The 282,852-nt window shown below is 40.7% G+C and overlaps 31 protein-coding genes across 44 annotated transcripts in view; 14 read left to right on the plus strand and 17 right to left on the minus strand.

Moving 5' to 3' along the window:
- Nucleotides 1-5,118: 5,118 nt before the first annotated feature.
- LOC108089564 (GTP-binding protein Rhes) lies at nt 5,119-32,695 on the minus strand. Of its 3 annotated transcripts, none has more exons than XM_017187910.2 (5): nt 32,627-32,695; nt 9,216-10,078; nt 8,178-8,371; nt 7,136-7,319; nt 5,119-6,889 (listed from the first exon to the last, which is right to left on the minus strand). In XM_017187910.2, the coding sequence occupies exons 2-5, from the start codon at nt 9,782-9,784 to the stop codon at nt 6,481-6,483; spliced, it is 1,356 nt and encodes a 451-aa protein (XP_017043399.1). In that variant the 5' UTR covers nt 9,785-10,078; nt 32,627-32,695; the 3' UTR covers nt 5,119-6,480. The 3 variants fall into 3 exon arrangements, with proteins under 3 accessions (XP_017043399.1, XP_017043398.1, XP_017043397.1); XM_017187909.2 differs by lacking the exon at nt 32,627-32,695 and adding an exon at nt 32,432-32,503; XM_017187908.2 differs by lacking the exon at nt 32,627-32,695 and adding an exon at nt 26,212-26,481.
- LOC108089568 lies at nt 13,800-16,001 on the plus strand. Of its 4 annotated transcripts, XM_017187918.2 has the most exons (3): nt 13,800-14,173; nt 14,956-15,180; nt 15,781-16,001. In XM_017187918.2, the coding sequence occupies exons 1-3, from the start codon at nt 13,837-13,839 to the stop codon at nt 15,999-16,001; spliced, it is 783 nt and encodes a 260-aa protein (XP_017043407.1). In that variant the 5' UTR covers nt 13,800-13,836. The 4 variants fall into 4 exon arrangements, with proteins under 4 accessions (XP_017043407.1, XP_017043408.1, XP_017043409.1 ...); XM_017187919.2 differs by lacking the exons at nt 14,956-15,180; nt 15,781-16,001 and adding an exon at nt 14,227-14,377; XM_017187920.2 differs by lacking the exons at nt 14,956-15,180; nt 15,781-16,001 and adding an exon at nt 14,282-14,377.
- LOC108089567 lies at nt 15,972-17,167 on the minus strand. Of its 2 annotated transcripts, XM_017187917.2 has the most exons (5): nt 16,978-17,167; nt 16,778-16,922; nt 16,461-16,586; nt 16,245-16,394; nt 15,972-16,180 (listed from the first exon to the last, which is right to left on the minus strand). In XM_017187917.2, exons 1-5 carry the CDS (start codon nt 17,124-17,126, stop codon nt 16,016-16,018), a joined length of 735 nt encoding a protein of 244 aa, XP_017043406.1. In that variant the 5' UTR covers nt 17,127-17,167; the 3' UTR covers nt 15,972-16,015. The 2 variants fall into 2 exon arrangements, with proteins under 2 accessions (XP_017043406.1, XP_017043405.1); XM_017187916.2 differs by having other exon boundaries at nt 16,245-16,586; nt 16,978-17,165.
- LOC108089566 lies at nt 22,925-24,162 on the minus strand. Its single transcript, XM_017187914.2, is given in 4 exon segments — nt 22,925-23,621; nt 23,682-23,826; nt 23,884-24,044; nt 24,046-24,162. Coding segments are annotated over 4 exon segments (978 nt in total). The 5' UTR covers nt 24,106-24,162; the 3' UTR covers nt 22,925-23,009.
- A 4,441-nt stretch (nt 32,696-37,136) lies between the features above and the next one.
- LOC108089345 (pupal cuticle protein Edg-78E) lies at nt 37,137-37,793 on the minus strand. The gene is made up of 2 exons (XM_017187526.1): nt 37,707-37,793; nt 37,137-37,623 (listed from the first exon to the last, which is right to left on the minus strand). The coding sequence occupies exons 1-2, from the start codon at nt 37,716-37,718 to the stop codon at nt 37,249-37,251; spliced, it is 387 nt and encodes a 128-aa protein (XP_017043015.1). The 5' UTR covers nt 37,719-37,793; the 3' UTR covers nt 37,137-37,248.
- A 1,769-nt stretch (nt 37,794-39,562) lies between these two features.
- Nucleotides 39,563-40,737, minus strand: LOC108089335 (pupal cuticle protein Edg-78E). Its single transcript, XM_017187515.1, has 2 exons — nt 40,627-40,737; nt 39,563-40,539 (listed from the first exon to the last, which is right to left on the minus strand). Exons 1-2 carry the CDS (start codon nt 40,636-40,638, stop codon nt 40,003-40,005), a joined length of 549 nt encoding a protein of 182 aa, XP_017043004.1. The 5' UTR covers nt 40,639-40,737; the 3' UTR covers nt 39,563-40,002.
- Nucleotides 40,738-46,172: 5,435 nt separating this feature from the next.
- Nucleotides 46,173-46,809, plus strand: LOC108089346 (pupal cuticle protein Edg-78E). Its single transcript, XM_017187527.1, has 2 exons — nt 46,173-46,245; nt 46,325-46,809. Exons 1-2 carry the CDS (start codon nt 46,234-46,236, stop codon nt 46,694-46,696), a joined length of 384 nt encoding a protein of 127 aa, XP_017043016.1. The 5' UTR covers nt 46,173-46,233; the 3' UTR covers nt 46,697-46,809.
- Nucleotides 46,810-48,297: 1,488 nt separating this feature from the next.
- On the plus strand, nt 48,298-80,954 carry LOC108089508 (formin-J). Its single transcript, XM_017187826.2, is given in 12 exon segments — nt 48,298-48,875; nt 66,045-66,462; nt 67,269-67,443; nt 71,314-71,347; nt 74,306-74,453; nt 75,036-75,384; nt 75,387-76,071; nt 76,354-76,704; nt 76,768-77,147; nt 77,542-78,106; nt 78,255-78,388; nt 78,452-80,954. Coding segments are annotated over 11 exon segments (4,953 nt in total). The 5' UTR covers nt 48,298-48,875; nt 66,045-66,279; the 3' UTR covers nt 80,401-80,954.
- LOC108089509 (protein male-specific lethal-3) lies at nt 80,652-82,903 on the minus strand. The gene is made up of 6 exons (XM_017187828.2): nt 82,706-82,903; nt 82,417-82,595; nt 81,817-82,353; nt 81,267-81,763; nt 81,126-81,210; nt 80,652-81,073 (listed from the first exon to the last, which is right to left on the minus strand). Exons 1-6 carry the CDS (start codon nt 82,805-82,807, stop codon nt 80,956-80,958), a joined length of 1,518 nt encoding a protein of 505 aa, XP_017043317.1. The 5' UTR covers nt 82,808-82,903; the 3' UTR covers nt 80,652-80,955.
- Nucleotides 82,904-83,270: 367 nt separating this feature from the next.
- Nucleotides 83,271-86,023, plus strand: LOC108089333 (Bardet-Biedl syndrome 1 protein homolog). Its single transcript, XM_017187513.1, has 3 exons — nt 83,271-83,550; nt 83,765-84,832; nt 85,473-86,023. Exons 1-3 carry the CDS (start codon nt 83,271-83,273, stop codon nt 85,940-85,942), a joined length of 1,818 nt encoding a protein of 605 aa, XP_017043002.1. The 3' UTR covers nt 85,943-86,023.
- LOC108089334 (acyl-CoA-binding protein) lies at nt 85,964-86,315 on the minus strand. Its single transcript, XM_017187514.1, has one exon. The coding sequence runs from the start codon at nt 86,275-86,277 to the stop codon at nt 86,023-86,025; it is 255 nt and encodes an 84-aa protein (XP_017043003.1). The 5' UTR covers nt 86,278-86,315; the 3' UTR covers nt 85,964-86,022.
- Nucleotides 86,316-86,877: 562 nt separating this feature from the next.
- On the plus strand, nt 86,878-87,422 carry LOC108089341 (acyl-CoA-binding protein). The gene is made up of 2 exons (XM_017187522.1): nt 86,878-86,980; nt 87,041-87,422. Exons 1-2 carry the CDS (start codon nt 86,972-86,974, stop codon nt 87,278-87,280), a joined length of 249 nt encoding a protein of 82 aa, XP_017043011.1. The 5' UTR covers nt 86,878-86,971; the 3' UTR covers nt 87,281-87,422.
- A 1,110-nt stretch (nt 87,423-88,532) lies between these two features.
- Nucleotides 88,533-89,404, plus strand: LOC108089620 (acyl-CoA-binding protein). 2 transcript variants are annotated; one of them, XM_017187982.1, is made up of 3 exons: nt 88,533-88,594; nt 88,667-88,705; nt 89,072-89,404. In XM_017187982.1, exons 2-3 carry the CDS (start codon nt 88,697-88,699, stop codon nt 89,315-89,317), a joined length of 255 nt encoding a protein of 84 aa, XP_017043471.1. In that variant the 5' UTR covers nt 88,533-88,594; nt 88,667-88,696; the 3' UTR covers nt 89,318-89,404. The 2 variants fall into 2 exon arrangements, with proteins under 2 accessions (XP_017043471.1, XP_017043470.1); XM_017187981.1 differs by having other exon boundaries at nt 88,589-88,705.
- Nucleotides 89,405-89,720: 316 nt separating this feature from the next.
- LOC108089618 (acyl-CoA-binding protein homolog) lies at nt 89,721-91,411 on the plus strand. The gene is made up of 3 exons (XM_017187980.1): nt 89,721-89,806; nt 90,613-90,644; nt 91,056-91,411. Exons 2-3 carry the CDS (start codon nt 90,630-90,632, stop codon nt 91,302-91,304), a joined length of 264 nt encoding a protein of 87 aa, XP_017043469.1. The 5' UTR covers nt 89,721-89,806; nt 90,613-90,629; the 3' UTR covers nt 91,305-91,411.
- A 1,219-nt stretch (nt 91,412-92,630) lies between these two features.
- On the plus strand, nt 92,631-102,876 carry LOC108089472 (protein melted). 2 transcript variants are annotated; one of them, XM_017187727.2, is made up of 10 exons: nt 92,631-93,474; nt 98,060-98,218; nt 98,287-98,538; nt 98,674-99,475; nt 99,766-100,508; nt 100,888-101,125; nt 101,233-101,402; nt 101,469-101,597; nt 101,913-102,194; nt 102,259-102,876. In XM_017187727.2, exons 2-10 carry the CDS (start codon nt 98,114-98,116, stop codon nt 102,514-102,516), a joined length of 2,979 nt encoding a protein of 992 aa, XP_017043216.1. In that variant the 5' UTR covers nt 92,631-93,474; nt 98,060-98,113; the 3' UTR covers nt 102,517-102,876. The 2 variants fall into 2 exon arrangements, with proteins under 2 accessions (XP_017043216.1, XP_017043217.1); XM_017187728.2 differs by having other exon boundaries at nt 101,251-101,402.
- Nucleotides 102,877-102,988: 112 nt separating this feature from the next.
- LOC108089470 (sporulation-specific protein 15) lies at nt 102,989-118,465 on the minus strand. Of its 3 annotated transcripts, XM_017187725.2 has the most exons (9): nt 118,325-118,465; nt 117,349-117,603; nt 106,078-107,969; nt 105,708-106,017; nt 105,364-105,649; nt 105,096-105,305; nt 104,862-105,033; nt 104,154-104,375; nt 102,989-103,822 (listed from the first exon to the last, which is right to left on the minus strand). In XM_017187725.2, the coding sequence occupies exons 3-9, from the start codon at nt 107,950-107,952 to the stop codon at nt 103,592-103,594; spliced, it is 3,306 nt and encodes a 1,101-aa protein (XP_017043214.1). In that variant the 5' UTR covers nt 107,953-107,969; nt 117,349-117,603; nt 118,325-118,465; the 3' UTR covers nt 102,989-103,591. The 3 variants fall into 3 exon arrangements, with proteins under 3 accessions (XP_017043214.1, XP_017043213.1, XP_017043215.1); XM_017187724.2 differs by having other exon boundaries at nt 117,349-118,464; XM_017187726.2 differs by lacking the exon at nt 102,989-103,822 and having other exon boundaries at nt 104,301-104,507; nt 117,349-118,464.
- Nucleotides 118,466-119,855: 1,390 nt separating this feature from the next.
- LOC108089328 (RNA-binding motif protein, X-linked 2) lies at nt 119,856-120,707 on the plus strand. 2 transcript variants are annotated; one of them, XM_017187506.2, is made up of 2 exons: nt 119,856-120,323; nt 120,385-120,518. In XM_017187506.2, the coding sequence occupies exons 1-2, from the start codon at nt 120,056-120,058 to the stop codon at nt 120,408-120,410; spliced, it is 294 nt and encodes a 97-aa protein (XP_017042995.1). In that variant the 5' UTR covers nt 119,856-120,055; the 3' UTR covers nt 120,411-120,518. The 2 variants fall into 2 exon arrangements, with proteins under 2 accessions (XP_017042995.1, XP_017042994.1); XM_017187505.1 differs by having other exon boundaries at nt 119,856-120,707.
- A 378-nt stretch (nt 120,708-121,085) lies between these two features.
- LOC122319880 (putative uncharacterized protein DDB_G0271606) lies at nt 121,086-123,945 on the minus strand (the record flags this gene model as incomplete). The annotated part of the gene is made up of 1 exon (XM_043207690.1): nt 121,086-123,945. A coding segment is annotated over one exon (603 nt), but the record flags the coding sequence as incomplete, so codon positions are not given.
- On the minus strand, nt 123,859-158,507 carry LOC108089496 (Down syndrome cell adhesion molecule-like protein Dscam2). The gene is given in 22 exon segments (XM_043207689.1): nt 123,859-125,374; nt 126,491-126,617; nt 127,016-127,290; nt 127,962-128,084; nt 128,165-128,452; nt 128,874-130,190; nt 130,499-130,984; nt 131,052-131,181; nt 131,183-131,333; nt 131,406-131,556; nt 131,723-131,896; nt 132,522-132,641; nt 136,454-136,738; nt 138,081-138,353; nt 141,003-141,154; nt 146,068-146,212; nt 146,951-147,399; nt 149,593-149,710; nt 149,851-149,997; nt 151,035-151,196; nt 151,263-151,595; nt 157,878-158,507. Coding segments are annotated over 22 exon segments (6,258 nt in total). The 5' UTR covers nt 157,927-158,507; the 3' UTR covers nt 123,859-124,571.
- Nucleotides 158,508-211,465: 52,958 nt separating this feature from the next.
- On the plus strand, nt 211,466-212,705 carry LOC108089352. Its single transcript, XM_017187532.1, has 2 exons — nt 211,466-211,983; nt 212,297-212,705. The coding sequence occupies exons 1-2, from the start codon at nt 211,466-211,468 to the stop codon at nt 212,436-212,438; spliced, it is 660 nt and encodes a 219-aa protein (XP_017043021.1). The 3' UTR covers nt 212,439-212,705.
- A 1,452-nt stretch (nt 212,706-214,157) lies between these two features.
- LOC108089361 lies at nt 214,158-214,894 on the minus strand. The gene is made up of 2 exons (XM_017187539.1): nt 214,362-214,894; nt 214,158-214,300 (listed from the first exon to the last, which is right to left on the minus strand). The coding sequence occupies exons 1-2, from the start codon at nt 214,877-214,879 to the stop codon at nt 214,159-214,161; spliced, it is 660 nt and encodes a 219-aa protein (XP_017043028.1). The 5' UTR covers nt 214,880-214,894; the 3' UTR covers nt 214,158.
- Nucleotides 214,895-215,443: 549 nt separating this feature from the next.
- On the plus strand, nt 215,444-217,050 carry LOC108089594 (folliculin). The gene is made up of 3 exons (XM_017187952.2): nt 215,444-216,685; nt 216,769-216,871; nt 216,930-217,050. The coding sequence occupies exons 1-3, from the start codon at nt 215,524-215,526 to the stop codon at nt 217,048-217,050; spliced, it is 1,386 nt and encodes a 461-aa protein (XP_017043441.1). The 5' UTR covers nt 215,444-215,523.
- Nucleotides 217,051-217,086: 36 nt separating this feature from the next.
- LOC108089595 (60S ribosomal protein L18) lies at nt 217,087-218,292 on the minus strand. The gene is made up of 4 exons (XM_017187953.2): nt 218,212-218,292; nt 218,118-218,147; nt 217,757-217,843; nt 217,087-217,683 (listed from the first exon to the last, which is right to left on the minus strand). The coding sequence occupies exons 2-4, from the start codon at nt 218,118-218,120 to the stop codon at nt 217,207-217,209; spliced, it is 567 nt and encodes a 188-aa protein (XP_017043442.1). The 5' UTR covers nt 218,121-218,147; nt 218,212-218,292; the 3' UTR covers nt 217,087-217,206.
- Nucleotides 218,293-221,790: 3,498 nt separating this feature from the next.
- LOC108089590 (nuclear receptor coactivator 5) lies at nt 221,791-223,389 on the plus strand. Its single transcript, XM_017187947.2, has 2 exons — nt 221,791-222,432; nt 222,491-223,389. Exons 1-2 carry the CDS (start codon nt 222,011-222,013, stop codon nt 223,182-223,184), a joined length of 1,116 nt encoding a protein of 371 aa, XP_017043436.1. The 5' UTR covers nt 221,791-222,010; the 3' UTR covers nt 223,185-223,389.
- Nucleotides 223,390-223,398: 9 nt separating this feature from the next.
- Nucleotides 223,399-224,184, minus strand: LOC108089591. The gene is made up of 3 exons (XM_017187948.2): nt 224,136-224,184; nt 223,972-224,081; nt 223,399-223,915 (listed from the first exon to the last, which is right to left on the minus strand). Exons 1-3 carry the CDS (start codon nt 224,163-224,165, stop codon nt 223,486-223,488), a joined length of 570 nt encoding a protein of 189 aa, XP_017043437.1. The 5' UTR covers nt 224,166-224,184; the 3' UTR covers nt 223,399-223,485.
- A 367-nt stretch (nt 224,185-224,551) lies between these two features.
- Nucleotides 224,552-225,688, plus strand: LOC108089448 (meiotic recombination protein P22). The gene is made up of 2 exons (XM_043207831.1): nt 224,552-224,867; nt 224,961-225,688. Exons 1-2 carry the CDS (start codon nt 224,552-224,554, stop codon nt 225,599-225,601), a joined length of 957 nt encoding a protein of 318 aa, XP_043063766.1. The 3' UTR covers nt 225,602-225,688.
- A 263-nt stretch (nt 225,689-225,951) lies between these two features.
- On the minus strand, nt 225,952-229,565 carry LOC108089447 (cell division cycle protein 27 homolog). The gene is made up of 3 exons (XM_017187687.2): nt 228,950-229,565; nt 228,810-228,885; nt 225,952-228,742 (listed from the first exon to the last, which is right to left on the minus strand). The coding sequence occupies exons 1-3, from the start codon at nt 228,971-228,973 to the stop codon at nt 226,128-226,130; spliced, it is 2,715 nt and encodes a 904-aa protein (XP_017043176.1). The 5' UTR covers nt 228,974-229,565; the 3' UTR covers nt 225,952-226,127.
- Nucleotides 229,566-229,986: 421 nt separating this feature from the next.
- On the minus strand, nt 229,987-231,085 carry LOC108089451 (mediator of RNA polymerase II transcription subunit 4). The gene is made up of 2 exons (XM_017187691.1): nt 230,752-231,085; nt 229,987-230,690 (listed from the first exon to the last, which is right to left on the minus strand). Exons 1-2 carry the CDS (start codon nt 230,986-230,988, stop codon nt 230,151-230,153), a joined length of 777 nt encoding a protein of 258 aa, XP_017043180.1. The 5' UTR covers nt 230,989-231,085; the 3' UTR covers nt 229,987-230,150.
- Nucleotides 231,086-231,224: 139 nt separating this feature from the next.
- On the minus strand, nt 231,225-247,637 carry LOC108089450. 2 transcript variants are annotated; one of them, XM_017187689.2, is made up of 5 exons: nt 247,447-247,637; nt 246,610-246,762; nt 233,201-233,340; nt 232,690-233,109; nt 231,225-232,104 (listed from the first exon to the last, which is right to left on the minus strand). In XM_017187689.2, the coding sequence occupies exons 3-5, from the start codon at nt 233,221-233,223 to the stop codon at nt 231,585-231,587; spliced, it is 963 nt and encodes a 320-aa protein (XP_017043178.1). In that variant the 5' UTR covers nt 233,224-233,340; nt 246,610-246,762; nt 247,447-247,637; the 3' UTR covers nt 231,225-231,584. The 2 variants fall into 2 exon arrangements, with proteins under 2 accessions (XP_017043178.1, XP_017043179.1); XM_017187690.2 differs by having other exon boundaries at nt 246,610-247,637.
- A 5,071-nt stretch (nt 247,638-252,708) lies between these two features.
- On the plus strand, nt 252,709-253,693 carry LOC108089288 (CLIP domain-containing serine protease B9-like). Its single transcript, XM_017187466.1, has 2 exons — nt 252,709-253,232; nt 253,294-253,693. The coding sequence occupies exons 1-2, from the start codon at nt 252,709-252,711 to the stop codon at nt 253,691-253,693; spliced, it is 924 nt and encodes a 307-aa protein (XP_017042955.1).
- Nucleotides 253,694-255,862: 2,169 nt separating this feature from the next.
- Nucleotides 255,863-282,852, minus strand: part of LOC108089553 (BAI1-associated protein 3) — a 55,008-nt gene continuing 28,018 nt past the window's right edge. For both annotated transcript variants that reach the window (XM_043207746.1, XM_043207745.1), the window contains 10 exons: nt 277,604-278,279; nt 273,943-274,195; nt 270,710-270,950; nt 268,657-268,825; nt 265,583-265,892; nt 264,200-264,712; nt 263,237-263,710; nt 259,626-261,015; nt 258,988-259,234; nt 255,863-258,920 (listed from right to left, as the gene is read on the minus strand). In XM_043207746.1, coding sequence (XP_043063681.1) covers nt 258,829-258,920; nt 258,988-259,234; nt 259,626-261,015; nt 263,237-263,710; nt 264,200-264,712; nt 265,583-265,892; nt 268,657-268,825; nt 270,710-270,950; nt 273,943-274,195; nt 277,604-278,060 — 4,146 coding nt within the window. In that variant the 5' untranslated portion in view covers nt 278,061-278,279 and the 3' untranslated portion in view covers nt 255,863-258,828. The remainder of the gene's footprint in view (nt 258,921-258,987; nt 259,235-259,625; nt 261,016-263,236; nt 263,711-264,199; nt 264,713-265,582; nt 265,893-268,656; nt 268,826-270,709; nt 270,951-273,942; nt 274,196-277,603; nt 278,280-282,852) is intronic.

Consider the following 282,852-nt stretch of genomic DNA (forward strand, 5'->3'; position numbering starts at 1 on the left):
TTTCAATTATAAGCCTTGCTCGAGGTCTTCGGGCGGAAAAAGTTTAAATTCCGTGTGCGGCTGACAATGTCATTCATCATAACACATTTAGCCGTGAGCTTATTAGATTCCACTTTTGTGCCCAGGCGCATTTACAAGTTTTCCAAGCCTGTTTTCCGCATTCTTCGTTTTTCCGGTTCGGTTTTCCTTGGCCCTGGGTTTTCTTTTTTTGTCTTATCGAAAGCAAAGCGAGGGAACACAAAACAACTTTCCCACCCACACATACGCGTCCAGCATCCGTAACAAGTTTTTCACACACACACACACACATATATATACATGTGTGGAAGCTCTGAAGGGCGTACATATGTCACGAATAAAAACAATTTATCATTTAGCTTATCAAGACGCGCGGCCTAACGTCCATTATTTTGCGGACGCTACGCAGAGAATTGTTTTTTGATGATAGCCCCCAGTTGTAGTTCCTTCGGTCCAGTTTAAGGTGAGTGTATCCCAAAAATAACAAATGTCTGAGAAATGATTATTGCTCTGCCCGCATGTGATTTACAATCTATCATAGCCATTGGGAATTTCGAATTACGCAGAGTTATGAATGGGTTCTAATCAAAACAGATGGTCCAATGAAGTTTAGTTGGAGTTTGAGTTAAATGAGTTCTTGTGGCCTGCACAATAACACAAAAATAGAAATGTGGAATTGGTTGAGTGAAGATTAAATTGCCAAACCCATCCAATTAAGCCATTTATGGTTTGATGAAACGCTTAATGGCATTTCCAAACCAGACAATGACAGGTAAATGTATTCAGTGGCATTTGGGGTATTATTATGACTTTCCCATAATAAAGAAGAAATGTCTGCTTGTCATTACCTTCGAGAGTACTTTGTAATGGCTTTTTTTAATTTTTAATCGCCAAAATTCTGGCAGTAGCGAACAGATAGACAATTACGACGAGCAAATAATATGTATGAATATGCCTAGGGAGGGGCGGGTTAAGAGTTTGGGGGGCGGGGCCGCACGGCCGACTCACGTGTAACTAAAAACCAACAATTATGCATGCCAAACCGCAGAAACCGATGCCACGCCCACAACCCACAGCCCACAGCCGAGATCCCGAAACCCTCGCGACATCAACATAGCGGCGACAGCGACAACGGAATGGGAATTTGCATAACTTTGTATGAGATTCTTGCAGCGCAGCCATGTCGAGCCACAATATCATTCATACATGCATGCAGCTCGCAAGCACGTACACTGAGAAAAAAGGAGTTTGATTATGGGTCATTCGGTATATTGTTTATTGATATTGATCTATGAAAAGTGGTTAACAGAATTGTAAAAAGCTCATTTTTCAAAAAAAGAGATACAAGTAAGAAAGCGACAGAAAAAACACAATTTAAATCAAAATATGTTTTATGACTTTATCAACATTTTTACCACTTGAAAAAAACTTATACTAATCCAGTTATCCTGATCATATACAGAATAATGCCAATGTATGATATGGTTATCGAAAAAAACGGGGCTTTCATCCGTATTACTTTTTTGTGGTGTTAACTCTTTTTATAACCTACCGAATGACAGAGATATCCCATTTTAATCTTATATATATTCGTTCGGATAATTAATTATTTTATTTTATATTATTTTGTAATAACTTTATTCTATTTTCCCTTATCTTTATATTACAAGTTTTTAGGTGCTGAGTAAAGCCACTAATGTAACTCAAATAATCAACTTTTTTTTCAGTGCACTCATACAGGAGGGCACGTATACACTGGCAGACAATGTCAGTGAGCCGTCAACATTTCAACTTGTCATGCGAGCGGCAAAAGCGTGGAAGGGAGTGGCACGGCGAAGGGCGGAGGGCGGAGGAGGGAAAAGGGCAAAGGTGGGCGGGGTCGTGCCGTAAAGTCGAAGACGTTGCCCCGGGCTGCCACAGGGCCTACCTTCAATTTGTCCGTGTGCCCTGCCATGCGATAACCATGAAGGTAGGAAGGCAGAAGGTAGAAGGTAGAAACCCAAGCCCAACCACAACATCAGCTTTTTGTTGCATACTTTGCTGCGTTCGCGGAGAACGTATTATTTCAGTTACGTTTTGCGGAAATGCAACTGAAAACTTGCAATTTGTTTGACGTTTCGCTATTTTTTCGTATGAATTTATAATGCCCTCGACTTCAACACCTGTCGTTCACCGTTTGTTCGCTGGTTCGTTTTGTTTGTTTGTTTGTTTGGCTTGGGTTTGGTTTGGTTGGGTTCGCCAGGAGTTTGGTTTCTGGTCGCTGTTGATTTATAATGCAAGCGATCCTGCTCCGTTCTGCCCTGTGGTTTATTGATATATCAGCGGTGGCATCGTGATTAGGCGAAAAGTCAGGAAATACATAAGCCCACGTTTCGCAGCGAATGTGTGTGTGTGGAGGTGTGTGTGTGTACACACATGCGTGTGTATTTATGTTATGCCGCCGCAGTAACACACAAAAGGTAGCAACTTTTAATTGAAAAACTTGGGCACTTACAACTTGCAAGGCGGCGGTTGTACCACCCACCACCCACCACCCACTCACAAATCCCCTCGCCACTCTATTAGCAGTTGCAAGCGTAGGTGTAACGGTGGGCGTGGCAGAGTGGCAAGTGGCAATACTGGCATTGTCGCCGGCATTACTCAAGTTGTTAGCAATGTTTACAAACACAATAAGCAAATACACCAGCGATAGCGGCTCCGCCAACAAGTGCACCGAGCAAAAAGTTTCCCAAGCTGCGATATTTTCTGCGAGCTCGTAAACAAAACACTTAAAAAACAGCGAGCTAATTAGGCAATTAAGTCAGGGATTAACGCTTTTCAATCTATAAGTAACCAATACCTTTAATAAGAAATATATATGTTTTAATTGTGTACAGGAAATGTAAAATAAATATACAAAGGTTTGATCAAATAAATACTATTTATCAAAACTATAACAAATTATTCATTACAATAAATTGCGGAATAGAAAGATTTTATTAATGTCAATAAGAACAAATTCCAAAAAAAAATATGTTGAAAAATATTTTTTAAAGGTTAAAGCTTAAAATTTGTATATCCCTTTTCATTTTACCAAGTTCTTATCTTAGTAAAATATGAATATAAAATGAATATGAAAAAGATTTTGATAGTAAGAAAATGAAGTCTTTGATATTGAACAATAAAAATGTTGGCAGTGTCCTTCTTGGTTGTTAGTGAACAGGTTTGGTTGACTTAAAGACGGCATCGTCAACATGGCTCCTGTTTACATAGAAAGTTTTTCCGCCCTCCCTTACTTTTTCCTCGGCCGACTGATAGTTAAACAGCTCTAAGCAAAGTCTGGAAGGGAAACGTGCGATAAGTTTTCCATTTTGCTGCTGCTCAAATATTTACCAGCTCGGCAATCGGCGTTTACCACCTGCAGGTGCAGGTGCAGATGCAATCGGACTGACAGCGATTACACATCTTCTGCTAATTAAACTACACAGGATCATCGAAATAAAACAATCAAATCGAAATGCTAAAATGCTTAACTTTTAATTAGCAGTCGACGGCGTAGAGCAGCAGTCAAATACATAATTAAAATTATGATTTGGCTTTTTGGCTACACTAATCTATTTTGGGCGAATTGTAATTGGCAGACGGAAATTTCATATGCAAATTGTATTAGGTATCAAGGGAGGCGGTCGCCTCCCTGGTTTCCCTGGTTGAAGTGGGTAGTTTTGGGCCTGGCCAGCTAACCGCAGCGATTATGGGGCGACGAAGGGCAGTCGCTGCAGTGGAAGGCAATCCAGTTGCCCTGGCCAATTTCTGGTAACGCCACCCAAAAGCCACACGGCAAAGGCCTTCGCATATCGGTATATCATGCAACCCATAAGCCTATTAATAGCCCCTGTCTGCGATCGGACAAGCAATTAAAATTGACTGCACTTTTGAGCGGATGCCCTCTAGCCATATGGACCATCCTACCATCTACACCTACCTTTTTCCCGTTTTACCCACTTTTTCGCTTCCCGCTTCCGCGTTTCCCCGGAAAATTGTTCAATTGGGCGTAAATGTGTCGGCGTCATCGCCACGTGCACGTGCCCCTGATACTTTCGTACTTTCCACAGGCCGGCAAACTGGCAATTATTTAGGACCATATGGGCGCGCCTGCAAAACATAAATTTCTCCCAGCGAATGTCTTGCAATTTGGGCCTATGTGCGGCAGGTTGTTGTTGTCATCTGACAGGATAGACTTTGATTTGCTGTCATGAATATGAAAAAGGGTGTCACCTCGCATCAAGTATACGCCACGTGTCAAGTATGAATAGTTGGGTGCTAAAATGGTTGGCAAATAATAATTATTAAAAAATAAATTGTTCTATGGTAATTAAGTTCAAAGGTGGCTTATGATTTTAACAATAAAGTGTTTCCATTTAGGAAAAAGCTTTGCAGAAGAAGTTTAATTCAAAAAAAGTGGCTAAAGCTTTAAAGTTTTTCCTTATGATATTGCAAATAAAGTCCAGAGAAAAGCTCTTCCTGTGCAGAAACCAAATTAATGTCCTTACTGGCTAAAAGCGTAAATACAAAATATTTTTAAACTAAGCCATAAACAATCCTCATGAGCCTTAAATTCTGAGTGCTAGTATTAATTAAATGAAAGGTATTTATAACTTGCTAAAGAGAGTTTTAAATTTTTTGTCTCTTTAAAAAGATTGAAAATTAGGAAATATTAAGCTTAAAAGTTTCTGCCCGTTTTCGGAAATCAGTAAATAAAGAAAGCACACTGTAAGCTAAGTTTTTTTAGGCAGGAAATGTATGAGCCGTTACAAATATTTCAAATTCCACAGTTGGAACTACTAGTTCCACGTGAACTTAAACGAGCAGGACAATGTAGCTTTTATCCTTCCAAAAATATAAGCTTTAGCGTTGCTTCTACTTCCTTAAAAGCTACAAAGCTTAAGGACCTTCAGGTTCCTTGCAATTCTCACCAAGCTTTTACCCAAAATTCGAACCCAAAAAACTCACTTAAAGTTATGTTTCAAATTTTATTTAATCGTAATTCAATCGTTTGCAATATACGTAATATGTAAATAAACAATGCAAATCCAAAGCATTAAAAAGTTAGCTTTTAAGGTTAATCGTAAATCATTTTAACTTTGGCGAATAATCGCACAAATCTCCCGGTTATTATTCTTATTTTAATTTTATTTTACTTTAGTGCACTTTGGCCCAACGCGAATTTTGTAAATATTTGCACTTTGCGTTTTAATGTTATTATTAACGATATTTGCCTAAATATGCTTGAATTCTCAGTAACTTGTAAGTTAATACATATTTTTTGGTTAGCATTAATGTCGCTGGTAAGTATAGCTAGAATATTCATTTGGTCTTGGTTTCATGCCGCGATGAAACACATATGTTCTGTAGTTCCATTATCGATAATACTTTATAAATGTTAAACTCGCGAAAATTGTTGCTGTTGCTTAGGTTAGATTGAAACTCGAATTTGCTAAACTTACGGAGCTGTTCTCGATTGAAAATCCGCCCTATGGGACCCGAAATCGAATCGAGAACAGATCTGATAAATTCGGTTTAACGCTAGAAGTGTGTATCATATATGTTTTCCATTTTGCAATATAGTTAACCATAGTTGGGCTTAGATTTTGCGTAGATCGGTGTACAAGTGTTACAGTAGAGTTAGTTTGTATGTTAGTTGGTCAAGATTCCCTTCAAAAGTTTTGATTCGGTGTGTTTCGGTTCCAGTTTTGGCTGATATGCAATCTTTCTTTAGATTTTGATGTTTGACAGTGGAGTTTAGTTGTGTGCCGAAACAGAACGTCTTACTTATGGTCAAATATTCAAATTGGTGTCTTCAACAATCAACGGTAACATTAAATTAGCTTGAATATAAATTCTTGTAAATTCAATTGGTTAAATCTATAAATTAAATTTTGAGTAACAACTGCGATTAACGCAATTTCAAATACGATTTAACATTATTGTCCTCTGCTTTTTGTTTTTTTTTTTCTGTGTGCGTCAAGTAAATGTGCAATTACAACGATCACAATTACAAATACAATTAAAATTGAAAATTGAATACATAAATTAAGAGGAAAACTGAGCATCGAGTGCGTAGGATAATTCAGATTGGACATCGGGCAGGCAGAGGTAAGTGGATGTTTCTGTTCGGCATGTAATGCAAGTATCGCTTTCAATTAAATTATGCGAAACATTGCGAAACAAGTACATTTTGCGCGGTTTTTGCCTCTTTTGTCCATAGCTGGCGAGAATGTGCTAAATGCATAATTAATAAATAGTTTCAACACACTTGCCGCGGCCTGACTAAACGAGTATTTACACTATAATATCGAAATCACCCAAACGCTGCGTTTATAATTAGTTGCTGCTCCACTTGCGGGAATTCTCCTACTATCCCCTGGAATTCCCCTAATATCCTCAAGGATCCCCTCGTCACTACTATCACACTGTCCTCGGTTTCTACATCAGGGCGCAGCGGTTCCATCGCGAGGGGCTCCTCACCCCCTCGCCCTCGTTCAAAGCCATCGTCTTCGATCTCATCAGATTGAGATCCGTGCGGATGCTGGGTCTCCTTGCATTCGGGGTCACCACTCCGCAGGCATCGCTGAATCTCCGCTTGATGGAGAGCGCGTTCTTCTTGGTTCCTCCCACCGCCGATCCGTGAGGAGGAAGAGGTGATGGAGCTCCAAACACGGAGACCAACCTCCGGTGCTGATTGGGAGTCATCTCCAGCGGCAGATTGGACACCGTAAACAGGGAGTGGAACAGGTCGTCAATCCTATAGTTCTGACGAGCCGAGCACTCCACGAAGGTGCAGCAGTTGTCCTGGCCAGCGATGTAGCCCATCACCTCGTCCACTTGAACGGTTCTAAAGGATAAAGGATAATAAGGGTAGGCTCTCTTAAAATTATTAGTTTAAAAGGTGTAAAAGAAATCTATTTGTATATATTTTTTTAAAATAATAATCGTATATGTTTGCTTTGCTTGAAAACGTTTAATATTTATTTTAGTGCAAATTAATATTTAATTTAGTAATTTACTATTTTTGTTGTTGATTACTTGTTGTTTAAACAGATTTCTTTGACACCAGTATCCGAGTAATAACTTCACTTACTTGAAATCGCGATCACATTTATTGCCAGCCAAAATCATGGGTATCTTCGGAAGACTTTTCTTCTTGAAGCCGGAGCCAGGATTCAGGGCTGCCCATTTGGTTTCGAGGATATTCTCCCGCAGGCGCACCACCTCCTCGAAGGACTCGCGGGAATCCATGCTGAAGACAAGGATAAAGAGATCCCCTGCAAGGCAACCGAAACCCATAAAGGGAAACATTAATCGTTGTTTGATTTAGCAAATGCAAATTTATTGCTTATTTATGGCCCCGCATCTATGACCTACGCACTCGCAATTTTCCAGACACTATATAAATCGGTCCTGACATCTGAAGCTCATCTCCGCTATGTTAATGTGTTTCAGATTGTGCGTGAGGGTCGGGTTGTTTAGGGTAATTCGGATAACCGAAAATGCGGAGTGGGAAAATCAATAGCCGCATTCCACTGACACATGAATACCCTACTTATTATTTGCTATTCATATTAATAATTCCGAGCGCTTTTATGAGTCGAAAGAAGTTCTAATGAGGGCGTGACTAAACAAAATATAAAACATTTTTATTGGGAGTAGAACGAATTAGAAGGAAACTTGGGAAAAAGGCAGAGTTTTTCTATATTTAACTTCTCAAAAGAAAAATAACAGTTATTAGGCAGTTTTGAAATTAATATTTGGTTTATTGGACCATAATTATTTAATTATACATTATGCATACATATTGAAAATGTAAGGAGAGCTAGTTTCGAAATATATGTACTTAATCACAGGGGCATGACTCTTGGTTGAAATGTTAACGAGAATTTTGGTGGCCAAGAATGTTACCCCCACTTCCGTGATATCGTTTGAAAGGGTATAGAACCCAACTTTGTTTGCCAGCAGCTGAGCCTGATTTTTATGATAATTTATAGGACATTAAATGGCACCCAATGAAGGCAGTAGACAGCTTAAGTGATAGAACGTGCGTTCCCAGCGATTGGCGCATGTCCTTGGAATGTCGAACACACACACACATGAAAACTATTTGATGGCCAGGACGTCACACTCACCAGTTAGAAATGATAAACGACGCATTGCGGGGAACGGATGATAGCCAGAAGTATCCAAAATATCCAATTGAAAGACCTCATTCCGTATGCGATACAATTTGCGGTGGAACTCCTCGATGGTCGGCGTGTAGGCCTCCTCGAACCGATTGCCCAGGAAACGTGCCACAATCGACGACTTGCCGGCGCGTGATGAGCTGCATGGGATGGAAAATTGCAAATCGAGATTGGATTTCCCATTGACGCCGTCCATTCAACGAATGCAGACTAACGGCAATGAAAGCTCAAAATTAACTTGAATGGTGGACGTCACCAACTGGATGATTATTACATTGAAAAAAAAAATGTAAGATAGTGGAAAGCGAAGAAAATATATATGTACTCCAGTTTATTTTTACATCTGTAGTATACAAACACAAGAACCATTATCTATTCAAAATCATTTTTATTATTGAGAACTTATTGAATTCAATTTTTGTCATTTTAGTTGAGATGATTCATTCCGAAAAGTCAATCAAAAATATGATTTTATATTTTTTATCAAATTTTTTAAATACCCACTGGAATTCTCTTATTTCAGGTGATACCTAAGAAGTTTTTCATTACTTACTTTCTTGTATACATAGCCTTAATTTTTTCTTTAAAAACTTTGTAATTAAATAAAATTTAATTTAAATTTAAATTTAAATGGGCGTACATTTGTGAAAGAATTTTATGAGGTAAAGTCTCTGCGTAAAATATTTTAAATCATTTTAAATGCTTTTGGTATGTTATTGTAAATATTTGATCTTCAAGTTAATTTTGAACTCACATCATTTATATTTTATGTTATATTTTTAAAATCATTTTAAATGCTTGTGTTGTGTTATTTTAAATATTTGATCTTCAAGGTAATTTTGAACCCTCACCTTTTATATTTTATTTATATTTTTAAAGTCATTTTGAATACTTGTGTTGTGTTATTCTAAATATATGATCTTCAAGTTAATTTTGAGCCCTCATCTCTTACATTTTATTTTTATTTTTTATGTATTTACATACCCGAGCATCACGAGGCGGTAGCAGTTTTTGGCGGAGGGCAGGCTGTCGTCGCAGAGCGAGAGTCCTGCGCCCGGGCCGTAGATGAAGTCGTCCGCCTGCTCGATGGCGTCGAGGTTCGAGTGGTGCTCCAGCATGTGGGCCTGGTGCAGTTCGGCGGTGGTGACCAGCCGGCTGCTGGTCACGGTGCCGTTGCTGCCGCTTGCGGTGGTGTCGTCCAGAAAGGTGACCACGTGGGCCTGTGGCGGCGAAGCCTCATCGGTTGAATGGACGCCCGGGTGGTTGGGGTGGCTCGGGTGGGTCGGATGGTTCGTGTGGTGGGTGGTGACAGCCCTGTGACCCGCTGTGGTTGCGCTTGTCTGCTGATTGCTTTTGCTGCTATTACTCCGCACGTTGTTGTTGTTGCTTGCGCTGTTGTTGCGGCTGTTTGGCGTTGTTGTTGCTGTTGCTGTTGCTGTTGTTGTTGTTGTTCCGGTTGGTGTTGCGTGGATGGGCGGCACCTCATTTAGTGCCACATCGACGTAGTTGTTGTTGTTGCTGCGCGCACAAAACCAATTTTTGCAACGATACATTTTGACTGTGTCATTTCCGCCACTTTAACTAGTTGTTGTCGGCACCGCCGGTGGGTTAATTTGTGGCTGTGGTGCAGCTGCACTCTTGTTTTCTTTGCTGTTGCTGTAGTTGTTGGTTTTTTACTGCAGGATACATCCTCGGCAGCAAGTCAGTTGCGGTCGCAATTTGCATTTTCAATCATTCAACTTTGTCGTTAACAAGCTGACATTTGCATATGTACCTCACGCCGCCTTAATGGTATAACTTTATCCCGGGCGAAATGCATTAGCCTCCTCCTCCGCCGCGCGGCAAAACTGCAGAAAAGATGTAAGGACGTAAATGTAAAAATGCATTCAGCTCGTAAATATAAAAAAGAAAGTTACGCCAGATGCTCAAAGGAGCGAGGAGCAAGAAAGTGGAAATCGGGGAAAAGGCGAAAAGCGACGGGGATGGCAAACATTTTGGAGGCCATTAAGCACGGTAATTGCCTCGGGCCCATCCAGACGAATAAACCACACGAAACCCAAAAAGAGAGAAAGTTCGCGGCAAATGCAACCGGAAAACGAATCCTCGACTTTCACATACCCGTCACCCGGAACCAGATTATCTGTGGTTTGGAGGAGTCTGCTTGTTAGCTAAATGCAAGCATTATATAATCCGATTGTTGGCGAATTTACTTTACATTTTTACCAATTTGTTGCTGGAGTGTAGTTGGCTGCCATGCAACGAACTTTTTAATTCTATCTACCGGAACTTAGCATGATAGATGCTCATTTTGTGTGCCATTTTGATAATGCAAAAATGTGATACAGTTTGGCAAAGAAAAACTGTTTGTGTACTTAAGGAGCTTTATATTTTTTAGAAAGTGTTTTTAGGAGTTAAAATTATTTCGTTGCATACCACCTTTATTCTCCAGAAATAAAATGCATTTACAAGTGAAAAACTTGTGTTTCTTTCACATTTATTTTAAGTACATTTTTACTGCGTAAACTGAACAAACTTTAAAGTTTGTGTACGGAAAATATTTGTAAACTAATTTAAAAAATATTTAAAACACTTTAATAAAAGCTGTCGACAATAAACGCAGTTGTTACAAATTCAATTTCCGAAAACAGCTTATATTGGTGAATTTTTGCTGGACCAAAACCATCAAATTAAAACATTCCCTTCCCAGTAATATTCTACTTTGATTGCAGTTATCGCGTAAATTGGCAAAGCACCAACCGAGTTCATAAAAACCAATGAAAGGGAAATTTTGAACGCCCAACTGAGCTGCACTTCTCACAATAAAAGGGCTATTGCCTGACCCCGTCGTTCTGGCCATAATGGGCATCTTGCCGCAAATCTAATTAACTTTGTTTTAGCATGCTACGTGCTCCGTGTACATCAGCCGGAATGGCCACATTGGCTCAACTCATGCATATCGCATGCAGCAGCAGCAGCAGCACAGAAAAGGGGAGGGGGAAAAGCGGAAGTGGGCGGAAAAATCAGACCGGAAAGTGGCGTTACCGTTACCGCCGAACGAGAGCTTGGCGCCTGCCATAATCGAGTGCACCAAGTGCTCGTACTCGCGTTCAGATTTCAGCTCATTTTCCCCGTTTTCGTGCACTCCTCTTTATTTTTTTATATAGAAAAGGGAGAAGGGGGGAAACACAGGCGGACGAGGGTTTAAATGCCAGCTCACAAAAGGAATTCGAGTGGAAAATTTGCAAGAAAAGAATTCACCGCATATTATTACACATACAAGGCGACAGCCCCAATACCAAAAAAACCGAAAGCGAAACTGGGTCCCAGTCCCCAAGTCAAATAAAGGCCATTTAGCCCAACTACTGGTAATTTTTCCATAATTGATTTTGGCTTGTGGTTGCCTCGTCCTTTCATCTGTCCATGTGTTAGTGGGAACCAGCACCCACTCATACACCCTCATGCAAACACACGCACACACAAATGCCTTTTTCCCTTGGCCGAAAGAGGGAAAACATACTGAAATGGCTGCGGAAACGCCTTGAGACAATGGCGACATTTGCGAGGCAATGTGGAAATGGCTGCTGTACAAAAACAGAAAGAATAATCAACTAAGTGACGGAGCAGTTCTGTTATTTGCCGAGCACCTGTGCAGGATGTGTTCAGAGGCGTCTTCCAAAAGGGGGAGGATTTCCTTAATTTTTTCTTTTCCTCAAACATTTGCTGTCCAAGGCAGTATATTTAAAATAAAGTATTTCCTAGACATTTGGGAACATTTTATGGTTGGGCATAAGACTAAAGGAACCTTAAGCAGGCATCCAAAAACCTTAAATACCTTGTCTATTTTGTCAATTACTGAATAAATTAAGTTAAACAAAACACTAAATCCAAAGTGAAACCATGTTGAATTATTGCAAGTCATTTTTTTATATAAACAATAAATTCTCCAATAAGAAATCTTTTTTGCCTTGCTTGAAATTTTCTGTAAACCTCGACCATTATCATTTTCTTGAAATATTTCTTGATAGCTCGTCTGGTTTTATTGTTTGCTTGAATCAACTTGAGCTTAAAGATGCAACATTTCTTTGCTCAGAAAAATGTGTCAATAACTTTCCATTTAGCTCAGCACATGGAAAACCTTTCAGAATAGCCATAGTTTATTGTTCTTCGGAAACGGAAAAAGAGAAAAATCTCTTTGAACACATTGATTGGCACAAACTTGATGGATGATATTTTAAAAATATCTGCCTAGATGCGAAATAAACAGGGATAAATATTTGAATGCACTGCACGGGTGAGCCCACACTTTACTGTTGACAGATTACGATGGTTGTGGAGTAAGTTTGCGTATGACAAGTGGCACTTCAGGAGGGTCTGAGCACGTCTGTTTCACACCCCTTTTGGGTGGCGCCACCCTTCTTCTGGTGTTCCACTATTGAATCCTGCTGCCACAAACGCCTGCTGTTGTTTGCTGCCCCCACATTCGTTCCAATTTAGCCGCAAGAGTCTCAACAATTTCTCATATTTGTTTACAATTCGCGCATACAAATGCGCAAGGTTGTCCGCCAAAGCACCCAACACCTCCCCTTCCGCAAACATCCACACCCACTGGCCCCTTCAACGGGCGCCTGCCATAAGTTGTCATGTCGTGAATGGAAGCGGAGTGCAATCGACACCCAATCTAAGAGATACACCCAGAAAAATCAAGTTTCTGAAGGAAAGAAAAGAAAAGCTGTTATATAAATGAATTTTCATTTATGATTAAAAAACAACAGATAGTTTTTTTTAATTAATAAAATTATAAACTTCTTTAACTGTTCAAAATTTTATCCATACCTCCATTAAAAAAATCTTTTTGTCATGTATTATTTTAGTTATAATTTCTTGTAAATCTTATCATAAGTATAACCCGCTCTATTACAAAGTCAATGAATAATGGTAAAACTAGTTGTCTACACCCACATACTATTCAAACTGGTTTATGAATTATTGAATATACACCCGTTTTAAAGGTAAACACAACGTTTAATAAGGTATGATTCAAACCACGAATTTCGAATGAAAAAATATTGACTCATATTGCATGATAAAAAAAGTTAATCCTAACGCTCTAGAAGCAATCTGGTTTAAATTAGTCTGCAAATAATTTTGAAAATACACGCGGATTTTTCGACAATGGTCAAAATAAAAGTGTTTAAAAAATAAACACAATACAAATCGAATTCAGCGAACTTTTGTGAATAAAACCACATGAATTCGGATTTGTTCAGGTGCACAACTAGCTGATGTTCGATAGCTGGTGGAAAACTAACGCAAAAAAATAAAAACCAACTGAACGAGAGAAAAATTCGCCGAAATGTCAGAGGAGCTGAGAACAAAAGCTGGAACAGATTAGCTGGGTGGGAAAATAAAAAGCGAAGAGCAGAGGAACCGCAAACAGAGGGCATCAATTACGCCGACAACATTGAGCGATAATCGAACTGAGGTTATCGCGGCCAGCACCTGGAGATTGCTAATAGGAATGCCAAGTGCCCAGAGAGATGAGATTCCAGTCAAGTCGGGTTAGTCAGATTGCGACAGCTCGAGGGAAAAGCTGTCTCTTCTCACAATGAATCAAATCTCGAGCAGCAGTGTGGCGGAATTATCCAAAAATGTCGAGGATATAGAAACGGATCCGGCCAAAGTGGCCGAGCATCAGGAGTACGCCGAAGCTTTGTCAATGTCCGAAAGGAATGGCAAACGGCGATGGAATCAAACATTTCTTCAGACTCGAAATGTCCTCAGTGTGGTCGCCATTCTTATCGCCCTGCTGCTCATAATCGGAGCAATTTACATGCACTTAAGACAGAAGCATCATCTGGGCCGATTGCACCTCAATCGCAAGGATCCGGGTGGCGAGGATGTCCTGGAGGCGGACTTCCCCCTGGTCACCGTTCCCGGAGTGGGTGAGTGCCTTACGAGGACCCTTGTTCATTCGCTGAAAGCTCTTCGCCATCAGATAATTCTATAAGCGGTGCTCATTGCCGGGGTCTTCCACCTCCTCTCTTTCCCAGTCGACTGATTAAAATTGCCATTAGATGAACCAGCTGATCTCAGCGCTTCGGAACAAGAGCGATAATAAAGACTTGTTGTTATTTATATGCAAAGCACGTGTGAATTGTTTTCATTAAAATTTACATTCGTGTTTATTAGTAATTTCTGACCATTTAGATTCCTATCCGCAACCTTGAATTGCATGTAAGAATTCAAAATGTGACGTAAAAAATAGAGAAAAAACAATAAGTAAAATATAACGCTTTTATAATTTTCTTATTTATACATTAAACAAGCTTAAGTTCTCCTTCTTTTATTATCTGTATTATTTTTCTTTAATTAATTCCATTTATTACTTAGCGAGTGTTTGTGTTATTTAAGCAATAAAACATGTAAATATATTCCCACAAGTTTGTATATGACCAAAGTATTGTAAACCATATTTAACATCAATTTAAAGTTACTAAAACTGCAGTTCAAAGTTGCCCTGCCAAAACTCCTAATAAAACATTACCAGTTAGTAGTTGGTTCAGTCCCTTCTTGAAAGTTTCCAACTAAAGTAGAGTGTGGCTAAAACGTGAGGTCAGCGTGAGCTATTCAAGTACAGGGAAGCCTCGCTAACTATGTTGAATTGTGTGGTAAATAGTTTCGATTAAACGGCTAATTGGGCTGGTCTTTGGAATGCATTTTGCAGCTGCCCAGACGATAACAACATTCCGGCCACCTTCATCTCCACCTCCATCTCCGCTGGAGCCAAGTGCCGAGTGCCTGGCCTGCATGGCCATCACAGCCACGAACAATATTCCGGCACCATGCAAGTTCAATGGAAGGGTGGTGCAGTGCGGCATTTACCGCATCTCCCACGACTACTGGATGGACACACAGCTAGTAATTGATCCGTACGACTCACTTGCACATGGTAAGGCAAACTACACGGGGGGAAAATACTTCACCAAAAAATAAGAAGAATTCTAAGAAGATTTAAAAATATATTTGCCACATATGTTCCAGAGTGAGCTATTCTCTTCTATTATGGTGCAATCCAATTTGATAGCCAAAAATATATAGTATTAATAGTTAAATCTTTGTTTGCCAATAGAAATTCCCACATTGGTCAGTGGTAAACCGAAAAATATTTTTGTCGATAAATAATTATTTGGCAATAAGTCAAGCAATAAGCTCATTGTCTAAAAGTATTTTTAAGTTGATAGCTATTAAATTTATTGATTTTAAAGGCCTTACGGTATCAACTACTAGCGACTTTTTAAAATTGAATGGAATGATGATTTTCTTAAACTTTTAAGGGATATTATTCCTTGAATGAAAAATAAGTAAAAATTCCTTTCATTAAATATCTTTGCTATCCTGATTATATTATTAAGTAACTTTGCTATACTGTTTATGTTATGGTTATACATTTTTGAGTAATTTTTTTCCTGTGTAATCTCTTTTGAAAGTCTGCCACAAGCGTGTAATGGCCATCGTCTAACCCGATTTCCCTTTCTTCCTCTCCAAACAGACTACGAAGGATGCGTGGCGGTGCAGGATTGCGCCGAGAAGATTGTCCGTGGCTATGTGAGCCGCTATGGGAAGGATTGCGATGCAGACGGAAGGATCGGGTGTCGGGATCACATAATGCTGCACATGCGAGGACCCAGTGGGTGTCAAAAGCAAGAGCCACTGCCCATATGGAGCAAAACGCGTATGGAGGACTGTCTGAAGTACAGGGGGTTGCCATAGAACCGACTGCGCGTTTATTGTTTCAACTGCAGGCGCTGCATTTGGGGTCGCCAGTAGAGGGTTAGCACAAAGAGGCCGATGAATTCGTGGAATAGGAGCAGAGCGGCGAACTTGTCATCGAACAGACCGGCCGAGGCCCTTCTGCCGCCCATTATGCACTGCACATGATACATCAGGAACTGCAAATGATTTCTGATTATGCTGCGGGCACCTCAAGGATATGAGAATGGGAAAGTTCCTTACGAGCACCACAACGCAGGCGATGCAAACCGCGAACAGATAATATCCCCAGGTCAACTCGAGAATCTCGTACAGCATCAGGGAATATATAGCCATCGTGTAGGTACCACCACCCAGGAGATATAGGTAAAGTCCGGTACCAGTTAGATCACACTGTGGTTGGCCAGGAGTTAGTTTTATCTCTCGATAATTTATTTTCATTTTCAAACAACCACTCACCGGCATTATGGCAGCTATCAAAATGGCAAACACAACCACCAAAGCGACTATAAAAAATCCAACTAGCATATAAAGAATTCCAGATGTAATGACCAGCACACTTAGAGAAACTATTATACACTCCACCTAAATAGGATATGATGCAGTTAAATTATAATCCATCAATTTAAATTTATAAGAACAGATAGATTTTCATCTATGAAAGAAACAGAGAACGTTGTGAAGCCATATACATAAATAAATATTTTATGTTTTACAAGTTGTTTTTTTTGCAATAACCAAATTATTGTCTAAATAATTTTGTTTAGCTTACTTACTATTATTAAGGTAATAACCCAATTGATACAAGCCTTTTTTCGCAGCGGCTTACTAACGGCAAACACCAGCAGAAGGAAAATGCCTACCACAAAAGCGAGAAGTAAGGCGGTTGAATGGCCTTTTACAACATCCAAAACCCAGTCCCTTGATTAAAAAGGAAGATATTAAAAATGCATAAAATTTTTCCATGATACCTTACTGCAGTAATGTCAACATAAGGATCCAATGCACTAATCCCAGCAGTACAAATACTGTGAACTCGAAAAAAACTCGAATTGCGTACTGTCGACGCTCTTTAACCGATTCTTCGAAAAAAAATGGCCACATACTTATATTTACCTCGAACATGCTAACTTAAAAATTATATGATTTTGGGCGCCCGGAGCTCTGGGATAAAGTCGATCTGAGTTTTATAAAAGATTAATGCCATTCCGGGCACTAATTGCATATAAAAATGAGCCGTCCAAAGCCAAAAGTTTACGCAGCAAATTAGAGCAAACAATGATGGCGATTCGGCGTACATAATTGAACTCGACAAAAGTTTATAATCTGGCAGCATCGCGAACAAATTGAACAACAAGTCGCAAGTGTGTAATAATTAAAAGTTTGCGCAAAATGTTGCGGACAAACCAGTGGAGGAGAAACAAAGTTTGGAGCAAGTTTTAAATCATTTAGCAGCGCCGGACTAATTGCTGCCATGTCGCATTAATTTGCTACGACTGATAGCTGGCACACAGTGCGTATGCGCAATGCGTTTATACATTGTTCGTGTTTGAAGCACTTTATAATACTTTTTAATTAAAAGGGTGACGAATTTTGAGTTTAAGGGTGAAAGGGTTGATTCGAGATTAATTTAATAAATTGCATTTAAGTCTAAATGGCTTTATTAATTTAATTTGTATTATATTTTTTGGTCTCGAGTCTAAAGTCTTCGAGAAAATGCAAAATATAATTATCTTCCAAATTAATTTGTTTGATTCTATTCTACAATATTTTGCAATAATTTTTTAATTTCTTTATTATTTTTTAAAGTCGATCGAAAAAAAAAATCGAAAAGTTCGATGTATATTTCAATTTTATAATCCGTTATATTAAATAATTTAAGCTTCAACGCCTGAATGGGATCGATGCCCAAGTAAGCCAACCTTGTTTGTATAGGACGTCGACTTTTTCCTCGCCCGAGTCCTAATCTGTCGATTGCATGACAAGTGTACATAACTTCATTCAATCAAATGTGCAAATAGCGCATAATGCAAACAGAAATAGGCCAAATGAGCAGACAATATGCCGCAGAGACAATCCGATAAGAAGCGCCTCAGACTCGCGTTTCGTGTTCATTACTTATTGTCGATATCGAGCGAAGAGTAGATAAACATTGCCTGATTGTTTGATTGATTGATTGATGGCTGGCTGTAGTGCCAAACTGCTGAACTGCTGCCAACTCGCCATGGCCAAGGACAAAGAGTTTCATTTAAAAACAATTACGAATTCGGTTGAATAACTCGCTGCGCATCGATATTTTTCTTTTTCATTGGCCCGTGTCAAAGGTGTCGTTCATTCAGTGGCTGAAAAAGTGAGGCAGGCGGGAAAAGTCGGGAGTTTGGGGCTCAAAATTGATTGCTTTATTGCTGGCACTAAGAGCAGATAGAGGAGGAGGAGAAGGTGGTGCAGAAAGTGTTGCAAAATTGATGGGAATGCACTGCAAGTTGTGATAAGAATTTTTGGCGCTCAACTTGGAAAGTGAACTTTAGCTGGGAACTTTTTCAGCTGGCAGTCGGATTAGGTGAGCTTCTTTCCGTGTTTCCTCTGTGAACCTCTATCACTCATGAATTTTCCGGATCCCACTCTCCCCGCCAGGTTTGTTTGCATTGCAGAGTCCAATGAAAATGTCAAAAAGTCTAGCACACTTTCCGACAGCCAAGCTAACAGCATTTGGCCAAATGAAATTTACATGACATGGCCAAAAAAGGTTGGACCAACCTGAAAGGATTGCGCTCCAACTGAATGGCGCACCCCAACCAACCAAAGAAGTCCCCCGGCGATCAAAAGTGTGCCACATAATTAAGTGTACATCAGAGATTAGCCACCGCCATCAACAAAAACAGGCTGGCCGCTGTCCCGCGGGGGAATTGTTCCGGAATTGTCCTGGAATTGTCCTACTTTCCCTCATCCTCCATCTCGGATTCTGTCCTCGTAATTCGTAATTCCTGCAAAAGCGACTGCCTTTTGTGCGCATACTTAAACAGACATTGGCAATGACATGACCTACAACTGTTCCGGCGAACCGCTTTAATGTCTCTCTTTCTCATTGCTGCCGGCTAAAAGCCGAGGCGCTTCATTAATTTTATTGCCGCCTTCCCGATGCCCTCGGTTTCCACTCAGCCAACTGCCACTGCCACTGCCAACTGCCTTTTTGCTTGGGCCGCCTGTTGTCTTTGCTTTGAAGTTTCCTCCTCGGTTGTGGCAAAAGTTTTGATTGTCTAGCCGCACACTCACATGCCGCAAACATGCAACACAGCGAATAAATTATGCCTCATTTTCTCTTCACTTTTTCGGATGAAAGCAGTTTATTATTGGCACTTTTCTGCGAGACTTTTAGTGCCATTTTTTCGTTTATCACATTTTAAGTGCCATTTATCTATTAACTTTGTTCTTAGAAAAAGTTTTATCTCATCTGTTGAGCACTATGTTTTTTCAAGTTAATCTTCTTTAAATTTAATTTTGTTATATATAATAAACATTAAATAACAAATGTGTGTCTATTAATTTAAATATAAATTGAAAGTTAAATAATTTAATAAACTATCAAACATAGATGATTTATTATTTTGATATACTTATTTTTTTGCTTCGAAGTACTTAATTTTTTTTTTTAATATTGTTTAATTGTATTATCTAGAACAAATAATCAAGAATCTTAATCAATTAAAAATAATCACTATTAAACAATTATTGCAACATTTTTTTTTATAACTAATATAACATAAATCACTTTTTAAAATTTCTATTATTAAAAATATGTTTAAAATGATTTCCATTTTGTTTCTTGGTTTTCCTCAGTGTACCCACACACATGCCAGCGTGGGTGTGTTTAAGCCAACTCAAGTGGTTAAACGTAAAACTTTTTTAATTAGAGTTGTTTGCGGGCAGCGCATTGTGCTCACAATTTCTTTTCGATCGTCTTGGGCGAATAGTTTGGCTCTATCGTCCAGGACGACCGAAACAGGAACCGAAAATTTGATGTCGCGGAGGCGGAATTCCCATAAAATCGGCAGCCGTTGCTCGCGAGCCAAATAAAATTCATGAGCCCTTGTAATAAAAATGTCACAGCGATGCAGGCAACAAAAGGCGACCATCAACGGGGGGATGGGCTTTTGGTTTTTGGAGCAGAAACCGGTGGGCGTTGGGGGTTTTCCGGGGGAGCAGCTGTCAACGCCGTCGCTCGACAATGACAATGGCTTACCCTCGAAAAGTCCAAGGGTCGCCGCGGGTAGCGCACACAAAATATCGCAGACTTCTTTTGTGCCCCGGCGGCCCCCGAAAAATACAAATTCAAATTTTCACAGCAGTTTGCATTTATTTAATTTTACTATTATCAGAATAAAAAGGCTTTGCGCCTGATTAGAGGCTGCCGCCTGCCTAAATGTGTTTTCCCAAATTAAATGAAAATTAAATGACGCCCGGGCGGCGTTGTAGCAAACCTTCATTGACACAACGTGCAAATCTAATTTGGATTCTTCCCCGCGCCGCCAGCTTCTCGTCTTTTTTATAATAATGAGAATGCTCCAGAGCCTTGATGGGTGTCCAAGTACACCCTCACACACACACACTCACACTTATACACAGAAAGGAGCACTTCCTGCAATGTTTTACGTTAGGCCGGCGAATATCGGCAGGATGTGTCGTTGCTCCTGTTTTTGCACAGAAAAAAATATTACAGTTCAGTAATTTTGGTTCTTAAAAAAAAATTTTTTTCATTACCCAAGATTTTAATATTTTAGGTTACATTTAAGGTAAATTGCAAGAGTTTTTTATCACACCTACATGTTCATTTAACCAAACATCTGAATTATTCAACAACAAAGGAAGAAATATCAATGGTTTTTACTCAAAATCTGTCGTTGATGAATTGTATTAAAAAATTGATTTTTTGGGTTTTTTTTCGTTGTGTTGCCAGCCGTCAATGCGATTTCGTCAACGCAATCAGCCGGAGAGACATCAGCGAAACAGCATCGCGTCGCCGGCGAAAAACATTTTCCTGTTGTTTATGCCAATTTTGCGGCTGATGCTTTTCCCTCTTCGCATTTTCTCTTTTTCGCTTTCGACCGCTTTTCATCCTCCGCGTTTTTCAGCGATTGCCGGCTCAAACATTCGGCACTCAATATACAGTTTGCATTATACAATATAGATGCCCATATCGCTGTTTTGCGTATCAATGAAGAAAGCGTCTTTATTGCACATTTTCCAATGTGTACAACGCGGCGTATACGCATTATACGGCGTATATTGTTCAGCCGCTTTCGGTGTTAAAGTAGACCTTTGCCATATGGAATGAAAATGAAAATTTCGATTTTATACTCGGGTGGCAAACCAAAATTCAATGGATTCATTTATAATCATAATAGAATTTCTTGGGATTGATAATTTAAGTGATAAAAAGCGGTTGTTTCGTAGAATAAAAATTTGAGATAAATTACAATGAAACCCAAAAAGAACTTCAAAGGATTTTTAAACTCATGGACTTAGGAAAGATTTATTTTCAGCAATTACTTTTTAAAAAAACCTTTTATAAAGCATGTAATTTAATATTATGAGGGGTTTGTTTTAAGTACATTTTAAGCCGGATTAAACTTTGCTCCAAATTAAAAAGCAATTCCAGCTAAGCTTTTGGACCACTGTGCCCCAAACGGAGACAAACAGTTTTTCGTTTTTCGTGGCTTTGTCGTCGTTCCGTGTTCTTCGACCGCTTTTTTGGTATTTCGGTCAGGTCACATTTATGTTGTATACATTAATTATGGCTATTTACTTTGTCCGCTCGAGCAGCTCATGCCACTGCCAATTATGTGCACGAAATTGCTTATTATTGGATGCATAAACACTCATACTGGTGCACAGTTCTATATACTCTCGTACGTGTATGAAAAAAACGAGTGTATGAAGGCGCCGAAACGGCAGGTTAAATGGTGGTCAAAGGGCCCATTCATTCCCGGCTAAAAGGCCCATCAGCAGCAGTTCCCTAACAAGGCGAACGAGCAAAGCGTTTCGGGTAAACAAAAATATGTCATGTTTACTCAGCGAGCAGTCCGAACGAAAGTTGTTTTTGGCTTTTTGTGTTTTTTTTTTTTTTCTCTGCTTTTTTCTATGTTCTTCCTGTTTTTGCCGTTTTGTTTATATTTTTATTTCTACTGCTACTTTGGCAGTTGTTGTCATCTGTGTGTTTGGTCCAGAATGATGGATGTTATTATAATGTTGACGTGTAGGCTTAGCAGGCGCCTGATGTCCTGAGTGCTGACCAGAACAAAAAAAAAAAAGAGCAACTGACCCAAAAATCTCCAGTGACAGCTGAGCTGCTGGTCACCGCAGCCATCATTGTAAGCTGCTTAAAAATTAAAACAATTTAATAAAAATTAATGCCCAGTGCACAGCAATGTAGGATAAAAAAGGGATGGGAAGCAGTACAACAGAACTGCGCTTTTCATGAAGTATTTACCAAGTGAAAGTGCTGTTTTTATTTTCCTTCCCCTGGTAATTATACTAATTGGTATCATGGCGCGCCGGGCGAAAAAGCTGAGCTGCAAGCATAATGCGATAATTTATATTCCCTGGCGGGGAATCCTTTGAGCCACACGCCAGATGGCCACTACTCGCTCGGTCTGTCTTTGTGCTCGATGCCGTGGAGAGATAATTCCCGACTCAATTTGATTAAAACAAGGCGGCAATAGTGGAAAGTTGCCACTGCGGCTCTTGTAAATTCCAGCGGAAGTTTCTCAATGAATGCCCTCACTCACATACATGTAAAAAAAATTAATAATACCTAGTATTTGAATTTTTTAAAACTAGTATTTATTTTTTGGTATTTGGTTTAGGTATTTGGTTTGCTATTTGGTTTTGGTATTTGGTTTTGATATTTGGTTTTGGTATTTGATTTTGGTATTTGCTTTTGGTATTTGCTTTTGGTATTTGGTTTTGGTATTTGATTTTGGTATTTGATTTTGGTATTTGTTTTTGCATTCAAAGATATATTACGCCATTAACAACTTCCTCGTAAGTGTTTGGTGTTCTTAATTCAAATTTGTCATTTCCAGATTGAAGGTTCTTATTAAGAGCTTCGTCTTTATTTTTACTAATTCCGTAAACCTCTTCCTTTTTATCTTTCGACCAGTCCAAGTAGCAGAAGAGCATCAGGATAATGCAGAAGTGGCAGAAAATTACGATCACAGCAAAAAGTCCATCGGTGGTGTACAATTCCGCATACCGCCAGCCTCGAATCAGTTGGCCATGATACATGGCAAACTGGGAATTAGAGGCGGGATTAGAGGAGTCACCAAATGCGGATATCCTTACCATACAAACAACCGCCAAAAGCAAGGCAGCAAAGGGGAAGAAAAACCCGTCGGCTGATTCAATCATCATGAAGGTCATCAGCAGATAAACGCTGACCAAAAACATCTGACTGCCGACCAAAAACAGAACAGCCACATTGGCCGTCAAATCGCAGGGAATAAAGGAACCAATGAGCAAACTGGTCGCCATCAGAATGGCAGTTATGGCAAAATACATCAAAAAGTGCCATTCATCACAGTAAGCAGCAAAAGTGCCAATGCCAATGACCATTAGCTCAATCTGTAAACTGCAATATGGGTAGCGTATTTTAGCAGTAAAACAATGATCAATTATACCTACAATAATGCACAGAAGAACCCAACCCAGAATCGGGATATATCGAACTTCACGAAGGATCAAAAAAACTGCGAGGAGCGGAACCGAGATTAGCATACAAGTTACACTCAGCCAGCAGTTGGCCAAAAAGAATTTGCTTAGGGGTTTACTACATAGAGAAACCTTTTAGCATAAAAAATGATACAAAATGTAAGTGCAGACTTACTGGAAGGATATAATTTCCCATTGCACCAAGGCGAGCAGGAGTAAAACCACGACGAGCAGATAAACCAAAGCCACATATCTGCATCGGGATAATCTCCGTTTTTCGTGGGGCTCAAACTGCAGCATACTGGGGCGTGGCCAAATGACATGACGAGGGGGGCACCGGTGGAGGGGGAGGTGGTTTATTGTGTGCCCCAAAGTTCCTGGAACTAGACGACGCCATCTTTTACGCTCTCGTGAATTAACACCCCGAAATAATATGTAGAGCAGAGAAAATGAGTTACAAGCAAAAAAAAAAAAAAAGAAAAAAAAAACAGAACACAAAAGAAACCTGACACGCGAAGCATTTGTTGCTTTGTTGCTGAAAGCACACACAACTCACTTTACTGCCACATCCGATTTGAACATCTGGCATTTTAAAGGGTATCTTAACTTATTTTCGGTCATAACAATGCCCCAAACTCCAGCAGATAACACTCTCTGCGGGAATTTGCGGCAGTATCCAAATCAAATGATTACGCCGGCAACACATGACAGCCAAGAGGGAGTTCTTTGGATTGGATTGGATTGAAAGCGGGCCGCTTGTTGTGCTCGGTTTGAATAGATTTCCCGCATGATAGGTGGCTCGATTTTCAATGGGTAAATGTCGAGGATTATGGCGCAGGTTGATTTATCTACTTATCCGAGAAGCTGGCTTAAAATACCCATGCCCATTGGATTTTTACAATGCCTTTGTGAAAGTGCTCAGCAATTTGTTACACCCTTAAAGAAAGCTCAAGTTCATGTGTCTTAAATTACTGATTTTTTTTTGGGGAATCTCTCTTTAAACCCATCAATTTTGAATATATTTTTCCTAGATGTGTTGCCTTTTCGCTGGAATAAATAGGCATTTTTCTTCGGCCTCAAAAATACTTCTCAGAATTCACATGCTCTGCATTTGATATGCGCTTCATGATGTTTTCGTACAAATCCATTCAATCCAGAATCAACAAGAATATAATGAGTATTCGGCCTCGAAAGGGTTAAGCCAAGCCAAGAAACACAAAAACGGGGACAGATGTAAGCCAGCCAACACAGGGATCCCATAAATTCGTTCCAGTAAACATTTTTGAATTGTTGAAAAGATTTGTAGGAAAACAAGACAGGCAAACAAACTCGTGAGTGAGTTCCCATATATATATATATGGTATGTATATATATATATATATTTATTTATACACCCCCTCAAAAACGAACCGAACCAAAGCGGCTGCAAAGTTTTGGCCAAAGTGCTAAAAGATGTGTGAAAGGCTGCGAAAGGCTGCGACGGAAGTGAAGGATTCAGGATTCGAGATTCAGGATGGCGAATGGCGGATGGGGGGTGAAAGGTTGGGGCAAGCGCCTCAAATTACTTTTTTTGTGGGGGCACAGCTGTTGATGGCTCCTGGATCTTGGGCATTTCTTTTAATTTGGCTCTGCGTGATGCTGATTCCTGAGCTGCGATATCAGAACCCAAGATTCCGAGGACTTCGACTTCAAAGCTTCTTCGCATTTACCACTCAATTAGCAGGCTGTGATACCAAACCGAAGCTCAGCACGAACTGCTCACTAATTTATTAATGGGCAATGTCAAAATTTTGCTGCCTTCAAATGACATTGAAAAATTGCCTAGTCGAGAGTGTGTATGCGTGTGTGTGTGAGTGTGTGTGAGTGTGTGTGAGTGTGTGAGAGTGTGTGTTGTCGGTTTAATGGCCCGACCGCCTTTTTCCCACTTACTTGAATTTCAGGGGCACGGGCAAAACAATTTAGATAAGCAATATGCAAAGCATGTGAGACTGCTGCTGTCTTTTTTTTTGTTGGGGTTCCGGCACACACAAATATTTTCTGCTGGCTTGTTGAATTTTTAACTGCTGAAGGAGTGACTTAATCAGCGCAAGATTTACGGGCAAATTCTCCACCACTTAGCAGAACACGAGACACATGACAGCCGTTTAAAATTCAAGTACCAACTATAAAAAGGGGAAGACAAAAGCCAAGACACCGATGCACTTAAGTGGCAGACCATAAAATATTTCGACCGCTTTCGAGTGGGAAAATGTTTGGCGGTGGGATTGTGTGGCCAAGTCCCTCGAAAGGCTGCCTTTTATGGGCCAGTTGGGCGTCCTAATGTCAAGTATCCGCCCTGCCTGCCCGCAGGTGTCTAACAACAAATCAAATACGCAGCAGCAGCAATAAAATCAAATAAAAGCAAACAAAATCGAATAGAAATAGTCCCCAAATTGCATTAGAAGAAATCACACAATATAATGGCGGCGCGATAACAATGTCCTGTCGACAAATTCTGGCTCACCTGAATGGACATCAACTAAATTGGTTGTCCTTTGCAATTATTATGTGTTTTCTCGTATCACCTTGCTCGAGTATTTCCTGTCGGCACAAAAATATACACAAGAGGTACTCATACACACACACGAGCGAGATGTCGTTGTCCTTTAGGATGCGAGCTTGTTGTGGCTTTCGCGTAAAAGGACACCGCTTTATGAATGAACAAACGTCACTTTCTCCCCGCTGATTACCGCTTTTTCACTTTCGTTTCTTTTTTTGCGGCTAAAACACGTCCGACTCGCAGGCCGACGAGCGATTATCTGAAGCGTATGGCTTTCGGGGCCAGGAAATTACTGTGAAATTCAATTGCCAACTCCGGCGACCTGCGCACTGGATAACATTTGAAGAGAAAGTTGGCTAACAGAGCCAGAGAGAGAGAGAGAGCCACGATTATGTAGGTTGACAAGAAGTTAAACAAACAAAACAAAAGTCAAGCTGTATCATAAATATAATGAAAAGTTTTCGCCAGCAACAAGCGGGTGGATAGCTCATCTCCTCCCCCAATGGATACTTCGTTCTTCATCCAACTTAAATGTCAACACCACAGCACACACACAAAACAATTCCGATCGTTTTTAATATCAAGTGGATGTTGTTCCTTGCAACTTTTTGGTTTCCTCAAGTTTTAATACAATTTCCGAGGTGCCAGATAAAAGTTTTAAAATCTTAAATCGCTATTAAGCCAAATAAAGGAAATTTTTAAAACTATTTTGAAGAGAAAATACTGCTTAAGTAATAAGTAATAACTAGTAAATTGCTCTATTGAGATAAATAAAAAAAACGAAGGATAATTTTAGGCTTCGGATGATGTGATTCATAATACCTATTTGCTATTAAAAATTGTACAAATTTTAATTAGCTATTAAACAGGAAAAATATTGTGATTTATCTATCATTTTAATAAAGCATGGATTTGTTTTCCCAACAGGTTAAATAAAAACATATTAAACTGCTTAAAAATGTAGAACTATTAAACACCAACATTTCTCCCCCCATTAAAGTTATTAGGGATTAGGGAACTGTTATTATATTAGTAATCTAAAATCAATAAAATGTTAAAGCCACTTACATCCATACTTAAAACGTATGATTACGATTGGTAAATGATTCAATGTGTGTGAAGTAAGTAGCATGAAAGTATTCTCAACCATAAAAATATTTCATTAATAAGTAATTCATAATTGTTTTCATGGAAACATCTAAAAATATTCTCTCAAAGTTCTCGAGAACTCCTGATTTATTTAATTGTGACCTTTAGAAATCAAGATCTGGGAATTCTTTCTGTGCACTCGTGTGTACACATAATTAAGAAATCGTGCTTACTCCACGCTCTTTGATTCAGTTGAGTGGCGAGTTGAGAGTTTGAAATGTCTCTGGCATAGCAAATAAGCTGTTGACTTTGTAATCATTTCGGCGTGTTTATCAAGTCATTTATTGGATGGGATGGCAAACCGGCGGGGGGTTGAGGAGGAAGAGTCCTGATTAGCGGCAATTGCGCTCTTGCCGCTTTTGCCGCCAAGAACGCGACTTAGCCGCGGCAATTATGAAAATAAGCCAGTGTGCCTTTGCGCTGAATAGCTGATGCCTGTAAGCCACAAACGCCGAGCCATTACCTCCAAAGTGGGCTCAAATGTTGTTTTTGTTTTTGCTCCTCTTGTCTGGCGGTCTGCCGCGTGTCCTTTGCGGTTTGCGGCGCTGATTCACGATTCAGGATTGCAGGATTCAGTATCCACAACTGCCGGTGGGGCAGGTGGGTGGTAGGTGGGTAGGTAAGTTCCCCGCTGTGGGGCAAGTACCTCGGCTCAGGTGAGGAAATTAAAAGTTAACTGCCACTGGAGGGGACCCACAGAGCAGGACGCTCATCATGTGCTCACTTTAAAGCGTAATTTGTTGCGAAATATTTCAGTGAATGCGGAATGCCTGTGGTTGGAGCTTTCTAGTTGAGCTCTTTTCGGTTTGCCACATTTTAGTAGTTTGCCTTTTTTGTTGAATGGCTCTCCATAAATCTGGCATTTATAAATAAACACTTGCCCCCAAAATGCAATCTATCTCACAGACCAATATTGCAAAGAGAGAAAATAAATATGCAAAATAGCAAATAAATAACATTTTGCCTGAAATCAATATTTGCCTTTCTGATACAAGAATTCAAGCATTTACGGATTTAAATATGCAAAGTCATTTTTGGTAACGAATTTACTGACTTTTTCCAGAACAGATGCCGAAAGTTAAAGGCTCTGGCAAATATTTATATTCACTATCTCTTTTTCCGCCCACTGCGGATTGAGTTCGATGCCTTTGAAAGGGACCTGAATGGCGTGTAAGTTTAATTACCGCCGACTGGGAGTCGGGCAAAGTATCCGACGGATGCGTGTGGGTGTGCGAAAGTATCTGCTGCCAAGTGGCACGCTTCACTGGCTCCGCAGGGAGCGAACTTATCGCTTCTTTTGCCGCATACTTGGCGAATCAGTTTCGCTATCAATAAGCAAGCAATAATCAGACGAGTGGCGGCGAGTGGTTGTGGGTGTGCCCCAGTTGGGTTTCCACCTTTTGCCGAGCACCGTGATGCAAGTCAATGAATGTGATTGTTTGCCGGAAAGTGCAAAGTGTTGAAGGGACTCACGCAGAATGGCTGGCAGACAGACAGACAGCCAATGGGAGCCCACAGGAGTGGCAGAGTATGCCTCGTGCCTCGCCACACAGAGTGGCATTCAATTGCGAAGCGGCAGACAAGTGAATCAGCAGCCGAGCGGACAAACAAACAAGCAAATTCACTGTAACGACCACAAGCCCGGCCTGATAGCATCACTTGACAAGTCAATGAGACGGGTCCTGAATGCAAGTCAACCGGCAGGACAAAACCCAGCTGCAGCTCTCCTCCGCCAACGGACCGCCGACTCACTCGGTGACAATGCCATTCCGATTACATTTGCTGCATGCACCTGGGGCACCGTCGGCACTGTTTCCACTTTCAGCCAGAAGTGCGATTCGCAATTCCACCCAAGTTATTGCAATGCAATCTCTCAATATCACAACATTTATCTATCGGATTTATTTATTTTATGCATGGGTGTATTTTCAAAGTTTGAGAAGAAATTTATAACAGAATAATTTCTAGGATCACGTTTTGTAAAAGGGAAAAGGTACGAGTTTATTTGCATTTAAGAATATCAAATGAATGGAGTTGCACGAAATTAGAAATAAACAAGAAGTTAATCTAGCTTCAGCGAGTCGAAGCTTATATACTCTTGCAGACATTAAATATGTCGAACAAAATACATAAAGGCTAAATAACCGATTGTTCCAAAATTCAAGAGTTGTATTATAAAAATGGCCAAAGACCAGTAAAAAAAAAAAACAAAAAAATTAACTAATTATGCAGTCTATTGAAGAATTAAAATACAAACATTTAGAGGTTTTCCGAGTTAAGATCTGAATAAAATTAGAAAAGTTATGGACTTAGAATTATAGGTATTTGGTCACTTTTCTACAAACCAATTTTTGTAAGGTCCGGGGGTCATCAAAAATGACAAGACATCGACCAAAAAATCGAAAATAAACTAATGATGCGGCTTGATAGATATTTTAATAACAAATTTAGCAAGTTATGCCACTAAAAATTCGGATAAAAATTAGAAAAGTTATGGGGTTAGAACTGGTGAAGTTTCAATTTAATTCTCAGCAAACCTCTGCTTATTAAGCTAAATTTTTAAAATTTGCTATGTTGTTGCTGTACAGATTAAGAGCGAAAATTTATCTATGAACAAAAACAAAGTTTGCAAAGCTGATTTGCTAGATCCCCTAAAAATTAATCGAGAAAGAACACCTTTTAGCACGCCACTTTGCAGTTAAAATTTTGCGAAGACCCCGACCAAAGCCCGTAAAACGTTTTGTAATCTAATTAATGGCCCTGCAGCAGATAATGGGCAAGTGTATTCATAATCCCTGGCAATTTCGCATTCATTAAAAGCCAATAAAAGTGAAAATTATAACGCTCACCTCCCCGGGAATCACTCCACACCACGATGGCTTCCGTTTCCTAGCCAGGTGAACTGGGGCCCACTTCATTAATAGCCCGCGTGGGCGGCTCACAGAGTAATGGAGGCTAATGAAATAACAATTAATTGGAAAAAAAAAATGGAAAGGAAAGATGGAGTGTGTATACTGGAGATGGCCGGCCATCAGCAGCCGGCCGAGTTTCAGGGCCATGGGCAAATACAATTTGTTTTAATTAATTGAAGCCACAACCGCAGCTGGCCGGCCGGCCGAACCTGATTTAGATGAATTGCCGGCAGTTTGGGTGGGGCTTTGCTATTGCCACTGCCACTCTCACTGCCACTGCCGACTTAATGTCTGACTTGGCAGCCCAAATCCCACGGACGACATCGGATGGCACCGGATTCCGGTGGCAAGCCGTCGACCTTGGTGGGCAATCAAGCGTGAAATGATTGGCAGCCAGGAGTTGCAGTGCAGCCACATCAGATATTCGCATATGTCGCCCGGCCGAACTATTAACGTGGCTATCGATTAATTCGCCGCAATCCCAGAGCGCCAAAACTTCCAAAGTGCCATGGCCCAAAGGCTGGAGCTGAGCGTGTCGTCAACCAGACAGACGATTCGGGGACAGGGTTTGTACTATAGGCATTATTTCAGCCAGCCACTTTCCAACTCCGGACTCTGAGCGTTTAAATATGCCATTCAGTAACGGATGGGTATTTTGGAGGGTACTCTTTATTGCTTTCTTGGCAAGCTAGGGGGTCGAATATACTTTAAAGGGATTATAAGAATGGAAAAGTATGCTTAAAAGTGTTTGAAATTGAATTTTTATATTGCATTTTTAAATTTTTTTGGATTTTCATAAAGCATAATAACCATTGTATAAAGTTTCTTAAAGGTTATAAGCTATTTTCCTAACATTAACATAATCTAAGCATTGAATATTTACAAGCATTCCAACAACTCTAACGAAATTATTTATATTTTTTGTAATTCAAAACGTTCAAATCTAAAGCACTTAATCTTTTGGAAATTGAATAGGAAGTTAATTAATTTATACATTTTAGCTAAATAACTTTTATTTCTTATTTCACCTTCATTTTAGTTTAACAATAAAAAACTATTTAAATTTACATTTATTTAAGTACGGTTTAAGTTGCATAACTTTTCAATTAAAATAGTTTTGAGATGGCTTAGCAACTTAGTAATTATAATAATTGTGCGAAAATATTTGCCCACATTGCGTATGAGTGATTATGTCAAGCGATTCTGTCGCAGCCATTAAGTACAATCCCTCATGCTTTTTGCCCAGCTGTCACAAGCTCTTAGGGTATCAATTAGTCAGGAGTGAGGAGAGCAGTCCACTCCCATTCCGATTTGGCCTGCGGCAACGGAAAGTTGAACAAAAAACTTTGGCAAGCTAAGTTGCGCTTATGCTTATGTTTGGGCGAGTATGTAAATGTTGCCGGGGGGCGGTCGTATCGGTGTCTGTGGTTTCCACCAATCTCTGTGTGTATGTGTGTGCGTGTGTGTGTGAGTGTTTGTCGCATGGTGTCTCTGTGTGGGTGCGGTAAATGCGGGTGAGTCGGTGTGTGAACCACAACATGTGTCGTCGGGCGTGAACAAAAGTGCTAAGAAAATTACATTTTGGCCGCATGGAAAGCGGAAGGGAGAAGTTCTTGGCCTGAGGCAACCTGGCTGGAGAAACCTGGCCTAATGCCTTAATACACTTAAATTCTCTGTAAATCAGGGAGCTCTAGGTCTAATTTTCAGGTGGCAAGAAACCACTTGGCCCCCAAGAATCACAAGTTACTTGATCCCCGAAACAACAGCGGCAAGTAAGTCACTGGGTTTAAATGGAATTTTTAAAACAAACGAGCTGTTGCCACACACAGAAGCATATGTGATGCACAGTAAAAAATATTATTATTATACATTATTATAAATATTATCTCATATTCATATCATATTTAAATAAGTGAAACAAATGAATATTTGCACTGTAAAGTAAACAAGTTAACCATTGTTTTTTACAGCTGCAACATTATCATTTTTTCTGAGTGCCTGTGTCCGGAATGAAAGCGGCCCCTTCCGCTTTTAGTTCTCCTGGGTGCCGCTTCTCATGTCCTTATGCAAAATTCACATCCACAACAATCGCCCTAAACTTTTTACCCCCGCATATACATTACACTTTTGTTCCAGTTACGACGACCACCAAAAAAATATGCAAAGCATGAAAAACGCGCCAATATATCGTAAGCGTGGAAATAATGCAATTTGTGTGTGAACTTTTTAACGCACTCGTAGTTTTTTATAACCGCCGCACACACTCGCGATATTCGAGCTCGGGTCGCGGGTTTTCCCCAACATAAATATTTACGTACGAAATCGAGTCCTTTTTTTAGGAAAGGAAGGGAAAAGCACTGGGGAGCACTCAGAAAATCCTGCTCCGCTCACGAGCAACAGACAACTGAAAGTCGGAGGACAATGTTGGCCAGTTAAAAGGCGCGATTCCTCTCCGCTGTTAGCCAACTCTGTTAGCTCTTGGCCCGAAGAAGACTGTTGCTGTTACTTTGTGTCTACTTTGGGCTCCTTCCTGTCTAATATTGAATTATTGAAATCAAATTTAGTGCTGCCCTCCATATGTGTGTCGCTAAGAAAGCGTTATTGAATTTCCCTGTACTTAAATGCGTGCTTAATTATATTGTAGTTAAAACCATGGCATACTTTTTAGCTGTGGCTTAAAACTCAAAAATGTAGTCGCAATCAAAATGTCACATCTAAAGTGAAGAACATATTTCTGGCTTATCGCCAGTCCGCTCCGCTGCCTCCAACAAATGCAGACCAATTAATCGGGCCTTTAAACAAATGACCGCGAATAAGCAAGCAATCGCGTGGCCGTTACACACTTGGAAAAATAACAATCGTGGTTATTATTATTAGAAATCATAGTTGAAACTGCAAAAAAAAAAAAATAAAGCAAGCCCAATACTCCTTTTAAAGTTAAAACAGTTCTAACACATTCCGATTTAAAAGCCAATTACTTGAGCAGTTCTTAATTAGTTTGAAAATAAATCCGATAGGATTATCCCTTAATTACCTTCCCTTAATTACGCTTTCGTTTAGCATTAATTAAGTTTTTAAAGAATGTAAGAGATCATTTTTAAATGAATAATTCATTTATACTCCGAATGGTGGTTATTTAAACAATGAGCGTATCGAATTTATTGATTTAATTGTTGGCTTCAAAATAAAAATCAACTACTGTATGGTTGATAGGTATCCCAAAAATAAGTAAAACCTATTAAATTACTGGTAATAAAATTTGAATAAATCATTTTAAAATCTAAAGGTTGGTAGGTATCCAGAAAAAAATATGTAAAACCTATTAAATTACTGGTAATAAAATTTGAATAAATCAGTTTGAAATCTAAGGTTCTTTGAGCGCTGAAAAATGTTATGCTATTTTGAGAATGTTTTGCTGGCATCCAGCGCCATTGAATATGCAAAAGTGCCACCTTTGCCGGCGCTTTTCTCGGTGCACTCATTGTGCTTCATCGCATGTCAAATGCATATTTCACTATTAAGCGCCACCGTTGTTGTCCTTGTCGTCCTGCCCGACATTGTTGCTGTTGTTGTTGTTGTTGTTGTCGCTATCCTTGTGCGCTACTTGGGGCGCAGTTGTTAACGAAAACGGATTCCGGAAGCCGAACGCCCCGACACGGATATAAGTGCACCCCATATATGGTGAAGTGAAGTTTCGGGAGGAAAAGTGGGAGTTGGATTTTGATTGGAAATGGGAACGGAGGCCATCGAATAATGACGGCCGAGTGTCCGGCAAACTCACGAATTCGAGGTGGCATCTTCACGTTCACATGCTCACATGTTGATGGGCCACACACTTGGACACACAATTTGGTCGCCTCTATAAAAAAATTGACGTCTTTTTTTTTACGATTACGATTTTCACGTTAGTTGGCCCCGGGACCCCGCGATCCGCCGTCCACTTGACTATTGATTTTTACTTGGAAATAAATTGGTTTCGTTTGTCTGTTTAGCCCTGGCTGTTGTCATCCGTATTGGTATGTCGACAGAATCGTGGGGAATTCCTCGCTCATCCGCACTTTTGACCGAAAGTTTTCCTTTTGGCAATTACTGCTGGAAATTATTTTTCATTTTGCCAGCCAACAAGCATCCTCCTCCGATCTCCTCCCGCATTTTCCAATCCACCTCCATCATCAACTGGCCATCGCAAATGGCCGGAACTATTGTTATTAATACAGCCAGTGAATGTTTTTCTTTCCGTTCTTTTCACTTTATTCCTTGGCAAGAGAGAAATTGCACACCAAATGGAAAGTGAAAACAGTGAAAAGCGAAGCATTAAAGTTTGATACTCGCTCGCCGGCTAAAGAATGTTTAAGGAAATTTCATTTCCCGGGACTCCCTATAAATATGACTATAACAAAAGGGCTGGCTCCCTTCTGCTTTTCCCTTGTTTCAGTTTGACTTTCAGTTTCAGCTTCAGTTTTTGCTTAATTGAAATGCCCGCCCGTTTTGGGATCCGTTTTTTTCAGGGGGGGGAAAAATAGAAAAGAACCGTGTCATTTTCGAGCACTCGCTCGCATATTTTGGCAGCTACGTGACACATGCCGTGACCATGTTCCTGGAGCCAGAAAACAAAGTAATTTTTTGTTTTTTTGTATTCTGCCCGGCGTTGTTTGGCTGCTTAAATATGGACATGCCGTCCCCGTCGATCCCGCCCACAGGCCACTGGCAATCCCGACGAATAGGAAAGGTATCCGCATCCGCATTTGTATCCCTGTTGCCCGCAAAAGTATTTACATTGAAACGGTCGCAAAAGGGTATTTCTGTTTGTCTATCCTTGGTTCGGTGGCCCAAATGCGCTACAGTTGGTTGAGTTATGGCCAAATAAAAGACGTACAGAAAGGCTAATTTTGTGCATAGTTTATACTGACCATAAAAGTAAATTGCACGGCCACTGAGCTTAGGGTTATTGGCCCATTTGTTTAATGCTCCTGAATATACGGGCTGAAATTTTCCGGAAAGTGCACCGGCTTATCAGCACCCGCATTACTCAAAGGCTTAACGAATCGAACCCCTCGGATGTTTGATTAAAATCTTGCTTTTATGTTCAGTTCAAGAGTACATAAATTAGTTATTTAGATCTACCATCACCATACTCGTAAAATGTAACCTTAAATGGCTTTAAGACACGCGGAAACACCAGCACGTTTCAATTATTAAAACTTGACAAACTGTTTATGCATGTTTGGCATTTTACGATTCAGCTCAAATCTCGAATTCATTTAAAAATTTATTGCCTCTCCAGCACGAAGAGCAGATCACAACCGAGCAGCAGACTTGCCGTTTACGACTTGCCACATGGACGAGACAATCACTGGGAATAAACAGCAGGATACTCGCCACAGCCACAAAACACTGGGATCCAGGAACTCTCATTCAGATTCAGATTCCGAATCTGATTCAGATTCATATTCAGGGGCCTCCGAGCGAGGTGAACCGGAAAAAAAGAGCCACATTTCCACAGCGCATTTATAATTAGATTTTGCAGCAAAATGATAAATAAAAGTTTTTGATTACGCAGCAGCTTTGTGTCCTTGTCCCCGGCAGCAGGAATCTGAAGCACCTGTGCCTCAAGTGGCGAACCCAAGCCCAGATCCCCCCAGATATATAATGGGTTGACATTAGCATAAGCATTGTTAAAGACCCCGAAAACTGAAGTCGTGAATTTTGTGCGGAAACAAAGGGCCATTCGTCCTTCGGCAGTCAGAATTTTATAGCAGTTCACACATCGCATATTAACTCTCCTGGCGTCCCAATCTTTTTAATTAACTACTCATATCCGCCGCTGAGCGTGCCTAATTGATATGAGAGGCCCGGACCCGAGTTTCCCGATTTCCCCGAGTTCCCCGATTTTTCCCCCGCCAAAAAAACCCGCACGCTTCAATGAATTTGTGTGCGTGTTAGCCAAGTTGCTGCCAGTTTCTTTGCTGTGTGTCTGTGTCTGTGAGTCTAGTTGGCTGCTCCTCTTGCTCCTCCGAATGTAAGTGTCTTAATGAATTTCCATTTCCAGCAGACACTCATTCAATTCCCGCCCATAAAATCGCAGCCAAAAGCAGAAATTAACTTGCCTCATGTCAAATGTTAATGAGCAGCGAAAGCACAGTGTTTTCGACGACCAAATTGAGTGTTTTTTTTTATGGGAATTATGGCCAAATTTAATGAATATTTTATGGAAGGTATATCTTACAAAAAGGCAATTACTGAGATTACTTTAATTACAGGAAGGCCTTTATATTTTGTCACCTAATCGAAGTACCTTTACTTCCACAACTTCTGTTGTCTTTAAATTCATTTTACCTTCAAATAAAATATTTTATTGGCCAATTTATTGCCAGCGTTTTTTTGAGCAAAGGTAGAGCCACATTTCTTCAAACCTTTCAGCACGTGTGTAAAAATGAACAAACCGAGAAACTGCAGACTTGTTTTGGCCCCAAACAAGTTTAACCCCAATTTCTTTACAAATTCGATGTTATTCAAACCAAAAAACCCCCGAAGGTCTGGTTTTCGTTTCGCCCACGTTGACCTTGGCCTTCAGTTATATATAATAGATAACTACAGAAAGTTCCTTTCCACCAAACTTTTGAATATCTGCTGTGGTCAAAGAAACAAAACTCCAAGTTTGGAGCACTTTGGAACCACTGTTCACACAAGGAGACACTCACGCAGTGCTGGGCATTAAATATTCACTATCAAGTGCTTGGCATTGTCTCAGCTTTAGCGGAGAGACTCAAATCAATTCTATTGCCCCGCTAATTAGTTCTCTCCCAGGCGAATTAAACAGGCCGCAAGTAAGTGGAATTAACACCAGCGGATGCTGGATGCTGTTCTTTTAATCTGGTGGAATGGATGAGCACATCTTTGGCTAACTTAAGGCTAGTGGTTCGTGATTCGTGATCCTGGTTTAGATCTGCTGGGCACGGACAGCGCGATCGGCCAGCTCCTCGGGGGTTGGGTGCTCCTGGATGAAGCGGATGGAGCGCAGGATCTCCTCTGGGATTGGTGGGGGAGTGGGCAGCAGATCGGACTGGGGATGGAAGCCGTTCTCGTCGGCGGTGTACACCACCTGGACGGGCACTCCCTCGGGGGAGGTGTAGCTGTAGGATCCGCGGGCATAGTGCCCAGCCTGACCCTCCTCCTGGATCTGGAGGCCACTGGCCTGCTGGATGTCGTAGGCGTAGGTGCCATCGGTGTCCTGGTTGGCCAGGAACTTGGTGATGACATCATCGTTCAGGGGGGCGGCCAAGGCGGCACATCCGAAAAGGGCGACGACAAGGAGCTGTTTCGGAAATGTCCAAGGATGTCAATTAGGAATCGGAGAATCGATTCAGGCAGAAGGACTCTGCTCGGTTATCCACTTACGAGCTTGAACATGTTGCTGCTGCTGCTGCTGCTGGTTTGTTGACTGAGGGGCTAATGCTGTCACTCTGGTCGCCCGATTGACTATTTATAGTGCTCCGATATGGTCAAAGACAAAGCCAATATGCAGACTCCGAATATGCAAACAAGTCGAGCATGCAGAGCGACCCATATTTTGACCAATCGAACTGCTTTTGGCCACACGTTTTCAGTCATTAATGCAAGACATGGAGTTCCTATAATGAAGTATTAAAGATTACTGAATACTCTTTAGAAATTAAATTTAGTAACAGAATAATTTGTATTTGCATATCAAATATTATACACACATTAAATACTATGCATATTTGGAACATACAAGATCAAAATTGATAATAAAATATTTATTAATATAAATTAGCACCTTCTTAGCTGTTATAAATTTACTTGCATTTTACAAATATTTTTGATGAAAAGATAATTTTTTTTTGTATACATTTTAGACATTACAATTGAGCATATTTATTTTACTAAAATTTTTATGTATATATAATGTATTTTGGATTCAATATGAATTAATTTTAAATAATATAATGAGTGTATTTATCTAACAGTTTTACCATATGTTCATTACATATTTTCCCCATTCAAGACCTATTTATCGGCAAATAATGTGCATGAAATATTTACGATTTTGTTGTCTGAACTCGTTGTGTTTACCCTAACAAATCAGCAGCTTGGGTGGAGCTGATGACACAACTTCAATGCATCAAAATCAAAGACGAATGTTGCTCTTCGGCAAACAGAAACAATAGTAAACGCCACCGAGATTAACACAAACAACAACAAATAGCGGCAGCCAGCAGACAAAAGCAACAACTTGTTAATTTAATCAACTCAACAATGATATTTGAAGTTACAACATTTCTTGAGTCCGAAACGCGAATCAACTTGAATCGAAGGGCCGACTTCAATTTGCATAATACAACCGCCCAGCAACAAATGCGAGCGTGCATTTATTAATTTCTGATTGGAAGTTCAATCCAGCTTGGATTGATATGGTCAAACCAGATCTGCACACTTGAAGGAAAATCTCAAGGGGTTAGCCACTGCGATAATGCATGTGGGCGAGGCGATGCCATCTGCACAGGGAGAAAATATTTCTTCTCTTTTCCAGGTTCGCTTTTTTTTCATTACATAACAACAAAATGATGAGCAAATTGTTTAAGAGGTTAAAACAAATTTACTTGGCATTTAATTTCTTTCTTTTGAATGATAAACTTGTTTCTCACACTTGTTAAAAAAATGAATCACTACATTTACCTTGTTAAGGGGAATACCCTTAAATTGTTGGTCAAACGATTATCAATATTAATATTTCTTACGAACTGGGGACTTCAAGTTTAAAGTGATTAGGTGTGACTTAGAGGTCACTTTATATAAATAATATATAAATTATTTCTTGGTACATTCTACATTATTTTTGATATATTGGAAAAATGTTATTTGAATACTTTAATCTTCTTGCATACTCAGTTCGCATGAAGTATTAAAAATATTATTCTAATATTTATAGGTTTAGGATTAGATGAGCCTTAGATATGACTAAATTCACCATATTTATAATTAATGTTATTGTTAATTTTATAAATAAATTTCATTGTTATAATGCATACTACTTTTACACCGGGGATTACCTCACTTTGCTTGAAATGTTTAAAATGCTTTTCAGATATTTGCATTGACGAAGTAAACCTTAAACAATATGGCTTGCTGACCCATAAAATGTCACTGTTTTTTTTTTTCTCCCCGTGCAATGGCTAAGGGCACGGCCATATGCTCTCTTCTTGGCGAAGGCATTCATAGTATAAACAAGCATATTAAATTGTATTTTTCTTTTATTACATTATTATTATCTCTGGCAATAAATGTCAACGTCAGTCGAGCCGACAAGGGACACGGGACCGAAGGACAGAGGAGTTGGGTCACAGGACGAAGGACCTCCTCCGTCGAGCAGCCCGAGGAGCATGTTGATGTAAATGTATGAGCTTCTATATATACAGTGTGTGCTGTGCTGTGCTGTGCGTGTTGTGGGTGTGCCGCCGCCTCCAGATGTACTCGCCTCTCGATGTTCATTCCTTCGTTTGATGGACACTGGATGCGGAATACGGGATGCGGGATATGGGATGCTATATGCTGTTTGCTTTATGTTCGATGTGAGATGCGTTGACTGTGCAAACAGACACCCGAAACACGAGGCAGCTGGACAGGATGGATGCTATGGATGCTATGGATTATGCAGATGCCTCAGCCTTAAACCTTAAACCTTCCTGTCGTAGGGCAAAACCTGACCCACCGCCACCGCTGGCGAGGATTGGGGTGCCAACAGTGCTCCGGCTGGCTGCAGATACTGCTTGCCCTGCTCCTGTCCATTGTGATGGTGCTCGTGATGCTCATGGTGCTCCTGGTGATGGGCGTACTCATCGATCTCCTCGGGATGGTTGCGGTTCCACTCCAGCGACTTCAGGATGGCCTCCGGAATGGGTGGCGGCGTGGGCAGGTGCTCGCCCTGCGGCTGGAATCCGTTCTCATCGGCGGTGTAGGTCAGCTGGATGAGCTGACCCTCGGGGGTGTAGTACTGGGATGACCCACTGGCATAGTAGCCACCCACTCCCTGCTCCTGCTGGGCAATCCCGTTGGACGTCTCGAACTGGTAGTTGTAGCTGCCGTCCTCCTGCTTCAGCTCGTTGACAAAGCTCCGGATCTCGGCATGGGCATCCGGGGAATCCGAGGGACGAGCCAGGACTCCTCCTCCTCCACCGAGCAGCAAGGACACGGCCACAAGTACGACGACGTTCTGCAATCACAAACATGAATTGTTATTGTTACCATTCTATACACATGTGAGAAAGCCCTGGAGGGCTGTCCGAATCCTTTGACTTACGATCTTCGACATTTTCGCCTGGCTTAGGTTGAGATTTGGCTTATGGTTTATTTGGCTGGTTTGACCCTAAGAGCTAAGCTGTGTGTTTGATGCCTCGGTAACCTCGACCCGGCGCTTTTATAGCCCAGAAAACCCAAAATAGACCCACCGACGAAAGTGAGGAAAGTGGTGTGCAGCCATTAGACTTGATGGTGATGATAATTGCGGACCAAGAGGGGAATGGAAACCAAACTCCGAACTCATCACTTCGCATCGACAACATATGGATTTCATAGCCGAGAGCCAGCAACGGTTGCAACGCCAATTATCTCGGTTATATAGGTGCGTTCCACACCAATTTCCATTAAGAGTTTTAAAACCTTTTTGAGTGAAAACGATAGCTGCGAGCTGACCAACTGGCTGACTGACTGACCCCTTCAACCTCCTCCACTCCCCGCGGGTCAAGAAACTCTTTCGCTGCCGGGTATTTCGAGTAATTAAGTGTTTGTGTTAATTCATTAATTATCCACGACGAGGTTGCACACACATTCATCGGTTCACATTCGTATGTAAGACGACCACTTTTACGAAATCTGTAATGGATTCCGATGTTCCCATGCATTCATCAATCCACCGAGCATGGCATAACGCCACCAGATCGGATAAGCATATATATGTGGCTCGTATGGCTCGTGCTAAATGGTTTTTGTGGGTGCGTTAGGCGTGAAATGGCCAACGAAAGAGCTTTTCCCCTCCTCCCACTAACAAATTTATTGCTAATTTACCCCGACTCCGGCATGGGAAATCGGTAGATGCTAATCGATCAGAATTTGAAAGCAGCCCGTGTTCATAACTCATCCACACAATTCACCTGGTTTTGAGGTTTTGATGTTTGGGCAACTGGTTCAACGCATACTGCACATTTTACTTAATATTAATAAATAGGTCACTGTTATCTGCCGCTACTGTTTGCTGCTCACAATGCAGAAAATTAGGTTTATGTTTCCAAATTAATTTAGACAGTTTAGAAACCACTAATAAATGTCTTAAATAGCTATAGAAAATATGTTTAAAAAATGTGGTAAACTGCAAAGTTAGTTTGTTGATAAAAAATATTAATCAGACGTATTACTTAATATTATATTAATAAATAGGTCACAGTTGTCTGCCGCTACTGTTTGCTGCTCACAGTGCATAAAATTATGTTTGTGTTTCCAAATTAATTGTGTTATCAACAACTACATACTTTCGACAGTTTACAAATCACTAATAAATGTCTCAATTAGCTAGAGAAAATATGTTTTACAAAATGTGGCAAACAACAAAGTTAGTTTGTTAATAAAAAACTTAAATCAGACATTTTACTAAATATTAATAAATAATTATCTGTTGCTACTGTTTGCTGCTCACAATGAAGAAAATAAGTTTATATTTTGAAATTAATTGTGTTATCAACAACTAAAATACTTTCGACAGTTTATGTGGCAAACAACAAAGTTAGTTTGTTAATAAAAAAACTAAAATCAGTTTGATTTCTTAACCTTTATTGTGACATTTCATTTAAAGTCAATAACTCTGCATCTTTAAAGCCCAGGAATTTTCTGGTATGTAAATGTGGTGCAGGAAAAGCCATATTTCCATCGTTATGCTCAGTAAAGCTGTGAAAGCGCATTAAATTTGCATCTGATGCACAGATGTCATAAATAAGCCAATATAATTTTTGTCGTAATTTTTACTGTGACTGCGACACTTACACGCATGTTCATAAAAATTCTCTCTCTTAAAAAAATAAAATCACAGTCTGAATGCCACCATCGCTAGTGAAGAATTTTATTTAATAAAAAACCAAAAGCTGGGATAAAACATAAATTATGAACTGCCTTAATTTCCTCAAGCTTTTATTGCATCGCCTACGAACGAAATCAATTAGTAGTGCGATGTTATGGCACATTCACGCATTCAAATGAATTGTCAAAAGATGTCTACCACTCAAAGTTTGCGCGACAGCGAGGGGAAATGGACTTGAAACATGCAAATTGAATCAAGTTTTTGATTAAAAATCCATCAGCCAGCCTTAAAACATCGGCCACACCAAAAAAAATGCAGATATACATGTAGTCCAAAAATAAAATGGATGAAAAACCAATTAATTGGGTTATTCAATAGAGCCATGTGAGCCGACTTAAACTGAAGCTACAAGTGCCAACTTAACAAAATCCGCACCTCCAACCAATTTGCAAAGCGAATCGATATGAAAGTTGCAACTACCAACAATTAGCGGACCAATTTGTCTCTAGCGATTGAAGGTCATTGCGGCAAGATTTTCGAAAGTCGTTGACTTTGTTTGGCGGCAATCCATCCGTCCACACAACAAAAAAAACCCCCCAAGGGCCGACCTTCCACGCCCAACGCCAACGCTTTCTGCTCGGCATTTCAGGCATTATATAGGGTTACATCCGAACCAGAATCGGTGGGGTATCAAATGCGAGGGCTAACAAATGAATGAAACTGGATAAACGGTCAATAAAAGTGGCCAGACAGTCTGCCAGCGCCGCTTTCGTTGACAGTGTATTAATTAATTAAACCCGCTAAACGTATCAGATGAGTGAATGTGGAGCAGCGGATTGCCCATAAAAATTCAAATGCAAAACGCTGACCTGCCCGAAATGCACAGTGAGAAATTTATGGGAATATTTTTAGCTGAAAATAAATAAATATAAATAATGTTAATAAAGGTTTGAAAAGTTGTTAAACGAATTTAAGCATGAATAATGAATAATATAAACATGAATATGGATTTAGGATATTAATAAAATAATTTACATATGTATACAAATGTACAGATAATGAAATTGTTCTCATACACAAAGTCTTAATTTTAAATATAACCAAAACTAATATACAAAAAAAAAACAATGCATTTGTAATAAATTTAATATATTTATAAAAGAAAATTAATCAAGCAATATTTGTTCTTTACTGTGTCTACTTGTTGCTTTTTTAGGTTGCCAAGAAACCATTCACATTAATGTTTAAATGGTTTGATTGCTCTAAACGAATATAACTATCTACTGTAAGTCTCGTATGTCATTGCATAATGAATATTTATTTATAAATATAATTCACTATTTAGAACTCAAGTTAAAGACTTTTTTCTCTGTGCGGATGCTGCAGTAGTCGTAAAATAAACATCCGAAGAGCTGCCCAAACTAGGGCTAAAACACGCTGCTTTCAGGCGACGACCTTCAATGGGACTGGATGGAAATGGGAATGGGACCAGTCTGAAGCCAACTGGACGAGTTGCTGCCACCGAATGTGGGTCAATTAATGTGGAGCAGGTGAGCGTGAGCAACTGGCCAAGGAGTCGCTGCTCCACAGCGTGTCCCCTTTTTTTACTTCTTTATACTTTCCGCTGGTGCCTCTTGTCTCCGCTTAATGCGCGCGAAGATGGATTGATGCCCTAATGGATGGATGGATGGGGGGATGGATGGAGGAATGGATGGGGCTCAGACGCACAGAAGCGAAGAAGCGAGGAGCGGATGGAGGACTCTTGGCCAGGATGGCTAAGTACGGCGGAAGCGGCTTAAGGCAACCCGGCAAGGAAACGCCAGCCAATCGTAACAACTTTTGCTTTCATTTAAAGCCACCCAAGCGGCAGCCACCGGACAATTGTGTGTTGGCCGACAAAAAAAAAATGAAAAAAAAAATGCCAAATTGCCGAACAGCCGGTTTGGGGCATAAAAGCAGAAAAGTAACACCAAAAAGGCCAGCAAAACAGAGGGCAGAGCAAAAAGCAGATAATGCTGCTTCTGATGATGCCCCTTCCTTCAATGCGACATCGTCCCTCCATCACATTCACTTTTCTCCCGAAACCGCCCTCAGATTCATTCCCATTCCCATTCCCACTCCGATTCCCATTCGCAGATTCAGTCTGGTGGCCGGTTGCCAAGCTAGCCATGTACTTGCAAAAGGCCAACACAACAAATCTTGCAAGGGAAACAGCGAGGGGAAACAGCATGCGCTCCGAGTCGAGCTCTTCTTGTTGCCGTCAACGATTTTGTTGCTGCTCGGCGATGCCTGTTGGCCACTTTAGTGATGGCAGACGGGCACCTTTAATGCGGCCAAAACGAGAGCAGATGCCAATTTAAGGCAGAGGTTAATGAATTGACCGTTTTCGTATTACTATTAAAGCGTAGTATAAATTTATTGGTATTAAATTAACGTGTATATAGTGTGTCTAAAATTTATTTCGTGCTTAAATGCCGTAAAAAGATTTAAAGAAATCTAAATAAGAGTAAAGAAATAACTTGAGTGTAAATCATTTTTATTTCTTTATCCTCCGACTATCACTATATCAATGTCAATATATTCCAGATACATATTTATGTGTCCAAGAAAATAAAAATATATTCTAATTAGTGTACAAGTCATCTAAAAATATATAATAATTTTAAAATAAATTTATTTAAATAAAAATGGAATTTCAAAGCCCTAATAATTATCCTAGTTTATTTAAAATGTTTGTTTGTTTTTTGTTCCTAAAGCTTTTAAATTCATTTTAAATTTATGTATATCATATTTTAATTTATGTATATCTTATTTTCAGTTAAGTTTGCCCACTAAGGCATTGCAAAACAGTATTTCGCTTTGGAAAAACCCTTCGTTTCATATTTTACTGCCAAAACTCCCCGTGATCCCCGTGAGTCACGTCATCCTGGGCTCATCGCAAGTTTCCTTATCAAAACTTAATACAAACTTGCCCGGTGCGCTGTCGATAAAGTGTCGTACTTTCGGACAGTCTGCCAGTGTTTTGGGGGTCGCTGTGGCAAGGTCGTTCGTCTGCTCCAAAGTCGAGGTTGCTCCTCTTCCTCTTCTTCTTCTTCTTCTTGGGCTTTTGCCTTTTTCACTTTTGGGCGCGCTCGGTGATTTTGTAATAAATGAATGCGTTGACCCAGCATGTGAGGTTCTTAATCGATTTCGCCGACTCGGCGAACGATTTATTACAAAGTTTTCGCATATGATTTTTGGGGGAAAAGGCCTAGGCGCAACATTTATAAATGATCCTGCCATAAAGCCAGACACTTTAAAGTAATTTGCCAGCTCACGGGGACCCATCTTCAGGTTTTCTTGTCCCAGGAAATAAAACTTGTACCGCTGAATGGGAAACTACGAATTGTGCTAACTTAACAATTTGCGTAGGTGCTAATGAAAAATGAACAGCCCCCTCCCCACCATTGAGCTTCGAATTGATTAACTGGCTGACCACAACTTTAACAAAAAGGAGCATAAAGTTTATGGCCAAAAAAACTATCTCACACACACTAAAAGCACAATCACCAAGCAGAAAAAAAAAAACAGAAAACGAAATGTTTCGATGGAAGAGTCTCCAGCGGAGTGTTTCAATATATAAGTGTGTGTTGGTTACATTTTGTATCTGTGTGAGGGGCAGTTCATGTTCAATGCTGCAAATTATACGCGTTTTCGGCGACGGCGACTGCGAGTGCCCGGCCCAAAATGATTGGCGTGCCAAAATGCTATAAATGCGCCGCCAGGCCAATTCAGCCACATTCATTCTCGTTGCGAGTTCACAGTGACAACAAGTCAGGCCCAACCCAATCCAGCCCAAAAATGAACAAATTCGTAAGTGGAGGGAGTTTATGAGTATTTTCGAGGAAAAAGGAAACCCTTCTAACTATTTGATGTCCTTTTTCTGCCGCAGTTCGTCCTTGCCGTCGCCACTTTGGCCATTGCCTGCGTTCAAGCCGATTCCTTTGATGCGGCTGCGGAGACCCGCGAGTACAAGAGCGATCTGAAGGAGGACGGCAGCTATGGCTACCAGTACCAGACCTCCAACGGAATTGCTGGACAGGAATCGGGAGTGGGTGGATACTATGCCAGTGGGTCGAATGCCTACTACGCCCCCGATGGCCAGCTCATCCAGCTGACCTACACCGCCGATGCCAACGGATTCCATCCCGCCGGCGCCCACCTGCCCACTCCCCCTCCCATCCCAGTGGCCATCCTCAAGTCCCTGGAGTACATCCGCACCCATCCGCACCAGGAGACGCGCCAGGGCCAAGGACGATTCTAGATTCTAGGTTCTAGATTCGGTTGGGCCAGCCCACATGTTGAGCGTTGTTCGAGCTAGTCTTAAGTCATTTCAAAATAAACATCGTTTGAGTCAACAAACATTTCCATAAACAAGTCGAAGCTGTTGTTCAATTGGGAAAGCATCGCGTTGATGTGTTGCAAAAGATTCGCTAATTGGGAGAAGCGATAACTTCGGAATTTTTTGAAATTTTTCAAGTGAAATTTACCTTACATTACCTTACCTTACCTTTATCAAGCGATTTACCTTAATATCAACCGATTTATACATTTTAAAGCTATTAAGGCAACTTACACATGACACCTAAGAATCTTGGAAAAAACGTAATTAATTAAAAAAGTTACAACTTTTATCTTTAAGCTTACAACTAAATTTCCATTTGTATTTTATTCATTACGAATTAAAAAAAACATTGGCAGAAGTTTAAATTTAAATAACGCTAACAGTTTACAAAAAAAAAAAGAAAATATATTTTTGTATATCAACTATGTAGTTTGTTCGGTCTTATCAAATCATTGTTAGCGTTTAAATTTTTAAATGATTGGCGCCGATGAGACTTTTGTCAAGAGCCAGGGCTCCATGCTCCAGGCTCCAATCGATAAGCAGCCCGCGTCCAGTGACAGTCACAACGAAATGCGAGTATTTTATATCGATACCCATCTTTCATTACTCTGGCGCTTGATTTAAAATGGAATACATTTTTTTTAAGAAACTACATTTAATGTCTTAAGTCACTTCACTAACAAGAGAAAAAAAAAACAAAAATAATAATTTTAATGTTATTGCCATGGCGCTTTTCTCTATCCCAATGTAAGAATATATTTGGAATCTTTTAAGTATAATCCCAATGAATATGATAGTACATATTATCTTTATTTATAACCGGTTTTTATGGGAACACACCAAAGTGCCTTTTTCAGCTTGCTTGGGAAAGTAAACCTTGGTTCAACCAACTTTTTCCTTAAAAAGCGCATCGCAGTTTTTTTAAATATTTGGCGCGGTTTTTCTACTACTTCTGTTGGCGGCGATCAATAGCGACTCTGTTATTTGGAACCAGTTTAGGAACCGGTTAACAGCACTCACCAGTGCAAGCATTTTAGTTATGTACTAAGCCACGACACTCAAGTAACTTCTTATAATTTAACAATTTATTATTTATATATGCTTTAATTTTTATATACGCTTAAGAAAGTTATCGTATGCCAAATTACTAATACGCCTAGTATACACAGTTTAGTTATAAAAGCAGATACTCCAATATTATTTTAACCACAGAATATCTTAAGTATTTTATCAATGGCTTATGATTCAGTACAAAATTGACTCAGCTTAAAATGTAATATAAATAATGTTTAAAAACCCTTAATCGAAGCTTAGCTTTTTATAGCTGATCTGAAGTTTTTAAAAATAGCAGCCGACATCACTATCGCGTGCGATCGGACATTCGGCGGAAAAGCAAACCGCGCAAGCTCGCCGTTATTTCGATTTCTTAACGGACTAAAGGAGCCGACGAGACTACATTTAACTTATATTTTATTCTACCATGGTGAACAGAAAAATATCGTCAGATACTCGCGATCACTCGAACGAATCGGTTATCCGGCAGCGGAAAAGGAAAAGAAGAAGGTGTTGTGAGGTGTTTTGCGGTGTTCAGTGTTGTTTTGAGTTGTTTTCGAGGCGAGAACCCAGCAACTGCAACTGCAACTGCAAACGCAAAGTGCAAGTGCAGCGGTCAGTATTCGCCATTTGCCGCCTTAAAGTTAAGCCAGGCGCACTCGTTTGGCTGTTTATTTTGTTTTGGTTTTGGTTTTGATTTGATTTTGGCTTTTGAGTCTGCGCGACTTCGGGTTCTGTGCGCGTTGCATTTTCAATAAACGCGTTTGCTTTTGGCTCTTTTTGCACGCTGCGTGGGCGCCACAATTCGTGAGGCTGTATCGGTGTATCGTGTGTGCATTAGCTAATGTGTTTGTATTGCTAATTAAATCGGCAGCAGCAACGGCAACCGCAAAGTGGCAGCCACCAGAACCCCTGACAAAAGCGAAACAAAGTGCATTCGATAAGTACGATAAACGGCAAATCCATTCCCGTTTTGGAGATCCCGATCTGCGCACCCAATTGGATCGCCAGCCAGCAGGTGTTTTTCCCCACCGCATTTCCCATGGTGAGTTTTCCTCGCGGTCGCTATCAAAATATCAAAATACTATATGTATGTTGACCAGCGGCCTATTAAGCGCTTTTGTTTGCCCATTAGCCGCGGCCAACTGTGATAATATTTATTACCAATCGCTCCCAACACTTCCTCCTCGAGTGCAGCCTGAAAAGCGTGAAAAGCGAACGCCTCAAAACTAGATCAATTACGCGGAACCATAATGCTGATAAGACCTGGCGCCCTCCCTCAAATATCATTAATGCATTGTCCATCGGAACCAAAACAATATTTTTCTACGCATAAACAAAAGCGTAGATCGATTTGTTGAATTTTTAATTAAAAATACAATAACCCTAAACATTATAAATGAGTTCAAAGGTTATGTTTCGAGTTTTTAAATTTTATAGTTTCCTGTTCAAACAAATTTTAGTTGTTTTGAGTACTATAAATAGGTTTACTAAAATTTAAAAATGAATAAGGTAATCATTTTATTAAAGTTAATAAAACACTTTAAAAATGTTTGAACTGATATATTAATTTTTTATATGTTTTTACTTTTTGTTGAATCTTACATTTCTGATTGCCTTATCTGCATATCAAAACGTTTCTTCGAAAATAAAAATAAAAATGTAATCAATCGTTTAAAATTAAGTTACATATTTTTTTTTTAGATTACAGTTTTGTTAAATTAAAACAAAATTCCAATTAAATACAAACTGCTAACAATTACCAAAACAATAAAATCAGTTACCTCTATCGAAGGCAGTCTGTAGGTAAAGATACCCCACATGTATGACGAAAATCGGCGGTAATCGCAAGACAAATAAACAATTAATTAACGCGAGCATAATGCGGCAATAACGATCGACTTCCAACGCCGATCGCCTTGCTCTTTGGATCTGCGGATCTGGCGATCTTTAGCTCTTAAATGTGCTCGAATGAGCCGACGGTTCCATTTGGTTGCTCCGGGGAATTAGAGCCCGTGTTCAGATCTTTGCCGATACGAATTTCGAATCGGATTCGCATTTTTTATAGGACCCCAAGGCGGTTAGAACAAGAACAAGAACACGAACAAGTGGGGCGGCTACCTGCGTTTTGGATTCCGAGAAGTGTTTTTGGTCATGATATGCCCAATCTGAATCTGAAAAGGCGGTTCCACCCCTCGAGGCCAAAGAAATCTCCGCCAACTCTTCAAAGCGCGGCGGCTTATTTCAAATTGATTTCATTTTTCGATTCGTTCTCTCTTCCCCTGTTTCGGGGTTTTTTTTTTTTTTGGTTTTTTGGCAAACAATTTGAAGTGTCAATTTGTGTTTATAAAACTAAAATTATTTATCAAGCATCGGGCATCGCATGTGGGCAGCGTAAACAGTTAAAAGATGAAAAAACCAAGCACGCATATCTGTTTATTTGGTACAGAGAAAAAAACTTGGTGGTTTTTCAGGTTTCCCATCGAATCAAACTTTTAGTTAATAACTTATCAAAGAGATATAAGTTTTTAAAGGTTGCTGGTTCAAAACGACTTGAGTAATTTGATAAATAGTGTCGATATAGAGTCTCGAGTGATACTATTCATTTCTGTGCAGTCGGATCGGTGTGTATATATGTAGATATATATCGCGATTCGCGAATAGCACTGTTGGCTGGCTGCAAAGTCAATTGCCAAATATGGCGGACTTGTTTGTGTGTGGTTTAATGTCACACTCACACACTCGGATGGAGATAAGTGTAACTCTCTGCCTGTCAATAGCTGAGCTTTCAAAAAGGAAATTCAACTACTTGTTTCACCAAAAGTCGGTGGAGAATAGTCACCCAACATCGGCGCTTCGCTAGCTGCCTTTCCTTTGTCTCTCGGCCAATAAATATTGAAATTAGCATGCGTCCAAATAAATTTATTCTCTAATTGTTATCTAAGCTGCACGGCCCTAAAAGGCATCCAAATCCAAAACCCGGTCCACAGATGAGTGTGTGCTGTGCCGGACCACCCAAAACATATTACAAAAGAGCTCAGATGGATGCAGCTGGCTTTTAACTGGAAACTCAATGTGACTAATTCGCCGGGGAGCTTGACTAATTGCAGCGGTCTCGTTCAGAAGTGAGGGATGGGCTTTAAGGCATTAAGGCAGTTAGCCAATAATTAACTTGAACGATCTACATTGGAATTTATTTGCTGGGCAAATCACTTCTGTTTTTATTATTGCCTGCTGATTTACAACCTGTCTAATCGGAACAGATTTAATTCATTCGATAAGGGATTTACTACGTGTGCGAATTAAAATCTAAATATTCATAACCCAAAAATTAAGCATTTTATGGGCAAGAGATAATCTTGATAAATTTGATAACTTCATTGAATTTTTTTATCTATTTTCACCTGCCATCTTCTCAAAAATTCTTTCGTTCTTCTGAATAATTAATCAGAACTTTCCCAATATAGGAGAATTAATTATTTCTGAAATCGAAAATCTACAGAATTTAGAAATTATTAATTATTTATACAAGGCCTTAAAAACTTTACCATTTTTCAATTTTAAAATTAGTTTTGCTTTTTTGTCTTTGAATACTTTTTAAATTAATTTAAAAATATATTGTATAAAATGTAAACATTTGGTAAATAAAATAAAATTACAGCAACTCAGTAGCTTGCAATGCAAACTGATTAAGTTAATGATTTTCCTGTAATTTGTTTTTATTTCCCCGCCTCATTTAACCCAACATTGTGGGTTTCCACGGCGAAGGGCAAGCAGCTCACCAAACCACTTCCACCTTATGCAATATCGTTTCATTCTTTTGCGTCAACGAGCCAAATGGAGAATACTAATAAAAAGCGCGGCTCCCTCGCGTAATTCGCTGGCCAACCTACGATCAGCCAGCCAACAGGGTTCTTTGCATTGACGGCAGCTGCTGCCGCTTAGAAACCGACCAAACGGCAACAAAAACAAAAAAAAACAGCAAGATAAAGTGAAATAAAACTAAGAGAAATATATAAACAACAGCCACGAAGCCAAGCCAACACCGATGCAGTGGCAGTGGCAGCCGCTTATTTAATATGCAAATGAGCGCATAAAGGCAATTCATTGCAGGGAGAGCGAAGCCAAGATATTTGCTAAACAATATACGTGAAAATGGCTGCGAAACGCGAATATAATTGCTATTCAGCAGCACACGGGAGGATGCGCAGTTGTCACTTGGCAACCGCAACTCAGTCGCCGTGTTTTTCATTCATATTCATTATAATTTTTTTGAGCCAGGCCAACTGCCCACGCAAGCCAACTGATTTAATGTGGCAATAAGCGATAATTATGCGAGCACAACGCGGCGTATGAGTAATTTTCGTTTGCAATTAGAACCAGGCGCCGACTGCGACGTCGACGTGCTGAAATGTTCGAAATTGCAAGTATTAATCTCGAAAGAATACAACTCGCACAGACACAAAAAACCTAAACAACTGCAGCCACAAAAAGCAAACTAACAAAACCACAAAAAGTAATAACAAATGCGGCCAGCAGCCAAGAACAAAAAAACAAAACGAAGAAAAGAATCCAAGCAACTTGACAAATGCTGTGGGTGTTCGTGTTGTTGCGAGCCCACGTTTAAAATTAATAATAAAGTACACACTCAGTACACACACAGTTGTTGTTGCAGCAACAAAAGAGTTGAATATTGAAAAACCCCATAAGAATTTCGGTGAAGCTGCTGGTTATTCTGTTTCGGTTTCGTGTGCCCGGCATACGAAGCAGCCAACAATAAACTTAAATATGTAATAACTTTTTGAGCAGTAGCATAAATAACTGGCGGGGAGTTGCTCCTCCGGTTAATGTGCTCATCAAATAGCCATAAATCAGCTCATTTAAAGTCCGAAAAAGAACTGAAAGTCATTTCCGAATGGTGTAAGGTGTGTGGATGTTGTAAGCAGTTACTTATAGGATTCTTAATACAGGAAACGAAGAGTTAAATGGGAGACCCTCCAAAGAAAAGCCCTAAGTTTTCCCCTTTGTTAGCTACTAATTTAAATAAAAAAGAAATCGCAACAAAGCCAAATTCGCTGTGCTCAGCTGCGTTCCCTATTTGGAAGTTCTCGCCTGTCCGTCCGTCCGTTCACAAAACCAAATCAAAGCCAGCTTGGCGTATGCGTAATACGAAAGCCAAGAGGCAAAGGCCCACAGACCGCTGACTACCGACTAGTGACCCATCCAAAAGGCGGCCCACACTAAAGTAGCTGAACAAAGGCGGATAGGAAATAACTAACCAGGTCCAAGTTGGCCAGCAGCTACAACAAAAACAAAAACACACTGATTACAAGCTGGCAGCCATCTCTATGCAAGTTGTTGCTTTTGTTGTTGTTGTTGTTATGTCCATTTAAGCCTTGCCAATTTTGGCAACTTGTCGACCACTCGGCGCTTCAACATCAGCGATCGAGAGATGAGAGTTCCGAGCTACGAGCTTTTCAGCTCGACCGCCCATACAATTTGTTTCCCATATTAATTTATCATTTATAAACGATTATTGTTATATAAATTAAATTGCGCGCCCAAAACAAATTAAACTAATAATAGGAAGCGTTTTTTCACGCTCTTCGAACCGCTTAGTGCCATTTTGGAGGAATCGCCCATCGCCGGCGACTGTGTAATTATTGACTTAGTCTTTGAGTTTTTTGTGGCGAGCCGACAGCGTTGGATAATTCGTAGAACCGATATGGAAAGATATATATAGTGAGACGGGGCCAAAGGGGTTGGCACTTCCGCCCCCCGATTAGGTGGCCCATTTCTCGCTTTTTTGGGGCATGCCACTTTCTAGCCATCCATTAGCCGAGTTCGCCAATATCTGAAAAGCATTTCTAGGGCGGCTTTGCGCCAAATTTGGCGGCGAAGTCGATTACCTTGGCCCGAGTTGTCAGCAGGTGAAATTTTTTATACGCCCGCCTAATTTGTTTGCCTCGCCGATTGTCATTTCGTTTATTTTTTTTTCTGCATAATTTGTCCATAATCACCGATCTCGGAAATTTGCATTCTTTGCGAAGAGCGAAGACAGCAAATTCATAAAGCGCAAGACAAATAATGCGTCAATAAAATGTCAAGCGAGCATTGAAGGTTGAGCAAACAATTGACGAACGGCGAAGATATTCATTATTTAATGTTATTACCCTCCCGCACAAGCAAAAAATAAGAGTCAACATTAGTGTAAAGAACATTTGTGAATCACGCAGAGGGTCACAGAAATCGATTAATAAGAATTACGAGGGAATATTTGGATGCCTTTCGTATGGCTAATATCCATTAAACTGATCTACGGAATGGAAACGTACTTGTTTGTTCCGATCCGATCCGATCAAGCCTTATTTGATCGCCAATTATCGGCTAATAAAGCCTCGTTTTGTGCTCCACAAAGTTGCATAATATCGCGAATGATCAATGGGCAAGGGTGTAGCCAACTTCGTTGTTCGCTGCATAGCTAATTTGGCTCATTTATTTTTGCCTACTTCTGAAGTTTTATTACCCTCGAACACGAGCATAAATATTTATTTGATAGCGACATATGGCAGAATGGATTTTCGCCCAAGGTCACTTGGTTATTCTGGGAACATCAGACAGATCACAATTCACATCCCCTGCAGTTGCGGATTCTTATTAAATTTTCGTTAATTTACGAGCCTCAGTCGATCGAAAGCGGAAATTCTCGGCTAATCGTCGACTTAAGTCAGAGCGACTGGCTTGCAAAGTAAACACAGATCTAATCCCTCTTTCGAGTCGAGACAAGTGCCGCCCTGGGGTTTTATTTTGTGTTTTGTATTTTGCATTTTGTATTTTTTTGAGGTGCTCTGCGAGCAAAGTGTTTGGGACGGCGCCTTTTGGGTTTGTTTGTCTGAGTTGCGGTTTACGTTGATGTTGATGTTGCCATTGCGGTTTCCAACTGCCGCCTCATAATTCTATTAAGGCCCGAAATCTGCTATTGATTTGCATCTATACGAGCGAGTCGTTTCGATTGCCGGGCTCTTAAGTTTGGCATTTGCGGGAACTTGTTTCACCTACATTGTTTTACGTTTCCGCAGCTGCGTGTGCGGCTAAAAGTATCTTTGTGTCTTTGTATCTTTGTATCTCGGTCTCTGCCGGCTGCTCTGTCAACTGGCTGTTCTTTCCACAGAGAAAAACGCGTTCTTATGGGTACACTTTGTTCTGGAAGTTCGTTTTTTAAGGCAACGTAACCTTTTTTGTGGGACAATTTCGCGACCTAATTTTTGGTTTTTTTAATTTCATTGAAAATTTTAAGGAGGAAAAACTCAACATAATTTAATCTTAACAATTATGGAAAAAAAAGAACAAATAATTATTTGACCTTAAGATTAAGCTTATTAATTTTTATCTTACTTATATAACTTACTTACATTGCAAACTAATGTATGATATACCAACGTTTTCTGAAGTACCAAAAAGATTTAAAACTTCAACTGCAACCAATAAATAAAAGGTCATTTAATCCTTGAATTGATAGTTTAAATAAGAGTATTATTTTTTTTAATTTTTTTTTTTTTTTTTAAATGTAGTCCTGTTCTGCATACTCATCAAAATTTGCACGCAACACCAAAGTGGGGAAAACAGCCCATCGGTCCAAGGTTCGTCGTTCGAGGCTCTTTTGAACTTTGCTACCCGGGCAAAAAGCCAGATTCAAAGCTGAAGATTTTCGTTATTATTCGGTGGGCCCATCAAAACGCGGCCGACGCCAATTACAAACCGATCAATCAGCTCGATCGTCCCCAAATGGGGCGGACCTTAGACCCCAGCTGACAGGGAGCGGGAAAACATGTAATTGTGGCAACAGCCGCTGCAACGGTAAATTAATAAATAAATTACAATAATTTATGCGACCGCCTTGCTCGCATTACAATAACTCAGGCAATAACAACACGGCCATTGCTGCTAATAAAGCGCTCGCCACTCGAAAAAGTGCGTAAGCTGAGTTTCTTTAGCTTCAGTCCATAAATCGCCGAGTGGGAGACAAAGCAGAATGGCTTGGCCAATGCCAATGTGTTTTGCGAGGTGATCGCCGGGATAAGCCTCTTCGAGGGGATTTGCGGGGCGAACTCAGACGGCAACGACTCATAAATTCATTTGTTTTCATTAAGCAACAGTTTTGGGGATTGTGGGGATGAGGGGATTGAGGAGATTGAAGGGGATTGAGGTTGGTAGGCCTCAGACAGGAAGGAAACAAGCCATCGAAACGTGAATGCTCTTCGAACTCGTGGGTGGGTAATTTTTGCAGCACTTCAAATGCTGTCCAAACTCTGTCGATTTGTTTACTTAGGCCATTGTGTTTAAGCGAACATGTAAATAACAGCATTAAGACATCGTTTTCATGCATAAACAAAAAGGGGAACATGAATTTGGTTAATAAGCCATTAGCAAAAACCGCGGTTGATTAGGAAAGTAACCCTGAAGTTTTGTTTAAAGTTTATTAAATTAAGTAAGCCAAAGTCATTGCATCCATTAAAATGAAAAATAAACAAACAGTAGATAACTTTTTTCAATTTAAATGTTTTAAATTATAACTAAAAACTTTGTAACTCTTTTAAACAAAATTTTGTTTTACTCAATTACTTATTTATTGCCTATAACTTTAACTAAGTAACAGTAATTACAGAGAATAACCATCTAGAATTCAAACCTATGGTGTTAGCTATGTATTTATAGGTCAGCATACCCAAAATGAGGCAGTGTGGACTTGGCCAGCTGCCGCTTGTCAATATTATATATTGAGTTTTCCGATTCCCGACACGTACGCGGATGTCCGTGCTCAATACCCATCCGAAATCCATAGCCAATCGCAGTTCCCACACCGCGTCGATTACCGATAGCCAAACTCCCCCAAAAAAGTAATTAAGCACGCTGAATGGGTGTGCAATGGACTTTAGTTTCGGAGGTGGGAAGGTGGGGTAAATCGGGGGAAAGGCCCTAGCCTGGGGGCTCCGAAAACCAAGTTTAGCCATCGATCGTATGTGCTTTGTCAAATCGAAATTATGCACAGCTGATACGGCTGATCTTCAGTCAGACAGATGGAGAGATCACTCGCTTACGTAATTGGAAAAGCCTCTGGGGATTCGATTTTGGATTGGATTGGAGCAGGGAATTGGGAGCGCAGTCAGTCGTCAAGCGTCAAAAAAAAAAAAAAAACGAAATGCTGACAATTGCAGACAGCTAATAACTTGAACGGGCAATGAGCGATGAGCGATGAGCGATGGGAAATGGCAAATTGCTGATCGGCGATCGGTGATCGTCATGCAGACACTTCCTCGAAAGCCAAGGCATCCCGATTCCCAATCCCGATCCCTGCTAGTCATGTAACAGCTTAAAAATAATTTGCACAAATAAATCAAAGTCGTAAAGTGCACAGAGCTTGAAGCAAGCGAAGATCAACCGATCACCACTCTTTCAACTCCACAAGCCAAACATCTCAGCCATCCAAACTCCATGGCAATCCAATCCGATCGATCGAATCGCAATCGCAAACGCGAAAATGTTGCAATGCAATGCTTAATGCTGCTGATTTTGCTTTGCTATCGCATAAAAGAATTTAATGAAATTTAATGAAAAGCTACACGATCGCGGACACGACCGCTACATTTGCACTTTGTTGCAATCGCTGCTGCTGTCTGCTGTGAATATGAATTTGTCTCTAGGACATTTTCGCAATTAATTGAATTATCGTCGTGAATGGCGAAGGCATCCAAAGATCGATTGGGCTCCAATCAAATGCGATCCGTGCGATCGCCACTCGAAGTACCTACTATACTATGCACATACTCGTATATCTTTTATGGCATTTCGGAGCTGCAACCTGCAAGAATATAGTATGCCTGGCATTAGCTTTGGCCCAGCGATCGATCGGAGGGTGTGGCTGTGGCTGTTGTTGCACCGCCAGTGGAATTGCAAATCACTTGCCACAACCACAACAGCCGCACGGTGAGGTAAGGTAAGGTTAAAGCCAACCCGACAAGCTATTAAAATCAGCCACGCTCCATTAGAGCCAGACGCTGGCAGCGCTGTCAGCGTCATTTACGCCTAATTAAACAAATTATTGCATGTTTGATGCTCTGAGCATCTAGCGGCTGCAAGTGGCAGCGCAAATTGCCCGCGATTCGTATCGCTCATACGCCGTGTGGCCGGCCCCCCATGCCACCAAATCTCACAATGAAATCTTAATTGTGAGACAATGGCCGCGCAGCCCAGACCAGCTAAAGCGTTTACTATCTTATAAATAGCCCAAAGCGAGCAAAACCAAGCCAAGAAGACAATGCAGCGAAAAAGTAAAGTTAATGCTGGCAAATATCGGGTTACACGTTAGTTACAAGTTCACGAGGCAACAATGTAAGTTGTGGCGAGATCGGCGAATATTAAATACACTAAAGATTTAGATTTTGATAGATCAAATGTTTCTTCAAAGGCGTGTTTATTTTAAATTTTGAAAATTCATTTACCCAAAGAATGTTCTTTGAGGAGTAAAAACGGTTTTGCTATAAACTATTTAAACAACACAAGGATTATAAATTTCTTCATATTTTTTAACTTCCTTACTTTTCATTATTAATAAATTCTTAAAAAATATTAACTCTGGTAAAAAAAACCTTTTTTAAATGTATTAAAAAAATGCTATATCAAAAAACATTTTGACTATGGGTAAAATGTTTTCCCATTTTGTATTCGAACTTCACATTTTAGATGTCAATATTGTATGACTTTTCTTATTAATATATCACACACTTCTAAACTTAAATATTTTTTTTATTTGCATTTTTTGCTAAAAAATACGGAATACTCTTCGAACTGGTTGCCTTATTTAGTATACCTTTTCGGCCACTGTCACTGCCACTCGGTGGCGAACAACAAAGGCAGGCCAGCGGCGCTGTGGGCGATGCGGCTGCCTGGAGATCGCTGGATGTATCTCTCTTTCAGCTGCCTCACAGCCTCATAAGCTGCCCAATCTGTCTCGGTCTCGGTGTGTGCCCCAAAAAGCAGCAACGGCCGCCAAACATTGACCAACCAGCAACAACAACAAACCCGCCAGTCACGTGGTGTGGCCTGTGCCGCCAAGAAATGGGAGCAATCCACGCTGGTTTTATATTTACGATTATGTATTTACTTTTGATGTCCAATGCAATGTAGTTCAAGTTCGAGTTGGCGCTGTGAGGATCGCATGGGTTTGCGGATTGCTGATTGTGAATTGCGCAAGTACTATATACGAGTATTGCATCTGGGCCGAAAGGTAAAAGTGGCTAAGGTAAGGTGCCTGGACTGGCCTTTAATCTCCGCGTGGTTTTATAGTACGACTGCCTGTCTGTCAGAGCAGCGCTTTTCACGCTTGTCACCTGATATCTGTTTTCCCCCGTCGACACTTAATTTATGCAGTCTGTGCGAGCTTTGTTTAACTTGGCTGTTCTGGCGATAGACAAGTGCAGCTGCTGGGATAGATCTGCAAAATGTTGAACTTACATAAATGGCAACTGGTTGCCTAACAAACAAATGTAGAAAGCACAGAGAAAAATGTCCCTTGAAATGGGTTAAATTTGATTTTTAAAACAACTAAAATTGTGCTGTGATAAAAGAGAAATTTATTTAGTTCTATAAAGAAAACTCTAATTAATATTTATTCAAATCAAAATAGAACTAATACTTAAATGTATGATAAACACAAATGTATTTGAACTAACCTCATAGCTTGGATAAGTTGGACAGTCGTTTTATTTGTTTGACTCAAGTGTATTTTCTCCGAATGTGTTGTTGTTTATCATTTAAAGCTCTGACGACAATTTTCTCCCTCTGTGACTCATTGCCGCCATTTGTGGGCGACTCAATGACGAACAGAATCAGCAACATAAAGGCGATAAACTCGCCTAATCTCACAGGCTAAATATAGTAACAAGATATATCGATAAGCCATGTTTGATGTACGAGTATTCATGCGGAAGTTCGAGCTCAGATGCCGCAAACCACAAAAGCAACGAGCTGTGATCCAAGCAAATGTTTGTGAAGGACAAACACGGATACCACGCAAAAAACTGTGGCAAGAATCGCACCCAAATCGCAGCGAACAGCCAACTAACCAGCTGAGCTGCTCCCCAAAAGCCAAGAAGCTGACTAATCAGTTAAGCGCGAGTTTCGACTCCATGAATGAAGTGAGGAAAACAATTCCAGCCCACACACATTGACTTGACTACTTTGTTAGCTCAGAAAAAAAAAATGGAAATAAAAATAAAAGAAGCTGAAAAGCTGAAAACTTGAAATGCGGCAGCGGCGGCAACTGAAACCACAAGTCAATGTCAAAGCGGTGGCAGCAGCATCCAAATTCATCCAAGCGGCATACTGCAAACTAAAAACTGCATATGGCCAACTCTTTTTTTAAATGAATCAGAAGAACACTTTTCAAAATATTTATGATGCCACAAACCATCTGGATATAGTTAACACCTATTTAAATTTACATTTCTTGATAGCTCAACTGTAATCTGCATAACTTTATGCTAAATAGTTTAACTATCAAAATGATCTGAATTTTATTTTTACTGTGTACCATTTTGAGTTTGGGCCAAAGTATGTAGGTTTCCGTGGCTCACTTCTTTTGTGTGTCTTTCGCTTTGTGCTCATTGTTGGGGGCTTTGTGTGTCGGCTTGAACTTTTGTATTTTGACAATTCAAAGTTAAGGTCAACAAGGGATTTGAAATGCTGCAGCGGTGCATTGAACCTTTTTGGCAAGCGATCTCAGCATAATTAGCGCTCATTGTCGATTGGCCCTGAAAGCCAAGCCAAGTCGGCATGCCAGGTAATATTTTTTCAATATTTTTTACCCCCTTTTTGGGGCACTCAAGTGGACATTGACCACTTTACACGTACATTTGTTTGCGTCTCGCGTTTTTTGTTATTATTTTTCTTTTTGGGCACCTGTAAATGCGGCCAAACTTGTTGCATGTTTTGGGTGCTGTCATAAATGCAAGCGTTTCGAACATATTTATGCACTTTGGCGGCCGCAGAATTTCCAGCACCTGGAATATGGTATATATGACCACCTGCAAGCGAACAGTCAGCCGATATCCATGACCCGCCATATTCAGATGAAACTTTCGCTTTTCCATTGTGTAAATAAGCGTGAAAATTGCCCATTAGCGCCTTATATTTTATAGGCTTACAACAGCCAAGAGACCCAATTTTTCTGATAGCCAACCTGTTCGCTGTTCGTTTTCACACTTCACGGCGCTTGCGCAAAAGTCCCTCGATTTTGAGCTCGAAAACAACGACAACGAAGGCCCTAAGACAATAGAAAATTTTCCAATGAATCGGCTTTTGACACATTTGATGGGGTTCCAAGTGCACAGTGCCGTCCGTCATTGCCAGTTGAGTCCATTTAACCCGAAAGCCTGTGGGAATAGTTCATAAATTCTCATCAGCTGAGTCGGGGGAACTCCCCCATAGTTCGTTTCCGTATGAGAATTGGTGACACTGCCCGCGTTCACTGTCAAAAGTCAAATAGCGCCACGCGGCGAACTCAATGAAGCCCAATCAAAAGTCATGGATAATCTCCCTTTTTTCTGAGTGAGAAAAGAGGGGCTTTTAAGGGAATAAGTATAAATAGAAATATAACATTTTATTTAGAAGCTTGGAGATCACTTTAATTCTGTACATTCTTGGCACTTTCAAACAAGATAAAGCAAAGTAGTTGTGCATCGCAATAAGAAGAAATATTTGTTGCTTTAAAATGAAGTTTTTTGAAAGTTTAGGATTTAACGTTCTATAGTATAATTAAATAAATAATAAGCGTAAGCTTTAATAAATTTATATTATATTTATGTTTTTATTACATCGAATAATTTGACTTTACGATAAATAAACAAATCATCTCACTTACATATTCTGTAAAGATTTTTATAAGTGCCATGCTCTAAAAATAGGTTTATCTCTGTTTCCTTAGCAAATATCTTTATTATTATTACAAAGTACATGAAGTATTTTGTTGTTATCTTTAAAACCAGTAGAGAAGATATTTTGGTGGATTACGAAATATTCGGAATCATCACTCTTACCACTCAATCTGTATACAAATAGAATCATCTAGCTTTAAACGATCTCTGCAAGTTGTTGGGGGTCTTTGTGGTTTTGCGGTGGCTTTTCGACGTAGTGGTCATCTTTAAAATGCAAAACCTACGCAATAGTTTACTAATTTTTCGTCTGTTTTCTGGTCCCCGTGGGCTGCATTTTATTTATTTTTGTAGTCAAATGTTCTTTGTTGACCATACAAACCACACGAGCCGAATCATTAAACCCATTTGCTTTGTTGTGGCTCTTGAATTTGGCTGTCGAACGCCCACGAGGAGATCAGCTGAATGTGAATCTGAATCTGAACCTGAAGTGGATGAGGTTGTCCAGTTTCCCAGTTGGCCAGCTGGTCCAGCAGCTGTGGCTGTAGCAGTGATTACCGTAGTCTCGGCTAATTGAGGAATTAAGTCAAGTAAGTGCAAATGAGGCGTACTCGAGCCACGCCCTAATTGCTCAATTTGCAACGCCTTCGTGTTGCTGCTGCTGCAACGACGACCTTCGCGTCTGCCACTTAAACTTGACATATAACCGAAAAAGTGCAAGGCAGTATCCTTTAAAATTATTGAACAGCTCACGAGTTGGTGAGTAGTGCCTTGCACTTTTTCGCTTCATCAATGAGTCGTCGCATCGAATTGAAAATGGCAATATATAAAGGCTATAAAATGTATCCCAATTTCAAGTACGACGCTTCAGTTTCGTATTTTTAGCTCATATTGGAAACACATCGCACTGCCACATGGAGCTGTAAAGATGTTTTTACCGATTTTAGAAGTCATAAGGTCAATGCTGAGCGCCAAGATCGTGTTGTGATTGCAGCTCCAAGTCGGAGGAGACATCGTCGCCGAGCTGCGATGTTGCTGCCGTACTGCGATGTTGCCGCCGTGCTGCGATATTGCTGTTGTTGCTGCTGGCGTCGTCTGTTTGTTGCCGTCTGTTGTCAAGTGTTATGACTCGTTCTGTCCTCCCCCCCAACTCCACATCCACATCAAACTCCAAGTCTGTTTCAGTTTCTGTTATTCATTTTAATTTTCTCAAATCGAAAGCGGCAACAAAGCGTCTGCTCTGTTTTCCGTTTGGTTCCCAGACTCGTTCTCACATTTTTCTGGCGTTTGTTGATAGGGCATCGAATAAACAACTCAGATGAAGTTGCTCAAACATAGATTAAACTATATGATCCCGGGAGATCAAGATGTTTCGCTAGGGTGACAGGGATAAATTGTGCCATTAGCCTAGCTTCCATTTTCATAGCACTTTTATCAGCAGCATTTATTATTAAGTGCAAAACACTTTTCTCAATGGCTGTTTATTTTATTTTTTATGTTTATTTGTTTTGTGTGCTTTCGTGTATACAACAGCATGCAAATTCAATGCGACGACGACGGCTGCCTGCAGCCATAAAAATTCAATAAAAATTTATGAAAACTGTGCTCCAAGATTAGAGACACGCGGACACACCCGTTAAACGAAAAAAAATAAAAGTGTGGATAGAAAAACCCAGAGACGACCACTTCAACTGGCTGCTGCAGCTTCATTTGCTACAATTTGTTACAGGTGGAAAAAAAAAAAAATAAAAAGCCAGCATCAGAAATACTATATATATACAGTGTGGAACGACCTTGCGCCGATTGCAACAGATGTTGTGGATGTTAATGCCACCGCTGCCACGGTAGTTGATCTTCAGCTGTTTGCACTGCAAAGTAGATCTCGTGATTTTTGCTGCCAAGTTGGTCAAGTGTCCTATCATCCGCCAGACATCGAGTTTTCCCGCTGATGAGCGGAACTCACCTGCCCAACCCAGCAGCTTGTTTGTTTTGTTTTCCATTCGAGTCGAGCCGAGCCGAGCTGCGAAGCCCAGCCCAGAAACATGCATTTGCACAACATTTAATCACATTTAGCCATTCGACATACGCCCCGCGGGCCACAGCATAATTTATACAACAATATTATAATGTCGCTGAGACATTGAAAACTGGTGATCAGGGGGAAAGGGGAAACCGAAAAAACTTTGTGAAACCTGTGAGTTATTACTTGCACTTTAACGTGGCTGCGAGCGAGGCGAGATGACGACGGAAATATTTCCACAATGGCAGCGCGCAATTTGTGGGCATTCAGTTGACATTTTATCGACGACGACGCCAGTGAGTCGCCACCTGTCGGCGGGGGGAGGAACTCATTTGCGCCTGTCAACGCCCCGATTTGTGTTTCACTCTTTTTTCGTGGCAAGATAAATGGGCAACAGTTTGGAGGGTCTCAGTCAAATTCTAATTATTTTCCCCCCTCGAAAAAGTTGTGGGCGGGTTCATTAACATTTCGGCTGGACCATTTCGAAAATCGCTAACTCCCTTCAGCCAGATTCTCCATTCTCAACATCTCAATTGGCTTTTACGAGGCTGCTGTTTTGCAATAAATAGAAACAATAATGCGATGTCCAGCGGTTGGGCTAATGGAACCAGTTTCGAGATAAGCATTATTAATTTATCGTCCTATCACTCTCGCATTTTGCCGGTGTGCGGGTGTTGTGCTAAATAATCTAGAGCCAATTCACACTAACTCACAAAGTTTCGTATAAATAAAGCAGGATTTAAATACAGGTAACACAAAAAAATAAAACGTTGATCGATTTTGAATTCTAATTTTAGAAGAGGAAATTTTTTTGTGAATGAAACGAAAAAAAACTTGTCGCTTGTGGGGATAATTATAATAAATAGGAAATTATAATTTTTAAAAATAGGTTCAATATTATTCTATCTCTGCTACCTTTTATTATAAATAATCTCCAACTCTGTTTTATAGAAACAATTAATTAAACCCCTCGCTTAACCATATAAAATATTTACCCTGCTTACGGAACTTAATAATATTTATCTGCTGAAATTATCTCTTCCATTTCACAATGCCCTGGCAAAATGCCCTGTTTTTTATCGACTGGATCGCCGTAAAAAAATCACTGAAAGTTTTAAAGAGCGAAATTTACATAGTCTAACTATGAGATTACTATCATCCGCTAATTGGTAAGGCTCATAGCCCAGTTGTGTGACACAGTGTAGATCGACATTCAGCGATCTTCGAGTGAGAAAGCCAGGCAGAGAACAAGATACAAAGTGGCAAATGTATCTGTGTTTTGATTGAGAACTTGTTTTCTGTTTTTCTCCAGAGAATTCACCATCCACTCGCGACGGGCACTTTGCGGGAATTATCGGAAATATCATGTTAAGTGACGACCGACAATAAGGCATATCGCAAGGATGTCACTTTCTGATGTCTGTCCATTAATTTAGAGTCGTTGTGTGTATGTGATTTCATTAGCGCCGCCTCAGAACGTCAAATGCCACAACTTTCCGCCGATCCCACAGCCTATCTCAGTTTTTTGTTGTTTTGTTTTTTATTGTAAAAAAAAGTCAACTCAACAAGCCGCTGAAAACAAAACAATAGCAACAATGGCAATATAACATGAGCATTTAGCGCACACACAAATTATAATTTCAAATAACGCAAAGTGCCACTTGAGATCGAAGCTCTTAACAAAAATGTTAAGCATTTTATCGGCGCTTTTTGTATTTTTAATGAAAAATCGGATTTTAATATGCGGGGAGCCCAAGTGACAGACTTTGTCGGCAGTTTAGACGGCGACTAATCGAAAGTATCGACTGCGGCGAGTGTAAACAAATTAACGAGATCGTTTGCTGGTAATTGAGATGCCGATGTCGATCTAGAAGGCGGAACCCGCCGCCATTGCCAAAGGTTGCCTTTGATCGTGCCTCCAACCGTAATCCCAAGCTCAAAAAACCAAAAAAAAAAAAAACCAAAATCAAATACCAAAAAGCAAAAACCAAAGACCAACAATATTAAAAATCTGTTACGCCCGCTGGCTGTTGGTCGGGCCAAATTAATTTATGACAATTGCGGCCCGAGGCCTAGAGAACCGATCATAAATTAATTAAAATCGGGTTTGGGTTGGGGTGGTCGCCAAAGCCCAAAAGATATGGAACAACGCGTGACAGGGCGGCAATTGAAGGGATGGGGCTCCTAAAAAAAATAAAATCACAGCTTGAATCCGATTTCCACCCAGCAACTAACTGGATTTTCCCATTTTCCCTTTAATTTTCAGATTCAGAGCACGAGGAGCGTTCGAAACATGACGTGAACTGCTCAGAAATTCCATGCGACAACCGACAACCTTTGCAACTAGCCGCCCCAATCGATCGTCTCGCCTCGATTCGATCCGATTCGATTCGATACCCCGAATTGCGTCCGTTTTGGGGACGTGATCCGACCCCGAGGAGCAGATCTGCCTACCCTTTAGGAAAATCAGAGGAACAGGAGACACGAATAGAACCGCCACGATGGACTCACGCATCGGCCTGGACTACATTGTCGAGAATCGTGACTACATTGCCAAGTTGGGCGCTGCGTTGGACACCCAGAACGCCACGGTGAAGAAGCAGGTCTTCGAGCTTCTCTCCGCCCTCTGCGCCTATAGCCCCGATGGATATGCGAGGGCTATTGAAACCCTAGAATTTTACAAGGTAAAATTCTCCACCTTTTTGGAGGAAAAATGTCTAAAATAATAGTAAACAGAAATTATAAGAACTGCTTCTTTAAACCAATATTTAATCTTACATTCTAATTTTCATTATATCACATTTTATAAATGAAAATCCATTAAATGCCATTTTTAAGTTACACAATTTTAATTGCAATTGAATCGATTCAGATTGAATGTTGTTTTTGAAATCACAGTTTAAAATAAGTTTGAGAACACAATTTAAATTACGTTTCAATGCACTGAATGTCATTTTTGAGTACACAATTAAAATTTCGTTTATTTCTTTAATGAAATTAAATCGAACATCGTTAGGCACTTAGATTTATATTTGATATTACAGGGTAATAGGACCTCAAAAATGCATAACAATGAATTTAAATTTATCACCTTACTTGACATTGTAGCCTGAACTTAAATACAACAAAATTTCAAGTGATAAAACGCACATGAAGTGTTGGGCCTTAGGCACTTTCTGTTTTATAACTAAAACTCCGAAAACAGTTTTACAGATTTCGTTTTAAATGTTAATAAAGATGTTTGAAAAATGTGGCACAAAATGGTTATAAAATATTTTCAAAATAATTAGGCAGCAACTATATTAACCCTCAACAGTTTAAAATACTTGTAACTTGTAATTTCACAAATAAATTAGGGAACAATATTATTTATGTTCGACAACTTTATATACATCTACAAGAAACCCTAGCTAAAAATACGTTGCTTAGATTCTCTAAACCCATAAAAATAAGACTTAAAACAACTGCTCACTCCTCGAACCTCTTGCAGAATCTCAAGAAGCAGCGATACCGCTTCAAGATTGTCGTCAACGAACTGGAGCTGTCGAGTGCCGCTGCCCAGCCGCCTTTGGATTACCAGGCCGCCCTGCTGGCCTTCATTAACTGCGTCATTATTTCAGCCTCCACGCTGCAGGAGCGCATTCGCATTCGCAACGAATTTATAGGTGAGAGCAATACCCATCATCTAATACCAAAAAAAGTCGCAACAATGGAGATAAACCCGCAAAAGTCAACGGGTTGTTCCCCTGCGATTGTTTGTGCCATTGGTGCTGTCTTCGATTTCAATGATTTGATTGATGTGCCCGCTGATCCAGTGCCAGTGCCCTTGACCGTATGTGCCCGGCTGTCTGTTTGCCCAATATATATATTATATATGCAGTAGATATATATACAATTTACTGTTTGCATGTCGCCGAGTGTCGAGTCAAGTCGCCGGTTTTCATATTTCAGGCAGCCACACCAGCGACCCTCGGGGGCTGCTCGTTGACTTGAGGTTAGATAATGATAGGTTCGAAGAGCCCAAAATGCCAAATCGCCTTTGTCAGTCAGTCCGAGTAACCTTAGCACGTGCCGGCGATTTAGAGGCGCGTCTTTAAGCCAGTAATTGCCCGGCGAGTCATTTGAACTGAATCTGGATCTGCGAAAATCGGTCAAACGTACATTGTTTACTTATTGCTGATTTATTAATTGTGCCAAAAGTTGTCGGGTCATTGAGGACGTTTTGATTTCGATCAAAAGATTTGGAAATTAAATCGTTTTTTCGCTGGGTAACTGCAAGACTTTTTAATGCTCATTTACAACTTAATGACTCGTTAAATTATCGTTAAAAAAGTCTTATGGCTGTTTGCATGCATCTATCTAATAAAAAAAATGAGCATTGCTCACTTTATTTTTGTTAGGTTACCATTTTATTTTCATTTTTAAGACTTGTTAACCTCTTGTAAAGATTATTCTCAAACAATATTACAAATGTAAATTGTTTTCTGTCCGATTTAAATGGCAATCTCACAGTTGTAAAACTAAGAAAACAAATTGATAATACGTGACTATTTTTCGGCTGTTGGCAAAGATCATCTTTTGCATGTTTATGTCGATAATGTTAAACACCACATCGTGTTTGAAGTTAGATGTTTAATATGTTTCGAACGTGCTTCAAAACGGCTGTTACACCCCTTTAATTTATTTATCCCTCATCTGCAGATGAGTACCGAGAAAAGAATAAGCGCCCAATAAACAAAATGTACTTAATATGTAACAAGACGTCTGTTGACAAACAAGGGACTCATTTACATCCTGTCAGTGGCAGATTCACTCCCCCTTTTTTCGAGTGCCCTTGTCGGCGGCTCTTGGTCCCTGGTTGTTCAAAGTTCATGAACTGCCTCCAAACTCCCCAACCCCCAACAAAACCCCCATCTTTCCCATCATTCCCCTTTCAATACGGTCGAATTTGTGTAGCTCAACCTGAATGTCTGAATTATTCAATGGGTACGAATGATAAATATCATTTTAATTATCTTTCATAAAATAAACTTTTACAAAAACAAAAATATTTTTCTAAGTCGTAAAATGACCTTTTATAAAAAATAAATAACAATTGTGAACAGCTAAAATTAATATTTAAATTTTAATTTTATTATACGAGATAGTTTCAAAAAAAGCATAAAGAAAAACTTAACATTCGTATTCAAAATTATTACAAATTAATTTTCAAAAAATTATAAAATTGAAGTAAAATAGTTATATATAAAATTTAAAAACTTTTTGTGTGAATAATATCTCGAGGTAAAAATCCCTATAAATCATTTTATAAAGTATATATCACAGAATGTTATAAATAAATCATTTTAAAAAGTATTTATCACAGAATGTTATTTTTTTATATTCCGTATGTAGATAATCTAAATGTATATGCCCCAAATTTTTTGTTTGACAGAAGTTCTTTGTATTGAGACCCCCCTGTACTTGGCAGTCGTCAACCCGGCTTTGTGACTTTGATTGAGCGCGGTTGTGCGTGCGCGGTGGTTGTGTTCCGAAGTCTCCTTCTGCGCAGACGCAGCACCACCAAAATGTGTTGCGACTGCACTTGCCCGAAATCGAGGGGAGCGACGGGGGGCAACTTTACCGAGAAGCGGCGTTTTTATTGTTCTTAATTAAAATAAATTGAGCTGCGCTTTTTCAGCATTACAAGAACGCAGTGACAAAGCGTCGAAGTAGCAAGACAAATTCGAAATCTCAACGGCTGCGACAAAATGTAAGTCACGCCGTCGTCGCCCCCGCAACTCGTCGTCCAACTTCAATTTGGATCGAATCCGATTCCAAAACCGATTCCTGGGGCATTCCTGAACGACACATTTGACAAGCAACGGCCGCATTTCGTTTGGCAATGAATCGGAGTATTCAGTTTCAAGGCTGTTGGCCCGACTTTGACTTTGTCTTCGAGTGTTTCAGTTCTTTTCGGTTTTTCTCAGCGCGCTCTGTTTGGATTCCCAGGAACAACGCCCCGCAAATATTTGCATTCTCTCGATTTGAAAACCTCTGTGAGGCTCGCTAATGCCACTTAAGTGCCCAATTATCGGCTCGGAATCATTCCCCCACCGATCGAGCGACCATATAGCCATCATATCTGCTGTATGTCATCTGTCAGGCTGGGAGGCATTTGGTTTTGTCTGATTTATGCCCCATGATTTTCCACTTTGGCACGCAACAGTTTTTCCCATAGTCGACCATAAATTTATTCGCTCAACCGTTTCGCTGGCAAAATTCAATTTCAATTGATTTATAAATCATCAACCGATTTACTGTGTTGAGTGAAATATTTAAATAGTTAGCGAGAATTGATTTCGAGCTGTTGAGTTTGTTGAGTTTCTTTTGCTGGCATGTTATTAAACAATTAACTGTGGACTTGGGTGTGTCCCTGATCCAAACTATTGTGCTGTACATAAATCCCTGTTATTTTGACTGCAGGGCATAGATGGTAATGCTTGACCAATCAACGATCATTTGATCTAAACAAAGAACAAATAAGAAAGGAAGCTAAGAAATAATAATAATAAAAATATAATAGTATAAAAATAAGATAAGATATATATAAGTTTGCCTACTTTATATGGCATGATCGGCGTCAACGATCTCTCCTTTTAGTTAAGATCTCTCAACTTCCGAATATCCAAAAAAAAAAAAAAACAAAGATCGGGACAAAGAAACTTTTACTACACGCTCACACACAGAATCGCACACGCATTTTAATTGTACGCCTTTTATGGATTTCAATTTCAAACAAATAAAATGACAGCGGAGCGAAGTCGTAAAACGAAATTATGAACGTCAAGGCGCCAAATATGGCAGATCGACGGGGATCTGAGGGACATAGCACAGAAGCGACAACGACTTTCACGAGCTTTTCGTAATTAATTTTTTTATTGTTATTATTTTTTTTTTTTTTGTATTTACAACTCACGGATAGAAGTGTGCCTCTGTGTTCGAATGCATAAATTGATTGGTGAGTGCGCGAATAAAATCAAAAAGGCGAAAAAACGAGCTTGACCGGAAGTCGGTCGGGATTCATTGGACATTGGGCGGGCCTTAGTTGACTGGCTCTGGCTGCCTATGGAAAGTCCGCTTCTCCGGGGGCAACGAATCATCTCCACATTACTCACTATTTGGCAAGGCGAAACAATTAGAATAGGCCCAAGGCATTTATAGTTGTGTTCTTTGTATTCAGGTCACGGCTTGGACTTTTACAGAAAGAAATAAAAAGTAACTATTAAAATTGGCATGCCTTAAAAAATTAAAAAAATTAGGTAATTAAATAAACTAACCGCTGAATCAATTGGAGTTTTAAACATTGTTCTATTTATTTGATTTATTTATTTAAACCCTGATTTTGCTGAAATGATTTACTTATTTAATAGAGAACAACATTTTCTTAATGAATAAATTCCTGTTCACGGCAATAATATTTATTTTTTATGCTAGTTATAAGTTCTTTTTTGATATCTCCCTCAATAATTAATTTTCTCCTTTTTGTCTTGCAGGTCTCAAAGTTTTGCCGCTGCTCAATAACCTAAGGTGAGTGTTAAAGTGCGCCGATCAGGAGGACGCTCAATAAAAAACCCAAAGACGAGACAATTCCAAGCACCCAGATTTGCTGAGGGCGTTGTTGGTATTCCAAACTGATCGTGTGAAGACCGCTTTGGCCAAACAAATCGCGTTGGGTGAAAAAACCCTGAAAGTCTCCCACAATCAAGCAAATGAGTATCACAAACAGTTTAACGATTGCCGTTTGCCGCTTTTATGCTTTATTCGAATCGGACGCACATTTAATTTGCATGCGACTACATGACGCGACGACCAACAAGACAAGATCAAGGCATTCGTTTAAGTTTTCAGTGGACTTTGCTTTTTTTTTTTGGCCAACAAAAGGAGAGATTTGGCGGGCGGATTGATAATGACCGCTCAAGACGCCGCTGGAAGGCTTGTCAAATGCTCGTCAAACTCGAGGAGATGACCATTTGGTTGGTCGATGATCGGGTGTTATGCAAATAATTTGCGCCGCTTTTGAGCAAACCAATTAATTCAATATTTAATTAGTCAACAATAAATCAATTAGTTGAACCCCCCGCCTTTACCCTTCGAAAACGGGTTTATTTATGACCCTCTGGTTGACAAATTTGTGGCTCTCTATCTGTATCGTATCTGTATCTGTACCGCTGGCTCGGAAACGATTGAAACTAGCAAATTCAATTAATTTCTGAAATAGTTCAAGCCCAAAAGCGAACAATAACAAACAAGCTGTCCGCATTGGCAGATTCCTCAGCTTGTCAGTCGGAGCAGCAAAGTTGACTAATTGATTGTCCCGGGCCATTTGTCTTGTGGATCTTTTTCATCTCCTCTCGAGTGAGGAGACCCCCTTCAGTTCTATTGTTATTTAAATTTTAACGCGCACACACATCAACACAAATGCGTAGTTTCTGGCGCTATTTAATTTACGAGTATTTGGAATTTGGAATCGCCTTAAACGTTTTTATTCAGCCACAACGCGCTTTGATTTGAAACCGACTTCGAGGGGAGGGAGCCATTGAGATTCATTCGAGATTCGAGACTTTGCGTAGCTTGGAAGCTGCCCAGATGCTTTAAGCGGATTTTAATTGTTCTCCACATAATGAGTTCTAATCGAATCGAAATCCGAATCGAAGTTGTGTATCAGCCCGAGAGTGATGGATGTGCTAGCATCGAATTACCGTCAAACTCATAAATGTCTGCTAAAAATAAACTCTAAAGTATCGAATTTCAGGCGGATTATTAGAACCGTGTCAAGAATAGACAATTTCAATTGCTGGAGTATTTCTTATGTGGAGTTTAAGAAGTCGGAAATTGATTTTGAAAGGGGTATTGTTCTTAAGATCAAGGCACTTTTATGTTCTTCACTTAAAAAATAAAATTCTATTAAGCCATAGTGTCAAAGTCTTTGTCTCTGTTTATAGTAATACAAAAACAGATTACAAAAAAAATTAATGTTTCTGTGTACTTAATACATAAGTTTTTCACTTAAAACGAGTTTTGTTAATTTTTTAAATTTAGGTATAACATTTTAAAGTTTTAACAATGTCAGAAAACCTCTTAATAGATTGTTTGGTAAACCTTACAACTTTTTTAAAACGAGAAAATTAAAAGATTTCCAAATATTTTTAACTGTGTTGGCTACCAACAGCTTTAACTTCTTGTTATTGGTTTGATGTGGCTTCCGTTTCAAGCGTTGTAATTTGGCGTTTTGGTTGCCCAATTTCCTTGGCCCCACAAAGGGGCTCGCCCCCGTAACTCCCTGAACCCGAAACAACTTCCGTGACGGACCAAAATAGAAACGGCGGGGCAAACAACAAAACAGCGGAGAATCACGTGCAAGTGTCCGGGTGTCCAACACGCCCGATGGATGTTGACGAAGTTGCTCGACAAAGTAGAAAGAGGCCGCCAGGCTCTGTGAATTTATTTTCGGAGGAAAAACTCCTGCGCGCGCAGCACGTGGCCGCCAAAAACAACAAGGATTCGGTTGGCAACGAGGCAACGAGGCAACGGCTCGTTGGCTGGCTCTCCGTGCCGCCAAATCGTGGCCATATCTCAAATATGAATCGTGCCAGGCTGTCTCGTCCTCGTTATTGCCGTTCTGGCCGTTCTCTCGTTCGAACCGCAATTGCGATTGCGATTGCCATTTGCGATTTTTGGCAAGCAATTAAAAAGTGCCAGTGGCAGTGTCTCCATTTCGATGCAGGAAGGATATCAATTGTCTGGCCAAAAGCGGAGCTGCCAGCAAGGACATTGCGCAAGGCTAACGATTTTGCACGCCGCGAGAATAATGGTGTGCCAGTAGTAAAGTTTGCATTTCGATTGCCAAGGCTGAATTGGCAGGCGAAACATTCAAGCAGGCGAACAGAGGAGCAGGCACGGTGGAGTCGTCAGCATCGCCCTCGCCGCCGCCATCGCCGTCTCTTCTATCGACGACGGCATCCGCGTCCGCGTCCTCGGCGACGTCATCCGTTTCCGCTTCCGCTTCCGCTTCCGTGACGCCATCGCCATCGCCGTTGCACCTGCAGCGTCGTCTGACATTCTGCGGCTCGCTGTCCCGTTACAGCTGCGCCGCCTTGCAACTGGTGCAGAATCTCAAGTGAGTCGGTCGGACCGCCGCGAAATCCTTTTTGTTTTTTTGTGTGCAGCCTCCGGAGGTTACTCAATGTCATCTGGGGAATTTTTTCACTTGTTCTCTATCGATTCTGGCAACTACTTGTGGACATTCCCCTCCTTCGCCTTAAGTACATATATTTATTTATGGCCTCATATATTGTAAATACTTCTGCATAATTAAAAAATCAATTAAATCACTGTGAGAATTGTCAACGGCATGCAAAGCAGAAAAAACCTACAACGTACAAATTGCCAACTGCAAACTGGGCTGAATAATTACTGCGGACTGATGGACAGAAGCACGAGATTTTCTATAGCTTAACCCACTAACACCGAACGTTCTCATTGCAGAAAAGTCGCACAAAGTGTGGGCGATATCATCGTACAATTGGACGTATTCGTGGAGCAGCAGGAATGCGACGAGGCCCAGAGCCTTCAGGCGCCCGATGGCATCAATCTCAACTCGCATCTTGATGTCTTCTACGCGATTCTGCGACAGGTGAGTGCTGCTGCGTTCTGTTTCTGCTAAAGGGTACAACGGAGCGTATGCGTTATTTCCCCTGGCATTGGAGGGAGAGTTGCGTATACGCAAAGTGGTCATTAGGACTTGACCAAGGCTGTGACCATGCAAGTCTATCAAGGTTACTCTTTGCATGGCAACGGTGCTGAGCTAAGGAGTTAATTTATAATATGAAATGCTTTTAAGATGAGAAACTAAATGAAATTAATATATAGGTACAATAATGTTGCACTTTGACAGTAAATTAATAGTTTATTTATTTTGAAATGAGCAATACTTTGTAACATTAATAAGCTTATATATTTAAATTTATTTAGGTATTATACAAGATTGTAATTTATTTGGATACATCCTATTTTTTTTAAATTAAGTATTGGTAGATCTTTCTTTGTAATATCGAAGCTTTTTTAATGCCAAAATATAAATCACTAGTCAAGTTAAATTTAATGTATTACAATACAACTATGCTTGAATTTCTTTTAGATAAAATTCAATATTAAGACTTCTTAAACTTGAGTATGTGTATTCATATTCTGTATTTAAATTCTTATTGTTTTCAAGGTGGCCGATACGCCGCAGGAAGTGCCATTCCTCAACATCCTGCAGCACCTGCTGCGCATCGATCCCAAGGAGCCGCTCAGCGACATCATCTGGGACACGGCGGAGCGCCTGGTGCACCGGGCCACGCTCCTCGAGAGCCACGAGGATTCGGTGCGACTGCTGCGCACGCCGAGTAGCCAGAAGTTCGCCTGCCAGAATTGCCGCAGCAGCGATGCCAGCAGCCCCACCCGCAAGCCCTCCCAGCCGGTGGGCGTGGCAGCTAAGGCGACGCCGCCACCACCCCCGCCACCCATGGCGGCGCCCATGGCCCCAGCCGCACCACCGCCCCCGCCTCCGCCGATAAATGGGGGATGCCACCGCCTCCGCCGCCGCCGATGATCAATGGTGGCGGAGGAGCCCTGCCACCTCCACCGCCGCCGCCCTCGATGCAACTGGCCTCTCGCCCGAGGACTCCCGATCCACTGGCCGCGGAGGCGGTGGCCACTGCCATACTGCTGCCACAACAGGACACACCCGCGCCGAAGGCCAAGATGAAGACCATCAACTGGGGCAAGATTCCGCACAACAAGGTCCTGGGCAAGCAGAACATCTGGACGATCGTGGCCAGCAATCACCAGGACAGTCCGATGCAGGACATCGACTGGAACGAGATGGAGGGACTCTTCTGCCTGCAGACAGCCAGTGCCCAGGGATCACCGAAGCTGGGAAGGGATGGCAGTCAGAACTCCTCCGCCGGAAATGGTTGCGACACCCTGGATAGGAAGTCCAAGAAGGAGAGCACGGAGATCACGCTGCTCGATGGCAAGAGGAGTCTGAATGTCAACATATTCCTCAAGCAATTCCGCACCAGTAATGATGACATCATCCAGCTGATCAGGCAGGGTGTCCACGAGGAGATCGGAGCGGAGCGACTGAGGGGACTGCTGAAGATAATGCCCGAGGTGGACGAGCTGGACATGCTGAAGGGATTCAACGGGGACAAGGGACGACTGGGCAACGCCGAGAAGTTCCTGCTCCAGCTGCTGGAGGTGCCCAAGTGAGTATTTATTTTATGATTTATTTGTTGACTAATAATATAAAAATATTTAAAGCCAAAGAAAAAAGAAGCAAACAACTTTAATTTCCAAAATTATCTACAAAATTTCAACTGATTAAAATAATACATAAATGAACATAAGTAGAGTTGTAAAATTTAATTTGAAATGATTACAATAATTATTATTCTTAATCTGGACTTAACTTTAACAAAAATTTAACTTTACCCAAATTTAATATTTATTAAATTTATAAATTGATATGTAATCTTCTTTCTTTTCAGCTACAAATTACGAATTGAAAGCATGTTGCTTAAGGAGGAGTTCGCAGCAAATGTGGCTTATCTGGAACCCTGTATAAATGCCATGCTCTATGCCGGTGACGATCTGCTCAACAACAAGATCCTTCAGGAGGTCCTTTACATGGTCGTTGTGGCTGGAAACTTCCTTAACTCCGGCGGATATGCGGGCAATGCTGCGGGCGTAAAGCTCTCCTCACTCCAGAAGCTCACCGATATTCGAGCAAATAAGCCGGGCATGAACCTCATCCATTTTGTGGCTCTTCAGGCGGAGAAGCGGAATCCGGAGCTGCTGCAGTTTACTGGGCAATTGACAACCCTCGAAAGTGCCAGCAAGTAAGTGAAATTAGAAAATCTATTTCTAATCTCCATAAATTAATTAATTTTTGTACCTTGCAGAACAACTTCAGAGCAGATCAGCAATGAAATCAACACACTGGACGGCAGGATTAGGAGAATCGCCAGGCAGATAGAACAACCTGCCACGGATGCGGATATCAAGGAGCAAATGGCCGACTTCCTGCAGGCCGCCGAATCCGAGTTAGCCGTCCTGCAAGCGGGCATGAAACAGGTCGAGTCCATGCGCCTCAAGTTGTCCGAGTTCTTCTGCGACGATGCGGCCACCTTCCGGCTGGAGGAGTGCTTCAAGATCTTCCAGAGTTTCTGTGATAAGTTCAAGCAGGCTGTGAAGGAGAACGAGCGCCGCCAGCAGCAGGAGCAGCAGGCCACGCTGCGGAGGAAGCAGCGCGAGGAGCAGCTGGCCCGCAGAGCCAGGCAAAGTAAGTCCTTTAAAAAATTTATTTATAGGAAAACCAAAATCTTCAAAACGTTAAAATATTTGAAAAATATTTGCACCTTCAAATGGGCGGTAATTAATACTTAAAATACCAAAAATATAACACAGCAAAAAAATAAGGTAACAAGGTGCTTAACAATTTAATAAAAAAATCGTACTTTTAAAATTATGGACTCAAAAAATCCAAATGTTCAAAATAGCTTACCAAATTTAATGGGCTAATTAATTGCTAAACTTCCAGATATAACAAAAAAAATTTTGAACAGTAATTTTTGGTCTATTAATGTGATTCAAAAAATTATTTTAAATGAGAAGTAATTTTGAGTAAATAAAACACCTTTTATTAATTAAATTAAACTTTGTTTTTCAATTCACAGTTGGTCAAGCTGGCACCCCTGTGTCCGATTCGGAGCACTCCTTCCTGGGCGATGGTATCTTCGATCCTCGTGCCAGTCCGGCGTTGAGTCGCCGCCACTTGGGATCCGGAGAGATCAGCAATGGTTTCGTCCGTCTGGAACAGGACGGGGCTTCTCCGGACATCACGCCCAATGGAAGCTTGAGGCGTCGGCGCAGCAGGGTTCTGGCCGAGGAGGATGACCTCATGGAGTTCCTGCGCAGCTCGACGGGTCCCCACGAAGGACACAACAGCAGGGAGCGGAAGGCGGCCTACGGCAGCTTGGATCGCTCCTGGGCCCGTCGCGCCCGCTCAGGAAGCTCCAGCCGGAAGCGTCCCGACTTGCTCAACATTGACTTTGGCCTGGATCGGGAGCGGGCCAGCTCACCGGCTCCTCTTCTCCAGCAGCAACAGCAGCAGGCGCAGGAGCGGCTCCAATCTCCGCTGGCCAGTGCCGCTGGCACGCCCACAACGGCAGGGAACACGCCCACGGGCAGTGGATCGGCGATTGGGCAGACGCAGCCCATCAACGAGGATGCGAAACCAAGGTGAGAGATGATCAAAAAATTATTTAAAATTAGATAGTAGATATTTCTTTTTATATTTATCGTAATACATAATTAAAATTTTTGTTATAATGCATAAGTATTTGTATAAGTATCACAACCTTTTACTAATTATTTCCTCCTTTTCCAGAATATCCCGTGAATGGCGCCAGAAGATCGAGACGTGGCTGCAGTCCAACGAGAGCGATGAAAAGCAAAACGAGGAGTACAGGCGCAAGCGTCGTCTGGTGAACGCCAATCGGCGATCGCTCGAAAACGAAACTGGTTAGATATTCTTATTTAAATGATCCTTCCTATCAACAGGATATAATTTAATTTTCTCCACAGAAAACGAACGAAAACTAGACCCGTTGCCGGAGGAGAAGATCCTGCCTTCGACGACGACAGCTACGCCAACGAACACGCCGACGACCACTAATCCCACTAACTCCAGTAGCAGGACGGACCAGGTGTCCGGGAAATACCAGCGCGTCTACGCCGACTGGAAGCCTTCGAAGACGCTCGAGCAGACGGATGTGGTGGCCAATCTGCAGGCCATCGCCGATGCCCAACCGCAAGATACACTGCGTCAATATCGCAAGCAGAGATCGCAGGATCAGCCGAGTCCCATTGCACTGCAATCGATTGCCGAAGAGCGAAGATCCCATATCCAGAAAATGGGCGAAAGGGACTCGAACAACGAAGTGTTGCAGATCTACATAAGAAGATCTTCCAGCAGGGATCTGCAGCCAGCGAAAACGGAGGAACCTTCGCATCCGCCCAAGTCACCAAAGCCACAGGTGTCCGATGACACCTTCGCCAGCCTGCTGAATCACCACAAGAGCCAGAACGAGATGCAGGCAACCTCGAAGGACGTGGATGCGGATAACATTGAGACGCCGCCCGTGAGTCGTCGGGTAATTGCCACGCCCACCACAACAGTGGTCACTGTGTGCATGACGGACAAGCCGAAGGCTCCGGTGGAGGAGAAAATCAGCTCAGCGGAGCAGGATGCCCCGGGTCACTTCGATCGCCATGCCTTGGCGCGTCGTACTCGTCGCTACAAGAGGCCCACGGACTACAGCAGTGGCAATGAGGAGCTGATGACCACCAGCACATCGGAAACAAAAGCCACTCCCTCGAAACCAGAACAACCTCCACCGGAGAAATCCAAGCAAAAGGAGCGCACAATCAACAAACTGGAGAAGGTGGGTCGCCACATCAGCTCCATCAACCAGGAGGATGTGCGGGAGGCCATCCGGAATCTCAAATCGCCCACTGGAACACCCGAACGACCTTGGAGTCCGCCGCGTGAGATCACGCCCTCCAAGCTAAAGCTCTCCGCGAGCGGTCACCACGAACTGAACGACGAGGGCTTCGAGGAGACCCAGAGTCTGGTGTCGGACACGCCTTCCCACGGAAAGGGCGAGAGCACCAACTCCTCCTGCAACGAGGGAGTCAACGAGACTCCCGCCCGCCAGCGACCGTTGCAGAAGCAAAAGCCCACGACCACCAGCATCACCCAGATGGGCAGTCGGCTGGCCGATCGCCTGCAGCAGGCCAGACTGAAGGGTTCCGGAGGAACGCCAGCATCCACGGCATCCGCCAAGTCACAAAACCAAATCCCTGCCACTCAGACGGCGACGGTCAAGAGGAGTCTCTCCGCCAGCCGACCGCTTCGCATGCCGAATGGACAACCGCTGACCAGTGCCGCACCGCTGAGGTCCGCATCCGCGGTGAGGCGATCGCCGCAGGAACAGCAGGTCCTCGCCGGCGTGGAGCGAAGCAGCTCGAGAAACAGCCTCCGCTCGTCGCGATCTTCCATCAACAGTGGAGCGTCCACGCAAACGGTGGTGAGACGTCTGCCCGCCGTCCAGCGAGCAGGAGCCACTGTGTCCGTGGACTCCTCGCCCAGCAAGCGACCACTGGCTGCCCAGAATCTGCGACCAACGCCTGGACGCGGAGTGCCGGCCAGTAGGAGCAGCAGCAGTGGCTCCAGCGTGGGACCCAGTGTGATCCTGGTGCGCAGCAAAATGTCTAGCACAGCGCCGAAATCAAATATCAGCGGCAGCACCAGCTTCAAAGAGAATCAGTCGCAATCCCAGCCGCAGTCGCAGTCACAGTCCAGGATGAGCGCCGCTCGCAGTGTGGTGCTGGTGAAGAACGCCCTCAACCAGCAGCAGCAGGCCAGGATGAGTGCAAATCCGAATCCCCAGCAGCGGAGCACCAGCAGCAGTCGGTCAGTGAGCAGCTTTATGCGACCCACGGCCAGCAGTGCCACCAAGCGCCAGAAGTGAGGATCCACACGAGGTCGTCGTCAAAGTTAACGTCCCTAGTTTACACACATGTTACAAAAGCGAATGCATCCAAATCCAAGCCGTCCATGCGACAATTTCGAATTTCTTAGCAGAGGATCTGAACACACAAATTTAAACACACATATGTAATTGTTACAGTTGCAATATTTTGAGATGTTATACAAATCTAAAGAATTCCCAGCACATTCCAACTGAAGGTCCGCAAAACCCTTAATACAAAAGACAAAATCTTTCAAACTCTTAAATTTATTGGAGCACAAAAAAAAAGAGACAAAAATACTAGCATGTACTACTCAACTAAAACTTAGGATAAGCAAAAAAAAAAAAAAAAAATGTTAAACTCGTATTTTCCATATTTAACATATAGTTAGTAGGCATTATTCGATTATACGTTAGGAGACTTTTTTATAGAAGCGCGTTGTTTACAAAGTGTGTAGTTGAAGAAACCAAAACGACAATTACAAATCTTTAAAATAAAAAACATAAGCTTTAAACTTTATAATAAATAAACTAGATAACTACGATCAACTAAAGCTAAGCAGCTATGCCATCCAGGGAATTCAAGAGCTCCCTTTGCAGATGTTCCTGTGGCGCAGCGGTGGGTTTAACATAGTTATCCTTGTCGAACCACTCCCTGTGGTTTTCCAAGTAACTGCGAATTTAATGATTAGATTGTGGGTGACACAGAAAGATCATTGCCTTACTTGGTAAAAGAGTCAAGGTGGGGGAGTAGATCTTCCAGCTTCCTATTGCTAATTGGCGAGGCGTTCAAAAACATGGGCATTTTAACTGAAATAAAGATGAAATTTAATTATGTTAAACGGTGGAAAATGTGTTGTACATACTCATCAATCTAGCCAGATGAGGAGCGCCAAAAATCATGGATCTCTCCGGTGGGGATTCGGCTGATAGCAGCCGCCAGCTGAATGTTTCGTGAAGGAAATCACGCATCTCAAACGGCAGTTTGTAGGCTGCCGTATATGGCGATGAACGCTCATAAGCCTGAGCTGTATTCTTTCCACTGCATGTCACAATGTAGAGAAGACATTTTTGCAGCTGTTTTTCGTACTCCGTGCTACCGAGAATGCCACCTTCGATCTGCCCGTTGGACTTGCCACCTCCGCCGCCCACGGGCGTGCCGTCCAAAGATACTAGATCTGTGTCTCCACTGGGATTTATGAAATCATACGACTTGTTAAGGATAAGGCTGCAGTTCTTCATGTTTTCGTCGGTAAGGTAGTTTTGAATGTACTCCTTCTCCTCTTTGTACAGTAAGTGGTCTTCCATGTGAAACTCGAAGTAGACGCGCAGGCCATCCACCACCTCCTTGAGCATGCAGACGCTGTAAAAGGCTGGGTTAAAATATTTCTAGATGTTTGATTTGTTTTTAATTACATTGACATCACGCGATCGTACTCCCACTTCAACTTTAAATTGCGACTATTGGTGGTTCTGGCCCTCGCACTGTCCTGCTTGATGCCAATGGCCAGCTCCACGGCCCGCTGCTTGATAAAATTCTCCATGATGGTCACGATAGGCACGCGGGCGGGCAAGGCGTGCTGGTTGCCCAGTTTCTTGATCATATTCCGGTCGTACTCGATCAGCTCGCGGAGTCTCTCGCTGACCCGCATTATAACGCGTTCCTCCTGGTGCAGAAAGCGCTCGGGATCTACAATCTCGTTGTGCTGAGCAGCCTCTGAGGGTCGTCCCCGAGTGCCTTTTCCCTCGGCGGCCTTCCCCTTCCTCTTATTATCCCGCGCAGGTGCGCGGTGGCCAGTTGCGCGATGAGAGAGCGGCATTTCCGGTTCTGCGGTAAGGTTTCCCGTGTCCAGAGGATCCACCAAAGGCTCTTCCACTGGCGCTCCTTTTGGCCCGCGTTTTTTCTTGGCCGGCGGCTTGTCGGGCGTTCCCTTGTACGAGTAGTCTCCCCTACTGCAAATGGATTATGAGACTGTGATTAGGTTTGCCATGAATTTACCAAAATCATGTACTTACATCTGCAACTGTGCCGCCTCAGCCAACTCGCGCTGCAGCTGCCGGTTTTCCTCGGTGTCTTTCAGCAGGACACTGCCACGTACTGAGCGATCGTAGGAAGGCCGCCAGCCCTGGAAGTGGATCTTGTAGTCGTAATATCTCATGCCATGTTCGTTGCGGCGCTCGAAAACATTTATAACCTGCGGGAAAATTGGTAAAACAAATAAAAAACAGCGGTGAAAACTTAGTTTCTGACGTTTGTTTGACGTTTCTACGCAAGTGTACATGTGCATGTGTTGGTATGGGTTACCTTGCTGGTGTAAAGAACTCTGGCCTTTGATTTATCCGGCTCGTAGCAAAGGACTATCTCGCCCTTGTGAAAAAGCAACGGCTCGTCATTGTACTCCGTCATCCCTTGGTTTAAATAAAGGGTAAACAATTCACTTAAAGCTAAAAAATATTAAATATTGAATTCAACGTCTGGCGTCGCTAGTTTTTAATGTGACCAGATTTCAATAAATCTTAAATATTAGGGGTCTAGACAAATATACCAGTATATTTGTTTAACAAAAATACCATGAAATACTGAAAGGGCGGTTTATTTAAATTTAAAAAAAAATATAGCAATTTTATTAAAGATTGTCATTTTAAATTATATCTTTGGCTAGTTTTATTTAAACTATTTGTAGATGCGTTTAAAAATATAACGTATAAAATTTCATTGTTTAATAATAATTTAATTAATTAAGCCTAATAATATAAAAATAAACGGTCATCCTGGTTGCTAGGGGCAAGAAAAACCAAAACAAAGGCATGTCCTGAATCACCTGTTCGTTTTCACTCTGCACCTGTGAAGTATTCCTAAATATCCTGCCATGGCCGGTGCTCCCAACTGGCTCCATGTGGACACGGAGGACGAGAGTCCTCGTCCACAGCTCACAACGCTCTCCAGCTGCATGGCTTTGAGCGCCGTGCAGTGCGACGGATACGTCCGGCTCCTGGCAGCGGATATTTCACTGGACGACGCCGCCGAGGAGCCCAGTGCAACCCTCAAGGTTTTCCGGGGCCTCAAGCTCAAGCAGGAGCAGCCGCTGCCGGGGATTCCCACGGCCATCGAGAGTCTTTACATCGATGAGTCGGAGCCGAAAACGCCGGGTAAGGTTTTAAGTGTCAACTTCAAAAAAATTAATAAACATTTAAATGAGTATTCTCAGAATTATGTATGTACATATGTATATGCATAACCGCATATCCTTTGTCACACATTTAATTATTAGCTTGATTCTCAGAATTGGATACTAAAAATTAAGCTATAACTTCAGAGATAAATTTTTACTATATCCCATATATAACCTTTTTTCTATTTTAGTTATTGCCGTAGCCATCGCCGAGTCAGTGCTCTTCTACCGCCATCTGAAGCCGTACTTTAAGTACACGATTCCCGCCCAGGACTCCGAGGATTTAGAACTGGAGGTGTGGCGCAAGCTGCCGGTGATGAAGAAGGATGCCCATCCCGCTCTGCTGGACTCCCTGCGAAGCATTGACCACTCCAAGCTGTCCCGGAAATCACAACGCCTGCTACAAATGAGCGAGGAGGAGCGCGAGGACTTCATCACCACCCACAAGGACTCGCCGGTGGGTCGAGTGGGCAGCATAGTGGCCATGTGTTGTCTGAAGCGCATCTCCAGCGATGCAAACCCGCCATCCCACTTGGTGCTGGCCACGGATATCGGGCATATCCTGATCCTGGAGCCGCAGGGATTCAACCTGGTATTTGAGGGAAGGACTTGCGAAGATGAGACCGCCGTGCCGAGTCTGATTTCCGTGCAGGGAACCTTTGAGACGGACTTTTGCATCGTGGTGGCGACTCGGAATGGTGGCGTTTACCTACTGCGAAAGTCGCAATCCGAGGGTCAGGAGGTATTCAAGCTGGGCATCCCACTCACCGGTCTCCTGCTCCTTCCCATCGATCAAACCATAATCGCCTCAACAATGGACAATCGTTATCTATGCTACTCGAAGCGGGGAAAGTTGCTTTATCAGGTTGCACTGGCCGAACTGCCCGTCTGCCTCCTGCCCCTTCCCATGACCCATCTGGGACTCACCCTGGTGGCCATCGCCCTCCAAGGGGGCGTGGTCAAGTTCTACCTGCAGCGCTACCTCGTCGACGAATTCGTCCTGGACGAAACTGTGGATGCCATGCTGTATGGTCGGATGGGCATGGAGGATCACGTTCTGACACTCGTCACTCAATCCGGAGGGATTGTTGTAAAGATCCTGAGGAGGGTGTCTCGCTTTGAACCAAAAACCGGAGAAGCGGCCAACAAGCGATTGGGCAGTGACCAGATGTCCATCGCTGATACCTCAATTCTGGACAAGCCCAAGAAGAGCTCCATCTTTGTGGAGCAGGCGGCGCGGGAGAAGCAGCAAGCAAAATGTAAGTATGAAGCTTGAAAATTAACATAAAAAAAAAAACAATTTTGCTAAGATAATTTATTTAGTTTGGGTTATTTCCTTTTTGCCGGTTCACCATTTTGGCTTTCCCAACAGCTTTTTCTTATCACTCTTTTTTTCCCCAATGGCTTTTAACTTCTGTAAAACAAGTCTTTCAATTGATTTGCCGTAGTTTGGATTTTCTTTTAAATTTCGATTGTTAAAATAATAAACTTTGATAAGAAAATTAATCTTTTCCCGTTAAAAAATAATTTTGTTCAAAATTATACATGTCAAATAAAATATAAATCATAAACGCTTTCTTTCTTTTTAAATTGCGTGTTCTTCTAAAAGTGTACTGATTACACGTAATAGTGATAGCGCTTAAAAAAAACCGGCATACTTAGATTATGAAATGATTCAGGTTTCCTAAAAATTCCACAGCTGGCTAATCGCACCACTTTTTCATGGTTTTTCATTTAGAGTTTGATTGATTACTTTCATAGAATAAAATAAAATTTATAAAACTTTATAAGATTATTCCATATATATGCCATAAATATCTTTATGCTTTTAAAATGAGTTTGATTCAAGTCCTGGGTAATCTGTAAATTTCTTTGATATTTTATTTTATTTTCTTCCAGCAACCTATGGCAGTTTTCAGGTGGAACTCTGGCGACTTCGCCACACGGCCGCCCGGGCGACAATCGATGCCATCAACTCCTCGGAGAGCACGATATCCGGAGACCTGACCCACGCCCCCGTGAAGCTATCCGCTGAGGTCTGCGGCAGTGGACCCGCCTTTCGCCTCTACCTCACCGTTCAGAACCTGTCCACCTTCAAAATGGCCTCGAATCTGGTGATCCTGCTCCATGCGGACAGACGACACTACACCATTCCGCAGACCCTGGCTCGATTGCCCAGTGTTTTGCCAGGAGTGCCACTTCGAGTGGATTTCGAGGTAACAGCTGTGCTGGATCCCATGGACAAACTGCCCCCGGCAACCCTCAACCCGGATAACTCCCTGATTCGAGTGATGCTAATGAAGACCGGACAGGCGAAACCACTCATTGCTGCCGCAGTTTCGATGCCCCAATCCGAGGCAGCTTTCTAAATGTGAGATATACACTTTTGATTGTCTTAATAAGATTTTGGGTTTATTTAACAGATGGAAGGTAATCCAATGGTGTGGATCTAGGCGTACTTGGGAGCGTACTTCTCGTACACCTTCACGTAGGCCTCCTTGGCGGCCTCCTTCGACAGACCCTTGTGGGCGCTCCAGGCCTCGTACATGGCCTTCTTCTTGAGATCCAGGATGCCGGGCTTGTCGATGTTCACATCGCCAACGGTGGACTGCTTGAACAGACCGTAGAACTCCAGGAACTCGGAGTCGGTGGGCTTCTTGGAGAAGTTCTTGGCGAGTTCGGCGGCTTCCTCAAAACTGACCATGTTGCTGGATATGCGAGTGATACTAAGTAATCCCTCCCCGCCGACAGTTGGCTTTTATAGAACCCTCCAGATTGGTATTACGAAATTTAATTAATTTGAATATGACCAGGTGCATTGCCCAATTTTGTATCTATACATTAGAGACGAGAAGGCCGTTCGCCAAGTTTAATTAATATTTTTTGGGGAACCTTTAAGGTAGATACGACTATCATCTATTCTTGGCACCAGATCGTGCGACTTCACCATGATAACACTCGATAGCCACTGACTCACGTGAATTACGAGTAAAATCGGAGCTGGCCATTAATTAAGTTATTGGTGGGCTATCCAGATTTCTGCTCATGTTGGCCAGCTCATCAGTTTCGGGGCTCGGCCTAATCAATCAATCCGATAACGAGTATATAGCGTTATGCATATGGCTCAGTCGATTTTTGGCAAGTGCAAGAGAGCTGATAAGCTGCCGTCTGACTAATTATATATTATATTTGAATGCCCCTAAGAGGAACTCTCACTTTTCATGATTACCCGAATATATATAGGTTTTTCTGATAAGCCCAAGTGGGAACTACAATTGCAGTGGGGCCGTGATAAGATTACCGAAAAGGTGTGAGCCATGTTTGCCAATATATAAACGGTGTTCGCAGCGAAACCCCCACAGATTGTTTTTGTTTACCGAAACCAACTAGCCACCAACATGCCCACCGTAAGTTTTACATCCCTAAACAAACCAATCGGTTTTATTATTTTTTTCTGTAATTATTAGTTTGAAGAGATCGTCGAGAAGGCCAAGAACTTCAAGAACCTGCCCTCCAAGGAGGAGTTCCTCGAGTTCTACGGCTACTACAAGCAGGCCACCGTTGGCGATTGCAACATCGAGGAGCCGGAGGACGAGGAGAAGAAGGCCCGCTACAATGCCTGGAAGAGCAAGGCCGGTCTGACCGCCGAGGATGCCAAGAAGTACTACATCGAGGTCTACAAGAAGTACGCTCCCCAGTACGAATAAGCCCTGAATTTCCCCCGGAAAAACCCCATAGTCTTAGAGCCTTTCCTGTGACCTTTCTAATGATGCATGTGTATGATTGTTGCAACTCGATGTATTTATTGTAATTTTATAATAAACCAAACACCTATGCATTTAACGTAAACATTCCCTTATTATTAATTTATAACTTTCCACCCAAGCTCAATCATATGACCCACTCCACACTTATCTTAATCTGATTAGGAGCTATCGGTTTTTGCGGAAGCCCTCTGTGAAGTGTCTGTAAAGTGGTAATAAAAATATGAAACAAAGAAGTCTTGGTTATTGGATGGTCAATAGTAATGGTATAAAATGTGACAAGTTATTTAGGAAATCTAAGAAGAAAGGTAGGCGATAATGACAATAAAACATTTAGTATTATTTTTTTTTGTTTATATATTTTTTAACTGCTTAAGAACTTAAAAAAAGGAAATAGTAAAGATGATTATTTTAGGACGATTACAATTTCTTACATCACAACTTAGTTTATACTTTTAAAGTATAAAATGAAAACTAAGTTGTTAGACACTGTTATACATCGTTAAGACTTCTTTATTTTATTTCTGTAATTAAATAATTTGTATTATACATTTTTTGAATAATAATTTATTTACGAGTAAATGGGCAAAATAAGCCGATAAATTATCTACACCATATGTAAAATTATTTTACTTAGCTATAATGAAATGAAAGCATACTTTTTGGTGTTTTTTGGTGTTGCGTTTCTTGAAGTGATTACTTTTAGTTAGGTCATTTTTAGCTTTTGGATATTATGTAAAGTTTAACTCATTTTGATATTAAAAATTTATGCACATTATAAGACAAAACGTTCCATAATAACATCATTAAAATTAATTAGAAAATTAACATCTTTTAACTTGTTCATTCTGATATAAATGATTGTTAAGTTTAAATGTTATAAGCTGCTTATGATCGCTTAACTTATTTGCCCATTTGACAGTTTAATCATCCAGTAATTGTATCATTTTTATGACATGTTGCAAAAGATTGACCGCTTAGAGCAAAAAACCCACTGCGCCCTAGGTTCTTAAAACATGCAATAAACGATAAGTGTTACCGGGGGCTATCTCCAATATCGCTACCTTTGACAATGTCCCTGAATTGTATTTGGGCAGCACAATTAGTGAAATAAAGATATCGATATCTGCTGATTATAAGCAAAATGGAGTATTTAACTAAAGCCAATAAACCAACAGAAAAATGAAAGGAGCCTAAATCTATATAAGCGCGACTAAAAGGCCTAGAAGTATTCAATCGTCTTTGCCTTTTCCAGTGGTAAGCACGTTAGCAAAAAGAATCCTTTCAGTAAGGCTAAATTTAAAGTGATTACTTTCTTTTTACAATTAGCATTACCAACAAGAATCCCATTTTGACAACATGGTCTCGGTAAGTATTCCGCACATTGGATACAACATTAAGGTTCTGATAAAAAAATAAAAAAATGTGATACCATTTAAACCCTCTACTGTGAAAGTGAAAGAAAATTAAGGAAAATTGTTTCTGAAAATAATTAAATCGATTATATAAACAAATTTGTTTTTTAGAGATAAAGAAAAAAACGTTTATTGAAAATACCACTTTTATAAAAATCTTTTGAAATTTAAAGTTTGCTAAAAACCTTTTAATAATGATAAGCGCATCTGCTTTTTAAGAAGTTCGAACCCAATTATTCATGTTCTATAAAAAGTAAACCGTCTTACATAATTTATAATATATTCCTTACTTAACCTATTGTTTCCCATTACCAAACAGTTCGAAGAAGCCTCTGAACTCGCCAAGAAGTTCACCAAGAAGCCCACCGATGCCGAGTTCCTGGAGTTCTACGGTCTGTTCAAGCAGGCCACCGTTGGCGATGTGAACATCGAGAAGCCCGGCGTGTTGAGCCTGAAGGAGAAGGCCAAGTACGAGGCCTGGAGCTCCAACAAGGGTCTGTCGAAGGAGGCCGCCAAGGAGGCCTACGTGAAGGTGTACGAGAAGTACGCCCCCAAGTACGCCTAAATGGGATAGCCACACTCCGACCCCCTGGGAACCTGTCACTATATCATCATATTTAACAATAAAGATTACCCGACATACGAGCAGTAATCAGGTGTTTGTCCGGTTGAGCGGCATTTTATTGGAGCTTTCGTTTCCCCGTCCTTGAATCCACTCCCCTGGGATTTAGTGATAGGATTGCTGCTCGAACTTCGATCCGAACAAGATTACGTGGCTTCGAATCATTTTGGTTTTTGAGTTTGGTGGTTTATCACGAAATCGGCTCTGCTATCAGTGGGCCTGCATTATCACCACCGCGATTGCCCGAGCCACTCGAGCAAAAAGCTTCGTGATCCACCGAGAATTCAAATGGAGCTTCCCTCTCTCGATTTCTCGCCGAGGAGAAGCTTTCCCGTTGAGGGCGATCGCGCGATATGGAAAGACTTAAATTGAAAGTCACCGCCAGATTGGAATTCAGACAGTGTTTAGTTCTGTGACAGTCAACACAAAAAAGTAAGTGCCCAATTTCAATTGCCCGGCGGTCTGCATTCAATTACCCCGAAAGCCCTTACCCACCAGCAGTGCCCACTAATTGTGGTTGTGACACATAAAGCACTAATTTAGATAGGGGCACGGTGTACGAATTTGGACACCTGCAACACACTCAATTGTGGAAATTTACACCCCAATACGCACTGAGAAAAACAAGTGTTTTCCGTGAACGTAGGTCAAAAGTCAAAGCTTAAAAGAAATTACTAATTAGAACTTGTCACCTTGACTTTAAGTTATTCAATCGTTGTCATTTAAAACGCCCATAAAATTAGTGAGTAATTTATAAGTCATTTCTAGACTGCAAAATGTTGTACAATATATTTGCATGTCCATATATGGAGAGTATTTGGCTCAGTGCAAGACACGTACGAAGCCCACACCCGTGTCCATATTGGTCAAAATTCGCCGGCCAAAACGGGCCGCTAACGGTTTGCCCGCCTCGCTCCCTTTCGAAAATCTCGGCCCGAAAGTTAAATATTTGCGTCTTCTGCTTCCGCAGCATAATCCCAAGTTCTATTCAAATTATGTATTTTCGCCGGGAGAAAGTCGGACTTGTGTGTGGCCCGACAAACATCCATTAGCAAACATTCATTAGTTCGCCGAGATTGCCAGTCGGCGGGTCAAAGTTCACATCCACCTGGTTCTGTTTGGCACACGCCCAGCCTCTTCACTCGGAACTGGTTTTCATTATTATGACAATAAACATAAAACTAAGCGGTTTATAAACTACACTAATTTAACTTTTTGTACAATTCCACTTCTTGCAGATAAAATCTAACCCACAATGCCCGTCTCCGAGGTAAGTTAAGTGATCGCAAGTCTACCAAATTTAGGGCGGTACTTGGCTGGGCGATAAGCTTCTTGCTAATCACCTGTTCCAGACTAAGGAAAAAAAATTTACTTTGAATGGAAAATCATTTTTTCTTTGAATATACTTCACAAAATCAAAAATGAGATAAGGTTGGAGGGCATTTAATACTGAGAAAGCTGTTAAAAGGTTTTTTCCAGAGATGAAGTATCTTTCTTAAAATTTGATTTTAAATCATAATTAAATTTCCTATAACTTTATCAGTAGTAATGATAGTATTAGCAGTAATGAGACATTTTATGATAAGAAAAAAAATTTTTTTTGGGGAAATCTTGATAAATTGATTTAAGTATCACCAGTTATGAAAGTGTTCTTATGTATGCTAATATCTTTTTTTTCCAGCAATTCAATGCCGCCGCCGAGAAGGTGAAGAGCCTGACGAAGCGTCCCAGCGACGACGAGTTCCTGGAGCTCTATGCCCTGTTCAAGCAGGCCAGCGTTGGCGACAACGACACCGCCAAGCCGGGACTCCTGGACCTGAAGGGCAAGGCCAAGTGGGAGGCCTGGAACAAGCAGAAGGGCAAGAGCAGCGAGGCCGCCCAGCAGGAGTACATCACCTTCGTGGAGGGACTGGTGGCCAAGTACGCCTAGAATCCAGAAGCAACCATCAATAAGCGATCTTCAACCAGCTAGAGACTATAAACACTTACTTTACCTTTAAAGCGGAATAAACTTTGTATGTTAATTTTGTACTGAAAGATGTGTTGACCCGAGTTGCATTCGCTTAGCCTGGGGTTGTTTACCCGGCAAATAGAGGAAGTGGTTGCACCGCTTTAAATGTACTTTGCACCACCAGTGGCGCTTGTTAGCGGCGCATCGTTAATGGCAATTCGAGTGTGTTTGCCCAAACAGCCAGCCGGGTTCAATGTCGAACGGAAGACATCCGAAATATACGACCTTGGGGCATTAATTTTAAGCCGCTAAAGTCGTAGTAAACATTGATGAAAAGCTCATGATAATTAGCCACGATTTTCCGTGATTTAAGTGGCATTTCTTTAAATGCTTCCGCAACATTTTAAGTGCAGCAGCAACAACACGAACGCACCAGCAACATCAATTGCCGGCAGCAGCAACATGTTGCTAGCTGCTGGTTGCTTAGCCGCGCAACAGGTGAAGCAAAGGTGCAAGAAGAAGAGAAGCAGGCAACAAAAGAGAGAGGATAACAGAGCAACAACAAAGCCGCCTGCGTTTTTTGTTTATGAATGAAAAGCGCAAAGGCAAAACGTCGATAAACTGGTGTAAGCAAAAAGAGCAGTTAAGTAGGGTAATTATAAAGGGTCGACCTTAGGGTACCCCACAAAATTTATAAGTGGTGGTAAATATTTAAAATATTTTTTATTAAATTTGATTTTATGGTGGAAAATCAATTCTCTTGAGTTATTTTCTATACACACATATTTGTTATTTAAATTGTTACAAGGTTAAATGCCCCAAAAACTATGCTAGGCTTTTTTTAGAGCCCAATAGTTTCAGAATTTCTATAATATCTGATTACGAGAATAAAAGTACTTTAAAAGACTTCTAAAAGAGTGCAATGTTAGATAATTAAAAACTATAAACCCCATTTACTTTAGCTGAAAGAGGATTTTAAATTAACCAGATTAATTAATATTATTATTCTTTTAATATTTGTACCACCGAATAAAATGAGATTAAGTTTCAGAGGTGTTCGTAAAGTCGACTCATCTGTTGCCAAACAGAGTGGCAAAGGTAATACTCTGGACAAGAAAGGTAGTTTGATGGGGAATGGGTGAGAACTTGGCCGCCAGAGAGCGCGAGAGAGCCAAGAGAGCGCCGGAGAGAGGCAGCGATCGTGCAAAACAAACAGGCAAAAACAACCCGTCGGTGTCGGCCAGTCTGGCAAGTGGGCCTTTTGCCATTGCCTTGCCATTCCGCTCAGTCTCATTTCAGTTTCAGTTCAGTCTTCATTCGGGCCCAAACGCGTTCGCTTGGCCAGCGCGCTCGTCATTTAGCCGCTGCCGCCCCCCTTCGCCCCCTCTCGCTCTCTCTCTCGCACTCTCCGCCAGTTGAGTGTGTGTGCGTGTGCGCCTGCCTACGTGTGTGTGCCACTGTGTGTGTGTGTTAACAAAATGTGATTAGCAAAAATACAAAGAAATCAGGCATAGTGGAACAAGGCATTGTGGCTGAAACAACAGTCAACGGTAACAGCAGTGCACATAAATTACAAAACAAAAAATAATATAAAATACAGCCGACATAAAATAAAAAAAAAACAAATCTTTGGAGATATACACGAAATGCGAAAATTTGCATAAAAAGCAATGCGCTGGCGCGGCAACAAAGTGCGGCCGTAAAAAATAAATAACGCCAACGACAATTCTGAAAATTTGTGCTTTATCGGCAACAGCAGCAACAATTAAATTAATATTGAACTACACCCAAAGTTAACAAAAGTAGCAGCCATATAAAAAAAAAACACACAACGACAACAAAAACAACAGCAACAACAACAACCACGGTTGCGGCTGACTTGGCCAAAACAACAACAGTAACAGCAGCAACAGCAACAAAAGCGGCAACAGCAACAACCATCAACGTTGTCTACCTTTTTTTTTACCTTTTCAAGTGTTTTTTGTTGCCGCTGCAAGAGAGATATATAGAGAGATCCGGAGAGCAGGAACCGCAGACAAAAAGAGCGCCAGATCGGGGCTTAACTCCGATTTCGACTCCGACCAGTTCCAGTTGCCCGAAGTGATACTGATATGACCAGCTGTCTGCCAGCAGCCACAGATGCAATCCGGTGAGTTTCGCCCATTCACCGTTGCCTCGCCTTGCCGCATTCAAATTTCCGATCCAAACATATAATTTTTTAGATAGCCTCGAACGACTTTCGATTGGTTTTTAATTTTCAAGACATACAAAAGTTATCTAATAAAAGGGGACATGTATTCATTAGAAGTAATAAAAATGCTTAAGACTTATTTGCATATTTTATAGATTATTCAATGTATTCAATTTCAATATTGAACTCACTTAAATAAAACAAAAATATAGAAAAAATAATATACACACAGAGGATTTCATGTTTCAAAATTCCTTTGGTTAGTATATTAGAATACATTTAAAAATGTGCTATTACGTTTTTAGTGAAAGAAACACGAATGCTAATATTAGCCAAAAATTTGTCATTGACAATTTTGAGATCTTATTTCAAGAACTTATTTTATAGGTTTTTTTAATTGACTTAAATGTATAGGAAAACCATTTGAAAGAATACTAACGATTTTTTTCCGATCAGACATATTCCTAAGCAAAATATTTGATTTTACGATTTCACCAGCATTTAGCTGTTCTTGTTGAGCAGGTAAGAAGTTGGCCAGGTAGCAGAAACCCTAGAGAATCGGCGATCGCAGGCTCCGGCAAACCCATTAAAAAGTGCCAAAATATTCACAGAAGTATTAGTAAAGCGTTTTGTATATTTCGTGTGAGCTTCTTGTTGTTGTGCTAATTCGCAGCAATTTCTTCGTTCGCGGCCTTTTCATTAATAAGTTTCACGCGCCGCTCATTTTTCAACATGCCCGCTTTCCTGTCCCCCAATCACCTCGCCTTCGGATCGGATTACCGTGTTGATGTTGTCTTTACTTTTCGCAGTCCCCAAACACCGACCAGGGGGGTGGTGGGGCGAATAAATTATAATTTTTTGCTAATTCGTACATGTAGGTAGTTTTTGGCTGCCAGTGGGGTAGATAACATAATTTAACTGGTGATGCAATACACTCAAAGAATTGGCTAATAATAATCGTGATTGAATTTAAATGTATTCGGAAATAAAGATAGGATTGTTTACATACAAATATAAATTAAATAATTAAATACTGATATCCACAACAAAAATTATCAAACATCATGCAGTTTTCATTTTTATATTTGCCTAGAACAAATTGTTGCTGATTTGGCAATTTTAGCCCTAGGGTTTTTAAAAATCTATAGAACTTGATACCTATATCTAAAAAAAAACTTGTTGGACATAATAGCAGTTTGCTTACTTTGCATATTGATTTTTCAAATAAATCCTGTTTGTGTAACAATATGTCTTAATATATATTATATGTATTTGATAGCCTTCCTTGGTTATAGTTGTATTTTTTTTTTTTTTTTTTAAACTCAAATCTTGATAAAATTTTATATCACTCCCACACCTTATAGAATTCCCCACCCTTTCGAATCAATAAGCAATAATTACCGATGACATCTGCAACCCAGATTTGCAAATGCAGGCAAATAAATTATTTAGTCCTAGCCACCGTAGTCACCAATTCCAGTCAGCGGTGGCGATGACTGTCTGCGCATGCGTAGGGTAGGCAAAAACGGATTGTTAGAGGCAGTGAGGGGAAAACTAGTTTTCCGCCAGCGACTAATACTAGTCATGCACTGCGACTGCACGCCGCCGAAACTCCTTTTTCCCCTGCCGCCGGGCAGACTTTGAACCGACGTGTAATTGCAGTCGCAAGTTGCAAGTTGCAAGTTGCAGGTTGCAGGTTGCCAGTTGCCATCGGCCGAGACACTTGACGCCTCTCCTCCTGGCACATTGGCCAGGTATGACAATGGAATGCACAAACAAGAACCAAACACTTGCCAAGCACGCAATGCGACTCGGTTTCGGAAAAGCGGAATGCTGCCTGGATCAGAATACGTATACGTCCAGTGTGACGGTTATGTGAGCCGGCTGGCCGTTTCGCGGAAACTCCCTAGAAGGAGACCCACGGAGGCCGTGCCACTTGGTCGGTCGGTCCAGCCCTGGCCAACAGGTAGGGTTACTCATGCCGGAGCATCTCTGCTCTGTCTCCATCGGAAAATTGAGTCATTCGCACGCTCTTACGAAACACAGACAGACTCCAGTAAATCGAACAGCGATCTTGACACGTTCAAGATCTAGAAATTGCGTGCAAAACGTTTTTATTAAGAATTTTTCTTTAAATTTTGTGTCATCGGGTATTACACAATTTGAAAATCTTTTTTGAGTGAGTTAATCACAAGAGGTAGAAGTCCTTATCAAAGGTTGAACAAAATTTTTTTTAAAATTTAAGGATTTTACGTGTCCATTCCCTTTTTCCAAACAAATTATAAAGTTAAAAAAAAATTACAAAAATTAAAAAATATCATAAATTTAAATTACTCATAGATTTTATTCCAATACAAACCGTAAAGCAATATTAGAAATATTTTTTTTGTGTTAAGGTGGCAAAATAAAGGTTTTGCTGATTAAATCATAATTATTCCACTAAACTTTAGTTCATGTTGCATTGAAAATGGTAAATGGACATAATAATTTCCAATTAAATATTTGGTTTAAGTCAACAAAGTTCCACTGTAATAAAAAACCTTAACTAACTAACCGATTTGGCGACTGTGTTTATTCCATTTCTGAACTCTGCCATTTTGTGGAGCAATGCAAATAGAATCTAAGCGGAGAATTATGGGGTCTCGAATTTTTGGCACAGCCTTTTGTTTCCACTCTGTCTCCGAAATCTGGAGACCACGGGGCCCCCCTGAGCCCCTTCCCCTGTCCCCTCCCCGCTCCCCATCCCTTCCCCTTTGGTCTTGGGCCGGGGGCTTCGTGTGTATTAACCTGCCGCACCGGTTTCGGTTTATGTTTTAGCCAACGCCATCATCCATTACTTATACCCAAACCCGAACCCCTTCCCCCTCCCCATACCCTTCCCCTCTGCCAGCACATACATATGTGTGTTTCTATTTCTCTTTTAATTTTCTCTCGGGCGCTCAAAGTGGCTGCTGCTGCTGCCGCTGTTGCTGTTGCTGTTGCTGCTGCTGCTGCGACTTGTTGCTGCTTCTTTATTTATTTTTTAACCAGTTTTTTCTGTTTGTTGTTGGTGCTGCAACCTGAGCGCGAATGAGCCATAAATAACAACAATAACAACAACCACAGCAGCCCAGTCGCTGTCTTCAGTCTTCTGTCCCGGTTTCCAGGAAGCAAATGTCTGTCCGTCCGTCAGTCGGGCTTGTCCGCCAGTCCGTTTGTCCGCCAGTCGGCTTGTCCGCCCGTCGAGAGGCCCAAACCGTCTGCAATTCGCGTGCAGAGCCGCTTGCCTGCTGGCTTGCCTGCCTGACTGGCCTCTATGGATTATGCAACTCTTGGTTTTCAGTTTGGGTTTTGGTTTTCGGTTTTTATTTGAAAATTTAATAACCCGGGCGTTGGCGTTGGCGTCTACTTCCTTGATGGCACGACAGCCGCGAGAAATGACTTTTCTGCCAGCTTTTTCTAGCGCCCACTCATTTGGCCAGTCGGCAAATTCCCCGGGTTGATCCGCTAAGTCCGGGGATAATCCCTTGCCCGGAATTTTGCGCATCTAATCAAAAGACAGCGAGTCGTCGTTTGGCATTCCACGAAGGCCCAAAGAAGTCGACGGCAGGTTGACTGCGATGGCCAGAAGAATTTAACGGCTTATCAGCGGGGCAAAAACAAGCGGCAGGCCAAGTGCAAGTGGGCAAACAAAAACACCTTTTGCGGGAAACCCCACGGAAAACAGAACCGAATCGTTTTTAGCAAACAGTTCGCAGAATTGCTGGCCATGCGGTGCAGATTCTCTTCTCGGGTAAACAAACCGACACTGGCAATTAATGTGGGCCAAAACCTGCACTTGATTCCAATTATTTGGAGGTTCCATAAAGATATTCGACCCATATTCGGTGGCCATAAAGATAGGAGCAGTTGCGAATCATAACTCTCTAGGATTTATAGTATCACAAGGTCTATTCGCACTCGTATTCCTTGTCAAGCACTTCTAAATAAATTCCATCAGAGGCTGTGCAAGGGCATCTCGGTGCGAGTATCTAAGATAAGAATCGAGGGAATGCAACAAGTATTCAGTGTCCGCGGAATATCTATATTTATACAACTATATATGCACTTTTAGGGGACCGCGAGAATAGAAATACTTGCTGGAGCAACAAGTATTTTGGGCAAACGCCACACTCGGTCTAGTTTGAATTTGCAAATGCCCGGCGATAAGATAAAAAAGTGGCTGCCAGAGGCGCCTGAACTTTGGCAATGGGCCAACTCCAAACATGGCAGTGAAAAAATGCAGTGACTAAAATAAACAAATACCGCCGACCAATTCCCATTTGATCTAATGAAATATTTTTTGGGTTCACTCCAGCTTTATACAAATGGAATATAAATAATTAAATGTCTTATTATAATAACAAAGATCTCAGTATAATAAACAGTGCTGTTTATGATAGTTATATCAATTTACTTATGATTAAAGTTATATCAACTTTATTTTTACAAAATCTACCTCCTATTATCTTTCACTTTTTACTAAAATCAATTTTTAATTTAACCAAAATATAAACATTTTTAGTTGCCACAACAGATGATGAAATTTGAGCTACCCTAATTGGGAGAATTCTCCACGATGCACGAACTTTTCAACAAAGTGCTCGCCAAGCGCGATCTTTCTCGAGCAGGAGATCTTTTCTCCGTGCCGGATGCAGATATTGTCGACGATATCACGGAGGTGGTAAGTTATTGCATTTCCTATATACTTCCTGTTTGTTTTTTAATTAAGTTTTCTTAATATCCTTTAAGCTCTCTGAAATCAGTCCGATCATCTCGCATGCGGACTACGTGAAGAACAACAATGACCAGAGTGTGGTGGAGATCTGTGTGACGAGGGTGCTCTCCTGCATCCGGGAAACGAAAAGTGCAGAGCGATATTGTGCTGCTCTAGTGGACCTTCTGAAGACCTGTCTGCTGTGGAACCTACAACCCTCGGGAACCACAAAAGAAGAGCCACCTCATGCAAAGATTGCTGCAGATATCATTTCTAGCATTTTTCTGGTGAGTTTAATTAGGGTTTAAAAAAGTTTATTCATAGGATATAAATTTTATTTTATATGATTAATTTTTTATAATAGTCTGATGATTTTTTTAGTTACTTTTTTATTGAATAAATTTTACTTTATTTATCTACAGAACTATGACAAAAAAGAACTGATGAAAATAGCCCTTCCCGTAGCCGTTCAATTTCTGCCGAAGGGAAACCGGGAGCTGTCGAGAAACCTGGCCAGCTATCTTTCCCTGGCTGCCATCGATCACGCCTGCCTGTTGAGTCCGCACACGGAGTCCGTGATGGAGTCCATTCTGTCGGGGAACTACGGTCTACTCCGGGTGCTCTCTCAGGTTTACGAGGTGGCTCCTGAGGCGGTGACCCCACATGCCCCACTTTTAATGCCACTGCTGCCGCAGTGCGATCCCCAGGAGCGAATGGCGGTGTTCCAGTTGTATCTGCTGATTGTTCAGAAATCTCCCGAGGTTCTCGAATCCTGCGTTCCCCAGCTTTGTGGCTTTCTGCTCGACAGCGATACCTCCAGCATCACCATGCAGATCCTACTGAAGATTTCCCAGCACTCGCCCAATCTCCTCGTCGATCACTTCGAGCAACTGCGTCTGGCGGCCAAAACGAACCCAGGAACCATTCCGCTCTGTGCGCAGATCATGACCACTGCGGGAATCGGGAGCAAGGAGACGGCCCAGCAGGCTCTGGACTTTGTCCTGGAACACCTGCCCACCCAGGCTCTCCTGCAGCAGGAGGCCACTCGCCTCTGCTCCGCGTATCCTGTTCTCTTCACCGACAAGGTGCTCGCTTGTGTGCGGCAGAAGAACGCGGCCCTCAGCTCGCAGCAGGATGTGGGAAACGCCCTGGGCAACAAGACCTCCGGCGGTGTCACCATCGTCAGCCTCAACAGCTCCAGTCCCAGTCCACCTCTAAAACCAGGTGAGTTTGGTATCCAAAATTGAGGGGGAGAGATGGAAAATTACGATCCAGATGAAGAAACAATTTTCGAACAGGAAGACTAATATTAATAGTATTTGTTTTAATTAACTTATGATACATGAAAGAATAAATATCATTTAAATACGTAAAATATTTCTATAAAATTCTGCTATCGTTCTTTGATAATTTTTTTTAATACTTTTGCAGAGAAAGGTATAGGCATTTCTTTTTTTCCTTTCTTGTTTCAAAGAAACTTTCTTATTAATTAATTGATTTCTATGTTTTTGTAGCTCCCATAGCCGCCCCGTCCATCAACACCACAGTCGTTCAGCCAGCCAGTGCAGCCAGTGCCACGCCCACAGCGCCACCCGTCTCCGCCTCGGCGCCCATTGCCACTTCTACGCCCGTGGCCGCTGCCACGCCCACTCCCCAACATGCGGGCTACACGCGGCGGGTGAAGCTGGGGGATTCGCGGAGCACAGGACGCCTGCATCCTGCGAGCAACACACACCGCAGTGTGACGCGGTTGAATGTGGCGAGTGGATCGGTGGGGGGACTCCACAAGAGCATGACCCGGTTGAGCAACTCGCAGATTAACCAGCAACCCGGCGGCAGTTCCAACGGCAATGTGGTGGTGCAATCGGGTGCCACGCCCAAGACGCCCAACGCCTTCAGCAATCCTCCCGTGACACCAGTTCCACCGCTGAGCAACAATGTGGTGATAACTGGCCACAACCGGCATGGAATTCCCGTGACCTCCGGAGGAGTAACGGTGACCACGTCGCCCTCGAAGGTGCGACCCCACTCCCAAGGACCCTCCACGCTGCTCAACTCGAGCACGGTGCTGATGAAGTACAGCACGGATGCACTGAACCAGTCGGTGGGCTCGATCTCCATACCCCAATCATCCGCGGCGGCCACTCTGCCACCCACACAGAATGCGGTGTCCGTGCACCATGCCTCGCCTGCCCTGCCCCAATCCTCCAGCAACGGGAACGCCAAGTCGGTGATGAAGCTGCCGGTCAATGGAAATGTAAGTGGATAAAATCAAGAATAAATGGGGTTAAATATTTTAAATAACACAAATTAAATATTACTTTATTCCCTACATTTTAAGAATATTTTGTCATAAAGACCAGTCGATTAGAAACATTTAAGAAAGCTCTTAATTTTTTATATTTTTAAAATGTTTACAATAAAAAAGGGGAGCATATTACAATTAGTATTCAAGATCCATAAAAGTGATATTATTGTCAGATAAAAAAAATGTTTACTTCAACTACGTAATATTTCGATTACTCACTTAAAATTTATAATATTCTCAAAAAAAATTAGAATATTTTAAAGCAAATAGATTACAGTTTTTATGAATAAACAAATAATATATTATGTATTATATATATGATTTTCAGAGCGAAGTGATTGTCTCGGGACCCACCACAAATGTGGCTCCCCGGCGCAGCGATAATACCAGTCGAACTCTACTGAATGCCAACAGCGTGATGGACCAGCGGATGAGCACCTTCGAGCCATATCAGATAATGCGGGATCCCGTCCAGCAATTCTGCGAGAAGAACTTCAATTCGATCAAGTCCTACATGGATGAAGTATCGCAGCATTTGCCGCCACCCACGCGATGCAGCATCGAGGGTAAGTCCTTGAAGGTCCTTCTCCCTCAGGCTCTAATTCCTTTCCCCGTCCATCCCCCACATATAAACACACATCCCCACACACACACACACAAACACATCACACAGTTTCCAATGAATTTGCAGAGCGAAGGACCAAAAAGGTGGCCAAATTGCACTTTGCCTGCCAGATTCGAGGACCCCATTGCCTTTACTCCAAAACTTGCTTCACGATGCGAACGCGGAACCCCAAGACCTGGATACATATGATGTTCCTGGACTTTCAAGTGCGGCATTTCGTGAGTACTGGGCATTGAAGTGCTGGGAAACATCCTTGAAGTCCTGTTCAAATGTTGCTCTTTCAGGTAAAGGAGAAGTGCGTGCTGAGCACGCGTGAATCTGGCATCAGCAATCTCAAGAATATCTGGCAAATCCTCAAGTGCGAGAACCGCAGCTTCACCGAACTGGTCACCAGCCAGTTTCCTCAGGTCAAGGTGGGTCTACATATTGTTTTAGAAAATTAAATAAAATTCTGATATTTAATTTACCAAGTTTTATTTATTGATTTCGAGCGGAGATTGAATTTACATAAAAATCTTTTGTACAAAAACCTAATTTGTTATTACAAGAAAATATTTTTGATTTTGTAAATCATATGTGAACTTATATCTAAATGTTATCAAAATTTGTGGACATTAAAAATTATATTTGAAACTTAATAGATTACTGAAAATATAAGTTATTATAATCATAAGATCTTTTAGATGGAATATCCGTCATGGCATTAATTGTTCTTCAAATTGTTTTAGGACCGTGAGATCCTGGTGAACGAGCTGCGCCACTCGGGCTTCCTGGACGTGTTCGAGGTCTCGAAGACTGACAAGTCCAACCCGAACTGCAACGAGCTGGAGTACCAGTGGGGCTGCTTCCTGTGCAACCACCCGGACAAGGCGGTGGGTTTTCTCAACGGGAGCAACCAACCGATGATCGAAGGTCAACTGAAGGAGAAGAAGGGCAAGTGGAGGCTTTTCAGGCGCTGGCGCACGCGCTACTTTACTTTATCCGGAGCACACTTATCCTGCAAAGGATCTGTAAGTAGATCAATCAGTTTTAATCCTTGAAAAGTGGTTACTGAATTTCTAAAAACATTTATAGAGCGGCGGTGAGAGCATCGATGTGAACCAGATTCGATCGGTGAAGGTGTCGCGTGGTGCTCGCAATATTCCGAAGGCCTTCGAGATCTTCACCGCCGACCAGACATTAATACTCAAGCCGAAGGACGGCAAGAACGCCGAGGAGTGGGTGCAGTGCCTCAGCATTGTGGTGGCCCATTCGCAGGCCCGTGACAACCCGACGGCCAAGACGAATAGCCTGCCAGCCAGGAGCATGGGAAGCAGCAAGCCATCCTTCTAGGATTCGAATGGGTTGCGAATGGGATGGCATTCCATGCCCAATTGTGAGATTATTTGTAAATGTAAAGACAGAGAAACGGCAACACACAAAAGACAAACAGACAAAGGATCGGCGAGCAAAAGGACTCTGCTGTCTATATATATACACACACCATATATTATATATATACAATATCATTATATATATATATATATATACCTATACCTTAGACTTATGTAGCGTGTACTTACCATTTCAAGGGATTTCAAAAATTTTGCGAAATTGTTTTTATCATTTATAGTTGATTTTTATACATATGTATTTAGTTTATGCTTATTTATTGTACGTGTATTAAACAAACAGCTTGCTTTCAAAATCGAATGCTTTAGTTATTTTTCAGTACGCGGGGTTCTTTTTTCACACAAAACCCCTTTTCACCTTCCTCTAATGACTGAATAGCAAATTTGCTTTGTAGCTGCAATCATAATTTTGGCAATGCGGCAAGGAATTCAATTTGAGGCGTGCCATATCCTGAAGGATATTTTGTGGCGATATCTCATAAGCAAATGTTCGCTTCTTTGAACAAATCTATATTTGTTCGGCTTTGTGATTGGCAAAAATACATATGTGGCATGATGGAGCTTTTCTTTCTGAAGTGTGCTAATCAACAAAGTTTAACTTAGCTCTAGGAATAGTTTAATTCTAGGAATTGTTCGTAATACTTGGGACCAAATACTTGTTAACCCATTAACTTTAGAATCAGGGCTACAGAAATAGTTTCTCAGACGAAAAGTATGCAGTATAGAAATTTTAAGTGCTTCAAGGTATGCTATATAAGGTAAATGCAAATGCGAACTGAAATTCATTACTAGATCACTTGTGCAATGGATTTCGAAGTCTGGTCGATTGAATGGAATGCATGGTTTCATTAAAATACGTTTTTTCCTTTGGACGTGGTTAAAACATTTAGAACTGCCTTCGTGCGACGTTTCGCTTTTTGAATTGGACGCAAACATTTGTAACTAACTACGTAAAAGTAAACAACGCTCAAGATCTAATAGTTAACTAGACAATTAACAACAGTTTTTGACACAATTCAAGGCGTGGACACGTCGCCGTTGGCATTGTGATCCGTTTCGTTAAATTCAAGCAGTTGCGTCCAGTTGGCATTCGTCCTGACCACCTCGATGTCCTGCCGCAACTGCTTCAGCGGGGCATGCAACTCCACGGGAAGTCCTTCGTCCAGGACACGAGAGACGTGCTCCAATTGATTGGCGTAGATCCTAAGGCGCTCGACATTGTTGTTATCCTGATGGGTAGTTGGAACCTAGAAATTACAAATTTTTAAATTAGAGTAAAAACATTTGTAGCTAAAATTTACAAGTATATTATCAAAACTTCGGGAAACTTGAATTTGTATATTGTTAATGAATAATTGTAATTCAAATAAAAATCATCTTAAAAATAGTTTTATTTGTTTTTGATCAAAAAAACAATTTTAAAATACTATCAAAATACAAGGGAAAAATCTGATAATTGTACATTTGAAAAAGATTTCTTTATTATTATTTATTTGTTGTTATTATATAATTATTATATTATCCTTATTATTATATTATTATTATATTATTATTATTTAACTTAGGGTTAAATCTCACCTGACTCCCACTGACTGTTTGCAGGTATCCACTGACCCGCGGATCCTTCAGCTGCCCACCCGCCTGCCACATCTTGAGCAAGTTAAGGATTCCCAGGACATCGCCCTGCTCGGAATCCTGGTTCGGGGACAGCAGTCGCATGGGCGGAAACTCCGTAGTGGGCGACAGCTTCTTGTAGCTGCTGCAAAGGGTGCTCAGTGTGCAGATGTCCTCGTTTAAACGCTGGCCGGGATTAGCGGATGAAGTGGTGGTTGGAGTGGTTGGAGAAGCGGTAGCGTAGTGGTTACATGGCTATTAGTTTGGTTGGGTATCTCATTTTAAACGAAAGAGTGCACTTTTGAACTTGATTTGGGACTGTCGTACCATCGAGATGTCGTTTGATGAGGTTTGTTTGATGATTGATTGATTGATCGGGTGATGATGAAACAAGGTGAAAGAAATTATATCGAAAGATCGCACAAATACGCTACGACTACAGCACAAACTCAAGATATAAATAAGCCAAGTAATTTATTCAAAATAAGTTCTACAACTAAACTAAGTCAAGTCAAATAAAATAAGATCGCGATCGAGATTGGTGTGTAACATATGAGAATATATATCTGACGGTTAAAAACGATAACGATATATAGAAATGTCTTCGAAGGATGCGCAACACAAAAGTCCACACAAAATGCCCAGCGGCGATGCTCGGGTCTAAAATCTTACGTCGATTTCGTTGCGATGTCGCTGCATTTCGGCTTTGGCTCCGCTGAGATCGCTGCCCTTGATCATCAGCTCCTGGGTGGCATCCATGAGTTCGTCCTGCAGCTTCAGGTTGACGTCCTCCAAGTCTTTTAGTTTCTCCAGCATGTCCTCCTTGTGCTGCTGCAGTTTGTTTCTGGAAAACAGAATTAAATGGGTTTACATTTAATTAAATAAAGTGGAGTTATTTAGACTCACTTATCAACAATCAATTGCTGTATGCAGTTGTCGTTGTCCAGCTGAACCAGTCGCAGGACCTTGAGCAATTTGGTCACCAAAGTGTCCACCTCGATCACCTGATCCACCACAGCCTGGGCGGTACTGTACTCCATTAGGGAAGGCAATTCCGCCAATTCAGCCAATGAATCATGGCAACTCAGCTCCTCCGTTTTGCATTGATCTCGGATACTAAAATACAATTAATTAATATAAGGAATCTCCTAAAGAATCAGATAGGATAACCCACTTCATGGGCATGCCATTCATCTTGTGCATGTGCATCTCCATTTGCTGGCGATTGGTGATGGCCTGTGACAATTGCTGCAGGGAATCATCTCCATTGATATTATTCTGATGGCTGCACTGGCTAATCAATTCCGTGGGCAGTTCGATCTGGGAGATCATTCCCGTGCAGGAGGAAACCATGTTGTGCGAATGCGAATCGTGGTGCACCACATCCTCCAGCACGTTGTCCATCATCAGGAGGCAGGGTTCCGTCTCAGAGTCCAGCATTTCCGTTGAATCGGAATCGTCTAAAAACATATCTATAATTAGTAAAACATTTTAAATTGTATTTTTTCAATGTCTTACCTCCATTTCCCTGGGTTTCCTGACCCGTGGCTCCTGTGCTCACTGCTTGAGTGGACCCCGAACCCACTCCGTTCTTCTTTCCCGCCTGGCGCAGCGATAATCTCTTGCCGGAATGGGTGGTCGCCTGGCGAATGGCACCGATGACTGCGGCTATGAAGGACTGATTGCGCTGGGGCGACAGGGATCCATCGCTGGCCAGGACCAAGGTGTGGATGGCATCGCCACTGGCAGCCGGACAAATGGGCAGATCCAGGCCATTGGGTCGCTGGCCATTCTGAACCTGCTCCGATTCCGCTTGGAAGCGAATGTCCTGTGAAAGGAAAAGTATTTGATACTACATGATATTTATTGATTCAATAACTAGACCCACCTCCAGATCCTGCTCTGAAATACTGTAGGAGTAGACCAGCTGCTCCACCAACCCATCCAAACGGGAATGCAATCCCGACAGGGCAGTGGATGCTCCTGCCACCGAGGCATTCTGCTGGTGGATCAGCTCCCTGGACTTTGTTTCCAGAGCGGAGAACTTGGTCTGCAGCAGGCGATTCTCCTGGCGGCGCTGTTCATTCAAGCGAACGAGATGCCTGCACTCATCCCGCAAAACCTTGGCCTCCTCCTCCCGATTAGCCAGCTGAGTCTTGACCGCCTGGTAATCCGCCTCCAGATCCCTCAGAGCATCGCACTGAGCAGCCTTCTCGTGCTGCAGGAAGTCCTGCAGCTCACTGGACTCCTGTTCGATGGCCGCCTTCTCCTGCAGGAGAACCTGCTGAGTGGCCAAGGATCTGCGCATCTCCAGTTGCAATGCACGACACATGGCTCTCAGTTGGCCAATCTCCTGCTGCCGCTCGAACAGCTCATGTCCACTCATTTGGATCTGGGATTCCAGCATCAGCAGACTATCGTGACCACTGCCATCGCCACTGTCCTCCGAGGTTGGTGTTCCCGCACTGGCACTGACCACTCGCGCCAACTCCAGCATTCCCATCACCCGCTCGGTGTTCAGATGGAGCTCCTGCTGCATCGCCAGCTTCTCCTCCCGCTCCCTCTGCAGCTTTCCACTCAGCTGACGAACCTCCTGACGCAGCTGCTCCAGTTCGCTGTCCCTCTGGTCGGGTTCCGCCTGGGTGCTCTGATTCCGCTGCTCCACGGCATCCAAGGCTCTCGTTTGCAGTAGACCTCCACCCAAAACCTGCTCCAAATCCTCGCTTGTCAGCGCCGTTTGCACAGCAGTCTCGTGATAGATTCGTGTCCTTGGAGTCGCCGTTTGTGGTCTCCTCAGGGAGTTCACCTTGGCGGTGGCTGGAGCCAAGCTCCTGCGACTTGTGGGCACCACCATCACCGAGGAAGTCATGCGGGGATCCACCACCGCTGCTCGACTGATGCTGTTGCTCCGGGACAAGCGACCTCCGGTTAAATCCTCCACCGACTGCTGCTTCCTGCGACGCGGAAGGGTTCCTCCGGGCGCAGGACTTCCCCTCATCCGATTCGCCGTCACCTCCGGGGTCACTGACATCCCGCGACGGGCGGCTCCCCGATTCGCCGGCCAACGACCGTCATCCGAAGGAGTTCCCGGTGTCCTGGCTCTGCTCAAAGAGGGTGTCCTTTGCACCTGGGCGAGTCGCTGGACAGACTGGGCGCGATTCAGGGCATTGGGCAGCGTATCCGGTTTCTGGGGGCGTGCCAATCGGGCGGAAGTGGGCGTGGTCGTGGAACTGGGCACTCGGAAGGAGGAGGAGGTCGAGAGGCGTGACTTATCCCGCGGAGTTGAGGGATTGGGTGGCCCTAAACTATTTCTGGGCAGGCTCTCTGCTCTCTTCAGATTGGCCACTCTGCCGCGTAATTGATCCTTGGCAGGAGTTCCTGGCAATTCCGGTTCGAACATGGCCACTTTTTTCTTCACCGAACCCGTTCTTCTTGGCGGCGATTTGGTTTCACTGCCCGTTTCACTGGGATTCTGGGTCACCGTAGTGACCTTCAGTTCGCAGCTGTCGTAGATCTCCTCCAGTCCGTTGCTGCTGGTGTAGCCTCCACTGGTGCTGCTCAGTCCGCGTTGCAAGGTGACCCGCGAGAGGCAGCAACTGGCCACATCGAGTCCACTGTCACTGCCATCGCAGTTGCCCGGGGTCACAACGGATTCACTCAGTTCCAGACTGGTCATCCCCGCAATCAGCTGCTGCTCCTCCAGGCAAGCCACTTGGTCCTGTTGCTCCGGTTGCGATGCCATCTCGAAGAGAGTGGCGGACATGGCAGCGCACTAGTCCACTGTGGATTAAATGGGAGAGAAGAGTGGAGATTTTTAGTCAGAGCTAAAAAGATTTATAGGTGGCTATGATTATTTAAAATTATTTACATTTACACTTTAACAAATATTTACATTGCATAGCAATATAAACCAAATACGAGTAGGTACATTAATATAAATTTGCAAATTTAAATTAATTTAAGGAGTTTCTTTACCAATTTGCTAAACTAATCTATATTTTCATCTCAACTAAATCGAACTTATATCTCCTTAATAAATTAACCAATTTTTATACTACTTTAAACCAAAACGCTTAACGTATTTCCTCCAATGAACCTTAATAAAAATAAATAATAATATAATAAAAAATAGAATATCTTTTTTAAGGAAGCATTTAATCAAATATTTGGCAAGTTTTGCTTTCCGTGCAGTGATTCACTTGGGGCGACCCACATTTCGGGATGCGTATTTTTGGGATGCTGGCATTTCGGAGCGATCCCCATTCCCATTCCCATTTGCCGCTCCCATTCTCTCGGCATGCGACACAAACAAGTTGCATGCCACCGACCTTTTCCCGAATGCAAAAATAGGATTCTCAAATACAATTCATTTTTTCGGTCAAGTTGCCCGGCACGCAAACCCAGCAAACAGATGGACAATGGACGGGTGAATGTGGATGAGGATGTGGTTTTAGTTGTGGATGTGGATGTATCGTGACCAGGACAAGTCGGTTTGGCCGCCAGGCTATGATTGACTTGAACTAGTTTACAGGAGACACCACACTGACACCACACGAAACATATTGCTGCACCTGGCGACATCCCAACGAACTGGGCCACATCGCCTGGGTTTTCTTGTAAATAAATTATGAGGAGCATTGTCTCGTGGGGTCGTCATCCATCGTCGAAATACTTGAGGTTGCCGGCACACACACATTATCTGTGGCGGTGGCACGATGACCCACCTCGCAGACAGACAGTCGTGGCCCATCATTGCGGAACTTTCCAAATTCGCATCCAATTTGGTATGCCACATTGTGTTGTGCCAGAAAATTTGGCTCGCAATTCGCACTCTGTGGCATCCATCATCATTCTAGTTGACTCACATTAAGATTCATATAAACCACCAGGTCAGAGTTTTCTAGAGCTTATTGAAAAGTGTTTTAAGAATATAAAGGGAAAAATAAGTGAGCTTGGTGCTAAGTTAATGGGTAAATAATTTACGTTGATAATGATATCATACAAGCTGAATATCTTGTATACTTATTGCGTTCTTTCTGGAGCTCAAATTATTATAATTATTTTTTGTGTATCCGAAATAATGTTTTAATTGGCAATAAAAAATAGATATACAAAAGGCTATTATACCCTCAAAACTATCACTATTCCAAGTAAATTAATATATATTTTTTTGGTAAAAAAGAGTATTACTTTTTCACTAACTTAAAATTTAACTTTTGGCTTACATTTTCAAGCTTGTTTGGCTTTACATTACAGTCCCGGTTAGACACACGTCATTAGCGTCATGTTTGTTATGCGATCTCCCAGAGATTTGGGTAAATTTTGACGATTTCATCACGACCGGAGTCGAGTGCAAAAGGGAGATTTAATGAAGTTGCTCCAGTTTTCGAGCAAATTGGAAGTGTATTTGAAGCGAATTACTTGGCCAGACTTGGCCAACAGCCAACCGGTTTGGTAGGAATGCCCTTCCCTTATTCCCCTTCTATGTTTTTCAATTTTCCTCTTCGGCCAGAATGGAGGATCCTGCAAACGACCTTGTTTACGATATGTTTAAAGGCTGTCTCAAACTCAAGTCGTGCCCGCCACTCGGGCAATGCTCGAGTTGACTTTAAAGAGACGTCGTCGTTGCAGCCGGCTTGGCTCGTTTTCCCATCCACTCGCCATCGTCATCATCTAGACATCCAGACAAGACAGCCCCCTAATGAAGACCACTCGAGTGCGAGAAGAGCCGCCCCATCGGCCCCCCAGTAGGGTGCTAAAAAAGAGGCAAAGCGAAGCCATAAACAGTCACATGTCCACACAAAGATACGTTACTGTATAGTATGCACACACAAAGTATCTCTTGGATACTCGGTATCTACACATTGAGCCATTCGAGTCCAGAGGAGAGATGGAAGGGAAGGGAAGATTGCGATTGGGAACGGGAATGAAGTTGTCGCCGCTAATCCACAAATCGATCGAAGAGCCATGGCCCTGGCAGTGAAAGATGCAAGTCTGCCGGGATGCCAGCGAAAACGGGTTTTTCGCATCTGAGAGGCCGAGGCCTTATCGTCTTCGATTCTGTTTCTGTCACTGTGTCGGTGCCAAGGCGCTCGGCGGAATCGAGTGAATAAACCGGAACTGACGCGGCATCTACCACCACACTTAGAAAAACCATAGAGTTTTAAATAATTTTAAATTATTTTACGATCTTATCAAAAAACCATAAAAATACGCCCAAGAAAAATAAAACTAATTTCTTCTGGTTGGGGTAAAAATGCGTTGGTCGAAATATGTTTTTTGATAAAAATTATTTTTATGGTTCTACAGAATTACTTGCTTTATATTATTACATTTAAATTTAAATTTTGTTTTAATAATTTAAAGAAGATACGGATAAACATAAGATGTTAAGAGATTTATATAATCTTCAATTTTAAAAACCTTAACTTTGTTGTGTAACACATTTAAACAATTTATTAGATTTTTCATTGATTCATTTTTAACTTAGGACTTCCATCTTTAATATTGTGTTCCGCGTAACTTCATGGTTTTCCATGTAAGCAACTACATTATGATTATTTATATGTGACAGTTGTCTGTTCTTTGTTGCAAGATGCAACAATGTTTTCGGCGCATAATAGTTCAAGGCGAAAGCTATATAAAACTACAGAGAAAGACTCATTCGCTGCGTTGCGTTGCGTTGCAGAATAGAAACCCTTGAGGGCGATTTCGTCACGGCACATTAACTCCAATCAATGGGCCAAGTACGAGTACGAGTATTCCTCGCGAGGGGATCGCTAATTCGATTAAGGCGCTCGGCAGAGCAAGAATAGAGCTCTTCAGCACCGACGACGACGTCGCGATGTCGCCGACTTTGCCAAGTTAATTGCACTTAGCCGGGTTGTGCAGTTGGGGAAATGGGAAAATGGGAAATGTAGGGAAAAGTTGCAGGAGATGCAAGTGCCACAAGTGCTGCGCTTAACGCTTCGCTCGGCATTAATTGCGCCGTTTGATGTTTGATGTCTCTGATGCGTCTGCTGGTGACTGTCAACGGTCGCACTGCAATCTTACCAATCTCCCAACGCCCAGACATCCACCATTCATCTCGGATTAGCATCCATCCATTCATCGAACAGCAAGAGGCGTGTCAGCTCAACGATTTCGCTGAATTTACAACCCACTCCCGGTGAGAGTTTTGGATCGTCAGGATAAGCGGGATTAAGAAAACTCTGAACAGGTTGTTGCATTTTCCACACCTCTTTACTTATTGTATTTTCTTGGATGGATAAAAATGAAACCAGCTCTTGTAGGATTTTTATGATATATCTAAATGCTGTCTGATTTGTTGATCCGCAGATTTCCACGGTCAAGCTTTTTCTGGGAACCACTCAGCAATTTATTTCTCAATTATGCATTCCCATACAAATATATGAATATACTCCAAATCGCATGACAATTCAGATCTCTATCTGCATAAACAGTGCGTTATAAAATTGTAAAGCAATTATGCAAATTATCTTAAGCCTAATAGATTTTCTTTATAGTAAATTTTGATGTATAATTAGATGCCTTAAATATCGTACTATTTCCTTTTACACTCCCGAAACGCACTGTCCCTATATGCATACAATTATTTATGCGATCACAGTTCCTTGGTCAGTGATTCTGTGCCATATGTTCTGGCCTTTTTTTCAAACTGAAAAGGGGAAATTAAAACGTTCACTTGCATAAATTTCTCCTCTTTTTTTTGTGTTATTCCGTCTGTTATGGCAGTTGCATTGAAAACAATTTATTTCCCCATACAGCAATTTATATTGTCTCGTAGATTGGGGCAGGGGATTAGCGGAACCCCGTTTTTCAATGCCCACTTGGTGGAAATTAAATCCCAGATACTTGCAGCTCGTAGAACTCAATTGATGCGGCTTCTTTTGGGGAAGGGAGTTAATTGATATGGAACCGGGTGTTATTTTAACTGACGAACAGGTGGTCGTGCGTGGGCGATTGCCACGCCCCCAAAGAACACTCCACTCCCCGAAAAGCGTTTTGTTTTTGTTTCGTTTTGTTTTGTTTGGTTTGTCAAAGCACTTCCTGTGCTGCCAGCGATCCACGAAACTCAAATGAAGTGAAACATTTGTGCCGCGAATTACAATGGAGTTGCCCCCAGTCTGTTTTTGTTTTTAGTTTCAGCCCGCATCTGCTGAACAGTCGAGCCCCTGGCCACGCCTTTTCGACAAACACCAGCCCCTCCCGCCCCCCGGTGCAGTTATAATGAGTTGCAGTTGCAAGTTGTGCGCACAGTTTTCGTCTGGGGGACGAACGTCAATTGAAAACTGCGCACACCGAAAAAAAATTTTCTAAAATTAGCAAATTGTTGCCGAAATCCTAAAAAAATCATTTGGGAGTAAACAAAATAAATAAATATAAATATAAAATTAATATTCATATAAGATATTAAATTTGTTGTATTTAAATTGAATTTATATATTAATATTTATATAAGATATTAAATTTGCTGTATTTAAATTGAATTTAACTTCTCAGTCCTTTAGTCTCTTTTTATTCTGATTTTTACAATTCATACAATTGTTTTTCTTTTTTTTTTTTTTTTGTAGAATGAAATTAAATTGATTACTGTCATAAAAATCGTCAGACAAATCAATCTGTTTTAAATGTAGAAGGTTGTTGCCAAATTGAACATTGGTTTTATAAATTTTTTTTTCTTTAATTATTTATTATTTTTAACACAAAAATACCGATCTTCAGTATAGATTTTTGCCCCAGTGCATTGAGTTTATTATTCGGAGAAGGGGCAGGAGTCATGACAGTGGGCAGTGGGGGAAGTCGAAGAACTTTCCGACTCTTCCGGGTTCCATTCCTCTTTCTCCGCTCATATTTTGGTGTTTTCGTTCTGTACTTTATTTTATTGCACCTGCCGACTTATCGCGTATTATGCGCACAGACCGAACCAGAAAATTGTAAGCATGATTTTCTAATTTTTAGCCGATTCCCTTGTCTCTACATCGCGGCTTTGCTTTTTCTATTTTTCTTCTTTTGATTTTCAAAACAGTTTCAATTTGTTTTGGGGGCAACTCCACCACCAGATTGTGTGTGCTTGGGGTATCAAAGAGCGAAGAACTAAAACCGAAATGAGGCGGGCTATCAAAAACAGGGAACTAGAAGGCGTTTCTGTTTCTGGCCTTATAGCGGTGCCAGCCGTCTGTCACGAACATGGTTTTTTCGGGGGCTTTTCTGGGATCGGGAATATTGGGTAACGGGCAACGGGTAACGGGGATTGGGGATCGGCGCATTGGGAATCGGGTGTTGGCCACTGGGCCTTAGGTATTGGGCAACAATAATACTAATACGAGTAGTCCATGTTGCAGGAAGAGGCGGCCGACTGAATCGCTCAGCGCTTTTGAAGTTTTAAAGTTTGCCTCTGGTGTGTTTTTGTTGATTTAGACGCCAATGTTGCTATTGCTGTTGCTGTTGTTGTTGTTTTGTTTAGTGCCTTAAAACTATAAACAATTTTTGGCGGCTTCTCAGTCAACGGCAACGGCACGCAAAAGTTTCGCTTTGCATTTACTGGAAAGTTTTTTTCGAAAAGTAGATTGGGCAACAATGAAAAGAGGCAACTGCAATAGCGCGAAAATACTTCACATTCTGAGGATTACACTGGACTGCAGATTAAATTAAAGCAAATAAAATAAGATATATGTTAATATCGATTGCAAAGTAGTATAATAAAATTCAGTATAATAAAATTCACGATGAAATCTAAGCTTCTTTCTTAACTGTGTATGATATTTATAATAAGTTAACTTTATTTATAATTTTAAATAATAATGCTTTTTGTTCCCAGAAAAGATTCTGCAATTCCGTCTACATCTTGTTATGGTTTTTGAGAAAGATCTTCCTATCTGAAAACTCTTTTTGCATATGAACTGCCGTATTAATCATGTTCCCGCTGTGTCTATAAATATCTTTTAATGGCAGCGATTGAAATGTACTCCGCCAATGGAGTCTTTTGTGACAAATGTGCCGCACTTGATTTGTTTTAGATTTTTTTTTTAGCGGAACCACAGAGGGCGGAATATCGTTCGTTCGTTGGCCTGGTCCAAAAGCGAACCGGAATAGACCGGAATGAAATGGTGACTAGCACTTCTCTTTCCCACTCGCTGCAGCACTCTTTATTTTTTTGTGAAACTCTCCGGCTTAATTAACAACTCATTGCGTTGGCAATTACGCCAACTACTAAAAATTATTTGTCATATGGCGGAGAAAGTCGGCTTGATCTCCAACGCTGAATTTTTTGGATACTTGGCCTATGGCAACTTGGTCTCTTAACAGTTTTGGATATCAAGAAAATGGATCTTTACGACATGCCATAATCCACATAGTTTTCATACCGATGCGAGTAAAAACAATGAGTGGTGTACTTCACGCTCCGCGGACTTTTTCAGCGGCATGCGCCACACGACACTCTCCGCCGCCGAACTGCTGGGGAAAAGCGGGGAGTGGCAGGGGGAGGAGGGGGGAGGCGGTCTTGACCATTGACCAGCGCCGCTCCGAGTTGAGCTTGACTGGAGGCAATCTATAAAACCAAGGCAATGCCATTAGACCACACAGAAAAAGTCTAAAATAGTAACACAACATCACCGGAAAAAAAATATTACAAAATTTTTTCTAATCTTAATCTTTATCTAATTTTTATATTTGTTTAAACGTATTATTTTAAAGGTTAAAGAAAGGTTGGAAATGTTATTAGTATACTTTGATTTTTCCGCTTCTATCAATAATTTCTTGTCATTTGTTTGCTATCATTAAGATATACATATTGGTGTTATGATAACAATATATTTTTGGTACAAAAATGTGAAGTAGATAAGCTATATAAGCTCGATATGAAAAGATACCGCCCTTGAGTATATATTTTTATGATATCTATTATTTATATGACCAAGCAAAATTTAATAATATTTAGCTTGTTTATTTACAATCTTAAAAAGCAATTTCAGTACGAAAAAAAAAAGATAACGCTTCGATGGAAAATCTATGTGATATCCCATTTCTACTTAACCAAGATAAAGTTTTTAAAATAAAGCGTTATTGAGGTATAAACTGCTTATCAAATCAGTAGTATAAATCACATACATTTTCTCGCAGTGCACGAACCGCCGAAAGCGGCAGAAACAAAGGCGAATGGAAAGCATCTGGAGACGCCTGAAAGTCTCGCCTGAGAGCCTCGCTCATTGTCAACGCGCCTCGTGTCTCGAGAGCTTTGGCAAGGTTCCAGGCAGGGTTTCCAGAACCGTTCTCCAAGACCAGAACCAAAACCCTCTGAAACGTAATAACCGAATGCCTATTGTCTGGGGGAAAACGAGATGAGTCTGCAGCCTGAATTCTGCTCCGTTTGCCCTCGTTTATCGTGTTTCAAGGGTTGCCAAATCAAAAACGAAGCAAATCTGGCCATTCAACTGACCTTGAAAACCACCCAGACATGTGCTGCTATATGTATATATATGTATGAGCCCGTTACTGATTATAAACAATGCAAAAATTTGGACAAGTTTTTGGGGGGGGTAAGAGGGAGTGTCGCTAAAAATCAGGCTCTCCGATTCGAGCCGCTAAATTTCGCACACTTTAAAAACTTGTTTATCATAAATTATGGCCATTGTTATTGAGAGGCTCGCTAATCGGACATTTGTATGCCGGTTATCTGGGGAAGCACATTGAAAGTGCATTACTTATCTTATAGAAGCGGGGAAGCCAAAGTGGTAAGAAGTGCTAAAACTGGAAAGTGCTGATAAGTCGTATCGACAAACAGCGTGTGTGGGAAAGCGAAATGTGTCACACGAAATGTGGAAATGTAAAAATCACAAGAACGGAGGCTTGTTTCTTACGACTAACTTACTCTCTACGGAAACTGCATTAATTGGTGCTTGATTAACGTTTTCCTGGAGTCACTCTCTTTATTATGCCATCCCCTCCCCCATTACGGGTCGCAAATTGTCGCATTATGGAATAACGGTTGCAATGTCCGCTGCTCCGTCAATCGAGACTTATGAATATGGTAAAGACCACTTAGGCAGGCCGAAATACACCAGGGAAAATCATATTAAGTGTTTACTAATACAAAATATTAAATAACAATAATCAAAGTAAAATTATTTACTTTTATAGAACCTTTAATGATATATTAATCTATTTCCGTTCCAAGAATTGTCTATGCATCATACAAAAAAAAGCACTGACTATCATTTCTTGTAAGCAAAAACTGTATCTAATCGATATTCACCGAATTTTTTTTCTTTTTCATCGCAAACGGTTGCATGTCATGTTGACCCGCATCTGGCAGCACAACTTTTTTTTGCAGTGTGTCAAGTTGTGACTGTATGACTGACGGACTGACATTAAATTGCACTCTTCCTGATTGCTTCGTCGCTTCAAAATCGATTATCGGCGAAGTCATGCAACTGAAATTATATTCATCGCTTGCCACACGCATATATACGAGCACATATGTATGTACATATAAACAGAGTTAACGCTGCATAATGAATCGGTGGCCGACGTGGCTAGGATACAAAATCCGGAAGCCCCACGTCGGCCCGTCCTGACCTTTTTAATTTCAGCTAAAAACCAAAGCCACACGACGCCAAGACATGGGGCTTGCCACCTCTGACCCACCACAACCGCCCCGCCATCCACCACACGATGTGGCACCAACTTAAGTCGCAGCTCATATTCGATAACCACTTTCTACCCGCCAATGAGTTACAGTGGAGATTCAATAACTTTGGCTAACTAACATCTGGAACACATAAAACGAGGGACTTATGAATAAAAAGAGAGAGCATTTTGTTTTAAAAACCGTTATATGCTTCTCTTTAAAACAATGGGTTGAGAAAATAAATCTCTTTCAACCTACTGCCGAATCAACTAAAATGTATTTCAACAACAGTTGAAATCTTCATTCAATATCTTGTATCAATATTAAATTAAATTTTTTTAAAGTTCGTTGTTTTAATTTAAAAAGAAATGATTTGTTTTTCATTGAATAAAAACCCTTGTGAAAACTTTTGAAATATAAGATATAATGAAATTACGGTTAAATAAATCCCTTATTTTGTATAAAATATAAACAAGTTTTTAGCAAGGTTCTACTGTATTAACTCACCCACGGAGTTGAAGTTGAAGGAGGAAAACTGTGCCAGCGGTTGAGGCTGCTGGAGTTTTGTTCGTTGATTCGCTCGTTCGCTCTTTTGTTTGTTTGTTTGTCGGTTTGCTTTGGTTGTTTTTTTTTTTTTTTTTTTTTTTAGTTGTTATTCCTTTGGTGGGCGACGATGGAAATGTCAGAGGGTCGCGGCAATACGGCCTCCCAGGGCATTCTCTTTTTCGTTTTTGTTTTATTTATTTATTTCTTTGGCGCTGCCTGATAATTCTATTATTGCTCTCGCTCTCTTGGGGGGAGTGCAAAAATGGATGGCAATTCGCGGACGGAAACTTGCGAATTTAGCAAGCGGCTTCAATTCAATGCAAATTGAATGCACAAACACTGCGAAAGGGAGAGAAATTATCACCGGTGTTTTCTCTCTCCCACACACGCACACACACACGCGCGAATTTTCGAGACAGCTGCCGTTGGAAAAATGGAGTGAATGAGCGATCATCCAAGGACCCGTCCGTTCGTCCTTCCTCCCTCTCGCTCTCTCTTGTACACAACCTTTTGTTGTTCCGTTTACCTAACTCAACGGTTTATTTGTATTGCCAGGACTCACAATCACACACATACGCGTACACCAACACTAGCGCACTGCAGCTGAGCTCGAAGGAAAAATCGATGATGAATCTGCAAATTAAAAGTCTGTTCCGCACATCGATTAATTTGCCGCAAAAGCCTGTCGCTTTAATTTAGTTTTTCAGCCTTGTCTTTCCTGCTGGAGAGGAAAAAGGCCGCAAGGCTTCGTTGGAAAACCCGTTTCACTCACAGGAAAAGCGAAAAAAACCGAAAATCGAAAAGCGGCTAAGTAACGAAACGCGCCCACTTGCGGAAAACAACAAGTTTAAATATTAACTAAATCAAGTTATATATTTATTTAAACACAATATAAATCGTCACTAGTATTCATATTTGTTTTAAAACAAAAACACACCGCAACAACTAATTTTTTCGGTTCCTTTGCAAAATGCCGCAACTTTGCAGGTTTAAAAGAAATATCGACGTTTCCTTAATTATATTTTTTAATGGCAACCGAAAACAGCGCGCGCTGCAGCGCTCTCTCGAAAATTACAGAGAGATTAAGGTGCGGGTTGCTTATATAGATTTTCGAACGTTTAGAGAAACCGAACTGATGTAACGTAAAAATGCCAAACACGGGCAATCGCTCGCTCTCAATCTGTTAAAAGTCTGTTGTATCTGAATGTTAACTCGTATCTGCTGTTAAATGTATCTATCGGTTGTACCAACAGTATCTAAAGTATTTATTTATTTTTTTAAGTTCTATTTAAGTCTTAAATAATAAATAAATATTATGATACGACAACAAATGTTTATTCACTGGATTAAAACATTAAGAAAACTGATTATTAAATCAAAGAATTGTTGGCGGGTACTTCTCAAAAACCGATTGTATTTATCTCAAAAATCATTATAAGCTGATGCAACCTTGACTTATACAAAGTCGTATACGTTATTTTACATACGTAAAATCAACCGTTAAATTTAAATAATAATTAAAAGACCAAACTATTTATATTTCGTTTTGGATACTTTTTATTTTTAGCACTAATTTAAAAAGAATGAATTTAATTTTTTTAATTTGTTCAAAAGCTTATTAGATTATATATTTGCACGAGTATGTATTTGTAAGTGTGAAAATATTTTGCGCAATTAAGTAAAATTAAAATTTAATGGGAGATTTTTATGTGAAATTGCAATTTGTAAGAAACGGTTTGCAAAAAAAACTGTAAGCCAAGGATTGCAAATTTTATTTCATCACGACTTAATTGTTTTAAAAAATAAATTTCATATGAAAATGAAATATTTGAGGTTACGTTAGACAATGAAATTTTAAAAACACATGATGTATAGCAACATTTGCGAAATTCCACAGAAGCGATAAGGCTAAAAATAGCCAGATTACCTAACAAATGTTTCAATCTAATATTAAGTAAAATTTGAGGTTATATTTTTATGTGAAATTATGTTACATAATATATGTATAACATGACTGGTTTAATTTCACAACTTCATGAAAGATTTGTGTGATGACTCATTCAATTCGTTGTACAAAATATAATATTTTAAAAAATTTAATTTTGTTTATGTATTAATATTTAGATTGAAAAATAATTCGTTTCTTAACTTAAACACGAAAATGTTTGAAAAACTTAACATATTTTATGATATTTAAATATTTGAGGTTATGTTTGGCTTTTAGTTATGTAACCTTTAAAACAGGTGATCAGTAGCCCCCATTTACCAATTCCATTGAAGCGATTTGACTAAAAATAGTAGGGTGATGTCACCTTTGCCGTTCGTTTGTGTATGTGTGTGTCTGATAAACAAACGCAAATGTTTACAATACAAAATTCGCGATAAGCTTGGCGCCAAAGTTGCCTATAAAAGCTGAGCAGCTGAACGCCAGAGAAGCCAGTCAAATTTGATTATTCAAGTGAAGCAGCAGCAGCAATATTATCAACAGTACCAGCAGCAACATCAGCAGTTCCCGCAGCAACATCAACAGTTCCCGCAGCAACATCAACAGTACCAGCAGCAACATTTGCAGTTACAGCAGTTAAATCCAGTTCAGCGGCAAAAGTAAATCAGAGAAACAAGGTGTTAAGTGAATTTCTTATCGAGTCAGGTGTAAACTAGTGCAAAAATGTCGCAATCAGATAACGCGGCACGTGAGCAAACTGCGGCAATTGCGGTGCCCGAGGCATGTCAAGGTTGCAGCGGCCAATTGCCACGTGCCACGCCGGTGGAAGTGGAGGACATGGCCACCCCATCGCTGGAGAAGCTCATCCGGAAGGCCAACATGGCGCAGAAAATGCTGGACGATGTGATGCGGCAAATCCAGAAGCAGCAACAGGAATCTCAAGAGTCTCCCTCCAAGGAGTCGAAAACCAAACACCACAGCTCCAAAGGAGGTAAAAGGCACCACCGAGGACACAGACATGGTCATCACTCTAGCTCATCTTCCGATTCCAGTTCCGGCCACAGTGACTGTGAGCTGATTCTCGCCGAGAAGGAGGAGCCAATGCCCAGGAGGAGACACGTTCGGGAGGATCGCAAGCGGGATCGCTCCAGGTCCCGTGGTCGTTCCCGCGGTCACTCCCGCGGTCGTTCCCATGGGCGTTCTCGTTCCAGGTCCTACACCGATTCCCGACGATCCCGAGCACTTCCCCTAGCTCTGCCCGTTAGGATTGCAGTGTGAGTACCCGGCTTCATTCAGTATTATCCAATATCTATTATATCTTCTAAGTGTGCGCATAAATAAAAATCCAAAAAAAGTTTAAAACATATGAAAAATATAAAATGAGTTTTATTTCTTTTCAAGGGGGAACGGTGAAAGGGTATGATTCCTCAATCAACTTGTTTCACAATATTGTAAAATATTAAACCAAACTCCACCTTTTTAGAATTTTGAAAGTGTGTAAAGTTTCTAAGGTAAATATTGTATTTTAAAAAAGTACAAAAGGAAATTATAATAATAATATTAATATTGTTATATGCATATCTTTTTTATATTTAATGTATAGTTAAAACCCAACACCCATTTCAGCAAAATGTGAAATAGTTATAATTTCAATTGTTTCAAATAGAAATGTAAAAGAAATATTCCACAATTATTTTCTTACCTTTTTCCCAAAGCAGAAGTAAAAACACACCCGTTGTTATTTTTAAATATTTCTTATATTTTTTAAATGCCGTTTGTTTTTACATTAATAGTTTTTATTTTGTAGTTGTTGTGCTAATTATATGTTAAACATAAAAATTGTTTCCTCCTCTCGTATAATTACTTGGTTTTCATCTCGTTTTGATTGTGATCTATTAAGTTAATTTCTTCTTTTGATTTGTAGACTTTGCTGTGAGGTTGCCCCTTGCAGTCGCAACTTGCTGTTGTTTTAATAAATTCGTAAAATTCGATGTTGAATGTAATAAACCATTTCATTGCTTCGTACAAATAAATGCATATAAAAACCGACTAAAATCGCCGCGGCGTTTTATCCGTCGCAATTGCTATATAAACAAAGAGTGCTGCTTTCTCGTGAATTTACGTTTTTTAATTTATATTTTTAAATGAAACTCGAAATAAGTATGCTTTGGGCTTGGGCCCAATAAATTCCCCCAAGTGAACACCTTAATCTGCGACTTTAATTCGTGAATTCTGTGGCTCTAATTTGTATGTTCATATTTCATGGCTGCTATTTACTCGCTTTTCGTGGCTTGCGTTATTTATTGTATACTCGTAATTTAAGAGAGCTTTGTCTAAAAACAAATTTTGGCACATGGTTTCCGAAATGGGTTCGATTCGACCCCCTTTTGCTCCTCCTCACTTTCATTATTTGACTGTTTAATGGGTTGGTTTTTCCTTATGCTTTTGTAGGCTAGTTAAAATACAGCTATGTACTCGTATTACTTGGATTATTCGATACGAACTAAGAGTTATGTTAATTTGTAGTTTGTTTGTCTGCTCCTAACTTGGCTTTCGTTTCTTGTTGCTGCTGCTTGATTGAGTGTTTTGTAATAATTCGAAATTTGATTACGACTTGTATTTGATTCTCCTACAGGCTTCGCTTCCTTCGCTCCTTCGCTTAATTCGCTTTTTAAAAACATTTATCTACAACTCGACTCGAATGACGGTTTTTTTTTTGTTTATTGTAATGGAAACTCTAATGCGTGGTTACTGCGATATCATATGCGATGTCATATTATCTATGAATACTGACTGCTTTGAATTCAAATTCAGCTGGCGACATATTCGAGTGTGAGTGTGTGTACATCGGCTATATCGAATACATTTAGTTAACATTTCATTGTGGCTTACTTGCTTTACTATTATATATCTGTGAGTTTTCTCAGCGGAGTCATGCGTTCATCGCATCATTGTCAGTCCTTTGAGGGTTTCGCTTTTGATTATTTACAAAATATACTCAATACTCTACATGTAATCGTACGTGGATTCGGTTCGCTAACAACTAGATGAGTATTCTTCGATTCGATTGTATATATCTCGGTATATATATCCTATATACATGAGCGCACACACGACTGCCTCATAACGTAGACACGCACACGGACACATATAAATATACATTCATATAAATTTGTACACAGCATATATCTGAGTTTTTGGTTTTAGTTGAAATTTCAAGATTAAATTCCTCGTTTCATCGCCCTGGTGCACTACAAAAAACCCAAAAACTTATAGGACTACTTTAGGAGTAGTTGCTATAGGCCAAACACTCATCTATATATATTTGAGACACCCACACTTAGAAGATCATCCTTTCTACATACGATGAAAAACAGTTCGAGTTTCGAGTTTCGATTTCGATTCGATACGATACGATAGTTTGCGATAGTTTGCAGTTAGTAGTTGAGTTACAGTTTCGAGTGATATACGCATTAGTCGATACGGATACTTAAGAATCTACGTTTAGTATATGTACATACAACATTTCTGGAAGTTCGACAACTGACCTGGGTTCTTTTTTGCTTTGGACACATGCCATATTCATTCACATTTACGTGGGATCATAGCATGCACAATCGTTAATACTTAATTGTAGGTATGACTTGGCTCTATAAATACGGGCAGGAGTTTTTAAATGGGAAGTGTGTGTTTTTTGATTCGGTATGCTTGGTTTTTGGATGGTTGGTGCAAAAATTTTGATACTGATTGTCCGAAAGTTTATCTGAGTGTTGTTGTTTCTTTTTTAGCTTTTTGGGGGGGTAGGTGATTACTGGGTTCAGGGGTCTTCCGAAAAGTTTTGGGGTTAGAGGTTCATGGGGCTTGGTGGTTGAGGTTGAGGTTTTGGTAACAAATGCATTATAAAAATGTACAAAAACGGCCCGAATGCTGGTGCTAAAGTTTTCGTGGCTATCGGGGGCCTGGCCTGATCATCCTATCTGCTGATCTTGCGATCAGATCTTACCAATGTCTCAGACGGATATCGAGTAATCCGATTTCTCGCTAAGCAATTTCTGGCCAGGAGCGGGTGAATGTTGTTGTTGGCGTTGCTGTTGCAGTGGTTGTTGTTGTTGTGGCTGCGGTGACTTTGAATGCGCTCGTTTGCTGTGTGGTTGCTGTTGTTGTTGTTGTTGTTGTTGCTGCTGCTGTTGTTGTTGTTGCTGCTGCTGTTGGTGTTGCTGCTGGTGGTGTTGCTTGTGTTGCTGCTGCTGCTGCTGTTGCTGCTGTTGGTGGTGCTCCTGCTGCAGCTGCGAGGTGGTGGACGAGGGTCGGGACCACAACGATGACCTCTGACCCAGCTTCAGCTTCTTAATCGTATCCACATCGACCTCAACCTCGGCCAGCTCGATCCTTTCGCCCAGTCCGCCGTCCTCGGTGCGATGGAAGGCTCCGGCGGTGCACTCGGCCTGCAGCTGGAGAGGATGCAGCGTGCGCAGGATGCCGGCTCTGGATGCGTGTTTTGCATTTTTTTTTTTTTTTGAGAGGGGTCGGGAGGGTGGTGGGTGGCAATCGTTGGGGGGGTGGCGGGGGTGCAAGTACAAGAAAGGGTCCAGAGTTGGTTTGGTTTGGTTTTTTTATCTGATTGCAACCACAGCATTCAAGCATTCATTCGGTTTAAGACCTAGTGGTGTAGTTCTAGTCTGGTTGTGTGGTTGGGTGTGCGTGGGTGGGCGCACTCCTCACGACCTGGTTTATCAGCTGAGTTTGGTTGGGGATATCTAAACTAAAATTGAACAAGTGTTCCAATTGTTTTCAAATCAACCTCTTAATTGAGTTAAACCTCATAAAAGTGCGCCTAAAAGTGTGCTTCCCATAATTCAAAATGTTTAAATTATTTCATTGCCTACTTTTTAGGGCAATTTTGTAGCTCAGAGATTTCTATGTGTGCTACTAAATGAATTCCTTTAAAGGTTTCATTGTTCTTTGATATTTTAACAGTTATTTCATTTAAAATGTGAAGAATTTTTTTTTTTAATAGTTAAAAACTTTGGAATCCCTTTCCCCCAGCTGAGCTACCAAATGGTAAGAAGCGAGCTTAACGGGCCCCCTCGGGGGGACCACACACCTCACCGTAGGCCAGGTCTCATGTCTGATCTATCGGGTCCATGTAGGTGCAGGAGATCTCGCCGCTGTCGTAGCCGAAACCGTCCATGGCCTCCATGGCACCACCAACGTATTCACCCCCCCCGTTGGCCGAATCCTATTTGGGCAGCGTTGGCGCTGTGAAAAACTTCGAGGAGAGCATGGCCGTCGAGGGGTTGAGCAGCGTGCCAGGATGCTGCTGCTGCTGATTCGGATTTGGATTCAGATTCTGATTCTGCGGTGGCTGGTGGTTTTGGTGGCTTTGGTGGTGGTGCGGTGGCTCATGCGCGGGCATTATGGACTTGTGGGGTATGGGTCGGAATTGTGAGGAGGGCGGCATGCAGGCTACCAACGGGCTAGAACCGATCCCGTCCAGCCCCATCAGCTCCGGCGGACCACCATTCGAGGCCTCCAACTGATGGAGCTTGGGCGTGATCAGCAGGGGCTGCTGTTGCTTCAAACTACTATTCATATTCATACTATTATTGGCCGGATTGTTGGAGCTACTGTGCGAATTGGGATTGCTACTATTCTGCAACTGCTGCTTGTGAAACTGTTTCTGCTGCTGTGTACTGATCGATGGCGACTTGACCAATGTGGGTATGTGGCACTGTATGGAGTCTTGCGATTTAAATGTGCTCGATATGGATTTGAGATTTCCGCCGCGCGGCGATAGAATTTTGTTCGAATTGCTCGATGTCGATGGTGTGGCTGTTGTCGTATTGGTGGCTGTTGTGTTCGTGTTGCTGCTTGTGTTGTTGTTCATTTTGTTGCTGTTGTGGTGGCGCGGTGTGGTATTGGTGGAAAACTGATATTGCTGATGATGATACCTGGAGCGACCGCGGCGGGGCAATGATTTCTGTTCGGACATTGGTGACAGATCGGAGGAGGTGCTCGATTGTGCTCCATGGTAGATGATGCCTGGCACATCGAATGCAACCAATCGGATCGGATCAATCAATCAATCAATGATGGATCGCAGCGCAGGCGGAGATGTTTTGTTAAACAGGGAAGAAAAGAACAGAAAAACAAAGAGCGGGCTGATAGAGAGTTCTTTTTGGCTTTTGGGGGAAACAAAAAGGTCAAAAAAACTTATCGCTAACTTAGCACTATTACAAGATAGAAACAACAAATTACAAGTTACAAATTGGGTGGCTTAGTCTTAGTTTTGTTGGCCTGATCTTGGTGGTTGGTGTAGAGTTTTTGGTGCTGTGTCAGTTTGGCCTACTACAGATATGTTATCGAGATATTGTGGTTTGGAAAGTGTTGTATTAGTCTAGAGTCTGCAAGAACAAAGCAACACAAAAAGAGAGTTCAGCTGGCGGAATACTTAACCATTAAGCCGGGCAACTGAGAACTAAAAAAATGGCAGTGAAAGCTCTTTTATGATTATTTTTAAAATATTAATTGGATTTAGAGTGGCATAAAATCAGATTTTGTGGGGGCCTCTAAGAGTAGTTATCATTATAAGCATTATTGAAAAAATTCCCAAATAAGAATTATTTGGTTTTCGAATGGCTTGAGAAATAAACTTAATATAATAAAAAGATAATTTCATTTAAAGTAAATGGTTTTGAAATGATTTAAAAAACAAACAATGTGAATATATACTAAAAAGTATTAAATGTGAACATACTGTTATGTTATGCATTGTATTTTAGTGGGTACTTTATATTATGCATCGATAAGACAACAGATATCGATTTCATTGTGAACTCGATTGTCGATACACAACGAATGCACTCAATGATTGAAGAAGAAGACGAGAACGCGCTGAACTTTAAAATAATGAATTAAAATCATTACAATTAAAATTTAAAAAAAAAATCATTTACACAATATTGTATAGAACAAATATAATGGTTAATCTAAACGTTTTTTTAAACAAAATAACTCCTGTAAGAGCTTTCACTGCAAAACAAAATGCATAAAAATACTTAATCATATATTGATGATCTGAAAAAGGGTCTTATAGTAGACCACTTCCGTTCAAATGCATCCAAAAGTAACACAAACATTCCCTTGACTTGGACTCACTGTGCTTGATCTTGCCCTCGTGCTGGTTGGAGGACTCGGTGCGACTGGAGGTGAGCTGGTCCTGGTCCGACTCCGACTCCTCGCTCTCCGGCTCCGTCTTCCTCGAGTGGCGCCTCCGGTTCTTCGACTGCACATGGAACAAACCGGATTTAGTTAGTCTGGATCTGGATGGAATCCATTAAACTAGATGGCAGCTAGCGACTACAAAAGCGCCGGGGATGGAACGCTTCTCGAAACAAAAGATGGAGGGTAACTCAAGATTGGCAGGTGACATGAGTCCGGGGGTTTAGACCCTTTCTTATGGTTTACATTGGCATTGCAATTAAGTGAACTGAACTGAACGGGCAAAACCAATACACGAGCAGAGAACAACATAAAAAGCACGTAGTACACTTAGGAAAACACTAATTGACTGTGGCATAACCACACTCAGATCAATGGAATCATATATAATATATATATATATAGAGAAAGATAGAGAGAGAGAGAGAGAGCTAAATCAAAGAAATGAATAAACAAACGCACGATATTATGGAACGGTGAGGTCTGATAATAATTATGAATTGTCTTTAGTGGACGTTGGTGGTGGTGGTGATGGGTGGTGGTGGTTGTTGTTGTTGTTGGTGGGTTCAGTACCGCGGCTGGTGGTGGCGAGGAGCAGCCCTCGGCCAGAGCTCGCTCGTGGTACATGAACGAGTGGAGCAGCGTATTAGCAGGACCGCCGTGATGAGGCTGCGACATGTTGCCCCCAGCCTCCGATAATTGGAAGGTGGCGTACGGCGAGATGTCCTCCGAGGTTTCTGCGAAAAGTCCTCCGGCCGGTGAGTGGTGCTGATCGAGTGCACAATGCTCGGCGCTTCACGGGGTGTCACAGATATCACAGAAATCTCAACGAGTTTCGCCACGGGCGATTGTCAAAACTGGCATGCACTTGGAGCATGATTATTAAAAGTATTGTTCTATGATATTATTTTTTCATCATTTTTTTAATGAACTTTCCAATTAAAAAATGTACAAAAATGTACCAATTTACATTACTAAGTCTAACAACATTTCTAATTTTAATTATATTTTGAAGTGGCATTTCCCTTTTAAAGTTTGTATATTAATTCTCTAACGAACTGCATCTTTAGTTAATTTTATTATTTTTTTGGAGGATTCTTTTGATCTTTTATGATGCAACCCCTTTCGAAATAACCAAAAAAAAAGGGTCCATAACTTTTATAATTTGAACTCGATTTCGAAGTTTCATACCCCTAAAATTTTGTAGTTTATTTCTCAAAGAAACTGCATAATACGATTATTTATTTGTTGGCCTAGCTTCTTTTCTTATTCGAAATGAATTTTCTTTTTCATATTATTAGTATCAATTTAATCAACAATTCTGGTAATTCCTCTTTAAAATTTCGCGTTCTGTTTGATCGGTTATTTCCCAAGATTTCTGTGACATCCCTGTGAACCAAACACTTACCTGGAATCTTATCGTTGTTCTGCATGGACACCTTGTGGATGGTGGCATAATATCGCTCCCGCTGGGCAGCCTCCGAGTTGGCCCGATTCTCGAGGGACTCCTTCTGGATGTGGTTGGCTTGCTCTGCGAGCGGTTGTGCATTTTTAGCACTGAGTTAATAACTGGATCACTGCACTTAATCTGGCTTCTATAGCTATACTTACTGTGTCGGTAGCAAACGATGACCATGATGATGGTGCAGATCATTCCGGAAACCGCTGCGATGGATGGAATGAGCAGGTTCATATTGGCGAATATTATGGTTGGGCCGCGATGACCACGATGCACGATTTCCGGCGGTGGTGGATCTCCGTCCTTGGTCAAGGTCACGAACGAGAACTCCGCCTGCGAGATTCCAGCCACATTGTGCGCCTCCATGCGAAGTTGGTAGAGCGTCGAAGGTTGCAGGTTGTTCACCACTATCCTTCGCTGGGGTTTCAGGGCATTGGATACTATCAAGGAAAGTTTGAGATAATATTAAGATAATATTAAGTTAACGATTTTATTAATCAATTTCAGCAAATAAAGCACGGTTTATTCATTCACATTTAAATATATTTTACGGCAAAATTAAATCATTTAGTATATTTATATTTCCTTTTTATGCTTTTGCATTTAATATTTATAAATTGATATATGGGTGATTAGTTATTCAAAAAGAGTATCCCAAGCATTTAAAGGTTTTTAGGCCTGCAAGAATATTTCCTGGCATAGTTTAAACTTTGTTTATGTAAAAATAAATAGGAAAAAAATCCTAGAGAGAGCTAACTTTAATTCCAATTGTTTTATAAAAGAAATGATTTAGCAGTAATTTCCTTCGCAATATTTCCTTTAGCCGCAATCACTGCAAAGGTCATTGTAATGGAAACTCACCCAGGACCCACTCCGCATCCCGATCCTCGGTGACGGCGCGGTACTGCAGGACGAAGTAGAGCAGGGGACACCCGTTGTCCGGCCAGGAGTGCAGTCGCACCAGCAGGGAGGTGGAGTTGGGTGCCAACAGGGCAGTGGAGGCGGGATGTCCGGGTGACTGACCCTGGGTGCGTACGTGCAACATGGTGCTGGTGGGCGAGGTGCCCACCTTGTTCTGGGCACTCAGGTGGATCTGGTACGTGCTGCCGCACACCAGACCCTTCAACTCGTGACTGGTGGCATGACGGGACAACTGCATCTCATCCGTATTGCCATTGGCCCGCCGGTAGAACAAAGTGTAACCGGTGATGGGTGCATTGCCCGTGAAGCCGCACTTCCAGTGCATCAGGATGCTGCTCGATGTGGCACTGGTTACATACAAAACGGGGGCAGTTGGTGGCACTTGCACCACCAGAGTGTGGGTCAGTCGATCGGTTCCAATGCCATTATCCACCTGGCAACTGTAGTTGCCTCCATCCGCCAGTTGTAAGCTGGAGATGATTAGATCACCACTATCCAGCATTTGGGAGTTGTGTAAACCACCTTGTCGCAGTGCCACATCCGATTTGAACCACTCCCGCTTGGGTTTTCCCACCGCAGTGCAGGGTAATGTTACAGTGGATCTCCAGGGTCTCACCACAGGACCTCCAAAGGATATAATCCTGGCTGGCACGCGATTCGTGGTGATTTGTGAGGAAACCCTGGAGCTTTTGCCTTCACCCACTCGGGTACTGGCCGTCACCCAAAACTGGTACTCCATGTGCGGATGCAGACCCTTCGCTTCGTAGTAAGCCTGTTGCGATGGCAGACTGCGCTTCTCGTTGTTCAGCTCCTCGCGACCGTTCACCACTCGCGTGTACAGACTGTACTTGGTGATCACGCCATTCGGTTCGGTGGGAGGCAGCCAGGAAATGTACAGGGATTGGGAAGAGCTGGATACAACTTTTATATCAGCTGGTGCCTCTGGCACATCCTCTTCGCTGTGGCAAAACAGTGGTTTGGATACCACACCATCGCCCATTCGCGTGTGGGCCAAAACCTGAATGCTGTAGTTGGTGTACTTTCGCAGCCCTGTCAGCACCATCGTGAGTGCCGTCGTCTTTCGGGACTCCACTTCGTCCTTGCTGGGCTGAATGTCGTCGATGATGGGCTCGAATATCAGCTTATATCCCTGGAGCAGGCCATTCGTGTGGTAGATTGGCGGTGGTTGCCAGGACACCTGCAGTGATTGGGAGGATAAAGCCGCACAGCGAACATCCTCCGGCGGGCGACTGGGAACTGGTGGGGAGACAATATGTGTGTTTATTAGTAGGGTTTGTTGTTTCAAAGGGTGTAATTTAAAGCTTTTAAATATGTGAGATCCCGAAAAGCATTTATCGTTGTTTAAAAATCATCTTTAAAAATGTAAACTTAAATTCTATTTAACTGATTAAAAATGGGTAAAAATCTCTTTTTCTTTTTGTTGGTAAATGTAGCTCTAAAATCTTACAAATCTTAGCTTGGTTTCTTTGACTATTTTTAAGCAATAATTTTATCAGTAAATCATGAGTTTGAAGAAATTCCTGGAGATATCTTAAAGTTCTTACCATCTTCCATTGTCTGAGCGGCGGTGGGTTCCGAGAGAGGACCTGGACCCACTTGGTTGAAGGCCTGCACCACAACAGTGTACCTGGCAAACTTGGCCAATCCGCTGAGCAGCAGTTCTCCATTTCCACCATCGCCATCGCCGGAAACGGAAGTGAAATTGTAAGCAGTATTTGCCGAACCCGACAACTTATAGCCGACATTATAGCCTTGGATATCCCCATGTCGCAATTCCGGAAGAGGAGCCACCCAACTGATGAGCAACTCGGTGGAGGATAAAGGTCTCGCCGAGAGACTCAAAGGAGGTCCTGCGGGTCTCTGTGGCTCCGTGCGAACTATGAGCTCCTGGCTGGGTGCACTTCGTCCAGCGGATCCCTCAGCAATCACCCGGAAGGCATAACGCGTGGCAGGCTTTAGATTCTCGATCATGCAATTAAAGTGCGGGGGATCCTTGACCTCGATTTGCTGCCACTGCTCCACGAACAAAGCTGGTGGTAGAGAACCTTAAGTGGAAACTATTTAAGCTCTTTAACTAGATTATATTTTTATACGTACGATCTGCTTCACGGAACTCCACCAGATACCTAGTGACATCACCAGTTCCCAGGGACTTTGGCTGCCACTTGAGGTTCACCGATCTGCTGCTAATCATGGCTGCCTCAAGGACACTTGGTGGCAACGGGGGGTTCCTGTACTTGCAACTGCACCATCTGCTGATCGTTGCCATAGAGATTCATGGCCTTGCAGAAGTAGGGACCACTATCGCTGGCATCCACTGTACGGATTTGTAACTCAGCGGATACGCCATCCGGAGTGGCCTCCTGTTTCACGGAGATCCTGCGAAAGCGAACGCGCAGGGATTACTTTCGATTGCCGCCACCCACGGAATCCTCGGATGAGAGCACTCACTTGTAATTGGTTGATGGATTCAGCGTGTTCTTGCCCGAGCGCAACCAAACAACGTTAATCGGCTTGTCCCCGCTGACGGAGCATTGCAAAAGTGCCGTGTCGCCCTTTTTCACCATCACCGGTCGCGAACTCGAGGAAAAGTACGGCGAGGCTGCAAAATGGCAAATGGCGAGCATTTTCGCCCATTTTAATTACGCCAGCTATTCCTCCAGGGGGCTTCTGCCTTGCAATTAACCAAATTGCCGAAGCAGCAGCAGCAGCAGCAGCAGCAGCTTCTTCTACCTCCAATCTCTTCCCCCGAAAATTACTCTACTCACAGTTCACTTTCAGCTGGATGACTTTTCCGATGCCGGTGCCGATGCCATTGTTGGCCTGGCACAGATAGAAGCCCTCGCGATCCTCCTTCACGTGCTGCAGCAGCAGCGACCCATTGCCCAGGAGCTTGGTGAAGGGCCGCTCCCGCACCTCCTCGTACTCGCCCGACTTGCTGCCTGCAAATCACGTGGGAAAAGAAGGTTAATCCGGTGGAGATGACTACCGTTTAAGTACTAAATTTGTTCATTCAAGGTGAATGCTTGGCCAGTTTATTTAGGCTAGGCTATACCGACTTAAGAACTCTTATTTGAATAAAAGTTTTATATCATAAAAAATGTACAATATTTCTTAAAGAAAAAATACTTCTTCTTTTAAAAGATATGAAAAATTGGCGAAGAAACTTGATTAATTTTTTATTTTCTTTAATTTGCTTTTCATAAAAAATATATAAAAAAATTTTATATTTGTTACTAAAGGTGTAATGCAGTTATAAATGTACTTAAATACAAATTTTGCTTTTAAAATATTTAGCAATTAAAAATATTGGTTCTTATAAAATTAAAAATTCAATGAAAAACTTTTTCTTTTGTTTTTTATAAATGCCTTTTCCGATAGAATATTTGACATCTACAAAACATGTACCACAATTCTGTTAGTCTTAGAAAATGTAAAAAATCTTAAGTCAAAAGTTAAAAGCTTATTATAAATACTTGAACATAATACAGAGTGACAGTTTCCTTTACTGATTTTGAAGATTATTTGGGGTTTTTAGCTTTTAAGGTATTATTTTCTAAATCTTACCTGTAGCCTTCTTCCACACTATGCTGGGTGTGGGGACGCCCTGCGCCTGGCAGTGCAGCATGATGTGGCGGTTGCGCTCGACATTCGCGTCCACGGGCTCGACAATCCAGCGCGGCGGCACTACGGGGCGTATGGGTGATGGGAAGAGATAGTTAGCAAAGTCAGAAATCTACTGGGGACGCAGAACGAATGACTCGAAATTAAAACTGCTAAGACATACAGTAAAAGTAATGGTTCTTAGAGATATAGAGAGAGATAGCGAGATAGAGAGACAGAGACAGAGAGGAAAAGTGAAGATTTCTGGCAAAGTAAAAAACGGCATAAAAGAATTTTGCTGTTTACGATCTTAAGATTTTCATTGTGCCTAGCACAAATGTAAAAACTGGTTGAATATGGGTAGCAATATAGTAGGAACTTTTCAACTAATATACAAAAGGATAGATTTGCTTTTGGGTGGTTTTGCTTCAAAATCAAATACAAAAAGAATTTCATATGCAACTTAGTCAAAAATGGAACAAAAACTAATGTTAAATCTTTTATGATTTTTGTTTTGGTTTTCTTTCTTTTGGTTTTTTTGTTTTTTGTTTAAGGAAAATCGTTTAGGAAAGTCCGTGGAGGAAAATAAATGATGGTGATTTTTTTGTTGGTGTGCAAGGATTTTATTTTAGTTCTCTTTCATTTATTCAAATCGATCGCTTTCTCTTTTGTGTGTTTTCTTTGATTCGCCCACGCTCTGTGCCTCGCTGTTCGTTATTGGTTTTGTTCGGAAAAAAAAGAGTCGCAAAAAAGGCTTAATATGTTCTTGTATATTCGGCGCATAAATTAAATAACAAAGGCATGCCAGAAGCGAAATGGAAAATATATTTGCATAGAAATTATAGAATGCGCAACACAAATGTGAACGGAGTGTGAGTTTTATAGTTGGACACGCAGCTAACGAAACACGAAAAAAGCGAACAAATAAATTGGATTTCAATAAAAACCTCCCCAATATATATAGTATATCGCCCGATCCGATGGGTGGGATTGGCGTTATCAATAAATTAAAAACTGTTTACTTAGCAGCTGCAATTAATTGCCAGCCTTTGTTTGTGCAGCACTAACGAAATAAAAAAATATTAATTAAAAATTAAACCCAGACAGGGAGCAAATTATATAGCTTTAAATGAAATTAACAGCTGGCCCAGGGCCTAGTATTAATTAAAACGATTTCTGGTTATTATGGCATTTTTTTCAAGGATTATTTTTTGCATAGTAAAAAGCGGTTTTCGGGGGTTTTTGGGGTTTTGGCGAGCAGCGTTTCTAATTCGAGTACGGAAAAAATCTTTGCACACAACAACAGCAGCTTCAGCCTGGGAAAATGGAGCATTGGCAAAACAAATAAATGAAATTTTGAAAACTGTGTACGTCAAGCTCTCGAGCCGGGGCAAAAAAAAAAAAAACAAATGAAAATAAATATAATTGCCCACCCCCAACAGAACTGGCTGGTGAAATCGGGTGGAAAAAGCTTAACGGAGCAATCTGTGTGTTGGAAAAAGGAGGAGGAAAACGCAAAAACGAATTAAAATGAGAGCTTAAGAACCGAGGGGATAACGAAACGAAAGTGGAGAGCAAGCAAATCATAAATAAATGGAAATTAAAATTCATTTGTCACAGCACTACGCGCATGCAGCTGGCATATCGGGCAAAACCAAAAACTAAAAACTAAAAATTGCATTTCTACTATGTACTATGTACAGTCGGCATGCGGTAACAAAATGTGCAGCATGGCTGAGTGCCGATGACCGCTTGCTAGCAAAAAACATTCATTCTCAACTACATTAGCAAATACTGCGAAGCTTTAAGTTTCTTATCCATTTAGTTTCGGTTCGTTTCTCCTTAATTTGTTTGCTTTATTTTTGTGGTTTAATTCACTTTGCTCTGCAATAAGATTATGTTTAAGCGTTCTGTCACTCACACGCACACACAGGCAATCAGGCACTCACACAAGCGAAAGGGTTTATTATACACCGAAAAAAATGTTCAGGGTCGCTAAGTAATTTAAATTGAATTTTTTCACTGACCAAAGTTGTAAACTTTTTGAATCGTAACTAGGATTTCATCAAATAAAATATTTATTTTTATTTTTTAATATTATTAGAACTTTAATCAAGTTAAAAAAAAACAATATATGAAACTGATTTATATTTTCTTTCATCTTTATCAATAAATGTTATTTTAAAACCTCAAAATGAAAGTGGTTTTTTTATTTTACGTTATTTGCCTTTTTTTTCAAATTTTCTCAATTTTGATAATTATTTTAACTTCCAGCAAAATTACTTTTTAAACAGCTAAAGTTGCTTTCTTGCAAAATAAACCAAAACCCTTTGATGAATTTTTTTCGGTGTGGAAATACAGTAAGCGATTAGAGAGGCCAAAACCAAATTGAAGCATAAGCGCGAGATTCATAGCATCCTCGAAGGATTTTGTGCGGGTTCGTTGCTTTTAGTGCGAACTCATTCTTTTGCAGCGTTCGCCTTGTTTTTATTCGTTCGTTAATTAAGCACAGCACATTGAGCATAGAAGATGAAGTGGAGTTTTTCGGAAGCTGCAAGTCAAAAATGAAGAGTGGAGCCAAGGGTGTAAAAGGAGCTGCTGCATTATCCTGCAGGCCGAGCAGCCTGCAACCGAGGAGTTCGGCAACCAAAAAGAGTTTGTAGCGAATAAGGCAAATTAATCTTAAAGCGGCTTATCTTTCCATGTTTATGCAGGAGTATTTGTATAAATAATAAGTTACAACTAATCACGAATGCCGTGCGCCCTCCGAACCGATACAAAATTAATATCGCCAATTGAATTTCAGTTGGAGAGCGCACGTAATTTATGCATCTAGGCCCGACTTTTCGTGTAAGAAGCGGTTCAAAATTATAGGCAGCAAATCAAAAGAGATATTCATAAGCTTTATACTTAGTTTGTTAGATTTTTGGTTACGAAGCGCATAAGAAGCAGTGCAGTTAAAACGGTTTACCTGGTGAGACGGTTGTCAAAAAAACCCACAGCGTGCCAAAGCGACTTAAGGGTGGCGGGGAACTCTTAATTGTAGATTAGTAGGGTTTTTTCGGGGGGTTTTAAGCGGTACGTTTTTATATGATAGGGGGTTATCGTTTTTTTTCGGGGGGATTAGTAGTTAGTTTTCGTAGTGAGAGTCAAAAAATCAAAGCACCTTCGGGCTGGGCAACGTTCAGCTGCACCGGAGCTACCGAGGAGCTCCCAAAATGCTGGGCTAACCCAGTTCTCATTGTTGTTTAAAAATCAACCAAAAATATCATCAACAACTGAAAATACCATTAAGAAGCTCTTCTTGAATACATCAGCGGGAAAGCAAAAAGTTATTGAGGGGCAAGTGAAGTTCGCTTAGTTTGTTGGTGTGTGTTTTGTATTTGAGTGTGTGTGGTTTTTGGTGTGTGAAGAGAAATAATATCGCCATTATTGGTCATAATAATTTGTAATACTAAATCAAATTTTTTTTTGGAAATATGTTTGAGAAACACTTTTTTGAAGAATTATTTATCTAAATTCCATATAAGAATTGTTTTTTTTAAACTGCTATTTTCAACTCAACAAATTCTTACATTGACATTTTTGCAATAAAGCTAAGATCTTTTTGAAGTTAAATATTTATTAATATTATTACGTTTAAAAATGTTTCAAATTTATTTTTGAATTTAAAAAACTGTTTGAATTTGTTTAACATTGATATTTTTGGAGAATGGCAGAATTTTGGATCAATAAATTTGAAGGAAATACTTCCGATATGTTCAAAATGGCATTACTTTTTGATTCATTCGATGACCTGGCCACACTACTATCTATTTAATCTTATTCTCTTCTTGCGTTTGGTGTGGCTGTATGTGTGTGTGTCGTGTGTGTGGATGGGTACGCTAGTACGCTACCTTTGACCTGCAAGAGGGCCGTGTACTTGATCTCGGCCGCCGGGTTCTTGGCCACGCACGTGTACTCGCCGGAATGCGTGGCCGACAGCGACGGAATGCTGAGCAGGGAGCTGTACTGGTCAAGCATGGTCACATTGGCCCCCAAGAGCTCCGGCAGCGGATCGCCGTCCTTCAGCCAGATGAGCTTCAGGGGCGGATCGCCCCGCGAAACACCGCAGACGGTCCTCGTCCGCATGCCCTCGGCCAAGCCCTCCTGGAAGGCGAACGGTTCTATGCTCGGCGGCACTGCAAGAGGAAAGATCAGGCGAAACGGGTTAGGACACTCGGCACTCCTCATTGGCCGCATTTGTGAAACCGCCAACCGTCGATTCGGAGACTCCCACGTTGACCTTTAACCTCTTAGCCGATTTTGATTTTGGGTAAACCTTCGGGTCTGTAAACCTTCGCAGTTTTGTTAACACATTCGAATGAAAACGCTACTTAATCTTGTACAAACATTCCGAAAGTGGAAACATCATTTACAAAGGATAGCAAGGATATATATATAATATGTATAGATGGATATGCAGTTCAATGGTTCTGTGTTACATGGTACGTGAATCAAAGTGCATTCGAAAGGAAACTCAACTACTTGCAACTAAACGGGATTACGTAAACTGGAATACTGGATACTGTATATTGGAATACAGGACTCGCTCGTCATTATGTTTACCGTTGACCAGCAGAGCTTGCGAATTTTCCACCTCGGCGGCGGAATTGCGCACCACACAGGAATAGTTGCCGGTGTGATCGCTTCCGAGATTCTCGATCACCAGGATGCTGTTGTACTGGTCCACCTGCTTCACGGACATATGTTGCGTGGGATCGATGGGTCGGCCATCCTTTCGCCAATTGATCGTTAACGGGAGGTCACCTTTGACCACCGAACAGGTGAGCGAGGCTCGATCGCCCATGTTCAGCTGCAGGATGTTCGTTTGGAAGGGACTGAGCTTCGGCGGCACTGCAAGGATCAGCCAAGGATTGATGAGCCAAAAAAGCAGAAGCCAAAGGAGCAATCACAGCCAACCCGAAAAAAATGGGTTGGCGATTTATGAAAATGTAATCAGCACAGCGCTTCATTAGGGCGCGAATTCATTAGGATTAACATGAATGGGGAATAAAAAAAGGGGGATCTCTTCCTCCTTCGGCTTCTCCTTTTTTAATTTACCAACTTTTAAGCTTAGATTATTGCGCATATTTAATTAGAGCGGCGGCGGCTAAAAAAAAGAGTACACAAACAACCGGCTGAGAGCCAAAAACAAAACAAAATTAAGCTGAATCCGAAAAAGGCGAAGGCAAATGCAAAAAAGGTTGGCAAAAAGGTTGGAACAACTTGAAGCGCCATAGGAAACTACTTAGTTTGCTGTTAATAATTAAAATGCAATTTTCACTTCGTTTTCGTGGCCCGCTGCTCTTGATGTCATCGTTGGGGAAAAAGCTGTGAAAGAAACCAACCTCGACCTCCTCTACTTCATATACTGTTTTTTTGTGTGTGTTTTTCAAAGGGTTTTCTTTTGGGTTTTTAGTTTGGTTTTTTTTTTCGTATTTTTTTTTAGTTTTTTTGTGCTTTGTGGCAGCACATACTAACCTATGACCGTCACCTCGCCACTCCGCCGGGCACTGTGACCCTGTTTGTTCCTCGCCCAGCAGGTGTACACGCCGGAATCGGAGTTCTTTTGCACCGGACTGATGGTCAGCGAGCCGTCCGGCTGAACCCGCTGCCGTATATCATCGGGCAACTCCCTGCCACCGCGTTCCCAGTGGATCTCCTCGATGGGATAGCCGGCCACCGGGCACTTCAGATTCAATGTCTCGCCGGAGACGGCGGTTACCTTCGGAATCAGTCGAATGTACGGAAGACCTGTGACGAAAGCAAAAAGCAGGGGGTTTTGTAAGGAAATACTCCAGATGGAAAAACGGAGGAGCGCAGGCACACATGTAGAATATATGTGAAGCTTTGGGGGAATGCAAATGCTTAACAGATTTGCGCGCACGTTGCTTTTTTAATAATGCAGCAAACAACTACATACACAACAGCCCAGCGGGAACCGCAAGGAGCAGATGCACTCAGAAAAAATATCAGCAAACTTAGGTACTACTTAAAGTTAGTCAAAATATATTTTGTCTATTTTTTAGATTTAAATAAGTACTAGATTTTATTTTCCTTAACCAGAGAAAATTTGATTGATTAAGATATAAGCAAGTATTTCTTAAAAATATTTCTTAATATGTGTGACGGATTATTTAAGACTCAATAATGTTTTTTACTCAAACGTATAAATAAATAAATCAAATGAGGTGTAAAGCTTAAAATAAAATTATAAGAAACACAGGTTGCTTCTTATCAAATATTAATAATAAACTAAGTTAGATGTGTAGCTGAAATTAATCTATAGATTGTTATACCTAATAAGTCGTAACTTCATAACCAGATAATACTTTAAAAAATCTTGATTCGAAAAATGCAGGCAACAAGTTAGACAAAATATTTTGTGTGAAACATTGTGTGATTTACAATCAATTCATTTCTAAATTTATTAATCCCTCAAATAACTCCCTATATTCTTAGCATTTTTTTCTCCGTGCAGACAACAGGAAGCGAGGCACAATGTAATATGCATATCCTGGCTGGTTTCGTCCTGTCTGCCCGTGCCTGTGCCCTCAGCCAAAACACTTTTCGGGAGCGTGGAAGGAAATAATGCAGCAACTGTCGACTCCGCCGGCTGAAGGCGGCTGAAGGAGCGACTCCTCTGGTTGCCTTGTGGGCTGAGCTGGGTTTTCCTTCGTTTTTTTTTTCTGCGGAATATGCATAATTTTCGAGCATGTCATACGTGGTCTCTGTGTCCGTGTTTTTGGGGCGGAGAGTGCGAAGATATTTTTGTAATCACCGCCATTACCAAGTCGCGCAATCAGCGACATCGCTGAGCTTTAAACTAAATGATGATGGTGGATGGTGGAGACGGGGGAATCATTCCCTCCTCCTCTCTTTTTTTCAGCTTCAGCGGCAAACAATGTTTGCAGGGTATGCGGAAATTGTCAAAGGGCTCGAAAGGCTCTACTTCTGACACACTTTTTTTTTTGTTTTTATTTGATTATCATGCGAAATCACTTGGGTCTTTAACTTTATCCGAAGGATAAGGCATGCCTTGGTTCATTTGATGCCAGTGATAAATGTCGAACAGGGAGAGCATTTTGCCAGCACAGCAGAGCATCGTTTAGTCGAGAGGGGATGTATTTTTTTCATTCGTGAATTTACTTGACTTTATTTTTCAACTTTTTCACTGCAAAACTTTGTAAACATGGCGCAGTTTTTGCCGCCGCTGTCGTTTTGTGTTTGCACTCCTTGCTCCTGCTCCAAGATCCTTGCTCGCTGGCAACGCCATTTTGTTTGCCTGGCGACACAAAAATATTTGATTTCTTGCAAAAACAAGGCAGATGGTGCGCGTGCTGCTGCTGGGGAAACTGAAAACTGGGAACGGAGAACCGGAGAACTGAAAACTGGAAGCTGGGCCGGCTTTTCGGGTGGCTTTTCGAGCCCGGCAAGTGGGTTTTCGCCATGGGGGAAAGCACTGCAGCCAGCCGAGAGCCGAGAGCCATGTTCAACAAAAGTGTGCGCCTCGAACAACACTTCACTGCTGCAAAGGCACAAAAGTAAACTTCGAGGGGGCGGGGCGGCACAGCCCAAAGGATCTGGCCAAAAAGGGGGGAAGCGGGGGGAAAGGGGGAAGGGGGAATGGAGAACATGGCAAACGTGTTGTAAAACAAAATCAAGCAAAAGTAGGCAAATGCCAAAAGGAAAAAAGGACGCAGCCTCGAGCAGGGAGAACGTTTAAGTGCATGTGTAAGTAGCTGGCCATATTTGTATCTGCACAGAGGGAAAATGGAAAATATTTAAATATTACTTATACACAACCACCAAAAAATTGGTTAAGTAGTGGTTAAAAATTGGATCAGGTCTTAACTTATTTATGCCTAATTTACTCTTTCTGGTATTATCAAAAGTGTATGTTTACTAAATTAATTTAAAATTAGGTACTAATGGAACTTCGAAGATACAGTTATAAGAATACCTAAAATCATACAAATTCAATCATTAACTTATTATAAAAATACATATAGTTTTATCAGCAGTCAGTATACTCATTTATAGACTCTAAAACACTATACACATTTGATAGCATTTATAGAATTAATATAAGCGGAATATAATAATAATTCAATTCAAGTTAGATATGTTTAAACTTATATAATATTTTTTATCCGTTAATTCCAGTAAACGTAACTTTTTCACTATAAATCTTAAATGTATTTCAATTGAAAACGATGCTGTTAAAGCATCACAAACTCCAAAGGATATTCTATTTTTTTGCATAACTATAATATAAAGCTTAGGTTGCCAAGCGCTGCACTACAACCACTTACTAAACACTCAACCCCCAGTTTTTGTGATATTTTTTCTTTGTGCATCTGTGTGTCTGAGTGAGCCCTTCTAAGTGAGAATACAACATACCATAAATATTCAAGCGGGCCGCATGCTGCACTCGTCCTGCCCGATTTTCGGCGATGCAGGCGTACTCGCCACCATCCTCGACCATGACGTGGCTTATGTTAACATGACTAATTACATCGCCATGCACGGTGATGTATTGTCCGATCATAAATCTGCAATGGCAAAACAAAAAACAACAAAAATAAAACAGGGTTTTGGTTTTGGATGAGAGCACAAAAAACACATTAATATTGGGCTGGTTGCGATTTCAGCGGGTGCCACGCGGCGTATGCGCAATGTGCGGGTGTTCTACAATTGTTTTCTTGTTTTCATGTGTTTTTTTTTTTTGTTGTATTTTTTTTTGCGAGCTGGCGCTGCATATTTAAGCGAGCTCCGCACAGCCCACTGCACTTGCACACTCATCAGCTAGGCACACTTCAAAAATGCAGCCTGACCCAAATCCCTTTTGGCTGTAGGCTTCATTTTGTTTTTGTCGTATTTCTGCGCTAGTTTTTCGCATTTACTCGTATTTTTCGCATTTTTTTCTTTCGTATTTCTCTGCCATATTTAGTCGTAATGAAGGCTGTCAGTCGGAGCTGTCGGGGCTTAGCATAGTTTCCATATTGCTGTCAATGTCATGTGCCACGCCCACGAATATTTCCACACACACTTACACAGAGAAACAGCCACACGCACACAAACACAACTTCCACTTAATGGCTGAGCTCAAATAATGAAAGGAAAAAAGGATTTCAGGAGGCGCTCAAGTCGGCATTAAGTTCTGCGTTTGTTCCTTTTGTTTGCCTCGCCTCGCCTTATTGGCACAGACATTAATTACAGGCAACATTGTTACGCATACGCCATGTGGCACTCGAACAATCGGCTTCAGCGGCATCTTATATGACCGGGGGATTGCCATCTAAGCCAGAAAGCCAGCAAGCTAGCACCCGCCGGCTCATTAGTTTGTGGCCCGGCTCGGTGGCAACTTTTCAATTGGCATTACGGCCGCAGTTGGAAACCAGAGTTGGAGTTGGAGATGTAGATGGAGCCGGAGCCGGAGCCGGAACAATAATGGGCGAAGGCAAAGTAATTACAATTTTAATTAACTTTTGCAGCAACCGCATCCGGTGGCTCGAAAAGTGAGGGAAAAAAATGTGAGGGGAAAGTGAAGGGGAATCGTGGGGCTTATGAATGCATAAGCCCGGCCGGCAAACGCTGATTTCCCCAGAAAGAGTGGCCAAGTCAAGCCGAAAAATCTTTATGGAGTGTGCCCAGGCCTGTAAAAACAGCACAGCAACTGTAACTGTAGTTAAATGAAAATGAAGCTGAGGCAGCGGAAGGAGGAAGGACGAAGAGGGAGACACTCAGACTCGTGGACTGCAGCACTTGAGCGCGTTGAAACAATGGCGAGGACAAAATTGCAACAAAGTCGCACACATCCGCACTCGCATCCGCATCCGCATCCGCATACCCCACTTGTCCGCATCCGCATCCACATAACGCCGGCTTAAACGGCATTGCAGAAGTTTAACTGCGCGTGTGTGTAAGTGTGTTTCTGTGAGAGTGTGTGTGTGTTTGGCAGTGTGTGTGGAGCGTAAAACGCTTTGGTCGCAACAATATAAACCTAATAGCTTGGCGCGGCTTTTGTGTGCTGTTTTAGCTGATTGCAGAGTGAGTGCCCGGCTCAGTGGGTGGCTTAATTCCAACCAGCAAGCCAACCAGCCAGCCAGCCGAAAAAGGAAGCAGGAACAAGAAATTCAAGAGGTGCCACTTGCAGTTTGTGGCACAACTTAGAGGCTCAGGCGGAAAGTTTCGTGGCGCAAAGTTTACGGAAAAATATGAATTTCAATTTTCGCGAATCAAGTTTGCACTTGGAGCCCAATCAGGTTAGTTTGCAGGTTCAGATTATGAGCTTGGGTATCCGTAAATGGGTGGACTTTTATGAGTTATATTGAAAATTATTATAGTCAAATTATGTGTTATGGGATTAATTAAATACTTGGAGCAGCTTCGAAAAAAGGAAACAATTTTAAAACCTTTAAAATGATAAGGTACGTTGATTATAATTATATTCATTAAAAGTTTTGGATTTGGATTAACGCAACATACTTTTCTTAAGATAATTTGATTGTTTTTTTTTAGTTTGGAATCCCCAGTTTTTAAACCCTTTATGATCTTAACCTAATATCTTACAATTCATAAAGATCTCAATTGCTTAAAGCAAACTTTTAAACCAAAGAAAAATTAATCAAAAGTTTACCCATTTGTGGTGGAGATTTATTGTGAAATTTACAGGGGACTTCACCTGTTACGTGATTCAGTGAAAATACGACCCAAAAATCTACAGACAAACAGGGTCTACTCTAATTCACATGGCATTATCTTGCTTAAAAACGCTCCTTCGTGCAGCTTAAGCGTTTTCTCATTTAGGCCAAAATTACACACATTTCCATAACGCCTGCAGTTGTAGACAAACGCATCACGCACACACGCCTCCGTCGACGTCTTGGCAGCTCCACAGGAAAAGCGGAGGGGGAGGGAAACTGCTGAGGGGAAATGCCGGGGAAAACCAGAGGAGGAGGAGGAGGAGGAGGAAGGCGTCTCCTCGACGGCGTGGGCCTGAGTTTCTGGCACCGTTGCAGACAAACTTTTGAAAATGGCGTAAAATGAGCGTTTGAGTGTTGCGTTACCTCGTGCGCGCAATCATTTAATTTCCGCCCGAAGGCGTCAGCCTCCCCTCCCCCCAGGTTTTCCACCCATTTTCCCCTCCATTTTCCCCTCCCACTTTTCCAACAACTTGCCTGTTTGCCAGTCTGTCTGCCACTCCGACCGGTGTGAGTGTGTGTGTGTGTGATGGTGTGTCTGTGTATTAAATAAATACACTTACCAAGTTGATATACCTTTAAACCGAATAATGTAAACCACTTAAAACTCAGCAATAACAACGCAAACAGCACAGGAGAATTTGTGCAGCATTGCGAAGGATGTTGCCGGCTGGCAAATTAGGTTGCCAACGACGCCAGGATAATGCCTGCGGGTATTATGTGTCAAAATTGTGTTGCTCAGATAACTTTTAAATTAAGGCCAACGGCGTCTGCATGTCCGCAACAACTTTTCCGAAAGCAAATTTTCGCACCGACCGCATACAACACACAAATTTTTCGTAATCAATTTTGCCTTGTGGTCAAGCCATCTTCCATCTTCCTGCTCTTGCCCTCATCCTCCAGTGAAATGGATGGATGGATGGAATGGTCAAGACTGAAGGACCCAGAAAGGATGACCACTTGAGCGAAGCAAATTCATGACGATGCCCTCAAGTTGCAGCTTCAAGTGCTTTGCATGTATAAAATCCAGTCATATTTTTATGAACTTTTAAATGGCTTAAGACTAATGGAGGTTGAGGTCTTTTAGTTTGCATTGTATATAAGGTCTTTAAATAAAAGCTTACAAATATAAATGTGTGGGAACTACAAAAATACAATTTATTTTAGAATGTAGAGACTTTAGTCCAAAAAAACATTTTTAAGGGTTTTTGAAACATATGTTTGAGTTAAATTAACTTTTTAAGAAGAAGACGAAGCAAAATATTTTACCCTAAAATTTTTGTTTTTAAAGGAGGCATAAAATAATTTTTGGTGAGAATAAAAATATGTTCATAGATTTATTTAAATGAAATTTATACTGTTTTACCCTTTTCTTAAAGAAATTAAAAAAATTAGAAAATAAAAATAAATTAAAACATCATTGCATGTATTTTAACACAATATTTTTCAAATTCAGTACACAATTTTTTTTTTATTTTACTAAAGCTACAAAATAAAAGGATAGGGTATCCCATCAAGTTCATAAAATCTTATCTCCCACTCTCGACATATTGCATAAGTTTTAATTAAAATATTGCACAGCTGGGCGACGAAGGACAACAATCAGGACACGGCTGCCTTAGTTTCTATTTGCAGCATTTTATTCTGCGCTGGTCTGCATCACTGAGCATCACAGCAGCAAAAACCGAAAAGCGAGGGCAAATAAAAAGCTGCTGATTTCCAGGATGGTGATGGTATTTTTAATCAACAACAGAAGTCAACAGTGGGCGGGCGAAAACTTTGACTTGCAAATCATTACAGACGTAACTCAAACAATTAGTGGCAGCTGCCAACGAACTGCAAATGAACCAGGACTGCCCCAACCAACCCAAAAAAAATCAATAAAAAAGAAAAAGGATTCCCCGGCAGGTAAGAGAGTAAGATAAAATTCAAACGAATGCCGCTGACAATGTCGCATACCGAATTGCCAATCAATCGATTCGCTGTTGCATTTTATTTGCTAGCAGCAGTGGTGCCAGCAAACCGAGTGTTTGCGGAGTCTGGATTCAATTTGAAGCGATCTGCTCGATTTTATTCGGCCAATGCAAATGTCAATGTCATTAAAGAGCTGCCTGCCTGCCTGCCGATTCAATTTAGTTGGCAACGGGCCAGCTAAAAATGCAATTAAATGCGTAAGGCTACTGCCGGTTTGGCCGACCGACGACCGTTGCTTAATTAACAAATAGAAAGGCAAAGTCGAAACCTTGGGCCAGACTCCACACACAAATACAGAAGCAGATTCAGATACACGTACGGCTGCGGCTGCGGACTCAGATACAGATACATTTACAGTCGCAGAAAAACCAGGAGTGAATGAACGCTGGAGCAGACGAGGCCGCCCCCCAAACCACCCACCTTTGTAGGCGCGGCAGTCGGCAGCCACTTTCTATATATGTATATGTTTTTCTATATATTCGTGCGGCAATGTTTTTGAAAGGAAAGCGCAAAAAAAAAGAAAGCCAACGGGGGAAAAAAGGCAGAAGAAACACAAACTCACACACACACACATAATACACACACACATATACAAAACGAGTGCAATAAATGCAACCGCAGCCACAGTCGGGAGCCGCAGTTGAGATAAATTTTTGCAGGGCGCCCGCAGTGCCGCCTCTGCCATTGCCAAGCCCCCTCCCCCTTCCCCCTTTCTACCTCCCAACTCCCCTTTTCAGGCCCCCTATTTGCACCCCCCTTTCAGCCCCGCTTTCAACAAGTTCAATTACCTTCCGTTTGATGGCAGCGGAAATCCGTCCAGTGTCCATGAAATTTGCGGCGTAGGATTGCCGGCAGCGGAGCACTTGAGGCTCACAGCTGGTCCCGGTTGCAAAGTCTGCTCGATGAAGCTGTAGAGCAGCACGGGCGGCGCATCTGTGGAGCAGAAAGAGAGAGAGAGAGAGACAGAGAGAGCGGTGGCAGGAGGTCACATTAATATTTTAAACATAAGCTAGTCGCATTCACGGGGGGCATTATGCCCTCCGCAAAAATCAAAGAACTCCAAACGGGGGAAAAAGATTTACAAAAAAAAATATTTAAATGCTTACTAAACTTCTATACTTTCTGAAAATAAAAGTTTATGATATAAAGTCGATTGTCATAATTATTATGAAAATTTAAAAAAAAAATTCAATTTTTTAAATCAGTTGGAAAGAAAACTATACCTTTACAAAAGTGGAGGCCCTTAATAACTTAATTCAATTTTTAAATTAATTAATTTTATAAAGTTAATTATTCAAATTCATATTATGATAAATTTTTAATAATGTGGGCTAAAAATTAAAATAGTTACTTTAGAAGATGCCTTCAATAAATATTTTTAGGGTATCTTAACAGAATTATTTGCCAAATTTTCGCATGAATTGTAAAGTATTAAATAAATTTAAAAAAATCAAGCATTTAGCTTTATATCAATTTTAGTTTAATAATATTTTAAAAAAAAATAAATATTAGTATCTTATGGTTATTAATGAAATAAATTTATTAAAAATGAAATAAATTTTTGTTTTAGATATTATATAAATTAAATTTTAAAAGAGGCCTAAAGGTGTCTTTAAAATCCCTCTAGAACTTTAGTTTTTCCTCTACCGTTTTCACTATGTTTAAACTCACCTCCCAGTTGGAGCTCGGCGGTGGCCTGGAACGTATCGCCCTCGGGCCGCCGCACCACGCACTGGTACATTCCGCGGTTCTCGCGGCTCACCCGCGGCACCACCAGCGTGTCCTCGACGCGGCCCGAGGAGGGCAGCTGGCGCCCGTCCTTGTACCACAGGATGTTCTGCATGCCCACCGGGCTGCCGTTGCTGGTGACCAGGCAGCGGAACTCCGCGGTGCCGCCCATGTGAACACTGAGGACATTCGGTGAGATTTCCACTTGGATGGGCGTGGCCACTGTTAAACGGAGTTCGGCACTCGCCTCGCCGCCCACATTGCCGGCCGTGCACTTGTAGACGCCGGAATCCTCGCCGGTTACGGCCTCGATGGCCAGGATGGGGCCGAGCAGCCGGACACGAGGACCACTCAGCACGGGCAGAGGTCCAGCTCCATTGTGGGTGTACCAACTGCATGAAGGGGATGGAAAAGTCGAAGATTTATGTGGATCAGACTATTGTAAATCGACTCCATTAATCGCGTTTTTCAATTCGAAATTTTAAAAAGAGAAAACAGCAGGGAGCTGTGGTTATTGCAATCTATTCCATTGTTCAATGCAGTCTGGGAAATATTCGTTCCGCAGCAAAATTTAATTTTGAATTGAAAAATCAATAGAAATACTCTCGGTGCCACAACTACAAGTTTACTCATTTGTTCGCATTTGTAGGGGAAAAAAATTATTTCGCTAAACAATGATTTTTTATTGGACAAAAAAAGTACATGTAATAATATTATTTTTTTTAGTAAAAAGAGCAAGTAGAATTTTTTTTAATCTAAAAAAACCGGATAACTCAAAGTCCTGCTTGTAAAACTTCGAATCTCAAACCCGTTAAATTAAACCAACTTAAAAAAATTTTTAAATATTTTTAAACAACCTTCTGTAAGTTACAATATTAAAGAACGAAAAATCCGAATTTTTTCCCTGCTCACATTCATAATTAAAACCTCAGCTCTGTAATTCAAGCATGGCTGCCTTTTTCGGAATGACTTTAATTAATGGAGTTCAGCTTCTGGGCAGCTGTATCCCATTTATCACAGAGCAGCTGGTTTTTCCTCAGCAAATCTAGCATCCGATGGCTGTCACAGTTTGGCAGAGTAATGAAAGGGTATTTTCGATGGAACTATCAGTTAAGCGAGCGAAGTTCAAGGCCTGAAGGAGCGACTACCTTTGGCATTCTTTATCCTTTATCGCTCATCCCCGTCTGTCTGTGTTTGTGGGGGATGCCTTTGTTTAATGTTGCATTAATCCTTTGCCTCGCTCATTATCCCTCTTCTCGCAGGACCTCGTCCCGCTGTGCTGTATTAATTATGAAATGGCTACAAGTTTTTCCCCATGGCACGGCAATCTATCTATATGAGCACCCGACCATCCCGCAGCTTATAGATTCTTTTGTTTTCCGTCAGCAGTCTGACATTGTCGTCCTCGTCCTTCCTTTCCCCCTGTAAAAACCCATCAGATCTTGCATTACTTGTCTGCTTATCAAAGCGTCATTATGGCCACATACACGCTGTCAGTGGGTTCGATGTGGCAGCAGACTTTCCCTATCCCTACTACATATATTATATACACTCATCATTACCCGGGTCCTAGGCCATTGTTTTTCCAAAGCGTTGAAAGGGTGTACGTTACGCTGCATAACGCATACGACCCGTCGGCTGTCGAGAAAGTTAACTAACGCTTTTAGCTCACATTTCAATTAAGGCAACACGTTGCCAACTCTTTAGACACATTTTACAAAATAATGTGCACGTCAGCTCACCGACTTCACCCCCCTCACTCCTCATCTTCTCCTCTGTTTTTGCCTTTGCCTTTGACCCCTTGAGCGGTTGTTTATTTATTTGGCTGGCAAACTAAATGCCCTGGCCGCACATTTTATAGATGTATGCGTTCCAATTAACTCACACCACCAGCGTTGCATGACTGGCGCTGCACGGGGGGAAATTACTTAAAGTTTTTAATTTAAAAGAAGAGATTTAAATATAGAAGCTACATCCTTTATATAATACACAAAAGTCGGTATTTTGTATTTTCAATTAAAGAAAATAATTTCTTCTTGAACTAAATGTGATTCATGTTAAGCGAATATAAAAAAAATCTTCGGTTTTTATCTAGAACCCATTTGAGAAAAATAAAAAAGAAAATTACCCCATTTAATAAAAAAGACGTACTGAACTCTTCTTTACAATTCTTGAAAATTCTTATTATTTTAAGGAATGGAACGTTAAATAATCTGCACACTTATATTTTAATATTAATTTTGTTTTCTCTGATTAAAAAAATCGGGAAACAAGTATTTTTTATTGGGTCAAGGTATATAGCAATTCCCGAGAGAAGACCTGTCAAATCAATGTTTTCCTCAACCCAACATCCTTTAGTTTCCCCCAGTGCACTAATAACTAATAGCTCGGTGTGATAGTGTTTGTGCGGGCAGGACCTGTCAACGTCAAAAGTTTCGCCAGAAATGTGTGCTAAAGCTCTCAGCGACCGAATGAGTGACTGACTCGTGGAAAGGGGATAAAGGATAAAGGATGGGGGGATGGGGGATAGAGGATGGGGGAAGTCCCCTGGGTGGATGCCATCGATTTGCGGCAACTATACACACCTGTATTCGGGCGAAGGACATCCCTGGGCGACGCACAGGAGCACCGCGCCCTCGTCCTGCGACACCTGCACATGAGCCGTGTGCTCGACCACGCTCGGCGAAATGATGCCGCGATGCGCTGCGGCGAGAGATGATAGAGATGATGATGGAGATATATGGTATATGCGACATTGGTGCGGTCCCATTCGGTTCGCTTTGGGTTTGGTCCTTCGGTTTTCGGGTTTTCGGTTCTGGGTTTTGGGGTCTGGGTATACTCACAATTAATACGCAGTCGGGTGGGCGAACTGACGACCACCTGGCGGGTGAGGCGGTGCATGCTGCGGCAGCGGAACGACTGCGACTCGTCGCTCTCCTGCAGATTGTGGATGAGCAGCTCGCCGGTGGGCAGCAAGTGGAATTTTCCATCTGAGGAAGATGAAGAAGGAAAAAGGTGATAAATCCACTGCACAAGGAAGAGGAGTTGCCTCAAAACCACTTTAAAAACCTGACAGGGAATTTTTCATTCATAATTGGGAAGGAAGAGAAAAAGTTAGGAACCTAAACTTGACTTAATATACTTTACTATATCATGAATAAAAACTAATCCTGAATACATTGATCCGCTATTCAGATTTAAAATTCAATAAAGAACTTCCATCATTGATGATTTTAAACTTATTCAAACTAAGAAAAAATAAATAAAATAAATAAAAAGGCAATAACAGAAATTCAATGTGTTTCCTCTTTTAAATAAAAAAAAAATACTTTTGTTCCCTGATTTTTTTTATAAATACTATATTGTTTTCTGCGGATGTAAAGAGAAATTAACGAGCTTTTTATTAAAAATTGTTTAAGTCTGCAGAATTACAACATACTATATCAATAAAAAATATAAGAAATAAAGAAAATTAAAGTGAATAGAACGAATAAAAAACTGAAGAGCAGAGTTTCAAAAGGCAATTCCTGCTGACAGGATTTATCAAGATGGATGCCCCTATTCTGTCGCATGATTCTGATTTAGATCTTCCGCCAGACACTCTTGACCTTTCCGAATAGTTTACCCGCCACAAAAGCCGGCCAGAAATAACGAATTTGCGAAAGAGAAAAGAGGGAAAAGGAAAAGCGTCTTTGTAATATAGACAACCAGGAGTGGCACCGTCACTCTTTTGGGGGAGTGGGTTAAGGCAAGCCAAAGGCTCGTCTCAAATTGCTAAAGGACAATGTTAATTATGCACCAAAGGACCAAGAGGGCCGGAGAGCAGGTGGTGGGTATGAAAATGGCAGTTAAGCAGGCAAACATGTGAGGCAAATACTGCAAACAAACAATGCACTTTGTTGGCTTTTCACAGGGACAAGGATGCAGACTGAGCCCCAAGTTGAGTTGAGAACTGAGCTGCGCGTCGTTTCCTTTCGGTTTTCGGGGGCAGAAGGACGATGACAGAGCCGCCGGCGGGCAAACTTACCGCCTTGCAACGAGGGATAGATGTAGATAGCGGGTTCATGAACCCACGAGACCACTCGCACCAATTCCTTGACGAACGTGGGCACCACGCAGCGCAGAATGGCGGTGCAGCCCCTGGCCGCCGAGAGCACCTCCACGTCTACCTTGTAGGCCTGGGCCACCACTGAATAAATATATATAATATACATTTAATTGTGCTAATATTTGAGGTTCTTTTTTAGCTACTCACCCGCCCTCACTTGAACGTCCCGCGAGACAATGCGACCCACGGAATTGCTGGCGATGCACCGATAGATCGTGTTGTGCACATCCTGATGATAGGCCGCCGCAGCGAAGGGCATCAGGACGAGGGTTCCGTTTCGGAGGACCCTTCGCACCCCGTGGATCTCGGTCACCGCCGAACCGTCCGCGTGCACCCAATCCACCGTGGGCTGCGGACTTCCGGAGGCCGAGCAGTCCAGCCAACCGCCCGAGGAATTGGAGAACTCCACCCGACCAGGCGGTTCCATCACAAATCCCGGTCCGCGGAGGTGCGCCTCGAACGGTTCACTGCAGGTGGTGTCTGGAATCGATAAAAATATAATTAGAAATCAATATTATTCGTTGTCTATAAATTAACTTTTGGAAAATTAATAAACTAGATTTTTCTTGACTATAAAAAGTATGCATAAAAAAAAAGGTATGAAATATACAAAAGAATATGGTTTTATTAAGAATTTTTTAATGATTGATAATATCCAACTATAAACGAACAAAAAACAGCAAATTTTAATTTTGTTAAAAACATCTTTTGGTTCTTATAAAAATACAACATATATCAATTTTTGTTTTTATTTGATATTTTCTTTTTATTATATTGATGATGTTTTAGTTTTACGTTTACAAATGTTTTCCTCTCTTTTTCCGTTTACGAAGCACTTTTTACTAAAAATTTAATTCCAAGCTTATGCATTTATAATTGTATTTTTGAGCTTATAGAAACTTATTCTATTTTAAACTTAATATTCATTTATCACTTGTGCTACAGTTTGGTTATTGGTGAACTAAAAAATCATATTTTGATTTTGAAAAAAATTTTAAATGCAAAATATTAGGGAAAAAATAAAGTAGTTGCGGAAATGGTATCCTAAATAAAAAAAGAGCTATTCACGAGCATTGAAATCAATGAAAAAATCTCCTCCAAACAAAAACGATTAGAGAAAAAAATGGAGCAATTGCTGCTTTAGAATTTCTTTCAAATATTATGCATTTATGATCATAAAACCTTTTACTGGCCCATACATCATTTACAGGCCGCATAAAAATGCAGAAAAAAGCTCAGCAACCGTATATTAAAATTGGGAGCTGCCATAAACAAAAGCAATAATCCCAGAGAGATATCAAAAATTCATAAAGGGCCGCTGGCCTTCTTGGGTGCGCAAATCCCTTAAGACCTTTTTGCACTTTAATAAGCATTTACATTTTTTATAAAAAAAAACCCAAACCATTGTCGCCTTCGAAACCCGTTTGCGTTTCATCAGAGAAGTCCTTTCGCGAGCAAACAGATTTAGCCTTATCCCAAATTAGAATAACAATTTCGTCTTTAGTCGGGGGGTCTTGTTCCCTGTGGCCCCCAGACCCAAATACATATATGCAGAGTGGGCGGGGGTAAATATATATATGTATATATCTATATATACAATATATATGTATATAGTATTTCTTCAAATTGACATTTCGCTTCATATTCCACATGAATGCGCCTCGGCTGTCTGTCTGTCTGTCTGCCACCGAAGCGGGCATCTTTCCCTGCGGCGCTGTGCAAATCCTTGCAACTCGTTCTCGTTCAATCTCCAGGATTCGTCCTGGCCAGGATTCTCCCGGACCCTCCCTCCCGATTTCCCCGCCCCCACGAGTCATTGTGTCTGCAATTAGAGTTGTTTTTTGTTGGTTTTGTTGTTTTTTTCTCCCTTTTCCCTTTTTTTTTTGCTTTCCCTATTTTGCCTTTCTGTGTTTTGTTCTTTTTGCTTTTGTACACTTTTTGTTGTTCCTGGCCAGGCGCTTTTTGTTTTATGCTCGACAGCATGGATTTTTATGTAACTGCTTTCTGGTTTCGTCTCCGTCTGTCTCATCGCCTTTTTCACCGAGATGGTTCCATTTCGCTTTTCCCCGCTGATTTCATGGCTCTCCATTGCTCCTCTAACGACTCGAATGCCACCGAGAGAAATGCCCAATAATTGGTATCAAATTTCGGTATAAGTTTTTGATTTTATCACAACGTAGAGTTTGGAAAACTACGACATTTAGCAGTGATAAATAAACTAATTACCAACACAAATATATATTTAAAATTTATACCCGTTTTAACCTCCGAAAAATTCTTAATCAATTTTTTGAATAATTTTTTTGTTTCGGTATCCAATTATAGATTCATAGCATTCGTAGCACAAATGATCGTACATTTAATACCGAACTTTACCGCATTTTAAGGAAATATTTCGCAAAGCGTACAATTTTTAATTAATTAATGCATAAAATCATTAAGGAATCTATACCCAATTTATTTTCCTGTGTGTAATCATAGCTCCTGGTCCAGGACGTGGATAAAGACGAGGCCTCTGGCAGGCCATAAAATTATTGCAAGTATGTCTTGAGTATGCTTGGCACTCGTTTCTCATTTTTTTCAGCTTTTCGGTAGAAAGGGTATGTTTTACGAGCCTTGTGCCTTAGAGCAGGATCCCATGTGAGTGTGTACTATATGTATGTATGTATGTGTATGCGGTTGGGTCCATGTGAGTAAGTATGTGTATATTGTACATCCACTTGTAGGGGTTTTATTCTTTCCTGCGAAAACAAAAAGTCCACCCTCTCCGTTTTCCTGTGCGTGTGTTCTTCCTGAACGTCCTGCATGTATGCATGTGTGGGTGAGCTTTGTTCCTACTCGAAATCTTTTTTTTGTTTCCTGCTCGACTTTCTATGCGGCCTATTCGAATAATCCCAAAGACAAATGCAAAAATCAAACTCTTTTTGATAGTTGAATTTTTCGAGAAAATTTTAAACACATATGAAAACCACAAAATATTTTAATCAGATATAATTGAGAATATTAACTATATAACCAATTCGAGAATAAACTTATTATATGCTCAAATAAAATTTCATTTAGTTTTATATACTTCTGACAAATTATCCATTTATCTATAATTGTTCCAAACTTTTATTTTTATTTAAGCATTTTGTGGATTAATGGCTTCCCTAAACAAATGCAAAACGTTTCATTGATCGAAAACTCAATAATCAATTATACTTGCAAACGAAATGCCAATGTGGTAATTTGGCAATGCTTTTATCTGTGTATTTACATAGTAGAAAGCAATTCCATCACCTTCATGTCGATACAATTGAGTGTTCCCCAATCAGTTCAGACAGCATTCTTTGGCCAATGCAAAAGCGCATTTGGTCTGTCTCCATTTGCCACAAATTTCTTTTCCAAATTGTTTTCCCAGCTCGGTTTTGCTGTGATACCTGCAGCAGCAGCCAGCAGCAGCAGTCATGGAACTCTGGCTCTGCGTATCCATGTGCAACTGCCCTCCGGCCCCTGCCCCGCCCCCCTTTTCCCTTGTACCGCCCGCCCCCCTCATCCCGCTGCTCTTTGGCTAGCATTTCCGCTCGTTTTGTGTCGTACATTTCACTCCTTTCACTCCGAATGTGTTTCCCATCCACTTGTGCGAGTCTTGAGGGGTTACTTTGCCAAGCTTCTCCAGACATTATTTTCTGTGTGTGTGTATGTTCTTTATTCCTTTTTTTTTTGTGCCCTGCTCTTCGAATTTTTTTCCTCTGTTTGGATTATGCCCTTTTGGCACTTTTCGAAATTATTTCGTTGCCTCCAGGCGAGGCAAGCGGGTGTGATGCATGTTCTGTGGCAGCAGTGTGTCTGCATTCGCCCGCCCGGCAATGCAGTGGTAATATTTCTAATGGCCCACGATCCAGGAACAAGCCAAGTCACACACATTAAAGCCACAAAAAAAAAATATGTCTACGTATATATATTTGATAGACTTTAAGACCACAGAAATTCCCAGGGCCTCTGCCACCGGAAATGGAGGACGAAACTTGTAAGCAATCAGCTCGAAAAATACAGGAAATTCAATTTTTATGCGGAAGAACAAGCGGCAGGAAGGCGTGACCCAAACACCCAAAGATATCGACTCAATATTGCTTGGCCGAAAAGAAAGAAAATAAAAGGAAAAACTTGAAAGAAGTTAAAACGTTTACAGACCAACGCGCAGCCCAACAACAACAGCCACGAAACGAATAATAATTGTAAATAACTTGATTTTGTTGCTGTCTTGGTCCTGGCCAAAGTTCTAGTAAGATGTGCTCCAGTTGGCTCAAAGTGCACACAGGATTCAGCTGGAGTGGGTCCAATAAGACGTTCGAAATCTTTCTTCTTGGGTGAATTGTTTTGCAAAATAGAGCAAGAAGGAAAACGGAATACATTGAGAGAACGTGGAAAATTTTTCGAAAATCTGAACCACTTTATTTTTTTAAAAGCAAAGTTTTTGTTTATTTATTGATAACTTAATTTTAAAATATAAGTCATGATTTTAGTAAATATTACAACTGTTACAAAATTTTTTAAGTTACTGATCAAACAATTTTATTGCAAATTTATTGAAATTATATTTTTAATTATGTTCATTCTTCTTATAAACTTTTTGCTTGATGACGAACAAGCCACAACTTTGCTAAAATTAAATTCAAAGTTGCAAAATTATTTGGTAGCCGGTTTTTACTTTTTTAAAAGACACTATCTAATACAAAAAAAACTTTAAATTAGTTTTTTAAATATATAAAAATGTTTAAAAACTCTTTAAAAAGTTAAAAGTAAGGCAAGAAAGGTTTCATCATAAAAAAAATATTTTGATTAATTTTTCAGTGCTATTTTCTAATGAGCAGTGGTCAACAAACTTAAATTAGGTATATTATGTCATTAATTATGCCAGCTACAGAACCTCAGGTTTTCCATCAATTTAGCCATATGAAGTTGGATTGCCATCTGGTGAACATTTAATTTAAACTTTATCCCTTACACTTCATTAATCCTACAACAAATTAAAGCGTTTGTCATAAACGGTTTAAAACATAATCAATCATAGTGAGCTGGAAACTTTTGCTCTGGCCATAATTTTTCATAATTTCCCCGTCACAATCTCCTCCGAACCTTTTTTCCAACTCGCCTCTAATCGGATTTGTGGCGTTCTTGTTGTTGTTCTTTTCGGTGCTGCTGATTTTATATAACGTATTATATTTTATGTTTATCTGCATGGAAATGGAATAACAACACCATCTCTCGCAACCCCAGAGCAAAAAGTGTGTGCGCTTATACATTGAGCAACAATTTCATTTGCATATTTTTCATTTGCTCCGAGTTTGGCCGAGGGTGCGAATATATATGTTTGTGGGTGAGTAGGGAACATGAAATATCTGTGCGGCATTTTGATAATTTTTTTTTTCCTTTTTTTTTCTGGCTAGCGAATAGACATGTAAGCCAGTTCCCATCGAATGCCAGAGCTAGGCAATGAAAATTGGAAAATATCAAATTTCCAAAAGAGGTTTTCCCCCGCCCAAATAGCATCACGAATATGAAAAGGGCGGTGTGGGTCGATCAAGTGCTCTGCTCCTGACACATTTCATTAGGCCGTCCTGCACACACTTTTATATATGCACAGAAAAAAAATGTTTTAAAAAAATCTTGATTTGATTTCCAGGCTTAAAATTAAATTTGAGGACCATTTAATTTGGCATTACGTTAATATAATGATTGTAACGATTTTAATAATGTTCGATGTTAACATTTTTATCTTCAAAATAAAATGGAATTCATTTGTAAAATGATTATTTAGCCTGATTTTTATGGTAATTTTTCTAAGATGTAAATTTTGCACTTTTTTGTATTGTAAATTATAAAAATAAAGCCAACAATTGTATTCTGGTTTTTTCAATTATTATATTAATATTTCTTAAAATTTGTTAAGAAGGTAAACAAAATATCTGGCAACACTTTCATTTCTTTCGAAGCACGTAAAAAAAAGAAATATTACAAATTATTTAGGGAATATCATTCAAAAACAGTTTTTTAGAATGTTCCTTCTTTTCTAAGATTTTCTCCCTGTGTATACACATTTAACGAAGAGATGGGATAGTCGTTTGTGTGGCATAAATTGACGCCTGGTTTTTATCATAAGGCAATTTCATATTATGTAGGGGCATTTGGGCTTTAGTTTTGCTGGCAATTTTATGGTCTATGGTCTTGGCTGCTCCATAAAGCGACCAAGTCATTTGCACTTAGTTCTGGGCGAAAGACACTCGAATATATCATAAATTATGGCACCTCCTCGCCCGTATGAATCTCCATAAATTCAGGTCTCAATGCGGCACTGAAGATTCCGCTTTGAATGATAATAAAGTGAGTAATTGGACCGACTGGAGATAATTCCTCTGCCGCTTTTTTTCTTCTTTTTTTGCGCTCCTAAGCCGGCATGAATATCCCACAAAAGCCCAAAATCCTTTTGTTTTACTCGCAAGACTTAATAATAAGTTCCGTTTCGGAGGCGTAAACCGAGATCGAAAAAAAGAGGGAAAGGAAAACACGCCGACAGCTGTTGGGACTTATGGCTGGGAAAATCACACGCACAGCCGGTGGAAAAACAGAAAAGCACTAAGCATACTTTGCGGCGCGTGCCGCACGACTTAGGAAAACCCAAGAAGATGCGCCTAAAATGCCGGCAGCCTCGGCTTAAGAGTTTTCCCCGAAGCGAAGTTGAAGTTGAAGGTTGAATGGCTGAAGGTTGAGGGAACCTACCGAGATGGAGCAGCAGGAAAATCACAAAGAGGCGGCTACTAATCCACATGTTTTCCGGCTTCTGTTTTGATTCTGGCTTGAATTTGAATTTGAATTTTTGGATTTGATTGTGTTGTTTTGCTGGGGTTTTGTCAGCTGAGCTTTTCTTTCTTTCAGGATTTTCCGTGGGCAGTGACTTGTACAATTTTGATTTTGGCTTTCACTCTTGAGCGGTTTTACATTTCTTCAGACACTTGACACTTTTCTCATCTTTATCTCTCTTTTTTTTGGCACATTTGTATCTTTTGTCGACCTTTTTTGATTCACTTTGGTGATTTGGTGATTAGATGATTTGGTGTTTTGTTATGTTTTGGGGGACTGCATGGCCCGGCACACACACTCTCCTACACGAAATGTTGCACTCCCGCCAGGACAACCGACTGCCAGCAAGGACTCGAATTGACTGCGCCGGTAGCCGAACTTTGTTGGCCAAGTTAGGAGCTCTTACTCCTTAAACCGTAGGCGCTCTCTCTTCCGGACTCTTCGGACTCTCTTCGGTGGAAAACTCACCACACGGCACTCACTTTCGCACTCAGTCCCGATGCATTTTTTCTAACCAACCATTTCCGTCGTCCGCCAGAGCCGTGCGTATCCTTCGAGCCTCGAACAGCAACTGCCGGATGCGGCAACCACCAGCTCTTTGGTGGCTCCTCTCCAAGTATATTCCCTTTTCAGTGGTGCAGTTGGCAGCCCCGCAATGTGGTGCTCACCGCGCATGCGCACCACCGTTTGTTGTCTGTGGTTAGGCACGATAATTTTTGCGAGCGCCTTCGAACAGCTGTGTTTACACTGGACCAGTTGGGTGGGAAATTGGCATAAAAATGGGTGGCAGTGGGTGGTTGGTTAGCTAGTTGGGTGGTTGGGTGGTTGTGCAGCCTCATGCGTGAGTGCCTAGCTCAATGTTTCAATTATTCGACCAGCTCCGTCTTCGTTGGCATAGATTAGGCAACATGAACTCCGGAACGTTGATGACTTTTTCATCTTTATCTCGGAATGGGTTAACAATCTCGTTTACTTTCAATTAATGGGCATCTCATAAATTTTGCTTTCAATTAATTACGCAATTTGGTAACTGGCAGCCGAGCTAATGGATTCAATATTTGCTTGCATAATTTTACTTGGCATTATGCAAAGTAATTTCACACTTAAGTCCCTTCCTGCCACCGCATAAATGTTGTCTACTTTTTGGCCATTTCTGCTAATGAGCACCAGGGGAAATTATGGCCAACAAGGCCGATTGTTTACTTTTGCAAGTAAAACAAAAAAAGCCACCACAACATCGCATTCAGCCAGCTGCCAAGATTCATAATATTTTGTCTAAAAACGTTCGTTTTCGAAGAGTCAACACTTGGAGAAAATCTGTAAGGTAAATCCATTTATAGTTATAAAAAGAATTATTTACTAAGTTCCAACTTTGTGTTCCTGGCAGCAAAAAGTTATTCATACTATTAACTCTAAAAATAAATATATTTTTTTTATTAAAATTCATAATAAAAACCTTTTTTTGTTTTATTAAATGACAATTACTATAGCTCTTGTTTTTGTTAGAATTTTTATGAAAGTTTGAATAACTCTTCTCTAAATTTACAAAAATATTTCCATGCTGATATAGCTTTTGTAAAACACAAATTTAAACTACAACTAACTTACGGGCAAACCCCACAATTATTTTAATTAGATGTGTTAGTTTTTAGAAAATACTGCAATGCTTATTACCAAATTGTATCCAAATCCCAGTGCACGGATTTTTTGTGGACATTCAGCGCTGGCCAATTTCTTGTTTTTGGGACGCGTGAATGCGTAAAAAGCCGCGAAGAGGATGGGCGTATGGTCTGGTTTTGGCCCACATTAGGCGTGCCAAGGACAGTTGCCGCTGCAGCCGCAGCCACAACAAAGGCAACAACAATAAAACATAAGCCAAAACGTGTTTGCCTGCCAAATTTATTTCGTACCCGGTAGCATTTCCCACAGCAACAACCAATGGAACACCAAACACCCAACACGAACCGGCAAACAACAAGCAACAGTAACCATATTCATGAGTCCTCCTCTATCTCCAGTATTTGAGTTTGTCTGTGTGTGTGACTTGCATTTGTGAGCGTGACGGTCTCCGTGGTGGTTAGGTAATGGTATTGGTATTGGTGTTGGTGTTGGTGATGGTGATGGTGTCGCTGCTAATGACAACGGGACCGCGTTGCGCATCAACGAACGACACCGAAAAGTCATTGACTCATTGAGTTTTGTCCCGGTGAGCTTTCATGCAAGTTTGTATGTTACCAAAAGTTTCGGGGGCACCTTTTCAATACCCTTTTTGTAAAGAAAAACGATAATATTATATTTTTAAGTTTTTTAAAAAATATTAAAAATAATTCTAAAACATTTAGTAAACAATCAATTTATGCGATCTTAAACAGTTGATGAAATAATGCAAGTTTTTTGGGCAAAAGACATAAATATCGTTTCAAAATTATTTTGTAAATTTATTATTACTAAGAAAATATGAGACTTATGTGGATTCTTACAAATTTCAATAATAATTTTATATTACAAGCTATGAAAGGTTTAAATATATGAAATACTTGGTGAAGTCTATTATATAACAACTTTTTAAGTCAGAAAAAAACTTGTATCTTAGTGAAAACAAAATATTGTTTTTATCATATGAAAAATTATGTTTTTGGTTTTTTCAGAATTAAATTACTTATCTTTCATTATACTTTATATGTTGAAAATGCAATAATTAAATAGGGTATTCAAATATTCGATCACCGGCTCATTTTATTTTCGCCTCTTTTGGCCGCCACACTCTTTGGCTCAAGCGGAGTTAGCTTGTTTGTTTGTTGGTTGCCTGGTTGGCTGGCTGGCTGACAAACTGGCGGACGGACACACTGTCAAACTGACGCACCGACAACCTGCCAACCTGGCAAACTGGCAAACTGGCAAACTGACTGACTGCCAATGCGTGTCTGCACACGTTGGCAGCGTTAACAGGAGTAAATGCAGTCAACGGGCAGCAAAAACAACTCCTGCGGCGACCAGAGAAGCGTCAACCGTTATGGCCACTGTTTTTACTCTGGGCCACTCTCTTGCCCCACTCTGTCATCATTAGACTTGGCCAGGTGGTGCTGCTCTCGATTGGTGAGTTGATGGGTTCGTTGGGTTCGGTGGGTTGATAGGCACAGCACCAGCTGCCTTGCCACTTTTGACCACTCTCCTTCCATGCAACGTGCCAGAAATGTGGCATCTCCCCAGCGGAGCCCTAAATTTTCGGTTGGCAAAGTTACTTTCGAGTCGGCTCCTTTGAAATTCTATTCTATTCAGTTCAGTTGGTCAGTCGTTTCGTTTCTTGGCTCACAATGCGGGCCAGCATTGTTCGGATGCACTCAATGGTCGCTTCATATCCGATGCTGGCCACTGGTCACCGTTGCCCTGTCAACCCAATTCTATAAATCTACATGGAAATTATGCTGCCTGGTAAGTATTAAAAACAATAACACGGAAGAGCTGCACAGAAAATATATATTTTGCTTAGTAAAAGTTGAAGAAAATTTAATTTTAATCTATAGAAAGTTCTATGGAGAATTGATTTAGCAATTAAACCAATAGCTTTTAAATTTTTTGCTTTATCATATTCAACAACTTTTTACTAGAAAAGGGAAGTAAGGTACAATGTTATTTAGGGTAAGGTGCCTAGATTTCTCTAGAACCGTCTTGTTCATAAATTACTTCTCATGACTAGCTTACAAATTTCGGAAGCTATAAAATATAAAATCTCTAGAAATGTTGAAAGGTATAGTATCTAAATATATGATTTAATGTATTCCAAATCAAAAAGAGATTACAATCTACTCTTACAGAAGCCTTAAATAAAACCTTTGAAAGGATTAAAACCATCCAAAGATTTTTCTGGAACCTTTGCATTTTTTTCATCACCAACATCCTTCTTCTCTTTTCTAGACTTCTCTATACTTTTCCGACTGACTTACTTCTAGCAGTGCATATATGCAAAACTATAGATTTGAACCTGGCTATTCCTGCTTGGACTATGGGCTATTAACTCGGCCGGCTGGCCATGTCCTCCGACAATTTCTAACAATGCGTTGGCAGCTGGGCAAAAAGGCGGACTTATCTGCAGTGCGCGGTGTTGTTGCTTTTGTTTTTGTTGTTTTTGTTGCTTTTGTTGTTTTTGTTGCTTTTGTTGTTGCTGGTGGTGGTGGTGGTGCCGATGTTGCAGTTGTTTAACGTGGCATTTATGCGCCTGTTTGCTCAACGTTTTGTATGTAGGTCAACATTTGCACGCTCTATGACTGACGTCAACATGGACCGGGAATGTCCTGCAAAGGCCCACGCCCCTTTCCCGCCTCCCCCTTCCCCTCCTCCTCCTCCTTTCCCTCTCCCTTCTCCTCCCTCACCACCTTTCCCTTTCCCTTCTCCCTGCCTCTCCCCACTTATTTTTCCATTCCCCCTTCTGCTTGTCCGTTTCCGTTTCCCGTGTTTATGTTGCTGCCACACCTCCCACACACACACACACATCCCCCTTTTCCCGTTGATTACTGTTGTTGCTGCTGCTGCTGCTGCTGTTGTTATGACAAACACCCACGATGGCTATGTAAAAGGAGGCAGCAGCAGCTGACCAGGCCCAAACCTGCCGCACCAGCAAATGAATTGTGCGTTATATAGAGCCCATATATACATACACACATACATACATACATACATACATACGTAGAATGCATGAATATGTATGCAACTGAGGCATCACTATTGATTTTCATTTTTGCGCGCTTTACAACACGCTTTGTTGCATTTTATTTGCCCTGTCATTGACAGCAGCCGCCACATGGTGAGTGCTTTTCCCCCGCTTTTCCCACCGCTCTTTCCCACCGCTTTTCCCACCGCTTTCCCCCCGCTCTTCCATCGGATTTTTCCTGCTTTTCCGCGCCCACACCCAATCTTGTAGCATACTTTTTTGGGCGTTGTCCACTGCATTTTTAATTGGTATACAGCTGGCCGTGCGCGAACTCATGTGAGTTGAAATGCGACGACGACGGCGACGATGACGATGCTTCTCGGCTGCACTTGAAAAACGCAATCGTCAACGCATTTTACATGTTTTTCAATTTCAGCTGCTGCCTTTCTTTCTGTTTGTTTTTTTTTTCGTTTCGTGTTTTATTTTTATTTTTGCCGCAATTCCTTTGACAACCTGGCAAACGTCATTCACCATAATTGCAGCCTTGAGGCCTGCAGCAGGCATATTTTTTTTTTTTTTTTTTTTTTACAACCCCTTCCCTTTTTTTTTTCTGCTCACCGTTGATTGTTTATTGATTTTTGCCTGGCACTTGCATTTAGCATTTTTTAATGACTTTTTTTTTGCCACAACCATGTTGTTACTTCATTAGATGAGAGATGTTTGCGGAAAATGTAGCATTATTTTTTGAGAAATTTCTTCAAGTGGTTGGAAGTACTTGAAGAAAAAGCAAAGGGGAGTTGTGAACGGGATAAGGAGTGATTTCAATCAACTGATGATAGAAGGGGGAATCGCTGCTGGCGGCACAAAGGATATCACATATCAGCATACATCATTACAATATTTACCCATACTTAACCCATCGCTCCGAAAAGAGAGACAAAGGCTGGCAGTTGGGAAGTCGAAGTCGGGAAGCGCATTTGCATGTAACACGTGAGCTTACAAAAGCCAAGTGACATTGTTTGGGCCACGAAGGGTCGTGGCACATAAATTAAAGTGAGAGAGTAAGTGTAAGTGTGTGTGTGTGCCAAACATCAACCCTCTCCTGCCACACACACACACTTGCAGGTATGTATACATATATAGAGTGTCACCCCAGGACTCCTCAATTGCACCCCAGCCGTGTTGACAGCCAGCAAATGGGTTGAGCCAAGAGATTGATATGACAAGCTCCGAACGGTGACGACGGCAATGGGTTTCTGAATGACAATGATGATGGAGCCCCCCGATCACGCCCCAGCGCACAAACAAATTATGCAAAATGCATTTGCAGCCCAAGTCGAAGTCGAAGGCATTGTGTGTGCCAAACGAAGCACGTTAAATAATTAAAAGTTGTCGCAACAGTCATTCGATAGCTCAGCTTGTTGCCACTCTGACAGCAGCCGATGAAGCCGAAACATTAAACACCCAAAATGTTTGACTTTGTGTGTGCGAATTAAACCGAACTCCAATCAAACACTATATAGATAGATAGAGATTTCACAAAGTGAATAATTAACAAAATAGAAGAAGTCGAAAATAGCAGATATAAAATATTATTTAATAATTTGTAGTCTGTGAAAATCATTTGGTTTCATTTTAATGATCGACTAGTAAGTCCTTTTTATATTATTCTATTCAAAGTTTAATACTACACATTTTTTAGTGACTTCTTATAACTAATCACTACTTAAATTAACTTAATAAATCAACTGAAACTTTAAACAAACCCAAACCAATCAACAAACAACCCTTTCAAAGAGTAAACTAAACAGATTGAAAGAAAATCTATTACCAGCTATAAAAAATAGATTGTTTTAAGATCGTTTTTGTCTCTATCAAACGGAAATTGCAATGGCAAACAATTTGCCAAGTAGTTGTTGAGCATTTCGAACTGAAACTCTTGCCCGAATGTGGCAAAGTTTTCAAAAGTTTCCCTCTGATTTCAGAATTCCTATTGGCGGAGCGGAAATTGCGATGAAGAAGGCCAAAATAACATACACAAATGCACACTTAAAGACGAAATAACCGTTACTTAGTTTCCGTTTTAGCCAGAGACAATTGAGAAGTCTATTAAATAAAAGTTTATTTTCGAGTGATTCGGTCATAAAACAGAACACTTTCAAATCGTCAAAGTTTTGCGAAAGCAAGCAAAATTATTGCAAAGTTAAGTTTAAATTGGATGGAAAGTTTATGAAACACGGCAATTTGGATGACTAAAAATAGTTTGGTTCAAAAATAAATTCAAAGAAAAGTTTGTTTTGGATAAAATCAATTTATGGGTTTGGTTTTTCTCATTAAGAAAGAAAGACTTTGCTTCTCATTTAAAAACATAATATCAACAAATTAACTTGTTTATCTCTTAAAGTACTTATGCAATTTTAAATAGGGCTCCAAATTCAGCTGCCCTTTTCGATCAGCACAAAAGTAGCTTACCGCGCACTTTTCCATTTCAAGTTAATACACAATAAACATCGTGAAAGCGCAGACAGTTTCCAGCGTTTTTTGTCCTATCACGTTGTAATGTGGCGCAAAAAAATGTAATAATCACGCACTAAGAGCCATTTTCAATTACCGTCCAAAAGGAATCAGGACGAAAGACGGCGCCCCGAAAGGAAGCTCCTGCCACCAGCTAACCACATAAAAAACTAATCAACTTATTTATGAACATTTATTATGAACAATGGAAACGTGCTGAATTGCGCATTCCGCAGCCGACGAAAGTAAATAAACGCAAGAGAAAAGACTTTTTCTTCGGGAAAAGTTTTGTGCCGGCGAGAAGAAGAAAAAGTGGCAACTGAAAATGAAACTGAGACTGGAAAATGTCCCGGCTGTTTATAATTTCTTTGCTGAAATTACATTCTGTGCTGGGGACTGTCATATTTGCTCGGCGTTCCCCGTCTGGTACGCACATAAAGTGGCCAAAAATTGCCCTGGGCAGATACTTTGGTCCTCCTCTTGGAACATGGCACACACATATGTGTGTGGAAAAGCACGGACCAGGGACCAACAAAAAAAAGAAAAACCAAAAGACCAGGATAATGGGCCCATCGTGTTGCCCTTTTCGGTTCAAGGGTTCGTGGCGGCGTGGAGCAACCTCTTGACCATAATTTACGCCACTTAAATTACGGACCCATTGGCCAGCACTACTGCCATACAGAACTCCAGGACTACAGGACTACAGGACTCCAGGAAAAAGGAACATGTGCTGGCCATAAACATTCGAGGGTCTGCGACTCGGACATTCGAACATTGACGACGACATTTTTATGGCTGCCGCAAAAGCCTTTTATGCAGCCTCGAGCCTCGAATTTGATGATTTTATTAAAAGAAGTTTCCGATATATATTTTTGGGATCGTAACATCGAGTCGACTTTGAAGGACGAACGGAATGCCGTTGGCTTTCGGCACGTTAATTAGCCATAATTACCAGCAGAGCTTTTGGCTTTTCTTGGCTGGCTTTTGCGCCCTGTCACGCTTCTGATTTATGACCGCCATTTGCCTTTGAGCGGCTTAAAGCCACACAACTTTAACGCTATCAGAATTGCTTTTGCACACCCACCCACACAAACACACACACTATGGCAAGTACACGCACACTAATGCCGACAGTGACAGCTCATGCGTGTGCTAAATGATTTGGAATTGATTAGAAGAGCGGCAAGAAGCAAGAAAAATGAGCCAGGGCAAAAAAAAAAAGGAAGATAAAGCCACTGGTAGCAGCAGGTAGTAGGGGCAAATAAAAATAAATAAAATATCAAAGCAAGTTCCCTATGAAATTTTTATACCCTTCTGTCGTCCGGACGAACGTTATTGAAAAAACAGCGAAAGGGTCGCCAACGAAGGGTCGGGATATATAGTATATATCCTCCCCCGACTGACTGTTCGTTCGGAGATAATAACCTTCCGCCGCAGATAAACAGCAGCCGCCACTCTCGAATGTTGCCACATGCCAAATAAACTTCAAAACTGTTAGCGCCTCGACGCCTCGGCTAAGTTTCGCTGTCCTGTCAGCCAGAGGATCTGCAAAAAGGGATAAGGCCAATGTTTTTGCTATTTGATTGCGAGACATTCATAGTGGACTATTTAAAAGAGAGCAAATCAACTGCAGGACATAGGAAAAGTAGCCAAGAAATATGCAGGAATTTGATTATTGGTATAAACAAAACCAGCGTTGGTGAAATGATTTCTGTGAGAATAGTTATCAAGATACTAAAGGAATATTTTAATAATATATAATATTTTAATAATATATAATATTCGAATAATATATAATATTTTAATAATATATAATATTTTAATAACAAAAAATAATATATAGTTAGAGAACAAAGTGTTTAAATTTCTTCTTCTTTTTAATTTCTTTGTCATTTGTTGTTATGCTCATTTTGTTTTATGGTCTATATTTCACGTTTAAAAATTAGAAAATATTTCTTTAAAAAATTATAATAAGTTCTATCCCTTGGAACTGTTTAATGTTATATTCAATGCCTCGATGCTCCTGAATTGTTTTCAACTCACATTTGTTTACAACTTACAAGTCATGACGATTCCCCCTCCATTTTTGCATACGACCCACGTAAATTTCGGTATCCCAGACTTCCCCTTCTGCCGAGTTTATTTCCTAACATAGTGTTGCTGCTGGCAATTTATTCTGCGGCTGTTTTTGCCTCTATTGCTGATGAAAATATATTCAATTTATTATATTCGATATAGAGACACTTGTTTTCTGTTGACATAATGGTACGCTTGATGCGGCAACCTCTCCCAACTGTCATGTGAAAGATGTTTCGTTATTTTTCTAGCCAAGAGGACGACGGAGCATTGACATGTGTATATATGTATGTGTAATGAATCTATTATTAAATTGTTGGTGCTGGTGACAACAAAAACAAGTGGAGGGGGGCATCAACGATGGGATGGAGCAAACAAACAACAACACTAATAACGTCAACAACATCAACACCATCGCCTGGTCGCACATTTTGGTGCCTCCGTCCCTCTTTTCCCTTCCTGCTTATCAAGTATCAATCAAATGCAGACTTCAACGCCAGAAAACGACAGCTCCTCGTGAAGGAGACTCTCTGGAATTTATGAAGGTTCTTAACGCCAAAGGCCATGAATGTTGTCGCCCCGAAGCGAAATATGAACAGCATCGGCATCGGCCAACTGAACAGCTGAACAGCGTTGAGTGGCATAATGGGGGGATATATTCGCTACTTTTCCCTCTCGGGTTTTCGTATTAATAAGTTATGCAACTAACATGTTGTTTTTACAAGCTGCACGGTAAAGAAAAAAAAATTCACTTTAATAACGCAATTATAAAATATGAACTGATGAATTTTAAATATATTAATCCATCGATGTTCACAAACCAAAAACAGAAACACCTTTCTTCTTGGAGTATAACCTTTCGAGGAGCTTTTTGGGCCGTAAGAAATTGATGAATGCATCATGAATAATAATGCAAGTCCAAGAGGCATTGCTACCAATCAGGTTCCCAGGTCGTAAAGTTCTTCTTATCGAAGGATTTACTCGGAGACTGGCACGGTGAACCAAGGATGTATACGCAGGAGCAACCCAACCTTCGGGACATCTTTATTAGGCAAAGGTCAATCACAGTGATTGAACACCAGCACAGGCAAACAAGTCATTTTGTACTCTATGCCTTCAAGTACCACCAAAAACCGCTGGTAACCTAATTAGGCCTTAGCTTTTCAGTGTAAAACAAGAGAGCTTATAATCCGATTAATTTATGTGTTGGCCATCCCTACAACATTTTTTACAAATTTTCTACAAATTTATAAATTAAAAAAAAATATTTCTTTATAAAGCCAAAGCCTTTTTTAAGTGTATTCTTTAAAGCTTTAAAAAAAATATTTGTATTAATTAAAATTATTAATATCTATTATCAACATTGTTAAAGCACCAAATACGTTAGAAAATAACTTTTAAATCAATTTAAAACAGCAACTATGAAATAATTCTTCCGTTTTTATACCAGTGCATTAATATATCTCCCAGCTGGCTGAAAAATAAACTGCGGCGGAACAGTTAAGAGACGGTATTAGCCATCATTCGGTCTCCGAGCGCCAGCTTCGGTGAGTTGGCTCTGATAATCGCAGCCAGCTTTCCGAGCTCTCATTAGCAAAACGTTCAAAACTCTTTTGGGCCGGTTGCCGCCACAACTTTTGACTTCATTATGTCGCATTTGTCCCTTGCCTCCGCTACCCACCACCCGCCCCCCGTTGCCACGCCCCCTCCATCTTAACGCTGTCGCCGCAAAATTGTGCAACGTTTCCGTTGCTGCTTTTGGCGCACATCCGTTGCCGCCAACATTCTGGTCCTGCTTCGGGGTTCTGGGTGCTGGGTTCTGAGTTCTGGGTACTGAGTTCTGGATTCTGGATTCTCAGTTCTCGGTTCTGGTCCTCATCCAAAGTCCTGGCATTCTGACTTCAACGCTGTGGTTTGCCCGCCATTCCATTTTATTTTGCACATTTTATTATGACTGCCGCTTGCCAGGCAGCTCATACATTTTTTATTATTATGTCTGCTTATCAGCATGTGGCAAATATACTCCAGCCCCCGGTTCGCAGGACCTCCGCCATGCCACCAGCCACCATTCCAGCATTTTGTTGGACCCCCGCGCGTTTGGGGCCAACACAAGCCAAGCGTTGAACTGCGCGTTTAGACCCGCTCGTTTGGCTGCTCCGCTTCACAGTTGGCTGATTGTTTGAATGATGACGGCGACGCTGGGGAGTCGCTTTTCGCAACCGGATTTGGAGATGGAGTTGGAGATGGAGTCGGAGTTGGGCGTTGCAAGTGGAGTCCATAAAGCCGGGCTTGCGAACTAAATGCCAGCGGATTGTCATGCCCAGTTGAATATCAGCGCTCAATAACTACATCCGCCATTCATAATTTTCGCTTTAGCTTTAATGCTGCTTTTTGGCACGGGGATAAATGATGTAGCGAGACTGTTATGCTTTATTAAATATAAGTTATTATTTTTACGAAAACTAAATGTTTCATTTTCAATTTAATAATGCTCTCAATTTACAACTTATTTAAGAGATGTGTTAAACTACCAGCAATATGTATAAAATAGATAATTTTTGTGCCAATATTATGTAAAAATACTGAAATACAAAACAATTATAATTCTGGCTTAAGATGTTGTTCAACTTGAACATTAAATGAACAAATAATAATAAATTATTTGAAAAACTAATATTACATACGAGTATAATTTTAGTGATCAATTATATAATATATAATATATATATCTGTATATAATATATAATATATTATAATTATATAATATTTTCAACATTAAGTAAACTTTTAACCTACAAGAAAATATAACTCCATAAATAACATTTTGAATATTATTGCAAATTTTTTTTTTATAATAGTTTAATATTTAAAATTAGTTGAGCATTTTGTATGTGTTATGCATTTATCAAAAATATAGTTTACAAATAAGTTTTAAGTTTTTTAAGTTTTTAGTTTTGTACGAATAAAGTGCACATTTGTTTTTTCCGGCTCAGTCCTATCTATCTGTATCCCTATTTGGCAGAACATCCTGTGGCGGGCATGCAGCATGATAATTGTTCAATATTTTGCCAACTTCCGCAGCGTTTCAATATCCGGCCAGAACGAATCCGAATGCGGCCAACGACCAGCGAGCAGCGAGTGCCATTGTCATTGTAATGGGGCAATGTCAGAGGCGTAGGCTGGAAATGGCGGTGTACGCTATACGGCACGCTATATGCAATCCGGCAGGAAAAACTACGCCGGAGGGCCTAGGCAAGGGCAGCAGCAACAAAAAAAAAAAAGCGGAGGCTGGATGAACCGCAAAAACTCCGCCGTAAACAGTGGGCAGGTGATGAGTGAGAGCAGCCAAACAGCAAATAACAAAAAGCACACGGCAAAACACTCGGCCCGCAGAAGGAGCACAAGGATCACAAGGAGTAAAGGAGCAGGCAGGAGTGGGAGGAGCAGTGGAGCAGGAGCGGTAATGGAAAAGTGGCTGTAGATGTAGATGTAGCTGTAGCTGTATAGCGGCAACCATCATCAGCCGGCAGGCAGCGAGCAAAGTAATTTTAATTAAAACTTATGGCAACGTCTGCGAGTGAGTAAAACACGGCGAAACGAGTTGATAAAAGCGCACACACAGAAGCACAGTCGCAGAACGGGTTCGGCTAACACACACACACACACAGAGACGCTACACACACACACACACAGAGTACCTTAAACGAGGTAATTAAAAAACGTAAGCACCTTTATACCGAGTCAACTCCCATCTCACTCCGTGTAATTTCCATTTTATTTTATGCCAACCTTTTTTTTTTTTGTATTTGCTGCACTCTTTCCTTTTTTGTATTTACCTTTGTTGTTTTGTTATTTTGTTTTGTTTCCGCGCTTTGTTGTTTTTTTTTCCATCGCATTGCACTGCCCCCATTTTTTTTCGGTTTGCCTTTAAGCCGTTGCCGTAATCTGATATTACGTATACGACGTGTGCGCCAGTTATTTAATAGAAATTCAACGTTTTTAAGCTTTTCAGCCAATAAAACGAGAAAAAATTTATTTTCATCCACCTCTATTTTCGTTTTTTTTTTTTTTAGCAGATAGTTAAACTGTCAGTTATATGGGCAAAGGTAATGCAGGATAGTTGCGGAATTTAGTGCTGCATCTGGTCTTATTTATTCAGCTTTCGCCAAGCCTGATCCATAAAGCAGCTTACTGCAGTCGTTAAAATATATATATTGCCAGCAGGATTGGAATTCGGTTTGGGTAAATATTAAGTTTTTGATTTAGAGCCCGGCGTCCGACATTTTAATGCTCCGTTGACTTATTAGATGGGATTATGAGAGCTCGAAACAAACTATGGCAAACTTCCACGTTATAAAACCCGTCGAAATTAAAGAGGAATATAATTTAGTGAGCTTACTAAAACTCATTGTTCATCAACTGCTTTTATTGTCCGGCCAGCCCCTTTTGCGAAGTAAATTCAAAGTCTCGGTTTCAGCCGGCTGTCAAGTGCATCCATCAATTACATATCAGTGCACAATGGCCTTTTGCAGTCTCTTTCCTATATACTTAAAAGTTTAGCCAGGCATTAAACTAATTCCCGTATAGTTGGCAGGCAGTTCCTTTCTGCGGCCTGTCCATCGTCATGTCAAGCATGGAACACCTTTGCCAGGCATTTGCCTTTTTGCACTCGGCCTATTTAGCTCCGGCTTTGGGGCCTTTGTTTATGTGCGTTTGCGTTTTCTCCACATAATATATATATGTATACCTGCTCCAACGTTCCTACACTTTTCAGTTAAGCAGCCGGCACTTGGAACTCCAGCACCTCATCTACAACAGCCTGCCAGCCCATTTTCCATTTCCCCTCCCCGTTTCGAGTTCCCAGTGCAACTTGCTGTAAAATGAAGCCAAAAGCTGTTCAAGCCGGTTGCTTGATTAACCATTCATTGCAGTTTTGTAGTGGCTCAATGGGAGAGGTGCACGGGGAAAAACCGAAAGAGGTATTAAGTTTGCAAGGCTAACTAAAATGAAATTCAAGAAAACTTAAGTAGGAAAGCATAACTTTATAGGCATATAACTTTAAGGTATGCTAAAAAAAACTTTTTACATTGATCTACAAAAAAAAACAATCTAGAACTTATAAACAAATCCAGTTTTGTGCTATAAAAGAAAGCATTTAAATCATTTTATAAATTCCATTTAAATTTCAACTGATTAGCCATCGTTTCACATAGATATCCCTTGAATTAAGTGACCGAATTTTTGTCCTATGTACAAACTGAGAACTGGAAACTGGAACTCGACTCGATGCCTTCCTTGGTCTCACGTTTATTTCATTTGCTGCCCTTTTGGACCGACCCCTCGGGCTTTACTCGCCTCACTGCCCGGCTTTGTGTGTGTGTGTCTGTGCCTCTGTGTGTATGGTGTGTGAGTGTGGGTGTATGTCAGGATGTGGGTATAAGTATGTGTTTGTGGCTCCTGAAACCGACTCCGACTTTCGAGGCTGGAGCTGTGCAATTTACGCTAAAGTAGCAGGCAGCAAACAGCGAGCAGTAAGCAGCCAGCGAAGACTTGCCAAGTGGCAATTCGTGCAGAAATTATGTTTAACTTTAGTTCCAAAGCCCCAGCAATGCAAGTAATGCTCAACTGCAGCTCCAACTGGTTTTATTTTCTTTGTTTTCATTTCCTTTTCCTTTTTTTTTTTTTTTTTTGATTCAACAACCACCCCGGCTGATAACGTTTTAATTAACATTTAATTTGGCCCGAAAGTTGTGCCTAGGCAAATCCGCAGAGGAAAACTAGCAGAAACAAAACCCTGCTGCCTTTCACCCGAATTAAGTTTTTCTCTCTCCCACTGACAATCACAACAAGGATGCGACGGCAAGGACTCCACATGCATAATAACCTTACAGCGCCCAAAGGACTGAGAAAAAGGTTTCTCGCAGATGTTGCAGCAGCAATCCTTGAAATTCCTTGCACGTAGCGGAAGCAATGATCTGGCAAATTTTAGTTTTACTTGTAGTAGCTGCAGGAAAGTTTCGCTGCTCCTCACACTAAATAGTGTTAGCTGATGAGGGTGGAGTGTTTTTCCCTCCCCCTTTGGAGGGGTTTTCCACCCCCTTTGGGTGGGTTTTTCCCCCCTGAGGAGCCGTGTTGTTGACGTGCTTAGGTGTTGGCTTATGATTGCGCTTCCAGCTGCCCTGCCAGATGCTACTTTTTATCCTCCGTGCCAGGAACGCCGCAGGATGCAGCGGAAGAAACTGCAAGTAAGTTTCTCAAATTACTGCAAATTTGAAAGCTACACTGAGCGCTTTTCACCCCGGGGCAAGAAACACGAACTCCGACCTTTCAGCCAAATGCAAGCTGTTGCACTTCGCTGGGGGGCACAAACTACTTTCCGAGCATAGACCCACCGATCGGATAACAAGTTTCCTTCCACATGAAGTGCTGTTGAGGCAGCGACCCCTTCAAACTTCAGGTGAGAATAATTTTGGAAGAGCTTTAGGCCCTGTAAGTTATTAAAATCTAAACAGATGCTGTAGCTACAAATAAATTTAGTTATACTTATACTTTAAGGTAGTTTTTTATCAAGGTATAGATACAATTTGTTTGCATCCAAGTAAAATACAAAATATTAAAAAGTTCAAGGTAAAGTTTTAATGTTTGTATTTGTTTTGATTTATAAAATACAATAATTATTTAGTGTTTTGAAGGCCTAAAAAGGAACTCAACAATGTTAAGCAGCCATCTTTAAATCTTTTATAAATAATATATTATGTGATCTTTTAACTTAAAAATATTAAGATATTATTATTATTATATTATTGAGATATTATTTGTCCTGTAAGATATTATTTTATTCTTTTTATTCTTTAATGATCAAAAGAATAATATTTTATAAGTAAACATGAATTCTTTTACTTTTTCGCTTGTTATTTAGCTCATTAATCACGAACTTGACTTTTAACTATTTCCTTGCTTAAAAAACGGAACTATTTATGCACTTTCGTACAGTGCACTCCTAACTAAGTCACACAATCTGAAATCACATTCGCACAGTCATAACCTTTGGCCCGCCCACTGCAACGTCACGACCGCAACTTTCAGTTACTTTCTACGTGTAGATTTAGGCACGTGTGCCTGTGTCTGTGCCAGTGTAATTTCGCAAGATTTTATATTCATAGCATAATCCTTGGGTATAAAATAGAAAAGTTTTCGTGTACCAACTTGAACGGGTGGCTTGGGGATTTTCGAGAGGGAAGAGGATGCACGCAGGATGCAATTTTCAATTTGTTGGTAATTTTATTTTATATTCCGAAATCCAAGTCGAGACGAGTTTACCGAAAAACGTTTTACCGTGCAAATGATTTTCACTTTGGCCCGTGATAGCCAGGACCATCTTAACCTTTTCAGCACAGTGAAAAAATTAACATAATTTTGTGACTAATTTTACAATACTAATATTTGTTAAACATTTTAAATGATAAATTAAAGGTGAACCATTTGGGTATTTTTGGTGTACTATCATTAATTCGGAGACTTTTTTGAGAAACACTTAGTACTCTTTGAATTCAATATGTAATCAATCTAAGAAGAAATCCAATTTTTTTCTGTGATTGCCGGCGGGAAGTTGTCTGAGAAAGTTGTAACTGTAAGCAATGGACGAGCAGTGAGCGACACGGCAAGGACACAAGTTGGCCAAAAGCCGAGGGCAAAGTTTCGCCCGCCTCCCGTCATTGTCCTCTGCCATTCGTCCCTTTTCTGCAATCAGCAAGGTGTGGTGAGCGGCAGGATGCCGGGAGGAGGCTAAATTCATTCATAAAACGCACAATCAGACACACATCCACATCCAGCCAGGTGCTCCAGGTTTCTTGGCCAGGCCAAATGAGTTTTCTCGCAAGAAGAAGCGAGCGAGCGAGTTTCGGGCGATGGCAAATAACAACGCAATTACCCCAGGACAACGACGCCTCAGCCACTGCTGAGTTTTGTTAAATGCTAAAAATTCTCAACAGACAACAGCAGCTGTGCGAAAAGGATAGCCGCATAGAATGAGAGTGAGACGGAAGCATTCCGCAAACGTATGTCGGCTGGCATGCCAATTATACAAACACATTTAACACGAATGCACTAAAAAAAAACATAAAGGATAAAATTAAATAATTATTTTATTATTTTTTTTATTAATTTTTTGCCTGATTATTTTCCTTTTAGTTGCTATCATTATAATGATTAGAATTTATTAAAGCACTGTATCCAAAAGTCTTTTGAAAGGTATTTAAAAAATCAGAGGAATACATTCTTCTATTTTCTATTTGGCTTGCAAATTTTGTAAATTTTCACTAAAATCTCTGAAAATAATTTACTTTAATATTTAGACAACAAAATTATATTTCTCCTTGTGTATTTTCCCATGTCTTCCTCACATATTTGTCGCATTTGGCGTCCTTGCTGCCTTCGCTGCCTTTTTGACTTGCCCCGCAGCATTTCAACAGCAGCAGCATCCATCTGCCATCCCGTTCGCTCGCTCGCCAGCTATCTCGCTCTCTCTTCCGGTCGTGGGTTATTTAATCAGTTGTAAGATTTGAGTTTCATGCGGAAATATTTAATTTGGATTTTAAATGCGTGCCGTGGTGTAATGTGAGACCAGGACCAGTGCCAAGCTGCAGATGGAAATGGAAGTGGAAGTGGTGATGCAGATGGAGGTAGAGGTGGAGATGTGGAGTTGGAGATGGAGATGAGGGAGCACCGGAGACTCTTGACGGCGACAGGGAAAATGAGACAAATGTTGGTGGCCCACACTCGCACTTCACAGCGGAAAACGTCGAGCGAAACTTTTTATAGCTGTTCGCTGGAGTTGGAATGTCCTTGGAAAAGCAGGTGCAGGACTGGATAAACTTTGAGTGTCGGATCTGTAATTACTCAGATTTCTTTGCGAGTTGTGTGGCTTCTGGTGGCTGAAGATGTGCGGACCTCAAGTTTATTATCTCTGCTTAGCTGGAAACACAAATCAGTTTTTGTCATTTCAAAGTTAGGAGGGGTTTTAATTTGGATTTATTTGATAAACTCAACAGTAATGTTCATGTTATTTTTTGGGATAAGAAAATACAAAAGACCTGAAACTTTAACCAAGATGGAAGAATTTAATCAATATGCTTGCATATAAAATCATTTTAAATGTTCATTTTATTTTATGAATAAAGAAATACAATTAGGAAAAGTTATTCAACAAGCTTACATTTCAAATTCCAAACATATTACCAATACCGGTGACTTAATTTGTTCAGGATGTATCTTTAATTTGTTTATGCATTCTCCTGTGATTCATACATTATTAATTTTCTAATTAATTTAGCTGCCAAGAGCCTAAACTTATACAAACCGCTTAATTAACAGATGCCAGTTAATTTGCTAGTAGCATCCCTTTAGTGGGAAACATTCCCAAGTCATGTTTATCTATCATTTTCATTTAGTTTCAGCCTGTTTGTCAAGCTCTTATCCTGAATTTCAAGTATTCGCATTTTGGAGCATGCCATTCATGGGTCGCTTTCAAAACATGTTTTTCACTTTGTACCTGAGGCTCCCGAGGCTGAAACTCCAGCCGGCGGACCAAGTAAACACGAAGCACTCTCCTGGAGCGGCAATCCTTTGAGGCGGGATGTGTGTCACGAGATGTGTGCGATGCATGATGCATCGTATCATATGGAGCATGGAGCATGCTCGGGATGCACAAGTTAACCCACTTGGCTCCATCGGCGTACAGGAAAGCGGTCTAAGTAGCTCCCATTCGTCGGCTTCCCGTTCCCCGTTTGCCCGCTTGTACATGCATTTAATTTGTTACATAATTACGTAATTAATAAAACACAAACCCCGAGGAGACACACACACACGCATATTCGTGTGTGCGTGTGTGTGTATAAGGGCGTGTCCAGGCTCACAGGATAGCCGGTGTAGCTTAAATAAACACTCGTGCATCGTGGCGATGTCGGTGGCGTATGCGCAATATTGACATCGGGGAAAGATTTACGGAACCCACGGCGAACTTTGACACACGAACACCCACACACGCGGCAAAGTCGGGAACAAGGATAATAGCAAAAACAACAAGGACCTCAGGACGAACATGAACTAGCAAATGCTTTCAGGCATTGCTTATATTTGATTACAATGTCATTGAGTAATTAATGTGTCCTTGTCAATAAAAATGCCAACAGGCATACGCAATGCTGCCTGCCAATCCGAACAAGGATAAGAGCAGCAATAACAATGTACACCGGTGGTACTATGGTAATAGTATGTGTGTCAGGAGTGTCTATCCATCTGCATGAAACTAAAATCCTTTTGTTTGCCTTGCTTAATTAATCTCATCAGTCAGCATCAGGCCAGAGTTTTCGCATCGTTGTCCTTCGGGCGGATGTAACTGAGACGAACTCACAGACCAAAGAATATTCCATTGTTGTTGTTGTTGTTTGTATTGTTGTTGTTCAGGTGTCAAGAATTGCCCCAGAGCGTCCTGCATCCGGTTGGACTCCTCCTCACTTACACATAAGCACACTTCGCCCCTGGGGGAAATTGTATTTCTAATTAATAGCCATAAAAAGCCATATTGCGGATACGTCGTAAAAGTTTTCAACCGAAATTAACATGGCTGGCCGAAAAACAGAAAATGCCATCAAAATAATTGCCGAATCCTGGAAAAAAGCCATTCGGATATAATTAAGAGAAGGGAGAATGGCCCGCAGCAAAAGCAATTACAAATCCAAACTACATTCGGCGATAGTCTATCTCGATTATAGTTTCGGCGACAGGATATTAGCTGCAAAGTCAAGGCGAAATGGTTTTCGGCCAGACTAATTTGTTTGATTTATTAACAGAGAAAAGAGATAGAAATATGTACACAATCGCGGGAATTTGCATAATTTGCGCAAGTAACGAACAAGTTCTTTTTGGACTTTGGCAAAGTTATTCAGCATTTAGTTCGTTTCCGTATTGGGCAAAGACTTTGGGCTTTGTCCTGTTTGTTGCAACTTGTTGCACTGCAACTTTCCCGCAGAGCTGCAGCTAAAAGTATTTTAAATAAATTAAAAAGGGCCCAGGACCGAGGACCCAGGAAAGCCCAGGAAAGAGAGTCCTTTCGGTGACAACCGCAAAGCGAAATGCTGTGGCTAAAAAGTTATGTCAGGCCCCAAAGCAAAATGGTTTGGGAACACAGAGAGAATACAGGCCAGTGGATCGCTGGGGGTTGTGCATCTAATAAATGCCAAAAGCTGCCTCGCAACTCGACTCCTTCGCATCCCCCATCCTCCTGCGTCCTTTATCCATCCTTTTGGCTCCCTTTTTGTTCTGCTGGGTCCTGGCAATTGCTTAAGAAACTTTCGAGTCGCTTTGCCTTTGGCTAAGCGAACGTAAAAAACTTTTGCAGCATTGTAAACAATTCCCAATACACAATTCAATGCGCTTCAACACGCTCTAATGTATGCTGCAGACCCTGGGAAAGTTTCTAGAAAGCCAGAGGAAAGCGGGGAAAGCCGGGGAAAAGCGTAGATAGTTGGGATAGGACTGGCGAAATATGGAAAAGTTGGGCTGCTTATGATGGTTTTACTTTTTCTTGTTTCTACACTTTTTTTTTGCTTTTTTTTTTTTTTTTTTTTTTTGCGTAGCCTTTGGGTTGTGTAGCTTATGTTAAGGGTAATCCCGCTGGGTTTTTTCGTATGATACGCATTCCCAGATGTGGTATGTCCACTTTATCCCCTTCCCTTTCCTGTTTACACTTCCATCTCCCTCCCGGTTTTTCCTTGGACCACCCACAATCTCAATTTGCCTTCGGCATTATTGTTTGCAAAATATATCAGAAAGTTTTTCCATTCACTCATCGCAAACCACACACCCCGTGCCACTCGGTCAACATCTTTTATGTGCATTTGGGATTGGTCATCATCATTGTGGCCTGATTATTATAATATGCTTATTGAATTGACCAGAGTTCATTGACCCCGTCGACCCTCAAGCGGGCAAATGGAAAATGTTACCTAAACAAAGTTGATTTTCCATAACAACAAATAAAAACCAAATCAATTTCCGTTCTTCGTTGATGTACAAACACAAAAATCCAGACAGGGGCTTAGATCGTTTGAATTTGTTTCTGGCTTTGTGGCCGACGTTTAATATCGGAGTTCGCAGCGGAAATGGAAATCCGAATACACTGAAATCCGGCTTAATTGTGTGTAATTGACAGTCGCTTTGCATTCGCAGTTCAAGCATCAGAATTGAAATCGAAACGAACAAACCGCAAACGGATGTTATTAGGTTTGCTTGACGTGGGCTCGAAATTATTGAAAATAAAATGGGGAATGCGGATTAAGAAGTTTGGGAGAGGTCAGGATAAAGGTCAAGAAAATGGCCGCAAACTAAAAGGTCATTAAAATTAATTGATATGTCTGACTTTGATCTGAATTTATAATTAACTAGTCAGAATTAATATACTTCCCAAACCTTTTATTTATATTAAATGATAAAAAAGTAAATAATACATTTACAATTTTGCTGATACGTATTTATGTATTAAATCGATCTTTGCATACCAAACTCCATTGCAAATCACTCTTATCATTCAATTAAAATAAAACTTAGCAAACAATCCGTGTGCAAATGGAAAAAGTCAACCTAAAATACAGCAGAAATTCAGTATACCTACAAAAAATTGCCGCAAATAAACCTGGACAAAAAATATGCCAAAAACCTCGTAAAAAGTTGGCTTTTCGTTGCCTGGCAATTTTAAATGCAAATAACGCGATTGCAATTTATGCACGTGGGTGTGCGAATGTGTGTGTGTTAGGTATGTGTATGTGTGTGTGCAAATACACTTGGACCTGTGTTGGTGTGCATCCACGTTACATTTTAAATGAATTGTTCGCGCATTTGTTTGAATAAAACGCAGCGGCAAACAGCAAATTAAATAAATAAATTTTATTTTCATTCACAAAAAAAAGGAAATTTAAAACGATATATAGGGATTTCCCTATGTGTGTGTGTGTGTGTATATGTAAACCTACAACGATTCCAGCTGCCGCAAATGGCAATTTTAGTTGGCATTTTGTTAATACTTTTTTTTGAAATCCTGGCCACTCCCACTTCGACCAGCATGTGGGTCAATAAAAACGTCAGCGACAGCAATAATTTTGTAGCTTTGAATTAAATATAAGCCGGGTTTACAACATAGGCATTCTCTATGACGTTTTTAACAATTCATAATTTTAGCATAATTTATAAAAGTGTATACTTTGTGCTTTGTGCTGCGGCTTATCTCCCTCTTCGCATTAATTGATCCCCTATATAGCAACAAAAAAAAAACAGAAATAAAACTAGAATTACATAAAGTTTTATCCCACACTGGAGGCTGGCTTTTAATTATGCTGCTGGTCCTGACGATGCCACCAACCCTTTGCCACTTTGCCACAAAACTCCAGAATTGAGCCATGCACCACCCATGGATCCATCCCCGAAAATTGTGGCTCATGAACTGCGTTCATTGTTTAAACTTTCAAGTTGGCGACAATAAACGTTGAAACTTTTAGTTTTATTGCGAAACTTTCGACGAGATTTTCGGTCGAAACAAAATACGAAAAAGACCAACGCAGTACAAAAAAAAAATTAAATGAAACAAAGGAAATTCGTAAATGTATAATAATAACCGCAAAAGTATTTTGGGGCGCAATTGTTGGCCAGGAGGAAGTAGTCAGGAAAAACACTTTTACTCCATTTTATTTGAACATCCGCAGGGTTATTAAGTTTCTTACAAAAGTCATGAAGACAAGACTCAAAGAAACTAGTTAAAATTGCTGGTAGATTTGTCTAAAGATAATTAAATCAATTTAAAAATATAAGTATTTAAACAAGCTAAAGGGAGTTCTTAATCAAAAAGATCATTGGAACCTTAGATTTCAGATTTAAAACCTAAAAAATATTACAAAATATTCTTCATCCCTTTTAATTTTTTATTTTATCTGCATATTGTATTTAAATTAAAGCTAGTCACTCTTTAGATTTCTGTTTACCTGCAGGCGAATAAACCATGACAACAATCAGGTGAGAAACAGAGGGTTTCCCAAACATTGTGGGTCTTGTAAGCCAACTGGAATCCAGGGAGGAAGCCCTACGAATGAAACGAGCCACGTTAAACGGCGCCCGAGTCAAACTGTGCAAACCTGCACGTACCTGCACTTGATCTATGCGGATATTAAGATATTGAATTACCTTTTTGTTCGTGCAGCCCCAGACTAAGACGGTGGGGGCATCGGTGGAGATATAGAATTAAAGACGGAGATGGAGAAGGATACGTATAGACTCTCAACTTGCCACCCGGAGTGCCGGGCAAACACAGCGCCAGCAGGGTGATATGAAAAAATGCCGAGACCGTAAGCTCGACGATAAGTCTTGGCGGCAATTGAACGTTAATAGTTAAATAATACAGTAGCCAGAAATATGCGGCAAATTATGCTTGAAATTCCGGGCATAACCCACCCAAGAAAACCCAGACAGCCGTTCATTCCTGTGTGCAATGGATTAGGCTGTCAAAATCCATTAAATATGCAGCATGCGTACCAAGAACCCCAAAACCAGGGGAAGTGGGTGGAGCACATGCCAAAATAAGGATGCTGAGGCGGCTGCCAGGAGTCTTTAGCTAGCTATTCGCATCGAGGACTGCTTACGATTAGCTCGGAGCTCGACTGGTTCTCTGATCAATGCTGCTGCATATATGAATTTTAAGCTGTTGTGGGAAAGACAGATCAAAAATCAAATCTGCAGGAACTAAAGCAGCAAGAAATCGTGCATATCAATGGGATTCTTAGATTAGTTATTCATAAAGGAAGTGATATAGTTTGCATTTATTAAAAAATATATAAATATAACTCCGTTTATTTTTTGTTGAACCTAAAGCTAATCAAACTTAATTTAAGGTTTAAATTAAATGTTAATATTAAATGTTGAAGACTTACAAGTTTGCCTCACAATAATTAAAATTCCCCAACTCCGTTTAATAAATTAGTACAATATTTAAAGTGAAGTTATTATCCCTTTCATCCCTAACTAAGTTCCACCATTAAAAATGTAGACTCATTAACATTTCCTTCAAGACTCAAGACACCAATGGAAAACCTTTGAAGCTTTTCCGAGACGTCAGGCTGTTTCATATTTTATTGCGTTTCATTAGACGACGGCCAAGGAAATTATTGTCGCCGAGCAGAGAGCGTACGCGTAATTTAATAAAAACTGAAACATGCCAGAGGAGTCGCTCAGCGATATGGCCAACGAATGTTGTTTATGGCTCGAAATATTTCTAATTAGCCCAACTTGTTATGTGGCAGCTGCTGGGGGTCCGAACTCCATTTGCCATTTGGGTGGCATTCCGACCCACTAAATCAGTTCGCATATAGCTTTTAATGGGAGTTCTCAGCTGAGCTTCATAACATTAAATGGTTGCTATCTTTATGAGTTTTGCGATTGCTTCTCGTGTTAATTACACTGATGCATTCAGACAGTGTGGCATTTGGAGTTTATTGCAAATTGAAGTTGGCTTTCCTTAAAGATGCATAGAGAATATTATTATTTTAATAATATTTTAATATTGATAATATTTACAAAGAGAATAACTTTCTACTTATACATTAAAATACAAATTAACAGCAGATTATAAATTAACGTTTTTTATTTGTTGATCTAAAACCATCACTTCTTATTTTTTAATGCATATTATTTCACTTAGGATCATATACAAAATTGGCTAAGGCGATATGCATTTGATTTGCTATTTCACTTTGGCTTGTCAAAAGACTGCATTACATCAAATTTGTTATATCTCTTCGGCTTTATTTGGGGCTATAAAGCATTAAATTTGTTATTTCAATTAGATTAAGCCAAACCGCATTTGAAGGTAGGAAGGAGGGTGAACGGGGGGCTAATAGAGAGCCGGGTGAATCTTATTATTTAAGCATTTACATAATTCACAACTCCCGAAACGAGGGCAGGAAAGCCGAAAATGCAAATGCCGCCGCAGGACGCAGACAGGACCCACTCTCGCTCTCTCGTCCTGTGACTCACGGCATGTTGCAACTTTCGGCTGAGCAACTTGTTGCTCTTTATTGCCCCAGGATGTGCCGCGGGAGGAGGAACAAGGAGGAATGAATGGAGGATGGAAGATGTCCTGGGCGACTTACCACCAGAAAAGCAAGGCTCCGGCATCCCTTTTCCCTTTTCAAACTTTTCGACATAAAATTCACTTAGAATGTCGTGGCTGTCGTGTGCGTTGGCTTGGTTTTCTGCAGGCATTCTGCATACATTTGTAGCTGACAGGACGAAGGATGTAGCGCCTTGCATGCAAATACAATTTGGCTGGCTTGTTAGCAACTGCTCGGGATCTCGGCATCCGCATCCGCATGTCTTTACCCTGGGTTATCTCCCCCACTCCTCCTTGCAAAACAATAAGACGTTCGCTCTTCAGCCTCCACATCCTTCGTACTGAATTGGTGTCCTTTTGCGTTGCTTTACCATAGCGCTGTCACATGGACAGCCATTGGAAATGAGCTTATGCGGTTGTGGTTGTGGCTGCGATCCAGCGACTCTCGCGTGGCAGCTCTAATAAATGCCACAGCTTAGCTGACATCCCTGACAGCCGGCAACTGCCCCCTCAGTTCGCCATTTTCTCATTTTCCATTTTCCCCACCGCCGCAGCGATTGCCCCTTCAAGGCACAACATCTTGGTCCAATGTCATTTGCGTGCGGTTCGCTTTTACGAGTCGCTTGGGTGTCATAAGTGTGTAAAATTAATGCCCCTAATGCACAACATTTGTAATATGTGCTGGCTAACGTGCAGCATTATCTTTTTAAACTGAACGAGCCATGTCACACGGAAATGCCCCAGTGAATGATATCTTTGATAAATTCAGCATATCTGCTCTCAAAAAGTCCCGAAACAATTTATCTGCAGCAATTAGTATAAACTAAATAGGTTGATAAATGTTTCTGCTTTTATTAGATTTATTTGGCAATGCATAAATCTGCAAAAATCAACATCAATTTCAATTTCAAAACTCAACATAAATTTAATATGTGATTCATAGTAAGCTTTAAAATATTTAAAGTGTTCAAATCTCAACATCAATTTTATGTGTGATTCAAAGGAAGCTTTAAAATATTTAAAGTGTTCAAAAATAAACTAAACCTTTTAATAAATATTGCTGTTGGTTAGATATTATTAAACCATTGATTAATTATAAACTTGTATAGCCAAACATTAATTAGAAAATTTAATTATACTCTTTGTGAAACATAAATACCAAACATAAACCTTCTTGTCCCAAACTTCAGCTACTCTCCTTTAATTTCGGTAAAGATAAATCAATCACGGATCTGGCAATAAACAAATTAATTGAAATGAGGAGGGATAATGGCAATCCAATAAGTTGTTAAGAACTGACCTCGTCAATGGGAACGGGAACCGGCTGGCATTCCGAGTGGCCCAGAACCGGAGGGAGGATTTTGACACACATTTGGTAAATTGCTCCGGCCGCTCGACATTGTTTGTTTGTGTTTGTATGTTTGGTGTGTGTTGGTGTGTGTTTGTGTTTGAGATTGTGTTTGGGTGCCGTGTGGGTTTTGTGCGCTGCTTGTGCGGTTGCTGAAGTGAGAAATGCCAAAGCAAAAGCCGTAACCACTTTGTAAGTGTCAAAAACATAGCAGCAACGAAAATTGGATTGCAGTAAGAGCAGCCATCACCTCCGCCGCCACCGCCCACGCCGTCACCCACTTCTACCCACCACCTGCACCACCCACTTCCACTCCACTTCCAGTCCACCAGTGCCACCACCGAAGGGCAGGACCAACAGGCTCCAGCCGGAAACGGAAGCGGCCTGACCTGACCCATGGCGGAGCCAGCGTTATGACCAATGCGAAATTGCTGCCAGCAGGACGCTCTTTTCCAGCACAGCCAGAAAATTTCACTACTTACTTCAAAAGAAGTAAAACTAATCTGTTAACTTGTAATTGATTAAAAGTCGTACAATATAGGTAATTATTATAATAATTATCAATAATTATTGAAAGCAAAAAATTTTAATACTTACATCGAAAACTTATAAAACTAATCTGTTTTATTGTGATAAATGAGAATGTCATATAATATATAAGACTTTTTAAAACAAAAATTTATTGTAAGGCATTTAACGAATTTATTATTATGGAAAACAAAAATTACAGTACTTTTATCTTTTTATTTTAAGGCTGAAAAATCAGTCTAACAGAATGCTTGATTTGTGAGGTAAAAATTTATTTTAAAATTGCACAACTTAATCCTCTTACCAATTTATAAAACAGCCTAACTATGTATTAAGTGCACCATTCCTTTATGTAAACAACAAATGTGTTGTTTTTAAGGTTTTATTTGTAGTTTACACAAATTGGAAACAGACTTTAATTGAAAATGTATTAAGGGAAAGAGGTAATATAACTTAGTTTTACGTATATTTATGGAATCTGTAAAATTAATTTAACGCTGTTACTAATGTGATAATTAGGTATTATTTATATTTTATGATAGTAAAATCCCAATCAATATTCAAACATTTTTAAAAAATATTTAAATGACAACATTCCTGCTTAAGTGATTTGAAATTTATTTTATTTCTTGGAACTATTTGCTGTTTTTTCCTTATTTTCCCTTTGATATCCTTTCTCTCTGTGTGATTTGCTATTGCCATTTCAGCTGTGTGTTGCTGCTGTTGCGGCCATTATGTTGGCTAATACAATACATACAAATAAGCGCATGCACATGGAGCGGCCGGGTGTTGCGGTGGAGGACCAAGGACTGGGGAGCTGGGAAACTGGGGAGCTGGGAAGCTGTGGAGAAGCTGAGAGGATTGGGAGGCAGTGAGGCCGAGTCAGGAGCACTCATTCGCAATGTGGTCTCTGGTCATTCATACGCAGAACACAATTGCATACAATCAGAGAGCCTGGCTGAATGTGCACCCATGATGATCGGGGCAGAAAGGACGAAAAGCGGGACGAGGACGAAGCTTGGGCGTTGGCCGGCTGAATACTGACCTGGTCCATTGGAACACAGGCTTGAAACCCTCTTGAACACACACTTATATACACGCCATCACAGTTCGATATATATTTGCTCTATTGCACCATCGATTCTAGATGATTTTTTTGGGTTTGGGATTCGGGCCAGCATGTAAATCTCTTTTCATTTGCCGGCCACAAATGATTGCATAATTGCTGTTGCATTTGTAAACAATTTGCGCACAAAAGCGGGGCATTGAAAGGTTGATTGAACTGTGCAAAATGCGTGTGGCAAGGGGTTAGTGGATGCCGGGGTGCCCCATAAAACGGAGGGCATCCTGCCCCCAGGACGTCGTGTGGGGGACATTTTTCATATCACATATTTTATGGCCAATATAAAGCGCTACTCCTGCACGCACTTGGGGGAAATAACAATAAAACTTCCGCTTTGGCGTTGAAGTTGAAGTTGACGTTGGCAAATGCCACAACTGTGGGTATTCAGGCTTCTCCCCAGAGGGCGTGGCAAAGCCCCCAAAGTGCCGGCAGTAAGCCAAACAGAAGCCAAGCAAAACAACCAGAATTATGAGTGAGCAAGAGAGAGACGTTAGAAAATGAAAGAAAATTGTGGCAGCCAGAAAAGCGGAAGGGAAGGCAAACCTCTTCAGTTTCATTCCCTCTTTTTTTTTTCTTTTTCCGCGAAGAGGGTTTGTTAATTACAGAAAATGTGAGCGGGGACTCGAAAATTTTTAAGCCAACCACTTGCAACAAAACTGTTCAGTGGCGAGAAGAAAATGCAATTGTCAAAATCCGACGCCTTTCACTATTGCCACAAAGGCTTTTGACACTCATGTCCATGTATTCCCAGGCAAACACACACACACACTGCCACACACTCCAACAGTCCTTGAGTGGCCAGGAAAAGGACTTGGTCTCCAAGTCTTCGCTCAGCATTTTTGCTTGGCTGAATCAAAGCATTCTTCGTAATGCAGACGGCACCCAAAGGACGAAGGAAATGGGCTGTGACATGCATACGCCACATACACAATGACAAAAATTTTTCCCTTTTTCGTTTACAGTGTACGAGTGTCCCAGTAATTTGATGACAGGAATGCAACTTTCTCATGCATTACAAACCAAACATAAACAGCTTAAACGGAGTGCAACAAAATTGCCAAGGAGGGAAGAAAAACCGAAGGGGAAAACTTAAGTTGGCTGAATGTTTCGAGGGGAAAACTATATTACAAAATGAAGCTGTTTAAGACCTTAGTATTGCATTATTTTATGACAGTTTTTTATTCCAATTGCGGAATTGCAAACTTTACAGGCAAATAACAAAAAAAATAGTATTATAAGCTGAACTATAATATAGAACAATTGGGTATTAAGATTCAAGTTGAATAAACAACTTTTGAAATGTAAGCAAACAAATTAAAGTCATTCTTTTTAACACCATATATTTCAGAAATATATTTGGCTTAAATTCCAGGAGAGCAGTGGAAGATAAATTATAGGCAATCAATCAAATTTACTCAAGGGCGAACCCACGTGAAGATTAATTGAGGCTAATGTCGCTGATTAATAAAAGTCAAGAAAATAAATAAAAGTAATAAAATAAATAAAATTACATATAGAAGATAAACATATTTTTTTGGCTAATGAAATTTTTCTTATGTCAAAATAATTTCAGCAATCTTAACTAATCTCACATCGGACTTCTGGTTGCTTATATCATATTATTTCCGACACGACCAAGCCAGATATCCGCTCAACTACTTGCAGCTGCTCTTTGAAACTTTCTAACTGAGAGGCCCCCAGCTATTTCAAATTTTTAATTATTTCCTCTTTTGCAAGGAACGAAAAAAAAAGAAAAATTAAACAAAAAAGAACGTTGCAAAGTTCGCGCTGCGGCCACTTGAAAAAGAACAACATTTTATGAGCATGCACCGCAAAAACTAATAACACTTTTGGCCCTTGCACCCCCAAAAAAAAAAAAAAAACCCAGCTCTTCGCGCCAAACAAACCATCGCGAAACTTGAGAGCCAAGACTTGAGGTTGACCCCACAGAAGATTGGCCAGCTGGGCAGCAGCTTTTTATTTTCCCTTTTCCAGTTTTTATATTTGTGTTTTTCTTCTTTTTTTTTTTTGTTACCCGAGCGCCATGATTTTTGCGAAAAAGTTTTGCATTAAAAGAAACACAAACAAAAATAAAATGTGCCAAAGGAAATGCCAACAAAATTCACATAATGAGTGAGACTTTTTTGGCGGTCTTTCAAAAGGCAAATTTATAAAAAACCAAATTGGTTTCAAGGGCCTCGAAAACATTGTGGAGCCACTATTCTCCACTTAACCTATTATTCCGAAACTTTCAAAAGCCTTCGTAATTTTTGATGGAAAATTATAAATTATTAATATTAAATATTTTTAATTCCATTTGATTTCCCTCTCTAATATATGGTTTCCTAACTAAAAAGAAAGGTTTATAATGATATACATTTTTTATGATTAGTGATGAAGCATGAATAACATTAAAAAATATTTATTTTATGTTAATTAATGCAAAGAATTTTTAACACCGTAGTTTTTAAAATTTAAAATTTTCTATCATTTTTTTTGATAAATTGTTCTGTAAATCATGGAAATAATATGTAATATCAAATAAATCTTAATTTATTCCATAATTTTCAATTGTCTTCTATATCCTAAAGATTCAATATTTGTCTTACATAAAATTTGCATGTTTCAACAGATTTATTTGATCTTTTTTTTAGGACACTTTGGTTTCAAGATACAAGTGTGTAGAAGTTTCTGCGGCTCGGATTTCACCAGCAAGTTTCTGTTGGCATTGCATTTCATGAGCACGTTGCATTCGCACACTTTAGTATTTTGCGTGCGTGCGTGTGAGTGCGTGAATGTATGTGTGTGTGTGTGTTTGCGTATTTGATTGCTGCTGATTGTGACATTACACTTGACATTTACGGCACCGAACTGCAGAAACTCAACTCTCCTGTAAACTGTGGACTGTGAAACCCCTCGAAGCTCCCCCGCATCCTTCCGATTATCCCACCGGATTTCTCTTGTTGGTGTAGGCCGCCATTTTGGCCGCCAAAGGATTGTGCGCATGCTCACCATGACACAAAGAGAGGAGCGCTCTTGAAAGCCACATAGCCGCATAAGGCCAACACCAATGGGCAACATATTATGCCGCAGTGTGCGTGCGACATCCATCTGAAACCGCCACCCCCTATCAATCCACCCAATCCCCCTAAACCCCCTTTCCCCCCTTTTACCCCTCGTCCTTCCCCTTAACCAATTCCCCGGCTTGCCACCCAACTTCCCTGCTAAGTGGCACATTTTTATGAGTCTCAACGGGTTTTCGGTCCAAGTTGATAATTTCAGCTGCTGCTGCTTTTGCTTTTGCCATTGCTTTTGCCTTTTCCCGACGCTTCTCTGTAGTTGTTATCATTTTGCATGTGCTGCGCATTTAATCAATTTAATGCAAAAATCTCCCAAGCGTATTTGCTGAAAGATTGTTATTTATCACGTTCGCCTTTTATTTAATTATGCAGCAGCAGCAGCAACGGCATCAGCGGCATCCGCTGGTAATTTGCTGATTTATGCATCTCTTGCCAGATGATGATCATAATTATTATTGTGTTGCTTAATTACCATTCCCCAAAGAGGAGACCCAAAAAAAAGAAGATTATTAATAAGCAGGCTCACGCCAAAGGGAGCGAAAACGAGTCAAGTGGAGCCAATTTACTGATTTAGTTTAGTTCTCGGGCACTGAGAGAAGACAGGAATATTTAATTAAAAATTTAGATCCTAAGGCTTAAACTCAGTAAAATTTATTTAAATTAAATTTATATAAAAATAGGTTGAAGCTGTTTGCGATTCATTTCATATTTATGCTCATTCTCAAATCAAATAAACTTGTTCTTGAATTATTTTTCTCTCTCTGAAGGAGGAGGAAAGGTGGGGAAACCGAGCTGTTGACACACTTATCAGACATCTACAGTGAAGCCTGGGCGCTAACCGACCACCGACCACCGACCGGCCCACTTGCCACATTCCACTTGCCACTTGCCACTTCCACTTCCACTTCCAGCCATCAAGCATCGCTCGGAACGTGTTCATTTGCAAATTTATTTGTGTGTGCTCGGGTAAGTGGCAGTTTGATGCGCAATGTGCCTCTCCAAATGCCGCCTCATGTGGCAGAGGCAACAACATTCTGCCCATGATGTTGTTAATATTAAGGCACATCAACGTTGCCACCAAGAAGTCATTGACTCGTTGAGTTATGCTCAGATGCTACCTACTCCTCCTCCTCCTTTCGCTTTTCCCCACCGAATGCACTCTCCTCCTGGTTACACAATTTTGTACCACGTTACAGTGGGACCACCAACACGGTGAACTGAAGGGTAAACTGAAGGGGCAAGGGAGCAGGATAAAGGAGCGGAAACCGGCGGAGGACGTCGGAAGACACGGAGACAGATAGAGAACGGTGGTGGCAGCGCATTCGTGCCTAAAATTATGCTAACATTTTGTCCGTGGGGCGGTCGCCATCTCATCTTCCCATCTTCCCATCGTCGCATCTTCGTCCTGCAAGGGTTTGCCCAAGTCTACGTGTTTGCCCAAGTGTGCGTGTATTGTATTCCTTTGCAGGACGGAAAAGCCGCTTTGTATAAACGTTTAGGGAAATGCACTGGTGAAAATATGTTTTTAAGCCTGGTAGCATTTTTTGTAAGCATTTGCAGTTCATAAAAAGGAACTCATAAATTAAATGTAATTTATGTATGTAAGATTTGAGTATCATTGATGTTTATTCACCAACAAAAAGTATAGTTATAAATTTCAATTGATTGATTGTTAGTAAACATTGTAACATTGCCATATTATTTTGTATTTGCAATATTCAAAAGCAAAGAAAAATGTTTCTCATTTTTAATCAGTTTGTGGGAGGTATTGTGTATTTATTATAAGTTAAAATATTTAAAAATTTTATTAAGCCTTTATTATTTATTTTTCTTGGCTTAGAATAATCAAAGATGTTTAGTTAAAAATTGTTTTATTGCATTTCAATTATTTAATTTTATTTTAGCAGTCTTTATGTATAAGTATCATTTTGTAATGTATTACATTTTATGAATTTTTAGCAAGTGGTTATAAACAAATTTAGGGAATGTTATGTTTCTAAACTTTACAAGGTTTTTAAAGATCCTAAAATTATTGAAACGATTTTTTTACAAGTGAAACCTCTGTCTATCTGGTATTCAATTTTATGTGAGTGCAGGACCGCTTAGTGTTAACCGATCGTGGCTGGGAACTGGGAACTTATCAAGCCGACTCCACTCGAGCGGAGGCATCATCATCATATTCCAGTCCGGGCAAAACCGAGACCACTCGCCTCTCGTCAGCCTTTCGTCCTGGCCAAGTTCCGTAGCCACACACCACATTCCGACCCCCGAGATCCGAGCTCCAAGCCCCCAACCCCACCCCCTTCGCAAAAGTTCTCTGTGCCGCAGCACTTTGGCTCAACATGGCCTAACACCCATGGCGACTTTATATACCACGCACGTTGCTTAATGCGGCATTTTGCGACGAGTGTTGCTGAAACGTCGCTGGCATCGTCATCAGCACGCACACACTCAACCTCTGGATCATACACCCAAAACCCCTCACACACACACCCACCACACATACACACCAACACTCACACTAGCATACACATAGAGCAATTGTACGTAAATTGCGTTGGGAGGGGGAGTGGCAGATAAGAGGAAAGGTTTCGCTCATTCACTCGAGCAAGAAACCGCACTTCACATGAAAGACCCGAGCTGCAGACGCCGCGTTAAGTATACGCCATGTTACATTCGCTCCGTCACCAAATTAGGCAGTAATCAAAATACACACACACAAACGCACAATATAACTGTATATATGAGAAAAAGGGGGCGGGAGCCAACCTACTTTTTTAGAGAAAAATTTGAAAACAGTTTTGCCGGAGCTGTCGTTTTTTGTGTCCTTTGGGGACAGCACACTAACCTGTTGACCTTAATATTTTCTAATCTGGCTGCCAGGCTGTCCACACATTCCTTTCCCTCTTCCCTTTTGCATCTGTAAGTGTGAGTGGGAGTGTGTGTGTGTGAAGGAGTAATTTTAGATAAGCTGAAAACGAAGCAAAAGGAATGAAAATGAAAACTTTTCATGCCCATTGGTTGCTGAGTGTTTCCCTTTTTTAGAAATGTGCACAGGAAATAAATTAATCAACTTAAATGATGGTCATAACAATAATTTTGGTACTTAAGGGAAGGCAATAACTTTTCTAATTCATTGCCTGGTTTTGGTATAGAAATTAGGCTTTTATTCGATACGATCCTGAAGTATATATTCTGAATTTCTTGGTTTTTAACCCTATAAATCTAATTTTCTTTTAGAGTGCAGAAACATCTTTCGTGGAATGATGGAAATGTAGTCCTGTGTGGCTGACCATTGATTAATATTTCGAATTTCAGAACCTCTACCATTAATTAACAGCATAGCAACTTCGTTTCTGGCAATTAATTTAATAACAATTTAATTATTTGTGCGTGCATAATTGAAATTGCATCGGAGGTGTGGCGGTGCAAAGGCGGCCACAAAACACTTGAAAACCAATCGATAAAGCGGCCAACGCCCAATAAAAAATGTCGAAAAAATTGCAGCTGCAACAGCAACATCAGGAGCGGCAATTTGTTGAGAGTTCTATATACGATATAAACAAATATACATACAATAAATAAATTGGAGCAGGCGTAAATACAAAATGCATACACACACACACACACACACTCGAAGGGGAGAGAGATACACACACGCATGCAGAGGTGGCAATGCAAAATGTATGCATGCAACAACATGCAGCCTGTGGAACAATAAATAAAATGCAGCAAAATGCATTGCAAAGAAGATGAACAAAAAGAAGAAGAGCCGAATGACGACCAACGCACACACACACACACACACGCAGCAATGATGTTTGTAGTGGTGGCCACACAGGGCTGGAGCAAACGTATATGTACACACTCACTTTTGTACATAGCGTAGGTGTGAGTGTGTGCGTGTGTGCGGGTGTGCGTGTGTGCCCGTAGAATGCAATAAGGGGTCAGGCTTTAAAAGCCATAACAAATGGGTTAAGAAAGTCAGGAAACTGGAAAAGGGTTTCCCAGGGAAAGGGGAAAAAGTAGCCCTGTTATGCATAACAAAGATAAATGGCATATCTCAGGAATCGATGCAGAAATATGCAGCTGAATTAGAAAGTTATCGATGGGAATGCGGCCTTATCAAATTCAAGTTAAATATTTGATAGCAATCACTCGTGCAGAACGCCTATTAAAAGTCCACTCACACACATTCGTACGATTTAAGCAACTAAAGCCAAGGTAAAACAATTAAATTTGAGACACATTAAATCTAAGAACAATGCAACAGATGCAAAACAAACTAAAACTATCTTCTCTTACCAAGGTGATTCGATAAATCTGTAAAAGTTTCTATTATAAGGAGCATTTAAATTTTCTACGCTTTATCATAAAATTCAATCATATTCTAAACCCGCTTTACGACTAAAATTTATAACATCTTTTGACATTAGCACCTTTGTTAAACTATTTTTAAGCAGCAGAAATATACTTCAAAACATTTAGTAAAATGGCTTCTTAAGGGATAAATTTTTCTTAAAAGCAAACGTTGTGAAGACTTAACTATTACTCCTGAAATCCTTCCCAATATTGCAGAACCCGATAATCGAAATACCTTTATGCACTCATGTAATTCAGTATCCTGATAACGGCGGCAATATGTATGCCCTTTGCTGGGAAAACCAACGCCGCCCACTGCTTGTTTGCACATTAAAATTAAAATATTTTCGAGTGGGACTTCATCAATTTGTAATGCGTTTTAAAGGCTTCAATTGCTGACCCAGTTTCGTTCGACTTTCAGCCCGTTTATCGGTCTGCTGCGGTGCAGCCCTGGTACGCCACGTAAATGAATAAATTTTTTGTGCAATTCTTTTTTTTTTTTATTACTTCTTCGTTTGCGATCTGCTATTTTTCCTTTCCTTTCTTTTTTTGCTCTCGTTGGTATTTCGTTGGTTGCTGTTGCATATGAGTAATGCAAGTGGACAGGCGGTAAAGGGTGGTGAAGGGAAAGGGAAAGGGGACGAAGCGAGGCGCGGCTCACAATGGGCCACGCGGCGTATACGCAATACAGGCATACATTTCAGACGGAGACTGGACGAAGGATTGTATGTATCTGTATCTGTATCTGCATCTGTCTGTGCATCTGCATACGAGTGTTCGTTTGTGTGTGTATGTGTGTGTGTGTGAGTGGCCAAAGCGGATTTCGTGTGCACAGTGCGAATGCAAATGGAAGCAGGCAGGCGTCGAAAACATAAAAACGTGAGAGCAGCAGGAGGAGAGGGGAAACGGGAGAGGGGGAGAGGGAGAGGGAGCAGGAGAGGGAGCGGGAAAGAGGGAGTGGGAGAGAGGGAGAGGGGGGAGCGGGACGATGGCAATGGGAAACGGGAGCAGGAATGGGAGCGGGAATGACCCACAATGAAAACGGACTGCACATGGAATGCACATGCCTATAAATATAGCACACACATCCACCGGCGAGGGAGAGGCCTATGTACTGCCACTACAAACCCGACAACCCAACAACCCAGACCATCCACGTACATAGCCGAGCATCGTAGTAAAACGCGCTGGCAGGTGACTGCAACAACAAAAAGAAAGCAGAAAGGGGATGGGAATGGAAATGGGGAAAGAAGGGGGGAGGGGGTATCCAATAGTACTTTGCAAATGTTTCAGCCGAAAGCTGCGCTTTGAACAATCAAGCGGCAAGACAATGAAAACACAGAGCACACCGAGCTGAAAACACACACACATACACACACACACCGAATGCAAGACACAAGACGTTGCAAAAGAGTGCAAATGAAACTGGGTAGCAAATTGAAGCAAAACAGCAATTGCAAAAATGGGAGAAAAAAAAATTGAAGAAGAACGGCAGCAGGCCAAACAAAACAAATGCCATTTCCGTTGCCTATTTCTAGGCGTGCGTATACGTTATATCCATGCGTATACGTAATATCTGAATGCATATCCACATTCGGCTGGGTGTGTGTGTGTGGCAGGGTCCAGAGTTAATCGGTTGCAGCTTTTGCGTATTCAGGTCATCATTATTGATTCGCCAATGTTGCCGCCTGTGCGTATAGAGACATGAATTTTGCGTACGCACTCGGCACACACACATACACTGGCCACACGCACATGGAAACGCACACAGATAGGCCTGCAAATACACATTTTGGGCATTATGTAGTTACACACACACGCACACATGGCCACATGCTCTGGTTATATATTTTGAGGCCTAGATGCAGGGCGCTATTAACTGTGTGGTCCGTGCAAAATGTGGCAGAAGGAAAGGGTGGAAAGGGGGGAGGAAAGGGGCGGGGTCGCAGGACATGCCCTTTGCTCTAATCAGGCAGGCATTATGTAAAGTCAGTCAGCCAGCAGGACGCTCACTGTTCTATTGCAACATTCGCCGCTTGGCCAGCCCAATTTAAATCGTTTCCAAATTGCTACTGCCACTCACACACACTCACACACACACACACATTCAGCTGAAGAGCTGCATATCCGGTTGCAAATCAGGAATTCCTCTCCGTAACATTATCGAGCTTCAATAGCCGGTTTCGACCTCTTTAGCCCCCCGAAAACCGTTTGCAATTATAATTTAAATTCCTGGTCATAAATTCCTACGGCAAATCTGCCCCGTCTGTCTGTCTATCCGCGTAACGATGTTGAGTCGCCCAATTTGGAAAAAATTAAAACGATATCCATTTTGGCTCAGCAATTTTCACTGTCGCCGTTAGCACCACGAATCCGCAGTGCGTTTGGCAATTTGCTGACTGCCATCAAATCCAAATCCAAGTCAAGGATGATGTTGCCTAGGCCAGCACAAACTCGTTTAGTTTTCATTTTCTACCCACAGAGCTTGGCGGCAAAAAAAAATGTGAAAAAAAAATGAAAAAACGAACGAGAAGATGAGTCTAAAAATTGCGTTTGCCTGGCAATTTCTGCCATTTTCACAGCTGCCGTGGCATAACCTTCCCCATAACCTCATTCAATTTCTTTAACATTTATTAGAATTTGCGAGCAGTCGCTCTGCCATTTCCTCTCCTCACTCAAAAATTGCTGTCAGACCCCTCTGAATCCCTGTATGTAAACAGCGTCGTCTTCGCCAACGCCAACACCATCTTCATCTCCATCTCCATCGCCTTTTGGAGTCCTCCCCAGCAGCACGGGGCCAAGGATCTCCTTTCTGGGCGGACGTCTTCTGTTTAGGTGTCGTAAAAATGCTTTTGCCAACAAGTCGTTGGCGACAACGGGAGCGACGCTCCAAATGGCCCAAACACTATGGGCATTTGGAGAAAAAGTTTTGGCATTAAAATAATAAAAAATATAAAGGCCTCTAACCATTCACTAGTAGCTTTTTCATCAATAGCTTCCAAGTGCTCAGTATCCAAATTCAAATTAAAAAGCTTTTTCTTTCCATTAGTACTTAAGAATTTCTTTAAATATTTCAAATTTACAAAAATGTATATAGTATAATAATAGTATAATAATACATAACTTCTAAATTAAATGAAATTTTATCCAACTTAATCAACAATTGTTATTCATTAAATTGAGATACCCCTTAGCCACCCAAGAAAACCTTTCAATTTTTTAAAAAATATTAAGTTATTTAAATCAACTTAAGGGGACAAAAGTGAAATTTATGTGCCAGACAATATTTTGATCAGTATTTTTCTATTCCCACCCATTGTGGCGACCTGACTTGCACCTTTGCCTTCTCGTTGTTTATTCTTTACCCTCTGTCTGTTGTGGAATTATTTTGTACACACTTTTTCCTGTCTTGGCCGTGTTTTTATAACGCTTATTTGCCTGCCGCGCTGTTCTTGTTGTTTTTTTTTTTTTTGGTTGTGTTGTGTTGTTGATGTTCTTGCGGGTTGTTGTCGGCTGGGTTGCAAGTCAAACATGTCTGGCTGAGGAGGGTGTTTCGTTCGTTACCTTGCCCTGATTAGAGCCGCTGCTGATAAGCCGTCTTTTCATTTGGAGCCCAGTCTTCCGTCTAAATTATGCATCAACAGTTGCGGCGCTTTGCATTAGGCGGTAATAATCGCTTCCCCTCGCGTCCCCCTTCCACTTCCACTTCCACTGACATCGAAAATTAACATGTTTTTGAGCTTGTCGCAGAAGTGGCTGAATACATACATAAATTCCGCATGGCCACAAAAGCTTGAAGGCCCGCAGGCTTTGGCGTTAGGAAAACAAACGGCAACAACAACAACTGGAACACGAAACGCTGTCATCCGCAGTCAGTGGCATTGTTGGAAACTAGAAGCTGGCCAAAAAAGGAGAAGAACAAGCAGAGGAAGACCACAATACGTTGGAACAATGGTGCAACACAGCAACAGCAACAGCAACATCAACAGCGGCGACAGCAACAACCGACAACCGACATGCACTTGAAATGCAAGTCAAGAGCAGCCGCACATTGCATACGATCCCAGTGGCATGCATCCTTGAAGTATGCAACCGATTCGGTCTCTAAGTTGCAATCGCATCCCGTTGCACTCGAGAACCTTTGATTCGAATTTGTTTGGCTTCGTTTGTTGGCTGAAAGTAAGCAAAACAACGAGGGATTTTCAACTTGTTTGCCAATGAAATTACTCGCATGTTTATTGGCTTAGCGGCAGCCTAAAACAAGTTTGTTGGATTACATATACCTACATATATCTTTAGGGAAGCACATATGTATCCATATATAATTCCCTCTAAGTATAACATTTATTTTATAATTTCTTTGTGTTCTCAACTGATAACAAAATCAAATACCAAAAGCAAAGTTATCAGCTTGAAAATCATCGTCAATATTTCAGACATTTATTTATTTGCTTGCAATTAAGTGATAAGCAAAAGCTTACTTTCCTGGAGAATAATTTCCCACGGGTCGGACATTATCTTTGCCAGACTCGCATCGAAAACTCCAACGCCAACGTCAGTTTCCATAAATATTTGCCAACTCTTGGGAGAGGCGTGACGATAAGATAAATTCAATGTTATGCAATGCATCGACTATCGACTGCATTTGCTCAAATGGCGTAAAAACTGAGCTGCAGTATGAATCTCGAACCGGAAACTGGCGCTGGCTGGCTGGTGCCCCCCTTAAAATTCCAGTGAGTAGAAATCAAATATGCGCCCACAAGTAAACCGAGTGGCGGGCGAGAAAGCAAAGCCAAGAATCCACGTTCCATCTGGGCCAGAAGGAAAATGAAAAAGCAAAAGAAAATCGCGACCGGCAGCACACAGGCAGCATAGGAATGAAGTCCCACCCGCAGGACACACGGGAGAATAGCACGCTTCAACTTATTTTTTCCCTGAAATCTCTAAGGAACTCACTGTCGACTTGTGAATACTATGCACTGAAAGAAAATGTTTTATTATATTTTATTATATAGATTAATATATTATCTATATTTAAAAGTAACTAAGTATATATAAAAGTTTGAAAGATAATAATCGATAATAACTATCGATAGGAAATAGCTTATTTATTTAAAAAAAAGTAATTCCATTTTTACAAACCTTTTAATAGGGGTTTAAAAATATATTTTTTGTCGGAAATTTCATAAAATGACAAACAACAAATGTCGACATTTTATAAGGGTTTTTTAACCTTTGGCTACTTAGTTTGAAAGGATACTTTATGCTTTAACCCAGGTAATATAAAATTTATACATGCCTAAGAGCACTGAACCCCATGTTTTACAACCTCTTAGAATAGTTTATATCATTCTTACAACATTGGAGAAAACTATAAAATTCAATTGATGGCCTTCAACAGTAATATATATTTTCTGTGTATAGTTACGTGTGTGGTGGATAACACGGAGATGGTAGGGGCTTTAGGGGAAGCGTAGCTAGAAACACAGACACAGACCACGTTCATCTCATCGCCTGGCTTCTTTCTGCTGGTGGCTGGCTGCTCAAGTAGCTTCAAGTTAGGAATTCATTGTTAGTTATGCGATTTCATTGCTTGTTTTCTTTGCGAATTCCTTGAGACCTCGCAGGACTACGACACCGAGGCGAACTAAACGTCTTTCATTGGATTTTGGCATGCCAGGCATCACGGAATGGAATCACGACATTAGGCGAAGGAGGAGGAGGCAGGAGGAGCAGTCCTGCCTCAATCGCATCACATTGCACGGCACCAGGACAAAGTCAAAGTGTTCGACATTATTTGAAATTCATGAATGGCAGCCGCCTGTCCTCCGGCACTCGTCCTTATTCATCACCCCCTCCTGACCCCAAAGGCTTACGGGTTACGTGCTGCCCGGGTCTTTGGCATTGTTTCTGCGTGTTTTGTCTGGCAAATAAATTCAAGTAACAGCAGCTGATAATGGCTTATTACCAGGACGGCAAAACACAACCACCCAATCTCAGCCAACTTTCCGAGGATTCTATCCTCCTGCTTTTGTTGCAGCACTGGATTTCTTGATTGTAATTGAACACGCACGCTAATTAAGACGCCAATAGTTTTAGTTTTTGTTACACATTGGATTTTGGCTTTGGCACTGCTTCTCTTATTCCTTTCAGTATTAAAATTCCACTGTCTTTGCGTCTTTGAATGAACGCAATTATTACGCTAATTAACTGTTTGAGTTTATGCTAATTACACCCTGCAAGTCGAGCGAATCATTTTATTGCCGAGAATCCAATTAAAAGGTTGATCCCAGTGCTTCTTTGAATTATAACGCATTCGCCACGTAGTCATAGAATTTTGTAATTGGAATCAACGTTGTTTTTTGCTGGATATTAATTAGCGTATTGAATCGTAAAGAAAGAGTTAATAAATGTTAACATAAATCAGCGTAAAGTTATATATTGGTGTGATAATCAGTGGCGATAAATTAAATAGAATCATGTTTTCAAACGATTTAACCTTTTTTTAGCAAACAATTTGGCACTTTGTTGATTAATGTATTTGTTCATTCAATATCTGTCACCGAAATTTATTTCTCTCCCGAAGTTGCATCATATTACTGACCTATTTAATGCAAAGTGTACTCAGTTTACTTTGAAATATCTAAGCTATTCAAAGGAGACGACCAGTGACAAAGTTGCCATGTTTTCTGCATCATTACTTTAGGGTTCCCCTCGTTGGCATTATCATGGACCCCAGTGAAATGCTTTCCCCCGACTTTAACTAAAGCATATACTATTTCATCACAACAATTTTCTCGGCACCCCTCGCACTCGCTCACTCTCTTTCCCACTCTCTCTCTTTCCCACTCTCTCTCTCACTCACTCACTCTCGCTCTCTCTCTGTGTGCAATGCTTCTTCATTTCTGGCATTCGCACGTCACTCAGCATCAAGCGGAAACAGTTAGCAACCATCATGGCTACCTCGCCATCTTGATCTCTCTCGCTCTCTCCGCCACTGTTTGTGTTTGTGTGTGGGTCCGTTGCATTTCTTCAAATGTGTGCGTAATTACTGTAGCCCAGCGGGAAAGTGGGAAGGAGGTTTTTAGAGTACTTGAAAACCTGCTTCTTTTAGCAGGCGTAGGGGTAGGAGTAGAAAATTTCGGACCGCTAAATGGGGTGGGTTTCTGAATATGACCTTAAGTTACAACGAAGTTGTGACTAATTATTGTCTTTCTTCAGAATATGCACGGTCACATCAGTATAAAATGTCGTGCAAAATGTGTCAAAAGTGAAAAAAAGTTAAGTTTATTATAAAAAAACAAGATAAAGGTAAGTTATAACATAAATATTTTTGTTTGTATATCCTTATTTCAGCGTTACGGATATGGTGAACATAAGCATTTTTACGAAAACTAAATATTAGCCGCCAGAGGCGGTTGTCAAGTAAGTAAGTAAGTTTTTTATTTAAATTTATTTTTCAATTTCACAAGAACAAACAAATGTTTCTTTTCATAAAATTTGTAATAGATTCGACATCAAAGATTCTGGCCCATATGTCAATATTAATGGCAAATCTGAACGTGCGCAAGCGGACATTTCGATTTCGTCATTTGAAGAACTCGGCCACTTGGACTCCGATGCCGAAGCCAATCCAGAAGCATTTGTAAGTACTCACTACATTTTTAATAAATTTCAATAGCCATGCTTGTTACTATGTAATTACATTTTTTTTCAACTCATATAATAATTTCTCCAAAGTACTGTATGGTAAGTATACTTGTTTTTCAAAATTTATCTATTTTTCCCAATACTTTTTATATATTTTTTGATTTGTATTAATATGTTATATATTAATATATTATGGTTTTTATTTTCAGAGTCACTCAGAAACGACAATTACAGTCTTCGCCAATATCAAGATGATCTGCGTTCATCGTTCACTGAGGCAAAAAATATAATATACAAAAATACATATGAAAAAGGTCCTTGGACTGTATATAGATTAATAAATGCATATACCAAATTAAAAAGTATTGTTTTTTACATGTGGAAATTCTGTAAAGCGGGAAGGCCAAAACCCAGTGGATTTTGGCCTGCATTCAGCAGCCGTAGGTCCAGTGGATTTTGCCCTGCAATCAGCAGCCGTAGGTCCACTGGATTTTGCCCTGCATTCAGCAGCCGTGGGTCCACTGGTTTTTGTTCTGCTTTCAGCAGCCAGAGCATCCACAGGTTTTTGGCCTGCAAACCTCCTTTACCCCTTCCTTTTGTGTGTCACCCCCGTGTATTTTGAAAGGAGAGACGGCAAAAATGTGAGGGATGAAGGAGGTTTTTGCCCTTCCGCTTGTATGAAGAAACCACTGAAAAATAGCATATTTTCCACATCTTTTTCCCGCTGGGAGGTCCAACATCATCCTCATCGCGTGTTTGTGTCGAGACGACGCCGCCAACTTGTTTGCATACAAATTAAACTCGTCATTTATGTTAGCTCCCCGTCTCCACCTCTCTCCACCCCCTCTCTCTCACTTTTTTTTCCCCTTTTGCTCTCACTCCTTATTTTCTGTCCCTTTCGTTGCGCCCACTCAATAGCGCGCTTGGTTGCCTGCTGTAGATTAATTTATCATCTCGCTTTACAAGCATTCTATGAGTTTAATGAACTTTTAACAAGCAAACAGCAACGCCCCTGCCACGCCCACGTTTCCTACGCTTACCGCTGCTTGGTGCAATTTTTTTCCCCGCTGAGCACATCCAATTAGTTTTCGTAATTTTTTCCCAGCTTTTATTAGCGCAATGCAAATGTTTCTCTACTATTCGACCATATGGAACATGCTGTAGTGTAGTCCGATTAAATAAAACTCGTTGCATGGTTTTTATATATGTACACAAATTTAACATTTTTACCAAATTGTTGTTTAGTTTCTACAGTAAGCCCAGAGAAAAGAAGAGTTAAAAGAGAGTCAAAAAAGAAACCAAAGAAAATATATTACTAGTATTTGTAGAAAAAACTTTTGAGGTAAGCCACACATTTATTGATTTCATTGATAATAGTAAATTAAAAGCCCTAAGCTTCAAAACTCCACTTGAAAAGAATTTCACTGTAGCCAACCAGCATATTATACGAATTTAAAATGAAATCATTTTTTATTTATTTTAGGCATCCGTTGAAATGAGCAAATATTTTGGAAGCACTCAAAGCTCAAAGCCGATGCCGCTCATTAAACTTGCAAAACATAATTAAAGTTTTATCCGTACATTGTCGGCCAAGTCCCCGGGGTAAATTGCCATGGCCATCCCGCCGGCATATCAGCGACTAAAGGTCTGCTAATGCGCGCAGCTTTCACGCGCCCGAAAGGTAATTAAAATGCTAATAAACACTCGTTAACTACATAATAACCGTGCCCAGGCAGCTGGATGGAAGGCCCAACTAATGCTACTTATCTGCAAATTTACACCAGACACGAGTCCTGCTGTCCGGGCACGAAAACAACAACCCAACAACACGTAGCGGTTCCGAAATTTGCCAAATTTATGTCTCAAATATTCGCACACGCACCTACGAGTAAGGATGCTCACGGAACTAAGGATAGCGACTCGGATGCTGGATGTTTTGCCGGAGTCCGCAGTTCGTAGCTCACTATTACCCTTACCAGCTTTCGCATTGCTTATTATGCGCCCAACGTACCTCTGAAATATGAATTACAAGTGAGATTTAAATAAATTAACTCACGCACATGCAAGAACACCGCAGACACCATCCAATATTCAAACACGGAAGGCTAAAACCTCTTCCCCTCGAAGGAAGTTCAGGGTGCTTAGTGCTGTAGGGTTTCAGATGCTTAATTTCTTTATATAATATAAGTTGCAGGATATGTACACTCAGAATCATACGTAACCGTTATGTAAAGTTGCGCTTTCAACCGTATTACCTTCGTAACTGGTTGGTTCCAAAGTTCTAGGTTTCTAAAAAACCCCTTAAAGTTTGTATATATCCTTAAATCCTTTTTATCCTTTTAGAAAGTTTAAAAATAAATACAATTTGCAGTGTTACATCGGGTAATTGCTATATTATTTAACACCAATACGTATTAAATGATGTTCTGCTTTCCACTTGTATTATTATAAAGCCATAATAACCCTCTTTAAAAATAATAAAATTCAAAGGAATTTAATACATTTTTTGAAGTAACCCAAGAATTTTTAAACTTATTAACTTGCATTAATAATAACTTATTTATTAATAACTGAATTTCAAAGCAAATTTCATAAAGCATTGGCAATAATATATGTAAAAATTTTATTTAATTTCTTATTAATTTAAGAGATTTCACAAATAAATAAAAGCAACTACAGTATTAAAAGCTCAGCAATATTTCCTCAACATATACTAAAATATTCCAACTTAATTTATAACCTTTCATGGAATCCCAATCTGATTAATTAGTTCTCATTAAAAGACCAGGTAAGCGAATTCGTTTTAATTGATTTAACATAATGGGCTCGCCTTTCGGTTACGTAAATTAATGCGAAGAGGGCTGACCTGCAGCGAACACCCTGTAACCCGTTACCCATTAAGCCGACCCAGCACTTCTGCCCAAACACAACACAAATTTTAATTAAAAATGTTTCGAGTGTTTTTTGTGATTATGCAGCCAGAAGCGGGCGGAATTACCCATGTCCTCGAGCCAACCGACCAACTTGGGGCTTGAACGTTGGCCGTTGGGGCTCTTGTTCGTCCTTGAGTAATTCGTAGGCACCGGCATATTATAAATTATGACATAAAATCTAATAAACTGGGACCCGGGCACAAATTTGAGATTAAAGTGCTACCCCAAAGTGTCAAATATTGAACCGGAATGTGACTCTCTGGTTGTGTGTGTGTGTGAGGGTGTGTGTGTTGAATGTCGCAGGGCAACGTATTCATTATTTAAGCCTATTGTTGGGCATTAAATATGTAGCAGGCAAAATAGAATGCCGGCAAAGACTAACTTGCAACAAAGTTGTAGACCAAGTGCTATAGCTCAGCCACCGAGTTGCTGTGAAAAATGGACGAGAAAATGCGGGCGGTTAGGAAATTTGCATAAAACAAGGGGAAAGGCGAGCCGAGTGTTTGGCACATAAACACGAAGCCCGGAATGCCAACAGGTTAGAATCCTCCTCCTGGAAAACCCCTTTGGAGCTCCCCCATTGCTCCATGGCTCCGCGTGTAGGCCATTATGACTTACAACAAAGCCCAGGTCGCTGGCAACACAGAAACGAATTTGCATAAATAACAAAAAACATATTTAACCCCCGCACGCTTTGACTTCTGCTCCCTTTTCCGGGGTCACAGTTCATGCCCGGAAAAACTCATCCACGGGCACGAGACTCCGGGCTGCAAGCCGGCCAACTTCCCCCAGCCGGAGGACCCGAGCTGTTACCTCGTCGCCACTTTTTCTTCCTTGGGCTTGCTTCCTCTTTTTTATATATTTTCATACCCCGTGAAGAGGGTTATATGATTATCCGCCCAACAGTCGATGTCTGGAAACGTAACAAATAAAAAAGTATTCCTGCGGATATTTCCAAAATAAAAATAATTAATATTTTTTAAACAATCCTTTATAAGCCTTTTTAAAACTATTAAATATTTTTGTTTTATAAAACAATTTTTAGAAAAATCTACAAAATTGTTTTCCCTTTTAAAGTTTGGATGTTTTACTTTAAGGAAGAATTATAGATTTTGGTGCCATATTCAAATTACAATATATATATTTAACCTTAACAGTTTCAACCTTTTCTCATTATCTTTAATAAAAAACATTTATTTTGGTAAAAAACGGGGTATAAAATCTTCGAACTGCTTTCACCGCATTACCTTTTTTGCTTTCCAATGTTGTGCATAATTTAGACAAACGCATTAAGGAACCTTGGGAGCTACAAGCGAGAGTCCTGTTGTGAGAGTGTGGTATCCTTCGCATCCTTGGTTATCTTCGAATCCTGACTCAAGACAGTTTCTGCCAGATTTGGCTTTCAGCTGGAGTCGCCTGGTTTTTTGACTCTGCCAAAGTATGCATGCAAAATTTGTTCGGAAAAATGTGGCGGCAAATATTTGGAATGAATGCAAAGCGGAAAATAAGCGACAGCTTCAGGATTTGCCAAAAAACAGCGCACAAATAAAACAAAATATATGAAATTCCTCATTTATTTTTCTCGGAAAGTGCTAACGTGGCAGAAAAAGAAAGATATTTTTTATTAGACGCAACTGTATAAATAACACGTAAACAACCGGACTGTAAAATTGCATTTTTTTACTTTTTTAAATTAAAGTAAACAAATGTTAAGATATCAGTAAATGATTTTATTGAAAGGTTGCTTAAAGCTGTATTTAAATGGAATATTTTTAAAAGTTGTAAATTAAACGGTTTTTTGTTATTTATAGTTGGCGCCAGTACCACCATTAATATATAGATAACTTGATTATGTTTTTAAATTTGTGGGGAGAATAAATTCCCATCTTGGCCCTTTCGAAAGCTTTTATCGTGTTCCATTTTCCCTGCTGCAATTACTTTGGAAAGCATTTAATAGATGAGATCGCTATCAATAACATCTTACGGCAACAATTTGAGCCGCGTTTGGGGACCCACAGTATCTTGGCCAGCTCTCGGCGACTTTAAACGCCTTCCAATCAATATGGCCCGCACACCGCAGTGCTTCGTGGGCAAAAGTTTCGTGTCTCTGAGCGGCGTTCAAATAACAAGCCAAAACCCGGCGATAATGTTGCTGCGGTGCGCAAAACAACAACATGCAACACAACACAACAGCAACAGCAGCAGCAGCAGCAGCAACATAGAAAAACCGCAGTGGCAGCAGACAGAGGGAGTTGGACTGGGAGTCCTGTAGTAGAGGAAGCAATAATTTAATTCTGCATTGCAAATGCAAACAAATTTCAACCAAGCCGCAGATGCGAGAAAAAAGAAAAGCTTGAGTAAGAAGCACGAAAACTTAAACCACAGCTAGTGACAAAAAACAGGAAGAAGAAGGTAAATACTTAAAATAAATTTTATGCCTAAATAGCAATCTGGTTAAATATTTGGTTAAATAATTTTAAGATTTTGTACACCTTGTATTTAATCAATTAGTAGTACAATTGTTTTTTAGATTTATTATAAACTTATTTGATTTATGTGGTTACTATTTTAACACTTGTACTTTTATTAAAAAAAATTGTGTATAAGTATTTTTTAATTTTTTTAATGCCTGGAAACATTTTTTTATTAGGTTAAAATTTATAAAATTTTAAATTTAAATTGTTATAGTATATTGTATGTATATAGAGTATAGTATAGTATATAGTAAGAACATTGTATGCAGAACATAATATAAAACCTCTTAGTTGCCGAGTTATTTGAAATGTAATGTCTAGAGTTAAAACCAATAGAATTTTCCCGCAGTGCACGATGAGAAGCTGCATGAAAAAGGATAACGCGACAAGGAGCAGCGGCAGCAGTGAGTGAGTGTTTATTTTATAGCCCGCAATGGAGTTGGCTGCAGCGTGGAGTTCCCCGGAACCGGCGGATCTGCCGGATCCCATTTCCCACCTAACCGACAAACGCTTTGGCCTCCGTCAGCTCCTCTCCGTTATTATTGAAGAATTATTACGCGATGGAGGAGGCGGGCATTGCAACAGCCCAGTATCCCAGTATCCTGGCAGTATCCTGGCGGCAAAAGTTCCCAGTTGCCAATGCCGGCGACTAATAGCCGAGAGCCCGAGGAGCACAAAAAAAAAGAAAAAATATTCTTGCTGCAAGCGGCGTTTGTTTGCGTTGCCTCCTCATTTTTTCCTCAATTTATACATTTGCGCATAAAAAGCAAGTGTAAAAGTTTTGCATATTCATGGCGCTTTAAATGTCGTCGCCGAACCACGAGGATGGCGACGTCTGAAGTGCAGATGCAGCCACAAAGGCAAAAAGCAATGCTGCACGACCAGCATAAAAAACAATAACCAGCTGCTGAAGTTAGTTATGTTAGACACCCTGCCAAAAAAGACAATCACGACTTTAACAGGGGGTAATAATAATATTTTGGTTTTTAATGGATTTTACATTTTAGTAGCATAGAAAAATGTATTCGATTGATTTCATTTTAGAACGAAACAACAAAAATCATCAAAATTAATTTGTAAAAACATAAACTAAATGACACAGTATCATTTAATTAAATCAATCGACACATAAAAAGACCATATCATTTAAAATAAAAGTTATTGATGATTTTATCAAATTAAAAACAACTCAAATTGTATCATAAAATTTTAATAAAAACATTAAGGCAATTTCGATAAATGTTGGAAAAATTATTGCACATTCAATTTGTTAATTAAAATAATTGATTGCTATCCTTTTTATTTTTATATTATGGAATATTTTTATATTTATGGAATATATTCCAGGGTATTCCGAATTAGATTCGGATTCGACTAGCTGATTTTCTTCAAGCTTCAACTTTTTTATGCTGTTGCATGCCGCAGTATCAGCCAGGAGCAAAACCTGCAGGAAAAATCGGGGGAAATGGAAAAGCAGGACGTCAGCAGAGGCAACAACAACAACAACAACAACAAAAAAGTAATAACATCAACCATAAAAGTAGCTACATCAGTTGGCAGATGGAAGCAACTGGAGGGACAGTAAGAGTTCAGTTGAAAAGACAGATCAGCGGAAGGGGTTCGGATATACCACAAACATATATATATAAAGATATATATATATAGACAACCGACTGCCGCAGACATATTGTGTCTGCAAAACTTTGTTGACAACAACAGGAGGAAAAACAAGGGGAAGGAGCAAACAGATGGGGAAAAGTGTCTCGATTTCCAGTTCTCGCCTCGTGTGATGCGTGATAAAAACCGCGCAATGAAGCGCATGTGAAAACAATGAGATTATTGCTTAAATTTATGTGAGCTCTATGAACTTGAACACCCGCCCATTGCCATTTACATTTTCCGTCCCTCCAATCGCAGACAATCTTTCTCTAGTAATTGCCGACATGTCAGCACATTAAACGGCTATAAAACGGGCAAACAAAACTGGCAAATCAAAGGCAACTTGTCCGCATCAGAGGAGAACTTTTCTAATTTATCGCCGTTTGGGTGTTGGGTGTGTTGGTTGTGCAACAGTTAAGCCCCACTGGCCTTTCAACTTCCACCGGGGGCCACATTTACATGAGCCCCGCGATTCCTATCCAGTTCGCCATTCTCACCTGGAGAAACTGAGAAACTGAGAAATGGCCCCGGTTCAGGGTCTCCTCTTCGCTCCGGTTACGTGGCTCCGCAATTTATCATGATACTAATGAGCATGAAATAGGACAAGGTTTATTAAATTTCCCTTTTAAAATGTGCACATGCCAAGGCAGCGGGCAAAGGAAAAAAGCAGGTGAAACAGTGCAGACAAGTAGGAACCAGTTTTAGACTCAGTTTAAATTACTTGCTTGGCTTTTTAATTGGTAGAAGTTGTGATAATGAAGTTCTCAAAAGGGTTTTCTCTTTCCAAGAGATTTAAGTTTTGATTACATGGCGTTTAAAGTACTTAACTATTTTATTTCAAACTTGAGTAGATCTTTTTAATTAAGAGTTTAACAATAGAGATATTAGTAGGTACTTTTATAAATAAAATAAATATACTTTATTTTAAATATCATATGAATTTCCTATTAAATATTATTGAAGAAGGTCGAATGAGGTAGCTACAAGTCCATTGGGTGTCACAGTGACTTCCTTTTTTCTCCATCCCTTCAACAAGCTGACTGTGACAGTTGGAGAAATGTCCTGGCGAAGGCACCGCCCCACTTCAGATATTGTTTTTCCAGCTCGCTTTCCCTCCGCACCGCTGCCTAATTGCGGCCAAGGAAAATAGAGTTTTTGGCTGTGCCAAATTGGGCAAAAGGAGCTTGCGAACGGGCCAAGCAAAAATATGGAAAGAGACAGCAGGGAAAAACATGTGCAATGTCATAAAAAAGAAAATGAGATACGGGCATGTTGCAATGAAACAAGCTTTTGCCAAAAATATATTGGAAAACAGGAGCACATATGCACTAATAAATCAGAACTACTTTTAAGTAATGCAGTTGAACTAATGGAGTTTAAAAATGCATTCTGGGGAAAATAAAAATCAAAGCTATAAGGGAAGTTCGATTTAAATAAATAAATTGGCAGCATATATATAGCATTCAAGTCTCTTTTTATTATGTTTATTGCATAAAATCTATTTTTAAATAATGCTTTGTCACACATCCACTTTCTTTAACAAATTATTAAAAATATCAACAATGACTTTCCAATTCTAAAGATTCTGATTTATAAAGAAGCTAAAAACGTGTCTACTGTTCGAGTTTATTGCTCCAAATCGGTTGGCTTTATTGATCTTTTCAATTACTCCTACGCATAGGCTTAAGCTATGTTTTCTGTTTTTTCGCTCAGGTATTTTGGGAGATGTGAAAATTTCGTCTGCACGCATTTTCTATAAATCATTCGAATTGTCAACACGATTTTACTTCTTGGGCGAGTAGCTTGTTGTCCCCAGATAGCGGAAATGTCCGAGGGAAAGGTGGGCGGAGTTGGGTGGAAAAAGTTGCGCGACATTGTAATTTTGCCAGACGTATCAGCCACACACGCATGGGTTTTATGTGTCGTGTGGCAATTTGTGTGACACTGCGGTCTGAATCCATTTGCTCCTCCTTCATCTTTGCGGCTTTTCTGTTTGCTGTTTGCCGATTGTTGCCACAATTCGTTGCTGTTGCTGTTGCTTTGGCAGTTGCTGCTGCTGCTGCTGCTGTTATTTAAGCAAATCTATTTTCTTGCTGAGCGCTGCTGTTGCTACTGCTATTTGCTTTTCATTTCCGGCCACGTCGACAAATCAGAAAACAACCCGAAAAGGATATTATCTTCGCCTCAAGCGGTGGGGCAGCGGTTGGTGTGCCATTTCCCCTATTTGTCTAAATAATTTGCAAAACATTTTTCGTTTCATCGCTCTTCAAGCTGATTGTGTGCGGAGATTCTCCGTCTTTTAATGGTCTTTTAAGAGGGTATTTTTTCCATGTTTTTGTGACCTTTCATCTTTTATCTCGGCTGTTTGGGTCACTTCATTTAGGCCGAAACCCAAATAGGTTTCTGTTGTCCACTCAGTTTTCCACTCACGTGTGCAAATAGAAATCCAGAATCTGCTGGGCACACGTAGAAAAAAGATGTTCACCTAAAGAACGAATTTAAATATATAATTATTTAAAAAAATTTTTAATATATCTCCCTTAAAAGTTCGGAAGGTTGTTCTTAAAAATAAAATGTTACATTCCGGATTTTTATTTCATTTTTGTTATTGCTTTTATATAAGAGTTTTTAATATTTCTTTGCTTGGATTTATATTATCACTTTTTCCTTTTAAATTAAATCTTCGATGAACACTCTTTTGCTTTTACCTTAAATAATTTAAACAAATAGTAGTATTACTTTCCCATTTTCTGGCTTGTTGAACACATTTTTATAGTTCTCCGATTTCTTGTACCAGTGTAATCCAATTCTTGTCGCATTCATAATGCTAATTGCCTGGCCAAATGTTTGTGCCTCCGAAATTTCCACTTGTCATTCCGAGATGATGGCTCACTTAATTCACGAGCGATTTCAGGCCGAGTTAAAGCTGTGACGCCTACACCTGGAGTTAGTCGTTGGAAGCATGAAGTGGCCAACGGGTCTGCTTCTGGCGGTGGGTCTGCTCACCCTGCCGTTTCCCGGACGCACTTCTCGGAATCTCACGGAGTTCATGGGCCATCGGCAGAAGCGATGGTTGATCTACCAGAACAGCGGTTCGATGAAGTTCAGCATTGGTCCTTCGATGCCAATTCCCTTGGGGGATAAGGTCACCTTCCGATCCTGCGTGCTCTCCTATACGCTCCAAGGGGGATCCTACTCCCTGCCCACCTCTCCCATTTGGCCTTGGGATAAGTGGGAGGGCACCTTCGCCCGATCCATAACCCAAATGAGGAGGAATATAGAGCGGCACACGGCCAATGGAGGAGTTCGGTATGCAGACGATGCCCGGCTTTTGGTTTACACTGCTCTGGAGGAGTACATCGGCAGGAGGAACAGCGACCATTCCATGGGTAGGAAGTGCCTGCTGCGATCCATATGCGAAAATGCTCAGATACACCATCACATCGGAGTGTTCTCGGAAATTATGGACATCGTACTTAGGTAAGAAAAAGGTCTTGAAATTCATTTAGGAAAATTGTAAATATATTTTAACACCAAAGATATTTTTATCAAAAATATAAAACAGAATTTAAAACAAAAAGGAAAGGAAACAAGAACAAAAAAACAAATTTAGAATAATTTTCTTTTTCAAAACAGTTTTCTATTCTTTAAATAACCTTATATAAACTTGATAATTTCAAGAAAATATTTTACAATTTATTTAGTTATATATAACATATTAAATATTGAATTTAGGTAGTTTAACAAAGTTTTTTCGCATTAATCTGAAAATCCTTAAATCATCCCACTTTAGCCCCGGCAAAGCGGATCTGGATAACTCCTATCACGAGGCCTACGCCGCCGGAAGGGCTGGAGCCAATTGCCTGGATCTCTACAGCTCCTGTCCTCGGGGTCTCAACTTCCTCGACGAGCTCTTGATTGAGGAAGATGATTGATTTACTGGAGCTGCTGCTGTGAATTTCCGTGGAGTTCGGAAGGGAGTGTGGGGGATCCGCAATAAAGTTTTCAGCCAAATCAAAGTGCATGTCTAATGGGTCTTGTCCTGATGTCGGATTTCGCTTGTTCTTGCTGCATAATTTGGGGCGGAAATGCACGGAAGCATGTCTGAGGGGCAGGAAACTGTGTTGACGTTGCCTCGAGGATGAGCATGTGTGCACATCGATGCAGGCTTACCAGATGCATGACGGTACATGCGAAGGCTAACTTACCAAATATGCCAAATTTAAGTTCGTTAGGTTTTTAATAAAAAGTGTAAACCATGAAAAGATAAAATAAATTCCAACTCTTCCAATAAATGTAAAGTTATTATTTATACTTTATGCCTCACTAAAAATTTCAAAAAATTAGGAAATATTTACTATTTAAATTGATCATTGAAATAAATACTAACTAACTTTTTCTATATCACAATAATGTTGCCGCATAAACATTTTAGCCGCAGACATTAGTTACCTATTCCTCTCCACCATCACAAGTTCAAACACCGCAAAGTTGTGCAGGCCGCCCACCCCCCAAAACGCCCCCTTTCGCTGCGATAACTGCACTTTGGATTCTCCGTTCCACTTTCCCCACTTTCACCCCCTTTCCCCTTGTGTTTTCCGCCGCTTGGCTCCTTCGTTGTTCGAGTTGTCATAATCGCATTTGAATTAGCTGAGCACACAAGGCGCAGCTGGGAGAGCAAAAGCGAAGGAGACGAGGTCCTGACAGGGTGCTAAAACTCTCGATAATCCTACCAATTCTCAATACCTTAGAAATCTAAACAAATATATTTTTAACACCTAACTAAAGTTCTACGAAAATTTGTTAGCCACTTTACAATACTAAATAACGGGACAAAGTATTCCAACGTACAAATTTGATTCCTTTTTTTATTTTTTAAATATACAAAATTCAGAAGTTTATTTTTCCTTTAATAAGTTTATGTTGCTGTAAAATGTCACCCTGTAAAATTCCAACCTCTTCTTAGTTCGTCAGCGTCTGCAAGCCTAATGTGCCACTTAAGACGCATTTATTGTCTTTCGTTGTTGCTGTTGTTGTTGTTGTTGTTGCAGCTTGGCGGTTGTTGGTGGTGGTGCTGCATTTTCCATTTAATTGACGCCATTGTTGACAAAATGGCGGTCGTGTGTTGGCTTTCGCTGCACCGCTTCTCAAGACCAAGTTGCACCAGCCACAAGCCATTAATGTTAACGGATTTTTCGCTCAGCAGCCGGGGCATGTTGGGATGCACTCGTGTTTCTGGTTTACCGGAGAACGGATTCCCGAGCTGGCGAAGTTTGAGAGGGCGTGACTGTGACATGGGCGCAAATCACTTGCAATTAGTGTTAAAAATTCATCGGAGTGCCAAGATGGTTCAGGTGGTTCAGGTTGTGATTACAGTCAGTTTGACGACTGATTGCTGTTGATCTAACTGAGAAGTAATGTTTGTGGTAATCTGGGTATCCACTGGATTTCTTAGCTTATAATATAGCAATTGGCAATTAATAAATTATATTCTCTTATACATACATATATGTACAACCATAACTATGCACAGCCAAACTTAACAAACTAATCGTATTTCAACTGAAAAAATATCCATATATGTATTATATTTTATTTTTAATAAAGGTTTTTATAAACAAAAAGTTGCTTTGCCCGCAAAGCATCAAGAAAATTTTAATAATCCACTTCTACAGCGTAGGCATCCAAGACACTTTCACCTTTTGGACAATTCGAATAATGAGATAAACAATCGATCCCTGCTTTTCCAGATTCAAAGGCTTCTTTATAGCCCGGATCCAAACGCGTCTTACCAGGTCTGTAAATATAAATTAAATTTATTTTTGTTGACTACCTAAACATATATATCAAAGGCTTACGTGAGTAGTACGTTAAGTAGCTCTGCCATAATTCCCACATGATGATGAACCTGAGCATTTTCGCAGATTCCTCGCAATAAACACTGCCTACCACGTCCTACCAGTCCACTTACTCGATCCATATAATTCTCCAAGGCAGCATAAACGAAAACTCGAGAGTCATCCTCGTGAGATTCATTCAATGTCCTAATCTTTTCCTTTAGCGAACGAGCGAAGATCGTCTCCCATTTGTCCCATGGATAAAGTGGAGCTGATGGCAGTGTAAAGGCGCCGAAATGGAGCGTGTAATAGTACACCATACTTCGCCAGACCACAGGATCCTCGAGTTGTGTGGCCATCACAGGTCCCACGACCAAACGGATGGTTCCTCCATTCCTGTAGATAAGCTGATATCTTTTCTGGCGTGCATGCAGATATTCCGTAATATTCTGACCAGCCGAAGGGTCTAAGACATCATAGGCACTTTTCACCCATGGTAGAAACCAACACAATAAATACATCCAATTGATAAATTGCATTGTAAAAGCGTCTGACGGTGGCACTAACTCTTTCAAGAATGAAGATCACTTAAGCCAGTACCAATCTTCACTGCGTTTCGATCCGAACCAATATTTACCCACCCAATTATCATCCATAATAAATTGGGTTATAAAGACATCCAGCATATGAGCCTGCGTCAACTCTCTTCGTCATGCATAGGTAATTCGGTAAATAAATACCGGTTTGCAATTGGAAATCACTGAATCTCAAGTAATTTGATCTACTTAAAAAGTATTCCCAGTCATTGAAATTTCTTCCAATTCAAGAAAGCAAATTAGATAAAGATTTTTGAATGTGTTTTTAAGACTTGTTGTTACAGCCAAAAATTAACAAATTAACCATTTATTTATTTTCTATTAAAAAACTCTAGAAAAAAAATAACGTGATAATTTCTTGTAAGTTTATTACTAATAAAATATATTATACGTTTGAAATTTCCTACAGACTGTTTAATTACGAATTTTGAATTTCCCGCAAAATTACCACCCTGAATACTAGGGCTGCAGTGGTTTGAGCTGGTTCCACTGGAACCACTGCTCGCAGCCCTGAAGATCTTATGACTTTTGTAAACAATAACAAGGCAAAAACTACCTGAGGAAGAAGTCGGATTTATCCAGCAGCGATGAACGCCGTGATAGCGCTGTGCCATTTTTGTGAGGCGCACGGTCCCTGCGCCATTTTCTGCACCCAAACGCTAAGGGACACAAAGCTGGAGGATTTATCCATGGATCAGCAGCAGATCCAGAAATCCTGCTCCGCCTGCAATTACTCGATGGGCAAGAATAACAATGCCATCTACAGCAGGGACACAGAAAGCGGAGCCACATTTGTGAGCACCAAGGTGGCTGTCCTGCCGGAAGTGGCGAGTTTGGTAAAACAAGCAGCGGTTTTGAGTTTGAGCAATGGAACGGATCCCAGCAAGGATGGCGAGTTTGTATTCTTCGGTGATTCGTCCAGGGGTCATATCCTAAGTCACACGTTCCGAGTGAGTGACCTGCAGGCACGTGGCTACTCGCAGCTCTTCTCCATCATAGTCCTCATGAAGGACAAGTACTTCCTGCTGAACATCAAACCCTTTTTGGCGGAGCACTTGAAGAAGGTCTCGTCGGAGCTGCAGGCGGCTGCCAGGAAGACCAAAGAGACAGAGGAACTCACCTACTCCGAAAGGCAGAGGCGTCTATCCGGCGCCCAGTTCCTGATGCCCACCTCGCGCTCTCTGCTGGAACTCACAGGCGAGGAGCATATCTTCGCCCAGCTGCACTCGCACTTCTCGTGGCTCCTGCTGGCCGGTTCCCGCTTTCTTACCGAGCACGTAACCTTTGGCAACCTTCCCTGGCTACCGCCACAAAGTAGTGGCCGTCCTCCCGCCCAGCGACTCACATACAACAGCTCCACGTTGCCCATGATCGAAAGCATCGATGATCCCGATCTGGAAGAGTTCTTTTCACTGCGTCATCTCAAGAGTGTGGTGCGCAAGGAGGAGTTCGCCACCGTGTGCTATTGCGCTCTGACTGGCGTGAAGATCGTGGTTCGTGGAGATCCGAGAAAAACGTTTCGGTTCATGGTCTGCCTAAAGAAACTCCTACCTGAGCCCATGCACAACTTGATGAGAATCGATGCCCAGCACCAGCACTCCATCAGCTCCGAGTACAAGATCATATCCGTGTCCAATGACATAGCCGTTCCGATGGCCAGTAGCTCTGTATTTCGAATCGACTTCTTGGACAAACACGTCAACGGACACGAGGTGTCGGTCAAATGGCCGGGAGAACTGCCCAGAAAATGTAAGCGTAACTATTTTCTGGATTTCGATTTGTTCTAAATTAAATTTAAATCCCTAAACCTCCACTATCTAAATCCTCTTTAGTGCCAGATCTTATGGTTAAACTTCTAAAAGCCGTGGAGGAGAAAAACTTCACAGAACTGGTGCTCAACAAGCAAACCAAGGTGCTCATCGAAGAATGGAAAAAGTAAGTAGAAGTGGAATCAATATGGTTATTCCGGAACATAATCGATCTTTCTCCGTAGCAAAGTGACCTGCCTTAACCACGCCAAATCCACCAGCGTCCAGGGCAAACTAAAGAAGGTGCTTGGAGTACAGCCGCACGATCAGCCGGTTATCAACTACTGGAGCACGCACCTCCACTAGGATTACGTTTTACACACACCACATAGATTTAGGAAATTCGTTTTCACCTTTTGGAATAAAACCGCTTTATTGCCAAATGCTGCTTAAGCGATGGCGAGAAAAATCCATATCTTAACCAAAAGGATTCCAAATCCAGTCGTCCAATGAGCGAGGCGCTTACTTCTTGTAGCCACAGCTGGAGCGGCGACCACGGGCGCGCTCGAACTTGCGTCCCTTGGAGCGGACATAGGGGCGGGTATGCGAGTGGGGCACACCGGGCGCCTTGCCGAAGTGCTTGCAGGCGGTGCGGGCGGTACGCCTGCCCTGCAGCAGCAGAGTGTTCTTGCCGGTGGGCGAACGCAGAGCCAGTTGATCGAAGGTTAGGACCTCGCCGCCGGCCTTCAGGATGCGCTCCCTAGCGGTCTGGGTGACGTGCAGGGCGCACACGGAGAGCTTGGGCACCACCAGGAGGCGGGCATCATCGGTGACGGTGCCGACGACCACGATGGTAGACTCTGGCTGGTTGGCAGCCTTGAAGAAGCGAGCGATGCGCTGCAGCGATAGCGGCGGGCGGTTGATCTTGCTCATAAACAAACGCTTCAGGATGATGCGGTTGAACTTCTTGTTGGTGCGGCGCTGCAGGAAACGGTACAGCTGCGGGGGGAACAGAAAAATACTCATTAACAAAAACAATTCGGCTGGAATCTTTGTGGGGATTTGGTCCTACCTTAACCAGCAGGCGCAGGTACACATCCTGGGACTTGGGCTCGGTCCTGCGAACCTTGCGGTCGTACTTGTGGTTGATATCAATACCCTGCAAACGAAATACACATAATTAGCTCTGGTGTTTTGGACCGGGAAAACGATTTTTGAGCACTTGTTCAATGTTTACTACATTCTTATTTCATTTTTTGTGGGAACTGCGCATAATTTAAGACCACATTTATGCGTCGCATCAATACTAAATTTTGTTTTTGGCCATTTTATCGCCAAACGCTTCACATTGCACGTGGTGCTTTGAGGGCGTTTGCAGGTTAATATCGCCGGTTTGCTGTAAGGATGACGTGATGTTTTTGTCGGGAACCCACCATATCTTTTGTTGAATGTAACAATCAACGCTAAAATAGAAAATAAGACATTAAATTAAGCTAAAAACGTGGAGCAGAAATTTCTTGCACGTACCTCGCCGGAAACGAAAGGCAAAAGAAGGAAAATAGTGTGGCTGCGCTAGCCAAAAACAAGACGCTAAAACACCCAATCGTGCTGTTAAATGTACGTAGTGCTGTTAAGGCGCAAATGCTTATTAGCCTTCAAGACGTAAATTAAGTTGGTAAAATCATTTTAATTATATCATTTACCTGGTATAAGTGTTTTAAGCTATTCAACAGTCTTTTCTTACAAACCTAAGAAAACCAAATATAGAACACTTCATATTTTATAAGAAAGTCTGGCAGCACTATTTGAATTTTAACATTATTGGTATTGCCGATTTTTTTATAAAATAATTAAGGGGACTCTTTAAATAGTCGTTCGTTTGTTAATTTCTGTACATTAAAGGTGTAACTTTCGAAAATTTATGAAAACTTGTAAGTGCTTGTTAAAGTAAAATGGAATTGTTAATTATTAATTTAAACTATACGTATTATATACTCTTTAAGGTGCGTATGTATATGAACAGAAATAGATTACAAGATTTTGCAAATAAATTAAAACTTGTGGGATAAAAAAAAAAAGTTTTATATACGTTTTATACAAATATAAAATATCTGGGGATCGGTCAGAAATTATAATTATAATGAAATATTTGCCTTATCAAATACAAAACCGACATATCCCATTATCGTAAGCAAAACTGTTTTTTAAAATAGATTAAATTTTGCAATGATGAATGAATATTAAATTATATTAAATTTTTTTTTTATTAATTTTAAATGTATACAATATCATGGTATAGTAAGTATAAGGTAGTCTCGTCCATGGTACAATTATACAATTAAAGCCCCATGCATCATCTAAGGGTTAAACAACAAGCACTAATGTCGTTTCACTCGCACTTACTATTCAGACTCCTCTCACTCGCACTGGTTGTGAGTATGGTTACCGGATTGATTTTTGCCGACGAGAGTACCTGATATAATTGTACCCTTGTACAAGGGTAGCGCACTGAGCCATAGGGGGAAAATCCCGAACAATTGTGCAGCCGGCGAGACTACCTGTTGACTGCCGACTACCTGAGACGGAACAATTAATACACATTGTCATATAACAGTCCTTTTTAAGCCGCATGCAAAACATAAGGTTAAAGCGCACATCTTCTTCTGTTTCTTTCGCACTTATTAGAAAACATACTCTCACTCGCACTCATTGTAGTGCGCAATAGGGGAAAAACGCAGCCGACGAGACTAGGTATAATTGTATAATTGTACCATGGTCTCGTCGGCTGTATAATAGTTCGGCATTTTTCCCCTTATTGCTCAGTGTGCTCCTGTTTTCGAAGTGAAAGGTTCTACGCGGACGATTTTTTCTTAAAACGTTAACCCCTGTGTGCTAAAAAAAATGAAGTATTGCAGCTATTGCAAATCGAATGTGGAAAATGTTAAGTTTATAAAAGTGCCAACTTGTGCCACAAGAAGAACATTATGGGAAAACATTCTTCAGTGCAGCCTGACCAAACACGCTAAAATATGCGACAAACATTTCGATGCTTCTCAGTGGAAGTCGGCCCCAAGAAATGGACTGGTATACAAAAGAAAGCGACTGAACGCTGATGCTGTCCCCCAAAGGAACGATGGAGAACCTGAGAAAAAAAAATTTAAATTAAGCTTTGCGGGTTCCAGTAAACAAACACAGTAAGTTAAATTGTGTTCACATACATATATACTATACACTAGTTGACATAATAATTTTGACGAACATTTAAATTGCGTTGTATATATAAATGTTTTCTTTTTTTTGATTATTTTTAAAAATTTTTTCACAACAAATATTTATTATAAATTCTACAAAACTCAACCAGTTATAAATAGTAGTAATAAGGGGTCGTCAAAATAATTTTGCCAACTTGTGTAAGCAAGTATGTATATGCAAATAATAATACATTTATAATTCAGGGACGAAGAATCAACTCATCCAATGGCTGTAGAGGACCTTAAACAAAAACTGTGTTCTATGAAAAAGGAAATGAAGCAATTACGTAAGCAGCTTGAAGAGTACGGGAAATTGGAGAAGTATTTAGGAAAAATTTTTACTGAGACGCAAATCAAAATTTTAAAAAATGAAGGACAAAGAGCGAATTTTGAACCGGCAGACTTGTCGGCTGCTATAAGTCTCCATGCCGCCGGACCTCAAGCTTATAGCCATTTGTACAAAAAAGGCTTTCCCTATCCGAGTCGGGCTACTTTATATAGATGGCTGGCCGAAGTTAAAATCAATCCGGGTACCCTTGATGTCGTGATCGACCTTATGGAAAACGAACAGATGCCCGAAGAAGACAGGCTTTGCGTTTTGGCTTTTGATGAAATGAAGGTTGCTGCTGCTTTTCAGTCCGATAGCTCATCAGATACTGATTGTGAGCCGAAAAACTATGTGCAACTGGCAATAGTTCGTGGCCTTAATAAATCGTGGAAGCAGCCCGTCTTTTTTGATTTCAACGATCGAATGGACGTAGATACTCTGCATAAAATCTTAAAAAACTACACCAAAAAGGCTACCCTGTAGTTGCAGTTGTATCTGATTTGGGTGCTGGCAATCAAAGGCTATGGAGTGAGCTTGGCATTTCGGAGAGTAAGTTTCTAAAAAAAAATAATTCAAGCCTTCAAATATTAATAATTTTTTATTTCAGCAAAGACCTGGTTTAGTCATCCAGCAGATGATAACTTAAAAATATATGCGTTCTGCGATACCCCTCATTTAATTAAGTTGATACGAAATCACTACATCGACTCTGGATTGTGTATTAATGGAAAAAAATTGTCTAAGGAGACAGTCCAACAGGCTATTAATCACTGTGCTGGATCTGATTCGTCAATATTATTTAAAATTACACAAGATCACATAAATGTTAACTCAACCGCTAAGCAGGAGGTAAAATTGGCAAAACAATTGTTTTCGAATACAACAGCAAGCTCCATCAGACGATGCCATTCGTTGGGATTTGATGTGGACAACGCGTGCGAAACCGCCGATCTTTTCAAACTTGTGAATGAATGGTTCGACGTTTTCAACTCCAAATTGTCTAAATCGAAATCCACCGAAACTACGCAGCCCTATGGCAAAGATCTCACGGTCCAAAGAGACGTTTTGGCCAAAATGTCTCAGATTATGCGCACGGAGATAGCTGGAAAATCTTACAAGCTTCCCTTTCAAAAAGGCATTTTGGTCAACAATAAGTCTCTAGATGAATTATTTGCCTATTTGTCGGAGAAGTACGGAATGGAGTTTATTTTTACTAGTCGCCTTAACCAAGACATAGTTGAAAACTTTTTTGGAGCCATGCAGCCTAAGGGTGGACTTCCTGACCCTCCGACTCCGCTTCAATTTAAGAATAGATTAAGAAAATATATTACAGATATGACAAATCTAAAATAATCAACTAAAAATAATAAATAATAATAACAGTACTAATTGCCCAATGTTTAGCTCTTTGTTTCAGAAATGTGATCGTTAGCAAGCCTTTTATTTAGTTTTATTTTAAAATTCAAATTTATTTTAGAGTTAAGAAACTTAACAAAAACCTAAATAATCAAAAACAAAACAAAGATTCAAATGTTTATGTATTTCTTTCAATTTTAAACCCCATGCGCAGCATAAGGGTAAAGCGGCATCATGTTCTCCTGTTTCTTTCGCACTTATAAAAAAACACCCTCTCACAAAAATACATTGAATGCCGTATGTGGCTACTAAAACCTACCCATCTGGTCACACTTAAAAATAATTTAATTCGTTTATTTTATTCTGTGGGTCCTGGAAACTTTAAATAGAAATGTCTGATCCAGGAAGCGCTGGCTATAACATAACGAAGGACCCTGCCTTAGTTAAAAGTCGCATATTCCTGGGAAACCTGCCGATCTGCACGCGCGAGGAGCTGGTGAGCATTTGCCAGCCGTATGGAAAAGTCCTGGGCTCGGTGGTGCAGAAAAATTACGGATTCGTACAATTCGAAACGGAGGATCTGGCCAATAAGGCGGCTTCTGCCCTAAACAAGTCCACGTTTAAGCAAAATGTACTCACCGTACGGAATGCTAGCATAAAATCGAAGGCAGCCAATGCTGCAGCTAAAAGGTCTGCGAAGCAAGCAGCTCATGTCACAGTTCAGGGCGGAATTGTTATGTCCGCGGCGGCGGCGGCTGCTGGTCAGCCCCTCATCAACGATTGCGAGATAATAGTCGTGAATAGGGAGAATACGTGAGCTATTTCAGTCAATATCTGAAAACTGATATTAATTATTCTTGAAAACCCACAGCAAATACGCAGAGTACATTGAGGAACGGCTGAGGAATGCCGGTATGCGAGTGGACGTTCTGTTTCCAAATGAAGATGTCCTGCTGGGCATGGTCCTGGCCAACATCTCGTCGCGTGGCTGCCTGTATGCGGTTTTAGTTACTCCACAGCACGAAGAGCACAACAGTATTACGGTGAACATATTATATGGCGTGCCGGCTGAGCATCGCAACATGCCACTTGAGGACGCCATCACCCTCATTGCCACCGATTTCAGACTGAAGAAACAGCGCGACGCTGTTGCCTTACCCCCGGTAACCTCCGTTCACAAGGGACAGCGCCGTCATCCTGAGCAAATGCAGGAACTCCTGGAAAGACTGGCCGACAATCATCCCTTGACCGCATCGCAGTATGAGGTGATTATAAAGTATCTAGAGGGCGAACGCGAGGAGCAACTGAAGCGCGAGGTGGGCGAGGCCAATGCGATTGCCAAACTCAAGGCTCCTGATCCAGAGATCGAGCTACAAAAGAAGATCCTTAGCATTATGAACAAGCCAGCTGTTACCGAAATCACCAACGAGATGATGTATCCCACATTTGAGGCGGTCAAGGAGGACAAGCGCTTGATGGAGCTACTGCAGGACCAACGCGTTATAGCGGCTTTGGAAAGCGTATATAATTCCGATCTTAGGGAAACTATAGCCGAGTTCTTATAGATTCTCGGCCTTCAAATAAGACGCTAACCACTAAAGGATTAGAATTTCAATTACAGGATCTCTATACAATCTAAGCTTCCAGATGGTGTGTCGTTTTCATTTTGCACATATTTGTTTTCAGATGTTAAAAACAAAACATACCAATTAGATTGTGTAATGTGATCCTGGCATTTAGTAAATAAATGACGTTTGCAACAAACAGCAACTTCGAATGTTTGGGATTTTTAAAGCAGATAGCAGTCGAGTTCTATTTACCCGGCATTTAATAAATGTAAAAGGCTAACAATAAACAACGGAGTTTTTAAGGCCAAGACCGCTTGGCTTCGTGTCCCTCGTACTTGTTGCGATACTTAAGACCAGTGACAAGCGTGGAGCTTTTGGGGAAGGCCGTCTTGCCGTTGAACTTGGTGTCTGTCTCGGGATTGAAGCGCAAGTACTCGTACTGGATGTGCAGATTCTCCGGCAGCTCAACGCGTTTCAGAGCGTCCAATGGAACGGTTGTGTCCACAGGTGTCTCGTAGAAGGAAATGACATCGCCGATGGTGCGCAGCTCATGGACCTGGGAGTTGGGCACTCCGTGTTGTAGTTCATTAAAGCATGCGGCCAGAAATTCGAATTTCTCGGATAGATTCCCCAGCTCATCAGACTTCAACTGAAGGGAGGCAGCCACCGAGCGTATACGGTCTGCTGCATCTGCTGGTGGTGTGTATGGCTTGTGAGGGCGCAGAAAACTAAAAACAAAGCTTGTTATTTTATTGTTTTGGGTTAACAAACTAAAAGAACTAACCCTTTGGCAGCAATTGACTCGCCGATAGCGGAAAAGGAGCCGGTCTTAGTTGGCTTTGATTTTGCAGCCTTGGCGGCGGAGGCAAAGCACCTCTGCAGGCTTCCCACAAGCTAAAAACACATTGTTATTTGATATTTATTGGAATAATCCACATTTTTATTTACCATTGGGGTTTTACGTAAAGTCGCTGCCATTGGATTTTTATTCGATACTAACGATGTTTAGAGAATCTTGGCAACATCGATATTTTTCAGTCGGAGAACGGCTATAAAACTAGCAAAGATATCAAACAAAATTCAAACGCAGCAGTTTCAGGAAACTCTTATCTTATTAAAATTATATTAAACTTTTGTCCTTCTTTAAAAAACAAAATAATTTTTCATACAAAAAAGAACTTTTATTATATATAATTAAAGCTTACCGTTATAGACGTGTCAACTCTAGATTTATGGATTCCATTCGATAGCCGTCGTTCTGTTATCGAAGGGAATCCGTTGAGTATTTGTAATTTGCCTCCAAAGAAAAGTTTTTAAACCTTTTACAAAAATATTACACCCTTTTCAGTATTATATTTTTAAACATGGATAGAACACCAAGTCCAGCCTCCACCTACTGTTCGTTTACTGTTGGGCGACATACTTCTCCAATACGGAGATCGCAGCGACTAATTGACAAGGAAAACCGAGATTTGCCAAAGATTCCAGCCAACAGTCGTTCTCCCCAATTGTTTGGGGACACCCAGGAAGAGTATAGCCAGCTACTTTGCCAGCAGGAGAAGATTCCGACCAAAATTGTGCATTTGGAGGAAGAGTTAAAATCCTCTCATAAACTTGTGCATATGAAGTCTGCGGATAAAGTCGTTCCCCTGAAACCTTTGAATAAAATTATCCACACAAATGGCAAAGTAAAGAAGCCAAGAAAAAATAGGAAAGCAGCTTCACCAAAGAATTCGCAGAAAAAAAGAAGCCAACAGGCCAAACCCAAAAGACTTCCGCAAGATAAAATTATTCATCTACAGGCTGAAGTTAATAACTTAGAGGAGGACGTGGATGAGCCTCCAAGGAAGTCGCGAAAGCGGAACCATCATGCCAAGCCAAAAAATCGAGTGCCGAAAGAACCGGCTAAGAGAAAACCCAAAAATCGTAATTTAACTGCTCCAGATGTTAATTTAAAAAACTCAATCTCTCCATCAAAGTTACCTTCTCAATATCCGCCACATTTTGTCCACCAACTGCCACTTGCAGAAGATGACACTGTGATTCCAATTCGTCCTTTATCAGCTCCGGCTGCTCAGCTGCGCGATTCGTGTTTAACACCCATGGGCACCCGTTGTGGAATTTGGGACACTTCCCCATCGATACTTAATTCCGAGATCTCCTTGAATATCTCCCTAAGCGAGTCCATGGAAGAAATATTCGGAACCAGGAACATACACGATATACTGGCAATGCAGAAACCACGTCAATACATTTTGATTGAGGACCACCTGCCCACTGTTGCCTCCATGTTGAATGTGAGCCTGGAGCGCCTGCGAAGTGTCCTGGAAATCACTCAGGGCTGGACCCATGATCAATTTCTTCATTTTCCGATCAAGCAGGAAATGGAGGACGTGGAGGATCAGTCAAACTAGTCCTGCACATCTGCATTTTATATTCGTATAGATAACCACCATAAATCCTTACGATCCAAATTACAAAGAATGTGGATAGTTCTCATAGGTTCCTTGTTCTTATTACTTAACTTTTGAAACGTTCAAGCAAGTTAATATTTTGTTGTTCCAATTGACTAAGTCCATAAAGAATAAATACCATATGTTCCTAGTTTTTATAACTTAACGTTTAAAATGTTTCCTTTTCTTGTATATTTTAAGTGGTATTTAATTTTTTTTTGTTTTTCTTTTTGTTATTTTGCCTTAGACTTTCAGAGTGCACAATTTTGTTTAAACCATTTACTTTGTTGTATATATTAAATTACTAATGCTAAACGTTATCTAGACTTTATTATACTTCATAATTGGTTTGTTTTCCGCTACGACAATACAGCAGCAATCGATCTGGTTTTTGAATCTGTTTCTATGTTTTCCTTTGTTTACTGTTTTTCTGTTTCTGTTCCATTTAAACGTATATACAACCGCGTGGATTTGGAGTTGCAGCTCCCTAGTAGTCGCTGTCGTAGCTGCCGTCCTGCTGCGCCTGCGTGGAGTCGTCGGAACGCTCCGAGGTGGGCTCCTGATCGACGTCCAGTGTCTTATTGTTGGCCGGACAGCAGCTGGGATGGGCCATTGAGTCGAAGGCATCTTTGATTTGATTGTTGGCACCCTTGGGATCTAGGTCGGTGGCCCAGCTGAAGTGCATCAGCGCCAGATCCATGTTGCCGAGCGTCTTGTGTATCTTGCCGATCAGATAGAACACCACCGACTCCTTGGGCACGATCTCCTTGAGTTCCTCCAGCTCGCGCAGTGCCTCCTGGTACTTGCCCAGCGAGAAGTAGATGGAGCCGCGATGGAATCGGGTCAGCGGGTTCTTCGGATCCAGCGTGGCGGCCGTATTTAGCGTCTGCAGCGAAAGGTCCTTCTTCTTCATGTAGAACTGCATGGCGCCGATGTGCACTAGGATCACCGAGTTCTGCGGATTGATTTTCAGTGCCTTCACGTAGTGGGTCTCGGCCAGCTCGTACTTCTCCTGCTTCGAGTAGATGGTGCCGATGCCGAACCAGGCGTTGTAGTGCCGCGGATCCCTGACCACGGCCGCGCGGAAGTAGTCCATTGCCTTGTCGAACTCCTCGGTTAGCACGAGTTCGTGGCCCAGCAGCGTGTAGCTGTAGACAAAGTCGGGATCCACCTGAACAGCCCGCTTGAAGAACTTGATGGCCGTTTCGTGTTCCTTTTGCAGCGAGAAGCAATTGCCGGAGACGCACCAGGTAACCGGACTGGTCTTGTCCTGGCTGATTAGATCCTGGGCCAGAGCGGACAGCTCCACCTCGCGCTGCAGATGCCACAGGGAGGACGAGTAGATCTCCATGTAGTCCAGGCGACACGGCTCCGCCTTGTGGATGCTCTCGAAGATCGCCACCGCCGCCTCATATTCGCGCATCTCGTACTTGGCCAGTCCGATCAGCGACTGAACCCAGCTGGAGTTCAGATGATGCTTTGGTATCGTCGTCTCCAGATGCTTCACGGCCGCCTTGCACTGGAAGTTCGACAGCAGCTGGTAGGCTTCGGCCAAGTCGCGCAGCAGGGCCATCAGTCCGTCGGCCGACTGTTTCTTGAGGCCCATCAACTGGTGGGCCATTGTCTGGGCATTGTTGAGGCTATTGTTCAACAGGACCTTCGCTTCCTCGGCGACACTGCGACCTCCACTGTTGTTGTTCGCCCCCGAGGAGGTGATGGTCTCCACCTTCTCCTTGCGCTTCTCGGACAGGTGATGCGCCTTCTCCTCGATCAGTTCATTGTTCAGGCAGATCTTGGTCATCCGTGACTTGGTTTTCCGGGGCGGCGAGCGGGGCTGCACGAACTTGTTGGCGATGTTCGGCGATTTGTTGTTCTCCTTCACCGAGTACGAGTTGCTAAACAGCCGCGAACTGCGCCGCACTGCAGCATTCGGGTTGGGCAAAACGTTCAGGTTGCCATTGTTGCCCACATTGTTGTTGTTAGGAGTGCGGGGCGTTATGTTCCCGGCTTGGGTGAAGACGGCGGGTTTGTTCAGGCTTCCCTCCTTGCGACTGATGAGTCCACCGACGTGGGTCTTCAGCTTTTTGCCCATCATCTTGGGCTCCTGGTTGACCTCGACAAGCATCTGGGGCATTGGCGAGTAGCTGATGTTCATCATGGGTGTGTGATTGCCGATGAAGGAGCCGTCGTTGACGCTGCAGGGACTAGTCAGCGGCATGATGCCGAAGCTGGGAGTTGGCGGTGAGAGGGCCGAAAGATATTTGAACTGCTTGCGGAAGGGAGTGCCGCTAGTCATGTCGTACGTCTGCTGCTGGTGCTGCTGGCCGCCCGTTTCCTGCGGATAGCCCATTGGCGAGTCCTCCAGCATCGCCAGCATGCTTAGGTTCTGCACCAGGCCGCCGCGCAGCATGCTGATCGAGTTGTTGAGATTGTTGTTGTTATTGTTATTGTTGATGGGCGTCACCATGTTGCTGTTGTAGTTCTGATTTTGGTTGATCTGCTGCGCCTGCTGATTCTGCTGCTGCTGCTGCTGGTCCACGGGCGTGGTCAAGATGTAATTGGAGATATTGCTTAGGTTGGTGATCAGCGACTGGCGCTCCTGCTGCTGTTGGCTCTGCTGCTCCGCGCCGAACAGCACCATGGCGTTGGCGTTGGCGCTGCTGCCCTGACAGGTGTTGAACACATCTGTGCTTTGTATCTGGAATATGGCCGCCGCGTCTGTGTCCTGGCCCAGCAGGCACAGATCCGCGAAGGCGTGCCACATGAACGGGTTGAGTTTGAGGGCCCGTCGCAGGGCACTGATGGCCAGCTTCGGCCGCTCGGTGCGCACGCAAATCTGGGCCATCAGCTGGTAAGCAAAGCAGGCCAGTTCGCCAAAATCCCGCTGCAGCTCATCGCAGTTCTTGGCATCGCCGAATCCCGTCGAGATCAGGGCACTCTCAGCCTCGGCGTATTTTTTCAGCTCGTAGGCGCACTTGGCCTGCAGGAATCGGCATTGTGTCGAGCGGCGCGGCTTCTCCTTGAGCAGCCAGTAGGCCTGGTGCACCTGATTGGAGCGAAAGTAGCTGGTGGCCAGCAGGAATATCGTCTCGTCGCTCTCCACTGCGCGGCAAATGAAGGGAAAAATCAGTAATGTATATGGTTTCCCCTTAGAGACCTTGACCCTTACCTTCCGAGCACAGGCGCTCCGCCAGGAAAACGGCATCCTTCATGTCGTAGTAGTTCAGGCAATGCCATATGGCGGCCTTAGGAAAGAGGAAGAGAGAGTTTTTAGAGGCCAGGTGGACCGACGAGGAGCTATTGATTTACCTGCACGGGCTCTTGAATCATCATGTCTGGCGGTCTGGGGGCGACTTTCTAGGGGGGCTTCAACTGTTTGGGGACTTGCGGCTTGGCAATAATTTTTGGCTTTACAATAATTCAAACATGCAGTGTGTAGAAATCAAACAAATTATCATGTCGCCATTCGCACACGCTACTCTCTTTTTGGCAAATTTCCCCAACAATATCGGAACGGAAGGGAAAAAGTGTTGTGTGCTAAACGGGTGTTGTAAGTAGGACTGCAAGTGGCGTTGGCGATGTCGGTGTCTCTCGCTCCCTGACCAATCCACTTCCACTTTTTCTGCCTTTTCAGATACTGCAATTGGTTTGAGTCGAGCCTTCGCTTCGCTTCGCCCTCTGTACACACACACTGCGGACTGGGGGTCGGTTTTCCACTTTCGTTTTTCGGAGCTTTACTTTTGTTATTGGGGCACACAATTCAAATCTGCGATTAGCGCCGACACTGAACTACACCTTGGCCACATTTTTATTACATTAAACACGCTGCATTCGCGTTGCATTCCATTTTTAAAAGCAAAACCTAAGTAAAATATATGCTGTGAAAGTATCGATTGCACGCGACCCTGCCAATCGATTGTTTGTGTGGTTTAGTGATACCGTTGGGTGACAGCACTAAAATTCCGATCCCAATAGAATCAGGATATTGTATCAAGTTATTTATTTTTTTAAGCATTTAATTCACCGTTTGACATATAGTTTAATTTTTAATTTTCATATTCATTGTAAAGTTGGCTTGGAATATACTTTAAGTTATTAAATTTAAGCACATTCACCAAACAATAGTAGTTCGAGTAAGCCAATGGTATCGATAGTTTGCTGCATTTCTTGTGACTGGCAAAAGATGGCCAAGTACTCGTAATCGATGCCAGGTTATCAAGGAGACCACATTTTGAATTTAGAAAGTGGATAATATTTATAAAGAAACTAAGTTGTTTTATAAAATACCGAGCAAAACGTGTTGCTGCATCCTGCAAGCCCTAAAAAGTCCAAACACAGAATCATCATGAGCGTGAAATTTGGCTTTGTACGAAGTTTTTCTTAAATCTAATTAGTCCAATCTGGAACTGCAGCACATTTAAAGTGTAAACATTGCTTTCCTTATTATGCGCTTTAATTAAATACCTAATACTAATAGCTTAAACGAGATTTATTCATAGCATATCCTGTCCTACTGCGAGTCGCTGGAACTGGAGCTCGAGCTGTCGGTAGACATGACTTCCACGTCGTCCTGAGCTCGGGTTTCCAGGGCCACCGTGTTTCCTGACGCACCCATAGTCATGTGCAGCTCGCCCAGATTCCAGTTAAATTGGTTCTGGAAGGCATTAGGCACCTCACCACCCGCTCCGCTTCCACTCCCACTTCCTCCGCTGCCGGAGAGAGTTCTCTGCTGCTCCGAGGGGATGCCACTGTTTTGGTGCGTCACTGGTCCGCCGTTGATGTTCTGCTCGGATTTGCCCAGCAGCCCGTTGCGCATCTCGATGTCCGTGGGATACGGTCGCCTCAAGTCGCCGATGCACCAGGTCAGAGGAGCACTGACTGCATTGGCAGAGCTAATCCGATGGGCGTATTTGATGAGTTCCTCTGAGGAAACCGGTCGCTTGTTGGCCTGGTTGATGCTTGCCAACTTTTGGCGGGCCTGGAAAATGGCTGTGGACAGGATGAGTTCAGCGTCCTTTAAAGATTTCTGCAGCTTTTGTATCTCACGGTCCTGATTGGATATAAAGTTCCTCTTAAGTATTTATCTTGGAAGTTAAAATCATTTCACTTACGTGCACCTCCACCTTGGCGCGCAGCTTATCCATCGCTTCCTCTACTTTGGCCTGCTCATCTGCCAGCTCAAGCATTTTTCGGAATTCTTCATCTTTGGCTACCAGCAAATCCAACAGGTCAACCAACTCTGTGCTGGAGGTTTTCTGGTGCGCCTGCTCGATCAGCTCCTTTGCTATCATCTCGATGTCGTCGATAAGGAGCAAAAGCCGTTCCTTCGTGCTTAGATGGAAAGACATTGTCACGCTAATTCGCAATTATTTGGAGCCAATCCAACTTGCAATTTGTTTATTTCGGCACCGCAATGTGACCGTTTCGGGCAGGCAGAAATATACTTAAACTGTTTAGCCCCATGTTTGAAAAATATCAACTGGGAAAGTTGCCAGACCGCAGACAGATTAGTGTTGCCATGTCGATTATATTAACTGGTATAGTTTTAAATTTATTAACGGCCAAAAACATCATGAAAAAATCGTTTTACTGTTTTCTGTATTATGTATTATTCGCTTGTTTATTTTTCTTGTGTTACAGTTGCAGTTATAATTTTAGCGTAAAACTCTCTTGTTGATTAGCCGAACGAGCGGTAAACCTTCGCAAATATGGCAGATTACAATACTCTCATGTATCCTCTCGTTTCCGTCCAGTTTCTCTTAAAACATACAAACTAGCAAGCAGCTTGCAGCAGGTACGTTGAGGGGCCTTGTTAATAACCGTTTAGAACTAGTACATAGTCTTAAAATTAGTTAAGATATAAGTGGTTTATACGTTTCTACGGATATTCATCGCTGTCTAGGGTTTAATTCAAACCCTGTGCTCAACCGTATATAACAAAGAATCAATATCGCTGGCTCTCGCGATCCGAGTATTTGCCGCTCAACTTGCTGACCGAATAGCGATCGGAATAGGCATCGTACTTGTCCGCCTTGTAGTTGATCTCCTGCGGCGTGTACCCAATGTTCTTCTGCCAGTGTCGCGTCCAGTAGAGATCCTCGTTTCGCACCTGGGACGGCGTCTTGGCGTCCCTGAACACATACACACAGTAGATCATGCAGCCGATCAGCGTGAGGAAGCCGAAGATCAGGAACACGATGCCCAGTATCCACACGTAGAGCGGCTCGTAGAATTGCACCACGATTACGAAGCCCAGGGTGACCAGGATCAGGCCCAAGTTCAGTAGCAGCATCAGGCAACAGACTCCCTTCACATTCGGGCAGAAGGGGTTTGGGGCGGACATCGTCTCGATCTTGGCGCCCCTCCTGGTCGTTGATCGGGCACTGCGTCCGGTCTTGGCCGTACTGGCCACCGAGTAAACACTCCGCGGGGCTCCTCGGGAAACAGGACGCTGGCTGTAGCGACTGCAAAACAAAAGGATTCAAAAATATCATTAATATAAAGTAAAGTAGATAATTTTTTAAATCCCCATTATATTTTTTATTCTTTTTGTTAAAGAAAAAAATGGTCTTAAATTTGCCACCTCAATAAAGTTACATATATATAACGGTGAAACATCATATTTAACAGTAATTTTCTTATGAAAGCCCAAGAGGACATTTTATTAATACGCCGCACAAGAATGGTTTGTGCAAAACATAAAAACTGCGGGTATTGAAATATTTTAAGGCCTGAAAGAATGTTTTTTTTTACGATTCATCAATCTTTTTAAGACTTCAACAAAAACATAACTTTAAACTTCTGTTACTTAGCATAAAAAATCGAAGTAGCCCTTGCGGGGCTGTCCCAGCAATCCTGACGACTTTCGAAAAGGTGGATACAAAATATGACACATTTACTGTTTACTGGTTGATTTTAAAATCTCTAAAAAAAAGTGAAGTATCTGGGGCACTGATATTTTATTTGGTTTGAAGGGACAACTGGCACAACCCCTCCGGTTATTCGTATTAATGGGTTTGTGGGCCAAATCCTGGCTGGTCGTGACTTGCCTGATCTCGGAGGGCGCCTTGTAGGCGGCACTGGTCACATAAATGTCGCTGCCGGCATCCCCGGCCTGGTCGTAACTCAAGGCGGAGGGGGCGCGCGGGGGTTGGCGCGTGGGCGGCGGACCGCTGAGCGAGCGGGGACCTCCGTTGTCCGGCGAACTGGAGAGGCCCATCTGACTGTGGCTATAGCTGCTCTGGAGGTGATGGTGGCCATTGGCGGATGTGGAGCGCTTCTTGCGCGACGGATTGTACTGCGGCGAGACGCGCTCGTGGGTCAGCGTGTACTCCGAGTAGGTGCGCTCCGAGGGAGCCCGATGGGAGTGGGTCTCGTCGCCGTCGGTGGAGTAGCCGCGGTTCGAGTGGACGTAGGGCGGATCCGGGGTGAGGCGTCCGTGCGTGGCCACATAATGGCTGCCTTTCAACCTGTAATTGGATCGCAAAACGTTATCCGCCGATTGGCTGCTAAGTGCCCCCCATCCATCCATCCCATCCATCCTTCCCATCCGTAACTCACTTCTTCACTTGTCTCTCGTGCATTCTGTGTATCCTTTCCTCTCCTCCGCTGGCTGTATCTGTATCTTCTTCTGCTGCTCAGGCTCCTCCTCGCCTGATTGACTGCTAATGGACGCGTCGTCTAGCAATTCGTCGAGGTGCCTGCAAGGAGGTATAAAGCAAACACACACGATGAGCTCGGCTTCATGGCAATCAGCTTCCAGCTTCTCTTTATCGGACAGCTTAGAACTTTTAATTAGGGCGATGAAAGTTGTATGGTTTTATTTTTTTGTACAGTGAATACACAGACTGCACCCAAATTCGATCAAAAAACGAGTTCGCTTGTGTTCTACAATTGAAAACTTTTATGGCAATGTGTTCTTGGCTCGTAAAAGTGCAATAGTAAAATATTTATTATTATTACCAGGCGGTCTAAAGGAGACCATCTGGCACAGAAAACTCAAGTTATGGAAATTTAAAGCAAGGTGAGGTGTGGGTATTGAAAAAGAGATGGTTAATAAAATAAGAACTAGCTTATAAAAGTAGGTTTATATTTGAAATGAAATTTACTTTCACACTTCATTACAATTTTAACCTAGTGACAATTGTCACCAGTCCATTTAATAAATCTACATCATCTACATAAACATTTTCCTTATATGTATATATTTTTAAGTTTTTATTTCATTTCCAGAAAGACGTGGGTGTTAATTGAAATCGGAGACAAAGGAACATAAACAAAAGAGTCTTACGATAAGCTTCAACTCGACAGAGGATGCAATAATGTTGTGAGATCCAGTCTTCCCATTAACTTTTTTTTGCAATCAGAAAAGAGCTCGGTAAACTTCATTTACGCCTTGCATAACTTATATAAATTTATGATTCCCCACCGAAGGACACACCCAACTTAATGATTGGAACTGCAGTTCGTTGCACTTTCCCCGTCGTCTCGTTAAATTCTCCCCCTCCCCCAGCCCCCCCACCCACCGCAGCCACTCAAAAAAGTTGGAGAAATTCGTTCTTTCAAGTTCATGGCAGAGAAATTGAAGTTGCCCGTCCTTCGGCGCCGTTCGCCTGCAATTTGTCACTTGGTCACGTAGTGCTCGGTTCTGGGTGCGTCACTCCAACCGAGGTGACAGCTGACGGAGGGAGCGGAGGAGCCGGCGGGCTTAAGGGCAAACTGGTTCCACCAGCCGCAAGCTTAATCCCCGTTCGATGTTCCCATGAATTTGTTTACGCACCCCGCCGGAGAATAAATCAGCATTTTTACGACAGTCGAATATGTCAATCAACAGGTAACATATTTCCAAGAGGAGTGTTCTCATCAAGTTTAAGGTTACGATTGGAATTTATGGTTTATAATTGACACTATTAGGGTTTTTTCAAGCCCTTGATATTCACTACTTCTAACAAACATATTTTAATTATTATAAATATTTAATTATTATAAAGCATACACATATGTGTTATTATTTTTCTATTTAAATTAAAAGTGCTAAAGTTTTTGATTTCTAATTACCCAAATTTATCTTTCTTTTTTTAAACAGTCTGACAAATGTTTGGTTTTCTTTAGTGCATCATTAAATTCTTTCTGTGATAAATCTAGCAAATCTATTTATGCCATTCGAAAATGTCAATCAAAAGGCAATACGTTTTGAAAGCAAGAGTTCTTCTTACTTTTACGTTTATTTTTTTCGAAGAATTTTAACGAACCTGTTTGAGAAGTCTGTCCATAACTCGCCTGCCGCTTTGGCAGCGCATTATTAACATATTGATTTGAGGAAAATCAGCTTCTTCACGACACTCGAATGTGTCAATCAGGGGAAAATGCCTATCAGATGTGTTTTCGGTGAGGAATGTTAACGAATCTCTGGCGTGGCAAATGTGTTTATAATTTGCCAGCTCCTCTGGCTGCAGCATATCATTAACGCGTGGCAGCTGATAAAATTGAGTTATTGCCCCGATTAGGCCAATTAAAGGGTGTCGTTATCTAGCCAGTTGGTCTGGTTGGTCTGGCTCCTCCAGCTTTTTTGCTTACTTTTTTTGTATCCCCCCCTCAGATAGGAACTCGGCTTTTAAGTCCCGCGGTCAGCCTTCTTATTATTTCAGCTGAAGCCAATTTCTGAGTGCATTTACATTTGTGCCCTGCCCGGCGGTCAATCGCGATACAATTGTCAGTTGGGATCTGGATCTGTGGATCTGTGTGGGGGTCTCTTTGCGGTTCGTTTCGGTTCGGTTTGGTTTGGTTTGGTTGGGTCCTCTCTTGGAGCAAACTTTCAAGTTCAATGCGGTGATTTCAGCGCCTGGGGACGCAAAAAACACACAGAAATACACACACACAAACACACACACACCATTCATTTTGCGGTGTGGGCGGGAACGTCGTCAAATGAAAAATCGAATTGGAGGTCGGGGAGTTTGGGAGACAGAAACAGAAAGCAGCGACCCTTTCATCTGGTCTTGGCCCTTGTGTGGTCCCAATGGCTCTGGGTTGGATTTGGAACCACTCTCCACTCCACTCCACTCCATTCCGTTCCGCTTCCTTTGCCGATTTCTGACCACTTCTATCACTTGGCGGCCATCAAAAAGCCGAAGCGACTTGCAACTCCCATGCGTCGGATTGCCACTCCGCACATTGATTTGTTTATGCGGTTTTCGGGGCTTGTTTTGTTAGGCCTGCCTTAAAGCCTTTTGCCTTTTGCGGCGGCGGCGGTGGCAAATGGAATGCGAATGCCATTAAAATGTGTTTGCTCTCGAATTTACCTTGGCGCAGCGAGGTCTTAACATTTAACGCCACATAAACAGCCTTAATAAACCGTGAAAGCCTCGAGAACTCACTCGAGAGCATCGTTATCTCCGCCCAGCACCAAAAATATGTGCACTATACTTATAAGCAGGTACTACACATTAACCGAAAAAAAAATCCATAAAAGTGTCATATTGGTTACACTAAGGTTATCTTTGGAAAAACGCATTTACAAAGTTACTTGAAAAATCAGCATGTAACTCCAAAGCCCTTGTAAACTATAAAAAAGTAATTTAAGAAATGAAATTTTAAATTTCAGCTACAAACTTTTTTATAAATAAATTTTTTTTCCAAAACAAAATTTAAAGTGACACAAGAGAAGCAATAATGTAATAAAGTATTAAGCCTTTTAAATAAAATTGATTCGTGTAAGAGTTTAATAAAAGAAATTATTATTATGCTTACTCTATAAAATGCCTGGTAGAATATAAGATAATTAACAACATATAACTTTTGTTATATTTACAGATAACTACACTTATGCATGCCTTTTTATTATTCAGCTTCAGCTTCAAGTTAATAATACATAAAAAAAACCCCAGATATTGTCCTTAAATTAACTCTTAATGATTATATTTTAGTACAATTTTTTTTTTTGATTTTTTTTCATGAAGAGTTGTAAACAAATATTTCTCGGCGTGTACTATATGTCTTGCCCCATCGGTCGTAAAGCATTTTGGATGGTCCAGGCTACACGAGATTTGCATTTTGTCGTTCGGCCGCTGAAGAGGTGGCGCCTCCGCCATTGTCTTCGATGGATTTCACCACTTTCGCTGCTTCCGCTGCGGTAAAGGCAACAATGGGTTAAGAGCGGAAGTCGTTGCCAGCGAAAACGAGAAGTTAATTTGCGGCAATTTGTATAACACCAACGCCCAGAAAGAAAAACCAAAAAACCCAAAAAAAAGAGAAACAAAGCGAGGCGCCAAGCGAGTGACCACAGAAATGCACTCCATTCCATTCCATTCAGTTGTTGTGGTCAAGTGTCATAAAGGTTGAACGAACGACTTGAACTTGCTATTGGACCAAAGTCTGTGGTCAGCATGCAAATTTCATGGCCAGAGAGACGGAATTTTCGTATTTTCGGGGCGCGGTTTAGAAAGTTTTCCCCCCACCGACGAGTGCAGTTGTACTTGTGCCCGGGAAACTGGGGCAAGGCATTCACTAGAACTGCAGGCCAGCAGCAGCCTGCGATCGACAAAAAATAAATCTGTAACACTCAACCGCAGTCGGGTGCCTTTCACAAAAACAAAAAATGGAAAAAAAAACTGGGGAAGATCGCAGATCGAGGATACAAAGTTGGGCGGGGATACACGATCCATTACCTGGCCAAAAATTGCTGGCAATTCTCCAATCTGCAATCCCATAAATATCCCCACAATGCCCCTAGAAAAAAGTCGGTAGAATAAATAATAACACACTTTAGCTTGTCATTCTGCGAAATTTGAGTTTCTTGTGATATGCATTGTGCAATTATCATTCGATTCCGGTGATCTTTCAATATCCATAAATCAGCAATTGTTTTTGGCTTAGTTTCTGAGTCAAGAACAAACATAGAATAAGAAATAATAACAGACTGGAGTTCGAACCATTACATTGAATAAATGTTTATTATTATTATCAAAGCATATTCTAATGTACTCGTATTATCGGTTGAAATATTGCAAGTAGTTCATTGGATTTTTGAATTATTAGTAGTTGTTATAGGAACTTACATTTAATAATTAAATTCCTTAGTACTAGAAGTAAAAGTATAATATCTGATTGAAAAAATATCTCCTGCCTTTCAAAACAATGAATGTTAAATATGCAGCTTAAGATACCCCACAGGTATTCAAATGGGATCAATGCAATCAAATGCACTCGAAGAAAACACCCTTGCTTAATTGCCTAGAGCCATTAACTTCAAATGCATGTTTTCGATAATCAGCATAAAATTTGATTGCATTGTATAAAGAGCCGAACACTTAATGCTGATTTGCTCCGCTCTTCAAACTGGCTGTGAAGAAAACTGGATGTGGTCGTCTTGGATATATGAATGTGCAGTGATACCTCTATAAAATTAACACCTGAATATAAGGTCCAAATGTGAGTTATTATCAGTTTGTTATATCTGAAGTTTATTTCTTGAAATGTTTCAATTATAAAACTTCCTTTTTCTTCTAGAAAATTATATTCAAACTAAATTCTTACTCATTAAGTAGTTTGTACTTTTTTTCCTCCTACCCGCTATCGAATTAGAACAATCTTTTTTAACTAGTTCACTATACCGAGTAAGCACTGTACCTGTGTATTTAGTGCGTGGTCTCGTCTCCGATCTTAGACACTAAGTAGCCATGTCTGCCGCGCGTTAATCGCTTTTAATTGCTAAATTACGCGCTGCATGGCCGAGATTGCGACGAGGGTCTAGACTCTAGAAGCTGAATATATATACCTATATCTATATACATGTGTATGTGTATATGTGACCACAAATGGAGACGGAGATGGAGCTTAGAGTTGGAGGCTGGAAGCTGGAGACACGGTTGCGGCTGTTAACACGCCAAAGAGCCGGGGATCTGGGACTGGCCAACACTAATGCGTGTAATTAGCCGCAAAAAAAGCGGCAAGACCACTTAACTGATTTATTAAAACGTTTTTCCATTAAATTTTTAACCCTGCAGGCTATTAAAGCCGCAACACACAGACGTAGAAAGAGGCCGCCGCGGAGCGAGAAGCATTTTGAAAAGGGCGCGCAGACTTGAAAAATGAGCAGCGTTTAAAATTATTCAGCTGTTTGTTACCATGGGCAAAAAATCCTTCACTCCTTGAATACTCTACTATATATATAGTAGATATGTTATAAATTTGTAAGCATGGCATATATTATTCACGTGGCTAAGAAAGTTCTGTTCCCAAAACTTGGCCAAACTATCAAAAGGGGTAAACTTTTAACGGACATGTTGTAAAACAGGCGGCCGCTTAATTCCGCCGAAGCAATTTCAAAGTGCCCCATGGTAATCCATCCAACAAGTTGGGCCCGAAAATTCAAATGGGCGGTCAGTTGGCAAAACATTTTGACAACGACAATGGCCGTGCAGTTGGCCAAAAAACCCATGCGAAAGCCCCCTAAAAAACCAAAACTTTCTAGCCGTAAATGCTGCTCGCTCACGTCGTCGGTCTTTTGGCTTTTTGGCCAAAAGGCAAGGGAACGAAATTAATTATGGCCAAGTGCCGGCATTGGGCGATGAAAGTGCGATAAAGATGCCATATTTCTTTTATTAATTTTTTAGCCATTTGCTGCGGCGTTTGATGTTGCGCTGCGTCAAGTAAGCCATTAAAATCAATGGCGGTTCGTCCGGTCCCAAAAAGAATCGAACAGAAACGGACTCCAAAAAGAAGGTTACTATACAATTGCCGCTTTTGTTGTTGTTTGTGTTGTTTTTTTGTTGGATTGTTGGATTGTGTGGGCAAACAATATTAAATCTCAACACTCGTGCGGAGAAAGTTGACTTAGCGGCCTAAGCTAAGGCCACTGCCTCCCCTATTTGCCCCACCACTTTGCTTTCAATTTTTTCCCCTTGATTCTCTCTGATTTTTTTTTGATTTTGCAAGCTCACTTTAAACAACAAAAATTGTTTACAACGATTTTGGCGGTGGTGTTTTTATTTCAAACTCCGCCTTGGTTTTCTGCAATTGTGGCAACTGGCAGAAGCAAATGAAGCCGTTGGCCATCTGCTGTTCGTTGGCCAAGTAAGATGAAGTGGGCCAAGACGAGGTGTCTGGGGGCAGGTCCCTTTTATTTATTTTTTTTTGACTGCGTCACGTTCGCCACATCAATTTCAATCAACCTGACCCCGTCTTACGCCCTTTTTTCTCCTTCTCCGGATGACCCACACACATATGGCTCTATATATCCAGTTTTTCACATCAAACGCAACAGTTGTCGAGGCGTAATCTCTATGGTTGCGATTGTCTTTGGGCTCCCATCTTCACAGGCAGTCGGATTCAAGGGCTTAGAACATCAGCTGGGGTGCTTGGAAACACAAAAGCTCGGGATGACTGGAAGAATTACGGAAACGCTTTTCAAACTTAACATTTAGTGTTTTTATTCTACCCAAAAGATCAAGATAATCAGTTGGGAGAATGCTATTCTATTGGTTTCTTTTGAGAAAAGTATGAATCTTATTTAAATTACATAAAGTAAAAGACGGAATGATTGCCATAAAAATATTGGTTCTGTAATCCCTACTTTTTTCTTTATATAATAAATCGTTAACATCTTTATGATGTAATGTGAATTGGATCTTTGTTTGTTAAAGCCAGATATACTACAGGCTTCAATAATGTAAATTAGAGTAGCATACCAATAAAGATTAATGAATCCTCTTAAAAAAAAAATTGGAGAGGCTCTATGCTCCCGGGTGGAGTTCAAGAATTAATTTTTTTTTTTTTTTACCATTTATAATAAATGATGGTTATCTACTTACAAGTCAATTTATGTTGGTGTAGGAAAACCCAAAGTTACAAAATTAGTTAAAACCAAATACTATTCTCCTCAGAGAACTTCGTCAACTTTTAAATGTAGTTATGAATTCCTTTTATTTTATTGTAAATTTAATCTCTGAATTGTAAGTATGTATATAAAATTAAAAACTTTCAGCAATGATATCTAATACATTTTTACAGCCATTCCTGTACTTCATCACCATTTCGATACGATATTATATGTGCAGGGCACTCCACTCTGTGCCATTCGCACTTCATTAGCACACTTTTGCAATATGGTTATGTGGGCGCCTGCTGGCTCCCTTCTGGGTTAATGGTTAATGGTGTCGCCTTCCGGCATAATTGCACTCCAATGGATAGCTGTGTCGTCGTGTGGGGAGCATAAGTAAATTGATTTTCACTTTGGCTTTTCACTTTGGAGTGCAGACAGGGGTGTCTTGCAATGCGCGACACAATGATCTGGTTAGACAGACGGCCAGAGATTTGTGACCGTATTATACGACTGACTTTGTGACTTTGTGGTGCATTAGCCAGTTCTCCGAGCAGAACCAATTCAGAAGATAGAGATCGTCAGGTGTTTCCACTTATTCAGTTGGGTTATACTGTTCAGTTAGGTTCTAACTGCGATTCTTATTCCGATTCGTATCTGTGGCGCACGGTCTAAATGGCACCCAAAACAATGCGCATAATAAATATTCTTGGCGGCTCTTATTTTTTTTTTCGTTTTTTTTTTTGGGGTAAGGTGGTTCGTTTGGTGGTTTTGGTGGCTTGGTGGCTTGGCGTTCTGTTGTTTTGGTGGTTAGTCGGGGGCTGCCTGTTGGTAAACCTGTTCGGCTTATTTATGGGCAGTCAGCCAAGGCAGTAGGGAAACCAAAAACGTAAATGTATCTGTATCTGTTCGTTTTAGCTGCATGCCACTGCCACCGCCGCACCGTTATAACTTTTGTTTTTGCCACCGTGCGGCGCTTTTCTTTCTCGACTGCGGTCTGTGCACATAATTCGGTTTCATTAATAGTTCAAATAACTGCACAAGTGCCACGGCGAGCCATCAAAGCCAGACAACCAGACATACAGACAAACACACTCCATTGTGGGCCACTTTTACGACCCATAAAGTCGTCGTTCGCTGCCGTAATCTATTGATCTACAGACTTTCATAGAGATCGAATTACAAACGAGAGGCGGAATGCAAATACAGTCGGCATTACCTAAGGCGGTATTTGTCACAAAAGGTTTTTACAGGGAAATTTTTTTGTAATTCAAGCCCTTTTTAATACCAATGGGCTAATCGGATTTGATTTTATTTTTCATGAATAAATTTGATGTTCAATTAATATGATAATAGCCTTTTAAAATACTGCAAACTTTTATTTAATATTAAATATAGATAATTACACTTATAAAAGAGCTTATTTTTGGTGCCAGCTTGTTTGTCTTTGCTTGGTTTCCTGCAGAAATTCGCTAAGTTTGGATTGAAATATAAAATGACTTGGCCAGTTGCAGTCATAATGAAATCTTTGGTCTGGCTTTAGAAACTGGTTAGCGAACTTTAAGCCAAATAATTAACTTCCTTTAGATGCTTTTTTAATGATAGGAAATATACGTAAATACATAGCTGATGGAGTCATCGTTAATTAATAATAAAAAATACGTTATAAAATTTAACGAGCTTTAGATTAATAAATAATGATATAAACAGATGGAGTTTAAAAAAATCAATCTTGTATCTAAGAAAAAATTATTTTAAAATGTGCAACAATTATTAATAAAAATATTAAAATATGTTGTTTAACTGGAGGATTTTATAACCGAATATTATTTTATTAAGTCTTAATATAGAGACACCCCTCTTTACAACATTCATTAACATATTTCGATTGCACAATTGTCAGGTTAAACAATAAAGTCTGTACACTTGACCAGGCAAAAAGTGGAAACAAATAAAAGTGGACCTTAAATATCAAATAATAAAAAGCCAATAAATACAAAAGCGTATGCAAGCTCGAAGGCCCCGAAGACCAGATCGTGGCTCTATATCCACGCTTACAACCACATCCACATCCACCTCGCAACTTCCCGGACCTCTTGTGACCACCTTTTGGCCAGTTTTCCCGCCATCGGTTTCCCACGCTGGCCTGCAGCTGCTCGGATCGGATCTGAATGGATCGGATCGGTATGGATTGGATCGGATCGGATCGGCGATGTCGAGAATGCCCAGTTGGTGGCTGATACGAGTATTCTAATGCGACCGGGACACGGATAGAGATTAATTAATATTGCAACTCGTTAAGTGGCAAGCTGGCTTTTTTGCAATTCATTGTTTCACCACGGAAATTCCAATACCAGTTTTTCTCCTTTCAGGAACTCCATCTTTCGGCTTCCCTAAAAAGCTGAGCTCAAGTTAATTATCGTTTAATGTTTGCATGACATATACCAGTAATCATCGTGATATATGATCGTCGATGACGCGATTTTGGTGTAGATGTCCATAAAAAAATAAACTAAATATATATGTTGAACCTAGCGATTGTCCGCTAAATATCAAACACAATCTTGAGAGTTTTTTTTTTTATTTGTATATAAATTTTTTTTTCATTCAGTTTTGTGTTTTTTTTTCGTGTTCGTCAAGGTCTTTTGGCGGCAAAGTCAGACAGCGATTTATGAGAGGGGTGTTGCCTTTTATAATTTGGCAAAGCTATTTGCTCTGTTGATGTTGTATAATATTTGCCTTTGCCCGGAATACATGTATAATTTCGAAGCCACTTATCGCTCTACGTGGAAGATCTGCGGGGGCGTGGATTTGGCCCCTGAGAAAACGCTTTAATGTCAAGTGTGGCTCACAGAATTTCGACTGGCTTTCTGGCATTGTTAAGGCTTAAATCACTCGAGAAGCCAAAAAACTGTGTTTTCAACAAGTTTTGTTTTTTTGTGAATTGATTGCTTCTCTGTTTTGGGCACATTTCATCAACATCAACTGCTTGTTCACTCAATTAGATGTTGAAACTGAGGACGTTGCCATGGCTCTGGACTTTTGCCTCCGATTCGGGGGCACTGAATTATGGATTGAGCGGTGAAGAGCTTGTGAACGAACATTGAGCATTGTTTATTGCCGGTCCACTTTAATTGTTTCCCATGCCAACCTATTTATAGGATTTATATTTGTTTTTCTTACTTGAGGAAGCTGTAACAAACTGATTTTCCTTGACTGCTTGCTACCCAATAGTTTATGTGTTCGTCATTAAACTTATAAAGTGGGAAGGTTTAGATTTAAGGAAGTAGATCTTGACTTTGCCAAAAACATCAAATTTGGTTATAAAAACTGCCAAATTTGTTAAGAATGCTTAGAAGTTTTTAATGTCTTTTTAAATGCGGCAATTTATCTCTTGTATACCAATAAAAGGTGTCCTAATAAGCTTAATTAAAAAAGATAATAATTTTCAGATCAAGTTTTCATTTAAAAATGAAATAGCATTTAATAAAATGAAACCAGATTTAGTTATAGATATAGTCCTAATAAGTTTGATTAAAAAAGATAATTTTCAGATCAAGTTTTCATTTAAAGATGAAATGGCTTTTAATAAAATAAAACCAGATATAGTTGTTTTTAAAATTATTCCTTTGAATTGTGTAAACTACAATTTCATATTCTTTTATATTAAAGCTAATAATTTTAATAAACAGAAGATACATTTTAGATCCCTTTTATATCGGTTTTTATGGACGCAAATAAATAAGGTTAAACAAAGTGAAATCGTGAGTAACTTTTATTTTTATTTATTCCCGAATTTATTCAGCTATAAGTACATGTAATAAAATGCCAGTAATGGCGTTTCAAATCGGTGTTGAGAATCAAACGAAACCCATAATTTTGTGTCGAACGATACCCCAAAAAAAACATCCTAAGGAATTCAACTTGGCTGAGATCGGTGGCCTGCACATTCAGCAATCAGCGATCAGAAATCGGTGCCAAAACCGGTTGCCATCACTGATTCAATAAGCATTCAACTTAGCATCGATCTGCGAGTCGATCGCTGATTTATATAGCCCGAGTGCAACCGCGGAATTTCAGATACATTTTCCAGTATAATTTGCACGCAATGAGTGTGCAAGCGACACGAGGCATTAATTACACGTGATGACATCATTGTCATCTGTCGGTTTTTGCAGATTTCAATTGCATACGCTCTCAAATGTCAAATGAAAGTTGCAGCTGTCTCACTAATTCATACTATATATGTAGTATTATATGTACCTGCATAATAGTTGGTTTTGGTTTTGGGCTTTTGTTGGCTGTCAGATTCACACGCAAACTCAAGATGGGAAGATTGCGAAAGCTGGGAGTCTGCGGATTGTCTATTTGCGGATACTAACTTGGCTTTATATAACCAACCGACTTGCCCAGGGTGATTAGCACTGATTGATTTGTGTTTTTTTCTGCTGTTTTATTGATGATCGTCGAGCATTTGCATACGGGAGTTTCGTTGGCTCAAAGCCAATGATTCGCTGTTTTCGGTTAACACGTATACGCACCGTGTGCAGCTGCAAATTGGCCGCTTAAAACCTGTATGCTGTAAAACCGCAACAGCAACAGCAAAAAAAGATACCCACATTACGTAACTTTCGCTGCATCCCGCGAATTACGCCGATGACCATGAGCACTCGCTTGGTGCAAAAAAAAAAAAGAAAAAAAAAAAACTTATCATTGCTAACTCTAATTGTTACCGAATTCGGCGCAATCACGAGCACAACTCCATGTTGACCCCAAAACACAAGACCCGGCACAATAAAAGACACACAAAATTATCATTATTATCAAAACATTGTCATCAAAAAATAACAAAAAAAAAATAAAGAGACAGAGGGAAAACTAGAAACACTTGGCCGCTGGCGTTGGTTTTGAATTTCCAGATGCTGCTGCCGCTGTCCGTGCAACTTTTATTGGATGCCGAGCGTGCTAAGCATGGCTGGCTTTTAAGCATAAACATCGCCAGCGGCGAAGACACGAAAAAATAATACAGAAGAAAAATAACCCAGCCAAACCAAACCAAACCAAAAACCAAACCAAACCGAAAACTAAGCAAAAACCAAAAGCAAGTTCTGTTATGCACAGTGGGCTGGTTGCATGGGGAAAAATGGAAAACTATGGGAGCTGCAGATATACAGCAGATAAGCCAGAGCCATTTGAAAACGCTTTTCATTGTGCTGACGCTCCGAGAGATATGATAATATCGTTAGGTAAGGGCTTATGTCAAGAAATTTCCACGGCAGCCGTTGCTGCCATCACGATTGTCATTTCGGGCAAAAGAGAAAGCAATAAATTAAATGCACATAAAGCCATTAAATTTCACTCATTGATCCATTTGGTATTGGCATTTGTACGGGTCCATCGCCCAAAGCCAATTCCGCAGATTGCAGTTTGTGTCTGCCAAATGACCAAAGTGCCTTTTTTCACTCGAATTTTTAGGAGACTGGGTTTCCTTACCGGGTTTCCTCTGTTGTTGCTCAGTTGGTAAGTTGCTCTGTTGACAAATGACATAAGCACTTCGGCCATCGAAAGGCGAACAAACTGTGTTTAGCCAACAAAAGATCGAATCATGCTCATATAAGGCCAGTCTTTAGCCGCCGTTTGGCTGACACTTTCAGGGTCAACCGGTGCGTAATCGAAGAATTCACCGCCCCCGCAATCAGTTCAGCGATTGCGGAAATCGAAACCGAAGGTGGAAGACAACCTTAAGGTGCTCAAAATGCAATTCCACTGAGCCAAAAGAGCAAATTGATGGCAAATAAACAAGTTTCACAGTGAGAAAGAAGATATTTAAAAATAATAATATTTACTCATGAATAAAAAAAACATTTTTGAACTTTAAAATCTGATTAAAAACTATTTGAATATTTTTTACCATAAAACAATAATTGTTTTGTTAGGTAAAAAGTATTTATTTGAATCGAAACTATGTTTGAATATTCTATAAAAAATCTAACGCATCTACCATTGATTAAAGACTTGTGTCCTTGGGTTTCTAGCACTGTACACTCGTCTGTGCATCCACACAACTTCCTCTACCATATATATATGGGAATTTATTCCACGGCACGGCTGTGGGCTACAAAATAAATAAAAATACGAAAAACTGGCTTACCTTCTCTCCTCATTGTTATACAGTTGAACTGGTGGCGTTGCTGCTAGAGTATTGTATTGTTTCGCTTATTTATTGTTAACGCTTTTTGCCAGCCACTGCGACAGGTTGTTAGTTTCTGGCTGCTGTACACATTTCATTACACTTCACTTGGCACTGCAGTGCCGAAAAACCCGAAAGCCAAAAAAAACAAACAGGGCAAGATATGTGGATAAATATTAATATAAATAAAGGCGATGACGTCGTCCCCTTCGGAGTTATGCAAATGCGTTGGTGTAAGCACACTCTGTACTCTGTTAGTGTGTGTGTGTGGGCCAAAAACCTTTACTGGTTCTGGCCAAAATGCCAGCCAACACGTAAATACTTGGAATAGAGCGCGATTCATGGCAGCGATTATATCATACACATATAATCGCTGCCATGAATCGCTGAATGAATGAATGAAAGGCGTTGCAGCTTCTCCCAACTTGGTTTCAATCGGTTCAAAGCGGCCCAAACACAATGGCCAACGGCCAACGGCCAACGGACTTCGGAACTCGTCTAACTTAGCTCAAATCTTCTCGGCCTAAAGTTAGTTTTTTTTTTGTATTTTTTTTTTTGCGGCGGAACAGCAAATTGCAGCGCCATAATGAAATCGCCCATAATCTTGGCTAAGGCTAATAATAGCAGCAGGTTTTGGAGCTGGCCAACACACACACACACACACACACACACGCAAAACTCTGGCTTAGACACAGATACAGATGGTGAGCAAATTTGGCCAGCACTCTGTTTGTTCTTTTTTTTTTTTTTTCAAGTCGGGCGTTTACTTCACGCCGAAAAAATTCAAATGACACTCACGTAATCCGCTAAAAATAGTTGAATTTACTGCGCGTTTTTTGTTTATTTGTTGTTGTTGCTGGAGTACAACTTTGTTTTGCTTTTGTATTGTATTGTTTGTCAATCTCGGCGATTGAAAATGCACCGCAACTCGGGGGAGAGAAATCCAAGCGAACGCGTCGCGATCTTGGCTTAAACTGATCGCTCGGGAGTTGCGACAACGTTCCAGCACCTGTGAGTGGTCTAAACTGGTCTAAAACGCGGCTCGAACCGGTTTCGCTCTTGGCCAAATGGCCAGGAGTCTCTCTCTGGCATGTTCGGGCTCTTTCCCAACTTTTGTACTCTCCGGTTTTTGCGGCTCTGCCGGTCTCCGCCATCTGCACTTTGCACTTTTGGCGACGGCATTTTCTTGTCAAACTGCAAAAACTGAATTTAATAACCGTTAACCGAAACTTCTGCAACACGTGCACTCCATTCGCACACAGAAAAAAATAATGTTTTCATACAATGTTCGTTTTAATTAAAGCTTGGGTAGAAAAATAAAAAAAAATGGAACATTTTTTAAAGCAAAGTTTATATTAATGGGTTTTCATTTTATGTTCTCGTTATAAAATAAACAAACATCTTGTATATGAATTCAGAATTTTCTTATATATAACTAGTGAGTTAATATTCATAATATAAATACAAGCTACCCACACAGTTCATTAATTTCTCAGAAAAATTAGTAGTATTAATTAGCACGGTGAAAACAACAAAATATTTTGATTGCGTTCGTTTTCTTGATAATCATATTTTATCTCAGACACATTTAAAAATATATTTCCTGAAATGTAACCAATATATAATTCTGTATTTAATGTAAAAATATGAGTAGTTTAAATTTTAAGGAAATTATAAAAAAAACGGAAGGATTTGTATATTCGTATAGGATTGTAAGATTAACAAATTTTTAAAGTTTTTTAAATTTGGTTGAAAAATTTACATTTGACATTCGTTTTAATTACAGCCGGCTAATGGTAGGCATATTAATTATATTTTTTTCAGTGCAGTGGGAGGTCGACGTTCCTGGGGTTGGAGGTGAGGTGCATCGCATCGGAGGCTTACTACATTAGGCCTCATTGCCTGACAGGCACCACTTTTGGCCAGCTGCCGCACGTGACTGTGCAATGCTTTTGCCTGTTGGCTGTTGACTGTTGGCTAGAGCATTAGGGGTCAGGCAGTGGGGCATAAGTTGGGGCATAAGTTGGGGCATAAGTTGGGGCTTAATTTGCATCATGTCATTAATGTGAGTGGCATCGATAACACTGTGCGACAAAATTTAACAAAATCTTTGTTTAAGTTACTTTTTTGATTGTTTTCGGTTAAGGTGCATAAATTATGCACAAAAATATCTATGCCACCTTTTAAGTGATACGATTTCTTTTTTCATGGTAAATTTTATGAAATTATTATTATGAAAATAATTAACACAAAATATTATTTTTTTTGTTTACTTTCAATAAACTATTATTTTTTTAAAAGTGATTTTTTTTTCCTGATTTTTTTGAGTTTTTGAGAGGTATCCTCGCGTTACAAGTTCCATACGTAGTCGCCCAGAGTATAGAGCTGGGAGAAAAATTTTTTAAAGCATTGTGATTTTAAATAATAGATATTGAACTTGCATGAACGCTTATAACGGTGAAAAAATATTTTCCCAATATGTGATTATAAGGCTGTGAAATATGCAAAAACGCGCGTTTTTGGGACATTTGAGTGTGTGTAAAAGCTGACTGGCTATTGATATTAAGTTAAGTTATTAAGCGAACGACGGATCTCTGTAAATGCCAAAAACCTAAATTCCTTGTTAATTGTTAAGCTAAACTCAAAATAAATTAATTTAAAAGAAAACAGCTAATTTTTTCGTAAAAATTTAATGCTAAAATAGTACACAACGTACCACTGTGCAACGAAACGAACACAAATTATTGAAAAGACTTTTTTCGTTGACTTTTTCAGTCAATCGATCTTTTAATAAGTCTCACTGCGCAAGCGTCACTCGTATCGCTCACAAAAACAAAGTCTCCTGCTCAGAGAGAGAACGAGACTGAATGCTTTTTTTCGGTTGTTATCTCGAGCAGAACGTATGATATTAACAAATCCACAAACTTATATTCTTACTTTGATTAGGAGAAGAGAAAAAAGGGGCCAGACCGCAGATCCCAGGCTTGGTTCACTTTTCCCCAAAAAACCCGTTTCGGGTTCAAAATATTATACAGTAGAATCCTGTTATAACTACTCCGCTTATAGTGTCCGTCCGGGTATTGCGACGAAAACTCGATGGCTTGATTGCTCCCCAGACAGACTTATACCCTTATATCCTTTTGCTTATTGCGTCTTCCGGGTATAACGACGAAAACTCGTCGGTCCCTTCAAAGTCGCTATAAGCGAATTCTACTGTAGTTGAATCCGCCCACGTGCATTGGGCGGACTGTGCGGCATCTGCGAAATCATCTTTGGCTTATACAAATTCTCTCCAAACAAAACTCGTACGTTTGACGTAATCCATACAAAAGTACATTCCAATTGAATGAATTTCATTTTCATTATACCCTTGCAAAGCAAAAGGGTATTATAATTTCAGTCAGAAGTTTGCAACGCAGTGAAGGAGACACCTTAGACCCCATAAAGTATATATATTCTTGATCAGCATCACCATCTGAATCGAAATATGTATGTACGTCTGTCCGTCGGTCCGTCGGTCCGTCTGTCCGTCTGTCTGTTTCTATGTAAACTAGTCTCTCAGTTTTAAAGCTATCTTGCTGAAACTTTCCCAAAAGTTGTGTAGCTATTGCACGCAGTATATAAGTCGGATCGTGCCGGATCGGCCGACTATATCGGATAGCTCCAATACAAGAGAATGAAATAAAAAAATCTTACGCCGTTGTTTTTTATCAGATTGACTTTATATCTTCCATATGGCATTTTCTAACTACTATTGAATTTCGATTTAAATTTTATCAAAATCGGACAACTCTATCATATAGCTGCCATAGGAGAGATCAAAAAATATATATAGAATTAATGGAAATAAATTTATAACATCGTTGTTTTTTATCCCACGAGAATGATTTTTTCAATATGAAGTTTTTAAACAACTCTTATATTGAGAAAAAAGTTTCATAAAAATCGGACAACTATATCTTATAGCTGTCATAGGAAAGATAGAAAAATCTATATAGAAATAACGGAAATAAAATTATAACATCGTTCTTTTTCATCAGATAAGCATGATTTTTGGATAATAATGTTTTCTAACGACTCTTAAATTACGAATTAAATTTGTTAAAAATCGGACAACTATATCATATAGCTCGAAAATGTGGAAAATGAATAGAAAAATCGTCTTAGCTTCAATGTTGTTTAGCCTTTGTGTATTTTGTTCGACATATTTAATGAATGCAAGGGTATATAAGCTTCGGCATGCCGAAGCTAGGTTCCTTTCTTGTTTTTTTTAAATTTCGCACTGCCAGTGATAGTGGTCAATCAGAAGTTGTTAGGATCACACCTGTCGTGCTCCCATTCGTGTTTAACTCGAAATAAACGAATAATCTAAATAAACTAATTACAAGTAATTTACTATATGGCGACCACTTACAAGGTGACAAGAAATATCCCGGAAACTTGTTCAGTTTCGGCAGTGAACTTAAGCCCTGCTCACACTTCATTATTTATAAATATACCTACTAATAAACCCGGCGAACTAGTTGTGTGTTAATTTTCGTTTGGTGATTAAAAGTTAAAGAACATTTTTTTACAATATTACCAAAAATTCCCCTATTTCGACAACCCTTCCTGGGAATGGCAAATAGTGGTTTTTCAAAAAGCATCCCTACATCAAGTTGAGAGTCGAGATAAAGCTCGAAACTCCAGCTTACTGTCTTTCCGTTTGAAGTCGTGCTCATGTCTAAAAATAAATATACAGTGCACGCCAAAAGATGCGTGGAAAGTTTTTAAGCCATTGCAACCGAATCCATCCAACACTTTACAATGGATTTCTGGGGCTATGTATGCTGGGGCAAACCCAGCGGGAAAGTGAGAAGTAGGTTTTTATTTGAGTGGAAAACCTACTTTTTTTTAGCAGACGAAGGTGTAGGGATAGACGATTTCGGACCGATTTCGGGGGTGGGTTTCTGAATTTTACCATAATTTTTACCAAAGTAAGGACAATTTTGTTTAGCGGTAAGGGCCAAATCCAGTGGATTTACACAATACATATTTTGGGAATTTTTGTGGTGCTTCTGTGCACATTTAACCCCTATACAACCCAATACATTTTTTTTGAGGAATTTAAATTTTTAATTTTTCAAAATTTAAAATTTGGTTATAGTTGGAAAATTATTAAGGGAGCATTTTAAGAATTTGAGCATTTTGGAAACTTCCAAATTTGTCCGGGTTATTTCTTGTCACCCTGTATGATTAATTTTCTACAATACTAATGAAAATAATTAAATACTAAAAACTCTACATAAATGAAACAGTATGATTATGTGAATCATCGCCACTTAGATGCTATGAAAATGATAACCTTTACCTTAACTCTTTTATATTTGCACAGAGCGCCTTGGAACTTGCTTACTGGAATTTTAACATGCTTTATTATGTTTTGCTTCTGATCCTAAGTTTCTGTTTGCCACTTTTTGCGGCATCCAGTAAATACAGTAAGTAGAAACAAAAAAAGAAGCTAGCTTCGGCAAGTCGAAGCTTATATACCCTTGCAGTCATCAAATATGTCGAACAAAATACATAAAGGCCAAACAACATCGAAGCTATGACGATTTTTCTTTTAATTTTCCATATTTTCGACTATTGTTCATATGGCAGATTTTGATAAAATTTAATTCGTAATTCAAGAGTCGTTAAACTCTATTTTACAAAAATCATTTTTTTCTGATGAAAAACAACGATGTCATAATGTTATTTCCGTTATTTCTATATCGATTTTTCGATTTTTCCTATGGCAGCTATATGATAACGTTGTCGGATTTCAATATACTTCTGAATTTGTATTTAAGATTTTATCTCCTCAAGAACAAATGAGTTATTATAATAAGTGACCTAATGCAACTCTAATCTAATTAACAGCCAGGTTTGCATTGATTGGATTCGCCTCTGAATTTTAATCAATTTCATTTACTTTTTTGTCTAGGCTTTATTTCTTGCCATCTTGACGAAAACTGCCAAAGATTGCACTCGTGCAAACACTTGTTTAGTAGTATACGGTCCATTTCCAATATTGATGCCATGTATAATATCTGGGAGGAGCGACGATGTGAACGCGATAACTGTAAAAGAAAACCCAAAGATTGTTTCGTGTGCTGTCCAAAACCAGGAAACTACCTGCCAAGAATTTCGGAATGCACAGAAACCCCTGCACTTACAACTACATCTAAACCCGCCTTCCGAATATCGGGCGGAAAGGAGCCGCCGCTGCATAAGTATTCCTGGATGGCCATGCTTCTTTACCGGGACCTCACTGTTTCGAATCCGAAGCTTGAGGCCCGTTGCGGAGGATCCTTGATCAATAACCGCTACGTCCTGACCGCAGCCCATTGTGTGAAGCTAGTCGGAGACTTACTTCTTAAAAGGGTTCGCCTTGGCGAGCACGACAGCTCCACCGATACGCATTGCCAACAAAGGTTCGGAAGAAGGATATGCGCTCCCCCTCCTCTGGAAATAAATGTGGAGAATGCTTTCGTGCATGAAAAATATAAACGCTACAGTGAACACCACGACATCGCTCTTTTGCGTCTTCAATCTTCCGTTCGGTGAGTTATATGGTTACTGGTTAAAAAGGTACTTTTTATTCAAAATAACCTACTTTTTCAGCTACACTGACAGAATAAAACCGATCTGTCTACCGAATGCCTTCTTCAGCCTGAAAGATCATGACTTGTTCGTAGCAGGCTGGGGCTATACGGGTCTTCAAATAAAAAGCCATAAACTGCTTTCGGCAACCGTTAAGGAGACGAACTTTAAAGTCTGCTTCGATCAGTTTACGCACAAAAAATTCAGGAATGATACCCAATTATGTGTCAGTGGCAAAAGTGGAGTGGAAGAGAGCTGTGAGGGCGATTCCGGCGGTCCTTTGATGACAAAAAATGGAGACATTTGGTACGCAATTGGTATCGTTTCCTATGGACCACCTTGCAATCAAACAAAATGGCCAAGTGTTTACACAAAAATTGCCCCATATTTCAAATGGATACGAGCCCATTTAAAGCCCTAAAATCATAGGTTCTGTCTTGGGCTTATGGTTTTTACAATCATTTAACATTTTTGAATTTTACGCTTTGTTTGGTCCAGCTCAAACAACTAAAATAACACCCTTTTTTATGCTCTTAACATAATAACTAAAAACTATTGTAAATTGCCCTGCGAGGCAATTTTCTTAACCATTGCTTTGTTTTTCGCTTATCACTTATCACTTCTTGTCAAGCTCATGCAGCTGCAATGCCGAAAATAGTTAGTCAGTCGTGGCTAGATCGCTGCAATTAACGCTCAAGCCAATTCAGGTTTGTCTGCGCACTTTTTTGTGCCGTAGCCCTCAAGCCGCTAATAAATAAACTATTATATTTAACAAACATAAGGGAATTTAAAATAAACTGAACTATAACGCTAGAAAATACTTTGTAATAATTGCCATTGGAGTTAACTAAATTAAATTTATAAAACTAACTCTTTGTGTTCTCTTGCCAAAAAATAGTTAGTAAAAAGGCTCGCTAACTCAACACACTTTTATTATTTACACTTTTTTAACGACTCATGAATTTTGAATTAAATTTCATAAAAATCGGGCGACGGTATCATATAGCTGTCATATAAAAGTTGACGAAAATATGGAAAACTAGATGACCCGGCGAACTTCGTACTGCCTTAGCGCAGCTTTGATGCAATACTTTATTTAGTATAGCTCACCTATCTTACGTGTGAGTACCTATTCAATTTGAACTGGAATCTATTAAATCTATATATATAAACACATCTACACAATTAACACGGGATTAACATATTTTGCACCATCTACATGGTTGTAAAACTAAATAAAATAGTTTATTTACCTTGAAAGTAGGCATAAAATTGTCTCGAATAACTTTTGTTGCGCAAACTTTCGGGAATTTGTTTGTTTATGCAAACAGAAAGTGGTAGTTTTTGTAAAAATTTTTGTGAAGGTATATGAGTATGAGTACATTTTTTTAAATTTCTTGGAATTATAGGATTTAATCCTGACACAAGGGTATCCTGTGCACACTTTCTTTGTCTATTTCAGGATCTTGTTCTCCATCAGTTTTTGTGCGAAAAAAAACTATCTTTTTTTGCGAAATTTGTTTCATCCTTGCAGTACGTTGTACGTTACTTTTTGTTTACTTTACGCATCAGGCGCAGCTTGAAAGGACCTCTGATGTTTGTTCTCCGGCACTGCAAGTCGTAAAAAGTTCCTTGTGTGCGCTCTGTGTCCTCTGCCCTGGTGTCATAAAAGTTGCATAAAACTGCACAGATTTCTCAAACGGAGTGTCGTGAAAAAGTTTAGGATATGCCTTAAATACAATGGCACATCCACCAAATACACACGTGTGCATGTCTCAAAGGATGGCTTTAACCTGACCCTTGCCACTCTCTGTCTTTAAGCGGAAAGACAACTCGTTTGTACGTCATGTGCAGGAAAATGGCTGACAAGACAGGAAAAACGGCGGCCTCGCATGTGTCGGGATTTAATTTAGATAAAAGCTTTTCCACACTTTCACTCCGAACCTTTGACGTGCACCAGATAATGCCGCAAATCAATTCCGTAAACATTTTTCCCGGCCGCAACCCCGTCAGCAAGACGACAATTTATTTTCATAAGGCTGACGTTTCGCCAGTCGCTCAGATTGATTCTAGCTTATCAGTCGAAGAAAGGTCCTAAGAAAATTTAATTTTTCACACATACTCCCATCTGGAAACAATTACTTAAGTAGGAGTTTGGTGAAAAGATGTCACGTCATCATGTGAATTTAATGAATCAAACAATCGCTTTCCAAATCCAAGAATTCACTAATTCTAAGTCTATAACTTTTCCAATTCTGATCAGATTTTGAAGTAGTGTACCTCTAAAAATTTGTATTTTAATTCCTTAACGAACTGCATCATTAAAAAATTTTTTAATTTTTTTTTTTTTAATTTTTTCGAAAGAAAGAATTGTAGTGTCGTATAATTGGATTCTCTTGTATAAAAATTGATGTTGATATTGTTGATCTATGTACCAAATAATTTCTTTCAATGTACACATATAAGTTCCCCAAAAGCTGAAAAAAGAGAAATAAGTTCCATTTCGACCTGATACTTACTTTAAGTTACCTTTCATCGAACCCTTTTCCATTTCCAGCGAATCGCACACCGAGTAAAAGACAGTTGCAAGTTAATTATTCATTGACATTTATTGATTGAATTTGATAATGTTTTTTCTGCAGCATTTGTTGAATTTACATTGAATATGTGTTCAAGGGTTTCCTTCGTTCTTACTCTTATTTACCTATCGATTTGATTTGATTTGATATTAGCTGTTGCACAGACACAAAATTATGTACTTAGGGTTAAGAGTTTGCGGTGTTTTATTGTTTAGGTATCTTTCTTTTAGATATTTACGGAGGGGAGCTTAGGAACCTGAATTGTGGCCCGTTGTTAATTGCAATACACACACTCACATTTAAAAAACTATATATATTTTTGTTTGGTTTTCGGTTGTTTTTTGTTCGAAAATATTCATATCAAGTTTCGGCGGTAGAGTGTTCTATAGTTCTATCTTGGCATACAAAAAATACATTAGCCATAAATACTTAGTATCTTTCGAAGGGTTTCGTGTGTGGTTTTTTTTTTGTAAAAGTTTGCCCTGAATGAAACGGGGAAATAAATACTTGTAACGTATATTATCGAAAATAGTTTTTCTAGTTTATCATCTGCTGGTCGCTTGTAAATGTGGCAATTAAAAGTATCTGCATTTGCATTTGCGTTCTGTAAATGTAGGAGGGCTCTTGTATGTTTTCTTTGTATTCTGTAACTAGCACAACAATTGCACATTCAAATATATATGTATATATATATAGTAATATTTATAGTAGGTATTTGCATGTTTTGGCCTTGATTTTCAATAGTATCAGTTGCTTGTGGGTTTTGTTGCGGTTTGGGAAATGCGTTTGGTCTCATTGTTGTTGCCAATTTTCGCATTCTTTATCAGATTCGCATTTAAATGAGATTTGTTTACTTTTGTTTACATTTATCCTACTCTCGGCTTGCTTCACGTATTTTTTAGCTAGTACTAGTAACATGAGTAATTAAATTTGATTTTATTTATTTATTATTGGTTGCCCACGTGTGTGTGTGTGTTTGAGTTTGTCTATTCGATATAGGAAATTATCATAGGTACACATATCAACACAGTAGTTATGGTTGGTTAGTACAGCAAACACTTGCTCTCATATATTTATGTTTATGCATTTAACTATTTATTTGTTTATTTCTTTAGTGGTTTTGCTGCACAAGATTTGGAAGATAAGAGTTTGAAGTGGGGAGTTTAAATTAACGAGTGCCCTTGGAAGATACAGAGTGAAGGAGGAGTTTCAGTAGTGGAACACAGCATATAGACTCTATATTATATAGAGCACTTGAAATCAGGTCGTACAGCGTACTCTACTTCGATGTTTGTCCTTAAGGATCACAGCTTCCTGCTGCCAGGATATTATTTGCTGATCCTTGTCGATGTCTTGGCGATGGCAGACTAACGAAGTTGAAGAAAAATCAAACTTAACAAAGTAAAATTATTTAATAAATTGTTTCAGACGATAAAGGCTGTGCAAGTATTTCAAACAAAGGGTTTGTCTTACAAACTAAATACATGATTAACGATTAATTATTTATCCATTTATCTATATAATTATATTCTTGTTTGCGTAATACTCCGTTCACTTGTAATTAACAATCGTGAAATGTTCTTGTAGTGTAAATATTAAAAATAGTTGTAATTTGACTTGGATTTTCATCTTTGTTTGTGCATCTTTAGTAGTTTATCTTTGGTTTTCTTCTTCACTAAAATTGTCCTCAGCCACGCCCACTGCCTCCTTAGCGAAAGGTATAAAAAGTTCTTGCTACAGTTTACAGTTAAGAGTTACAGTTTTCAACAATTCTCCCATTTTATATTATATAACGTATAGTACACACAGCTTAACCGCGTGTATAGGTTTAAGTTTCTTCATTACAGAGACCGTTGTATATAGTACAAAATTTACAATAGAAGCGAGACCTTCTTCTGTGTGGAAAAAACCAATGTGGGGATAAAGGGGAAAGGGGGGAGGGGAGGGATATTGGATTTTAAATCGGGGAAAAAGCCCTAAGTTGTGTATAAGCAAAAGAGCTGAAGGCTGCCTCTCGGGGGACAAGCGCGTGTCTAATAAATTTATACAAAATCTGTGCTCAGAAAATAGTTTACAAATATACTTTAGACTTAGTTACACTGTTCCTTTGGGCGTGATATAAAATGTACAAGTCCCGTGTACATATATCTCATATATCTCGTATTTTCGTATTGTAAATAGCTTTCTCCTGTTTGTCTGGATGTGATTATGTTCGGTGTTTGTGTTTCAGTTTTTCATTTTTCGGGGGTTTCAAAGAAGCTCAGAGTTACGCAGATTTTGATTGTTTCCTTGAAAGGATTGTTGCCGTAGAAAAGGATCTGTATATTTAGGTATACTTGTTGCTGATATATATACTCGTATAGTTTAAATTGACCCAAAAAGTGTGTGTTGTGTACAAGTGATATTTACGCGTTTCTCAGGAAATTACTTACTTAATAATCTTAACCGTGTTTTTTTTTTTTTGTTGGTAAAAGTCTTCAAAACGCATCTGGGTGCTGGAGTAGGTAGCTCAAGTTTTCGTGTGTTCGTATTTGAGATATTTTTGTGGCTAATTACTTTTTTTTCGTTACTGCCCAATTGTGACAATTTCAGCAATGCGCTGGGCTTCTAATAAGTCCCTAAAATGTGGTTTTAAATTTATCCGTAAATTTTGTTCAAGCAACGTTTAGTTTAGAGCCGGGAAACTGGTTTCCCCACTTGTGTTACTCGTCACTTTTGCACCATTTGAATTTCGATTCTTCGCTAACATTTACAAACTGAAGAGAAGGAGGAGTCTTTGTCGAACAACTAGATTAAGTTAAATACATACAATGCTGGATTGGGTACAATTTAGCGTTGGTTAAGTTATCATCGCCGCCATCGAGGCAATTTCATTGCTCGATCCGCACTTTCATCGCACTTTCCAAAGCGTTTTACAAACGGTTCGTTCGGTAGTCCTGTTTTCCTTGTTCAATCCTTTTTAGAATCCTCTTAAGAATCAATTGATAAACCGCGCCTTCTGTTTGCGCACAAAGTCCTGGGCCTGTTTGTCATTGATTCGCACCTCGAGGATTTGCAAAATGGGATTGCCTTCGTGGGGAGAAAATACTACATAGCATCGAAGGAGCCTTCGGTTGTCGGGTTATATTTTACTCACATTTATCCTTTTGCTCCATGAGTGGCAGTTCGATTTGCTTCAGCCCGTGGAAGTTGTCCACACTCGTGCTGTAGTCCGCCACCCCGGGAATGTTGCCCAGTGCCAAGTAGGCCTCGCCTCCAAAGTCGTTGGCCGTCAGGACATCGTGGTCCATTACCGTGAAGCAGATCATGGCTCCTTCGGTCAAACACTGCTCCAGGGTCACCGAGAACTCGAAGCATTCATCGAATACGGGGTTCAGAGTGCGCTGAAGTTAATGAATTAAAAATAATATTAGGAGAAAGAAAAATACTTGTTCAATATCAACATTTGTTCTGTACTCTCAAGATATTAAAGGAAATTTAAAATATTTCTTTATGAGGATTTGAAAGTTGATAAATGACTTCCCAAAAGCCGATTACATAAACAAAAAATCAAGTAAAATTCAAATGAAATGTTAATTAAGGTAGCTAGTAAAAACTTTGCACCAATAACAAAAGTGAGAGAGTAAAGAAGTTGTAGTTTGGAGGAAATTAAAAAGTTTTAAAAGTTCAAGAGAATTTAAGCAAGAAGCAAAAGTTAAGACCAAGATAAATTCAATTATTTCATTAAATTTAAATAAAAATACCCTTTCAAAAATAGGTTAATTAATTCCTCACCTTATGCACATTAGTCTGCTGCTCCATGCAGTGAAGGAAGATCCTGCGGGGAAGGAGCTCTATGACCACAAAGGGATCGCTGAAACCGTTCGGATCGAGGGGCACCACATCCCTGGCATGAAGGACCTCCACGCAGAGGGAGTCATGATTGAAATAAGCCCTCACAGCCAGAGATCCGTAAGGAGAGGGCATCACTGCCATCAGTTGTTCCCTCAAGCGTTGCATGTAGAACATATCGATAAGTCTATCGGTATCGGTTTTGTGGAACTGCAGCCTCTGCTCGATCCTCCAGAAGTCCTCGGTGTGCAGGCACTCCAAAAGTAATCCCTGTCCTTCGGCGTGAAAGAAATCGATGAGCAGTTGCAACGCCTCATAGAGTCGCTTGTGGAAATGGGTGGGTTTATCCGTTTCATCTCCAGTTTCCATTTGCCGGGACATCTCCCCCAGAACAGTTTTCCAAATGAAACGCAGCGATCGATTGAAGTTCTTGGTGAGCAGAGCACTATTCAAAGCAGCCAGGTGGCAATCCAAGTACTCCAACAGAGGAACAATCGCCTGATTGGCGGGCAGGGAATCGGGTGACCAGGCCAAATGGAACATCGCCTTCTGCAGGGACATCTGCATGAGGGGAGCTAGTTTCGATAGGATCCTCTCGCAGCGGTTCTCCATGTGGGTGAGACTCGACTCCAGCAGGTTATCCGCCGACTCCTCGAGCGGCTGCTCATCCGACCGAAACTCCGCAAGAGTGCGACGCACATACTCCACATTGTTGACCGTGACGCACATGTCATCGGAGCACCGGAAAGGACCCTGCTGCTCATAGTAACCACCTTCCGCCAATGCAGTATGGATCAGATCGCAGTAGTGCATGGCAGCCGAGCAAACCACATCAATCAGCTGGGATTCCAGCATGATGGCCGTATCCTCGTCCGGCCAGTTCATCACCTTCCAGAACTCCTTGATGTTCAGCAGAGTGCTGGCCGTATCTACCGAGGAGCTACTGTAGCGGACAATCCGCTCACCCTCGCAAATGGCATCCATGCGAATGGCGGCCCTGATCCTCTGCAGCGCCTTCGCCTTGCTGACCATCATCCAGCGCTCCAGCGTCGGAATAAACCACTCGTGGCTGTTGCTCAGCGCCAATGGCTTCTCCGGTGGCTGCGGTTGGGTGGACAGGTGTCGCTTCAGCTGACAGAACTCCTGGAGGGCCAGGAAGAGCTCGAAGGGCTTGGTGTCCACCGGCTCAGCATCGCCCTCGAGCACGGCGTACTGGGAGAGATTCATCCGCACCCCGGGCACCTGGCCAGCGGCCATCCGGCTGTACACCTCCTCGCCCACCATCGCATCGTACTGTTTGTAGATGATGCTGAAGTACTGAATCCCATTCGTGCTGCCGGGAAAAAAGAAGAAGAGGAGGAAAAGGGTCTTTACGTGGTTGCGCATCGATTTGTGGGATTACCGCCATGCAGAACGCTTCGAAAGTGGACTGCTCGATGGTTTTCTTTTTAATTATTCGTGGAAAACTTTTTGTTTGCTCTCGCTTTCTACTTTGCTTTTTGCAGAAGGGTTTTTTTTAAATTTATTTGTGGAAAGTTTTTATTCGCTCTATAGTGATACTTCGTTTTATGAAAATGAAATATAAAGTTTTTTAGGTGGTAATTCTTTAATTATTTTTAGGATTTTTTTAATTGTTAAAAACACAAAATAGGTTGTATTAAAAAACTCCTTGAATTGCAAATAAATTGGCTTGTCGTTATGAATTTTCGATCAACAAATTTCTTCTAGAAACTATAATTTTATTAACACCTAAATTTTTATAATATTTGTCATTTTATTGAATAACAATTCGTAAACTTCCATCTTCAGGAATTTTTTAACGAGCCTATGTACTATTAGAATTTTAAGATTGTGGTTAAAAATGTTTCCTGGAAGTTGTGTTGGTTATAAGAATTTAATTGAAATGCGCCATATTTTAGAAATAAGAAATTTACAGTTTTGAAAGAATATTCAAAAATTCTATAAAATGTTATTTTTGTTTTTATTCCTCTTTAAAACCTCCTTAGAATCTAAAATTTGAAACCACCTGAGGACCCATAACCCTTGAGCTTCCTATCTGCCTGCGGCTGGCGAATGATGGCCTCCTCAGTTTTAAGCGAGAAAATGGCGCAATTAGCCTGCGAGTAAATTTTGCTAATGCCGCCCGTCTCGACACTCAACGCTCAACGCTCAACACTTTGGCTGACAGCCTCTGGACATTTGTTAAATGCCTCGTCAGGATGTCCGGGTTGCTACTAGCCCGTCCAAAAGCAGAAGCAGAAGGGCAACGTGAGAGCATTTTTATGACAGCGCAATTAATTTGGGGCTTATGTGTGTAAGCCACTTGATGTCCTCATTAAGGTCCTTTTATGGCCGCGCTAACTGGCAAATATGTGACTGATTAGTCCGGCGGGAAGGCCAAGGATGCAGTCCCAGGCACCTATAAATGAGCCTTTTACTGAGAAGCCCTTCCGGCTGCGTTTAATGCCGTAACGTGATCCATGCCATTTTGGGTGGATCGATTTGTCATTTCATTTGCAAGAGATTTCCAAATTGCGACACGAACCACTGCTGATAGCTTTCCTGTGTTCAATCCAATTAGATTGAAAACGAATTAAATATCTGGGCAAAGGCTTACATTTGGAATTTCGATTGCGGAATATTAGAGATATTTTCCCTAACTAACGTGCATGCAAAGCACGTATGCGTATTCACTAAAATTGTTAGTCAATTTTACTTGTTACGTTTCAAAATTCAAAATCTAATACAATTTGATTTTAATTCTGTCTGCCAAAGTAAATTTGTTAGCCAATATTATACAAATACTAAACGCAAATTAAATGCTTATGGATTGCTGATAAATTCAGCTTAGTATAGGTATTTGCTTAAAATGTGTTTATTAAGTTGAGAACTTAAAGAGGTTTTTAGTAAAGTAATTAAGACTCTTACATAAGCATAAATATTTATAAAAAACAGTTTAAATTCCGCTTAAATCTCTTTATATTACAATCTACAGATTTATTGGATTTCCCTTTAAAATAAAATTGTTTCTAATGGCTGAAAAACCTACAAACACTTGAGCCTTGAGGACTCCCACCCTTTGGCTTAAGTAGTTCTCCTGTTTTCAGCGCCGCTGGCAATCTGTCATGACAACATTTTGTGGCCCTCATTAATGCTCGTTAGCTTTATGACTTTGACTTGGCCATTTGACAAATGCCCAAACTGATTAGAGAGTGGCAACTGTAAAGTGCTCCGCCCCTCCGGCGACAACGACGATTCCGGATTAGTTTGGAATCGAAATGACGCCATTTGCGTGGGGTCGCAATTCAATTGGGTCAACAAGGAGTGCAGTGCTCACATGGTGACCCCCTGGAAACTGGGAATGGGAACTTGGAACTCGCTTGTTTTGTTAAACTGCTCGGGACATTTTATTTGTTCGATATGTGAACCTTGGACCCGTTTAATGGTCGACACGTGTGCCACACATCGAATCCAAATGCGAATGGGAATCCTGAACATTGGGAAAGGTAACTAACCGAAACCGGCGACTAAAAGTGATCCGAAAATCTACTCACTTGTCGAAGAGGGCATGGTAGTAGGTCTGTCCCAGCTGAATGTCGGCCGTTAATGTCGTTACGAAGTTCGATAATGGATTGGGCAGTGCCTGCGATTCCCGCATCACCGTTTGGCCCCACATCACGGATCCCTTGCGCAAAGCATTCACCACCTCGCCCCTCACTCCCTTGTTGAAGGGACACACCGCCCGGAAGGCTCTCATCGAGCCCAGGAGTCCCAGACAGCGCAGCAGGAACTCCAAACGGATTAAAGAGGGCGGGTTCAAGGCGGGAAAGATGTCCCTGTGCCGCCGGATCTGGTTGAGCGACCGCTCCACGAAGCCGTTCATCGCATCCGCCAGCCACTGCTCCAGATCCCTGCTAAGCGCCTCCTGGTTCGGCTGGTTCCACTGCTTCTCCACGTCGCTGAGCAGCCGGTGCAGGAACTTCGGGTCCAGCGGAGTGGACCGGTTCAACTTGGCGGCTGCCACGTATCTGGAGGGGATAGATTGAAGGATTTAAGATTACTGTGTGGGATCATAGGAATTTACAAATATTTATAACAAAATTTAAATAATAATAAGAAGTTGTCCTGTATATAAAATAAAAATAAATGAAATAAAATATAGTAGAATTAATGGAAATGACACTGACTTTTTGAGTATCGAGCTTTTAACCAGCTTTAAATCATGAAAAAAAATTCATAAAAATCGGAAAACTATGTATATCATATAGCCGACATATGAGAGATTAAAAAATCAACAAAAAATGTATGGAAGAAAATTATATTATCGATGTTTTTATCTTAAAACGACTATATGTCAAAAATTCGAAAACTTTGCTTTATGATGTTTAATTTTGGATTGGTATACCTTAATTGCTTAATATTATAGAAAATATAATCATCGATATATTACCCTCGGTTATTGGCATCACAAAATCAAAGCATATATTAAGTTATAATATTCTTTTAGCAAAACCCACCTGGCCATGGCGCAGTGCAAGTCCGAGAGATCCGCCTGCACGGCCAACTGATGCAGGATGGTGAGAGCGGGTCCTGGCAAATCGCCGCACCAAGTCCACGAGGGTTCGTGGGTGGTCACCTCGTGCTGCATGAACACCTTCTGCAGCTGCTCGACCTTGTGGATCTGCTGCTCGAGGTTCTCCTCGCTGACGGTGCTCCTGTCCTCGCGGGTGGAGAGCCACAGCTTCAATCGGATTCTCCCCTGAACGGTGCTCCGATGACTGCGTGCTTCCAGCTTGAACCAGGCATCCAGGCCAGTGGATGGTATTTCCGAGAGCGGAATATTCACGGAGCCCAGAAAATCGTCCTGGGATCCCTGTCGAGCCGACTGACACACCTGTTTGAAGAAGCGCCCCAGACCGCGAACGCCACGCACTTCATTCAATCGAGAAACGGCGTCCATCACACAGCTTTCGTCATCGTGGTCCCAAATGTCCAGGTGGAAGGTATCCGTATTGATGTCATCTATATCGCTGTGGGATATAATATTAATTTATATTTTTCAGGTAATATTCAGATTTATGTGAGTTTGTAAATTTGCATGAGCTCATCAATTATTTAAGATTTACAAATGTTTGCATGTGTTTACAGCCTGCACTTCGATGCTCCATTTAATTAATTACTTAATTTATTGTTGCCCTTAAGTTGCAAGGTAATGATTTGTAATGAAAAGTACAAATATGTATGTTATTCCCTTGAACTGGCTGCTAGTGGATATTAATCCGAATTAATTAATACAATTACATGAGCAATCATTATTGCTTCTACTATAGAATACCACTTCCAAGAATTAACTTGTTGAAGTTGGTAAGCCATTTAAATAGGATTAACATTGTAATTTTTGACATCGGAATGTCAAAGTAAATCAGGATTTAAATCTACCAATTTTAAAAACAAATAAGAACCTGATTATATGCTGGCTTATTAGGGTATTTTATATTCGTCTGATTGGCGTTTTTCTTTTGCTTCTCCTCTTTTATTGCAATTGCCACATACATTTCATTGCATTTCTTGTGGAACATTTCATTGTGCATTTGTGTGCTTGAATTTTATGGAAAATGTAAATGAATTTCTCCCTTTTATGTCTTACAACTCGTAAATTACGTTCGATATTGTAACGAATCGTTGGGCAATGTGACAGGGATCAGGGATAACAGATGGCAAATGATTTGTTGAGAATTTCTTTTCTCCTTTTTTGTTGCCAGGTTTTGCCATTTATCAGGCTGCCATCTCCCTCTTGATTTTAATTTCAAAATGTTTCAATTAAATTACAAATGCTTCGCTAAATGTGATGGGTGATGGGTATCCTTCCTTATTTTTGATAGCTATATATATCAACTTACAACTTGAACTTCTCGTTCCACTTGGGCGTCAGCGTGTGCGGCTTGATGCTGGTGGCCTTGATGAGCTTCGCCGGCACCGGTCCGCCGAGTGAGTCGCGCTGCTCCCGCCCCCGTCCCCCCTCCCGCCGCTTGAAGCTCAGCCGGAAGCTGTGCTTGCGGTGCGGCGGCGAGTCCGTGGCGCTGTTATCAAAACCGCCGCTCATGTCCGCCGAGAGGGCGCGCGGCGTCGGCGGCAGCGGCAGCGGCGACACCGGCGGACCGCCGTTCTCGTCCGGCTGGATGCCCAGCATGCAGTACGGGTCCGAGAAACCTGCAAGGGCCATAAATAATTGAGTACTATGGGTGTCGAGATATCGAGAAAGTTTGTTTCGGAACGAGGTCCAAACGGAAATGCACGGGAAAATAAATTACAAAGGTCTTAAGAGGTCGTAAGGGAGTTTTCCTATAAAAAGGGGGTTGTCCATTAAATAAAGAACAATTATAAAATTAAAATGGTTTAATGGAAACACGGAGGGTCTATAAATAATAAAATTTTAAAAGTTTCACAATTTCAAATTGACAGAATTCTACCAAATAAATTAATAACTTTAAAGAGATGTTTTATAATGTAATATTTACTTTTTGGCGAAATGAAAGAGCAATTTGTTTCGTTAAGAGATTATAAAATTGATTATTTCCTAGACGATTTGTTTATTTAACTATAGCATATTATTTTAATAAGTAATCATATTTAAGAAAAAATAATATTTTAATTTAAAAAAAATTCGTATTAAGTTTTTTTTCATATTCAATGTGAAACCAAGAAATATATATGATAGTTTAATTGAATTCTCCACATTAAATTAAACCTACTAAACTAATTTATTAAAAACATTTATTTCCATCTGTGTTATTGTTTTGATTAATTTTTTTTCTTGTTATTTAAGTACATTTTTATTATGGGCAATTATAAATGAATTATGAAGCCATAAAATTTTGCAAATTGTAACTGATATTATGTTTTTATCTCTGTGAAAAGAGGACGAAAACTCGGAAAAAGGGAGACTCGGTCGATAAGGAGGAGTGAGAAGTGGTGGCGCATTAATGAAGAGCTCGACTGATGACATTAAATGCCAATTAATGGCACTGCCCGCGGGGATAACGTGCCGTCAGCTGGTCCCAGTCACACATTGCGTATGATTAACATTTCATTTGCATAAAGTGCCGCCTCAATTATTGAGTGCCAGTGATTTACGAGGCAACGAGAACTGAGCTCTCGCCGCAGATGGCCGCCGTTGCCAAGATTAAGATTTTTGCGAGAGAGAAGATCCGCATAATTGAAACAATTACGCTGCCTTGGGGACGATTTCTGTTATTGGTATTATTTCAGGGCGATTAATTTAATTGGGTTCAAAATGGCAGCAATGCTATATCCGATGACCAATCTTGATTATGTACTAAAACCGATTCCATCCGATTGGGATTTACTTTCAGTGGGTAAATACCGCCGGTAAATCGATTACGCCACAAAAATGATTCATTTGAAATTCGGACTCGTACATTGAGCCAAGGCAGGGCACTCATTGTAATGGCCAATTTGGTTGTTGCCCTTCATGGTTGACCAGTCCGAGGCGAATCACTGGCTGCTAATGAAAATCGAAGAAAATCGAACTGAAACCGAACTGAATTGAACCTGATTCGCCGTCTTCGCAGCTTATTTGGCAATCGAGAATGGCCCAAACAATAGCCGGCCGATGAGAGCGGCCACGTTTCATTGGCAACGAGTTGTTTGCCATCTGCCCAGGGCCTCCACTCCCACTTCCCCAACTTCATCCTCTTCCGCATCCTCATCCACATCCACTTCCCCCAGGAAGCCTTATTCTGGCCTATTTGGTGTTGCTTCCAGACGGTAGCCGTCATCGGAACATTTAGCAGATGGCACACTAACGTTGCACTACTGAATAGAGATTTTGGTGAGGAGAAGAGGGGAAAGGAGGGGTAAGGGAGCAGTAGAAAAATACTCGAACAGAAGCAGACGCAGACGAAGGAGCACTCAACGTATTCCTTACACATCCTTGAGCACATTAAAATGCGAAATTGCGTTGCCTTCGATGAGGCTGCTGCTGCTTCTGCACAGAGAAAAATTCTAAGAACCAAGACAAAGATGCGGAAATAAATTTTATATCATATGTGATTTTTTGTTAACCCATTTTACTCTGAATATTTATTGTATTGTATATAATTGTTACAGATTTTAAATTGTATGATTGAAAAATATTTAGGATGAAAGCATTATAAAGGCAATCAAACAATAAATCAATAAAATAAATAAAATATATTATTTATAATGTTTAATATTATAAAAAGTATCTGGTACAAAGTAAATTTTGGTTAATGGCATGTGTAAAATATTGTTTAAGTATTTTCTTGTAAATTTAGATTTATAGTTAAACATTTTTTATAAAAGAAGTTGTGACCGATATACCAAGGAAATAATAAAGAAATTATGATTTTTTTTTAAACATAAGCCTTTAGAACAAAGTTCTTATATACACTATAACATTAGAATAAAATAATAAATACATTAAATAATTACTAGCAACATTTCTCTTCGTGTACTCCTATTTCTGGATGTGGGGCTTCTGGCTCTTGAGCATAATGAACAAAATGGGAAGCATTAAATTGCAAATTTATTGAACGCACACTGCGAAGGAACCTGAAGAGGCATAACCAAAACTGTAGCCCTGACTTGTACTCGCACCATAACCATAACGGGGAGGAGGACAAAAATCGACTATAGAAGGTATATAATTGGGGGAAGTAGTCAACGCACATAAGATGGGGCTCGGTTATGGATGGGTCGTTTGGCTTTTTGATTTGCCCAAGTGCACACACGCACCGCCACTGAGCTTCATAATGCAATTACCGCACTAGCCGCAAAATCAATTTACAAACTAAAAATATTTACACACACAAGAGATGCGATACATGGAATAGACAGATTGACACATTGGATGGGAGAAATGGGAACTGGGTAGAAATGTGTTGATGGTGCGGAAAGCTGAGAGCTGAAAGCTGAGGAAGATCTGGCTTACCATTGGCATCTTTCGCCTCGAGGCCATCAGCCTCGATTACCACCGCAGAGAGTACGATTATCTTTGGTTTATCCTCGGCGGAGGCGTGCAGCAGGCGATAATGACGATCCGGATTGACACCGAAGGCGCGCTGTGCGTGCAGATACATTTCGTCCTTGTAGTGTGCAAACTGAGCCCGAGATTTCCATTCGAAAGTCAAGTGTGAGCCAAATTACGCATACGCCGCGTGGTGCCAAGAAAGCGGTGTGTGGAGGAAAAGCAAATATTTTTTCAATTTAATTTAATTATATTGTCATTTATTTGTAAATATTTTGGGAGTCAACGAAATTATAATATCATTTAAGGCAAAATCTACATATATATTTTGCTTTAACGGAAATTTATTTTTCCCCCTCTTCAAACATAATCCATTTTCGTTCTTTTCTCTCACATCTCTATTGATTTATCTCCTCTGAATTTATTAGCCAGTCGACTTTCGATTTGGATCACGCTTCAAAAAACGCTTCGGAATGTTGTTATAATTTGATTGCTTTCGCTGCAGTAAAAATTATGAATAAACTTCGCTACCTGTGAATTTATATGAAGAAAAATGCAGCAAAAGCTAAATGAAATTTATTTTAATTTTAATCCCCTCTTTTTGGGATTGACTACTGAATACCAAAAAGAGATTTTGGCATCGCAATGAATAATAAGCAGACAGAAAATGCAAGACAATAATGGACGGATTTATTTGGGTGTGTTTTCAGTACAAAGAATAAATAAGTAGGGAATTAAATATTCCTTGTGTGCGAAGAGAAAATGTTTCCTTTTTTTGTTCAACCTCTCGGCTTATGTTCATCCTCATTAAGCAAAAAAATGGCAGCCTTATTAACGCTCTTTTAGTTCCGCTGCAAATAATTCTTTTTAATTGAGAATAATCTCAGTTTCCTCCTCGAGGGCAGCTCAACTCGGTTTGTTTATCTTTCAAATGAACACCACTCGGCCAGATTGTGTACCTAAGTAACCTTCAGTTTGCAGCATCTGTTTCTGCAACTTTCGTGCATTTCGTTATTACTTTTATTTTATTTTTTTCCCCCTTTTCATTAATTTCCATTAGGACAGGCTTAACCTCCCGATGGTGCTGGGTGAGCAAATCGCATTTATTTGTAATTATTTACCATTAAATGCAAAAACTCGAGCGCAGGGATGCCCGCTGAGACGGCCAGGCAATAACTTTACTGACTTGGCCAACTTGTGTCCCTTTGCCATCCTTATTCTCATTTTCTATTTCTATTTCTCGATCCGCTTTGCGGGGACCCGCGAGATTTGACCGGTTTCAACTCAATCACAGCAGGAGGACGACGTTATTTTCCGCTACTAGTTGAAACTTTTGTTATGCTGGCACAACCTTGCCATCTACCAGTTTACTTCTCTTCACTCTACTTCACTTTATTTTCCCTCCGGGGAGCTTCTCAAGTTTCATTAGTTGTGCACTGGGCGTCTAACAATTTTCTTACTGCGAAATTAAAAACGATAATTGAAAAATGAACTCGTGTTAAGCTGGCCAGCACCGCGCCATCGCAGAAATATTGTGGAAATATTGGAGAAATTCCTTTTGAAATGGCAGTCGGCAATGAGGAGGAAAAGTAGCACATTTTTAATTGAATTTTCTGCCCTCAACGCACAGACTTGAGAGCTTCGGAAATGAAATGAAATTACCCCCCTGCCTCCTGATTTTCGACTCTCCCATTCACCACCCCCAGAAATCTCCCATTTGAAAATCCCCAAAATCCCAGAATGTGTTTTCTTCTTGCCGTCGGGCAAACCGGAGCATTAATCATTCAAATTGCAAAACGTCTCAAAGCCTAATGCCAGCGATTAAGCCTTTCAATCATGTGGTGTCCCCTGCCCCAAGGCGAATGCTTGTTTCCAGGCCTAAATCGCCTTAATTTGAGTAATTTGCAACTATTTGCATAAGCCCTCTGACCTCCCAAAAGACGAAAGTGAACCCCCCTCCTGCAAATCATAATTTTATTCCAAGGCGGGGGACAACTATCCCTGGATATTGATTTACCTGGCCGCCGGGAGCCGGGGCGCCCACCGTGTTGGCAATGGTGTGCAGGACCTCCGCGTACAGCTTCTCCTTCTCGTCCTGCCGGTCGATGGCCTCCTCGCCCGCCGGCGGATCACGTTCGTTCTCGGGATTAGCCTCTGCACGTGCCTCGGCGGCACGCGTGGCCGACATGCGACGATTTTCACGTTTCCATCCGAGCGATGTGAAGTTCTCGAAGTACGAACCATCCGTTTCCTGGACTCTGTGGAAAGGGGGAGAAAAATATAGAGAGGTTGTATATAAAATAGGGTTATATTCATGCACATGTGTGTTTTTTTTTTTCCTATTTTTTTTTTTATGGACTCTGCCGATTCGATTTCAAAGGATATTCAAATCGACTGCTGCTGTTGCTGTCAGTTCGGTGTCTGACTTTAATTGGCACTGTCAATATGCCGTTGCCAACATACAAATGTGACATCGCCGTACCTATTTCAACATTGATAAGGGTCGTCGCCTGTTGCCGGGACCACTCTGCGTATGCTTGATGCCCCGAAGCGAGGGCTTACCCTGAGCCGCTAATTGTATACAAATATTCACCAGTCGGCACACACATAACGAAAATTCTAGAGCTCGGTTGACCCACTAAATTATGTATATCCCTGATTGAATAAAAAAGATTTCATGTATGGTTTTCATGAAAAAAAGTGTTATATTTTAAAAGTATTTTAAGTAATTTTGAAAAAAATATATGTTAATTACATTTTTCTTAATTCGTAAAAATTTTCAAAGTTATTACTATTATTATTAAATCAAAATCTAATTATAAATTTAACAAATAATGTTATATTTATATTAAGCATTTGAAATCTTTATATTTAAAATGTAACAGAATCAACATACTTTACTTGTTTGATTATTTAGAAAACTCTGCACTTAAGAACTTTTTTCAAGGAGTTTTTTTAATTTTTTCCGAGTGCATACTAGATAGAAACTTTTTGTTTTTGGTCCCTAACTAGGCCTACTCAGTATAGTTGATGCTCTGCCTAATCATTTGATTTGCATGCCCCTCGCTTTCAGACAAGCCCACCGGATTTATCCGAGCAGCTGTGGCAAAAAAAAAAAAGGAAAAGTTGGCCAAAAGTTTGCCCACTCAGCAGGGAAACAGCTAAGCGGCTTAACTTTGTCGCCGGCGTTGATGATTTTTTACGCTTACGTTTATGGCAAAAAATAAACTGAAGAGGCCCCCGAAAGTAGGCAACACTTTCTGTCGCCACTTTTTCCCATCGAAAACGGAATGTGAATGTGGGCCTCACTTTTTCGAGGACACCTCTCGGTGTTAATACACTTACACCTATATACGAGTGTGTGTGTGTGTGGGGGTGTGTGTTTGGGCGGAAGGCGTGTGAAAATGGTCAACATAATTGCCGTAAATGATAGGGTAGACTGGGCGAATCCTGGACACTAACTGCATTGTCTGAAGTTCTTCCCCCTCGAAAGTTGTTTGGAAAAAAATTTAATTTGAAACTTTTCGCCCAGCTGTTTGTTTTGCTTTTATTTTTTTTTTTTTTTTTTTGCTTCTTGTCGCTTTGCTTTGTGATTTCGTCGCTTACGGAGACACTCAATTTCGGTTTCAATTTTTAAAATTTTTTCACAGTTTTCTCGTGCCACTTTTTTGTGGCTCCGGGGAAAAGTTCTTGACGAACTTTTTTATATTTCTTTGGTATTTATTGTGTCGCAAATATTTATATTGTATTTAACTTTAAAGTAAACAATTTTCGGTCGCAAAAGTTTTTGACATTCAAGACTTTGCTTCAAATAATTAATATTGGTTTTTATTTTTCTGAACCGAAATTTATGTTAAATAATTGAAAAGCAAGAACATAAAACATTGTCATTGGGTATGAAATATAAATTAATCTGCCTCTTGACATTTATTGTCGCTTTGCTAAAACTTAATAGCTGCGGTGACAAACCAATTATGTGGCAATTACTATTTAATGCATAAAATATGACATTTCGCGCATCAATTGCATTTTAATAAGCTAAATTTTTGGTTTGACTTGCAAACGCTTTTAAATGGAGTTCAATTAAGTACAGATAAATCAGACATGTAATAATTGGTTAATATTTTGTGAAAAAATAATCTCTTGTGGTCAATAGTCGCTTATTATTGCTGGAGTGTTACAGGTGATAAGGACACAAAGCGGTGAAAATTAATTTCATACTTCAGGAAACTTTGGAACCCTCGACGAGACTAATTAGGCCGGAAAGCTAACCATGTTAATGGATGTCGAAACTTCCAGACAGGCCTCTCCAGGACGCATTTCACACTCTCTCGGCCCATCAAAGCCTCATATTTCTTTAAGGGGAACCCCCAATCCACCGAGTAAACCTCATTTTCGAGCTTAATTAAATGTAACCTGTGATCCGAGCGCACATTTGCAGGTTAAGCAGATGCCGCATTATGCAAAGTGGCAGCGTTGCGGCTTTTTGGGCCGCAAAGAAGATGTTGTTGCAGCTGCTGGAGACTGGAGGATGTTGCACCTGCCAACTCGCCAGATACTCGGCCACATTGAGAGCAATCTGAGCCAAGTCAAGGACCCAAAGGCACCTTTAAGTCTCTCAATTGCGATGGTATGTGTGTGTGTGTGGGGTGGCCAAAAAAACTTTCGACACTCAAAGGTTTTGCCCGCATCCAAAGTTGCCATGGTCCTACGAGAAAGTGGAAAGTGGAATGGTTGCGAGAAAGTTTCTTTCGGAAAATTTCGACGCCGAGAACTAACTGAAGGAACTTTTGTAATTACGTAATTATGAAGGTCGAGCGGTAAAGTTTCGCCTGGCAATTCGGGAAAACAAATCGAGAACACAACTGAAATTGAAGTACATTAATTAATTGGTATATAATTTATTTTAGATTTTCGCCTGTCGTGACTTCAATGGCCGCCCCACCCCATTTACAAATCCCCAAAGTCACTCATTACGTGGGGGCCTATTTAATTTATGCATTTCACATTCGAATACCTCTGTCGACACGCGTGTGTTGGCAGCGTGTAAATATCTGGCAGCCAGGCTTGGGCCAAAATTAGCATTTCCATCTGCTGGGTTAATTACCTCGGGCAAATAATCATTTCCCATTCCTTAACCAGAAATTCAGGCAGACAGATAGTTAATTTGCCCTCGAAATCCATTCGCAACCTTTACGCACTTCATCAACTATTCATTGGGGGATAGTAGAACTTCGAAATTCAACTTACCCGGAATTGGAGCGCGGGTCAACTTCTGGCCAACTTAGGCGGCGTTTGCAGAAGGCCAGCGGTGGGCGGGGCGGCGGATCCGGTTGGTGCAGCGGCGAGTTCCGCTGCCTGAAGGATCCGGTTCGCGGTGGGGCAAGGCACTCCAGTGCCCGCGACTGGCGACGCGACTGGGGAGTTCCCCCACCTCCACCTCCTCCGGCGGATGTCGAGGGACTGCCAGGTCCCACCGAACCACCTGGTATTTTCGGATAACCTGCGGGGCAAAAACAAAGGGGTAACAGCATGAAAATAAGCAAGGGAATTCATTTAAAGTTGCTTAAAATGTGTAAACGTTGTTCATACAAAGTTCTGTTTTTGTTGGAACTCATTAAAATGGAAATACATTAGCTATTTATCAATAACAAATTATTTAGAAAGCTTTTAGGCTTTGCACAAAAATATTCAACTTAATCTGTTTAACAAATTAATATTTACATACTAGCTTTAAATTGTTTATCTATTTTAATGTGATTAAAGCCAACATATTTTAATACTTAGTTAAAAAGCTTTTAGGCTTTAAATGAAGTTCCGACTTAATCTACTTATGGAATTTCATTCTAAATATTTTTTATAGCTCACGAATGCACAATTTTATTAGTAATTAAATTCACTTCAACTATATTTAGTTTGCTTGTGTATAAAAGTTAATTATAAAAACTGTTTTAGAATTTTTATCGATAGTTAAACAATTAAAAAGATTTTCTGGCCATGCAAAAACTTTGACTATTCACTTGAACTCTCTTTAAAGTTTCTCTATTACTTTACCTATCACAAATAAGTTCCTTAAACTATCACACATTGATAAAATACGTAGATTTCCACATCGAAATCAAGAAACCCACCTACAAAAAGAGAAAGTCTGCGTTGGTTTTCCTATTGTTTTTCATCATGCTTTTAACTTTCTTTGGCAAAGAAGATTAAAGAGCTGGAAGTCAGAGGGAAAGTTGATTTTCGGAAACTATTTCCCCCGTGTCCTATCCCATAATTCCCGCAACATGCAAATATCTGTGGCATACAGCTAGTTGATGGCTCTCAGGAAAGCGAGGTGGCAAAGTCAAAGTCAGCGTGGCTCCGAGTGGTTCGGAGTGGCAAAGTGTGTGGTGCAGTGTGGTGCAGTGGTCCTTGCTCGAGGCAGGAGCAACCTGAATGGGTGAATGGGTAAATGGGACCGCAGCCCGCAACCTTGACATGCATCTGTGTGGCTCCTGCGGCTCCTGTCCTTCCCATCCGTCCATCCCGTTGGCACTCCTTTCGCCCAAGGACTTCAGCCAGCAGGCACAGAAGCCCCGCAAAGAGTGCATGTGTGATGGGTTTCGGATGGAAATAGCCAACCATTACTATGGCTTCGCAAAGAAAACCTTTTTTTAGTAGTAGTAGAAAAACCAGGAAAAAAAAAAGAAAGAAATACAGAATATGCAGCGAAATTTTGGGTTGGCTTAAAAGTGCTCGCCAAGCGGAAAGTCAAAGTTGAACTGGGACTTGGAATCTAAGAAGAGCGCTTACACGTTGATGGCTTTTCCGGGAAAAAGAAGAATTCCCCGATGGCTAGAAAAACCGCTCGTTCATGGCTCGTGCAACAAGATAAGCCAATTTCAATTTTGATTCAAATGCTGCAGACGTTCATCGTTCGTTGAATCAAAATCCCAACCAAATGCCAAGTCAATGTCGTTGGGCTAAGACGTTTGGCTATTGCTATGGTGGAAAACTGGAAAGTTGTTGGCTCTCCGGCGGTTTTTGTGGCCAGGACACGATGCTTTTCCTGCTGCCGCTGCGTCTTGACATTTAAATGTGTTTGCATTTGCCAACTGCGAACAGAAACAACAACCTCCGAACATCGTTTAGCTTGGCAAACAAGTTTTGCATAGCCAAACGAAGCCAAAGCGGAAACGAAGCCGCACAAGAAGTCACATATGCATGTTGATTGCTTTCGCTTCACCAGCGGAGATACACTGGGGGCAAATTATAACGAGCAAATTCAAATATTTTTCGGTTTTTCAGGCTGAATTTTAGACCAGAACAAGCTTTAATATCTATTTTATATCTATAATATTTTGCAATTCGTTGGAAGCAATTCTTAAGCCAAGAGTTGTCATAATCCAACATAAAAAGGTGCTGATGTATAAAAAGGTTTATAATTGATTAAAATAAAATTTAAGAATTAACATCCAAACTGACGAACGCAAAAGACAATAAATTTCTAGGAAAAACTTGACTTAAAAAGGTTTGAGTTTTTTTGTTACGAATTCCATTTTTAATTTAAGTTATCACCAATCTCTAGCATATACAAATTAATTTGGAAAATATGTTCAGTGTGCCTTTGAGTTATCTAACCATTGCAAACAGGAAATCATTTAAACAAAGTGCTCTTAAAACCACAAGGTTTTCAATTTAAAATGTGTTACAAAGTCGTATAAAAAAAGTGTTTGTTAAACTGTATTTCCCTGTGTAAGGACCACTATCATCCTCCCAAAACCAGGACCAACTGGCACCCCATTGCGGCGGTTTTGTCTGCGCATTTGTTGATCCAAATGCGAGAGGCGTTCGGCGATTGGGAAAACTTTTGGCGCATTTGGTGGCTGGCAAGACATGTAATGTAATTTTCATATTGAGGCCCGATGACGATAACGTCTGGCGGATTCAATAAACTTTTCCATGTTTACCATCTCTGTGGCACGCATACGCAAACAAATTGTTTTTTTTTTTTTTTGGTTTTGAATATGTGTGGCAGCTGATGGAAAGTGAAAGACAAGTCGACGGCGACTTAAAGGTGAATCGTGCTTTTTTATGCATTCTACTCCATGTTTACTCAATACGTCCCGAGGGTAAAAACCACATTGGAAAACTCCATTAGCAACTTAATTAGGGGCAAGGCTGCTTTCGGTATTAAGCCAACCCGCTCCTTCTGTCTGCGAGGACGTGACCTTTGGCAAAGCGTTTGTCTAGCTGAGGCTATTACATGGGGAAAAATGCTATATAATCTATTCAAAAGGAATATAATGATTTATAGAATCAGTAAAAACAGTGAAAAATGGATTTATCCCATTTGAAACAGAAAAAATAAGGCATTTAATCCTCAAGCTCAAGCTAATTTATCTAAAAGGTTTAAATAAATCAAAGCCCAAAATATTTCATAGCAAAATGAACTTTTTTACTCTAAGGCCTATTCTGGGAACTTGATAAAAATAATTATGGTAATTCTATCACTTGTTTACTAGAGGATTAAACGCTTGATATTTTTTGTTATTTTAAAATAATTGATTAAGCCTCATGAAAAAAAAAATGTATAATTACATAAGAAATGTTTTCTGAAGAAAAATTTAAAAATATTTATTTAAGGTGCTAACAAATACATAGTTAATATTAACTATATTATTAGGCAGGATCAAGCAAAAACTTTTATAAATATAATATAAATATGTATAATACTCTTGTTTAAGTATTTATTTATATTTTAAAGAGTTCTCTTTAAATAAAAACAACAATATTTACTTTAAACACATAAACACATAATAAACCATAACATATATTTAGCTAGTTATTTTCTGTGTACTATTAATTGCCAAGCTTATTTTGCTTAGTGTGTAGGTGACGTGGCAGAAAGCAGAGCCGCCATAGAACTCACCCAGTAATGGATTGGTGGCATTCGGATTGCCGATAACGACGCCGCCGGATGGGTAATTGCTGCCGCCCGCCGACGCTGCCACGACGCCGGTGGGCGGGGCCGGGGTGCCATAGACGCCCAGTCCGCTGCCGATGCTCGCCTGTTGCTGCAGCGGGGCGTGTCCATGTTGTTGCTGCTGCAGTTGCTGCTGTTGCTGTTGCTGTTGCAGTAGCAACTGTTGCTGCTGCTGTAGCGGAAGTGATGGCTGCTGCTGCAGCTGTTGGTGCGGAAACGACGCCTGCTGCTGCAGCTGCTGATGGCCGGAAACGAGGCCGCCAGGTGTGGCGCCACCAATGGTGGCTCCGCCCGACTGCTGCTCGGTGGATTCTTGGCGGGAAAGCGAGAAGCGGCGGTTGCCAAGGCCCAAGCTCGAGATGCCACTTGTTACATATTGCTGCATGGAGCTGAGGAAACTCATGGCGGCATCTGGATCTCTCCTATCTTTTCCTGGCGTAATTGGCTCGAGTTCCTGTTTTTTGTTGCTGTTTGTGCCTTGCTTTCCTTTCGTTTGTCTTTTTGTGAAATTAATCACTTGGAAAGTTGCTGCCGGGATTTGCCTACCCAATTCGTTATGTTTCCTCGATTATAAATTGGCCCAGAGTCTCGTTCTGTGTGTGTGTGTTTTCTTATCAAGGCTCTGCAAGGATAAAGACAAAACGAAATGTTTGTTTAAGGTGAAACTTCTGCTATCCGCCGGAGAATTGTTTTCTGCTATTTTTAACAATAATTGAATTCCGGCCAGGACTTAAGCCCAAGCCAAAGATGGGGAATTATGTATATATATATGTATGTATGTATGTGTATGTGTGTGTTTGTGTTTTCGTGTCTAGATTAAAAGCAATTACAAAATACAAAAGCCAGACGAGATGCTCTTCATTTGCCTTTTTGAGCGTAGCATACTTTGCAGCGCTGGAATTCCAATCGGAGCCAAACAAAAAATTAATTAAGCCAACTTGTTTGGCACTTTCATAGCCACTGCATTCTACGATCCTGATTCCCTTTTTTCCCCTCCAGGGACTCTACGATTTACCCGCCATTATATTTGTCTTTGATTCGTTTCGTCAGCACTTCTGTTGACTTACCATCCCCACCTCCTGTTTGCCCAACCAAATTCTGTACAAATATCGAGGGGAAAAAATAGATTGCATTTAGGCATTGCTTTTAGTCGGTATATCTGTATATATATAAATCTATCGATTGATTGAAGAGTCGCTTTGCTTTGCTTTGCTCACTTCAGGGCACGACTCTTAATTAAATTTCTTTTGAAGTACGCCCCGAGAAGGCTGTTAATTAACGTTTAATCAGCTGAGCCTAATGAGCCATTTTCGGGCTCCTGGCTAATCGATCTGCATGAATAATTTGGCCGCACACATATATCCATGGCACCTGCGTTAGTTGTCCTAGCCCATAAATTAGAACCCATTTATTTTTCTTTTTTTTGTCGGTTTTCGCCAGCAGAGCGGCCTAAAATACTAATAACAATAATTATACGACCAAAAATAATAGCTGGACCAAGCAGAAAAGTAGTTAATTAATTAGTTTGCCAGGTTTGGCTCTCATTTATGGATGAGCAAATCGGCTGGCGAAAATGAAATTGCAAATTGAACAGTTTTGGTCCTGGTTTAGCTATCCTATCCGTTCAAACGTGACGGCTTAGATGTCCTTCGGTTCAGCCACTAAAATTAGCGTGGAATTATAACCAAATAAAGGTTCTAAAAACCTTTTTAGTTTGGAATCAAGACGTGATATTTTTATTGCAAGGCAAGCTTCACAAATTAAAGGGTTTTATTTATAAATTAATTATTATTATTTATAACAAAAAATTAAAACCAGTTTTAACCAGCTTCACAAATTAAAGGGTTTTATTTATAAAATAATTATAATTAATATATAACAAAAAATTAAAACCAGATTTTTTTTTAAGTTTAAATCTCTGAAATAAAATATCCAAATTTATTTTAATTTAAATCTTTCTTTGATTGAATCATTTCAGGTTGTTGAATATCATTGAATTGAGTTACTGAGTTGTATTTATTCAACACCTTCAGCAATTCAATATATATCTTGTCAATGTCACAATCAATAAAATTGATCGGAATAACTGGTGGGTAAGCCGAAAGCAAAATACTCCACATTGTCAACCTGTTTACTGTCGCAATAAGAATAAAACTGATTAAATTCGCAGAATAATCGTAGTTGGCAACACGCAGGATGGAGCACTTCCGCACTCTCGGGGACAATGGAAGGCATTATGAGCTGTGCTGAGTGGCTTTAAATGCCATAAAGGCAATGTGGGTCCCACAACCAATGGCAGGATATCCCCTCAAATGGCCAGCAGCTTGGCAGCTGTGGAACTACATTTGTTGGCAAACAATTCGCATCTAGCAAAAACAATGGCTAAAACATCGTTCGTGGGCGTAATCAGCGCATTCATGCATGGTGCTTACCCCGCTCTCTCCCTCTCTCTTTCTTCCATTTATTTACCTCTCTTTCTAGCCGGCATTTTATCCTGCTTACTGGTGCCATAATTAGCGGACTCCGAAAATAATTTGCAAAGCATCTATGTTATCTGGTTGTATGTGCGGCTCGCTTTATTTGGTTTTGGGTTTTGTGTTTTGTTTTCGAAAATGCTAAAAATAAATCCACCGACACACAAAAGTTGATTTATATGGTGCACGTAAATTTGCCATTAAGCGACAGACAAATGTATTGCAATTAAATGAAATGGAAGCGGTGCCACAACAGCAACAGCTGCCCACCACCTAAATGTGTGTGTATGGTGTGTGTGTTAGTGTGTGTGTGTGGGTGGCAGGGGCGCGTAAATACGCAGCCAACTTAGACTTTAATTAAGATTAATTAGTCACTGGCCGGGCAGCGAAAAAGTGCCATGTGTGAGTTAGTAGATGGCCTGCATACACATAGAAAATTCAGGACAGAAACTAAGGATAATAAAATATCATTATTTGCGATTATATCTCTAATCACTTTAACTCTTTTATAAGCAGTATTAATTAAATATATTACCTACATATATAACAATTTATACATGTCTATTGACTCACTGAAAAAATTTATTTTATTTTAACACAGTTTTTATTTGTTGAATATATTTTTAAAAATAATTTAAATAGTTTTCATATTAATTTTTTTTAAAGAATTGTTTTATCAGTAGACACTTAAAGTTTTTTTAAGAGTTTTACAAAAAGCATATATCAACGTTTTTTTTTTTTGGTTGTACATATTTTCTCAGTGCTCTATTTTACGCCATAAAGGAAGGCTACAAGCCAGCTCCTTCTCGCTGTTGCTTCAATCTATTTAGTTTTTATTAATGGTTGCGCATACGACATGTGGGCCTGCGGGGAGGGTGTTTTTGTGTGTGTGTGTGGGTTTGTGACGACAGCAACCCTTGTTCGAAAAAGTTTTTCCAGTTCGCAGAGGAAAAAACTAAATTAAATGTGGATTGCACTAATGTGACTTCCCAAATATTCCGAAGAGCTGTCACAACATCGCGTTCTTCATCATCAACTGGCAGTAATTATCGTTTTTTTTTTTGCCCAGAAATGAACTGAGACAAGGGTCTGACTGACTGCTGACTGACTGCTTCACATGCCAGTCAATTTTAGACACATTTTGTGAGCTGATTTGGTTGCCCCGCATAATTTAAAACCATTTCATGTACCCACCCACCTGTGCAAACAATTCTGCGGTAGGAAGTTGCACACAAAAAGTTGCGAAATCCAAATGGAAGGCGGAAAATTGAAAAGCAAAATCTTGGCAATCCCCCGAGGAGAATTTTCAATACACTAACCACAAAGTCAAATTTTTTCTTACCAAGGAATGGAAAATATTTATGAATTCCTAATTAAAGATTACTTTAAGCCAGGTTATATAAATATAAATTTGGGTTGGTTTAAATTTTAATGTTTCTTAACCATATATTGTGTGAAAATATCACAAAGCCACAGCTAAAAATAACTCGGAAAAAACGTGAAATCCCCAAAGGGAAAGGAATTCGCGCACACACAAAAAAAAAGCAATTGTAAGGCAATTTCAAAGGCAAAATTATTATGTCGCTTTATGTCATTTTTTTTTTAGCGAGAGCCAAGTTTTTTTCAGAGGCAACTGGCAGATGAATGTGTTGGGTGGAAATTCAGGGTGTTATGGAGGTGGAAACGGGGATTTTACGTGAAAATGACAAAGCAGCTGCTCAACAACAAACGGCAACGCATGCTCTGGCATAAAATTTATTTTCACTCCACTTCCAACATGATATGTGGCTTTAAATGTCTGGTATCTGCAGAAAAAATGAAACGAAAGAAAAGCCAGCAAACCGGCAAAAAAAAAAAAATGGAGAAAGAACGACGGCAGATATTCCAGATTCGACATCTCAAAAGGCAAAAATGGACGGGAAAACCAAGCCAAACAAATGTGTGGCATTCAAATGTCTTCCTTAGTTTCACATTGTGGTGTGTGCTTGGGTGATTGTATGTGTGAGTGGGCGTGGCAAAACATAAATTGCTTTACGCAGGGCCTCCCAACCGAAATTCAGCGAGCGAAACGGCCCAAACAATATGGCAATTGTGACCAAATATAATTTAATTGCCACCGGCAACTGTGGCAACCAGCCAGGTTAATAACAACCAATAATGGTTAATAATCACGGCCTCGGCAGCAGCAACAATTGCCAATAACTACCACACTGTGCCACAAAATAAAGATATTATAAAAGTCTAAAAAAAAGAAGGAACGGAATTTGTGATTTAAGAAATATACAATCACTGAAAATCTGCTGCCACAAAATTAAGATTTAAAAAAAAGGCTGAAAATAAGAACGAACGGAATTGATGTTTTAAAAAAAATATCTTCAAAAATATATACGTTCACTGAAAATCACCTGGTAAATAAAAGAGAAGACTTTTCAATGTTGTTTTTTGTCCCACACTAAAATAATTTTTTAGGTTTCATACTTGATCAGAAAACCAAAAGCAATAAGTTCTCCATTAAACAATTTTTTCACAAAGCATTTTATGTTTCGTTCAGTTTTAAAACCCTGTTATGGATATATTTTTTTCGCAACTTTTTCACAAAGTGTTTTTAAAACTATAAAACCTATTTGGAAGGGGAGCCTGAGTAGTAAAGCCATAGAAGCCCGAGGCTGACGTGATAAGCATAAATTGCATTAAAAGTGATGCAAAAAAATTGCATCTACC

This window comes from Drosophila ficusphila, unplaced genomic scaffold, assembly GCF_018152265.1.
Source record: "Drosophila ficusphila isolate 14025-0441.05 unplaced genomic scaffold, ASM1815226v1 contig_286, whole genome shotgun sequence".
In the NCBI taxonomy this organism is placed as follows: Eukaryota; Metazoa; Arthropoda; class Insecta; order Diptera; family Drosophilidae; genus Drosophila; species Drosophila ficusphila.

Coding starts and splice junctions, on each gene's coding strand:
- LOC108089352 (XM_017187532.1), top strand. CDS start 211,466: ATGAAGTGGCCAACGGGTCTGCTTCTGGCGGTGGGTCTGCTCACCCTG. Junction 211,984..212,296: donor ATTATGGACATCGTACTTAG/GTAAGAAAAAGG, acceptor ATCCCACTTTAG/CCCCGGCAAAGCGGATCTGG.
- LOC108089328 (XM_017187505.1), top strand. CDS start 120,056: ATGTCGCAATCAGATAACGCGGCACGTGAGCAAACTGCGGCAATTGCG.
- LOC108089509 (XM_017187828.2), bottom strand. CDS start 82,807: ATGACGGAGTACAATGACGAGCCGTTGCTTTTTCACAAGGGCGAGATA. Junction 82,354..82,416: donor GAGGCGGCACAGTTGCAGAT/GTAAGTACATGA, acceptor ATCCATTTGCAG/TAGGGGAGACTACTCGTACA. Junction 81,211..81,266: donor TCATCTGGCTAGATTGATGA/GTATGTACAACA, acceptor TCTTTATTTCAG/TTAAAATGCCCATGTTTTTG.
- LOC108089470 (XM_017187725.2), bottom strand. CDS start 107,952: ATGTCCGCCACTCTCTTCGAGATGGCATCGCAACCGGAGCAACAGGAC. Junction 105,306..105,363: donor ATGAATGGCATGCCCATGAA/GTGGGTTATCCT, acceptor ATTGTATTTTAG/TATCCGAGATCAATGCAAAA. Junction 103,823..104,153: donor AAACAGTCAGTGGGAGTCAG/GTGAGATTTAAC, acceptor TGTAATTTCTAG/GTTCCAACTACCCATCAGGA.
- LOC108089450 (XM_017187689.2), bottom strand. CDS start 233,223: ATGCACGAGAGACAAGTGAAGAA. Junction 233,110..233,200: donor CACGAGAGACAAGTGAAGAA/GTGAGTTACGGA, acceptor ATCCAATTACAG/GTTGAAAGGCAGCCATTATG. Junction 232,105..232,689: donor AAGGCGCCCTCCGAGATCAG/GCAAGTCACGAC, acceptor TTTGTTTTGCAG/TCGCTACAGCCAGCGTCCTG.
- LOC108089567 (XM_017187916.2), bottom strand. CDS start 17,126: ATGTTCGAGGTAAATATAAGTATGTGGCCATTTTTTTTCGAAGAATCG. Junction 16,923..16,977: donor CTTATGTTGACATTACTGCA/GTAAGGTATCAT, acceptor TTTTTAATCAAG/GGACTGGGTTTTGGATGTTG. Junction 16,587..16,777: donor GGGTTATTACCTTAATAATA/GTAAGTAAGCTA, acceptor TATCCTATTTAG/GTGGAGTGTATAATAGTTTC.
- LOC108089564 (XM_017187910.2), bottom strand. CDS start 9,784: ATGTATCGTTGCAAAAATTGGTTTTGTGCGCGCAGCAACAACAACAAC. Junction 8,372..9,215: donor TACCGCCTCGTGATGCTCGG/GTATGTAAATAC, acceptor CATCCCATGCAG/CTCATCACGCGCCGGCAAGT. Junction 7,320..8,177: donor TCGTTTATCATTTCTAACTG/GTGAGTGTGACG, acceptor GTTGCCTTGCAG/GGGATCTCTTTATCCTTGTC.
- LOC108089594 (XM_017187952.2), top strand. CDS start 215,524: ATGAACGCCGTGATAGCGCTGTGCCATTTTTGTGAGGCGCACGGTCCC. Junction 216,686..216,768: donor GGGAGAACTGCCCAGAAAAT/GTAAGCGTAACT, acceptor AATCCTCTTTAG/TGCCAGATCTTATGGTTAAA. Junction 216,872..216,929: donor CTCATCGAAGAATGGAAAAA/GTAAGTAGAAGT, acceptor CTTTCTCCGTAG/CAAAGTGACCTGCCTTAACC.
- LOC108089595 (XM_017187953.2), bottom strand. Junction 217,684..217,756: donor ACCTGCGCCTGCTGGTTAAG/GTAGGACCAAAT, acceptor TTCCCCCCGCAG/CTGTACCGTTTCCTGCAGCG.
- LOC108089361 (XM_017187539.1), bottom strand. CDS start 214,879: ATGCAATTTATCAATTGGATGTATTTATTGTGTTGGTTTCTACCATGG. Junction 214,301..214,361: donor CTACTTAACGTACTACTCAC/GTAAGCCTTTGA, acceptor TTATATTTACAG/ACCTGGTAAGACGCGTTTGG.
- LOC108089590 (XM_017187947.2), top strand. CDS start 222,011: ATGTCTGATCCAGGAAGCGCTGGCTATAACATAACGAAGGACCCTGCC. Junction 222,433..222,490: donor GTCGTGAATAGGGAGAATAC/GTGAGCTATTTC, acceptor GAAAACCCACAG/CAAATACGCAGAGTACATTG.
- LOC108089334 (XM_017187514.1), bottom strand. CDS start 86,277: ATGGTCAGTTTTGAGGAAGCCGCCGAACTCGCCAAGAACTTCTCCAAG.
- LOC108089451 (XM_017187691.1), bottom strand. CDS start 230,988: ATGTCTTTCCATCTAAGCACGAAGGAACGGCTTTTGCTCCTTATCGAC. Junction 230,691..230,751: donor GCGCCAAGGTGGAGGTGCAC/GTAAGTGAAATG, acceptor ATATCCAATCAG/GACCGTGAGATACAAAAGCT.
- LOC108089472 (XM_017187727.2), top strand. CDS start 98,114: ATGCACGAACTTTTCAACAAAGTGCTCGCCAAGCGCGATCTTTCTCGA. Junction 99,476..99,765: donor CAGTCCACCTCTAAAACCAG/GTGAGTTTGGTA, acceptor ATGTTTTTGTAG/CTCCCATAGCCGCCCCGTCC. Junction 101,598..101,912: donor GCCAGTTTCCTCAGGTCAAG/GTGGGTCTACAT, acceptor AAATTGTTTTAG/GACCGTGAGATCCTGGTGAA.
- LOC108089447 (XM_017187687.2), bottom strand. CDS start 228,973: ATGATGATTCAAGAGCCCGTGCAG. Junction 228,886..228,949: donor TGATTCAAGAGCCCGTGCAG/GTAAATCAATAG, acceptor CTCTTTCCTAAG/GCCGCCATATGGCATTGCCT. Junction 228,743..228,809: donor GGAGCGCCTGTGCTCGGAAG/GTAAGGGTCAAG, acceptor TTTGCCGCGCAG/TGGAGAGCGACGAGACGATA.
- LOC108089568 (XM_017187918.2), top strand. CDS start 13,837: ATGAATCAAATCTCGAGCAGCAGTGTGGCGGAATTATCCAAAAATGTC. Junction 14,174..14,955: donor GGTCACCGTTCCCGGAGTGG/GTGAGTGCCTTA, acceptor TGCATTTTGCAG/CTGCCCAGACGATAACAACA. Junction 15,181..15,780: donor GTACGACTCACTTGCACATG/GTAAGGCAAACT, acceptor CTCTCCAAACAG/ACTACGAAGGATGCGTGGCG.
- LOC108089288 (XM_017187466.1), top strand. CDS start 252,709: ATGTATAATATCTGGGAGGAGCGACGATGTGAACGCGATAACTGTAAA. Junction 253,233..253,293: donor CGTCTTCAATCTTCCGTTCG/GTGAGTTATATG, acceptor CTACTTTTTCAG/CTACACTGACAGAATAAAAC.
- LOC108089591 (XM_017187948.2), bottom strand. CDS start 224,165: ATGGCAGCGACTTTACGTAAAACCCCAATG. Junction 224,082..224,135: donor CTTTACGTAAAACCCCAATG/GTAAATAAAAAT, acceptor ATGTGTTTTTAG/CTTGTGGGAAGCCTGCAGAG. Junction 223,916..223,971: donor GAGTCAATTGCTGCCAAAGG/GTTAGTTCTTTT, acceptor CTTTGTTTTTAG/TTTTCTGCGCCCTCACAAGC.
- LOC108089333 (XM_017187513.1), top strand. CDS start 83,271: ATGGCCGGTGCTCCCAACTGGCTCCATGTGGACACGGAGGACGAGAGT. Junction 83,551..83,764: donor GTCGGAGCCGAAAACGCCGG/GTAAGGTTTTAA, acceptor TTTCTATTTTAG/TTATTGCCGTAGCCATCGCC. Junction 84,833..85,472: donor GGAGAAGCAGCAAGCAAAAT/GTAAGTATGAAG, acceptor ATTTTCTTCCAG/CAACCTATGGCAGTTTTCAG.
- LOC108089448 (XM_043207831.1), top strand. CDS start 224,552: ATGGATAGAACACCAAGTCCAGCCTCCACCTACTGTTCGTTTACTGTT. Junction 224,868..224,960: donor GAATAAAATTATCCACACAA/ATGGCAAAGTAA, acceptor AACCCAAAAGAC/TTCCGCAAGATAAAATTATT.